The sequence below is a fragment of the Tamandua tetradactyla genome, chromosome 7 (assembly GCF_023851605.1).
Source record: "Tamandua tetradactyla isolate mTamTet1 chromosome 7, mTamTet1.pri, whole genome shotgun sequence".
Taxonomy (NCBI): Eukaryota; Metazoa; Chordata; class Mammalia; order Pilosa; family Myrmecophagidae; genus Tamandua; species Tamandua tetradactyla.
The window spans coordinates 58,189,340-58,477,697 of NC_135333.1; the positions used below are offsets into that span (position 1 = coordinate 58,189,340).

The window sequence follows — 288,358 nt, forward strand, 5'->3', positions numbered from 1 at the left end:
ATATTTGTAATTTTCTGGGTTGTTTTTTTTTGTGGTTGTTGTTGTTTTTAATAACAGCCATTCTAGTGTGTGTGAAATGGCATCTCATTGTGGTTTTGATTTGTATTTCTCCAATGGCTAATGATGTTGTTCTAGTTTGCTAGCTGCTGGAATGCAATATACCAGAAACAGATTGGCTTTTAATAAAAGGGGATTTATTTTGTTAGTTCTTCAGAGGAAGGGCAGCTAACTTTCAACTGAGGTTCTTTCTTACGTGGGAAGGCACAGGATGATCTCTGCTGGCATTCTCTCCAGGCCTCTGGGTTCCAACAGCTTTCCCCAGGGTGATTTCTTTCTGCATCTCCAAAGGCCTGGGCTGAGCTGCTAGTGCTGAGATGAGGTATGCTGAGCTGCTTGGGCTGTGCTACATTGTGCTCTCTCATTTAAGCACCAGCCAATTAAGTCAAACATCATTCATTGCAGCAGGCATGCCTCCTAGCCGACTGCAGATGTAATCAGCAACAGATGAGGTTCATGTACCAGTGGCTTGTGTCCACAGCAACAGAACTAGGCATGTTCACCTGGTCAAGTTGACAACTGAATCTAACTACCACAGATGTTGAGTATCTTTTTAAGTGCTTTTTGGCCATATGTATATCTTCTTTGGAAAAATGTCTGTGCAAGTCTTTTGCCCATTTTAAAATCATCTTTTTGGGTTGAGTTGAAGAATTTCTTTATATGTCATGGATATTAAACCCTTATCGTATATGTGGAATGGATCTTGAATGCCTCACTCCCTCCACACTACTATTGCCAAAATTCCTTCTAAAATCTACTTTTCGAAAGTGTTTGCTTTCCCTACCCCATCACCAAAGTAGGGTGTTATCATAGCTGTCATGTCTACTAGTCTGATAGAGTATCTCGTTATTTTAATGTTGCATTTCTTTGTGAATCAAATGCAAATTGAAGGTCTTTACATTTGTTTATTGGCCTTTTGCATTTCTTTTTCCTATTTTTATCTGTCTGATTAGCTACTGCTAAGTAACAAACCACCCCAAAATTCAGTGGCTTTATTGAAAAGACAACCATTTGTTTTTTCTCACAAGTCTAAAGGTCATCTAGGTAATTTTGCTGATCTGGGCTGATCTCAGCTAGGCTCCCTCCCGCATCTGCGCTCAACTTTTGGGTCAATTAGAGCTGGTGGTATAGGATGGCCTTTGCTGAGACAAGTTGGCTCTGCTTCATAGGGTCTTTTCCTCCTTCAGACTAGCCCAGGCTTATTTTCATGATGGTGGCAGGAATCCAAGAAAGAAGAAAGACTCAAGTGCTTTTTCAAGTTTCTGCTCTACTTGTGCAGTTGCTGCTATTCCATTGGGCAGCCCAGAGTCAGTACAAAGAGGCCAGTGATGGAAACCATTAATGAAATCAATTGCTTACATTATCTTTTTTTTTCATTATCTTTTGACCATTGCTTTGTAGAACTGTCTTTTTGATTTGAAATTTATACTGATTTAATTCAGTCTACCCAGAATTTCAAATAGTGACAATAAAATTTTTAAGTGAACAAAAGAGAATAGAACAGACTATAGCCTAGCAAAAATAATCTCCAATATGTTCCTTTAAAACCCACACACACACACAAATCCACACACAGACTCATGCAAACCCACACACACACACACCTCTTTTGAACTAATATGAACATAGCCAGAGGCTAATTAAAGTGCTTGGGGTAAGAAGGTACAGATTTGTTGCATGTGATGGGGTATTCCCAACTTCGTTGCAGTATGTGGTAGTTTTAAACCACTTCTCAGAGTTCTACTGCTTTCATCTGTGCCCCAGCCTACAGTAAGCATGATCTTTCTTCTTCCCGGTTTTGCAGAAAAATCCACAATAAATTAAGAACAAAATGAACAAAATCCAATTTATGGATTACCCCCACCTCAGGTACATACCTCTGGGTCTTCCCTGTCTTCCAGATGATGCGGGCTTAGCTAACACTAATTTATAGTTTAAAGTTAGACTGAAATGAAAATCATTCAGTAAGAGCTCTGCAGGTAAATATACACTCCCAAAGTAAAGAGAAAACAAAACATCAGCAGCATTTGTGCAGATACTATATTTTCTCAAAACCTCCTTTGACATTTATATACACACAAACACACACACATGGGGAAAAGACCCATAAAAAATATTTTCATAAATATTTTCTGTCATAAATATTCCTTCTCAGAGCTTCCATAGCACTTGGTTCACACCTCATTTGTGCCCCATGTTAGTTAGGATAGAAATTCTGCTCCTGTAACAAAGATCCACAATAATGGTGGCATAAACACAAGTGTATGTGTCGCTCACGTAGGAGTCTGTGTGTTACCAGTCCATGGGGCAGACCCGCTGGGCCCCCTATTTGGGCTCCTACTGTTTGCTGCTCTGCCCTCATCCTATGCTGCCCTCTTCTGTGTGGTTCAAGATTCCTCACCAGCCATCAGGAAAGGGAAAGTGTCAAGGGAGGCCAGGTTCCTCCTCTTTAAGACAGCACGTGTATTCTTTCCATTCACATCCCACTGTTGATAACTCAGTTACATGGTCGTGAGAGGAGAATCAAAACTGGGGAACAAGTAGGATCTTGGCCACATACCTGTATCAGAGTTGACTTGATTAAAATTATGTATAATAATGTGTCCCCCGCAACTCTCCCCCTACCCCACTCCTTACCCTTAAATTGTAAGATCTTGAGAGGTAAGAAACTATTCAATCCATTTATTTGTAGACATAAAGTTGTAAAGAGCATTGGAGACAAACTGTGAATACGGTATTAGGGAATGAGAAAGGCTCTGTTGTCATGTTGAACCAGGTTTGAATTCCCATGCTGGTACTTTCTAGCTCTGTACCTTGTGCAAGTTACTTAAACTCCCTACATCTCAGTTTCCTTGTAAAATAGGGACAGCAATAGCACTTTCTTCCCGTGTTTATTGTAAGGATAAAATGAATTAATGCATGTAATGCCTGGCACATGGTAAGCACTCAATGACTACTAGCCATTGCTATCATCAATAACAATAGTGCCAGTTGAGTTTCTTTACTTTAATGGGGTAAGTTGTCAAAGATGAATGAAAGTCATCAGCCCAAGAGCAAGAGGAAAGGCTAACACTAAAGAAAACAATTATGTAGGCACCTTTTATGTTTAATGTCTCTAGTTTTCACTTTTTCCTTCTCTCCTAGGGGATATCCTCTCTTTATCCATCAGGTGCCTCCATTATCATTATAAAAACAACAACTTGATCTCAATCTTTATCCATGCCAAAATGCCAATGAATGATAATAAGAAAAACTTCAAATTTTACTAGTCTCTTAGTTATCTGTATATTAACAACACTGAAATTATTAAACCAAAAGAATGAAGCTCTCAAGATGAAATGCATGTGTCATTAAAAATGTAAAGATTTCTAAAACTTCATTCCATCTGGACCTTCCCTTGCAACTTCATAACTGGGATTTCTGCCACTTTCATGACTTCATTTTGTTAATTCTGCTTTCACTCAGCATCTTGGATAGATCCACTTTTCTCTACATCCACAGCCGTTAACTATGGCTTTACTTAACAAACTACCCCAAGGTGTTATTAGTGTAAAACAACCATTTATCATGATCATGGTTCTAGGGCCAAGAATTCAGATAGAGCACAGTGGGGTGGCTGGTCTCTGCTTCTCAGTGACTGGGGTCTCAGCTGGTTGACTCAAAGGATGGAATCATTTGAAGGCTCGTTCATGAATTCCTGGCATGTGATGCTGTCGGCCTCAGTTCCTCTTCCTATGGGCTTTTCCCTGTGGTCTCTCCTTGTGAGCTGGTGTGAGTTCTGCACAGCACACAGGTAGAGAGAGAGTGAGAGAGAGAGCCAGGGGAAGCCACATTGCTTTCATTACTAGGCTTTGAAAGTCACGCAGCATCACTTTTCCATATTCTATTTGTCAAGGCAGCCATTAAATCTCACCCAGGTTTAAGGAGGGGGGAGATAGACTCCACCCCTTGACGGGAAGTTGCAACAACACATGGGATCAGAAATAGCACGTGACCAGTTTTGGAAAGTACAGCATTTCTTTTGTCCGGATTTCTGTAATGACCCCATCACTGGTCTTGCTTGCTTCCATTTTTGTACTTCCTTTCATGTAATTGTCATAGAGTAGCCTGAAAAGGCTTTTAACAGATTATCTTAAATAATCTGTTATTCTTGCCTTGCTCATAATCCTTCACTTGGAGTAAAATCCAATCTGACGACCACTTATGATCCCTGCCTGGCCCAGCCCTGCCTGCTTCGCCTTCCGCCACCCTTGATTTCTGCCTCTTTCACTATAGATCACACTTTCATGTTGCAGACCTTCTTTCACTTCCTCAAACAGACCTAATTCCACCTCAGAGGTTCCTGGAAATTCTTGCCGTATGTGGTTTACTCCTAGTCCCTTTTGGTCCCAGCCTCACTGTCTCTCTCTCCCCTGACCTCCCACTCTAAAAGCATGTCCTTCCTGATAAATTCTCATAGCACTTTGTGGTGCTATGCCTTCAAGGCACTCACTATACTTGTTCATGTGATCATTTTAATATTGTCCATCTTTCTTACAAAACTGTAAAATCTGCAAAAGCAGGGTCCGTATCCGATTTGCACTTGGCATAGAACCAGCCCTCCATAAATATTCACTGAATGCGTGAATGGTATAGGAGAGGAACATTGGACAAAGAATCTTTCTTTATCCTCAAAGATATAAAATCTAAAAGAAGAGTAAGGTCTGTTATAAAATGGTATGGTAGAGCACAGTGTGATAGGACCGTGAAAATCACCAAGAAAGGACTATAGGAGAAAGATTCAAAGAAGAAGCAGCCTTTAGGCTAGAACTTGAAGAATTTTGACTTTTGGAGATGGTGGGAAAGATAATGAGATTATGGATGCCTGCTAAAATACAGGATACCCCATTGTGGTGGGCTGAACTGTGTACCCCAGTTTAAACATGTTCTTGCTCTTGGCCTCTGATGGGTGTAGACCGATCATAAATATGATTTCTTGAAGATGTTTCTTCAGTTAAGATGTGACCCAACTGAATCAGGTTACTAGAGTCCTTTATAAATGAATAAAATTCAGATCTAGAGAGAGAATGCCACAGGAAGAAGACTGAAGTCAATGGATCCCAGAGGAGATCTGTTGCCATGTAAGGGAAAAGCCATGGACCAAGGATTACCAGCAGCCAGCCCCAGAACAACACTGTCTTTAGGAAGAAAGCATCACATTGCTGACACCTTGATTTTGGACTTCTAGTCTCAAAATTGCAAACCAATAAATTCCTGTTCCATCATATGGTATTTGTTTTAGCAAACAAGAAACTAGGATGCCAGTTACATTTTTTTCCTCCTTTATGAGTATTTTGCAACTACTATATATTCGTATATTACATGCCTGACCTTTTTACTTAAAAAAATTTTTTTTACAAATGTTTGACTTGCTGAGGTAGGACAGAGTTCCCATAAACCCAGGTGGCCAGTTACATTTTAATTTCCTAGAAAAAATGAATAATTGTTAGTATCAGTATGTCCAAGTATGTATGGCACAGCCTCATACTAAAAATATATATGGTGTTTCTCAGAAATTCAAATTTAACTAGGCATCCTGTATTTTTATTTTAAAACTATTTTAAAACTATGGCAAAAAAAAAATGAGAAGCTGGTTCACTTGGCAATTTCGCCTCTGTTTTAAAGGGCAAAAACAAACTTGCTATATTAGCTGAAGACAGAAAAAAAGGAACTGAACTGAATTTGTAGTTCAACATCTCAATAGCTGCTGAAATAATCAACCTCAGAATTCTCAGGAGCATAACAGAATAAAGGTATATGCTTCTCATTTGTGTAAAATCTGATGCAGGTGTTTCTGGCTTGTATCTCTCCTGGACAGTTCCCCACAGCTGAGAAGGACTCAGCTCCCTTCTACTGCACAGCATCACCATCTCAGGTCATTTGTCTCCGGTCACACAAACCGGGAAAAGAAACAGCATGAAAAACCACGTGGCCCTTTTATGGCATGCAGCAACTCTGGCCACATTCCATCAACGAAACTAGCTATGTGGCCATAACCAGCCACAAAGAAGCCTGGGAATGCCATCTTCCCCCATGCCCCAGATTTCTTGGCCCTGGAAAACAGATCCATAGAATGGAAAGAGAGCTCTCTATTTAAATCACATCCTGCCTTTCACTATCAGTTAGAGTTTGGACCAAGTGACTTAGCTTCCTGGGCCTCAGTTTTCTTACTTGTTAAACGTGATAATATCTACCTAGAAGTGTTGTTGTAAGAATTCAGTGTGTGGCACATAGTAGGCACTTAATGAAACACTCTAAGACCACTATTTTGTTTGTAGTTTGCCATTAAAAGTTTTTCCATGGGGAAAAACAAAGTATTTTATCCAAGAGCAACATAGAACTGTGGTATAAAAAATTTTAAATCTTTGATATACAGAAAACAAATAGTAAAACGGCAGAGTTAAATTTTACCTTCTCAGTAATTATAGTAAATACAAATGGATTAAACACTCCAGTAACAAGTGTTGGCAAGGATGTGGGGAAATCGGGAATTTTGTTTAAATCTTAGATTGTTAAAATCTTAGATTTTAAATCTAAGAAGCCACCCAATTCAATCTGAGACTCAGAGAAATTCAATAACTTGAGGGATAGTATAGCTAAGCATCTGAAAATACAGCTGGCTCCCTGCCCTCTTAGTAAGCAAAGTGTAACTTTCACCAAAATGTCTACAGGTCACCAGAACATATGTAGAGATTAGGCTGTATTTTGCTACTTCTTTCAAATAATTGGGAAAGTTTCTTTCTTTTTAAGTATCAGTGAGAATTATGCCTTGACTAATATTTTAGTTTCCCATTCCAGTTGCTGCATATAAACCACTGAAAGAAAACCTAAGAAATTCACAGGCCTTTTTTCATTGGCTTCAACATCATACTTCACTTATCGGTGGAGCTGAATGTCCCCCTCTAGAGGTCTTACTAATTTTTTCCAGCATGGATGTCTCACCCCCTATAATAATAGCAAGATACTTAACTGTTCAGATGTTAATCTATACCCAGAAAGTGGGTTGCTAATGACAACAGAAAATTAAATAGCTTTAACCACATTTTCCTGCTACTTTGGTTTTTGTTTTTCAACTTAGTTTCATGTTGCCATTTTAAAAGCACTTACTAGCATCTGAACTGCCAATGACCCAACACAGACCCTGAGATCACATAACTATAAATCTTCTTGGGCAGTAGATGCATTGCTTGGGTTATTTATCTTTACCTGATTTTTCCAACTGTCAAGGAAGAGTGGGGTCAGGAAAGAAGCAACTGATTGTAACATTAATTTATCAGACTTCCCTACTTTGTGACGGATTGCTACAGCCTTGGTCAGTTTTTGCTGGCCTTTCCCATCTGCCAGTGTCCAAATAGGAGACCACGGCTTCAATAAAATTTTCTCCCAGATTTTAGGGATAAACAAAAAGTAATTTCCCACTTTATCTTAACCCAAAGATGAGGTGGTATACTATGTAAGCAAATAATTTTGCAGGCTTTCAAAGATATCCTTCAAACCGATTAAACCACAAACATCTTGAACTAAATATTCTTCTTTACAAGTTATTTTCAACAAGTAACAAAGTAGCTTTTTCTAATATAGATATTTCCACAGGACAGATTTATATCTCCAATACAGATTGTTCTTTTGGGTAAATTGGCAAATAAATACTTTCAAGGCTATGTTCTAAATGAAATACCTAGTTTTATAGGCTCAAAGAACACTTTTGACAAAAATAAACTAAGATGAGTTTTATGATTTAGAGTATGCATTCAGAGCAAATATTTTGTAAATGTGTTCCATCAGAAAAAAAACTCATAATTGCATTATGTTTGCTCAGTCTCCAAAGAAGCAAGTATCTAGAAATAGATGGCTCCCTTTCGGTTGAGCTACATACAAAGTGAGGAAAAACCTTTAAGAGCCACTGAGTCCGTCTCCCAGGGCTCAAAATTGAGGGATTCCTAGAACAATCAAAGTTTCACATTTGACTATTCTGCTTTGTCTTGTTTTGAAAACATGAGTTTTTCTCTTGAAAAACCTTGACAAAGACTAGCAGCTGAATCGAATTCCCCTCATCCCATCTCCTCTGAAGTTAGTCACCATTTTTTTATGACTACAAAATACAGTTAGACAATTATGCATAGTTTTTTTACCCTCTAATAAATAAGCAGAAAGCAAAGGGGAGAGAGATGGCAGGTTAATGAGAGGAAACTATGCAGACAAAAATAGTCAGCTGGGGAGATTTCATATTTTCACTTCACAGGGAGAAAGGAGAAGCTATTTTGTTAGAACAGCTGCTATTTCCATCATGTGAACTAGATAACTTTTTAAAAGCTAAAGACAATTCTGGTTTGAAATTTGGTATGCGTAAGCCTACCTTTAACAAAAGTTCAAGAATTAAAGCTTTTCATAAAATTACAAAAAAAAAAGGTTAAAAGTTAAAATGAATGATTTACAATAATTTTATTCCCACACAAAATTAATACATAGTCAAATGCAGGAAAATATAAAGAGGTAAAAAAGCCAAAGGGAAAAAAAATAAAGATTTTTAAATGTTTTATTAGAGTAGAAATATATACATGTAAATAATTCAAACAATATAGAAATCTAAACACAGAAAGTGAAAGTTTCCTGTAATGAATGCTTCCTCCCAGAAACACCCAGAGTTAATGGCTTGATATAAGATTTCACACGTCTTCCTCTATACAAGTACAATAAATACATACCATAAGGAGAGGATACTACAAAAAATACAATCATACCTTAAAATTTTCTTTTTGGAATTTACCTTCTTTTTTCTTATAACTATATTTTGGACATCTTTCCATGCTGGTACATATAGATATACTTTATTCTTTTTAACAGCTACATAGGGTCCACTGAGTGGGTAAAATTACAGGTGATTTTTAACTCAAATTTTAATTTAACACTATTATAATAATGCCGAAAGTCCAGTTTAAAAGGATTCAATTGAATCACTTTCTCATTACACAAATACACTGTTCTCAGTTTCTTATGTTTTCTTTGTGTACCTGTTCATTTGTACACTTCAAAAAAAATTTTTTACTTTACTTTTTTTTAACTTAAAAAAAAAGGTCAAACTTACAGGACATTTGCAAAAATAATATAAATCCCATACAGAAAACTCCAACTTACACTTAATCTCTCTCCAGATACCTAGACCTACCAATTTTAGCACTTTGCCATATTTGCTGTTTCTTTTCTCCTTTCTGTTTAATTTTTTGTATATTTGAGAGCAGATTGCACACAGTGTACTCCTGGAACACATAATACTTCCATGTACATTTCCTGTGAACAAGGATATTCCTTTATTTGATCTCTTTCAGTACAGTTATCAAGTTAAAGAAATTTAACTTTTATAGCAAAGATTCATTCTGCATTCCAATTTTTTCATATGTCCCAATAATGTCCTTTTGAGCCTTTTCTCTTCCATTCTTATATTCCATCTAGTATCATGTATTGCATTTTAGTTGTCATTATCACCTTCTTGTCTCTTTCTCTTTTAATTGTGGAAACATACACAACATAAATCTTTCCATCCCAATCCCTCCCTCCCTCCCATGCAAAACCATTTAGTGGGATTAATCACATTCACAGTGTTGCAGTTCCTATCCATTACTAGAACTTTCCCTTCACCCCAAATAGGAACACTGCACTCATTTTGCATTAACACCCTACTGCCCCTGTCCTCCTCTGGTAACCTGTACTCTGCTCCCTGTCTCTATGAGTTTGCAGGTTCTCTGATTATCATGGATCATAAAATAACATCCTAAACATATAACCATCTCTTTTTGCTTTAACAGCATACATAAACTATGTTCCTGTACTCATCTGTCCCACCAACTTTATGTAGCTACTGTCACAAATTATGTATTTATACCTATGAGTCCAAAACCATTGACTTATCATTACATTTTATGCATTTGCTGCACAGATGTTTTTTACCAATTGTTCACTCAAACAAAAACCTTTGACTGAATCCCTCCTACTAAAGGTAGGTCCTACCAAGACCTGGAAAATGAACATTGCTAGTTTTGGGAGGAAATGACAAAACAAAAGCAAAGCCCTCATGCCAAAATTTCATTTTTCATTAATAATACTATTTAAATAATCTTTCATCAATTGTAATAAAATTATCTACTGCTAAAAAAAGTACAATTATTAAAAAATACTATCATCAGTTGTAACAAATGTTCCACATCAAATCAAGGTGTAGGTGGTACAAACAGACATTTGCACACCAATGTTTATAGCAGCATTATTTACAATTGCGAAGAGATGGAAACAGCCAAAATGTCCATCAACAGACGGGTGGCTAAATAAACTGTGGTATATACATATGATGGAGTATTATGTAGCCATAAGACAGAATAAAGTTATGAAGTATGTAACAACATGGATGGACCTTAATGACATTATGCTGAGTGAGATTAGCCAGAAACAAAAAGACAAATACTGTATGGTCTCACTGATATGAACTGACATTAGTGAATAAACTTGGAGAATTTTATTGGTAACTGAGACCATCAGGAGATAGAAATAGGATAAGATATTGGGTAATTGGAGCTGAAGGGATACAGATTGTGCAACATGACTGATTGTAAAAACTCAGAAATGGATAGCACAATACTACCTAACTGTAATACAATTATGTTAAAACACTGAATGAAGCTGAATGTGAGAATGAGAGGGAGGAGGACTGGGGGCACAAATGAAATCAGAAAGAAAGGATAAAGACTGAGATATATAATCTAGGAATGCCTAGAGTATATAATGATAGTGACTAAATGTAAAAATTTTAAAAATGTCTTTGCATGAGGAAGAACAAAGGAATGTCATTACTGCAGGGTGTTGAAAATTGATAGTAATTAATATTTTAAAATTTTAACTTATGTGTGAGACTAAAGCAAAAAATATTTATTTGGTACAAAATCTATATTTTGACTAATGCATTTCCTAATATAACTTATATAGACAGCTTAATTGAACACCATAAGTGCATGGAATCTTGAGTAGGGCAGTGAACAGTGCATAAAAAACAGTGTTTTATTCAGAACAGTGAATAAAAAAGAATTTGCAAAGTCTCCTTTGAGGAATGGTGAGAATGGGGAGAATGGGGGAAAATTCAATTTCTCCAAGTTGAATTCTCACAAGCAATGGGGACAACTAAAGCAATAGGCTGAGCCCCCAATCTTGGGGTTTGTTCCTATGAAACTTAACCCCACAAAGGATAGGTCAAGCCTACTTAAAATTAGGCCTAAGAGTCACTCCCAAGAGAACCTCTTTTGTTGCTCAGATGTGCCCTTTCTCTCCAGCCAACACAACAAGCAAACTTATTGCCCTCCCCCTGTTTACGTGGGACATGACTCCCAGGGGTGTGGACCTTCCTGGCAACGTGGGACAGAAATCCTAGAATGAGCTGAGACTCAGCATCAAGCGACTGAGACAATCTTCTTGACCAAAAGGGGGAAGAGTGAAATGAGACAAAATAAAGTGTCAATGGCTGAGAGATTCCTAACAGAGTCGACTGGTTATTCTTGAGGTTACTCTTATGCATTAAACAGATATCACCTTTTTAGTCAAGATGTAATGGAGAGGCTGGAGGGAGCTGCCTGAAAATGTAGAGCTGTGTTCCAGTAGCCATGTTTCTTGATGATGATTGTATAATGATATAGCTTTCACAATGTGATTGTGTGATTGTGAAAACCTTGTGATTGATGCTCCTTTTATCTACCTTATCAACAGACGAGTAAGACACATGAAATACAAATAAATAATTGGAGGAACAAATGTTAAAATAAATTTAGTTTGAAATGCTAGTGATCAATGAAATGGAGGGGTAAGGGATGTGGTATGTTTGAATTTTTTTCTGTTGTCTTTATATTTCTTTTTCTGAATTGACAAAATATTCTAAGAAATGATCATGATGATGAATATGCAACTATGTGATGATATTATGAATTACTGATTATATATGTAGAATGGAATACATAATAAAAATAAAATAAAAAATAAAAAAGGTATAGGTGGTAGGGTAGTGTATGCAAATCCTCTATTTTATATATGATTGTTCTGTAAACCTACAACTTCTCTAATTAAAAAACAAACAAACAAAAAAAACCCAGAGGAGATACCAGTTACTACTCCGGTCATGCAGCATTTCTCTAGCTGAAGTGATTATTTTTGTGTTTAGATATGACCAAGTCACTCTGATTGTCTAATTGATTCTAATATAGTTTAAAGCTGAGGGTTAGCTTTATTTTATTTTATTTTTTATTTAGATGCAAGATTGCTGTCTTGAACCTCTTGAGCAAACATCAAGATAGATACAACGAATTGGATTATTAAAAAATGAAGCAAGCTAGATAAATACATACATAGTTTCTAGATAAATAAGTAGGTAGATAGGGAGAGAGAGAGAGAAGTGAGAGAGAGCTGCAAGGATGAGTAGATAGAATGATATGGCAAATGTGGCAAAATGTTAAAAGTAGGTGAATCTGGGTATTTGCGAGGGGGATATGTTGGAGTTTTCTGATTCAGTTTTGTATTTTTTTTTTTAAATTCATGTTCAGAGTTGCCAGTTGTTTTAAAATTTAAATTTAAACTTAAATGTCTATTTCCACAAATTTAAATAAGGAAATAAAAAGTATCTCATTTTTAGTGTAACTAATAAAGTATCAGTGGCAGAGAGAGTTCAAACAGAGTCGAGAGGCTACTCTGGAGGTTGCTCTTAGGCACACTTCAGTTAGACCTTGTTACCTATCATAACCTGCCAACCCCCAACCAGGCCCATTTCAGCCAATCCTGAAGAACACCTAGGGCAATATATAAGATTCCATGTACTAGTGTAACGTTCCAGAAACCTACAACCTCCAGATGGGTCCCTGGACCAGATAAATCCTGAAACCTAGAGGGCCCAGCCTCTCCAACATCAGCTGTTTCCATCTTCTTACCCCATATTATTGACAGCCCCTTCCAACATGAAAAAGTTAGAATGGCCATAGCCCAAATACCCCTAAGGGAGGGATAGAAAGGTCAAAAGTGATGGTGAAGTTATACAGGAAGATAGGATTTAACAAATGAATATGATGCTGAATCATTAAATTGAAATCTCTTTTGGTCTCCAGTATCTTAGAGCAGCTAGAAGTAAAAACCTAAAATTATGGAATTGTAACCCATACCAAACTCTGAAATCTGTTTTACAACTAATTGTGGTGTCATGTTTTGAAATTCATTGCTTTTTTTTTTGAATATATATTATTTTTCACAAAAACAAAAGGAAAAAAGTCGATTATAGTGATAAAAAAATATTTAAGCCCTCCAGACTCCTATATTCTGGAGCAGCAAAAAGAAAAAATCTGAGAGGATTTTTTGTAGCCCATGACAAACTCTGGGATCTGTCTTATAACTACTTGTTGAAGAATGCTTTGAAAACTATTGCTTTTTTATTTCTTTGCTTTGTATATATTTTATACTATACAATTAAAAAATTAAAAAAAAAAGTATCTCATTTTTGAAAGATACTTTTCTTGAGTACAGAAGTCCTTTCTCTTCTCCTTGGTCTAGTGTTAGTCCAGACATTTTAATCAGCACCACCACGGGAATAACAAAGGGGGTTGTGGGTAGCAGTGCTAGATTTGGGGTGCATTGGTTTTTGAGGGCATTTGACCAAATGGTAACTTTTCCTCCCTGTTCTCTCAGTTCTTCTGGGACCAGGCAAGAGTGGACTCTTTTCCCTTAAAGACTTCTTGTCCACTTACTCTACAAGATGTATCACCTGGTGAGCATGCAGACACATCACACTCCTCTTCTGATGTAAAGATACACTCAAAGACTTGCATTATCATGAGAACAAAATCAAGCTGTGAAGTCCCTGGTAGGTAGTATGTATTTTATTCTTTTGTGAAAAAAAATGTGTTCTATGTTAAGACATTAAATGGGTTATAAGTTTGGAAAGTTCCAGAATATTCAACAATGGAATTAAATACTATTATAGTATTTCTGACAATACTTATAAGGCAATTTTAAAAATTTGTACATATGATTGCTAAAAATGAAATTGAAGTAATTAAGTTTAACATGAATAAAGAGGAATTGTGGAAAGGGCAGAGTGCTTTCTGGAAATTTATTTCTACATCCCTTCTGTGCTAGTTTGAAAGAAAGTATGCCCCCTAAGAAAAGCCATGTTTTAATATAAATCCCGTTTCATAAAGGTAGAATAATCTCTATTCAATACTGTATGTTTGAAATTGTAATGAGATCATCTCCCTGGATGTGATTCAGTCAAGAGTGGTTGTTAAACTGGATTAGGGGACGACATTTGGGTGGGTCTTTATTGGTTTATTGGAGTCCTATAAAAGAGGAAATATTTTGGAGAATGAGAGACTCAGAGAGAGCAGAGAATGCTGCAGCACCACAAAGCAGAGAACCACCAGCCAGTGACCTTTGGAGATGAAGAAGGAAAACGCTTCCCAGGGAGCTTCATGAAACAGGAAGCCAGGAGAGAAAGCTAGCAGATGACGCTGTATTTGCCATGTGCCCTCCAGCCGAGAGAGAAGCCCTGACTGTGTTTGCCATGTGCCTTCTCATTTGAGAGAGAAACCCTGAACTTCATCGGCCTTCTTGAACGAAGGTATCTTTCCCTGGATGCCTTAGATTGGACATTTCTATATACTTGTTTTAATTGGGACATTTTCTCGGCCTTAGAACTATAAACCAGCAACTCATTCAATTCCCCTTGTTAAAAGCCATTCCATTTCTGGTATATTGCATTCCAGCAGCTAGCAAATTAGAACACCTTCCTATCTTCCTTCCCTCCCTCCTTTCCTCCTTCCATCCATCCCTCCCTCCTTCCTTGCTTGCTTCCTTCTTTCCTTCCTTCCCTCCTTCCCTCCTTCCCTTCATTCTCACTTAAACAGCACCGAATACGATGATCCCTAAAATACAGTCCCTGAGTTCAAGGATCTCAGGGTCTAATGGAGTTCACAGACACAAAAGAAGGAGTATGTTAAGAATGGGAAAAATCTGGGAGGGCATCACTGAAGAGTGTATGACCTCAGGTGAGCCTTGCTCTCTCTTGCTTCAGCTCTCCAGTGTACAAGTTAAGAGAACAGTAAAGGAAATGCTTTCAGCCCACCTAAGCTCAAAGAGAGTCATCTGTGCATCAACTGAGGGGCTAAATACTATGATTAAACCATTTCTTAAATAGCAATTTCTGCTTTATGTAGACATTTGGTGATTTGGGGGTGATAGAAAGAGCCCTTTATCCCATAAGCAAATACATACAAATCCCTCTTATCTCTACAGACACAATTGCTACCACATAACTCTCTCTTGTTTTTACTCTGCTGAGGTGTTACATTGTCTGGGAGGGATAATATATCCAGCAGCTGGTGTGTTAGTATAGAAATTAGCTTGTTAAACATTGAACTTAGAGTTTAAAAACAGAAGAACAGCTCTTAGGTTTGAATCTATCCCAGCCCTCACCAGCTATTTACCTTGGCCAAATCCCATTCTCTCTGAGCCTGTTTCCTCACCTGTATAATGGATAAACCTACTTTATATGGTGATTACAAGGATTAAATGAACCAACCTATGCTAAGTACCTAGCTAGTGCTTAACCGAAAACAGAACCTCAAAATATTAGTTTGAATTTGTCTCAGAGGATCTCAAAAAATGGAACAATGGAACACAGAGTGGGGAAAATTTTATTAGTAAAGAAGTTAGGTGTTGTCTGGTGTTTGTTAAAAGAACGGTCTAGGTAGGGCATGAGAGTTGGGGTGGAGGTGGAGGGGTGGCTTACAATGACGAGAGAGAGAAGGAAAGAAAGAGATGGGGAAGGGTTTAAGGGCTGAAGATAAATCTAATGACATCCAAAGCCCAGACGGCTGCCAGTCAGTGGCAGACATGGGGCAAATCCCACCTGGTAAACAGAAGCTGCAGAAACTCCTCTGGGAGAGCAGGCAATGAACCTTCTATTAGGTTTTGTTGGATTCTCTCATCATCCAGTGGTTTCCAAGAAGGCTCTGACAAGGCATGTACACAGGAACACTTGTAAACCCGGTCTCCCTGTGTCCCGCAGCATGACGTCGCAGACCCCAGGGACCCCTCAGATCAGAATGAGGACGTTCTAAATCTTCCTCCTATCCTGCAGTGCCAGCAATTCACCCCTAAGAAAAATCTACTCTCTACAAAATAAAGCCTCAGTGACTGAGAGATTTCAGACAGATTCAGGAGGTTATCCTGAAGGTTATTTTTATGCACTATACGGATATCCCTTTTTTTTTTTTTTGCATGGGTAGTTACCAGAAATCAAACCCAGATCTCCGGCACGGCAGGCAAGAATTCTGCTACTGAGCCACCACGGCACCGCCCTTATAGATATCCCTTTTTAGTTTATGGTGTATTGGAGTGGCTGGAGGGAAGTACCTGAAACCGTTGAACGTGTTCCAGTAGACTTGATTCTTGAAGAAATAACTATATAAATTTTACAATGTGACTGTGTGATTGTGAAAACTTTGTGCTTGATGCTTCTTTTATCCAGAGTATGGACAGGTGAGTAAAAGAAAAAAAAAGGATAAAAAATAAATAATAGGGGGAGATAAAGGGTAAAAAATGGGTAGATTTAAATATGGGTTAATAAGAGGGAGGGGTATGGGTAGGTATGAGTTGATTTGTTTTTTTTTTCTGGAGTGACGCAAATGTTCTAAAAATGATCATGGTGATAAATACACACAGTTGATATTGTGAGCCACTGATTGCATAATATGGTTGGACTGTATGTGTGTGGATATTTATCAATAAAAATATTTTTAAAAAAAGGAAAAAGAGAAAAAAATACCCTCTAACCGCTTTATTTTCCCAACAATGGAAACGTTGTTCCTGTCCAGCAGACTCGTTGTGTCCTCTGGGGACGCAGTGCAGGGCCACAGAGATCAGAGAGGGAACATGCAGTCCTTTGATAATAGCCTTTTATCTGGGTCTCTAAATCAAAGTAGCAAACACACCAACAGTGACAGGCAGACACAGCCAATACTGTGAGGTCTGACTCTGAAGTGAAGATCCACCCCAAATGTGAAACACCAAGAACTTTCTTGTGAGGCTGTGTGTTAAAAAGGAACAGGAACTTTGGGTCCCTGCACAAAACCACACTTGCCAGTCACTCAGACAAAAAAAAAAAAAAAATCACCAGAGAAAAACTGATTTACCCTGAAAAGCTCTCCTGACTCCAGACGTGGAGATACTCACCCCTCTTCTGGCTGCCTTTCCACCTATCCCTACAACTTTGCACCATGGCCTGTGCTTCTGTTGTTGCTCTGATCACAGGCAGATTTCTTATATGCTTGTCTCCTCTGTTAGGTGTAGAGTGCCTGAAGAGCAGGGGCTGTGCCTTTAAAAAAAAAAAAAAACCCCAAACCTCTAGCCTTAGGGCCCAGAACTATACCTAACCCAGACTAGTTTACGTAAAGTATTTCAACAGTTTATGGGATGATTAAATCCTAGTCGTTAGGTGAGCCTGTGACACAGAACACAATACCTCCCCAGCAGCACAGGGAATAGATCGATCATGGAAGGGAGGTGATGCCACAGCAGGCATGTGGTTTTCCCTGCCAAGCATTGGCGTGGAAGGAGCAGAGACTGCTACAACTGCCCACCCAAGCATAGTCCCAGGTCAGGGCCGGGCAACTAGAGGACCTCACCTCCCTGCCCCTGGGGTTGGTTTAATGATGGGCTGAGTCCAAAACCAGGCCAAAGTCTTCTCCAGGACTTTCCTGCCAGTGTTACCATAGAAGCAGCTTTTTCTACTGGGGGTGCCGGGCTGATGATGAACTGTGGAGGCCAGGAAGTCTGCCCCTCAAGAGAGCCTGACCAACAGTTGGGAAGAAACAAGGGCAGAGTTTAGTCTTTCAACCCTTGTTTGAAGTCTACACTTTGATGAGTTTTCAATCATGAGGCCCCTCAAAATTATCTTCCTCATTTAAGATGGCTTGAGTTGGATTTCTATAATTTGCATCAAAATGACGAGAGCCCTGATTTGGATGCCAAACAGTCCCTTGTTTGAATCCCAGCTCTGTCATTTGTTGGTGGTGTTGACCTTGGGCCAAGCTTCAGTTTCTTCATCTATAAAATAGGGATGATTACAAAATCTCCCTCTTCAGATCCCTGTGGGAGTACATAGGCACGTAGAGAAGCCAAAGTGTTTACTCTGTGGAAAGCAATATGGGTACCCGCTGTCAATTAGGCTGACTTTTGTTGTTTGCTTCCATAACACCCCACTCTTCTCCTCCTTTGTAACATGTACTCTGTTTTCTATTGCTTGTTTGATGTCTGTCTTTCATGCTAGATGGTAAACTCCAGGAGGGCAGGGACTACACCAGCTGTTTTTACACTTTATCCTCAGTTCTGGCTATAGGGCCAGACATTCTGGTTACTCAGTGAGTATTTGTCCAAGGATTGGCTTCAGCAAATTGCTTACCCCCACTGAAGGCAAACTGTCCCGTGGTGCCAGCTTTCTGTAGGGATCATGCTAAACAACTGGTAGAGTTCCAGGGGATCTAAAATCCAGCTGATCTCTGTTTCCTCCCCTCATCCTGTCCCATGACAATTTACCAGTTACCGGTTCTAGAATATTTGTGTTTTTCCCAAATCCCTTCTGGGGTTGGGAGTAGGGGTGGGGAGGGGAAGATCATTGTCTTATTAGGTTTGCATAATTCCTGGCTTGTCTTCCCTTTCCTGGGAATCACCCGGTGTTGCCCTCACTGACCACCTGATGTTGTTCCCTATTTCCACAGCAAATCCTTGAGATCAAAGTCCAACCCTTATACTTGCAGATAACACAGCTCCGATTCTCTCACACTGTTTTGGTCTTCATTTAGAATAGGGAAGGTCAACTCTGGCTTTCAGATCACTTGGAAAGTGCTGATGTCTGAAACTTTCAAAATTAATCTCTTCGATTTAAGGCATTGATCCCTATCAAAATGTAAATGCTCAATGAGAGTTTTTCCCTCTTTAGGTGGATACCATTTACCTTCTAAAATCAAAGAAGGGTAGAGATGAAGGCCAGATTAGTGGTTGCCAGATGTTAGGGTGGGGAATGTCCTTTACAGGCTCCTTTGCCCTTTCATCTGAGGTCATCAGCACAAAAACATGGGAACAAAGCACGCGGAAAAATCTGCCCTGATTCCACATGTCCAGAGGTCTACTGTCTCCAGCTCTCCAGGTCACACCATCCCTGGGCTCTGCAGATTCTTCCCCTCTCTCTTCAGCCTGGCTTCTTCCTGACTCTGCACATTCATGCTTAAACCCAGCCACTACACACCTGCCTTCACACCACTTCCCAGCCAAGCCCCCAGTGGTTCCATAAGTACCTTTGGGTCATGATTTCACATTCGTAAGAGGGACACTCTGGCTGCCTACCTTGGGTCAAGGGCCCATTGTGGTCCAGTCAGTTCTGGTCAGGAGGACAGGCTTACAGACTGGCTTACATAGGACCATCACTGCTACAAAGGAGGGTGAAGATGGGGTGGGGGACTTGTGTGCATGAGGAGAGGAGATTAAGAAGATGGGTGGTGAACCAGGAGAGTCCTAGAGGCATCCACTCCATCAGCAGAGCTTGTGAATTTCTGACCTGACATTTGTGGGACATTGGGGTAACATGAGAGGAAGGGGCACCTCTATTTTATTAGGTTTGGGGTTTTCTGTTTAATTTGCTTTGATTCTTCTAATGTTACATTTTTCTTACTAACCCCAAGGCCAGTATATACTGACAGCTAACGTTAGGTTAGCCCTGTTTTGAACTGCTGGAGTAGATTGAAAAATACATCTAAGAATAAAACAATATATCTTCATCTCAAAAAAACAGAAAACAAAAAAACATATCTAAGGGAGGGATTAGCAAACCCCTTCCTGAGCAGTGCCACTACCATTTCTTTCATTTTAAACCAGGAACTAGTATTAGTCTGTTGACCAACATTTGTTCAGTTCCCATTAATATACCCAATTAGGCCCAGGGAGGAATGCAGTTTAGGAAGCATGATGCTGACCTCAAGGAGCTTTAAATTACTTGAAAAAAACAAATGACAGCATGACCACGCAACAACGTAGTTCATTGGGGTCGCTAAAGTAATTCCAGCTACTGTCAGGCTGATCAGGCTCACCCCAAGAAGCATGAGCTGGGCAGGAGAGAGGGGTTCCCTTAAGGAAAACTGAAACACTGATGGGAAAAGGGAAACAGCTGCTGTTGGGCAACCAACAGTGTCCAGAGACCATGGTTTCTTGCTCAGTAGTGCCATCCTGCCCTTCTTTTTTTCCCCTTTGGCTATGATCTTTCTACAACTCTAAATAAGTAGTTTGAATGGGCACTTAAAAAAAATACTGTTCCCTCAGTCATAGTGACTGGTCTAGAGCTGGCGGTCAGACCCACTTGGACCAATCACAGCCCTTTCCCAGGCAACCTGTGCTTGGGGGAAGAGAGAGCAGAATGAAGTCTTTATCTCTGATGGTGGGGACATGGGCCCCAGCTGAGTTCACCATATGGGAAGAGCTCTTCATAATAGCCTGGTCTGAAGGCAGGGGGTCCATTAGGGAGTGGCTTGGAAGGGAGGGGAGGGCCTTCTGCCAGCACCAACCCCCGGCATTTGGGGGTCATAAATCATTCATTCATGAAGGGGGATCTGAGTGACACATCATAATATCCACCACATTTCCCTTTTTCCTAAGCCACTTTGCGTTGTGCTTTGGTCACAAAGGAGTGCTGACCCTTTTGGAGAGAAAATTGTTCTTTCTGGTTGGAAATAGCCATATTGTTTCAAGGAAAAGAACCACCCTGAAAAGAAAGGATAAAAAAAGATGTGGAGAATTATTTTAGGAACTAGCTGTAGAAGAGGACAGATACTGGCAGGATAGATAGCCTAAGTGGAAGTATCTTCAACCCTACTCTAGTGGTGGTGGGGCGGTGTGTGTGTGCTGGTTTGAAAGGAAGTATGCCCCCTAAGAAAAGCCATATTTTAATATAAATCCCATTTCATAAAGGTAGAATAATCTCTATTCAATACTGTATGTTTAAAACTGTAATGAGATTATCTCCCTGGATGATGTGATTTAGTCAAGAATGGTTATTAAACTAGGGGACGACATGTCTCCACCCATTTGGGTGGGTCTTGATTGGTTTATTGGAGTCCTATAAAAGAGGAAGTATTTTGGAGAATAAGAGATTCAGAGAGAGCAGAACGACATAGACACGAGAAGCAGAGTCCACCAAGCAGCAACCTTTGGAGATGAAGAAGGAAAAAATGCCTCCCAGGGAGCTTCATGAAACAGGAAGCCAGGAGAAGATGCTAGCAGACGACACTGTGTTCGCCATGTGCCCTTCCGGCTGAGAGAGAAGCCCTGACTGTGTTCACCATGTGCCTTCTCACGAACTTCATCAGCCTTCTTGAACCAAGGTATTTTTCCCTGGATGCCTTTGATTGGACATTCCTATAGACTTGTTTTAATTGGGACATTTTCTTGGCCTTAAAACTGTAAACCAGCAACTCATTAAATTCCCCTTGTTAAAAGCCGTTCCGTTTCTGGTATATTGCATTCCAGCAGCTAGCAAACTAGAACGGGGGGGGGGGGGGGGTTGGGGAGCTTGATGGCAAGAGCTTTTCACTTTTGACCTAATGGGAAGTTAGAAAGGACTGGGTTATAAGTGGTACAGGCCAGCATTAGTGCTGTGCAAATTGTTTTTAGCATATCAATTTTAAATTATTGGTACAAAACAAAAGAAAGAATGACACCTTTAATCATGTGTGTCTCAAAAATGAGCTTTTGATTTTAATACACTTGCAAGCAGTATTACCAAACGCAAACTGCATAAAGAAACAAAATTAGTACTATGGAAATTTTCTTCTTTAAGTTTTGAGAAGGCATTTGAATTCTCTAATGAGTAAGCATGACATTGGACACAGAGATGAGCAAGAATTTTGGAAAAATTCAATTTGCCACTATTCAGATACACAAAATGGATCAGTAAATGAGGTTTTCTATTATGCATATACATATGAATTTAGCTCATATATATTATTATGTACATATATTTTGGAAGGATACACAGGAAACTGGTAGCAGTGAGAGTGTGACTTCCTTATCTGATGTATAAGGCAGAATATATTTTTACTGCCTACTCTTATGTATTATTTGACTTTTTTCCTACGTGTGCAAGACCAGTTGGACCAAACCGCTCAGCTTAGCCTCCCTGAAAACAGAGATAAAGCATATGAACAGTTTTTTGAGTGTGGAGAGTATCTCTGAGGTCATAGTGCTGAAAGTGGAAGAAATTCTCCAGGTCTAAATAAAAATCTTCAGACCATAAACCAAAGTTTGCACAAAACATACAATGTTGACAGGATTCCACCAGAAGAAATGTAATTTAATTAACCTGGAGATGGTTCATGATACAAGTTATTTAAACTTTCTTAGCTACAGTGTCCTTATCCATAAAATGGGGGTGGGGGTTAAAATGGGATCGCTGGAATTTTCTGTCATATCATTCTAGCATCCAGTAGTTCTAAATTGTTTGAAGATGGGTGTGGGGAGAGGATCGAATGGCAACAATCTACAAACCAATGCTGATATAGTGTCGGGGGCAGAGGCTGTGGGTAAGTGGGGTTGGGTGGGGATTATCAGTCTTAAGACAAAGTAAAAAGAAAATAAAAGGAAAAAGAAAAAGAAAAAAACCTCAAATGAGCTCATCTGAATTTGAAGAATGCCATGAATAAAACGGCTTCAGGTCCACAGATTCACGCAACAGGCCTTGACAGACTTATATGGAATGAATAGAGAGTCCCATCAGTCAAAGTTTGGAAGTTGTTTTCATTTCCACAGAAGAGGAAAAAGTCAAGCTGTTTTTAGATGTTCCCCTGAGCAACCAGGTCTACCGTTCTGGCCAGAGCGAAACAGAGAGGCGCCAGGGAAGCTGTCTGGGATCCACCTCGGCCAGGATTGCTGGATTTACTCAGGACTTCTCACGACCAGGCTAGCCAAGGCGAGTCAGTAGTGCGGTGCAGGGAAGAGACGCTGCACCCTGGCTGCTGCTCCCACTTACACTACCACCTTAAGGAAGAGATTTATTCTCTCCATCTCAGTTTTCTCATCTGTTAAGTGCTAGTCTAACTCTCCTTTCCCCCCCCCCCCCTTTTTAAATTTTATTATGGTCACATATATATATAACATAAAAGTTCCCATTTTAAGAGACGCAACCTTTTCAAGCGCCCGGTAGCTTCCGCTGGATCAGCACCGTGAGGATCCCGCCGCGGCGCTTCGTCTTAGCTACACGGTCAGTTGTGCGCCCGAGTGGCGAGCTCCCTTCCGTGTCTTCCTGTTGGTCCCGAAGGGTTCGGGCACCGCCTAGTCGGTGACCCCGCGGGATGCGCAGACTGGGTAGGACCCTGCGCCCCAAGCGGATGGCGTCATAAGGCACCCACCCTACTTCCGCAGCTGCCAGGTGGTGCGGGGCTTCAGCCGCAGCTCCAAGCAGCTGGGCATCCCTACTGCTAACTTTCCTGAACAAGCAGTCGATAATCTTCCAACTGATCTATCCACTGGCATTTATTATGGTTGGGCCAGTGCTGGAAGTGGAAATGTCCATACGATGGTGGTGAGCATAGGATGGAACTCACACTACCAGAATTCGAAAACGCCCATGGAAACTCACATCATACATACCTTCAAAGAGAACTTCTATGGCGAAATGCTCAATGTGGCCATTGTTGGCTACCTCAGACCAGAAAAGAATTTTGATTATTTAGAATCACTTATTTCAGCAATTCCAGGTGATACTGAAGAAGCTAAGAAACGACTAAAATTACTGAACACTTGAAAGTAAAAAAATCACAATTTCTTCCAGGTTCCTAATAGCAAAATAATGAATGGCCACTGCTGAGAAAACATCTTATTTATTCATTCACTGTTTTCTTCTATTTCACTGCTCATAGTTACATAGTTTCATGTTGGTAATATTTTAAAAATCATTTTCCTGTAGCTGTGAATTAGTTTAAAATGTATTTAATGTAATTATTATATTTGTGCTTCAGCTGTTAAACCCATCATGCCACATAATAAAAATATTTCATTTAAAAATCAAGATTGTTTTTATGTAATATGGTAATTAAAAACTCAAAACATTCTAAAATATACCAGTTAGAAAGGTCTTAAGTTTCTTATGATGGAAATAAAACATATATATAATGGACAAAAAGTTTAAGATTAGGCATGATTCTTAAAATACCCGTATGTATGTAGGTGCTTGTATGGCATGTGCTGCTAAACAGAGAGGCTTGTAGAAGTAAATGCATTAAACAGAGGTTTGGTAATCTATTATAAACCTAAGAAAAAAAAGTCCAGACATTGTATTTTTGATAATTGTGCACTGATTTTTTTACATTAATAGTTTGTTATAGACATGAATACTTGTGAAATTTCATTTCAGTCATTTCCTTCATGAGGTGAAATCATTATAGTCTCTGTTCCATTTTTACATAAACTTGCCTCAATTCTAAATGGTCTTGACTTCCTCCTATTTTTTTTAAACATATATTTTAAGTCAAAGAAAAATCTGTAGTTTTCAATCTGTAGTTCTCATTTTTGTGTTGAACAGCATTTTTCTCCTTAAGAGGAGATACTCTTGTTCTTCAGCATTATTGTTTTTTTTTTTTTTGATGGGTTCTTTTTTCCTTTAAATAGTTGTCAGTGTCGAGTTTTTCATTTTGTTTTTTCCACTTAGGTTAGTTTACAACTGTACGCTCACAGGAGCTTGAATCTACATTTATCATTCCATCCTTTCACTATATGAACAGTGATGGTCATGCATATCTGCATTGTACGTTTAGAAAAAAACTAACTTCTGTAGGTTTCTTCAAGATTTTAGTTGAACATATAGCAGTTCATTTATATATACCAGTTTCTTAAAGAACACAAAATTCTTGGGACTCCTCTCCCCTGAAAATATTTAAGAGCCAATTCAACTATGGAAGAGCTTGAAAATTAATTTATTTTTCATATAATTACATGCCTGAAAAAAATCTAAACTCTGTAGTTGTGTATATTCAATTCCAGACTAAAGAGTGTCTGTAGCTTGGGGGAAAAGCATAAAAAAGTTTTAGTTAAATGTTTATCTCATACGTTTTCCTTCCTGCTAACTATGTGATTTTTTGCTGTTTGAGTCTTTGTTTATGTAGGGAGAAATCTGAAATTGATATTTGGGAAACTAAGGTTACAGATTGCTTTGGGCCCCTGAAATATTATGTTGTATCATTTTTCACTTAAGCACTGGATATGCTGGAAAGGAGGAGTGGTATATAGAAGGTAATTTTAAAGATGAAAACAACTCATTATAAATATTTCCCTAATCTGCATAAATGAATTAGAATAAAGTATATAGTAAAACATCTAAAGTTACATTGGATTATCAGGAAATGTGGATAAATTCAGTTGGCTGTATATTACTTTATGGTATATGATTTTGTGGCAAACAGCAGTATGTGGCATTTTTCATTCATCTATAAAAAATTTAGAAAATGTAATTTAATGTTAGAAATAAAATACTTGAACAAAAGATGCCTCAATTATTGTATGAAGCAGAGTTAAACAAACATCCAAAGTGTAAAGACAGATTTGTGTTTATTTTGCTTGATGAGTTTGCTGCTAATTATATCCTCATTTAAGTATATGAAAGTTCTTTGATATTTTATTGTTGCCTTGTGATTTTTAAATAACCATTGCTTTTGAAAATCTGAGTGTCATTTTCAAGTTTTTTATGAAAAGTTTATATTTATGTATTTTAAGAAATTACACTAGTACCATTTTAATTAGTCTGAATATTTCATCATTGAAATAAATTTTGACTAAGAGATATATTTCTTTCTTTGTAAAAAAAAAGTTCCCATTTTAACCTTTTTAGAGTGTATAGTTTGGTGGTATTACTTACATTCACAACGTTGTGCTACTATCTAAACATCATTCACTATGTCAACTTTTTCATTGCCTCAACAGAAATTCTGCACCTATTAATTAACTCTCCGTTGGCCCCTCCCCTGGCCATCGGTAACATCTAATGTACTTTCTGACTCTACAAACTCGCTTATTCTAGGTTTTTGTAGAAATGTTAATACGATATTTGTCCTTCTGTGTCTGGCTTAATTCATTCAGCATAAGATTCTTCCATGATGTAACATATAATTTCATTCTGCTTTATGAACAATATTCCACTGTTTATATATATCACGTTTTGTTAATACATTTATTGGTTGATGGGTACCTGGGTTGCTTCCATCTTTTGGCTATTGTGAATCATGCTGCTGTAAACATTGGTGTGCTGATTTCGTTTATGTCCCTGCTTTCAATTCTTTTGAGCATATACCTAGAAGTAGGATTATAAGGTCATATGGCAATTCTATACCTAACTTTCTGAGGAACTGCCACATCGTTTCCCCAAGTGGCTGCAGCATTTTACATTCCAACCGACAATGAATGTGTTCCTATTTCTCTATATTCTCTCCAGCACTTGTTATTTCCCTTTTAAAAAAAAAAAAATTTGTAGTCATTCTATTTGGTTAGAAATGGTATCTCATTGTGGTTTTGATTTCCATTTCCCTATGGCTAATAATGTTAAGCATCTTTTCATATGTATTTTGACTAAATAATGTGTATCTTCTTTGGAGAAATATCTATGCAAGTCTTTTGCCCATTTTTAAACTGGATTATCTTTCTCTTTGTTGCTGAGTTGTAGGATTTCTTAAAAAATTCCAGATATTAAACCCTTATCAGATAAGTGGTTTCCAAATATTTTCTTCCGCTGTTTAGGTTGTCATTTTACTTTCATGATGATGTCCTTTGATGTGTGGAATTTTTAACTCAATAAGGTCCCATTTATCTATTTTTCCTTTCACTGCTTGTGCTTTGGGTGTAAAGTCTAGAAAACATTGCTTTCACATGGTCCTGAAGATACTTCCCTATATTTTCTTCTAGGAGTTTTACAGTCCTGGTTCTTATATTTAGGCCTTTGATCCATTTTGAGTTGATTTTTGTATATAGTGTGAGGTAGGAGTAAACCTTCATTCTTTCGCATATGGATATCCAGTTTTCCCAACACCATTTATTGAAGAGACTATTCTTTCCCCATTGAAAGAATGGACTTGATGCCTTTGTTGAAATCAATTGGTCAGAGATGTAACTGTTTCTGTCTACGCTTCTGCAGTTCTATTCTATTGGTATCCCTATTTGTTTATATGTTAACAGCTTTTTTAATCTGTTCCTGGAATGCCAGAATCCAAGGCCTTTCTGATTCATCCTCTCCATAGAGGAATCCACCTGCCTTTTGCTGAGTGGAGGAGGTGCAGCTGCAGAAAGGAACTCACCGGCTCCTTGTACCTACTTTCAGCCAGTTCTCCTATTTTCACCTCAGCTCACATCCTGGCCTTCAGAGGTACCTATTTCCACTAACCCCTTGTCTTTTCTAGGGTTTACAGCTTGAATTATTTTGTTTCTTATTGCCTTACCTCTCTGCAGGCTGTTAAGTTTCAGTTTTCCCTTGTCTAAGTCATTTATTTTTGACCACCTGCTTTCTATTTTTCAAAATGTTACCAGCTTCTTCCAACTGTAGGTTGTTTTCTTTGAACTTGTGTATTAATATCTTTTTTATTCCTTTAATGTCATTTTGGCAGACTTTGGGAAGGAAATCAAGAAAAAATGCATGTGTTTAATCTGTGAAACATAATCTCAAATTCAGTCTTTTATTTTATTATTGTCTCTGTTCATCCCACTCCCAATCCCTGTACCCACCCCTATATGCACTCCTCTCACTTATTTAATGAATGTCCTTACAATCCAATGTCCACTTATTTTTTTTTAAAACATAGTATGTTTTGAACAATGTATACCATTAATATGTTTTTTAAAATTTACAATAATGGTATTGTACTAAAAATCTCACTCCATTTCTCATTCTTCTCATTCAACTACTGTTTCTGAGCCTTCTGCACATTGCTACATTGTAGCTTAATCCTTCTGACTGCTGTGCAGAGTTCCATCCTATATCGTATTCTACTTCATTCTCTTAGGAGGGTCAACTGAGGTATAAGCAACTCTTTGCTACCATATATATTACAGTTTGATATAAATTTACCAATCTCTCCTTATGTATCAGAAAATTTGGATTTACACATTAAATTCATTAAGTACTACCCATTTTCTCTCAAAAATGGCTAAAACAGCTCATTTTCCCTTTGGCAAGGAAAACTCAGAACCCTTAACATGTTAATTTTCACTTTGTCCCAAAGGAGGATATAATATGCAGCAGTTCTCACATTAATTTGGCCATGGAACTGTTAACTTGAAAAGCATTTAACAGATGTGTCATACAGTGTTTTTACTGTATGTAGCAAGAGAAATCTATGTAGATTATTCAGGACTGCAACAGTAGCACATTGTTTTGGGAGATAGGGTGAAAGTAGAGACCCTAATTTACTTTAAATCTAACAGAGTCATTCTATATAATCTTCACTGCACAGCAAAATTTTATTTGATGGCTAACACAATAACATATTTTTCTGTTATCTGGGAAAAGACAAGATGTCCTTCCTAATACTTTATCATTTATTTCTGGCAGGCTTAGTGATTAATCCTGTTCCCCCCCCCCCCCCCACCAAGGTTGTGGGCAATGAAATCCAGTGTCAAAACTGCAACTATTCCAGCAAAATAGGGATATCTGTTCACTTATTGCTTATAAGAATAATAAGACTAATTTTCAGTTCTGACAAGTAGAAACACCATAGCTGTACAAAGAAGCAAATTTCTACTTAAAATTAAAAAAGTAGTAATTCAATATTGTAGGTGATGTGGCTTTGAAAATTTTAAATGCTAATCCGAAGTAGGATTATCCTATTTAATCATTCAATCAATCTGGAACTAAAATGTAAACTGTGTGAAGACAGAACTAGTCTACCTAGTTCACTAAGGTCTAGCCTAGTGCCTGGCACAGAGGAGACCCAATAAATAATTGTTGAAGAAATAAATGAAAAAAGCAGACACTTTTATTTATTTTTTTTAACTTTTTCCACAGGGAGATAGAATTGTTCTATTTGGTAGATAACTTAGACCACAGACAGACTACATCCTATTAAGATGTATGCCTTGTCAAGTTCTGTTTGTCTATAAACTTTCATTTTAAATTCCATACACTGCAAGATTTTGATTAAACATTCTTAAAAGCCAAAAGATAAAGTACTCTATTTCTGACAAAAAATTTCCCCTAAACCACCCAGGAATATAGTACACAGAGTCAGCCTAGAAAAACCTCACTTCGAGGGTTACTGAAATGTAATCAACACCTATTAGAATGTCTATCCATCCCTCTTTTCTAGGAACTGGTCATCCCTCCAACAGGTGTGGATTCCTGGCCACCATATTTCTGTGCCCTGATCTTATTTATTTGGATCAAGCTGGACACAAGCCCAAGCTGGGCCAATCAGATTCTCTCCTCTGGAAATTTGGTAGTGAATTATTAACAGCTAGAGGCTAGTCCAGTGGTTCTCAACCAAGGTGATTTTTGCCCCAGGGCACATATGGCAATGTCTGGAGACATTTTGGTTGTCACAGTTGGGGAGAAGGGGTACCTGTGGGCTATTGGCACCTGGTGGGTAGAGGCCAGATATGCTGCTAAACATCCTACAGTGCACAGGACAGCCCCTCACAACGAAGAATTAGCCAGCCGAAAATGTAATAGTGCCAAGGTTGAGAAAACTGGCTCTAGTTTGAGCACTTGGGGGAGATACTCGGTTGTGTTGTGATAGCCAGTTAACATCTGCCTTCCACATTGAAGGAAAGCAGAGGAAGTCAATCTCTATAGAGTGAAAATAAGTAAGAAGTTGTACAGAGAGGAGCTGAGCTTAGAGATAGAGTTTTCTAATTCTTGATTCCAGTTCTTTCCAGAATCACAACTATATTTCTACCTTTTCATCCTTTTAATAAATTCCCCTTTACAGTTAAATTTACCTGATATGGATTCTGTTGCTTGCAACCAAAATAACTTAATTAATATAAGAAACATTCAAATGAATGATTTTAAAGTGAACTAAGAAACATTAAGATATGCACATCCTGAAAATCATTCTAGTTTTTTAGGATGGTACAAATAAAAAATGAAATAGTAAATTTTTGTGACTTTTCTGTTGCAACCATGCTATTATCCAAAGCTTGTCTACAATTAGGTGCTAGGTTGAGTTGAAATCTTTCAAAGTGCAAAGAGATTTAGAACATGTAAAGGAATCTAGAAGCACAGTTCCTGCACTGTACTTATATTTCCAGAATCAGGAGACCTGACTCACCTGCTCTACCACTATACCTGAGCCCCACCCTATTCCACCCACTCTTAGTAATTATACACTAAGTATTCCACAGGGCAGCTACTAATCAATCACTGGCTAATGATCTCTATTGCACATGATTTTGTATTTTCACATAAATCATCACTATTACATCTTATTCCCTTATGTACATGAATTCAATAAAATGGTCTCTGACAATAATTTCTCCCTGGAAGTTATATTTTTCTTTATACAGTCTTGGGAATATTGTGAATTCATCACTTTATCCATATGTATAGTTTCTTAACCTTTCAGGATTTACTAATCCCTTCAGGAATCTGATGATGGATCTTCTTTCCAGAAAAACGCACACATGCACTCTTTTTTTTTCATACAAATATGAGACCACTCAGAGGTCATTTTAATCACCCCCCAGGTTAGGAATCACTGCGCTAAATATTTATTCAGTGCCTACTATGAACTAGTTGGTGAGGAAAAAAGATGACTCATGTAGAGTGCTGCTCTTGAGAGGTCCACAATTTGGTGAGGAAACGGGGCACTAAACATCCAGCTGCAGCCCAGGGTGATGTGTGCCAAGGGGAGGGCAACAGTGAGCACTGAGGGAACCCAGAATGGAGGAATTTAATCCGGACTTCGGCACTAAGGAAAGATCCCCAAAAGAAGTGGCATCTACACTGAGACTTCAAGCAAGTAGAAGCAAGCAAAGCCAAGTACGAGGATAAGGGATGAATTTTCCAGGCAGAAGGAAAAGTATGTACTAAGGTTTAGAAAAGAAAGAATATAACAAGTTCACAGAACTCAAGATGTTTAGTGAGGCCATCTGTATGACACATAGAGAGAGCATCTTCTTCCTGACCCAGGGCTAACTTTACCCCTGCCCCTCACCCCCTCTGGCATCCCTCCCTGTAACTCCCGGGAAGCACACTCAGCTTTAGCTGGTATAACTTTGAATACTGCCCACCCTGAGCCCATCTGTTTTTTTTTTTTTTATTATTATTATTTTTATTAATCAAAAAAAAGAAAAGAAATTAACACAACATGTAGAAATCATTCCATTCTACATATGCACTCAGTAATTCTTAGTATCATCACATAGATGTATGATCATCATTTTTTAGTACATTTGCATCGATTTAGGAAAAGAACTAGCAAAACAGCAGAAAAAGATATAGAATGTTAATATAGAGAAGAGAATTAAAATAATAATAATAATAAATATATATATATAAAGGAAAAAAAAACAAAAACAAAAGATACAAACAAACAAACAAAAAACTATAGTTCAGGTGCAGCTTCATTCAGTGTTTTAACATACTTACATTACAATTAGGTATTATTGTGCTGTCCATTTTTGAGTTTTTGTATCTAGTCCTGTTGCACAGTCTGTGCAGCTCCAATTACCCATTTTCTTACCCTGTTTCTAACTCCTGCTGGTCTCTGTTACCAATGATATATTCCAAGTTGATTCTCGAATGTCGGTTCACATCAGTGGGACCATACAGTATTTGTCCTTTAGTTTTTGGCTAGACTCACTCAGCATAATGTTCTCTAGGTCCATCCATGTTATTACATGCTTCATAAGTTTAGTCTGTCTTAAAGCTGCATAATATTCCATCGTAGGTATACACCACAGTTTGTTTAGCCACTCGTCTGTTGATGGACATTTTGGCTGTTTCCATCTCTTTGCAATTGTAAATAATGCTGCTATAAACACTGGTGTGCAAATGTCCGTCTGTGTCTCTGCCCTTAAATCCTTTGAGTAGATACCCAGCAGTGGTACCGCCGGGTCGTAATCCATTCTGCCAGTCTATGTCTTTTGATTGGGGAATTCAGTCCATTAACTTTTAGTGTTATTACTGTTTGGATAATATTTTCCTCTACCATTTTGGCTTTTGTATTATATATAGCATATCTGGTTTTCCTTCTTTCTACACTTTACTCCATACCTCTCTCTTCTGTCTTTTCGTATCTGACTCTAGTGCTCCCTTTAGTATTTCTTGTCGAGCTGGTCTCTTGGTCACAAATTCTCTCAGTGACTTTTTGTCTATAAATGTTTTAATTTCTCCTTCATTTTTGAAGGACAATTTTGCTGGATATAGAAGTCTTGGTTGATAGTTTTTCTCTTTTAGTAATTTAAATATATCATCCCACTGTCTTCTAGCTTCCATGGTTCCTGCTGAGAAATCTACACATAGTCTTATTGGGTTTCCCTTGTATGTGACAGATTGTTTTTCTCTTGCTGCTTTCAAGATCCTCTCTTTCTCTTTGACATCTGACATTCTAACTAGTAAGTGTCTTGGAGAACGCCTATTTGGGTCTATTCTCTTTGGGGTGCGCTGCACTTCTTGGATCTGTAATTTTAGGTCTTTCATAAGAGTTGGGAAATTTTCAGTGATAATTTCTTCCATTAGTTTTTCTCCTCCTTTTCCCTTCTCTTCTCCTTCTGGGACACCCACAACACGTATATTTGTGCGCTTCATATTGTCATTCAGTTTCCTGATCCCCTCCTCAAGTTTTTCCATTCTTTTCCCTATAGTTTCTGTTTCTTTTTGGAATTCAGATGTTCCATCCTCCAGTTCACTAATTGTAGCTTCTGTCTCTTTAGATCTACCATTGTAGGTATCCATTGTTTTTTCCATTTCTTCTTCTGTGTTCTTCACTCCCATAAGTTCTGTGATTTGTTTTTTCAGATTTTCTATTTCTTCTTTTTGTTCAGCCCATGTCTTCTTCATGTCCTCCCTCAATTTACTGATTTGGTTTTTGAAGAGGTTTTCCATTTCTGTTCGTATATTCAGCATTAGTTGTCTCAGCTCCTGTATCTCATTTGAACTATTGGTTTGTTCCTTTGACTGGGCCATATCTTCGATTTTCCGAGCGTGATCCGTTATTTTTTGCTGGTGTCTGGGCATTTGATCAGATTTCCCTGGGTGTGGGACCCGGCTGGTTGAAAGGTTTTTCTGTGAAATCTCTGGGGTCTGTTTTTCTTTTCCTGCCCAGTAGGTGGCGCTCGTGGCGCTCGTCTGTCTGCGGGTCCCACCAGTAAAAGATGCTGTGGCTCCTTTAACTTGCCAATCTGAATCTCGCAGTTGGCCCGGGAAACCGCGCGTGGAGGGGGGGTCGCCGGTCACCACGGCTTGGGGGAGTGCCGGTCCAAATTGCCCAGCTGGCCCGAGATGCCAAGTGTGGTGGGAGGGCCCCGCTATCCAACGTTCCCAGTCGGACCGGGAAGCCATGTGTGTGGAAGGGACCCCGGCCGCCAGCCGCCCTGGCCGGGAAAACGCGCGCCCCTCGGGTATCTCACCGCAGCGGATTCTCCCTGCCCGTTCAGCCGTTCCAGAATGGGGTACGCTGTCTTTTTGGTCCCTGTCGTGGCTCCGGGAGCTGTTTCATGTTGTTTCTGTTTCTTTAGTTGCTGTTCTGGAGGAGGAACTAAGACCCGCGCGTCTTACTAAGCCGCCATCTTCTCCGGAAGTCTCGGGTATTCTTTTTTACTTTTATTTTTAGTTTCTTTTAAAAAAATGTGAAGGATTCCACCTCAGCTGAGGGAGAACTGGAAAGGCCCAACACACCCATTTAACAGATGGGGAAGATGCATCCTGCCCAGATCAGGGACTACCCATGGGTGACCTGGAGCCAGGTCTCAGCCAAGCTCTGCATCCCAGTCGATGCCAGGAGCAGCACCCCACTCCTACCTGGTGCACGGGAGGTGTAACACCAGGAGGGTGGGCTGTAAGGACCAAGGGATAACAGGCCGGGGCCAGTCCCTCAGCAGACATTTGGGCGTCTGTACCTATGGTAGCTGCAGATTGTGCCCAGATGTGGCTTGAGGGCAGGAAGGTGCCAGGGCCTTGGGGACAGCTTTGTCCATGCCTTCATGGGCTACCAGTCCTGAGGCTGATGGCAACACGGGTGCCAAGTGGGGCCCTTTCTCCGGACTTGGAGCCCCACGGGGAGTGGGGAACACGAGGCTCTTGGAAAGCCCAGCACATGTGTGGGGACCCTCTGCAACCTCAGGAGACAGGCTTGGGTGAGAAGAAGGGTAGCTGGAGGTTCTGTTGTTCCTGGAGGTTCTGTTGGGGTGATGCATCAGGGCTGGGGGGCAGATTGGGAGAAAGCCCCCCCCAGAGGCTGGGGTGGTCCCCAGGCCAGCTGTGCAGTGACTTCAGGATTTGTGGGGGGTGCTGACCATGAATCACTGAGACAGGAGTTAGGGGCATGTTGGAGGGAGCTTTAGGGGATCCCAAATTTAATGAGAATGTAACAGTTTATACACATTCAAAACTTACATCATTGCTATTGCTACCTGGTTGAGGAGGTGAGGTTCGTGCACCCATTAGGCAGATGAGGAAACCGAGGCTCAGAGCCGTGAAGCCACACAGCAAGCGAAGGACAGAGCCAGGATTTGAACCCACACCCACCAGATCCCATTCTACCAATTTATGGATGGAAACAGTGTTCCCCTGCAGGGCTGGCTCCCTGGCTAGAGTGGGAAAGATGGTTTTATCCTCTTTTCCCAATTCAAAAGCTGGTTTCAAAAGGCTGTTTTTCCCCCTAAAAGGCAGAGCTTGTCCACACGAAATGGAGTCCAGAGAAGATGGTGGAGGCAGATGCCCAGGGTGAGCAGCTGGAGGCTTGGAGGCCCAGGGCAGGGCTGACCCAGCGGTCTGTGTGGGCTGGGGCCGGTTCTGGCCAGGGCGACTCTCCTGCAGGGGGAACAGATGAGGCCTCTCTGGGCCTCAGTTTCCCGGTCTGTCATCTGGAGACGATCTGTCTCCCCACCCCAACTCTAGTGCTCCCTTTAGTATTTTTTGCAGAGCTGGTCTCTTGGTCACAAATTCTCTCAGTGACTTTTTGTCAATAAATGTTTTAATTTCTCCTTCATTTTTGAAGGACAATTTTGCTGGCTATAGAGGTCTTGGTTGGCAGTTTTTCTCTTTTAGTAATTTAAATATATCATCCCACTGTCTTCTAGCTTCCATGGTTTCTGCTGAGAAATCTACACATAGTCTTATTGGGTTTCCCTTGTATGTGATGGATTGTTGTTCTCTTGCTGCTTTCAAGATCCTCTCTTTCTCTTTGACCTCTGACATTCTAACTAGTAAGTGTCTTGGAGAACGCCTATTTGGGTCTATTCTCTTTGGGGTGCGCTGCACTTCTTGGATCTGTAAATTTAGGTCTTTCATAAGAGTTGGGAAATTTTCAGTGATAATTTCTTCCATTAGTTCTTCTCCTCCTTTTCCCTTCTCTTCTCCTTCTGGGACACCCACAACACGTATATTTGTGTGCTTCATATTGTCATTCAGTTCCCTGATCCCCTGCTCAAGTTTTTCCATTCTTTTCCCAATAGTTTCTGTTTCTTTTTGAAATTCAGATGTTCTATCCTCCAGTTCACTAATTGTAGCTTCTGTCTCTTTAAATCTACCATTGTAGGTATCCATTGTTTTTTCCATCTTTTCTACTTTGTCCTTCACTCCTATAGGTTCTGTGATTTGTTTTTTCAGATTTTCTATTTCTTCTTTTTGTTCAGCCCATGTCTTCTTCATGTCCTCCCTCAATTTATTGATTTGGTTTTTGAAGAGTTTTTCCATTTCTGTTCGTATATTCAGCATTAGTTGTCTCAGCTCCTGTATCTCATTTGAACTATTGGTTTGTTTCTTTGACTGGGCCATATCTTCAATTTTCCGAGTGTGATCCGTTATTTTCTGCTGGTGTCTGGGCATTTGATCAGATTTCCCTGGGTGTGGGACCCGGCTGGTTGAAAGGTTTTTCTGTGAAATCCCTGGGCTGTTTTTCTTTTCCTGCCCAGTAGGTGGCGCTCGTGGCACTAATCTGTCTGCGGGTCCCACCAGTAAAAGATGCTGTGGCTCCTTTAACTTGCCAATCCGAATCTCGCAGCGGCGGGAAACCGCGCGTGGAGCGGGTGTCGCCGGCCACCGCGGCTTGGGGGAGTGCCAGTCCAAATTGCCCAGCTGGCCCGAGACACCAAGCGTGGTGGGAGGGCCTCGCTATCCAACGTTCCCAGTCAGACCAGGAAGCCACGTGTGTGGAAGGGACCCCAGTCGCCAGCCGCCCCGGCCCGGGAAAGGGCGCGCCCCTCGGGTATCTCACCGCAGCGGATTCTCCCTGCCCGTTCAGCCGTTCCAGAATGGGGTACGCTGTCTTTTTGGTCTCTGTCGTGGCTCCGGGAGCTGTTTCATATTGTTTCTGTTTCTTTAGTTGCTGTTCTGGAGGAGGAACTAAGACCCGCGCGTCTTACTAAGCTGCCATCTTCTCCGGAAGTCTCCAGATTGGCTTTTAATAAAAGGGGATTTATTTTGTTGGTTCTTCAGAGGAAAGGCAGCTAACTTTCTGCTGAGGTTCTTTCTTACGTGGAAGGCACAAGATGGTCTCTGCTGGTCTCTCCAGGCCCCTGGGTTCCGACAACTTTCCCTGGGATGACTTCTTTCTGCATCTCCAAAGGCCTGGGCTGAGCTCCCATCTGGTTTTCAGGGAAAAAACGCATACCCGGATATTTTCCCAAAACTTGGTTGCAAGCCTCAGGCATTCAGCCACCTTTGTGGCTATTAAAATCTAAAGAACAGTTTTCATAGGTGAGGGCATACTCAAGTGAACTTCCTGCAATCTCGCTGTCCATCACGAGATAGCTGCAGCTCTCTATAAATAAGCTCCCCTAATAAATGCTGAAGAGCCAGTCATCCTGGTGTTTAGTGCCTCTTTCTCTGAAATCTCAACAAACCCTACCATGAGTTGGTTTGGGTCAGTCTTGGCTGGGTTTCCCCCTATTTCATCTTTTGGGGAGAGTCCTGCTGCTGGTTCAGTGGGAGGCAATATCATGCCGGAGCTCCATTCCCACCTTCTTCTGTACTTGATGGGCCTGGAAGTCAGAAAATCACATTTCCCAGATCTTTTTGCCAACTGTCTCATCAGGTTCCACCAATGGAAAACATGAGTGGAAGAGCAGAAGGTAGCATCTCCACTGGCAGCAGCAGTGGCAGCTGTTAATGGGGACTCTGTGGCTTCTGGCCAGACAACAGGGTTCTCAGGGCATTTGTGGTGGGGTGGGGGTGAGGGTGCGCGTCAGCAGCCTGTGGCACAGTGGCTCTGGCAGGGCAACGGTATGGTGGATGACTAGACTGCAAGCTCCAGCAGTCATCAGCACTGGGAACTCCATTTTCCCTTTCGCTCCTGCCTAGAGCTCAGGTGGTTAATAACCTCTGGATAACTTTACTTTTTTGCCCCACCAACTCTTTCGAGGATTTTGAAACCAATTGTCTATCTTACATTTACTCTGTTTGCAATATCTAGAGTGGTTTCCATGTTTCTGATTGTAGAGTGACTAATATAACAACTGAATCTGAACATCTGGTGAGGAGTAGAGGCTGGTTGTGATGAAAGATTTGGCTGAATAGGCAGTTAAGGGCCATATTATTCAAGCTCATGTTAGGAATTGACTAGAAGTTTGGACTTTATCCTTTTTTTTTTTTTTTTTTTTTTTTAAAGAATCAAAAATTGGGGTATGACATGATATGATATGTCCAATTAGGAGGCTCTTTTCAGTTACCTAGGAGAGAGCATATGATAGTACTGGCAGTGAGACTGAAGAGAAGGGCCTGGAGGGATTTGTATGAGGTGGAATGGCTGGAATTTAAAAGGACATTTTGGCAGATTAAAGATGGCTACAAACTCACTGAAACTCTTCCCACTGAGAAGCAGGCTCTGTAGCTCCTTCTTCTGAATTTGGATGTGCTCTGTTAACTACTTCACCAATAGACCATGGCAAAAATGACATTGTGCCAGTTTCCAGACCCAGGCCTTATGAGACTCCCACTTCTTGTTTCTTGGAACATTTACTCTTAAAACCCAACCATAATACTTTGAGAAGTATAAGCCAAATGTCTGGTTGACAGCCAGCATTGACTGACAGTCATGTGAGTGTGCCACTTTGGATGGCCACTTCACTAGAGCCTTCAATGACTCCAGTCCAGCCACTAACTATAAGTGCATGATGGAACATAAGCAATTCCCACATAGCAACAGAAAACAAGAATAGATGTGGAAGGAGTAAAAGAGACAGAAACAAGGATGTTATTTAGAATACTGGTTTAGGTGGAGGATAGAGTCAGTCCCTGCTGAGACGGAGACAGAGATGTATAGTTAATAGGGATATGGGTATAGGTAAATGATCTACATTAAACTAGGTAAGATTTTTTTGAAATATATTTTGCTAAATGTTATTGTCTAGATATCCTATTATTTTTTTCTCTTTGACATTAGCTATCTAGTTTTTAAATAGAATTATCTTATAGAACCCCATTTCTAAGATCTTTTAAAATATTAATTTTAGTTATCTTTTACTATAAGAAAAGCTGTGCTTCTCAAAAGTATCAAGAGGAACTGATACCTTATCCATCACATTTTCACATTTAGTTCTTGAGGAGTTCTAGGGATTAACTTCCAGTTCTCTTATTCCTTCACCAAATATTTACTTATCACCTATCAGGTATTCAGCATGATTCTAGGATATTCTTGTTGGCAAGACAGATAACATCCCTGCACTCCTGAAGTTTGCATTCTCCTTGGCAGTCAGACATAATCCAAGTAAAAAAAAAAATACCAATTTGATAAAAGCAATAATAAATAAGCAGAATGCAGGTAGAGAATAGCTGGGTTCTACTTCAGATAAGGCAGTCAGGAAAGACTTTTAAGCTGATACCTAAGGAAGTGGAAAATGATAGATATGTGAAAGCTGCAGGAGAGGAAGTAGAGGTTGGTAGCTATGGGACCCAAAAGAGCACAGATGCCCTTGGGTGGTTAAGATCTTGGCCAGATTCCAGGAACTGAAAGACTTGCACGTTTGGGGTGTAGTGAGCAAGGAGCATATCACTAAAGATAATGCTGAGAGATATAGAGGCCAGATTAAACAATTCCTTGTTGACCATATTAAGGAACTGGCAAATTTATTCTAATGTGAAAGATATGTAGAAGCATCAACATGACCAGATTCACCTTGTAATAAGACAATAGAATAGATAGGAGGAGAGTCAAAAGTGGGAAGTAGACCTGGCCAGGAAACTGCTGCCAGTTCTCTCCAGTGGTCTAGGAGAGAGAAAAAGGTGGCTTGCTCTAATATTTTCTTTGCTTAGATTTAGTCTCTTCCTTTGTGAAGTGCAGATGGAGGCCCAGTAGAAACATCAGCCAACTATTTCCAACTACCCATATATAAATTCGATCCCCACTGAACTCCTGCTTTGTGTAGAGATCTGACATGTTTTCAATCAACTTACTTCCCCCAGACCTAAGTTTCACTCTAGCAAGAACTGCCTTCTGGACTCAGACTCGGATGAGAGGACCTCTGATGGTGTTGTGACCCAGAACAAAACTAATAATTCAACAGCAAGTGTCACGGTTTCTGCTGCCACTAGTATTGAACCCATTTCTGCTAGGAAAGTATTGCCAATGTCCATTGCTAGACATGAAATAGCAGGGATGATAAATTCAGATGCTGACATTAATGAAGATTCACCTCCTCCACTACCCGAAAGAACTCCTGAATCTTTTGTATTAGCAAGTGAACATAATACAACTGTCAGATCTGAATGGAGTGAACTTCAAAATAAGGAACAATCTGAACCAAAAAATCTGAAAGCCTGATAACCTCTAGAAATGAAAAATCTGATCATCCAGCAGAAGGGGTTCACAGAGACTAGTATAGAATGTTCACTTACTTTCAGTGAGAAGAAAGATCAAGTATCAGAAAGCCCAACAGAAATCAAAGATAGTGGTGGAAAACCTAAAGGACCAAGAGATTCACCTTCAGAACGGACATGATGCAGGAAGATAAAAAGACTTCAAATTATAATGGAAAAATTCAAGTGCCTCTGAAAGCCAGATTTATAGTATTCCATCTTAAAAATGTGGGACTAACAGCAGTGTAGATTGTTACCTTAATATCTTTTGCTGGGACCATCTACCTGCCTTATACTACACTTAAGAAAAAGTATTACATATGGTTTATTTTGTAACTTCAAGTATTATTGCCTTAATGTCTCTTAACCCTGTTACACACTGCTTGTAAACATGTCAATATAGTTATACTTTTATGATAAATATTGAGTTTAAGAACTACTCTTTTGCTAATGTTTTATCATGTATGTGTTATTTTGTATATGTACAGGGGAAGTAGGTATATATTTGATAAGGCTGAAGTCATAAAATATTATTAATAGACGATGTAAGAAATCTCTGCATGGTCTAAATCTTTGTGTACCTTACTTGCAAATTATTTGCCCTGAAGTTTTAGAAAATAGTTTCTGAATTTAAAAACTGCTGGATTCATGCAGCCAGCATTGCAGGTTATCAGAGATCAAAGACTGTAATAATATTTTGTAAATTGTAAGCAAAAAGTTATTTTTATATTATGTACTGTCTGATTGTCCATCCTAATTGTTCTTGTTTCACATCTAATCATGGAGATTCAGTAAGTGTCTTGCAACAATATTGAATTCCCTTAGCTTGTGAGTGTTACTTTAATATTTTAACTGAATTGGGATTAGAAGACTATCAAAATATATGTATGTTTCAGGATATTGGACTTGACATTAAAAAAAAAAAACACAGTTTTGCAGTGCCAAAAAAAAAAGAGAACTGCCATCTGTGGCCTGCTTTGCACTGAACCATTTAGTGGCTTTTAAGCCACTTCAACACAAAGAATATTTGTTAATTGTTGCCAAAGTTCCTTGTCAAGTTACCAAGTTCCTTAGATGGAGGTGGAAGACCCAAGAATTTGGAAAGACTTGATCTGTTGATCATGTGTAGTTTTTTTTATCCTTCTGCAGGGCCAAAAGACCTAGTATGACCAACAAGCAAATATTAAGACTAAGCCTTATTAGCCTTAAATTCAGATCCTTCAACCCAAGTCCTTAATCTTTCAGTAACTCCATCTGAATATCGATGAAATATCCTTCACTTAAAACATGATCACATAATTCAGCTGATAATGCTTAAAACCCTCTTCAACACCCAGATACCGATGGCTATACACGAAAAAGGCTCTTTATTACTATTGTTACTTTTAAAAAGCAGAATCCTGATTACTTTTAGAAAGATAAAACAACAAACAGCAGGAGCTTCTTAAGGTATCTGTTTAGGAAATAGAAAGTCAATTGCACCAATGGCTGTATAATTGGTTCAGTATTCTAGTAAACTTTGCACCTGATTTTGTAACCTTCTGAAAGTGCATTCGTTCACTAATGTTTACAAATTCAGTTAACGTTGTATTTAAGAGCTTGCTCCCTCCTCCCTTACTCCTCCCCAAAAAGTCCACTGTCCATTATAACATACTTTCCTAAACTGTCTCTATGGGGTGAAGAAACAATGTAAAAAATCGTTACCGTTTATATGTGTGAAGATTTCTCAATAAAAAAATACATTTTTAAAAATTTACCTTCTTTCCTCAATCTGAAAGATTTATACGGAAGGGAAGGGAAATCCTAGTGCCAAGATTCATTTTGAATAGGTCTTTTCTAGCTATAGTTCAGTAAATCTTGAGGAAAATAGCAAATCCATACTGTCTGCTGAGTGTGCAATTCATTCATGGCAGAAAGCCCAAGTTTACAACTATCAGTGCCTTTAGGAAAATCACTTGTCTTGAAGGTCTCTCTTCGGGTTAAGAGAACGCAAGCCACTATTTAACATCTGTCTTCAAGCCCAAAGGTGGAAATTCCTGTGAGAATCCTAAAACGTGAGGGGATGAGGCGCAAGGGGAAATAAAGGCTAAACCCCCTTTCATTTCCTGGTCAGCTATTTCTATAGCTGGTTTAAGTTATAGCTCTCAACAGGCAGGGGTAGGTCTGCTTCCAAATCACATCTCACTTTCCCTTTTATTTGTGCTAAGGGTTACTTTTCATTGATACGTATATATTATATACTCACATACCATGTAATCATTCAAAGTGTACACTCAGTGGTTTCACAATATCATCAATAAGGGTTATTTTTTAAAAAGAGGCGCTTTTTTTTTTACCCCAAATTTCTAAGGACGCACACGGGCAGGTACGTCACCACGCAAGAATGACGTAGTGGGAAATACTGTAAAACACATAGAAGGTCCGAACTCCCAAAAATGTTGGATCATTTTCCCTTTGCTTTTCAGAAAAGTGAAGCAGGAGGAAGAGAAAAGTGAAACAGAAACTAAGTTACAAGTAACAAACATGAGACCCTGCACCTAGCACTCCGGCACCCCGAGGCAGAGAAGCTGTTTGGGCGCCGAGAGCACCCGCCCAGTGGTAACGCCAAAGGCTAGTCTGCCCATCCCGCCTGCAGGTTGCAGCGGGTGTCTGGCCACGTTCTGTAACCTCCCCAGCCAGCAATCCCAGACCTGGCATGAAAAGGGGCTGCAAATCCTTGAGGAACGACAGCCGGGGATGAAGGGCCGTGACGCAGTCCGCGTTCCTGAACATGCGGCAACCTGAGCACCCCACAAGTCCCCCGACCCAGCGGTGCCCCGAGAGCTCCGTCTGTCCCACGTGGCCGCAGGCAACACCAGAAAGCGCACACCGGTTCAAAGTCCAAGGGCGGCAGTAGGGGACAGGGAGTTGGGCCGCGACTGCATTCCCAGAAAGGCTTAGGGCCACTCTCCTCCTTCATCCGGCCCAACCGACTCCCCAACCCCCGCCCCGCCCGGAGTGAGGTCGCCTCCGCTCCCCAACCACCGTGGCAGGGACGAAAAGGGGAACCGGAACTCGAGATGCCTACGCTCCATTTTCTTCTCGCGCGAGGTAGGAGAGGAAGAAGGTTGGGCAAATGATGGGGACGTAGCCAATGAACGAGCGGGAGGGGCCTGATTGACGGCTTCCCGCTAGGTCCCTCCCCCGGGCCGAGAAGGGCTGCCGTCTCCTGCCCCGCCTTCCCCCCTTCCTATCCCTTCCCCCGCCTTACGAGCTCTTCTCTTCCCTTCTGAGGTGGCGGCTGAGTTCGTCTCCTCTTCAGCTCCATTTTACCGCTGGTCCTATTTGCCCTTCTCTCTGTTCTCGAAACCGGTCTGAGCGTTTCCTCCGTCTCCTCCGCATTGGTAGAGAGATTCCCTTTCTCGAGAATCCCTGCGCCTTCACCTTCGCGTCTTCTATTCTCTCTCTCTTTCCCCGCCATGAATGAGGAGTACGACGTGATCGTGCTGGGCACTGGCCTGACGGTGAGTCTCAGGCGACGGCCGCGGCCGAGGCGCTCGGGAGGGAGGAGGCCGTCAGTTCCGAGATGATCCGGGCGGCCGGACTGGGCCAAGGAGGGGAGATAGGGGCGTCGTGCAAGGGCGGATGGGCAGTGCCAGGGAGATCCGGGTGGCCCGGCCACTACGTGCCCTTACCCAGGCGGCAGCCTTTCGACCTCCTTGGCCAGCTCGTCTTGTTGCTACCGGCACTGTTCTCTTGCTCCTCCGACCTGTGGCTGGAGGAGGCGTGGGCTCTCCCTCCGGCGCGAGGACTCACAACCTGCCGGCCTTTCTTTTCCCGAATCCCGGGTTTGCGGTGACTGCCTAGGGCCAACCGCCTTGCAATTTCGTGTGTCTACGTTGATACTTTCTTTATTGGCCTGCTCTTCTTTTTCTTTTCTTTCTTCCTTTTTTTTACGGGAAGGTATTGTCGAAGGGTGTTGGGAAAGGTTTTCGCTAGTTGGGTGCATGAGTTTGGAAGGAGTTGCAACCCGCGGCAGTATCCAGCACTCTCCTAACCTCATGGCAGCCTAGGTTGGTGGAGTGTGTTGTCTCTAATGTGGAAGGAAAGACCAGGAAATTGAAAACCCAGGACTTTAGTTTGAGGAGCCAGTTAAGTACATGATGAAACACTAAGTTTGAGATAAAAGTAGGTGGAAAACGAGAGTTTCACTAGAATTAATACAGAATTAAAAAGGAAAGAAAAAAGAAGCCTGGATAGGGGTATCAAACGCTTTTCCACCTGCCTTTGGGTTGTTAAGCTCTCCGGGTTGGAAACGGAAAAGCGCAAGGCAAAGTGGGGGAGGGTGGAAGCCACTCGCAGTTGCATTTCCTATTTAGCCTGCAACTGCTACTAGTCAGTCTTTGGCCGCCAAGGTTAGGTAAAAGGTTTTGTGACAAGTCGTCTGGACAATTACAGTTTTGTAATTGTTAGAGTTTAATTAACTTAAAAGTTTGGAGGAAATAAATTTTGTGGTTTTTTTTTTTAACCTTCCCCTCCAGCACAAAATAAGAAGCATTATCCATTCCTTTTAACCTCCCTCCCCTCCTACTTTTTGAGCGTTCATAGAATGGGAATGAGTTTGTTTTCTCAAAACTTGTCTGTCAGATGTTTTGCCGTCTTTTCCTTTTGTTTGGTTTGCCCCTGCCTCCATCGTCTCTTCCACATGTTTTATCCTAAAGAGATGGATTGATGATGGATTGCTAGAGGCCAAGTTCTCTCTCTGCTGCCATACTCTTCCGGGATTTAGAAGACAAATCAATAACAGCATTAAGAATCGATAGTAATAGGAATGCAAGGCTTTCTTAATAGTATGGTATATTCATTTTCCTGTGTATCTGTCTGTTTAGAGATCTGGAGATAGTCTGCAAATAATTCAGGCGGGTGTTTTATCTTTTTTTTTTTTAAGTATTTTTCTTGAGGTAGAGTCACATACATACAGTCCATCCAAAGTATATAATCACTGGCTCACAGTATCATCACATAATTGTGTATTCATCACGATGATCATTTTTAGAACATTTGCATCACTGCAGAAAAAGATATAAAAAGAAAAAAACACACATCCCATACCCCTTTACTCCTCTCTCATTGACCACTAGTATTGCAATCTGTCCACTTTTTTTTTACCCCTTACCCCCTTCCACCTCCATTATTTATTTATTTTTGTCCTTATTTTTTTACTCATCTGTTCATACCCTGGATAAAGGGAACAACAGCCACAAGCTTTTCACAATCATGCAGTCATATTGTAAAAGCTATATGGTTACACAATCATCTTCAAGAATCAAAGCTATTGGAATACAGTTCAACAGTTTCAGGTACTTTCTTCTAGCCACTCCAGTACACCATAAACTGAAAAGGGATATCTATATAATGCATAATAATAACCTCCAGGATAACCTCTTGACTCTGAAATCTCTCAGCCACAGAAACTTTATTTTGTCTCATTTCTCTCTTCCCCCTTTTGGTCAAGAAGGCTCTCTCAGTTCCATAATGCAGGGTCCTAGCTTATCCTGGGAGTTGTGTCCCACATGCAGGGGAGGGCAGTGAGTTTACCTGCTGAGCTGTCTTAGAGAGGTCACATCTGAGCAGCAAAAGAGGTTCTCTGAGGGTGAAGGTGTGTCTTGTATTTCTTTTTTTTCATGCTCTTTTAAGAAAAGGAAAACGGTTATTCTTGTAAAACAGTTCCATTTGAAGGCAGGACCAGTTTGAGTATCAGACTCCTTTGGACATTTGAAATTCTACCTTATGGCTACTTCTTGTCTTAAGCAGAGCACTGATGTATATCTTGTGTATCCTAATCAATCTAACCTCAAATTCCGTAGTCATTTGATGCAAAACACAAATTCAAATTGGTAGAAACACATTGTAATCCCTCAGGACAAATTAGTATTTTTTTGAAGTAACACCACAAAAGAACTACTTTAGGTTTTTCTAAGCAAGAGGAAACCTTCAAATTCTTATTTGGCCAATTTTATAAGAAAAGATTGTTAAGAATTAGCACTGCATCTTTCTCATCTTGTCATATTTCTCTTCATAGTAATTTAGGGTGATTGTTGAAAAGTACTCATTTCTAAAGGCTCCATTATGTTTGACCCGAAGAAATATTACCAGATAGATGAGATTACTTACCTACAGAGTTATTTACAGTTTTTGAATGACAGATTCAGTTGAATTTCATTTTTGGTAGTGAGTTGGAAGACTGTTAGGACCCTAGATCACTAGGCCTACCCCCTGCATGTTTTTTATTTGTTTGTTTGTTTGAGTGCCTAATTGAGATTCAGAGCTTTTCGTAGTTTGTGGTGGATTTTGCTTATTGAAATGAAGTCTGTTTCTGCCAGCATGTCTGTAAACCAGTTAACTGCTTTTCTAGGGTTCTTGCTGACCTTTCAGATTTGCTCCTCGTTAAGAAGGTCAGCTGAGCATGGACAAAGGCGTGCAAATCCGTGATCAGTCAGGTTACTACGCGACCTAATTCAGAAGCATCACTTTGTACAAAGACCACACAGTCTTGTTGTGAAACAACCAAGTTAAGATAACTCACCTGGTTTACATTTTCATTTGGATTTACTGTGAGCTGTCAGTTTATAGCTGTCATCATTTCAATCCTCTGTGAGCCTTCCTAGATTGTTTTGTGAGCTGTTCCTTAAGAATTTTATCAATTAAGGACATACGCATTGTTACCCTGAATAGTAATGATGGCAGGATGATTTCGATAATGATAAATCTTTAATTCTTTGGCTTTTGAAGATACAAGGAATTAGATCATTTAAATCAAGAGACCACCAAAGTTAAAACCCTTAAATTAGAATTAACTTTGAGTATCTGTAGTAAACATACCATGTAATTTCCTTAATTTTTACCTATAAATATTTAGTGTTTGGAATTTAAGAACCTCAAGAAAGGCATTTAAAATTTCCTCTCTTAGGTACAGGTACCAAATAATACATGATGGGTGTGTGTCAAGTACTTTTATGAGATTAATTTGTTATATTTTAAATAAGTGTTGGAATTTCCCTTTGTTGCTTTGTGTTGTCATTGTTAAAATTGATGTATGGATCCACAGATGTTGATAATGACTTTAATAAAGAGGCATAAAAGACTTGATATATAAACTAGAGTAAAATCTAAATTCTCTGTCTAGGAGAATTGGAGCATTCCATGTAATTGAATTTTCTAAGGAGTTGAAGGTTATCCCCTTTAAAGAACCACAATTTTGAATGTGTTTTCTAAATGATATTGTAAAGCCTTCTTTAACAGACTGAGAAATATAATTAATTTACTTGATAACTGTGACTTCACAACTTGAGGGTTAGTTATTGTGCTTTGCTGTGAGATAACAAAATCATTAAGACCTAGTAAGCTTTTAGGAACTTTTGTCCTCCTTACTAAAAACTGCTTTCTGAGTTCTTCAGTCTGCTTTTCTATTTCTCTCCCGTTTTACTCTGCTTTTGAACTGGCAGCTTTTACATTTCTTTGCTTTCAGCATGGATAGGTAGCCTCTTACCGCCTAATGTGTTGCTTTTTAATTGGCTATGAGCTTGGAAATGCATTCCTGAAGCTTGTTAGATATAGTATATAAGAGTAGCTAGTTCATGGTTATTTGTGTTACCTAGAGGTCTTTTTTTTTCCTGTTCTACATGATATCTCTAATAAGCAAATATGAATAGAAGTTCACATTTCATTGACAGTTAACCAGATTATTCTCAGTATTATGTTTAAAAAATTGTATATCCCAGACATACTTTTTTCCTTTTCTCTTTATTAAAAAATTGTGGCTTCAAAGAGAGGTTTTGAACTTTATTTAAAAATCATGAACTGTAATTTAAAATGCTTCTTAGATTTGCTTCTTGAAAACCCCTGTCACAGCTATGTTAAAATATAGCAGAAGTCGTCTCACCACCATAGTGATCATAATGCCAGTATTTACAAATGCCTTACTTTTGAAAAGTATAAATATTTTACAGTTAGCCTCTATTTTAAATTAGCATACTGTCCCAATAGAAAATAACCAGTAAAATCAGACATTTTAGCATGTAGATATTATAGTAGTGTGGAGTTTGGTTTGAAAGACTATTAGGTAATTGTTTTATCTCACATGCATGATTAACTGTTCTGTCTTCACTCACCTGATTGAAGACTCTTATTGGAGTAATATTTATCCAGTTTCAGTTATTTAAACTACCAGTGCTTGTTTTGATCATTTGTGGGCAAAAAAAAGGTTAACATAGACCCTTTTTATAAGTAGCTTATTCTTAGGTAGAAGAGTCACTATAACAAGAGTTAATATGAGAAAGTTCTAAGTGCTGACGGTGAGTCAGAAAACTGCAGAACAAAAGCGAATAAAGGAAAAATGAACAAACAATAAAAACAACAAAACAAAGATCAAAAAGAAAAATTTTTTAAAAATGAGAAAAAAAAGGAAAAGAAGAAAAAAACCCCAAAAACTGCACAAGCAAGGAGGTATTGAAATTGAATTTTAAAAATATTGGTTACAGAGTTTCTGTTGGGGTGACGAAGTAGTCTTTGTAATGGATGGTGGTAGCTGGTAGCACAACATTGTGAATTAAATTTAATGTCACTGATTATACTCTTAAAAATGGTTAAAAAGGCAAATTTTATGTTATACAATACATGTTACCACAATAAATTTTTAAAAGAATTTTGGTAATCCTTGAACATAGGAAGAAACGATTTTCTGGGCAGAGAGAGAGAGCAGTGTAACGCCATATGAAGGAGGGGTTAGATGTAGGGAATACGGAGTAGTTTATTTTGCCTGAAGCAGCAGGTATTAAGAGGGGTAGTGGGAAATAGGATTGGAAAGAAGGCATATCACCAAGAATGAGGAATATATGAAACTAAGAAATTTGAATTTTATCTTCTACATAGCAGAGGAGGGCTTTCAAGTAGGAAAATGTTAATTAGAGCCAAATTTCAAGAAAAGTTACCTTCGACAGCTTTTAATGAGATATAGTAGAGGGGCAGAGACATTTAAAGAAACATTATGCTGAAAACTAACAAAACGTAAAAATTATTTTTATTTTCTTTTGTAGGGCATATATCATTTAGATTGCTAACTGATTTACAGTTTCTCTAGTTAATATATTTTCTTCATAGTTGTAGAAAAGGTGCTTTGAAATCATACTTCCTTTCATATTACTTAGTGTTTTTGTTTTCTTAATGATTTTTGCATGTTTACTTTCTGTTTTTTGAACATAATCTTGAAAATACAATAGTATTTGGTAGGCTTTAAAGTTGTAGTAAATGTTTAGTTTGGTCATTTGGAATGTATATCAGATTATTAATATACTGACTCTTTCTCTTCCCAGTCTAAGTTGTTCTCTTAGCAGGAGGGAAGGAAAGGGCATCAGGAGACTACTTAGTACCACTGGTCTTGGGAGCATTATTTAGATACATTGCCATTCATTTATAGGAACACCTTTCAGGCCTCTAATGGATAAGATGTATTTTCTAGGTTTGTTTAGGTGCTGTACAAACGAGTTAACTCTGATTATTGTAATTATGTTCTATGGTGCGTGCTGAAGGGAGGTGAACTTCAGAATCATGGATATATGGTCTTCCTCCCATCTGTACATCCTATGTGTACACATACTAGAACTTTGCTGCAAGTAAGCTTTAAACAATTTTAGCTGGCTTACCTCTTATCATGTAGCAGAACATGAAGTGCCAGATAGTGGTAGCTAATGCACTTGGGTTCTGAAGATGTTTTCGTAATTTTAGTTTTGGTGGGGTCTGAATGTGTGTAGTTATATCCTGATCAGAGAGAGTTCAAAGCATGGAAATTAATGTGGACTACTCCCATCTACTAGATTTAAAACTAATATGTTGGTGCTTGCTTCGGTGGCATATATACTAAAATTGGAACAATACAGAGAAGATTAGCATGGCCCCTGTACAAGGATGACATGCAAATTCGTGAAGCATTTCATATTTTATTTAAAAAAAGGAAAAAACTAGTATGTTGGCTAATATTCATTCACATATAAATTTCCTGGTCAAAGTTTATCGACATTGACATGTATGATGGAGGGACCAGATTTTCTAGTGTAAAAAAAAGGAAACTGATTTAGAATATGTTCTTTGACTTTAATGTGCTTTGCTTGTTAATCTATATTCACCGTGCAAGTAGTAGATTTTAATTGCAATTTACTTATTTTGGAAGCTTAAATTTTTAGGACCATTAATGTACACTTTGTGCCCACTTATGATTGATGATTGAATTTTATCAGTGAATTAGTAACTTCATTCCATGTTTTAAAAGTTTACAGTATTATATTTATGTTACTCTGTATTTTTTTCTTTTAGCAGTGCAGGAGCAGTCTTTTATAGATGGGTTTAGAAGAATCAGTGGACCTACAGATTTTTGGTTACCTTTTGTTATATTTGCTCCAAGTGATGCCTTTAAAAGTAGTTATAATCAGCTCTTTGGACTCTTCCTAATCTTTCAATTATTGACCTATTTATTTTAGACCTTAGCCTTCAGTGTTTGCCTTGAGGCCATGGTTCAGTGGGTCTTGCTTATTTGCAGTGGAGCATTAGTTGCTGTGATTTTTTTTTTCCCTTCCAAAAATTAAACTGAGTTCTCCTTTTGTCAGCTGGGAATGGGACTGTTTGGTCTTTCTCTGTTTTTGGTGTGTTACAACTTAATTTTTTATATATATATATTTTTACTGAGATGTCATTAAGCATTATACTCTCTATTCGGAGTATACAATCAGTGGTTTACTACATTACATAGTTGTGTATTCATCACCATGATCATTTTTAGAACATTTACATCACTCCAGAAAAAGAAAAAGAAAAAGAAAAAACCCATACACCCCTTACCCACCTCATTGACCACTAGTATTGCAATCTACCCGATTTTTTTTTACCTCTTCTCCACCCCCCAATTATTTATTTATTTTTGTCCTTATTTTTTTTTACTCATCTGTCCATACTTTGAATAAAGGAGCATCATCCACAAGATTTTCATAATCACACAGTCACATTGTAAAAGCTATATAGTTATACAATTGTCTTCAAGATTAAGGCTACTGGAAAACAATATAACCTATTTTTGAGATAATAAATGTATTCTACTTTCATATATTGTGTTGAACTTGATATGTTAGTACATCTATAAAATCTTTTTTTAACAAATGAGTTCTAGATAATATTAGGATTGATTTTTTTCCCAGTAAAATATTTTTTATTTCTTTTATCTAAAATGATATTGCTATGACACATTTTGTTTTTGTTTTTCATTTTTCTCTTTGGGCTTTGGTAAAGCCATAGATATTTGCCTTTCTCCAAATAGAATGCCTCATAAAACATGTGTGATCTCTGGGGGAAAATGCTTTCAGAAGTGCAAGATACCAGTAAACTTAATTATTTAGGAATATAATAAATATGGAAATTACTTGATATTGAAGTTGAATATGTATTTCCCTTATGGAATTTATTTATTTTCAAGGAGTCAAGAATTTACTTTTTACCTATTGTGTTATGACTGATCTAAACTGTATATATAAAACAACCAAACAAAAACAATAAAAATTAAACAAAATTCTTACTCCCAAGTATGTAAGAAAGGTGATTACAAAGTACTTTGTACAAACACCAGGAATAAGGTATCCTTTTTTTTTTTTTTGGTCATTTCTGAGGTTTCTCCAAAGTACTTCCCCTCTTAAAGCCTCCAGTAACCCAGTCAAGACCCATGTGGAATGGCTGGAGCCACACTCCATCTAGTCAAAAGGTCACACCCCCCAATAGGGCATGTCGCAGCTCTTGGAGATAGTTTCCACCCTACTGTATTGAATCAGGATGAATAGAAAGGGCTTCTCCCCATAAGATTGGGTCAGGGTTAAAACATGGCTTTTCTGGGCTACTATGACTTTCAAACTGGCACAGTACCCTCCCCATCTACATTTAAACTAGCCTCCCTCCTTAAATTATCGTGTTCATTTGTTTGTCTTTTTTTAAAAAAAATTTATTGATATATATTATATATTCATGTACCATGTAATCATCCAAAATATACAATCAGTGGTTCACATCATATAGCTGTGCATGTATCATCACAATCAACTTTTTTTGTGTGAAAAATAATATGTATACAAAAAAAGAAGTAAATTTCAAAGTACATCGCAACAATTAGTTGTAGATCAGATTTCGGTATGGGTTACAATTGTACAATTTGAAAACTTCTAGCTGGAGTTTTTATTTCTAAGATACTGGAGACTAAAGGAAATACCAATATGATGATTCAGCAATAGGATTGATTTTTATAGTTGTAAAATACCATCAGTTCTTTCTGTTTATCAAGACGTCGTTAAGAAAGTGAAAAGACAAGCCAAAAATGGGAATAGATATATTTGCAATACATATAACCAACAAAGATTTATATCCAGAATGTATAAAGAACTTTTGCAAAAGGGCTAGAAGAAGCCCATTTAAAAAATGGGCAAATAATTTGAATAGGCAGTTCTCAAAAGAATATATTGTACTGGCCAATCAGCTATAAAAAAGGTTCTTAATCTTATTAGACATTAGGAGATGAAAATTCAGATCTCATCTTCTTTCCCTTTGCATCTGGAGGCAGCTGTCCATTAAGCCAGGATAGGTACTGGATAAGTACATCCAGGATCCACAGAAGAAGAGGCAGTCCAATGCACTTTTCTCCTAAGGGTCTGCTGCTGCCAACTTTCTGCTCTCCACAGGGTCCCTTGCCCTACACAGCTGCATAAAGCTTGCAGCCTGGGATATAAGGCCAAGCAGCATTATGCTATCTTCTAGATTTCTGTGTGCTATGTTGGCAACAAATGCCCAGTTCCTAAGGTTGCAACCTATGGCAAGCCTATTTCCATAATGGTGTCAAACAGCTGATGTTTGCCCTAAGCCTTCAGTCACTTGCCGAGAAGTGAGCTAGAGGCCACCATGGAGCCTTGAGAGTCCTAAATTCTTGCTGGATTAGTGAAGATTCCACATACAGATTATTTGAGGTGGTCCTTGGTAATGCATCCATAAAGCTATCAGAACACAAAACCAGGAGATGGCTGGGCTGACACCTGCAGGCTGCAAGAGCCTTGGTGTTGGAGACAGCCACAAGTTCCACTATTGGTGGTTCTTGCTGTGTAGCTTGGAGAAGGTGCAATGTTCTCTAGCCCTCTGTTGCTGCTAATTTAAATAATGTTTGTAAAATTCATACCTAATAAACAATTTAGGACAGTCATGTCTACTTAAAAAACAAAAACCATGTCCTCACCAAAACGACTGATGTTTAAAAGACAACAATACAAGTGTTTGGCAAGGATATGAAACTACAGAAATTTTCATACACTGCTGACAAAAGTGTAAATTCATACAACCATTTTGGAAAGTTATTTGGCAGGATCTGCTGAAGTTGAGTGTATTCTTACAATTTCATTCCTAAATATATATCCAACAGAAGTGCACACGTAAAAGACATGTATAAGAATGTTTATAGATTATTTGTAATAATCAAAAACTGGAAGCTACCCATTATCCATTGATAGTAGAATGGATAAAGAAATTGTGGTATATCCATGTAGTATATTCTTTCAGTGAAATCCTATGCAGCTTTGTTACCTAAAGCATGGTCCAGTGATTAGCAGCATCTACCACACCTGAGAACGTAATAGAACTATAGACTCTTAGAACCCCCCCTCCAGATACACTGATATACAATCTGCAGTTTTACAAGATTCCCAGGTGATTCTTAAGTGTTTGAGAAGCAGTTCTGTAGTACTGTTTCAAAAGTGGTTCCTGCCCAGCAGCATTAGCTGGAAAACTAGAAATGCATATTCCCTACCCCAGACTTCAAGAATCAGAAACTTTCAGAATGGGGCCCAGCACATAGCTCTCCAGGGGATATGGATGCATGTTGAAGGGGAATACACATTTTTTACAGGTCATGCCCAATTGGGAGCCACATTGCAGGACTAGGCAACTTTTAGAAGTTCAGATGGTAAATATTTTAGGCTTTGCCATATAGTGTTTGTTACAACTACTGAGCTTTGCTGTTGTTGTGTGAAAACACCCAAAGACAATACCTCAGTGAGTGGGCATGTAAATAAAACTTTATTTACAAAGCATACAGGCTGGATTTACAAAGCATACAGGCTGGATTTGTCTTGCAGTTTGGGTACCCCTGCTCTATGATTGCGAGAATGGTTAGATTTCAACTGTATACAAGACATGGGTGAATCTTTAAAATACAATGTTGAATAAAATATTTGAGATATGAAAAGTAAATACTAACATGATTCCACTTATGTGGAATTCAAAAACTGTCAAAACTACTTTTTGGTGTTTGAAATCAGGATAGTGGTGTTGCAGTGGTGGTAGTTAATGACTGGAATAGGACAGGAGGGGCCTTCTGGAGTGCTGATAATGTTTTTCTTTATCTGGGGTCTAGTTACCTGGATATATTTCATTTTGTAAAATTTCTTGAAGTTGTACATTTATGGTATGTTTTATTTCAATAAAAGCAGTTACTAAAAAAAGAGTTACAGTTTAGAAAATTTGTCTTATATATTTAAGGAAGATGAATTCGTTTGCTCCCTTTGAAGCCAAAATAACATTAGGTTTAGAATTGATCAAATAATGCTGTTAGAAACCATTCTAATGTATCTGAATAGAATGCAAGGAAACAAATGAATAAGAGGTTATTCAAATGAAAACGGTCTGAAATTAACTGGTTTATGACTAAAATATCTTTAGGTGAGATTGGAAATATAATGAAGATGATTTAGGATTTTGGAGTCACTGATATCGATATGCCTTTAGATTCATTTTCTCAGCAATAAGTTGAGCAATATTAGGTCTTTTAGTCTATAGGAATTAGATTTAGAGATTTTTTTTATTAATTAAAAATATTAACTAACAAAACATTTAGAAATCATTCCATTCTACATATACAATCAGTAATTCTTAATATCATCACATAGTTGCACATTCATCATTTCTTAGTACATTTGCATCGATTCAGAAAAAGAAATAAAAAGACAACAGAATAAAATAAAACGATAATAGGAAAAAAAAAAACAGAAACCTATACCTCACATGCAGCTTCATTCAATGTTTTAACATAATTACATTACAATTAGGTAGTATTGTGCTGTCCATTTCTGAGTTTTTGTATCCAGTCCTGTTGCACGGTCTGTATCCCTTCAGCTCCAATTACCCCTTATCTTACCCTATTTCTATCTCCTGATGGTTTCTGTTACCAATGACGTATTCCAAGTTTATTCACTAATGTCGGTTCATATCAGTGAGACCATGCAGTATTTGTCCTTTAGTTTTTGGCTAGTCTCACTCAGCATAATGTTCTCTAGGTCCATTCATGTTATTACATGCTTCATAAGTTTATTCTGTCTTAGAGCTGCATAATAATATCCCATCGTATGTATATACCACAGTTTGTTTAGCCACTCCTCTGTTGATGGACATTTTGGCTGTTTCCATCTCTTTGCAATTGTAAATAATGCTGCTATAAACATTGGTGTGCAAATGTCCGTTTGTATCTTTGCCCTTAAGTCCTCTGAGTAGATACCTAGGAATGGTATTGCTGGGTCATATGGCAATTCTATATTCAATTTTTTGAGGAACCGCCAAACTGCCTTCCACAATGGTTGCACCATTTGACATTCCCACCAACAGTGGATAAGTGTGCCTCTTTCTCTACAACCTCTCCGGCACTTGTTATTTTCTGTTTTGTTGATAATGGCCATTCTGGTGGGTGTGAGATGATATCTCATTGTGGTTTCGATTTGCATTTCTCTAATGGCCAGGGACATTGAGCATCTCTCCATGTGCCTTTTGGCCATTTGTATTTCCTCTTCTGAGAGGTGTCTGTTCAAGTCTTTTTCCCATTTTGTAATTGGATTGGCTGTCTTTTTGTTGTTGAGTCGAACAGTCTCTTTATAAATTCTGGATACTAGACCTTTATCTGATATGTCATTTCCAAATATTTTCTCCCATTGTGTAGGCTGTCTTTTTACTTTCTTGATGAAGCTCTTTGATGCACAAAAGTGTTTAATTTTGAGGAGCTCCCATTTCTTTCTTTCTTTCTTCAGTGCTCTTGCTTTAGGTGTAAGGTCCATAAAACCGCCTCCAATTATAAGATTCATAAGATATCTCCCTACATTTTCCTCTAACTGTTTTATGGTCTTAAACCTAATGTTTAGATCTTTGATCCATTTTGAGTTAACTTTTGTATAGGGTGTGAGATACGGGTCCTCTTTCATTCTTTTGCATATGGATATCCAGTTCTCTAGGCACCATTTATTGAAGAGACTGTTCTGTCCCAGGTGAGTTGGCTTGACTGCCTTATCAAAGATCAAATGTCCATAGATGAGAGGGTCTATATCTGAGCACTCTATTCAATTCCATTGGTCGATATATCTATATGTCAGTACCATGCTGTTTTGACCACTGTGGCTTCATAATATGCCTTAAAGTCAGGCAGCGTGAGACCTCCAACTTCGTTTTTTTTTCCTCAAGATACTTTTAGCAGTTCGGGGCACCCTGCCCTTCCAGATAAATTTGCTTATTGGTTTTTCTATTTCTGAAAAATAAGTTGTTGGGATTTTGATTGGTATTGCGTTGAATCTGTAAATCAATTTAGGTAGGATTGACATCTTAACTATATTTAGTCTTCCAGTCCATGAACATGGTATGCCCTTCCATCTATTTAGGTCTTCTGTGATTTCTTTTAACAGTTTTTTGTAGTTTTCTTTGTATAGGTCTTTTGTCTCTTTAGTTAAATTTATTCCTAAGTATTTTATTCTTTTAGTTGCAATTGTGAATGGAATTCGTTTCTTGATTTCCCCCTCAGCTTGTTTATTGCTAGTGTATAGGAACACTACAGATTTTTGAATGTTGATCTTGTAACCTGCTACTTTGCTGTACTCGTTTATTAGCTCTAGTAGTTTTGCTATGGATTTTTCAGGGTTTTCGACGTATAGTATCATATCATCTGCAAACAGTGATAGTTTTACTTCTTCCTTTGCAATTTTGATGCCTTGTATTTCTTTTTCTTGTCTAATTGCTCTGGCTAGAACTTCCAACACGATGTTGAATAACAGTGGTGATAGTGGACATCCTTGTCTTGTTCCTGATCTTAGGGGGAAAGTTTTCAGTTTTTCCCCATTGAGGATGATATTAGCTGTGGGTTTTTCATATATTCCCTCTATCATTTAAGGAGGTTCCCTTGTATTCCTATCCTTTGAAGTGTTTTCAACAGGAAAGGATGTTGAATCTTGTCAAATGCCTTCTCTGCATCAATTGAGATGATCATGTGATTTTTCTGCTTTGATTTGCTGATATGGTGTATTACATTAATTGATTTTCTTATGTTGAACCATCCTTGCATACCTGGGATTAATCCTACTTGGTCATGATGTATAATTCTTTTAATGTGTTGCTGGATTTGATTTGCTAGAATTTTGTTGAGGATTTTTGCATCTATATTCATTAGAGAGATTGATTTGTAGTTTTCTTTTTTTGTAATATGTTTACCTGGTTTTGGTAGGAGGGTGATGTTGGCTTCATAGAATGAATTAGGTAGCTTTCCCTCCACTTCAGTTTTTTTGAAGAGTTTGAGCAGGGTTGGTACTAATTCTTTCTGGAATGTTTGGTAGAATTCACCTGTGAAGCCGTCTGGTCCTGGACTTTACTTTTTGAGAAGCTTTTGAATGACTGATTCAATTTCTTTACTTGTGATTGGTTTGTTGAGGTCATCTATGTCTTCTTGAGTCAAAGTTGGTTGTTCATGTCTTTCCAGGAACCCGTCCATTTCCTCTAAATTGTTGTATTTATTAGCGTAAAGATGTTCATAGTATCCTGTTATTACCTCCTTTATTTCTGTGAGGTCAGTGGTTATGTCTCCTCTTCCATTTCTGATCTTATTTATTTGCATTCTCTCTCTTCTTTTTTTTGTCAATCTTGCTAAGGGCCCGTCAATCTTATTGATTTTCTCATAGAACCAACTTCTGGTCTTATTGATTTTCTCTATTGTTTTTGTGTTCTCAATTTCATTTATTTCTGCTCCAATCTTTGTTATTTCTTTCCTTTTGCTTGCTTTGGAGTTAGTTTGCCGTTCTTTCTCCAGTTCTTCCAAGTGGACAGTTAATTCCCAAATTTTTGCCCTTCTTTTTTGATATAGGCATTTAGGGCAATAAATTTCCCTCTTAGCACTACCTTTGCTGCGTCCCATAGGTTTTAATATGTTGTGTTTTCATTTTCATTTGCCTCGAGATATTTACTAATTTCTCTTGGAATTTCTTCCTTGACCCACTGGTTGTTTAAGAGTGTGTTGTTGAGTTTCCACGTATTTGTGAATTTTCTGGCACTCTGCCTATTATTGATTTCCAACTTCATTCCTTTATGATCTGAGAAAGTGTTGTGTATGATTTCAATCTTTTTAAATTTGTTGAGACTTGCTTTGTGACCCAGCATATGGTCTATCTTTGAGAATGATCCATGAGCACTTGAGAAAAAGGTGTATCCTGCTCTTGTGGGGTGTAATGTCCTATAAATGTCTGTTAAATCTAGCTTGTTTATTGTAATATTCAAATTCTCTGTTTCTTTATTGATCCTCTGCTAGTTGTTCTGTCCATTGATGAGAGTGGGGAATTGAAGTCTCCAACTATTATGGTAGATGTGTTTCTTTCCCTCTTCAGTATTTGCAGTGTATTCCTCACGTATTTTGGGGCATTCTGGTTCGGTGCATAGATATTTATGATTGTTATGTCTTCTTGTTGAATTGTTCCTTTTATTAGTAGATAGTATCCTTCTTTGTCTCTTTTAACTGTTTTACATTTGAAGTATAATTTGTTGCGTATTAGTATAGCTATTCCTGCTCTTTTCTGGTTGTTATTTGCATGAAATATCTTTTCCCAACCTTTCACTTTCACCCTATGTTTATCTTTGGGTCTAAGATGTGTTTCCTGTAGACAGCATATAGAAGGATCCTGTTTTTTAATCCATTCTGCCAGTCTATGTCTTTTGATTGGGGAATTCAGTCCATTAACATTTAGTGTTATTACTGTTTGGATAATACTTTCCTCTGCCATTTTCCCGTTTGTATTATATATATCATATCCAATTTTCCTTCTTTCTACACTCTTCTCCACACCTCTCTCTTCTGTGTTTTCGTATCTGACTCTAGTGCTCCCTTTAGTATTTCTTGCAGAGCTGGTCTCTTGGTCACAAATTCTCTCAGTGACTTTTTGTCAGAAAATGTTTTAATCTCTCCCTCGTCTTTGAAGGACAATTTTGCTGGATATAGAATTCTTGGTTGGCAGTTTTTCTCTTTTAGTAATTTAAATATATCATCCCACTGTCTTCTTGCCTCCATGGTTTCTGCTGAGAAATCTACACATAGTCTTACTGGGTTTCCCTTGTATGTGATGGATTGTTTTTCTCTTGCTGCTTTCAAGATCCTCTCTTTCTCTTTGACCCTCACATTCTAACTAGTAAGTGTCTTGGAGAATGCCTATTTGGATCTGTTCTCTATGGGGTGCGCTGCAGTTCTTGGATCTGTAGTTTTAGGTCTTTTGTAAGAGTTGGGAAATTTTCAGTGATAATTTCTTCCATTAGTTTTTCTCCTCCTTTTCCCTTCTCTTCTCCTTCTGGGACACCCACAACATGTATATTTGTGTGCTTCATATTATCATTCAGTTCCCTGAGCCCCTGCTCAAATTTTTCCATTCTTTTCCCGATAGTTTCTGTTTCTTTTTGGATTTCTGATGTTCCATCCTCCAGTTCACTAATTCTAACCTCTGTCTCTTTAAATCTACCATTGTAGGTTTCCATTGTTATTTTCATCTCTTCTACTGTATCTTTCATTCCCATAAGTTCTGTGATTTGTTTTTTCAGACTTTCCATTTCTTCTTTTTGTTCATTCCTTGCCTTCATGTCCTCCCTCGATTGATTTGGTTTTTGAAGAGGTTTTCCGTTTCTGTTCGTATATTCAGAATTAGTTGTCTCAGCTCCTGTATCTCATTTGAACTATTGGTTTGTTCCTTTGATTGGGCCATATCTTCAATTTTCCTGGTGTGATTTGTTATTTTTTACTGGTGTCTGGACATTTAATTACCTTAATTAGTTTATTCTGGAGATTGCTTTCTTATCCTGCCCAGTATGTGGCGCTTGTCTGTCTGCGGGTCCCACCAGTAAAATATGTTGTGGCTCCTGTAACTTTGGAAGGCTCTCCCTGCTGGGGGCGTGGTGGAGACAGAGGAAAGGTTGTAGGCTAGTTTTAATGGCTTCAAATTGCGAAGCCCTGGGATCTGAATTCCTTGAGAGAGGAATTCCGCCTGAGTTGCGTTTCACCCCTCTTGTGGGGAAGTTTCAGGTGGTAGACAGCCCTGAAAGCAGCCTGTTTCCGTGCCCGGGGCAGTTGCAGCCTGTGCAATCCTGGCGCCGAGTCCAGATGGAACCAAGCTCCGCAGATACAGCCACAGAAGGCTCCGCTTCGTCCCCTTTCCTCCCTTTCAGTCAGCCCAATAGGCGACTTCCGCCTTGATCAGTTTCGCCTGAGCTGGAGGCCCACTTCTAGCAGTCAGAATTTGTTTGTTAATGCCACTATTGGTGTTTGGTTGGACCCAGTCCCTGCCACTGTTGGAGACTCTTTCCTTTCCCTCCAGCAATCCGCCCGTGGGGGAGGGGAGCCGGTCGCCGGCCGCTGCGGCTTGGGGAACTCACCGTTCCGAGACTCGCAGTCGGGAAAGCTGTCTGTGGGGAAGGGGCGCCGGCCGCCGTGGTTTGGGGAACTTGCTTTTCCAAGACCTGCAACTGGTCCTGGAAGCCACCTGTGAGGGAGGGGCGCCGGCTGCCGGCTTCTGCGGCTTGGGAAAGTGCACGCGGCTCGGGAAACTCACTGTTGCGGAGTCTTGCCGCTGGTGCAGCTGGTCCAGACTGGGGTGCGCTGTGTGTCCGGTCTCTGTCGTGGCTCCGTGAGCTGTTCTGTACTGTTTCTGGTTATTTAGTAGTTGCTCTGGAGGATGAACTAAAACGCGCGCACCTTACTAAGCCACCATCTTGGCCCCCCTAGATTTAGAGATTTTTAAAAAATTAAAAAGTCATAGTTCCTAAATCACTTCATTAAGTTGGTATATTTTTTCAGTCACTTGTTTGGAGAAGAGTAGTATCCTAGAAGCAGAACAGTTACAGCATAAAATGGTGTTCCCTCCTATAGTAAAATTTGAACCCAAAGGTAAATAATTTAAACATTAAAAGATATAAAATGAGTAGATACATTTTGTAGGAAAATGGATATTTTTTTTTTAAATTTCAAAGTCCATTGTAGGAGAACAAGATTTTTTGTTTCTCTGCTGTATAGGGAGCTTTGGCTAAATTTTAGAAGCACTAAAGGTCTTTAAAGGTGCATGAATTTAGGGCGGTGTGACGATGGCTCAGTGGCAGAATTCTCACCTGCCATGCCAGAGACCCAGGTTCGATTCTGGTGCTTGTCCATGGGGTGGGGGTGGGGAGGAGCGTGAATTTTCCTTTGTCTTCTAGCAAAATACAACTCTTATAATTTTTTAAGCTTTTTTTATTGTATAGTATAACGTATATACAAAGCAAAGAAATAAAAAAAGCAGTAATTTTCAAAGCACTCTTCAAAAAGTGGTTACAGGATAGATTCTAGAGTTTGTCATGAGCTACCACATGTTCCTCTCATATTTTTCCTTCTAGCTGCTCAAAAATATAGGAGGCTAGAGGGCTTAAGTACTTTATCCTCACAATCAACTTTTTTTCCTTTTTATTTTGTGAACAGCAGCATGTACACAAAAAAGCTATGCATTTCCAAGTACAGTACCACAATTAGTTGTAGAACATATTTCAGAGTTTGACATGGGCTACAATTTCCCAATTTTAGGTTTTTATTAAAATACTTGAGAGTAAGAGATATCAGTTTAATGATTCAGCATTAATATTCATTTGTTAAGTCCTTTCTTCTATGTATCATTCCACCATCACCTTTGATCTTTCCATACCTCCCTTTAGGGTTGTTTTGGCTATGACAATTCTAAGTTTTTGATATTGGAAGGGTCTGTCACTAATGTGGGGTGGGGAATGGAACTGTCTGATGTTCTGGAGAGGCTGTGCTAGGTTTCAGGACTTATCTGGCCCAGGGACCCATCTGGAGGTTATAGGTTTCTGGCAAGTTACTCTAGTGCCCGGAACCCTTGTGGAACCTTATGTATTGCCCTAGGTATTCTTTAGGATTGGCTGGTTGGGGGTTGATAGGTTATTGTAGGTAGCAAGGTCTTCCTGAAGCTTGCGTAAGAGCCACCTCCAGAGTAGCCTCTTGACTCTATTTGAACTCTCTCTGCCACTGATACTTCATTAACTACATTCTTTTCCCCCATTTGGTCAGGATGGAATTGTTGATCCCACGGTGTCAGGTCTGGATTCATCCCTGGGAGTCCTCTCCCATGTCACCAGGGAGACTTTCACGCCTGGATGTCATGTCCCACGTAGGGGAAAGGGCAATGATTTCTCTTGCAGAGTGCGGCTTAGAGAGAGTGAGGTCACATCTGAGCAACCAAAGAGAGCCTCCAGAAGTAATTCTTAGGCATGCTTATAGGTAGTCTAAATTTCTCTGCTACCTACATAAGCTTCACAAGAGTAAGCCTCATGATCAAGGGCATGGCCTATTGATTTGGGGATCCCTCAAGTTTGACACAGTATCAGGGGGATTCCTTGATGGTAAGGTTTAATAATTTCTCTTGCTAATACTTTTTGGTTATCTGCTTACTATACTCTAGGATGTTTCCAGGCATTACAATAATGCATACAGGATTAAAGAATCTCTTTATAAATCTGGGCTCCCTCTGTTTCAGTTGATCAAATGAGCTATACAGATTGGTTGAATTAGATTATGCACTATAGAAAATTTCAGTTCCAAATCAAATAAACCTTTCTTCCATTTTTCTCAAAGAGTATGCGTGGTTCTAAAATATAGACACTGTCTTCCTTACCCCTGTGTTCTGAATTACTTTCATCCCAACCTGTTCAGCTTCGTTCTTATCTCTAAATATCAGGTTATATAAATAAATCAGGCTCTCAAAATCCAGAAATAATAATCACCACTCTGGACTTAATATTGTCTGCTGTAAAAGCTTACAATTTAGGCCCCTGGTTTCTTATAAGCATTTTCTAAAGGTGATCATACCATTCTTGGTTTTTTGTTTCTGTCTTATGTTGTCTCACCAAATGTCCCACATGTTTGGTATAATAGTTTTGAGTGAATGTATAATTCATCTGGTTTTTTTCTTATTAAAAATATTCTTGATTTTTTTTTTTTGGTCTTGCTTTGGTTTGTTTTATGTATCCATGCTGTATTTACTGTTTTCCAGAGAAAAGGCATTCATAATCCTCTATTGATTGTCTGTTTATTAATGGTTATCCTGAATAATTCCTTTAGAGCACTATTTCTCAAATTTTTGGTCTCAGGATCTGTTTACACTCTTACGGAGGACACTGAAGAGCTTTTGTTTATAAGTGTAATAGTTATCAGTATTTATCATATTAGAAATCAACACTGAGGAATTTAAAAACTTATTTACTAGTTCATGTAAAAATAATAATAATAAACCCATTAACATCTTTTTCTATTTTTTTATTTTTTATTTTTTAATACAAAAAACACCAAATAAACATAAACATTCCTATTTTGATCATTCCATGCTATGTATATAATCAGTAATTCACATAGTTGCATATTCATCATCATGATCATTTCTTAGAACATTTGCATTCAGAAAAAGAAATAAAAAGACAACAGAAAAAGAAATAAAATGAAAACAGAGTAAAGCAAAAATATACATATACATACCATACTCCTTACCCCTCCCTTTCATTGATCACTAACATTTCAAACTAAATTTATTTCATCATTTGTTCCCCCTATTATTTATTTATATTCCATATGTTCTACTTGTCTGTTGACAAGGTAGATAAAAGGAACATCAGACACAAGGTTTTCACAGTCACACAGTTGTACTGTGAAAGCTATATCCTTATACAATCATCATCAAGAAACATGGCTACTGGAACACAGCTCTACATTTTCAGGCGGTTCCCTCCAGCCTCTCTATGACATCTTGAATAACAAGGTGACAACTATTTAATGTGTGAGAACAACCTCCAGGATAATCTCTCGACTCTTGTTTGGAATCTCTCAGCCATTGACACTTTGTCTCATTTCACTCTTCCCCCTTTTGGTCTAGAAGGTTTTCTCAATCCCTTGATGCTGAGTCTCAGCTCATTCTTGGATTTCTGTCCCACACTGCCAGGAAGATCCACACCCCTGGTAGTCATATCCCACGTAGACAGGGGGAGGGTGGTGAGTTTGCTTACTGTGTTGGCTGGAGAGAGAGGCCACTTCTGAGCAACAAAAGAGATTCTCTTGGGAGTGACTCTTAGGCTTAATTTTAGGTAGGCTTGGCCTATCCCCTGTGGGGTTAAGCTTCATATGAACAAACCCAAAGACTGGGGGCTCAGCCTATAGCTTTGGTTGTCCACACTGCTTGTGAGAATATCAAGAATTCAACTTGGGGAGGTTGAATTTTCCCCCGTTCTCACCATTCCCCGAAGGGGACTTTGCAAATACTTTTCCACTCACTGATCAAATCACTCTGGGATTCATCAGGGCATCACCTGGACAAACCAACAAAATCTCATGTCCTATACAAAGTTCCATGTACTTAAGGTGTTCAATCAACTATCCACATAAGTTATATTAGGAGATGCACTAGTCAAACAAAGTATAGATTTGTACCAAAGAAACATTTTTTGCTTTAGTCTCACACATTAGTTGAAATTTTAAAATATTAAGTACCATCTGTTTTCAGCACACTGCAGTAATGACACTCTTTTGTTCTTCCTCATGCAAAAACATTTTTTAAATTTGTACATTTAGTCACTATCATTATACACTCAAGGCATTCCTAGATTACACCATCTCAATCTTTATCGTCTATCTTTCTTTGTGACTTCATTTATGCCCCAGCCCTCCTCCCTCTATCATTCTCATATGCAGCTTCATTCAGTGTTTTAACATAATTGCATTACAGTTAGGTAATATTGTGCTGTCCATTTCTGAGTTTTTATATTCAGTCCTGTTGCACAATCTGTATCTCTTCAGCTCCAATTACCCAATATCTTACCCTATTTCTATCTCCTGATGGTCTCTGTTACCAAGGAAATATTCCAAGTTTATTCACTAATGTCAGTTCATATCAGTGAGACCATACAGTATTTGTCCTTTTGTTTCTGGCTAATCACACTCAGCATAATGTCCTTAAGGTTCATTCATGTTGTTACATACTTCATAACTTTATTCTGCCTTAGAGCTGCATAATATTCCATCTTATGTAAATGTCACAGTTGGTTTAGCCAACTATCTGTTGATGGACATTTTGGCTGTTTCCATCTCTTGGTAATTGTAAATAATGCTGCTATAAACATTGGTGTGTAAATGTCCATTTGTGTCCTTGGCCTCATGTCCTTTGAGTAGAGACAGCATATAGATGGGTCCTGTTTTTTAATCCATTCTGCCAGACTATGTCTTTTGATTGGAGAGTTTAATCCATTAGCATTCAGTGTTATTACTGCATGGGTAGTACTTTCTTCTACCCTTTTGCCTTCTGGGTTTTATGTGTCATATCTAATTTTCTTCTTTTTACCTTTACTCATAGTCTTCCTTTCTACACTCTTCTCCACACCTCTCTCTTCTGTCTTGGTATCTGTCTCTAGTGTTCCCTTTAGTATTTCTGGCAGAGCTGGTCTCTTGGTCACAAATCCTCTCGGTGATTTTTTTGTCTGAAAATGTTTTAATTTCTCCCTCATTTTTGAAGGATAGTTTTGCTGGATATAGAATTCTTGGTTAGCAGTTTTTCTCTTTTAGTATCTTAAATGTAGCATCCCACTGTCTTCTCACCTCCATGGTTTCTGCTGAGAGATCTGCGCATAGTCTTATTGGGCTTCCCTTGTATGTGATGGATTGCTTTTCTCTTGCTGCTTTCAAGATCCTCTCTTCCTCTTTGACCTCTGACATTCTGATTATTAAATGTCTTGGAGTATGTCTATTTGGATCTATTCTCTTTGGGGTACGCTGCACTTCTTGGAACTGTAATTTTAAGTCTTTCATAAGAGTTGGGAAATTTTCAGTGATAATTTCCTCCATTAGTTTTTCTCCTCCTTTTCCATCCTCTTCTCCTTCTGGGACACCCACAGCACGTATATTCGTGCGCTTCATATTTTCTTTCAATTCTCTGAGTCCCTGCTCATATTTTTCCATTTTTTTCCTTATAGTTTCTGTTTCTTGTCGGATTTCAGATGTTCTGTCCTCCAGTTCAGAAATCCTACGTTCTCTCTCTCGAAATCTATCATTGTAGGTTTCCATTGTTTTTTTCATCCCTTCTACTATGTCTTTCATTCCTGTAAGTTCTGTGATTTGTTTTTTCAGACTTTCAGTTTTCTCTTTTTGTTCTTTCCTTGCCTTCTTTATATCCTCCCTCAATTCATTGATTTGGTTTTTGATGAGGTTTTCCATGTCTGTTCGTACATTCTGAATTAATTGTTTCAGCTCCTGTATGTCATTTGAATTGTTGGTTTGTTCCTTTGACTGAGCCATATCTTCAATTTTCCTAGTGTGATTTGTTATTTTTTGCTGGTGTCTAGGCATTTAATTACCTTAATTAGTTTATTCTGGAGATTGCTTTCACTTCTTTTACCTAGGGTTTTCTTGCTGGATGAATTTGTTGTCTATCTGTTCTTTGACATTCCGTTCAGCTTTATCTGGACCTTTAGGTTAAGTTTTGTTTAACAGAGGAGAATTTTTCAGTTCTTGTTTTCTTGTTTCTTGCCCTGCTTGTGTGGTGCCTTTCCCCCCCACACACTTAGAGGGTCTACTTAGCTATTATAGACCTCAGCCAGATTTTCCCAGACCAAACTGGCCTCCTATCAGGAGGAAAGAGTCACCTGCGTCAGTTTTCCCTGAGGGTGAGAGACTTTCCTGTGAAGTCTCTGGACTCTGTTTTTCTTATCCTGCCCAGTATGTGGCGCTTGTCTGACTGCAGGTCCCACCAGCATAAGATGATGCAGTACCTTTAACTTTGGCAGACTCTCCCTGCTGGGGGTGTGGTGGAGACACAGGAGAGGTTGGCTGTTTTTAATGGCTTCAAATGACCAAGCCCTGGTGTCTGAATTCCTTGATGGAGGTATTCTACCTGGGTGGAGCTTCACCCCTCCTCTAGGGAAGGCACAGGCTCCAGATAAACCCCCAAAAGAGCTCACTTCTGCCTATGCCTGGGGCAGTTGCAGCCTGAAAAGTCCTGCTGCTTTATCCAGAGGCAATCAAGCCTTTGTAGATACACAGCCACGAAAACCTCTGTTTCCTTCTTTTTTCTTTCCCCCTTTTTCTGTCAGTCCTTCCCTGTTGGAGCTGGGGCAAAAATGAGCAACCTCCACTTTGATCAGGTTCACCTAAGCTGGGGGCCTATTTTTAGTAGTCAGAATTTGTTAATTATTTCCACAATTGGTGTTTGATTGTGCCCAGTCCCTGCTGCGGGTGAAGTCCTTTCCTTTCCCCTCTGGGAAGTGGCCTGTGGGGGAGTGGTGCTGGCCGCCACAGCTTTCGGAACTCACAACCCTGGGTGGTGCTCGCAGCTGGTCCAGCTGGTCCAGACTGGGATATGATGTGTCTGGTCACTGATGTGGCCCCAGTAGCTGTTCTGTACTGTTTCTGGTTATTTAGTAGTTTTTCTGAAGGACGAACTAAAATGCACACGTTGTTAAGCTGCCATCTTGTCCCAAACAATGGGAATTTATTGGCTCTTGGATTTGGGGCTAGAAGTCCAAATCAGAATATCAGGATGATGATTTCTTCCCAAAGACTGGCTTTCTGGGGCTGGCTGGCTGCCTGTCTTTGTTTCTTTGCTCCTCTTTCACATGGAATGCATGTGGTGGCCTCTCCTGGCCTCCCTTTTCTTCCAGGATCCATTGGCTTTCAGCTTTTTGCTTTTTGTAGCTTTTTCTCTGTGTGAATTTCATTCTACTTATAAAGGACTCCAGTAATAGGACTAAGGCCTGTCCTGATTCAACTACACCTTAACTGGATGACTTGTAAGCTCATCCACAAGTCCTGTTTACAAAGGATTCCCAATCACAGGAATGAATTAGGTTTAGGGACATATTTTTCTGGGACATATAGCTCCAAACCACTCTATATTCCAAAACAGAAACGTTTGTGAAAAGGACATCATTGTTTTACATTTTTTGTAAATCTCTCCATTATCTGGCTAAATAAGATAGTTTGTTTCTCATATCTACATTCTACATTTAATCTATTGCAGTATATTGTTTGATGAAAGTATATGAACAAAATCAAGTCTCGTATTTGTAGTCAGAAATGAGAGGAGTATTATAATAGTCTTTTCAGATTATTTTGGATAATCTCTGATCCACAGCAAAGCATCACTGGTAGTTTTTTAAAAGAGTAATCGCAGTGTGAAATCTCAAACCATATCAGGGAACTTTTCGTATTCTGTTACTTTAAAATCCATAGATTTAGCTTGTTCTCTGATTCATCTTTTATTCCCTGTAAGATTTTAAAATATCATTCATTGGTCATTTGGAAAATAAAGTCTGAATAATGAAAGTTTGTCAGGTCTTTCAAGTAAAAAAAATGGTGTTCTATGAAAAAAAGAAGGCTAGTTCAGCTTACAAATCAGTTACACAGAAGCTTTTCCTTGAGATGGTAGTGCTTTATGTGTACTTCCCATGTCATTACTCAGAGTATTAAGAAAAGGGGTATTCAAGGGTATGTAGATTAAATAAAGTTAATTTTTAATGCTTCATCAAGGACATTCTTAAGAGAAAGTGGCTTTAAAATACAAACAAAAGCAAGCCATGAGTACCTGGTACTAAATGATATGACAACTAGTACAATTGAGAATTCGTTTTATCCACCCTGGATTGTTTTGCACCATTAGTGTAAATGACAGCATAGTTTAAAAAAAAACAAAAATAAGAAAACTAGTGTTATTGTGAACATAGGACCCACAGGTGTCCATAGACCAGTTTGAGAACTGTTGCTCTCGGGTTTCATCCATAAATTTCTAGAAAATATTATTACATGTGTATGTATTGCATGTCAATTACTAAAAGAATGTTTAATGACAGACTTAAAAAATACTTATTTTAAAAAAGCGGTGGCACTTTCTTGGCTTTGAATATACTTATGCTTTCCCTGTAGGAATGTATCCTATCAGGCATAATGTCAGTGAATGGAAAGAAAGTTCTTCACATGGATCGAAACCCATATTATGGAGGAGAAAGTGCCTCTATAACACCCCTGGAAGATGTAAGTATTAGTAAAGTATTAGAAATTTAGAAAAAATTAATATGCTCTTCATATTATGTTTTCTGCACTTGTAGAACTTGGGCTCATGATGCATTTCAAAAGTGTGTTTTACAGTGGCTCAGTGGTAGAATTCTCACCTGCCATGTGGGAAACCCAGGTTCAATTCCCAGCCCATGCACTTCCCAGAAAGTAAGCAAACAAGCAAAACAAACAAGCAAAAATTCAACAAATGTTGATGTAGTAACAGGATACTCACGTGGAAAAATAATGAAATGTGACCCTACCATATAGCATACAAAAAAAAATTTTTTTTATTTGATTCAAAATGAAATGCCCATGTCACCTCATATAGTGGTGTTTAATTATAATAAGAAAACCATTACTCATCAAAAAATAGCAGCATATCATGATGATAAATTTTGTTACATGCTGGTTGTTTTTTTGTTTTGGTTTTAGTTATACAAAAGATTTAAATTACCAGGAGCACCACCAGCGTCAATGGGGAGAGGAAGAGACTGGAATGTTGACTTAATTCCCAAGTTCCTTATGGCTTGTGGTGAGGAATTCTAACTTAAATTTATGACTGTACATTATATCCGATTTAAAAGTAGAAACTAACTCTTGACAAGATCCCAGGTAGGCTGAAATGCATTTTGTTGAATGGCAACAATATGGTGAGTTGTGTGGCCCATTAGAAGCATCAGAAGTCGGTAAGTTGAGGGGAGGGAAGAGGGTAGGACTTATTAGTAATTGGTTCTGGATGTATAAAATTGTGTATTTGGCACAATGCATACCAGAATTGTAAGCTTTTTTAACAGATTCTCTGTCAATACTTTGGCAACAATCTTAGACAACTGAGCCTTGAGAAATAGCCATATTAAAGTTTTTTTAGCTTATAGGTTTTTTAAAATTATTTTTTCTCATATTTTTAATGAGATGAGCTAAGTATCTTTTAAAACTGCTGTTCTATTAATACCTATTTCTGAAATGACTTTGAAAAATAAATCTTTGGTTATAAGTCTGTCTCTGTCACATGAAATAAAGTATAAGCCCTGTTTTTGTTTTTTGAGTTTATATTCCATAGTTGTTTTTTTTTTAGTGAAATATATTTTATTGATCTTTTCCTTTATACTTAGAGCCTTCTGTGTATTGTTAAGGGTATTCCATAGTTTTAATGGAAAGAAATCTTGTTTGAGTTTTCTTTGAAATTCAAAGAAATTTAAATTTAGTTCCTAATGGAACTTTTCTTGAGGTAAATATTAGATGCATAATTTTGATTATATAATATACTTATTTTATTAAAACTAGAAAACAGGTAAATAGAAAGGAAATAAAATTTAACAAAATCTCACCCTCTATAGATTTAATTACAATTTAACGTTTTGAGAAAAACCTGCTAGCATATGTATAATATATATTTGTACACATTTTTTTTTTTCCTCCCCAGTTAACAAGATGTGACCATTGTGGGTGTTTCTGTGGGTGAGTGGGGAGGTGATACTAGTGGTAGTGCTAAACTTTGTATACTGCTAATTGTGTATTGTGGGGATAAAAGCAGTGATTTTTTTTTTTTTTTTTGAAAATCAATGTTTTTTTTTCTTTTTTCTTCTTATTTTTGAAATACCAAAAAAGCATCAAACGCAAACATTCATAACTTTTGATCATTCCATTCTACATATATAATCAGTAATTCACAATATCATCACATAGTTGCATATTCATCATCATGATCATTTCTTGGAACATTTGCATCTACTCAGAAAAAGAAATAAAGAGAAAACAAAAAAATTCATACATACCATACACCCCACCTCTCCCCCTCACCAATCACCAGCATTTCACTCTAAATTTATTTTACCATTTGTTTCCCCTATTATTCATCTTTATTCCATATGTTTTACTTGTCTGTTGATAAGGTAGATAAAAGGAGCATCAGACACATTATGAAAGCTATATCATTATACCATCATCTTCAAGAAACATGGCTTCTGGAACACAGCTCCACATTTTCAGGCAGTTCCCTCCAGCCTCTCCACCACATCTTGACTAACAAGGTGATATCTATTTAATGCATAAGAATAACCTCCAGGATAACCTCTCGACTCTGTTTGCAATCTCTCAGCCATTGACACTATTTTGTCTCATTTCACTCATCCCCCTTTTGGTCGAGAAGGTTTTCTCAATCCCCTGATGCTGAGTCTCAGCTCATTCTGGGAGTTAATGTTTTTTTTTTTTTTTAATATTGAAATTTTTGCTAGTACTTCTCACATTTCACTAAACATCTTTTGTTGGCATTCTATAAATGCTGCTAATATTGTCCTAATACTTTCTTCTTGTGGGGAGAGTTTATATATCTTTTTGACTTTCGTAATATTTGTTATTTCAGGAAGATTTTTTAGAGAAATATGATGGTTGTCTACCTGAGATAATAGCTATTCTTGATTTATTTGTTTTTCTCCCTCTTCAACATAAACAATTAGAATTGAGGTGTCATTTGCTGATATACCAATTTTTTTTAAAGCCTCAGAAGTATTGTTGTTTGGGGAAAGGTTGAAAATAATTTCAGTAGATAGAGGTTCTTGTCTTCATTTTTCCAGGTTTTAGAGATGACCTGTTTTGTTTGCTGCCTCAAGTATCTGGAATGGATGACAATCACCGTAGGATTAATTAATGAGCCATCAGTGGTGCCTTTCATGGCCTTTTTCTTTAAGTCTCTAGCATTTTTTACATCTTTAAATAAGAGAAGGCTTACTCTACATTCGGGAAATAGGTCCAGCTGATGTGTTAACTGCATTTCATAGATAAGTAGGATCCATCAGGTCATTGGTGCATCTGGCAGCAATGATTTTCTTAAAGCTCTTGCTTATATTGCTGAATTTACTTTTGCTAGTAGACAGTGCCAACCTTGAAATTGTTTTAGTTTCTTTTTTTTTGATATATATTTTTATTGAGACATCTTCACATGCATACATTCTATACATGGTGTTAGAATCAGTGGCTCACATTATCATCGTGTAGCTATGTATTCATTACCATGATTATTTTTTAGAACATTTGCATCACTCCAGGAAAAGAAAAAACTCATAAGTACCATACACCTTATCCCTCCCTCTCATTGAAATACTCACTAGTATTTCTATCTACCCAATTTATTTTACCCTTTGTCCCGCCTATTACTTTTTTATTTCTTGTTCCATATTTTTTTACTCATCTGTCCATACCTTGGATGTAAGGAGCATCAGACATAAGGTTTTCACAATCACAGAGTCACATTGTAAATACTATATTTTTATACAATCATCTTCATGTTTTACACAGCTCAGCCATTTCAGGTACTTCCCTCCACCTAGGCTAACACACCATAAACTAAAAAGGGGTATCTATGTAATGCATAAGAATAACCTCCAGGATTACCTCTTGATTCTGTTTGAAATCTCTCAGTTGCTGAAACATTTTGTCTGATTTTTCTCTTCCACCTTTTGGTCAAGAAGGCTTTCTCAATCCCTTGATGCCAGGTCCCAGCTCATGCCGTGATTTTTGTCCCATGTTACCAGGGTGACTTGCATCGCTGGGAGTCATGTCCCATCTAGGAGGAAGGGCAATGAGTTCATTTTCTCAATTGACTTAGGGAGAACGGCCACATCTGAGCAACAAAAGAGATTCTCTGGGGGTGACTCTTGCACCAGATTTTAAGTAAGCTTAGCCTATCTGTTGGAGGATAAGTTTCATACGGGCAAACCTCAAGATTGAGGGCTCAGCCTATTGATTTGGTTGTCTCCACTGCTTGCAAGAGTATCAGAAATTCTCCAAATGGGAAGTTGATATTTCCTCCTTTCTCCCCAGTTGCCCAAGGGAACTTTGCAAATACCTCTTTATTCACTGCCCAAATTACTCTGATATTTTTAATGGGGCATCACACTAACCTGGACAAACCTACAAAATCTCATGCCCTGTTCAAGATTCCGTGTACTTATGATGTTCAACTAAACTGACCATACAAGTTAAATTAGGAAATGCACTATCCAAAATATAAATTTTGCACCCAAAAAACATTTCCTTTTACTCTCACTCAGAAGTTGAAATTTTAAAATATGGATAATAACATCTTTTACCCTGTATTCCCACACCTCACTATGCCACCATCTTATATAGTGAGAGTTTTATTTCTTCCTTTCCAATTTGGATGCCTTTTATTTCTTTTTCTTGTCTAAATGCTCTGGCTAGAACTTTCAACACAATGTTGAATAACAGTGGTGACCGTGTACATTCTTGTCTTGTCCCTGATCTTAGAGGGAAAGCTTTCAGTCCATCCCCACGAGGATGATATTAGCTTTGGTTTATTCATATATTCCCCTTATGTTTGAAAGTTCCCTTCTATTCCTATCCTTTGAAGTATTCTTATAAAGAAAGAATGTTGAATTTTGTCAAATGCCTTTTCTGTATCAATCGAGATGATCATGGGGTTTTTCTGATTTGATTTGATGTGGTGTAGTACATTAACTGATTTTCTTTCACTGAACCATCCTTGCATATTTAGAATAAATCCCACTTCATCATGGTGTATAATTCTTTTAATGTGCTGCTGGATTCAATTTGCTATAATTTTGTTGAGGATTTTTGCATCTATATTCATTAAAGAGATTGGTCTGTAATTTTCTTGTAGTATCTTTGTCTGGCTTTGGTATAGGGTGATGTTGGCTTCATAGAATGAGTAGTTAGCTTTCCCTCTTCTTCACTTTTTTTTTGAAGAGTTTGAGCAGGATTGGTACTATTTCTTTCATAAGTGTTTGGTAGAATTCACATGTGAAGCCATCTGGCCCTGGGCTTTTCTTTTTTGGGAATTTTCTTGAGGACTGATTCAATCTGTTTATTTGTGATTGGTTTGTTGAGGTCATCTGTTTCTTCTCAAGTCAGTGTTGGTTGTTCATGCCTTTCTAGGAGGTTGTCCTTTTCATCTGTGGTGTCTATTAGCATATAGTTGCTCATAGTATCCTCTTGTTACTTCCTTTATTTCTATGGGGTCAGTGATTATATCTCCTCTTTCATTTCTGATTTTATTTATTTTCATCCTCTCTCTTTTTCTTTTTGTCAGCCTAGCTAAGGGTTGTTTTCATGTTCTCAATTTCATTTATTTCTGCTGTAATCTTTATTATTTCTTTCCTTTGCTTTGGGGTTAGTTTGCTGTTCTTTCTCTCGTTCTTCCCAGTGTATAGTTAGTTCCTCGAGTTCTGTACTTGCTTTTTTAATATTGGTATTGAAGGCAATAATTTTTCCTTTGCTGCATCCCCTAAACTTTTTTTTAACTTTTTTTTATTGTATAGTATAACATATATACAAAGCAAAGAAATTAAAAAGCAACAGTTTTCAAAGCACTCTTCAACAGGTAGTTACAGGACAGATTGCAGTTTGTCCTGGGCTACCATACCATCCTCTCAGATTTTTCCTTCTAGCTCTCTAGAGTATAGGAGGCTAGAAGGAATAAATTTTTTTTTTTTTACCACAGTTGACTTTTTTTTTCCTTTCTTGTGAAAAATAATATATATACAAAAAAGCAATAAATTTCAAAGCACAACATAACAATTAGTTGTAGAACAGATTTCAGAGTTTGGTATGGGTTACAATTCCACAGTTTTAGGTTTTTACTTCTAACTGCTCTAAGATACTAGAGACTAAAAGAAATAACAGTTTAATGATTCAGCAATCATATTTGTTCTACCTTCTCTGTTTAATTCCACCATCACCTTTGATCTTTCTATCCCACTCTTTAGAGGTATTTGGGCTATACCCATTATTCTTTTTCATATTGGAAGAACTGTCAATAATAAGAAGTAGGGTGATGGAACTAGGTGATGTTCCGGAAAGTCTGGGCCCTCTAGGTTTCAGGACTTACCTGGTCCAGGGACCCATTTGGAGGTTGTAGTTTTCTGGAAAGTTTCCTAGTACATGGAATCTTTGTAAAATCTTATCCTCCTTTTCGTTTTTATTTTTATTTTATCAGAAGGTTAAATATGGATTTTTAAAATATCTTTCTTCATGAGAGGAATAAATGATTTCCTGATATTTATTGAGTTTTATGTTCTTTAGTGATTTGGCCATCCTGAGCTTTCCATGTTTTTCTGTTGAGGTTTTCTGCTTTTTCTTAATGATTTAAAAGAGCTCTTTTTATATTAAGGCAACTAACCCTTTTCACATATCAGAAATATCTTTTCCAATTTTTTATTTGCCTTACAGCTTTTGTATTTTTTTTTAATACAGAGGCATTTAATTTTCATGTAGTCATATTGGTTTATCTTTTTATTTTATTATTTTTTAAATTTCAGGTCATTATGCTTAGAAATTTTCTCCCCACCTCAGGGTTGCAGAAATGCTAAATTAGCTTCTAGTGGTTTTATAGTTTTAATTTTTTTCACCATATAAATAAATTCACCTGTTTTCTGATATAAATAAATTAATCTAATTTTCCTATTGATTGAGGAATAGAGGTTCAAAATAGTGCTTTCAGAATGGTTCAGTTGGGCAGTGTGATGGGTGCCTCGTGGCAAAATTCTCACCTGCTATGCTGGAGACCTGGGTTCGATTTCTCGTGTCTGCCCATGCAAAGAAAGGGCTCATTTTAACCCTCAAAAACCATTTATCTTTCCTGTTTTGATTTGAACTTTTATCATGTATTAAGTTCATATATATTGATCTCTGCATTTTTTCCCACTGTTTTTCTATTTCTGTACCAGCATCAGTTATTATAATGTACAATATATTCTAATGTCTGTCTGGATAAAACTTTCCTCATTACTTTGTTTGGTCATTAAAAAAAGACAAATTATTTTTGCCTGTCCTAGTATGTTCATCCTTTCAAACAAGCTTTAAATAATTTTGTTGGGTTCCTTAAACAAATTTTCTTCTTTTGGGAAACCAGAATTTATCTAGCTTATAGTTTGGTACTAAATATTTTGTAACCTTACCAATGCCCAGTTGATGTAGTTATTAGCCTTGATGTTTTAATATAAAAAAATACAAGAGCATAATATGCCTAAACAATAGGTATGCATTCTGGTTGTCCAATTGGGAGAAATTTTTTTGTTGTAGTATTGAAAATGTTAAAAAAAAATTAGGAAGCTATTAGTATTTTTAAATGTACTTTTATTTCTACTTATTTTTAAAGGTAGTAAGCTATAATTTGAATTATGTGGCTCTTGTAGGTCAGCTGGTTAAGATGCTGCTTTACACAGAGGTCACTCGCTACCTGGATTTCAAAGTGACTGAAGGGAGTTTTGTCTATAAAGGAGGAAAAATCTATAAGGTTCCTTCCACAGAAGCAGAAGCCCTGGCATCTAGTAAGTAATTTTACTTTGTTTCCTCATAATGATGGAAAGAAATCTTAGAGGTCAAATTAAATGCCCCTAGATCACCATTTATCCATCCATCTATCCATTCAGTCAGCAGATATTTATTGACTTTTATGTGCCAGCCACTAATGGGATACATTAGTGAACAAAAAGTTCAAAAGTCCTACCCTATTGACGCTTAAGAGTTTAAATTACTATCTATAGATCATGTAACTTGTTGCTAGTGGATCCATAAAATGTTAGAAGATGCAATCCAGAAAATACAGAATACTACTAAGATTTATGGCTATGTTAGGACTGACACTTGAGAAAGAAAGAAATGGTTCCTAATTAATTTGGAGGTAGATAGTGATATGATCATGGATTAGAAGCTCTTTAAAATCTTTTGAATGACTATGTAATTTCAATTGAAATAATGTATTTTAATAGAAATAGGAGTTCCAGAGTTTGAATAGCATCCTTTTAAATAAAGTCTGTGTTTTATCAATTTTTAAATGTTACTTTTATAGCTCTTATGTAAATAGCTTGAAATACCTCCTGCATTTAATAGTAGCTAACATCTGAGCCTCAGTTTTCCTATCCATAAAATGGAGATAATAAGAGCACCCCTCTTGGGTGAAGGACTGTATAAAATAAAGTATATAATACATGTATATGACCAACTTAGCACAAGCATGCTTACCATTATTGGCTCTAGAATGCTGCACTTTTAACCACTTTAATGTATTGAGTGTAGACAACTTTATAGATATTTCAACAACTGTAACACACCTAAACATTTCTAGTTTCCCAGCTGTTTTTCATATAATATGCTGTTTGGTTCTCTTGGCCACTGTTTGGAAAATCTCTCATTTTCCAAGACTCTATTCATAATGTGGTAGCCAGATTAGACATGATACCCTAAATGTTTTCTGCTTACTCTGTGTCAGTGGGACATAGAAATATATTTCTATGAATGTAGCTTAAATTTACGTGCTTTTTTAGGAACCCTGTACACTGTTCTCATGGCAGTTCATACCTACTAAAACATCAGGATTCTAGTAAATGTTTGTTTGTGGAACAAATATTATTTTTGTTAAATTAATGAGAAACACATTTGCCCTTTAGAGTAATGGTGACCACAGATTATGTTCAGAAGTATCTGGAGAATGTTTTGTGAATACCTTTGAACCATGCCCAACAAAATCTTCCATTTAGATGATGTACTTAGCTTATTTGCTCCAAACCATATTGCTCTTTGCTTGGATCATTAGCACCTTTGCCACTCACATATCACCTTTGCTGTCAGAGAACGGAATGAGTCTTAGGACTTTGTAAGCTGTGAAGTAGGTCTGACTGCTACAACACCTAGCCACTGACCATCTGGAACCTGATGTTAAACTGTTGATAGAAAAGAAACATTTGAGAGTTTTGTTTTTTAAAGCTATAGTTTTAAAAGTAGGTGCTTAGGTTAGGAAAGGGGAAAAAGGGAGGTAAAAATAGGATTTTCTTTTCCATTGACTAGCTATATGCTACTAATAAGAATACTGACCAGTGGGAAGACCTATAGGTTTAAAATGTGGTAATTTAAAGCTGTCTCCTCATCTGCATTTTAGTGTAAAATGGAGTAATCTGATTATCTAAGATTCATTAAAGTCAGTGATTATGATTAATAGCATAATCAACATTTAAATTTCCTTGATGTCAGTTTGTTCTTGATATTTAAGCTTCTTTTCCATTGAATGCCAGAGTGTATTTTAATATGCTGTAAAGGAAAAGGAAGATCATTCCAGAATTTTAGGCAATTGGCTAAGCATAGATCAGAGTTGTCAAGGGAAGAGTATACAGATGGGTACCTTCATGGATGATCTTCCTTCAGTGTTGTTATTTACCTTGAATTTCATGGAATTAGACATATTTAAGTAAGTACTGTTTATAGTTATTTGTATTTTTAAATTGAAGATTTTATCATTGATCTATTGTAATTATGTTAGTGTATTTTTAAAAATTGTGGTGAAACTGAAAGCTATGTTGTCAAGTCCCATATCTTATATTGCACATTACATTAGAAAAGCTTCCCTTAGTAACAAGACCTGTTTAAACTTTCCTCTCATATAGTCTGTTTTACTCAGTGTCCTGCTGTGAGTGTATGCTTTTTAAAAATTCCTTTTTCAGGTTTAATGGGGCTATTTGAAAAACGTCGCTTCAGAAAATTCCTAGTGTACATTGCCAACTTTGATGAGAAAGATCCTAGAACTTTTGAAGGTATTGACCCTAAGAAGACTGCTATGCGAGATGTGTATAAGAAGTTTGACTTGGGCCAAGATGTTATAGACTTTACTGGTCATGCCCTTGCACTTTACAGAACTGATGAGTAAGTTTTTTGTTTTGGATTTGTACTTTTTCTGGAACTGTCACTGAATTTCCCAATTCTTCAAAGAGAAAGTTATAATAAACAAACGCATGGTCATGTTATACTGTGAAAGAAGAGGTTCTGATTGCAAATAAGTGTTAGAACCTTTTAAATGAGATATGAGGGTAGTGAATTGAAATTAATTTAGAGAAAAAGAATTTTAAAATTGTGAAAACCAATAATTAAAACTAAAACCTTTTTCTAATATTCATTTTCCTCCAGCTATTTAGATCAACCATGTTGTGAAACCATTAATAGGATTAAACTTTATAGTGAGTCTTTGGCAAGATATGGCAAAAGCCCATACCTTTATCCACTGTATGGCCTTGGAGAACTTCCACAAGGATTTGCAAGGTAAAAGCCCATATTTAACTTATTAGGGAAAATCTCATGAACCTGAACCTCATTTTTGACTTTGGTATATGAGATTTGGTTGTGGATAATGAGATGAGATATGGCTTTGAGTAATGAGATGCCTTTTATTTATTTATTTGAGAAGTTATAGGTTTACAGGATGCTTTTTATTTAAAAAAATTTGTTGATGTAAACTTTAAATGTTGTGAAATGCACAGATCTTGAATAGAAAAAATATGGTAACTAAAATCCCAATCTAGAAAGTTTTGTCACTCCAGAAGATTATCTTGTACTACCTCATCATCAATACCCAACCTCTAAAAGCAACTGTATTTGTGGGTTCTAGCATTGTAGATGACTTTTGCTTGGTTTTTACATTCATGTGAAAGGGGTAGTTTTGGCTATTTCAGTTTTGGGCTATTATTGATAAAAATACTATAAAATTTTTTTATCCCTGTATGCAGCCAGAATAATTTTATTTTAAATTGAGATATAATTCCCACTGTGTAAAATTCACCATATGAAAGGGTATACTTCAGTAATTTTTTTAGTATTTTCACAAGGTTGCAAAAGTATCTCCGTTATCTAATTCCAGAACATTTTCATTGCCCTGAAAAGCAACGCTGTATCCTCTCTGGCAAACAATAATGTACTTTTTGTCTTTATGGGTTAGCCTTTCCTGAACGTTTCATATAAGTGGAATCATGTAATATGTGGCCTTTTGCTTCTGGCTTCTTTCACTTAACATGGTTTCACAGTTCATCTGTGTTGTAGTATGTATTAGAACGTCATTCCTTTTTATGGAATCTCCATTGTATGGGTACATCCATTTTGTTTATCCATTCATTAGTAATAGACTTTTGGGTTATTTCTTCTTTGGGGCTGTTAGGATTAATGCTGCCACAAATACTTATGTATCAGGTTTTATTTGAACATGTTTTCAGTTCTCTTGGGTCTATATCTATAATTGTTAAGTTGTAAGGCAATTCTGTGTGTAAGTTTATGAGGAACTGCCAAATTGTTTTCCGCAGTAGCTGTGCTATTTTACTTTCCCATTAACAGTGTATAAGTATTATAGTTTACTTACCAACCCCTGTTATTTTCCAAGTTTTTAAAATTATAGCCATCTAAGTGGATGTAAAATGATATCTCATTGTGGTTTGATTTGAATTTCCCTAGTTGACTAATGATGTTGAGCATCTTTTCCTATGCATATTTTTCAACTGCATATCTTCTTTGGAGTTACTGTAGAATTTTGTGTACCAGTCTTTCAGTGGATATAAATTGTCACTTCTTTTGGATAAATATCTGGGACTGAATCACTGGTTGATAGGGCATGTTTATATTTAATTTCATAAGAAGTTGCCTAACAGTTTTCTAGGTGATGGTGCAGTTTTACATATAATTCAGCGGGATAGAAGAGTGCCAGTTGCACAGCATCCTTTTCAATATTTAGTGCTGGTTTTTAAAAAAATTTTATCCACTTATGTGGTTTTGAAATGCTATCTTATGGTTTTAATTTGCATTTCTTAAGGACTAATGTTAGTCACCTTTTTGTGTGCTTATTGACCATTTGTTTATCAGTAAGTATGTAGTATGACTGTTCACATCTTTTCCATATTTAAAAAACTTTTATTTTTGTTTTTGATTTCTAGGATATCTTCTTTTAAAAAATGTTGCATTGGGAAATCTTCACACACCATATAATCCATCCAAAGTATACAATCAGTGGCTCACAATATCATCACATAGTTATGTATTCATCACCAGGATCATTTTTAGAACATTTGCATCACTCCAGAAAGAGAAACAAAAAGAAAAAAGAAAAAACCCCATAAATCCCACACCCCTTACCCCACCCTCTCATTGACCACTAGTATTGCAGTCTACTCACATTGTTTAACTCCTTATCCACCGCCCTTATTATTTATTTATTTATTTACTTATTTACCTGTCCATACACTGGATAAAAGCAATGTCAGCCACAGGTTTTCACAGTCACATGGTCACACTGTAAAAGCTGTATAGTTAATATAGTGATCTTCAAGAATCAAGGCTACTGGAATACAGTTCGGCAGTTTCAGTACTTCCCTCTAGCCACTCAAATACACCATAAACTAAAAATGGGATATCTATATAATACATAAGAATCATCTCCAGGATAACCTGTCAACTTAAATCTCTCAGCCACTGAACTTTATTTTGTCTCATTTCTCTCTCCCCCATTTTGGTCAAGAAGACTTTCTCAGTCCCTGGTCCTGGCTTATCCCCAGGAGTCCTGTCCCACTTTGCCGGGGTGGTTTATACCCCTTGGAGTCCTGCCTCTCAGTGGGGAAAGACTACCAGCTTTCCATCTAAGCTCAGGAACAAGACAAGGATGCCCACTATCACCATTGTTATTCAACATTGTGCTGGAAGTTCTAGACAAAGCAATTAGACAAGAAAAAGAAATAAAAGACGTCCAAAATAGAAAGGAAGAAGTAAAACTCTTCACTTTTTCCATATGACATGATACTACATGTTGAAAAGTCTACAGCAAAACTACTAGAGCTAATAAATGAGTACAGCAAAATGGCAGGGTACAAGACCGACACCCAAAAATCAGTAGTGTTTCTACACACTTGTAATGAGCAATCTGAGGAGGAAATCAAGAAAAAAATCTTAATAGCAGTAGCAACCAAAGAAATCAAGTATTTAGGAGTAAATATTCATGAGGACACAAAAGACCTATACACAGAAAACTCAAGAAATTGCTAAAATATTTCATGGAAGACCTAAATAAATGGAAGAGTGTACCATGCTCATGGATGGGAAGACTAAATATAGTTAAGATGTCAGTTCTACTAAAATTGATTTATAGATTCAATGCAATACCTATTAAAATCCCATTACCTTACTTAGCAGAAATAGAAAAACCAATAACCAAATTTATTTGGAAGATCAGGGTGCCCCGAATAGATAAAAATATATGAGAAAGAAGAATTAGTGGAAAGTCTTACATTACCTGACTTTAAAGCGTATTACAAAGCTATGGTGGTCAAAACAGCATGGTACTGGCCTAAAGATAGATATACTGAACAATGGAATTGAATTGAGTGTTCAGAATTAGACCCCCTCAGTTTTGGACAATTGATTTTTTTTTTGACAACTGATCTTGATAAGAGGGTTGAGTCAACCCAACCAGACCAGAGCAGTCCTTCAATAAATCGTCTTTGAAGAATTGGATATCTATATGCAAAAGAAGAAAGAGAACCCATATCTCACACCCTATACTGAGATTAACTCATAAGGGTATCAAAGTTCCAAATATTAAAGTATAACCTTAAAACATTTAGAAGAAAATGTAGGGAAATATCTTATAATAGGAGGTGGTTTCCTTACACCCAAAGCACAAGCAATGAACAGAGAAATAGAATGGGATCTCCTCCAGCTTAAACACTTTTGTGTATCAAAGAACTTTGTCAGGAAAATAAAAAGGCAGCCTACATAAGGGGACACAATATTTTCAAACCACAAATCAGAGAAGGGTTTAATATCCAGAATATATAAAGAGATTGTACAGCTCATCAATACAAAAGACAAATGACATAATTAAAAAATGGGCAAAAGTCGTGAACAGATACTTTTCAGAAGAGAAAATACAAATGTCTAAAAGGCATATGAAAAGTGCTCAACTTCACTGACTAGTAGGAAAATAAACATCTAAACCACAGTGAGATATCCTCACACTCACTAAAATGGCCATTATCAAAAAAAAAAACAGAAAATGTAAGTGTTGAAGAGGATGTGGAGAAAAGAGACACGTTTATTTACTGTTGGGAATGTAGAGTGGTATAATTGTTCTGGAAGGCAGCTTGGTGGTTCCTCAGGAAGCTAAGTATAAAATTGCCATATGATCCAGCAGTCCTATTACTAGGTATATATTCAGAGTAACTGAAGGCAAGGACACAAACAAACATTTGGACACCAATATTTATTTCCAAGAGATGTAAACAGCCCAAATATCTATCAACGGATGAATGGCTGAACAAGCTGTGGTATGTAGGAGATCTTGATATATTCTTGTGGCAAGTCTTTTGTCAGATATGTGTTTGCACATGTTTTCTTCCAGTCTGTGGCTTTTTTCTTTAAAAATTTTATTGTGGTAATATATACACAGCACAACTTTCCCATATTAATCATTTTAAGTATACAGTTCAGAGGTGTTAATTACATTTGCAATGTAATACAAGTTGTTTGCGCATTTATTCATTGGGTCATCTTTTTTTTTTTTTTTTTGCATCGGCAGGCACGGGAATTGAACCCGGGTCTCCGCCATGGCAGGTGAGAACCCTGCCGGCTGAGCCACCGTTGCCTACCCTGGGTCATCTTTTTGTTAAATTGTAGGAGTTCCTTATATGTTCTGCATTTATACCCTTATCAAATGTATTGCTTCTATATATTTTCTCCCATTCTGTACGTTGTCTTCGCTTTCTTGATAAATGTCCTTTGAGGTACAGAAGTTTCTAATTTTGATGAAGTTTAATTTGTTTTTCTTTGTTCCTCATGGTTTTGATGTAAAGTCTAAAGAATTCATTGTGAAATACAAGGTCCTGAAGAAGTTACCCTATGTTTTCTAATAGGAGTTTTATAGTTTTAGATCTTATATTTAGGGCTTTTATCCATTTTTGAGTTAATTTTTTATATAGAGTGTGAGTTACGGGGTCCCTTTTATTCGTTTATATGTGGATATCCAGTTTTCCCAGCACCATTTAAGAGACTATTTTTCCCCATTGAATAGACTTGGCTCCCTTGTCAAACATCAGTTGGTCTTAGCTGCAAAGTTTATTTCTGATGTGGATTGTCTTTCAAAAAGTAGAAATTTTAAATTCTGATGAAGTCCAATATATGAAAAAATTTTTTTTAGCATTTATTGCTTTCTAGGTTCTACCTAAGTAATATGTCTACTCCAAGGGCACACAGATACTCTTCTGTACTTTTTCCTACAAGTGTTATAGTTTTAATTTTGTGTTTCAAATCTGTGATTTATCTTGAAATAATTTTGGAGTGTCTGGGGAGGTAGATCCTGAGTTTCATTTTTTCAATACTGATATTCAATGTCGGTGCACCATATGTTGAGAAGACTTCAATGATTTGTCTTGATCCTTTTGTAGAAAAAACGTTGACCATAAATATGTGCCCATTTTGTGGCTGTGCTTTGTTATCTATTTATCTTTCCTACACTGTTACTACACTGTCCTGCTTATTCTAGTTTTATAGTAAGTCTTACAATCAGTCCTCTAGCTTGGTTCTTTTTCAGAATTCTCTTAGGCACTCTATGTGTTTTAAATTTCCACATACATTTTAGAAACAGATCATCAATATTTAGTTAAACAGCTTGCTGGAATTTTAATTGTTTTGAGTTAATTCTATGGATCACTTTAGGGAGAATTATCTTAATGAGTCTTCTAGTTCTTTTTCTTAGTATTGTTTTTTGGTTTTCATTACAGGGATTTTGTACGAATATTTTATTTTAAAATTGTTTACTGCTAGTATATAGAAATACAATAGATTTTTGTATTTTCTTGTATCCTAGAAACCTTGCACTTAGTATACTGTTCTACTATTTCTAAAGATTCCTGATAATTTTCCTATATACAGTCATCTGTGAATAAAGATATTAACTTTATCCCTTATAGTCTTTGTGTGTTTTATTATTTTTTTATTTTTTACCTTGCCTTTATTACACTGGCTAGGACTTGAATAATGGTGAATACAAGTAGTGAGAATAAACATCTTTTCCTTGTTTCTATTCTTAGGTGGAATGTATTTTTTTGTAGATGCTTTTCATCAGATTAAGTTCCCTTCTATTCATAAGTTTGCTCAGCGTTTTCATTCTGAATACGTTGTGACACTGAGTTAATCATGTGCTCTTCTTTATGCTGTTAATATGGTGAAATACACAGATTGTTTTTTTTAGCTTTTATTTTTTTATTAGGTAAAATTCTCAATCAGAAGTAGATATAACTTATATAATAGAGGTCTGTATACCTCCCACATAGATTCAGAATTAAATTTTTGCCATATTTGTGTAGTCTGTTCTTTTGTTGATATAAATGGTATGTATTTAGAGGTGAAATGTTCTCTAAAATGTATTCCTTCTTTTTTTTTAATTTAATTTATTTTGTATTATCAAAATAAAATAACATACGAACATGAACACTCTCAACAAACAAACATTCCATGTGTAGTGTACAATCAGTGGCTTACAGTGTCATCACGTAGTATATTCATCACCATGATCATGTTTAGAATATTTGCATCACTCCAGAAAAAGAAATATAAAGGAAAAAGAAAGAACTCACTTATACCATACTTACCCCTCCCTCTCATTGACCACTAATATTTCCATCTACTCAGTATATTTTAACCTTTGTTTCCCCTATTTTTTTGTTCTATATCCCTTACCATTCGCTTTCATTGTTCACTAGTATTTCAATCTACTCAATTTAACATTTGTTCCCCCTATTTATTTATTTTTAGTCCATATTTTTGATCACATAGTCCCATTACAAAAGCTATATCATTATATATTCATCTTCAAGAAACATGGCTACTGGAACACAGCTCTACAGTTTCAGGCACTTCCCTCTAGCCTTTCTAATACACTTTAAACTAAACAGGGATATCTATAAAATGCATAAGAATAACCTCCAGGATAACCTCTCGAATCTATTTGAAATCTGTCAGCCACTGACACTTTATTTTGTCTCGTTTCACTCTTCCCCCTTTTGGTTGAGAAGGTTTTCTCAATTCCTTGATACTGAGTCCCAGCTCGTTCTAGGATTTCTGTCCCACATTGCCAGAGAGGTTTACACCCCTGGGAGTCATGTCCCATGTAGAGAGGGGGAGGGCAGTGAGTTTGCTTGCCATGTTGGCTGAGAGAGAGGCTACATCTGAGCAACAAAGGGGTTCTCTGGGAGTGACTCTTAGGCCTAATTTTAAGTAGGCTTAACCTATCCTTTGCAGGGATAAGTTTCATATGAGCAAACCCAAAAGTTGAGGGTTCGGCCTGTTGGTTTAGTTGTCCCCTCTGCTTACGAGAATGTCAGGAGTTCTCTACATGGGAAAGTTGAATTTTCGCCCTTTCTCACCATTCCTCCAAGAGAACTTTGCAAAGACATTTTTTATTCACTGTTCAAATCACTCTGCAATTTATTGGGGCATCACTCTGGACAAACCTACAAAATCTCATGCCCAATTCAAGGAATGATGTTCAATTAATTTGTCCATTTAAATTTTATTAAGAAATGAACTAGTCAAAATACAAATTTCATGCCAAATATATTTTCTTTAGTCTCACATATAAAGTTTTAAAATATGAATTACTCTCTATTTTTAACACCCTTCAATATTGATATTCCTTTGTTCTTCCTCATGCAAAAACATTTTTTAATTTGTGCATTTAGTCACTCTCATTGTATACCCTAGGCATTCCTAGATTATACCTTCTCAGATTTTATCATCTATTTTTCCTTCTGGTTTCATTTGTACACCCAGCCCTCCTCCTCCTGTCATTCTCAGATTCAGCTTCATTCAGTGTACTAACATTATTGTAATACAATTAGGTAGGATTTTGCTATACATTTCTGAATTTTTACAATCAGTTCTGATTCACAATCTGTATCCCTTCAGCTCCAGTTACCAAAATCTACCCTATCTATCTCCTCATGGTCTCTGTTCTTAACTGAGATTCTCCAAGTTCATTCATTAATGTTAGTTCATTGTCAGTACTATACAGTATTTGTCCTTTTGTTTCTGGCTCTCACTCAGCATAATGTCCTCAGTGTCCTTGCATGTTTTTACATGCTTCATGTCTTCATTCTATCTTACAACTGTGTAATATTCCATCGTATGTATATACTACAGCTTGTTTAGCCACGTGTGTGTTGATGGACGTTTGGGTTGTTTCCATTTCTTGGCAATTGTAAATAATGCTGCTATAAACATTGGTGTACAAATGTCCATTTGTGTCCTTTGCCCTCATGTCCTCTGAGTAGATACCTAGCAATGGTATAGACGGATCATATGGCAATTCTATACCTACCTTCCTGAGGAACTCCCAAACTGCCTTCCACAGCGGTTGTACAATTTGACATTCCCACCAACAGTGGATAAGTGTGTATCTTTCTCCACATCCTTCCCAGCACCTGTCGTTTTCTGTTTTATTGATAATGGGCATTCTGGTGGGTGTGAGATGATGTTTCATTGTGGTTTTGATTTGCATTTCCCTAATAGCCAGGTATGTTGAGCTTTTTATGTGCCTTTTGGCCATTTGTATTTCCTCTTCTGAGAAGGTACCTGATCATGTCTTTTGCCCATTTTATAATTGGGTTGTTTGTCTTTTTGTCTTTATATTCTGGATACTAGACCTTTATCTGATATATCGTTTCCAAATATTGTCTCCCTATTGTGTAAGCTGTCTTTTTATTTTCTTGACACAGCTCTTTGATGCACAAAGTGTTTAATTTTGAGGAGTTCCTATTTATCTATTTCTTTCTTCAATGCTCGTGCCTTGCATGTACGACCTAGGAAACCACCTCCTAGTATAAGATTTATAAGATATTTCCCTACATTTTCTTCTAAAAGTTTAATGGTTTTAGATCTAATGTAGGTCTTTGATCCATTTTGAGTTAATTTTTGCATAGGGTGTGAGAATTGGATCCTCTTTGATTCTTTTGCATGTGGATATCCAGTTCTCCAAGCACCATTTATTGAAGAGGTGTTCTGCCCCAGGTGAGTTGGCTTGACTGCCTTATCAAAGATCAATTGTCCATAGATGAGAGGGTCTGTATCTGAACATTCTATTCGGTTCCATTGGTCAGTATATCTGTCTTTGTGCCAGTCACCATGCTGTTTTGATCACTATAGCTTCGTAATACACCTTCAAGTCAGGTAATGTGAGACCTCCAACTTCATTTTTCTTCTGAGGACATTTTTAGCTATTTTAGGGTATACCACCCTGCCCTTCCAGATAAATTTGGTTATTGGTTTTTCTATTTCTGAAAAGTAAGTGTTTGGGATTTTAATTGGTATTGCATTGAATCTGTAAATCAGTTTAGGTAGAATTGACATCTTAACTATATTTAGACTTCCAGTCCATGAACACGGTATGCCCTTCCGTTTATTTAGGTCTTCTGTGATTTCTTTAAGAATTGCTTGTAGTTTTTTTTTGTGTAAGTCTTTTGTATCCTTAGTTAAACTTATTCATAAATATTTTATTCTTTTGGTTGCAGTTGTAAATGGAATTTTTTTCTTGATTTCCCCCCTCAGATTGTTCATTACTAGTTCATTACTACTTCATGTGTAGTTCATTACACTACACATTTTTTGAGTGTTGATCTTGTAACCTGCCACTTTGCTATACTCACTTATTAGCTCTAGTAGTTTTGATGCGGATTTTTCGGGTTTTTCGACATACAGTATCATATCATCTGCAAATAGTGAGAGCTTTTCTTCTTCCTTTGAAATTTTGATGCCTTATATTTCTTTTTCTTGTCTACTTGCTCTGGGTAGAACTTCCTACACAATGTTGAATAACAGTTGTGACAGTGGACATCCTTATCTTGTTCCTCATCTTAGGGGAATAGTTTTCAGTTTTTCCCCATTGAGGATGATATTAGCTGGGTTTTTCATATATTCCCTTTATCATTTTGAGGAAGTTCCTTCTATTCCTATCCTTTGAAGTGTTTTCAACAGGAAAGGATGTTGAATTCTGTCAGATACTTTTTCTGTATCAATCAAGATGATCATGTGGTTTTTCTGCATTGATTTGTTGATATGATGTATTACATTAATTGATTTTCTTGTGTTGAACCATCCTTGCATACCTGGGATGAGTCCTACTTGGTTTTGGTGTATAATTCTTTTAATGTGCTGCTGGATTTGATTTGCAAGAATTTTGTTGAGAATTTTTGCATCTGTGTTTATTAGAGTGATGGGTCTGAAGTTTTCTTTTCTTGTAATATCTTTGTCTGGCTTTGGTATGGGGGTGATGTTGGCTTCATAGAATGAGTTAGGTAGCTTTCCCTCCTCTTCAATTTTTTTGAAGAGTTTGAGTAGGATTGGTACTAATTCTTTCTGGAATGTTTGGTGGAATTCACATGTGAAGCCATCTGGTTCTGGACTTTTTTTTTGGGAGCTTCTTAATGACTGATTCAATTTCTTTACTTGTGATTGGTTTGTTGAGTTCATTTGTTTCTTCTTCAGTCAACGTTGGTTGTTCATGCCCTTCTAGGAAGTTGTCCATTTCATCTACATTGTCGAATTTGTTAGCATAAAGTTGTTCATAGTATCCTCTCTTTACTTCCTTTATTTCTGCAGGGGTCAGTGGTTATATCTCCTCTTCCATTTCTGATTTTATTTATTTGCATCCTCTCTCTTCTTCTTTTTGTCAGCCTCGCTAAGGTCCATCAATCTTACTGATTTTCTCATAGAACCAACTTCTGTTTTGTTGATTTTCTCAATTGTTCTCATGTTCTCAATTTCATTTATTTTTGCTCTAATCTTCGTTGTTTCTTTTCTTTTGCTTACTTTGGGCTTAGTTTGCTGTTCTTTCTCTAGTTCTTCCAACTGGACAGTTAATTCCTCTGTTTTTGCCCTTTCTTCTAAACTTCCCTCTTAGCGCTGCCTTTGCTGCATCCCATAAATTTTGATATGTTGTGTTTTCATTTTAATTTGCCTCTCAACTCTTGTCCCTCCCCTCATTATTTACCCCTGCTGTTGCTGTGATACTGTGGATTTTTTCTTGTTAAATATAGCCCATAGCATGCAATAGCAGTTTTTTCCCTGTACATTGGTATACAGATGTCTATTTGTGTCACTGCTTTCAGTTTCTTCTGGGTATATACTGAGTAGTAGTATTGTTGGGTCATAGGGCAACTTGATGTTTAGTTTCTAAGGAACTGCCAAAATGCCTTCCATAGCAGCTGTACCATTATATATTCCCACCAGGAGTGCATAAGTGTCCCAATTTCTGCACATCCTCTTCAGCATTTATTTAATTCCAGCCATTCTTGCAGGTATGAAGTTGTATCTCATTGTACTCTTGAACTGTATTTCCCTTACACCTAATAAAAATGAACTTCTCTGTATGTGCTTTTGAGCCATCTGCATTTGCTCTTTAGAAAAATGCCTTTTCATATTTTTAGTCCATTTTGTTTTCTTTACTCCATTTTATAACTGGATTATTTGTTCTTTTGTTGTGGAGTTGTATGATTTCTTTATATATATAGGATATTAAACCTTTATCTGATGTGTGATTTCCAAATATTTTCTCCCATTGAATTGGCTGCCTGTTCACCTTTTTGACAAAGTCTTTTGTTTAGTTTCCTTTTTTTGTATTTTGACAGAGTTTTTTGAGGCACAAAAACATTTTATTTTGAGAAATTCCCATTTATCTATTTTTTCTTTTGTTGCCACTGCTTTTGGTGTAAAGTTTAGGAAGCTACCTCTTATTACTAGGTCTTGAAATGTTTCCCTACATTTTCTTCTAGGAGCTTTATGGTACTGGCTCTTATATTTAGTTGTTTGATCTACTTTGAGTTATGTTTTATATATCATCTTCAGTTTTGACAGATGTTTTTGTTAACCAAAGATATTTTTCATTGAGCACTTCAAAGTTACTATTCTTTGACTTTACAGACTCCTTTATTTCTCATGAGAGGTTTCCTGTTATTGCTAACTGCAGTCCTTTACTTGTAGATAAAGTGTTTCTCCTCTGGCTGCTTTCAAGCATTTGTGATTTTCTTTGGGTTTCAGCAGTTTCACTAGGATGTGCCTACAGTTGGTTTTGCTTGGGATTTGCTAAATTTTGAGGATCTGTAAGTTAATTGTTCTTATCAAATATGGGAACTTTTAAATCATTATTTCTTTAGATATTCCCATATTTTTGGTCCCATATTTTCAGTTGTCCTTCCATTTTCTTTTTTTTTTTTTTTTTTTCATGGGCAGGCACCGGGAATCGAAACCGGGTCCTCGGGCATGGCAGGCAAGCACTGTTACCTGCTGAGCCACCATGGCCCATCCCTTCCATTTTCTTATATTTTAGGTGGTTGGTATTATTCCATGTTATTGAAACTGATCTTTTTTTTTTTTTCCTCTCTATGCTTCATATTGAATAGCTTTTACTCATCTGACCTCAGGTTCATTGACCCTTTTCTTTTCTGCTATTTGTAATCCCAGTCAATGATTTTTAAAATTTTTATATTGTACTTTTTCTTTTTTTTTATTAATTAAAAAAAAATACAAGACACAAACATTCCCAACACATACATTCAGCAATTCACAATATCATCACATAGTTGCATGTTCATCATCATGATCATTTCCCAGAACATTAGTATCAATTCAGAAAAAGAAATAAAAAGACAACAGAAAAATATAACAAACAAAAAAAGAAAAAAAAAATTTTACAGGCCATACCCCTTACTGATCCCTTTCATTGATCACTAGCATTTCAAACTAAATCTATTTTAACATTTGTTCCCCCTATTATTTATTTTTATTACATATGTTCCTCTCTTTTGTTGACAAGGTAGATATAAGGAGCATTAGACACAAGGTTTTCACAATCACAAAGTCACATTGTGAAAGCTATATCATTATATAATCATCTTCAAGAAACATGACTACTGGAACACAGCTGTACATTTTCAGGCAGTTCCCTCCAGCCTTTCCCTTACATCTTGGATAACAAGGTGATATCTACTTAATGCATAAGAATAACCTCCAGGATCACCTCTCGACTCTGTTTGGATTCTCTTGGCCATTGACACTTTGTCTCATTTCACTCTTCCCCCATTTGGTCGAGAAGATTTTCTCAATCCCTTGATGTTGGGTCTCAGCTCATTCTAGAGTTTTTCTCAGTCCCTTGATGCTGGGTCTCAGCTCATTCTGGGATTTCTGTCCCACACTGCCAGGAAGATCCACACCCCCTGATAGTCATGTCCCACGTAGACAGGGGGAGGGTGGTGAGTCTGCTTGCTGTGTTGGCTGGAGACAGAGGCCACTTCTGAGCAACAAAAGAGGTTCTCTTGGGGGTGACTCTGAGGCTTAATTTTAAGTAGGCTTGACCTATCCCCTGTGGGGTTAAGCTTCATATGAACAAACCCCAAGACTGGGGGCTCAGCCTATAGTTTTGGTTGTCCACAACCAAAATTCTCTCATGCTTGTGAGAATATCAAGAATTCAACTTGGGGAGGTTGAGTTTTCCCCCCCGTTCTCACCATTCCCCGGAGGGGAATACTTTTCCACTCACTGATCAAATCACTCTGGGATTCATCAGGGCATCACCTGGACAAACCAACAAAATCTCATATCCTATGCAAAGTTCCATGTACTTAAGGTGTTCAATCAACTATCCACATAAGTTATATTAGGAGATGCACTAGTCAAAGTATAGATTTGTACCAAAGAAACATTTTTTGCTTTAGTCTCACACATTAGTTGAAATTTTAAAATATTAAGTACCATCTATTTTCAGCACACTGCAGTAATGACATTCTTTTTGTTCTTCCTCATGCAAAAACATTTTTTAAATTTGTACATTTAGTCACTATCATTATACACTCAAGGCATTCCTAGATTACACCATCTCAATCTTTATCGTCTATCTTTCTTTGTGACTTCATTTATGCCCCAGCCCTCCTTCCTCTATCATTCTCATATGCAGCTTCATTCAGTGTTTTAACATAATCGCATTACAGTTAGGTAATATTGTGCTGTCCATTTCTGAGTTTTTATATTCAGTCCTGTTGCACAATCTGTATCTCTTCAGCTCCAATTACCCAATATCTTACCCTATTTCTATCTCCTGATGGTCTCTGTTACCAAGGAAATATTCCAAGTTTATTCACTAATGTCAGTTCGTATCAGTGAGACCATACAGTATTTGTCCTTTTGTTTCTGGCTAATCACACTCAGCATAATGTCCTTAAGGTTCATTCATGTTGTTACGTACTTCATAACTTTATTCTGCCTTAGAGCTGCATAATATTCCATCTTATGTAAATGTCACAGTTGGTTTAGCCAACTATCTGTTGATGGACATTTTGGCTGTTTCCATCTCTTGGTAATTGTAAATAATGCTGCTATAAACATTGGTGTGTAAATGTCCATTTGTGTCCTTGGCCTCGTGTCCTTTGAGTAGAGACAGCATATAGATGGGTCCTGTTTTTTAATCCATTCTGCCAGACTATGTCTTTTGATTGGAGAGTTTAATCCATTAGCATTCAGTGTTATTATTGCATGGGTAGTACTTTCTTCTACTATTTTGCCTTCTGGGTTTTATATGTCATATCTAATTTTCCTTTTTACCTTTACTCATAGTCTTCCTTTCTACACTCTTCTCCACACCTTTCTCTTTTGTCTTCGTATGTGTCTCTAGTGTTCCCTTTAGTATTTCTTGCAGAGCTGGTCTCTTGGTCACAAATCCTCTCGGTGATTTTTTTGTCTGAAAATGTTTTAATTTCTCCCTCATTTTTGAAGGACAGTTTTGCTGGATATAGAATTCTTGGTTAGTGGTTTTTCTCTTTTAGTATCTTAAATGTAGCATCCCACTGTCTTCTCACCTCCATGGTTTCTGCTGAGAGATCTGCGCATAGTCTTATTGGGCTTCTCTTGTATGTGATGGATTGCTTTTCTCTTGCTGCTTTCAAGATCCTCTCTTCCTCTTTGACCTCTGACATTCTGATTATTAAATGTCTTGGAGTATGTCTATTTGGATCTATTCTCTTTGGGGTACGCTGCACTTCTTGGATCTGTAATTTTAAGTCTTTCATAAGAGTTGGGAAATTTTCAGTGATAATTTCCTCCATTAGTTTTTCTCCTCCTTTTCCATTCTCTTCTCCTTCTGGGACACCCACAACACGTATATTCGTGCACTTCATATTTTCTTTCAATTCCCTGAGTCCCTGCTCATATTTTTCCATTTTTTTCCCTATAGTTTGTTTCTTGTCGGATTTCAGATGTTCTGTCCTCCAGTTCAGGAATCCTATGTTCTGTTTCTCGTAATCTACCATTGTAGGTTTCCATTGTTTTTTTCATCTCTTCTACTGTGTCTTTCATTCCATAAGTTCTGGGATTTGTTTTTTCAGACTTTCAGTTTCCTCTTTTTGTTCTTTCCTTGCCTTCTTTATATCCTCCCTCAATTCATTGATTTGGTTTTTGATGAGGTTTTCCATGTCTGTTCGTACATTCTGAATTAATTGTTTCAGCTCCTGTATGTCATTTGAATTGTTGGTTTGTTCCTTTGACTGGGCCATATCTTCAATTTTCCTAGTGTGATTTGTTATTTTTTGCTGGCATCTAGGCATTTAATTACCTTAATTAGTTTATTCTGGAGATTGCTTTCACTTCTTTAACCTAGGGTTTTCTTGCTGGATGAATTTGTTGTCTATCTGTTCTTTGACATTCCGTTCAGCTTTATCTGGACCTTTAGTTTAAGTTTTGTTTAACAGAGTAGAATTTTTCAGTTCTTGTGTTCTTGTTTCTTGCCCTGCTTGTGTGGTGCCTTTCCCCCACACACACTTAGGAGGGTCTACTTAGATATTATAGACCTCAGCCAGATTTTCCCAGACCAAACTGGCCTCCTGTCAGGTGGAAAGAGTCACCTGTGTCAGTTTTCCCTGAGGTTGAGAGACTTTCTTGTGAAGTCTCTGGACTCTGTTTTTCTTATCCTGCCCAGTATGTGGCGCTTGTCTGACTGCAAGTCCCACCAGCATAAGATGATGTGGTACCTTTAACTTTGGCAGACTCTCCCTGCTGGGGGTGTGGTGGAGACAGAGGAGAGGTTGTAGGCTGTTTTTAATGGCTTCAAATGACCAAGCCCTGGTGTCTGAATTCCTTGATGGAGGGATTCCACCTGGGTGGGCCTTCACCCCTCCCCTGGGGAAGGCCCAGGCTCCAGATAAGCCCCCAAAAGAACTCACTTCTGCCTATGCCTGGGGCAGTTACAGCCTGAAAAGTCCTGCCGCTGTATCCAGAGGCAGTCAAGCCTTTGTAGATACACAGCCACAAAAACCTCTGTTTCCTTCTTTTTTCCCCCCCTTTTTCTGTCAGTCCTTCCCCCTTGGCACCAGGGCAAAAATGAGCAGCCTCTGCTTTGATCAGGTTCACCTAAGCTGGGGGCCTATTTTTAGTAGTCAGAATTTGTTAATTAATTCCACAATTGGCGTTTGATTGTGCCCAGTCCCTGCTGCTGGTAAAGTTCTTTCCTTTCCCCTCTGGGAAGTGGCCTGTTGGGGAGGGGTCCTGGCCGCCGCAGCTTTGGGAACTCACAGTTCTGGGGGGTGCTCGCAGCCTGTCCAGCTGGTCCAGACTGGGATTCGCTGTGTGTCTGGTCACTGTTGTGGCTCTGGGAGCTGTTCTGTACTGTTTCTGGTTATTTAGTAGTCATTCTGGAGGACGAATTAAAATGCGCACTTTGTTAAGCCGCCATCTTGACCCGGAACTATATTGTACTTTTTCAATAAAGAATTTCAGTATTTTAAAAATGTTTAATTTGTTGATGCTGTCGGGAGTTCAGTATACCAGAAATAGGTTCGCTTTTATAGTGAATTTATTAGTTACAAGTTTACAGTTCTAAGGCCATAAAAATGTCCCAAGTCGAGCATCCAGAGAAAGATACCTTGACTCAAGAAAGGCAGATCTGAGAAGGCACATACCTTGTGTCTGCTTTTCCTTTGGTTTTTGATTTCACACACCTTTCTTGAGGGCTTTTTTTTCTCCCTACATCTACAAACATCTCTCTCTGTATCTTCTTCTGAAGCTTTTTCCAAAATGGTTCTCTCGTAAAGGACTCCAGTAAACCCCACCTTCAATGTGTGGAGGCCCATGTCCATTAGAAACCACCTAATCAAAAGGTCCACCCGCATTTGAGTGGGTCACATCTCCATGGAAACTTTAATAAAGATCTCACTCACAATATTGATTCAGGATTAAAGAAAATGGCTTTGCTGGGGTACACAACAGTTTCAAATCAGCACATATAGTTTTCATTTTTCTTTGTGAATAAAAGAAATTTCCTGTTTATTCATTTTCACTGTTCTGAACATACTTAATAAATTTATCCATGAACATATTCCTAATAGGTACCTTTAAGCCCTTGCATATTTTAACATCTGGGGACTTTTAGTCTGGGCTCTTGTTTCTATCAACTGCTTTTTCTATTTTTTCTTGATTTATACGTTATTAGGATAGGTCTTGTGTTAGTTAGATTCAGTTGTCAACTTGGCCAGGTGAGCATACCTAGTCTTGTTGCTGAGGACATAAGCCAATGGTGCGTGAACCTCATCTGTTGCCAATTACATCTGCAGTCAGCTAGGAGGCATGTCTGCTGCAATGAGTGACGTCTGACTTAATTGGCTGGTGCTTAAATGGGAGATTGCAACGTAGCACTGTAAGCAGCTCAGCATTCCTCATCTCAGCACTTGCAGCTCAGCCCAGGTCTTTGGAGAAGTCACCCCGGGGAAAGTTGTTGGAACCCAGGGGCCTGGAGAGAAGACCAGCAGAGACCATCCTGTGCCTTCCACGTAAGAAAAGAGCCTCAGTGGAAAGTTAGCTGCCTTTCCTCTGAAGAACCAACAAAATAAATCCCCTTTTATTAAAAGCCAATCTCTGGTGTGTTGCATTCCGGCAGCTAGCAAACTAGAACAGATTTGGTACCGGAGAGTGGGGTGCTGCTGCGGTTTGCAAATGCCAGATATGTTTGAACGGTGTTTTGGATGGCTAAGGGGAAGACTTTGGAAGAACTGTGAAGAGATTGATGGAGAAGTCCTGGAGGACTTGAAGAGACTGTTGGTGTAAATGAAACCACCGCCAATCTTGACAAAGGAGGACACAAAAGGGAGAGATTGGAGTTTGCAGAGTGAGAACCGTGGAAGTTCGGGTCTGAAGCCAAGAAACCTCGGCCAGGAGAGTGGACCCACCTGTATGTGTGGAGAGGGTGAGTTTACCCTGAAGGGCAAGGATGAGTCTCCCCTCTCATTGCAGTGGAATAGTTGTGCAGCCTCGGGCCTTGGAAAAGGCGTAGCACGCTCCTTGGGGGACTGGGAGAGCCTGGCTGCCACCATGTGGAGGGGTTGAGCATGTGCCCCAGAAATGGCAGAGAGCCCAGGGGTGGCCCTGATGCCTGGAGAGAGTGGAGCCCAGAGGTGGTCTCCTTGATGTTCCCCGAGGTTGATTTGGAAAGAGGCCGGCCACTGCATAGGCCCTTGGAAGGGGTGGGACTGCCACTTCCTATAGCCGAAGGATGAATGACTTTTGGACTTTGAAATCCCATGGCACTTGCCCTGCAGATTTTACATCTGTGTTTCTTCCAATTTCTCCCTATGGAAATGAAAATCTGTATCCTGTGAATATCTTCCTTTGCTTATTGGCACCGGACTTGTTTTGAGATTCACAGGTTCACAGCAAGAGAATTTTTTACATCTGTTTAAGGTGATGCTTGAAGTTGCCAAGTTGACAAGGGGTGGACATGTGTTAGTTAGATTCAGTTGTCAACTTGGCCAGGTGAGCATACCTAGTCTTGTTGCTGAGGACATAAGCCAATGGTGCGTGAACCTCATCTGTTGCCAATTACATCTGCAGTCAGCTAGGAGGCATGTCTGCTGCAATGAGTGACGTCTGACTTAATTGGCTGGTGCTTAAATGGGAGATTGCAACGTAGCACTGTAAGCAGCTCGGCATTCCTCATCTCAGCACTTGCAGCTCAGCCCAGGTCTTTGGAGAAGTCACCCCGGGGAAAGTTGTTGGAACCCAGGGGCCTGGAGAGAAGACCAGCAGAGACCATCCTGTGCCTTCCACGTAAGAAAAGAGCCTCAGTGGAAAGTTAGCTGCCTTTCCTCTGAAGAACCAACAAAATAAATCCCCTTTTATTAAAAGCCAATCCGTCTCTGGTGTGTTGCATTCCGGCAGCTAGCAAACTAGACCAGGTCTTCTGTTCAGTTTTGTCTGATGGCTTTGATGAATCCTTCGTCCTAATATAGTCTTTGTTCTTAAAGCGTGTTCTTTTAAAAATTTCATTTCTTTTCTTACTTAAGGCATCTTCAATCAGTAAGACAGCATCATTCTGCTTGTGTTCTATCTGCCCCATGTTGCAGGGGTTGGGAGGTTGTTCCCTTAGGGAAAAACCATATAAGCTACATAAAAATCTCAACCTGTTGGTACCTTTAAGAATCTCTCCTCCTTCTGTTTCTGCCTTTTTAGGCACTCTTCAGTCCCTGCCAGCCAGAGTTTTATGTATCTACATGAGGAGTAGGCCATTATGAGCAAATGCATATTTCGTATATTCATTAAGTTCTAAGAAAGAATACATTAGTAGTGGAAACATTTCTGAATTACTAATTGGAATTTAAATTTTTTTTAAGGCTAAGTGCTATTTATGGAGGTACCTACATGCTGAATAAGCCAATTGATGAAATCATTGTGCAGAACGGAAGAGTGATTGGTGTAAAATCTGAAGGAGAGGCAAGTAGCTTTTACAATTTAAAAATACTATGTTTTCAAAAGGAAACTCATTGTATCTAATAATTTCTTACTTTCGTTGTATCATTAATGGTAGTTTCCGGACCATATATGATGTTTTTATAGTAATTTGGTATTCAGTGACTAGGTACTAATTATCAATGCTTGCTTTATTATTTTTTATTTTTCTATTTTTGGCATGTGCAGTCTCCGGGAATTGAACGCAGGTCTTCTGCATTTGCAGACAAGAATTCTACCACTGAGCAACCCTTGCACAGCCTGCTGTGCTTTGTTTTTCAAAAGCCCACATAGGCTTTATATTGTGTTAATTGCTCCCTCTTTTAGGACTGAAATATACATGCTAGATGAGCTTTATATGATGAGTATTTTATATTTATTTAGTGTGGTCGAGTATTGACTTCCCACATTTTCATTTAAATGTAGTACTATTTGCACTACTTAAAATTTATTGGCTGAAATTGGGGTTGGTCAATAGTGAACATTTCATTACTTGATTTGGTATTTATCTGTAGTGCTGGCCATCCATACAAGTGATATTTAGACCTATGTTTCTTAAATTTGAATTGCATGTAAACCAGTGGAAATCTTGTTAAAGGGCATATTATGATTGGGGCATTCTGAAATGGATCTGCATTTTCTTGCAAACTCCCAGGTGATGTCAGTGCTGCTGGTCTGCAAACCACACCTTATAATAGGGGGAAAAGATCCATTCTTTCCCTTTTATCCTCATAATGCTTAATTCTTTTGCCATTTTACTTAGTTTCTCTCTTCAACTGTTCTTTCAATAAAGGATTTGCTCCAAAATCTTGCTTTATTGTTTATGCCTGAAATTCTAAAAATCAAAGATTTATTTTTTTAACTTGAAGCGTTAAACTGTGTGGGAATACAGAAACTTCCTGCAAATGAAGATTGGATTTGGTAGCCAATTTAAGAGGATGAATGTGCATAAGGGAGAAAAATATAGCACTGTATTTTAGTGAAGTGATAATAGTGAAGCAACAAAAGCAAATGCATTATGTGCATTATCTCATTTATTCTTCAAATCATTTCTGTCTCCAATTTACAGATGAGGATTAGATTAAGAAGCTTACACAAAGATACACAATTGAATGAGGCTGACATGGAGTTTGAACCAAGTCATTCTATCCTCATGGTCCTTAGTTGTTATCACTTTGGGATGTAATCCCTGTGCCAGAGGAGCTTGACTTTATTTATTATTTGATAGGTATTTTTACCTTTTTAAGTGTTACTTAGTAGGGTCGTTATCTATAATGTAGGCCATATATTTTCCTGAATAACCCTTCAAGCAACTTCTTTATAACATCCTTCTATTTCATCTTGATTCTGTCATCATATGATTACCTCATCTACTTTAAGTGAAGTTACAAACTATGAAGAGAAATCAGACATCATTCTCTCTTAGTCGTTGTCTCTTTGCCCACTATGGGTAGGAAGTGAAAAAATGTGACTCTTAGTTGTGTTTATTAAAAACTAAAAGTGGACTATAGAAAATGGTGTTAATTCTTTTATATGCTTTTGTAAGAAGTTGTAGTGTTGTGGGCAATACCGTTAGAAAAATTGAAGCATGAAATTTTATTCTCTTTTGTCACATCTTTCTAATAAGTTCTGTCACTCTTCTGTTTTATTATTTAATTCCTAATAGGATGAAATAGCCAAATGTTTCAAGATATGAGAAATTATCAGTAAGATTCCATCATGTTTCTTAGATTTATAAATAGGTTCAGTAGCACCCTTAGCGTAAATTTTCCGTTTTTAGAAGACCTCTAAAAAAGAATAGAAGTCATTAAATATCAATCCTAGCAAGTAGAGCTGCTCAAAAAAGAAACTGAAACTAAATTTAAAAAAATAAGATATTTCTGATACTTTTCCATGGGTTGAAGACCAACCACATAATCTGTTTTCACTAGTTGCCTATCTGAATCTTTATTCTTGTGGTAGATCAATTGTTAACTACCTTGTACCTTGAGTATAATAGTTTAGGAGATATAAATAAATTATTTAAGCTGGTATCTCAATGTCCTTTTTTATTGCTAGTTTCTTTCATCATTCTTCATTCAGGGCTTTGGTATGAGAGAAGGAGGCTATAATACTATAAGTCTGGCAGGTTATGCACAGCTAAAGTTTTACTTGAAAAGCATAGCCTTAACATAATGATTTTGGTATGTTTGCAATATTAGTATTTTTTAAAGCATTTATTATATATCAGGTATACAGTATATATGCATGCTCACATCTTGACAGTCCTTATAGACACTGTTTAACCAGAACTTAGAAGTTACATAGAGCCGAGACTTGAAACTTGATCTGCCCAATTTTTATTTATTTATTTCTTGGAGGGAAGTACAGGGTCCAGGAACTGAACCCGGGTCTCCGATATGGCAGGTGAGAACTCTTCCACTGAGCTACCCTTGCACCAGCGTGATCTGCCCCATTTTAAAACTTTACTCCTGAACGCTGTGTAACAATTCTATTTTAAAAATAGGATTTTTAATTCATGTGTCTATTTAAGGAGAATTTGTAGGGATCACAGGCAAAGCCGGTTACCTACAGTTAAATAAATACAGTTAATTCTTATTTTTATTAGGTCATGAAGATAACAGACCATTTTCAGAGGAAAATTACATCAACCTACTTTTTAAAAATACCATGGACACTATCAAGTATTTTTAAATGTCTTGTTACAGATTGCTCGTTGTAAGCAGCTCATCTGTGATCCTAGTTATGTAAAAGATCGAGTACAAAAAGTGGGCCAGGTGATCAGAGTTATATGTATCCTAAGCCACCCAATCAAGAACACAAATGATGCAAATTCATGCCAGATCATTATTCCCCAGAACCAAGTCAATCGGAAGTCAGGTGGGTTTTTGAATACCAGCAACGTTTGTAGAATTTTGTTAGATTAATTTGCTTTGTGTTTTATTCCGAATTCCTAATTTTACATGTTATAGAATGCTGTATTTTAAATGTCATATTTATGTGCTGAGGAGACCTTGATTTGCATATGTTGAAACAGATACACTAGACTAGGGTCTGATCCCACTTCTGTGTCTGACTTTTAAACATCACTTTGGACCTGTAGAATAGAGAGGCTGAACTAGATGAACTAGACAAACTTCTCTGAGTACTGACATGTGCTATAGAGGTCTATGCTTATTAAACTGACTCCACTGCTTTTTTGTGCTGACACAGCTCCTTTTTTTGTCATTTGTAAACCTCAGTATGTATGTAATTTTTAGAAAACTTTTATTTCTTTGATAAAGATCAGGACTTGGCTTTAAAATCACAATTCTGATGTTACTTTAAGCAAGTTATTTTCAACCAGTGTTTCCATCTTTCAATTAGAAGCCCTAACTCTTATCTAAAATTCTCCTTAAGAGGTTATTGGCTTTTAAATAGACAAGAGTCGTATTGTATTTTTCTATATAAGAAAATCAAGTCAAAGAAGATTGCCACTAGAACAAAAGAATTTGGACTAAAATAATCCTTTAGTGGTTCCTAAGCAGGTTAGTGGATTTGTGAAAATCTGTAAAGAGTAGGGGAAGTTCAATAATTACTTTCTGTATTGGAAAATGTACAGTTACCTAGAATAGTGGAGTACAGACCAAGTAGAATATCTGGAGTTGTATAACTTTATTGTAATAGTCAAACATAATTTATGCTGATTTACTATTTTATATTACTTTAATAAATGGGGCAGTTAGCCCTTAATATATCCTTTCTTAGCTTTTCAAAATCTTTCCAAATGTGAAATCCAGAAAGGAAAAAGATCTCAGTGTAGTTTTTTGTTTGCCAGGTTTTTCACTGCTATGACAGAGCTGGGAGCAGAAATATTTTCAAGTCCAGTAATTCACTGCCAAATAAACCCATAATTTTTTTAACCCTTAATATTTAATTGGTTAAAAGAAATTCCAGTTGTTAAATATTTGTGTACTTTGTATTGTATGACCCTGTTTGTCTCCTATAGAAATTAAGCTTAGAAGGTAGTGACTATTCCAAGTTGTTTAGATGAAATATGGGTGAAACCTAAGTTACAAATGTCCAAGGTTTACAAAGTTGGCTAGGAAATGAGATTGTATTATTTGTTTTCAGATATCTATGTGTGCATGATTTCTTTTGCACACAATGTGGCAGCACAAGGGAAGTATATTGCCATAGTTAGCACAACTGTGGAAACCAAAGAACCTGAAAAAGAAATCAGACCAGCTTTGGAGCTGTTGGAACCAATTGAACAGAAGTAAGTGATTTTTTCATTTATGTAGACTGAATTATTTGATTTTAGTTCTATGCACAGGTGAATTTGAGAAAATGAAAGCAAACTTTGGCTGATGAATGGTAATCCTTACTGAAGAGTATCTTCTCTCTCCCAGTTTTATCCCCTTGGATTTTGGATTTAGGCAAAGCAGTGATTTGAGTGTGAGGTCAGTTAACCTGCCACAATTCTTTTTCTCCTCCAGATTTGTTAGCATCAGTGACCTCCTTGTACCAAAAGATTTGGGAACAGAGAGCCAGGTGAGTGTGGAGATTAGAAATGGGTATTATCAGGCTTTTACTGGAAGACATCCCCAAACACTCGTAAATCTTTATTATGATTTTTATTTTCAGATTTTTATTTCCCGCACTTATGATGCTACAACTCACTTTGAGACAACCTGTGATGACATTAAAAACATCTATAAGAGGATGACAGGATCAGAGTTTGACTTTGAAGAAATGAAGCGCAAGAAAAATGATATCCATGGGGAAGACTAACAGCAGTACATGTTATTATCTAATTAGACACATTTTAAAATTTGACAACTAATGCGTATTGTATGAAATCAATATTGTAAGGCCTGCTTTTGTAATCGAAACTGAGAGATTGAAGAGTACTGTGCCGGTAGTCTTTCCCTTTATCCTTTCAATATCATGTATTAACTTGTTTACCTGGAGTGGCCATTCAGAATTGGCAGGTTACCACATTCTTTTCAGTTAAACTAATACTGACTGTTTTTCCTAGTGAAAGATCAGTTTTAAAAAAACAAAACATTGAAATGTTGATACACAGAACCTGATACAGTATTTTTATCTTTTAATCAGTGTAGCCTTTGCAATTATGTGCTTCTGCTGCTCAAGCTGGATCAGTATGATTCGTGTGCCATCTGTTCTCTTGACATTAGGGATATTCTAAATGGAATATTTCATAATTTGGGAAGGTATCCTGAAGTTTTCCCTATAATTTTACATTTTGTGTTATATCAAGTATTATGACAGTACCCAAATACCAAAGCCACAGGTTTGGTTTATTTGGGCATAGAAATACAACCAAAATCCAGACTTTAGAGTCATTTGGACAGGCTAATGGTTTCTTGTGGTGTGTTAGTCTAATAAAAGTGATAAGAGAAAAGGGGAAAAAAATACAGCAGGCAAAATGAGAAGCATCTTCTATCCCAGGTGTGGCTTCTTCAGTGGACCAAGCTGCAATGCAGTATTGATTTGACAGAGCCTCTACTTCAATGATGTCTCTCAAAATGGCTCCAAATGATTTCTGTACTGCAAAATAAAACCAAACTCTGGAAACCAATACCCTGCTTACCGGTCTATTTGTATAATGTGTTAAGAGCTACGAACTAAGTATTGTAACATGGCACAGAAGGCCTGCCCCTGAAAATGCCAAGAGTGATGCCTAAGTCAATAGGTAGGCACAGCATCTGAGTATGTGCAGTCTCCTGTGTGGTGGACACAGTCTTTATCATCTGGCTTCACTGGGACTAGACCCCCAAATTATATTCTTAACACAACTTAATTATTGGATTCTAGGTATTCCTTAGTAGTGGTTTAGAACTATTCTTTTCCACATAAATAAAAGTATTTGTGAGATAATAGAAAATAAATTCTGTCAGGTGAAATAGGTGCTTTAGTATTATTTTCATGAAATTAAAACTGTAGTTAGAAATAGTTTTTATGGGTATGGATCTACTTTCCTTCTAGACAGTTTGAACCTCTGTGTTTATGTGTAGCATTATTAACCACAGATGAATAAGGTATATTTATTTTCTTAGATTGAATATTGAGTTAAGATAGATGATGTGTTAAAGGGATTTGTGTAATGTAGATTGCTTCTTAGGTTGTCTAAGTGATGACTTGAGCTCAAAATTTCTCAACCTCATAGTACTGACATTTTGAATTGGATATATTGTGGAGGACTGGCCTGTGCATTACAGAATATTTAGCCACATCTCTGGCCTCTCCCCACAAGATGCCAGTGGCACACTGCCCTAGTTGTGACAACCAAAAATGTCTCCGAACACTGGAAAGTGTCCCTTGGAGGGCAAGATTGCCACTGTTTGAAAATCATTGGTTTAACTACATAACATCATCTAGAATTCCAACAACTCTTCCCCCTTCCTTAATACTTTAAATTATTAACTATTAATGCAGCCAAAGGTGCAAGCTAGGTTAGTAATAAGTGGGGGGAGGGAGGAGGGGAAGAAAACCAGAACATTTTCATATTCTTCATTCAGCATATCGAACGAATACCTACTTATGTGCCAGGCCAATAGGGTACAAAGATGACTAAAGCAGTTTCTAGAAAACCGCTCAGTCCAGGGGAGATGTATTAGTATGTGGTTTTGCTAAATATTGAAATAGTTCTAGAAAGTGATAATGGAGACTGAGGCAAACAGCCTTGGGGCATCAAAGGCTTTTCAGTGAGGGGAGCTTACCATTTGAGGTACAATTTGAAAGATGAATTATGTTAGTGCCTTGCAGGTAGGAGACGCTCAATAAATGTTAGTTTCATGTTTCTTATTAATTTCAAATTAATCCAGTGTACTTACTGTTTTGGAGGAGACATCAAAATGATTGGGTTTGTAAGCAAACAGACAGCATCAATAACTAAAACTGTCTTCCTCCAGAGAAAATATGTACCATTTTTGTTTAGGGTAGGAATTAAAAGGAATTTCTATACAGGTCTAATATAACCCTATAAAAAGGCCAGGTGAAAATAAGTAATTTCCTCTTTCTATGCCTGCTGCTTGGTGTGAATTGACTTTGGGAAGGGAAAGTACACCAACAAGCATTAGGTCCTTATGGTGCACAGACTAACAGATGCAAGGCCAAAATGACATAAATGATAGGATTTCTCTGGACGCTAGTTAGTTGTGCTATAAATGGTGTAAAAATTGTCAAAACATTCCCTACAAGTTCAATTTTTCTATAAAATCACTGCAGAAACAGCTGAGTAATTTTTTAGTTGTCTTTATTAAAAAAGGAAACACATTTTTTACAAAAGCCTTTGCTCCAAATAGATACTGTGTACCTTACAAATTTTTTTGCTTGCTTTTGAGTTTTAAAGATTATTGTAGAAATTAATTCTAATATCATAAATATGTTTATTTCTTCCTCAGAGGGTAGATTCTGTAGTGCACCATTTACAAAAAAGTGAAAACTGACAATTTATAAATTTGTACCGTTTAGGAAAAAATGTTTACTTTTATGTAGTGTTGCTGAAGTAACAGCAAATGAACCCATGTAGGATTACAGTTTTTACAAGGGTGGGCAAATTTATAAATTGGACCATAAGTGCATTACATATGCCTAACTGGCATTAACATGCAAAAACAAAGCTATTTGTTAAAATAGTCTTATTTTTGCTCCAACCAAGTAAACATGTTAGTATAATTCTTAATAATATTAAGCTCAATTAATTAATAGCTTTGAAGGCAATCTGTTTAAAATGAAAATAATTTAAAACAACAGTATTTAACACTGCAACCAAAGTTAATGGATGACTATTGTGCTATGGTGAAGTCAGACATACATAAATGAAAGAAGGAAAACTTTTCTTCCAAGTTGTAGAACGGTGATTTTTCAAATATGAGAAGATTGTCCATGTGTGTATCTCAGAAATTTTTCAAAGAAAAGGGAAAATACTAATTTGTTGTTGGTATCATCCATGTCTAGGAAGGTTGCAGCTGCATCACCTGGATAAACACAAAATTGATAAGAATTCCATTTTTAAATGATCAAGAAATATTTTACAAATGAGATACTACTTAAAGGACAAGGCTCCTATGTATCTTATTATCTTTCATGGAAATCCAAGTCAAGTAATTTACTCATTTATTTAGATAGAATGGGTAATTCGAAGTAGGTTGGTTATTTCATGAACAATACTTCAGAAATTCTCATTTACTCCAAGCTAATGGCAGTTCTGTTTCTGAAAAAATAAACTTTTAATTTATAGCATGATTTAGAAGGTAAATAGAGAGTTTTCAAACAATTGGTTCAGTGCATAAGACAGATATCAACAATTCTGCCTATGAGAGAGAGCTATGTAAAAAACATTCTTACCAATAGCTACTCCTAAATGGAGCTGCTACTTTTTGTATATTTTCAATAAAGTTATTTACATCTGTAACAAGGATTCCACTATTTTCAAAGACCTCTCTGGAGACAGCAGGCTTATCTGTAAAAGGAAAAAATAATTTCTGTGAAAAAAAAATCACTGGTATACTTTTTTAAAGCAGCAGAATCCCTCATTTTAAAAAAGAAATCTTATATGGAACTCCCTAATACATGTGGTGGTAGGAAGGTGTCTGGTTTAAACTAATAAAAAGATCTGAAGCTTTGGAAGCAGCTGGCTCCACATGGGGGAGAGGTAGTTTTGGGAGGAATACTGAAAACCACTAATAAATGATGACAGTCATTCCTTTAAAACCTTAAAAAGCCTGGGTAAGAGTCCATAAAACATTAAAAATTAGAGATAAGCATAAAATAAGTATTTATAGGAACTGTTTAATTAAAAAAACTGTATTATAAGACTATTAGCTTTACTAGACAAAATATACAAATAATCCGTGCACTACTCCTGCCTTACTTAGGTGGACTGATTTAAAACACCAGGCTAAGTTTACTCATAATTGCCAGTTGTGTAATGGACTCATCTTATGGTATCCAATGAGAAGGGTATTTGTAGAGCTGACCTATTTTGGTGTTAACTGAACAATGAAAACCAAGAAGAGAATTCAGGCTGTGAATATACCTGTTAGGAAGACAGCAAACCTGGCATCAATATACTGAATTTGCAGGTTTATTAAACATTTAAAATTTTCTGCTTTTGTTGAAGATCGGGAATCACACTGGTGATAATGAAGCAATTCAATGATATTTGCACTCTGGCATGATTTCAACATTAAGTTCTTTTTATGTGCAATTGAGTCCGCTCTGGAAAATACATAGAAATGTTAACCAGATTTAGATTGAGTGTAAGCTGATGAGAGTTTATTTTGTACTAAACCTTAATTTTCAATTGCTTTATTCCTTGACTTTTCCTTCAATGAACTTACGTTCTTACTTAGTTTAACCACTTCTATTAATACAATCAAATTCACAGGAGACCCTTCTCTTATTTTCTGGATGTTCTTTTTCAATACGCTTTGGTTCCTAGAAGCCTAGAAATTACTCTCCTGTATATGAGATGCATGACAGAAAGGTAAGAATAAGTTCCAAAATAAACTGATAAAGATAAGTTAATCATTAATACCAATCAGGAAACAAATATCTGTTACACACTCTGACAAGCCCTACAGGAAAAAAAAAGATTGTGATATATACATATTTTTAAGGAGACCAAGACATCTTTGCGAGTCAAACTTGACCTCCCAAAACATTACAACCATACTTATTCCTTTTGTAAGTAGAATTTTTAAATAAATGTCTCATTCCAAGCAAGAGACATCTTAAATGTTTATCTACTACTTGCTACAATGTTGCTTGGCAGTTCTTTCATTAATTTCTAGTGGACCCCTCACAACATGCTATATTATATAGTTTCCTCAAAACCTCTACTCTATGCTTATAATTTTTGGTCAAATCACCACCAACTTCATTAAAATTATGGCAGCAGCCAAAATTTCTTTAATTTGTCACCTAACTTAAAACTGTTACTACTTACCTTTTTCTCCCTCTAAAAGAGGAAGATGAATCCTTAGCTCTTCTTTAACTTTTTAATAGCTTTACCTTTGCTCTTAATTCCATTGCTTATATTCCCTCTCCTGCTTGCTGGAGAAAACCAAACACACATATTCCCACAACCCTAGTGATAATCACTATTAACATCATGATGATGAATTTTCTTTTGTTATTTTTTCCTATCTATACATAAATTTTTTATATGATCAGTATTATACTGTACATAGTTTTAATATACCAGCTTTTATATATTATCTTCCTAACTGTAACAGACTTTTTATGTGATTCTACTTATTGCCTAAGTTTTTGTGGCATTATTTTGTATAAAACTTAAATCTGTAATATCTATACACTCATATGTCTGTGTCTTATATTTGCTTTGAGATGGATTTGAGGTTGATTTTGCAATAATCGATAGCACCCACAGCTATCTTCGTAAAAATCATGGTTTTTAAGATCTAGGCTTTTCTGTTTTAGTTTTGGATAAATTCCCCCAAAGGACATAATGTGTTTTTGATGGCTGTTACATAATGCCAGACTAGTACAGTCAAGGAGCACATTACAATGCTGACTGTACTCTATTTCTCTTTATCCAAAGTCCTACAAATGCTAAATTTAAAAAATTCATACTTATTAATTTTATAGGTATGCTGTGAGACCACAGAGCTTTAATTTTCTTCTCTATTTACTACTGAAACATAAATTTCCTCCTAAAGTGCTGGTTAAGTAATCCCTTTGTGAAATGCTAGTCATACCTTTGACCACTGTCTGCTCCCTTAAATATTCCTTTTTTTACCTTCCCTGACAATGTAATGTCTTAGTTCTATTGTGTTCTTTCTTTCCTCCTTTACTAGTTCCTCCCTTAAGTAAAAACCTTTTTTGAAGTTCCATTCCTAGCCATCTTTCCTTTAAAGATCTCATGTGCTTCTGTAATTTCAGGAACTATCCCTTCTAGGGTCATTTTACTTTGGAGAAAGCAGCATGGTAAAATAAAAAATATTTTATTATCATTTTAGACATAAACACATAGAGTTAAACATGTGAAACCCAGCTTCAAAACTTACCTATTTGACCTTGGTCAAGTTTCTTATCCTCTTTATACTTCAACTTCATTATCAGTAAAGTGGGGATTTACTGTCTACCTCACAGATAGGAAGTTTGAATGAGATGATCAATATAAATAGTCATCATATAACAAATGGATTGTCAAATCTATCTCCAGACTCATTTTTCCATTCTTTCTTTGGCCAATATCACTAAGGACTTGGAGGCACTTCTTTGATATTAAAAAAAAAAATTTTTTTAAAGCACAGTTGTAAATTTTTTTTTCTTTTTTTACATGGGCAAGTACTGGGCAATGAACCTGGGTCTCCAGTATGGCAGGTGAGAATTCTGCCACTGAGCCACCATTGCACTGCCCCACAGCTGTAGATTTTAAGGAGTTTTATATCCTCTTCTATTGTTTAAGGGCAAAAGTGAGTTAAGGATAGATTCTTGTCTCAATTTTCCAACCGTCATTAACTGACAACTTTATGAATGAATATCCCAAACATCCATGTGCCAAGCCCATATTTAAATTTATTTTTTCTACAGTTCACAGTAGTAGAGCCTGTGTATAACTTTGGAAATTTTATGACAGTCCTAAGTTACTACCAGGTTGGAGAAATGCCACTCAAGGTATGTGCCTCTGAGCTATTTACTACGGTTATAACATACACCTTCCTTAGCTGAAAGCCCTGCTAAAAAACAATGCCCCCAAAACAGTCAGCAGGCCTCGGCAGTGTGCCAAGTGATGTAGGTGCTTTATCTTCTGACACAAGCTAACCTTGGTGCAGACTAGCACCTGGAGTAACACTGGTCTAGAGCATAGTGAACATTTTGTAATGAATCATGTTATTTTCTCTGTCTTCTAATAAAAGGAAAGGGGAAGGGGAAAATACACACCATATAAAGGCCATACCATATGCAAAGGCCTTACCTTACATCTTCCTTTAGCTTTTTATTTTCCCTATGGTGAAGCAACCACTTCCATCTTCCATTTCCATTTAGTTTTTCGAGGATTTTGATGATTTCTTTCAGTTGAACTACAGAATAGAATAAGTTTGCAAGAAAAGATGTATTTGAGGGTTGTTTTTTTCATGCAAAGTCCAGTTATATTTTGTAAAAAAAAAAAAAAAAGCCCATCTCTGAGTGTATACCACCATTGCCACTTGTATGAGAGGACAGTAACTCATTCTCACAAGTACATAATGCATTTCAAAGATAACAGCAACCTATGACCCTTCCACTCAATTCCACCTACTCATAAATGTATTCTCATTTGGTTCTAAAGAGACGTCAGAGTTAGGGCAGGTTTTGATTATACATAAAGTGTCTGCCCTATGCTCTAAAATTGTTCTATGCCATTTCAGTGCCCCAAAATACATAAAATATACGTCTGTGTTCAAGCAGATCATCAAGAAAATTTTAGTAACCATTTTTTTTTATATTTCTGTGATATCAACAAGATGGTAGGGGTGATGGCAATAAGACTCTGACTCTTTATATTAAAGAGTTATATATCAAATATAACAATATAATCTCAAATTTATATGAATAGGAGTTTAGGTGCATTACTAAGAGGAAGGTAACTTAGAAAGAGACCAGAAGGTTTGGTAATGAAAATAATCAGTTAAAACAGAAGTGTTTTAGCCAAAGTATGGACTTTGGGAATGAGAATGTAACATAAAACTAAATAAAAAGTATTCAGCCTAGCAAATGGCACAAATTAAGCCCTAGACAGGTGGCAACTGTTATTTTTAGAGGTGATAATCTCTTTTTGATGATCTAATATTTGGGTCATTGGGTGAGAAGAAACTGACTAGATTTCAAAGAAAGATACAGGAAAGGAAAATAAAAGACCAACCTAATGTTAAAGTTTCTAATATTTTGTCATCTGATACCACAAAGCCTCCTGTACGAAAGAGCTCTTGATAGGTGCAATCAAGAACATCTTCGGGGCTGTCTACTCCAGCAAAGATGACACTGGGTAAATGCTTCAGCTTCAGCAAAGAAGGAATCTGTTAAACATAAAATGACCCCCCAGTGAAAACAAGTTCCTTGGGTTATGTTTTCTTAAGTATGTTCCTTTTGTCACTTTTCAACCTAAGGTTCAAGGTTCAGGAAGAACAGCTGAAAATACTTTTTACCTTTGGTTCTGACCATTTTGCCACGCAGAGGAAGAGTAACTCAGTTCATCATCCACTGTTACAAATTTATTAAAATTAGTTAATTAAAAGGAGCTCTCTAAAATTCTCAAAGGTAAGGAATAAAAATAATTTCAGTGAGGTAAGAGCATACGTGAGGTTTTAGGGACCTGTAATTAGCCATGTCACATAAATCCACCCCATCAATCCCTTGTTTCAAGCTTACACATCACAGTCAGTGCTGTCCTATTGAAAATAGCAGGATTATATACCTAGTTTATTTACCTTATAGGTCAATATCATACAAAGGTATAACCTAGAAAACAGGAGGTCCATTTGCAATATAGAATAGATAGGTCTAGGTTTCTAGTTCTAAAATCTATGAATATAATTAGGTGGCACATAAAAGATCAGGTAAGGTGAGGACTCAGTCTACTTTTCAGCTCTTGTTCATATCAGTTTTCAGAGTTAAGAAAAGTTTCACATTAACTGAGGGAGAACTATGAAAAGAGGTAAGATATTGGTAATTTTTCTCATCTGAAATATCAATCTGTACTCTTTGATATTTATCATTAAGAAAACTTGCTTTCAAAGGGAATATTACAAGGACTTGAAATATAATTTACCTTATAAATACCTTTGTAGTAGTATAACATTGTACACCATCTTGATCCTATTCTCTCCTCACTCAAAGATGTATTAGTAAAGTGTTTTACTTTCTTCTCTAAAAGGGCAGTGAAGAGCCTGATAATCACAGAATAATATAAAATGCCTGGAATTCATTTCTTTTTAAGAATGAAATTTCCAAACCTACTTGATGCAGATGTGATGATATATCGTCATTTCTGATGATGACTATCAGTGTATCATTCTCTCTGTGAAAAGCTTGACAGAAATGCTGAGGTTCAATTTCTGTATGGCCTCCTTTCCTCAGAATATTCTGAAAGATTTACAAATAGCCATCACTAAAAAAAAGATACTTGCATGGAACTACAAAAAACAATTCATTAAAAATACAACTTATCCCATTTATTAAATTATACACAAACAAGGTCACATTAATGATAATTTGTCTTATTACTAAAGCTCCCTTTATATGTAAAACCAATAACTCTATCATTAACAATTGGATTTAGAAGTTTATTTCACAGTCAAAGCACTTGATAATCTTTTACGTCCATAAAGTATCAAAGGCTGATTAAAAAAAAAATCAGACTAATATGCATAAATGAGTTACATCTTCTTCAAGATTACCTTAGGGATGCTGGATATTTATTCTAAATTGCCACCTCTAGTCAAAACATTTCTAGAACTATTATTGTACTACCCATAAGACCTATGCAGTCCTTTGACTGTGGAGTTCTGGGCTATTTTGTTCATACACTTGGAATTTCATTGGTATTTTAAAGAACCTTGTAGAGCCTCCTCATCTTACATGGAAAGAGGGACCCAGAGAGACTATCTTATTTACCTAACTAATGTTATTTACATAACTACAAATAACTAATGCTTCCTGACTCACCAGCACAGAAGAATTTTCATCAGGGGTATCTTTCTGATCTTTTAAAAACATTTTAGCTCTTGATAATACTTCATTCTCAAGTTTATTTTATAACGTGTCCATTTCCTCACATGAAGATTTGAGCTTTGCACAAAATTTGTAATTTTCTGTTGTAAATGGTCACTTAAAAAATTTTGTCATGAAACAATACATTTACCACAGAAACAAGCATCTTATGTAGAACTTCTACCATAAATGAAACACAACATTCGTGTGATCTCTTTCTATATGAAAATCACTATCCCCTGTGCTCTGTAAACGATATGAGAACTAAGAATTATTGCTCTTTGCTTTTGTGAAGATGGAAACAAACAAACAAACAAAAATCAAGTATCTTGCTCACCGTGGCAAAACAGGTACATATATAGCCAATGAATTAAGTCAATTCCTGGCTCATTTTAGGATATATCAGGGTATGGTAAATATAAGTAATGAAGATAATTAATTTGAATTCAAGGTGAAAAAGAAGATTGACTTCCAACTTGTTTTTGAAGGCCAATCAATGCTTCATCTTCTCAACTACAATGCTTAACAAAACGGCATGAAAATTGGAACAATGGCAATCAGGAGAATAAAAAATCAAATTTGTCAACCCTTTAAGAATTTTAGAGAACAAAGGATCCTTGGTGGGGAAAAATATCAGTATTACTAAAATTAGATCCCACAAATTTGGGGGAAATTTTTAATAATTTAAAATCATATTTAAGTGACATAAAATAGGAGCCATCTTAGGAGAATAAGTGTTTGTGACTAACAACAACTGACAACTTCAAGATAAGGCCAAAGGCCTGTTATTTGTCATTCTTCCAATCCACTGTACATACTCAAGCGGAAGAGATGGCTCTAAAATGCAAATAAAATGCTATTCTTTCTTTAAAATAGTTTCCAGTGGCTCCCTAATGACCTCAGGATGAAATCTAACTAATTTAGCATGACATATGGCCCCTATTTACATCTCCAGATTCATTTCTTCATATTAAGCTCATATACTACAAACACAATGAACATCCTTCTGTTCCCTCTGAAGCCTTCCCAGTGCCCAATTCACCAGCTTCCACTGTCCCTTGTGCTTTTCTCTACTGCAGCACTCAACACTTTGACCCAAAATTGGTCACTGTCCCTCTGACTAGACTCTCAGCTCTCAAAGGCAAGGTCTGCATTGTCTTGCATCCACAATACTGAGCAGTGTAGCCTGTGATTCCTCTTCCAGAACCTTGTGCATATACCAGCTTAGTATCAGAAAACAAAAATATTAGGGCCAACTAGAAAAACTCTTCTGTAGGTCTTTGATTTCCCCAGAGACCTCTGCAAGGTAAGTGTATCATCATCTGAAGTGGTCTCCTGAGCATCTGTATACAACTATCATCACATTCATCACAAACCTCTTCTGATGTTTAATGATGATTAAACAGAGCTACTTAATAAATCAGCATCTGTGTATTTATCATTTGACAGATTTATGGATTTAACACAGAATTAACAGAACTATTGGTGTTAAGTGGTGCCTGAAGCAAACTGAGTAGAGCATTCAGAACTAAAACATTTGTCTAGTTCTCTACCACTCAGAGTGGTAGAGAGAAATCTGCTCTATTTTATGCTGTGTATCACTTCCTTAGCAAACACTTCGTTGACCTCCCTGACAAGGTCAGTTACCATAAAATGTCAAACCACCCTGCATTCACTACCCTTACCATATTTTTAAGTTTACATTTATTGGTGATTCTTTTATCAGTGTTTTTCTTGTCCCACTAGACTATAATAATAACAAAAAGGCAATGTTTCCCCATCACCAGCACATGCTGGGGATCTTAAAATATGTATTAAAGAAGAAGTGGCACCCCAGTGGCAGTAAAATGACCTAATCCTCAGATCTTGATTTCTAAATGCTATTTCCCACTAAAAACAATCACAGCTCTTAGGAGAAATGGCTGACTCTAAGGCTGGGGAAGGAAATAATACAAGACAGGTCTGTAAGAACACTATGCTAGGTTCATTTCCCAGTGCCTGCCCATGCAAAAAAAGAACACTATGCTACATCAGAAGGTAAGAAAGTACCCAAGCAGTTATGGGGACTTGTCAACAAGACTCAGAACTCAGCTTAAAGGAGTCCCACCCCCATCCCCCAGCTGGATGTGGGACAATTTGAGTATAAAAATAAAATGAAGGAACAGATTATAACCGTTTCAGTAAAACTGCAATTCATGGGTCCATACTGATATAAATAAGCAAATTAATAAATAAATGGGAGAGAAGGGAAAGTCTTTCAACAGAATGCTAATTAATAATTAAAGGATTGATGGAATGAGAATATTGCTAATCGACAGAGTAGTAATTGATTCAGGTAAGAATCAACAATAGATGTTAAATTTTAGCTGTGGAATATGTTTGTGTTTACATCTGAATATACGTATGTCTACACTGGTAACTTTTTGTGAAAATCAGTCACTATATGGAAAAGTTTTATTTTCATTCCTAATTCTGGAACATTATCAAATCTTTAAATATACTACAAATGTCAGATACTATTGCATAACATTAGTATACAGATAAAGACTGAGCTGTGAAATTTAATGTGTGAAGTATAAATACCACCTTATGATTTCTTCTGAAGCCAAGAATGCTAAATTTATTATTACTAAACTAAAATTATAAGTCCAAAATAATATAAACTGTAAGAAAAATCTGGCACTTTACCTTTGTTTTTACAAAGAATGACTTATCTTCTGTTTCAACAAGGTAAAATAGGAAGGTACTTTTACAAGCCTCTTTCATAACACTTTTTAGTTTGACATGCAAATTGGTACACAAGTCTGTAATCATGTCTTCATAGGAGGCTGACCTTCTCGAGAAAGATGAATACATTTCTTGAGATGTAGACTCTCCAGAAGCAACATTTAACTCTTTATCTTGGAAAACCACTTGGTTGCTATTCAGCATCACTTTGTTAAATTCAGCATATTCATTGAGAATAAGAGAAATATCATTCCGAGATTCTTTTAAAGTACTGTTATATTTCAGTTTGTTGAGGTGGAATGACACAATCTGATTTCTTTCAGAATTTGGAAGGTGACTTCTCCCCTGACTGCATGTCTCCTTCCAAAAGGAGGAAGAATTGTTCAAATTGCCAGGTGTATGACTTATCATCTGCTGATTCGCTTGTCTAGGCTCTGAGTGCACAACTGTTACAAGAAGGGGACTTCGGCTCCTAACTGCAGGATGTAGTACTGGCGACTGAGACATCTTTGTCAGAGGGAAAGCTCCAGTAGCTGTTTGCACAGGTGACTCCTTTGGGAAGACATTGGTGGACGAGGCAAAATGCTGGGCTGCTCCAGTCTTTACAATTTGTTTCAGTTTGTGTGCAAAGCGGAGATATTCCAGATCTAAAGTGTTCTGGGTGATATCATCTGCTGCTTGCCAAGTACTTGTCCAAGAGCTAATCAAGCCACATTTTGCAGTGAAACTGGAGTGCTTCCTCAGGCTATGCAAAGTTCTCCTGGTATCTTTGAGCTCTTTAGTTATAGTAAAGTTAGGATAAGTCCTGGTGATACCATGGAGATCTCTGATTTGGATATAATATGGAACACACTTATCTTCTTTCTTTATTCCAGTGGACCAGTTTCTGGGAGGAATGTTTGTTTCCAATCCTGGAACTTTGGCAGAGTAGCCCCGATTTTCACTATTACAATTGTTTAAGCTCATGAAAGTATCATAATCATCTTTTCTAGCATTTTCTCTTATGATGTGACTGTATCTCAAAGTGCAAGAATCTTCCATGTCCAGTTTGGGATTTCTACAATCACCAAAAGAGCCCTGATCAGAGTCTCCGGAAAGAGGTTCATAACGTATGTCAGAATTCATGCTGATATTCATGTCTCTACACAGGGTTTCAGAGTCATCCTCATTTCCAAGCCCCTCATTAGTGCTCTTAATTTCCTCATGCTCCTTTAAGACTCCACAAACAAGAGGGTCAAAAGATTTTGGAACAAAGGAAGCAGAAAGTTTGTTGTCAATATTTTTACTGGTGTCTGCTGTATCTGGATAAGAACTAGCATACGTGGGAAAGAACCCCCCATTCAACAGATCGCTTGTTTCATATGCTGACTTATCTCGCAGTTTGTGTATTTTTTTTTGTTCACTACCTGGAGAAGATGTGATATTAGATTGAGGGCTAACACCTCCTAGAACTATGCTTTCTTCACGTAATTCAGCTTCAATTTCACTGTTCTTCAGCAAACTGGCCATTTTGACTACTGATATTTCCTGTGTTTGAAACCCTGTCTCTATGTTAACTGGTCTTGTATAATGGGTTAATATAGCACTATCTGAGGAAGAATCAAGTTTGGGGATCTCTGAGTACCTGTATACCTGTGTAATATCAGCTCCATCAATGCAGTCAGGGTTCAAAGACTTAACGTGCAAATAATTACCTTGGTTTGTTTTCAAATCACTGCTAAATAAATTTTTCCTGATGCTTTTAGGACTAGTCTGCTGTTTTAATGACATACTGACTATATCACTTGGAGCAGTTGTAGAAAGGAATATGTCACCTAAAGACTTATTTTCAGTCATCTTTCTAGGAGTCTCCAATACAAGATGTTTTAAGCCCAAATTTCTGTTCTCTATACTAGTTGGCTGTAATGGCCTTCCTGATTTTACTCGTTTTGCAAGAGAAGGCATGAAGTCATCACATCTGGCAGCTGAGGAAGGCTGGTTTACTTCTGCATCACAGCACTGCACCTTTTCTGAGAAAGGTAAAACCTCATCATGCTCATTTTGGACAATTTCTTCAGTTAATTTACCAGGAAGAGTTAAATTACTATCTTTTCTTCCTGGATGATTACTTAATATTAGAGGCATTTCAGCAGAGAGCTGTACCCAGGTTAAATTATCCTGTCTCACAGAATAGGCAGGAAGACCAACAAAAGAATTTTCTTTTTCTGTTATGGCTAAATCTATTGACTCAATCTGGGAAAACTTGTTACTTTTCTTGCACTCTGTATCGTGAACTTTTAAACTACCTGGAGACACAGCCTGAGATGGTTGTGTTTCTTCAGTTGGAAACTGAGGGTCAGGACTAGCAGCTGGTGACACTTCTTCAATTAAAGAATTAAAGGGAAAGGCTGAAGTAACATTAACTTCCCCTGCAATCTCAAGGGAGCAATTGTCTTTAGAAACTACTAAAGTAACTGGTTGTAAATCATCACTTTTACTCTCATTTTCTAATGGTTCCTCTGACACTGCAGGATGCACTGATGTATAAGCAGTGGAATTGACTTCCACTTCCCTGTTTTCTATGAAAGTCACTTCTTCTGGCTCAATTATTTCTTCAGCCATATCCTGAAGTTCTGAATTTGATAATAGGGCTTCCTCCAGTTGATCTACTTCATCAACTGGCATTTGTTCTCTGGGACTTGTAGGTGGTGAAATAGTTAGAGTTAGGTCAATGTCCGAATCTTCCTCTGATAACTCTAGGTTGACCTCCTCTCTATTCATGGATAGGTTGGTTTGTTTGGTAAATGCTGAGTTAAATGATTCAGAATTCATATTTTCACTGTTCAGAACAGTCTTGTCATTCTTCCTTAGTACCAAAGAGCTATCTGGAATGCAGTTCAGTGAAAAATTTTTTTCCAAGATGTTAGAGGCTGATGTTGAGATTACCTCTTCAACCTGTGATGGTTCTATAATCTCTTCTGAAGATATGCTAAACAGACCTTGTGTCTGTAGAAAAAAGTCTTGAGAGAGTCTCGTTTCTTCACTGGGTAATGGATAACTAGAATTTTTAACTATTGATACTGCCTCCATTACCATTGTTTTATCAGATGGTGATGATGAATCTAGAAGAGGAATATCTTTCTGTAATGAACATGTATCTTTTGCATGTGTCTCTCCACTTACTGAGGAGGCACAAAGGTACTTAGTGCCTTTCTGTCCTGACACTGTTAGAGACTGCATGTCCCTAAGACCTTGGGCTTGTGCCTTTTCAAATGTGGATATAGGGTGCCTAAGACTTATAGTAGGTGAAGCTTGTTTAATCACTTCCATATTAAAGGCTGTAGGTACATCACTTCTATTTACTACTTCTGTCTGTATTGGTACATAGGCATTCTTTTCAAAAGTGAGAGTAACTGGTTCCAGATTAATCATTACATATCCCATATTGTCACCCTTCCTTTCCAAAGAAGGCTGACAGTCTTTGTTTATGGGGTTGCTATGCTTGATAAGGTCTTGTAAAGCACTTGTTTTTGCTTGCATTCCTGCATGTAAAATATCAACTTTGCTTTCAAGGGTGCTGTACACAGACTTTTGACAAATCACAGACTGACTGCCGTTATCACCATAAGTATTAGTGAATGTAGTTTGTCGGTTAGCATCATTATGAGAAGTCACTCTTGTGTTATCAAGTTGCTGAAAGGTTCTATCTTCACCAGGAACAGAAGGTCCATTAGTTTGGGTAATTTCAACACTAGAAAGCACAACATGAGAAGTCTTTAGTTTATCTGATGATTCTTGTTCAGCTTTTTTACCATTTACCTGAAATGACAAAAATAAAAAACAAAGAAAAAAAACAGTGAAACAAATTATTATTCTTTTTAAACAATTACATATGAAGAACAGAAACGACAAAGATCAATTTTGGTTCTTCTACATATTCTGAATCTATGAAAATACCACAGATAAAGTAAATCCCTCTTTTTTTTTTTAATCCCTCTTTTTTGATAGGCTTAAAATATCCCCATATTAGGAACTTTTTTCCTTTAAAAATATATACAGACGACAGCTCCAAATTCTGACTGCAGAGCTTTTTTTTAAATAGACTTTCTAGAATAAAAGCAACCAGACCACTGATATTTTCAACAATTGAAAAGGTAGTCTGTTTGTTAAATAGCATGACTTATATCAGAAATTTAGCATTAGAAAAAATACTCAATTAAATTTTAATTATTTAAAAAATAAGACTAAAAGATACTTTTTAAAGCAAAGAATTACTTTAAAAAAAAACAAAACACTAGTTTTCAACTAGACTATTAATACACTATATTCTGAAAGGATCCCATGAGGAAAGAGTAAATTAATTACTATCCCCTGTATTCAGACTACATGATTAAGGCGTTTTCCCAAGAGATCAGGCTCCGCTGTAGTAAACAAAGATCCCTTAACCCTTAGCTATCTTCTTTACTTATAACTGGAGAGTGTATCTTTCCCTTTATAATACCACTTCTACTACAGAGCAACAGAGATTTTATAAATGCAGTTTGCATTAATAACTAAAGGAATGATTTAGACAGTAGCAAGAGTCAGACATCACTAATACCTCTGGACAATTTTGATAACATCATAAACAGGCTTTTTTTTTTTTTAAGTTTCATGCATGACCTTGTCCAGAATATGGTAAAATGGATTGATTTTTACATTTGCCCACACTTCTCCAACTTTTGGAATATTATAGCCACATATTTCCTGCCACATCTTGAGGCATACATGTTGGAAGTTTAGTACCTGTGTTTTAAACCTCTTGTTAAAAACATTTCCAGTCTTAACTAAAGAAAGGAACCAACCTTGGTGATAAATGAAGATGAGACTCAGAGTTTTAAGAGGACATGACTAACCAAACATAAAGCATAACAAAATTCTTGATGACAGGAGTCACTCTGGTAACTTTGCTGTGATCTTTCCAATCATACTGTGGCTGTTAACATTTGGCCACAGTTCTGAATCTCACCCTGGCTGGCTTAGCCTTTTCTTACATCTCCTAACTTGGCAGATGCTGTACCAGTTTCAGGTGTTAGTGGAATGAAGTCTGTGGCAATATTTATATTTGTACTCATGTATACGTTTTTCTAATGTAAAGTATAATGTATCTGAAATAAAGTCTGGTCATGTAAAACTGCTATATTAAGCACATAATTAGAAGCAACGTGCCATTGGTTTATAATATTTATGCTAAAATTATCTTCACAGCCTAGTTTGCCCACTTGTAGAATCCAAGAGAGCAGTAGAGCAAGTGTGCTGGACATGTAGGTTCAGCATCTAAAAAAGAGGATGGGAAAATTTTGCCTGGATATACTGGAAAAACTGTTAGGAATCATTAATTTTAGCACTTCATGTACACATGTCTTTATACTCTATTTCATGTTTGCCAAAAATCATTTATAAAAACAGTATTGATGAATGTTAATTACCTATTATCACAACAAAAAGTACTTTATAAGAAACTAGTATGTACACAGGTGGTAATCGAAATTTGCCTAAGGTATACATATTTTGTTTATCTAGTAATTCTTAACTGGATTTTATGTATCCCTATGAGAATAAGATGAAATTTATGTATACTAGCCTCAGGAAAAAAGCGTACAAAGAAACATATATATACATGTATAAATATAGATATATATATATATGTATATACACATGTATATTGATATACATACATATACACAGAATTTGGCAATGAGAAATATCCAAATTTCCTCATTTTGAACTTTGGCTCAATAATTTACTATGTGACTTCAGACAGTTTCCTTAATTCTCTATGTCCAAATATCTTCATCTATAAATGAGATAAATACTCCTTACCCCACAGAGATGTTGTGAAAAATTCATTAAATGAGTTCATGTGAGTAAAGAACTTAGAATACTATCTGGCACACCATGCTTAAAAAGTGTTAATTTTGATAATGCTGCTATTGATTCGAAGATATTCACGGGTCTCTTGAGAGTCACTCACCCGGTAACCACAGGTAAAGAAGCATTTTTCACTTACTGTTAAGACAAGCATTGCTAGGGGTTGCCCAAACCAGGTAAAAAAGCATTTTTCACTTACTGTTAAGACAAGCATTGCTAGGGGCTGCCCAAACAATGGGCATAAATAATAAAATAAGATTATTCTGGAACAAATCTTGGCTAAACGCTTAAAAAGGCAGCTGTTTTGTCAAACCACTTCCTCATGACTGTGATACAAGATTTTGTATCTAGTACCCAGTCAGAATTTGGATTATCTGGCACAACTGAACATTAGTTGAGAAAAGCAGAACAAAACATAATTTATCTTATGTAGGAACCAAGGGTTAGAACAAGACCTGCAGAATTTGTGGAAGCAGCTGGCCTCAGGATGGCGGCAGTAAGCCATGGAGATTGTTATGTAGAGCAGTCTGGGAAGAAGAGAATGTTTACCCCAGATGGTTATGTTAAGTATGAAGAACACTAAAAGATAAGAACTTTGCTCCCTCAGGAAATGCATGCATGCCTATTGACATCCTGTGGTATATAACCAGGATCTGGTTAAGAATAAAATTGTCTGAAGTCTGTCTGAAGTAAACTCAAGCTTCAAACCCCCTGAGCCCGTCTGTGTCTTTCTTTCTTTCTTTCTTTCTTTTTTTCTCATCATTCCTTAATATCCTTCGAACTCCATTTCAATAGGAAGCAACAATCTTACATATATACAAAGTTATCTGCAATGACTCTTCCCTCCTAGGGGCTGCATTTTATTTAATGTTTCAGTTTTTTACTTCAAAAGTAATTTTTTTTTTTTTTTTTAAATATGGGCACGCACCAGGAATCGAACCGGGTCCTCTGGCATGGCAGGCAAGCATTCTTGCCTGCTGAACCACACCGTGGCCCGCCCCTCAAAAGTAATTTTTAAATAAATTTTGGTTTACCTTAAGGTTTATAAAAGCGTTTCTAATATTTATTATTATCACATTTGATTCTTAAGTAATACTGTAAGTAGGATATGACAGATATCATTAATCTCCTTTAAAGAAAAGCAAATTAACTCAGAGAGAACAAGTAATCTGTGCTAAACTAAATAATAAGTGATGCAATTGTGGTTGGCACCACATCATTGGGCTCCTATGATTCTTTTTTTTTTTTGACTCCTGTTTCTTCAATCTAGATGCTAGATAAGTGCCATCTGTACTCCATCCAGAGTAACATTTTATAAAAACTAGGATTTTGGCATTATAATCCCTTAAGGAGCTAGAGAATCCACTTAGATAAGATAAAGCATACAATTTTTTTTCTTCAAAAATAACGCCAGCATTTATAGTATTCAGACTTACCTCATTATTGCAAGAACAGATGAAATTCTGGCTTTCTGGGTTATCTGGATGACCCTCTTTTACAAAAATTTCTTTCTGTTCATTCTGTACACAGAGTTCCAAGTCTCTTGCAGCTGGTGATTTATTGAAAGGAAGCAAGGAGTTAGTGTCAGGGAAAGACATTTCTGAAGCTTCATCTTTGGAAGTTTCATTAGTCTCCAATAGAGGGTCTGTAGAGCATCTTTCCAAACTGAGGGACTCCTCGATTTCACTGAATTCAAAAGATTCTAATGTGCTATTTATAGATACGTATTTTGCTGGGTTGCTGTGTTCTACCACTTTTCGTGATGATCGAATAACTTTGTTCTGATTGCTGTAAAACAGAGCTACCCACATATGAAGTAAAAGCTTCACTTCTTCCACATTATCAGGCAAATCAGTATTCCAGGGCCTTAGATTAGAAAAAAAAAAAAAAGAAATCACTGAAAATGGTTATTTTAATGCATGATCTTATAAGCAATGTGTTTTCATTATTAACCTTAGTTCCTTGTGCTCATTTTTATTTTAAAAATTATACCACCATGAAACAATGAATGAGATAAACATGAAGCTGATTTAGCAAACAAAATTAAAGTTCTAGAATTATCTACAATTTATTCTACTTATATTCTTTTAGCAATAAGCAGATAAGCTCCTAGAATGTCAGATAAGCTTTAGAAAGGAATAAAAACAAAAAATATTAAAAGATAGTAGAATCATGATCTGAACACAGGTATTCCAACTTCTCATTTAGTATTTTTCTTTTGCTCCACACAAGCTCTCTCTGGACGCATTATACCTATTAGGTGAATAATGGTTTTAGCAAGTACTCAAATACTCATCCCCTTGATTTTGTGAAGTCTGACTGACTCATCTCCATTTTTGTGTCTCTCTTCTAATAGTTAAGAAAGTCTAAAGATTAAAACATCTCTGTATAAAGTAACTAGCATAATTATAATAATGTTACATGAACTGCTACAAAGGTACACTAGAGCAAAATGTTATTAATAGGGTTAATTATTTCAACAGAAAAGATAAATCAATTGTCATCAAGTTTCATTCTTACTTACCCATGTAAAGCTCTTATTATAGTCTTCTCCAGTGGGTTGTTGGTATATTTGCTATCTAAGCTGAATACATATTCTGTTTCACATTTGAAAGTGACCTTAAAGGAGCCATCAGAGTAGAACACAGTGTGAGAGCAAAAGAAATCTTTGAGACTGGAAGTTGTCAATCTACTCTTATGCTTTATGAATGGATCCTCAAAGGGCTTTTGCAGAGGGGAGGTGTTTTGCTGATGCCGAAATGGAACAACTTTTCCCACTGGGGTTCCTGCTTCAGGGCCTTTTGTTCCATTCTTGGCAAAGACAGGGCCTAGTACCCCTCTATGCTGTAGATGTTTCTTTGAATGCTCTGCAAGAAGGGCATATGAATGTTCCACAGCAACAAATGAGCTCTGGCTTGAATCTGAAGTTTCCAGTGTTTCCTCCATAAGCGCCGACTGGGCTTTAACAGGAGGGACCTGATTACTAGGAACCAAACTCTCTTCATCTTGTCTAACAGTTAAATCTGACACTGAATTATTCTTCTTATCAGAGGACTGCTTAGGGAATACTCCACCTTTTTGACTTTTAACTCCTCTGTGATATTCATGGTCAGATGTCCCTCGCAATAAATTTTCTTTAGAAAGCAAAACTTCGTTCTGTGGCAATACAGAGGAACAGGGAAGGTTTCTAGGCTCAACTGTTGGTGTGGGAGAAGTAGCAGAGCTTAAAGCTAGATCAGCCAACATATTTAGGGCCTGGGAGTCATAGCTGACAATGGAATTTTCAGGTAGATCTTTTTGAGCCACTGTGGTATTTTCTGATTGAGCTGTAGTTAGGCTAAAAACATCTCCTTGACCATTTGATGAAACTTCTGATTGAAGCTGTGAAGTACTTTCTCCTTTGGCTTCATTATAAAGGAAAGAAAAGAGAGATATGACATTTGATTTTCATACAATTAATTCTTTGCCATATTACTATGCCTTAAATGAAAATTTAATCATTAAATGAACACATTCAAGAAAAACTTGTTTATTATGTAGCTTGCACAGTAAAATTTTACTAATGGAATGAAGCTTCTTTCAGTTTTCAGAACTATGTCTCTGAAATTTATTGACTGGAGGAACAAGTCTTAAGGTATGTGCATATTAATTTAAAAAGAAATCACCATTCTAAATGCATATATTTAACTATAAACAAGACATACTGCCCAGATAAAGAAATATAGTAAGAAAGAATTACAAAATGTGAGTCCTGCCCTCAGGGAGCTTACAATCTAGTGAGAGTCTAAAATTTTATAAGCTTGAAGAGTATATTATAGTATGTTAACATACTTTCTTGGAAATCATTTCCCTTAACAAGTTTGAACCATACTGATCTTTAATTATAAGATGTAATGAGAGGAATGAAAAATTAGGTCACTCAGAAGAGTATTCAGAATCACCTTTTAAAACATTTGCCTTAGGGGTACACATGTGGTTCAGTGGTAGAATGCTCGCTTGTCATGCGGGAGACCCAGGTTCTATTTCCAGACCATGCACCCCCCCAAAAAATATATAAAATATAAAAAAAAATTTGCCTTAATCAGAAAACTGTAACATTCTCAAATGGTTTACTCAGACATTCCCAAGACATTAATTAAACCTTCTTAAATGTTGTTAAGAAGGATAATAAAGTTCATAACTATACTAGGCAATAGTTCACTGTGGCAGGAAGATGGACGAAAAGAAAAGCCAACTATGCTTTTCTTTATAATTAATAATAGCAGGTCAAAAATCAATTAACAGAATGCCCGCCTTCCATGCAGGATACCCAGGTTCAATTCCCAGACCATGCAGGCCCCCCACCACCAAAAAAAGAATTAACAACCTGCCTGCAAAGCCTAGTGACTAATACACCCAGAGAAGAAGACTGCCCTATGAAGCTATCAAACAGAATGAGAAGGTTGTATGTGTGTGTGCACACATGTGTGTCTGTGTGTGTGTATGTATTAAAACAGCAAAACCCAAGGGGGCTGGGTGGAAGAATGTGACTCAAAGCAGAGAATTCTCATTAGCCACACTAGTAAACTATTGGAAAGATGAACTTCACTTTATAATCCGACCCGTTTATTGAAACTTAATTCACTTCACCATTAATATTATAGCTCCCATATTTTTACAATCTCTTACGCAGAACCTCACTTATAAATATCGTGAAATATAAAGAATACTGTTTAAAAGAAATCAAAATAAATGACTATTCTTGGTTCCTTTAATGAATATATGTAGTCTCAGGTAAATTACTTAATTACTAACCTATTACAGGTCCTCAATCAACTAAAGATACAATACCAATCTCTATTTTATCTCTATTTTAAAAATGCAAAAAAGGCAATGTCAAATTAATTATATAAAAATATAAAGAGTTCAATGACTAAATCACTTTACTGAAAACTTTAAAAAGGACAGAAAGTTATTAGTTTCAGTGACAAAATGATTGTTTGACTTCAAAATTCTCATTTCATTCGGATAGTCAGTGAAAACTCAAAATAATTTAAATCCATAATTATCACACTGAGGCCAACATGGCTATGTCCCATCTCCCATCTTAATCTCTGATATTTAAAATATAAGAAATGAAATGGATTAAAGTGTAACTGGTTAAGAAATGGAGGAAAAATTAAGAGATTATTTAAAAGACAGTAATCTTAAAACTGTAACTTGGAATGTTGGCTGCACAATATATACAGACATTTATAATGCAAATCAGCCTATTTTTAAACACATATTTTGAAAAGTTTTTATTTTCTGGTCCCACTTTTCAGTTGACTACCCAACAGTATACCTCCTCCCATTAATTAATCAAAAAATATCTAAGGGCCAACTCAGGGCAAAGAATTCCAAGAGACATTATATATATATATTAGTGTGTGTGTGTGTGTATATACACACACACTTTTTCTCTTATTATGCTTACAAACTAACTGGAAAGGTAAGACAACCAAGACACATCAAATGCATGGAAAATAGTTTGAAGTCTACAATGTTCTTAAAAACCCAAAAGGAACTGAAAGAAAAGAAAGATTAGTAAGAGTCAGAGTACTAAGAAATATTTCATTATGGAGGCTGAACTTGGCTGAGAGGAATCTGGACTGATAGAGGGGAACTGCCTTAAGAGTAAAAATGCGTATTATCTGTGTAGGAAGGCAGGGAATAGAACTGAAATCATTGATACTGATGGGTAGAAAGAAAAAGTATATGTTAGGAAACAGCAGGAGATAATATGGACCTTTGGGGTAAGACTACATTATATGGACTGCCTTGAGAGATAAGCAGAAGAGTTTAAATTCGGTATGAAATCCAAAATTGCATCACTACGGGTTTTAGAAGGACATGATGAACTTTTAAAAAGTCTTCAGTCATGAAACAATATTCAATGGTTTATTATCTCTGAATTCCCAATAAAAGTGAGATTTTTAAAAATCTAAAAATAGATGAAGGGAAAAGAAGAATCAAAAATGAAAGAAATATAAAGATATGAAATGAAGTCTCTTTGTTAAAGAAACAAAAACCCACCCACACACAACATAATAGGACTCAATATGAAAGATAAAGTATAATTTCCAGATTTTGCAGATTAAAAGAATCCCATTATACACAGAAAGAGTTAAAGAGAGGGAAGCAGACTAGGGAAAGTAGCTGCTGTATGTTCAGTTTCACACAGGTGAAGTCTGAGGTGAAGACAGGACTTTTGAGTAAAGCGGATAGTTATTTCTAGCAATCAGAAATAGGGAACTAATTTTTTGTTCATTCACTTTAAGCATAGTTAGAAAAGTAAAACTGATTTTAAATTATGTTAATGCCTTTTAAAACCAAATTCAGGATTCTGGATTATTAACTATTTTAAACAATCTGTGTTTACAATTCCCGTTAGGCAAAAAAAAACCTTCCACATTCTATAACTGATTATAGTCCAGAACATTCTGTCAAATACTACTTGCTTATGCATTTAGCCATAAATGACTAAAACCACCTATATTTCAACTCTTGCAGACAATTTAGCTCATGTTCAGGCTTTAGGCAAACTAAAAAGTAGGGTCTGTTTTGTGAAGGCTTGAATCTTTCCACTTTCCTGACTTCCTCATGATAGGAAACCAAGTTATTTATTCCTATAAATGTCTAAATTAAAGAATATAGAAATAATTATTGATAGATTTTAACTGTAACTAATATGATTTCAATATATTATCTTGCAATGTCTATTAGATCTCTATTGTGGTGTTTAAATTTACAGGAAGAGTATTTCTTACCAGGTTGTGGCTGCTTTCTGATTCTGGGATTCTGATTGCCTTTTACTATATTTACCCTCTGTTTCTGTGGAGATTTCTTCACAGATGGCTTAGCCTTTGGAACAGTTTTGACTGGAGATTTCTCTTGTTTCCTTGCCCTTTTAGTATTCGTTGCCACTGGAACATCTTTAGAAATAGGAGCTTCTTGATTTTTCCTATCCAATTTGGTTGTCTGTACAAACTGTGCAGTCAGCACTTCAGCACCTTATGTAGAAAAGACACCATTTTTTAAGGGGTAGGGGGCTCAGATATGTAGCAGCAAAGCTTTTCCTTTTATTTCCTTTTTTTTGAAAGGAGGCTTTTAATAGTGGGGAATAAAATTTGATAAGTATCTGCCTATATGCATATCAAGTGGTGAAATATAACTTTTAATTTTATAGAACCAAGGCACAACTCAATTAAAAAAAAATGTCCATAATCTTTACTGACTGATATTGGCAGCTAAGACTGAATATGCTGGGAGATGAATAATTCAGTTTAAACAAAAGCAACACAGCTTTCAAAGGTGATATAGTTAGAAACTATAATTGTACCACAGAGAATGTATATTCATAAAGAGCCATATTATATATTTTACTTTATTCTCCTAAACATCTAAATCTTAATACCATATGAAAAATAATGTTTTAAGAGAAGACAGGGGTAGCTACACTGAGGAAAGTCTTCACCTGGTCTTGTTTCTTGCAAATCTGTAATTGTTTATCTCTCCCACAAAATGTTCTTCTTTGCTTCTCACATGGAAATAAGGAAATAGCTAAAGGTAGAGGTAGGTGGAAAAAAAAGGAATACTACCTACCTGCTCATATTATACAAAATAAAGTGTTTCGGTTGTTTAAGAGTTTTAAAAATAAGTTCATAACTTTTTCCCCTTTGACTTTTTTCAATTTCAGTGGTTCCCATGAAAAAGTAGTCATATAAAGGATAAAATATAAAAGAATCACACATGAATACTGACAAGTATTTTTAAATTACACATTACACAGAAAACACTATTTTTTAATTAAGGACACTAAACATGGTATTAAACAGTGTAAGACATGACTGTTATATTTCTTACATTGTTGGTAAAATGTAGAAAAAGAGACCCATGTAAATGGAAAAATATTTTGGTCTTTTGGTGGTTAAAGAAAGGAGTGCTTCTAAGAAAAGCATTCAGAATCTGTGTTGTACAATTTCCCTTGGTCTAATTATTTTCTTCCCTATAAAACTTACAGGTAATAAAGCTGTAAAAAACACAAACCAAAAAAAAAAAAAACCATATTTCATTCTCCTTAAGAAGCATTTCTTTTTAAAGAATAAGACTTCTGATTCCGTTCCAGTTACATTTTTAAAAAACCTTCAGCAGGGAAACAGTTAAGACTAAATTTAAAAGAAAGAAAATAAATTTAGGCAACCAAGACCGAGGGGGAAAAACTGTAACACTTACACAAGCAGGAAAGGAGGACCCCTCACAAACGTATGTAGTGGGAGAGAGTGGAAAAAAAAGGGAAGGAAGAAACAACAAGGTGATAATGCAGGGGTCATTCTGTTTATGTGAATCAAATTCAATGCCATGTTTCTCAAACTGCATGCAATGATCCATTATAAATAAATGTAATGGGTCACAACCAGATTTTTTTTTTTAATGAAACAGAATAAACAGAAAATACCAGATTGTATCACATCTAATTAGGGTAAATGTTTTGTGAAACTTTTGCTTCAGTCATGTATGGATTGTATGTACTAGATTACAATTAAAAAAAAAAAACACATTTCTTATAGTGGAGTGCAGTACAAAAAAGTTTGAGTAACTGACAATCTGCATGCTTAATTATAGGTAATTTATTTATTATCTAAAGAAAACTGGTTCATTGGAACAAAAACTCAATGTTGTTGGCCTGGATTGTATTTACAAATAGTTACATTGTCTGATTCACTGCATTATAATGCCATACTTTCTACCACCCTCCTAAATACATACACACACACAGACACACACTCACACACCAGTTCTCAAACTGTATCAGCCCAGAAACCATAGGGTAAAACCATAATTATCTACAACCTGGGGATCTCCATTTCCTAGATGCCTCTTCTTTTAGGCACCAGGATTTTAAAATACAAAGTATTATAGATGGGATTTCTTTAAAACAGCAGTTTGCAAAACTTTTCTATGAAGGACTAGATAGTAAATAATTCCAGTTTTGAGCCATATGGTCTCTGATCCAACTACTCAACTCTGCCAGTTTAGTGTGAAAGTAGCCATAGACAACATGTAAACAAATGAGTGGCTCTCTGATAACAGTTTGCCTACTACCCCTTTTCTAAAATATAGTAAATAATTCCCTACTTTTTAAGCCATCTACTAAACATAATTTAATCTGAGATGATTCTAGGCTAAAATCATGTTTTTTTTTTGTTTGTTGTATTGGGTTCACCAAGGTGCACTTATATAAACGGTTCTAGACTCTGATTCTCACTCAATTTTCAGAGGGGAATCAAATCCAGTTGTGGAACTTGTTTCAACAGACATGTTTCCAGGCCACTGGATATTCTGTTTCAAGTGTTGCGATAGGATTCAAGTGACTATTTAAAACTTTGATATACACAAAGAATTAGAGACTCAGCCCCAGATTATTTTAGTTTTGAGGTCCATGGCATATTATTTTTTTTTGCCACTTTAAGCATGTTCAGGCTATCAGTTATCACACATTTTGCTGCTGGTGATGAGCCTGATTTTAGAAGACCTTCTTCTCCCATCTCTTATTTGTCAGAGACAGCTTACTAGATAACCATTTCTCTTAGAATGATAATGTAAATAATAATTGAGTGAAGATTCAAGCAGTTTTACAATTAAAATATAAGCTTCTGTGAGACACGCTTTTGAGGTATCTTACAGTTTTGCCTATTTCTTGGTTCTCATCCATTATCTTGATCAGTGCTTCTCAAACTTAGCATGCGTACAACTTACCCGGAAAGAAATATTGGCATTCCTAAAGCTGTCAAGTCACCGTACACACACTTCTGAGTAGCACTGATCCAGACAGGTATAGAGTTATACTAAAACAGTTAAGATTACCTGCTAATTTAATAATCCACATATAACATGCTTACCTCTTTTTCTTTTCTGAGGAAACTGTCCTTTAGCTAACTTGAGAGTTGTTGCAGAGTCTGTTTGGACAATGGTTTCATTGTTTGTTCCAGAAGCAGTTCTTTTGGGAAAGGGGTGACACAAATTCACCCTCTTACTCTGCATCCCGAGTGGCATGCTTGCCTTTCTCTTTGGCTGAACTCTAAGATTTGACACTGAACTCACTGGAACCATAGCTTCCTTCTTTGCTTTAAAAATGTCCTCAGAATTCTTTTCTGTTTCTGCTTCTTTTCTCACTTCTGCCTCTGAGTCAAGAAATTCAGGATCTGGAGTCATAACTAAAGAAAATCCAGCATCACAAATTCCATCTGAAATACATGGAGACTGAGGACGCTCTGCTAATAAATCTAAAGCAGTAGATACTTCCAAAACATAACTGCTAGGATCTGAAAAATAAGACTTTAACTGAATTAAAGACTGCAATGGGCATTTTTCAGCTGGAGGAAGTAAGTCGAAACCATTGGACAGTTTGCCAAACAATGTAGTCTCTTTAATTCCATCTTCAGAAGAAGCAGTCAATGAAGGACTTTTGTCCACTCTGTAAAATTCTTGGAAATTATGCTTTACTAATGTATTTGGACGGATTCCGTCTTCAGTAAATGACTTCTTTGCTTCTAGCAGGGCACAATTAAGGGCAGGTAGAATAGGTATCACCTTCAATGAGATGCCATCTTCAACTCTGAAATCTTTCATCCCTAAAATATACATATATTAAAAACTTTTTTTTAAACAAAAAACATGCAAAAATGCTTTAGATTTCAAAATAATGGTATGGTTAAATATGCTACAATGTCTTCAAATCATCTAAATATCGGTTAATAGATGACTTATGGGCACACTTAAAGAAATGGATGTGTTTTTATATCCATATATTTAAAATTATACTCATTCATTTAAAAAATATATAAATATATATATATTCAGAGAACTGTAAAAAATAATCCAAAATAAAAAACTAGGTTAGAATGAATAAATAAAACACCATTTCTAGCTCAACCTTACCTGAAAAGTTTAGAGTGAGCTCAATGGTCCATTTTAACAATAGCACTGAACTTGAAAAAGCTGGCTTATTTGCTTTTCTACTTTTTAATTCTAATTTTTTGCTTTTAAAATATATCCTATTAAAAAAATACATATACCCTATTTTATCTGAACCTTATATAGCTCACTTCAGATTCTTAAATTATCTAAATTGAAAAAATTAAAAGCTTTAAATAATCCCCAAATCTCATTGTAATTACTGATATTAATTTTTCATCCTTTTCTTTAAAATATTAAGTGGCTAAACTGACTAGCCTGTGTTTCACGTCCTCTGCCTAGCTCATTTTTTTTTTTTGACTGAAGTGCTAATTTTCAGTGAGTCAATAACTTAAATGAAGACACTAAGAGGGAAGAAAATAGAAACCGGTCCCTGTGAAGTGGGTAATAAAACCTAGAAAGCCAAAAGAATACCAGAAATATAAATTATAACAAAGACCTTCAATCCCTCCTAAACTGAAATACAAATTATATATTTTCTTTAAAAGAAGGGCGGCAACAGTGGTTCAGTGGTTCAGTGGCAGAGTTCTTGCCTGCTATGCGGGACACCCAGGTTTGATTCCCAGTGCCTGCCCATGTAAAAAAAAAAGAAAAAAGAAAAAAGAAAACTAACTGTAGAATTAGGAAACACCAAATTATTACTAGTTAAATGCATTAATAGTATAGAAGCTATTGGGAAAAGAAGGATGAATAGAAAGAAATAGGAAAATGTGGGCAGATACTGAAATAAAAATTCCTCTCCTTGTAGTTCATCATTTGAAAAAAAAAAAGTTAGAAGGGGAGGAAAACATTTTTTAAAAAGTCCTTCTGTACTACCAGCAGCTTACAATACAGTACTTTTTCCTAGGCAATTACATTATTTCAGGAAAGAATTTGGAAAGGCAAAACCAAGTATGATTTGTAATAGATTATTATAAAATCTATAAAAAAGTGTTTCTGTCTGCTAAGCAATGTAGCACTCAATTTAAAACAAATAACTAGAGCGCTGAACCTCTGAATGATGATTAGTAGTAGATGTCTTGATGATCGTGAGTGGGATGTGAAAACCAGTACAACATGCTGTTGTTTATTTATTTATTTGCAATTTCCAACCAAACTACCTTTATTACACTTTATATACATTTCCCCTAAAGGAAATCATCCTCATCCCCCACCCAGGAGATGATTTCCACTTAGAAAGCTTTGAATCCCCTCCTTGCTCTCCCCACAAATTCTGGAACTGGCATCAGAAAGCAGTATTGAGGGCCATTTTGGTGAAGAATGTGGAAAATCTACTCTGAGACCTCAACACGGAAGGGCTGGAATGTGAAGATTTGGTCCCATTACACCCTACTCTCTACAACGGTGCTTCTTCTTTCTATGACCTAGAAGAGGATAACACTTTTTTCACAGCTGACAAGTTCAAACCCAACCCAGCACTGAGGGTAGCCTTCAAGAAATCCCCATTTGAGCCCCTAGATGGATCATGTTTTAGCAAAAGATGAGCTGTGAAAAACAGCTCTCTTTGGAGAAGTAGCAGCAGGATATGGAGTATGACTGAGATGTTTTTTCTCAGAAGATAGAGTCTGGGATGCTGCCTTCATCCTTGAACTCTAGTGGTGAGAAGGCCTGAGGCAGAGGAAGGATGCTTGATAACCCCCCATGGCAATATGCAATTTTGAAGTGCCAAGAGGAAGGCAAGGCTTGGAAGCTCCTCACCCTCTTCTCAACTGGATCCATCTACTGGCCTGTATGTTGCTGTTGCACACAATTTTTCTTGGGGTAATTTCTCATTGCTGCCTCACAATCTAGTAAAGATGTGCTGTGTAGTTATGATAAAAGGTTTCTCTTGGCTCCTTGGAAAGACAGCAAGGTCTTTTGGGATGGCCAGGCTGTTTACTTCTCTGACATCCCAGTGTGGGGCATTTCTATGAATTTTATCCACTAGTTGGAAGCCATGGTCATCTCTACTCTGTTTCATGGTTCTTGTCACCCAAGGAAGTCACTGAGTCCAATTTGGGTACATAACAACTTGGGGGAGGTTCCACACCCTCTCCATTTTTCAAGGCCAGAGATGTTTCTCAACCAGCTGTGTGGCAAATAAATTCTTCTTGCAGGAGCTCCTCTATTAGGGCCAAGAAATACAAATGTGGTCCTGGGTAAAACAATTGTGCTAGGAATTGAGGGTGAATGGCAACCTCCATCCCAAGAAAGGCTGATGAAGTTCAGGGTTTCTTGCTCAGCTGGAAGGGCACATGGCAAAGTCTCTCAGCTTTCTCTTCTGGCTTCTCATTTCATGGAGCTCCCTAGGAGGCATTTTCCTTCTTCATCTCCAAAAGTCGCTGGCTGGTGGACTCTCTGCCCTGTGGCTCTGCAGTGTTCTACTGTGGCTTTCTCATGGCTCAAAAAAAGGCTGCTGTTTATTGAAATAGAAATCCTCCAATAAAAAATGGATAGCCTTATTCTTATTCAAGTGGTAGTTTACATTTTAGAAATAAGAATGAAATCAGAAATCTCCTAAAAGAAGGAGGCAGTATGATAGAGTAGCTGGAAGTGAACTCTGGATTTGGTTGTTTGAACTTGGACATAAATTTAAGTTTTCTCACCTGTGAAATGGTCATAATAAGATTACCTAATTTAAGGGCTGTGGGCTAAGTTATGCCTGGCACAATTGCTGGACATCATAAATGCTTGAAAAATGAGAACTGCTATTGCCATTCTGTTATTGCAATGGGTAACATTTTGCTTGTTCCAAAGAAGTAATGCCCAAGAAGAGTACAATTCTCTGCTTTGAGTAACTGAATATAATTAAAAAATCATCTTTCGGGCAGGCTACAGTGGCTCAGTGGCAGATTTCTCACCTGTCATGCCGGAGACCCGGGTTTGTTTCCCAGTGCCTGCCCATGTAAAAAAAAATATCATCTTTAAAAACACTTTTATGTCGTCATAGCTTTATAAATACTATATACAATTTCATGTTTAAAGACACAGTATTATTATAAAATAATGAGGATTTCTTCATGCGATAAACAGAAATGACTCACTTTCATTTATTTGTTTAATAAATACTTCTTATTTTCTAGGTGCCTGGCATTGCTAGGTACTAGGGATATAATAGAATACAAAAAAAAAAAGCAGGCATTAAATAATTATACAAATAAATATTTAAATTATAATGCTGATAAGCCTAGGGGTCCCAGTGAGGATAGTGGTGATGGAAGTCAAGAAAGTGATATTAAAAAAAAAAAAGGAAAAAAATGATATTTAAATTGAAATTTGACAGATATGAATAAGATGAGACTGTATCATTGTTTCCTAATCTTTTCCATTATATTCCACCATATTTTTAGACTTTTTCCTAATCACCCTCTGAAATTTTAAATACAGTTTGCTGAATACAGTTTACGTGCTATATGAGTAATATTTTTTTACCCCTGAATTTGTGGTCCTTTGGGGCCAACATCATCCCCATCAAGAATATGTGAGCTGGATAATGGGGAAAGGGATGAATAGTCCAGGTAGAGTGAATAACATCTATAAAAATCTTAAGTCATGTTTATTTGGTAAATACTTCCTAGTTATTGTTGCTCAAATAACAAAGGTTACCAAAAAAAATATGCTGACATGTTCCACTCATTAAATGAGTACAGCTAAGCTACATAAAACTGGTAAAAGAGTTCATCAGAAACATTACAGATGTATCCACGCTAACAAAAATAAATGTTAATAATGAGCTACCAGCCAGAGGTGTGAAACTGTGTAATTATATCACGCTACCTATTATAATGGGGTACTTTAGTGAGGTCTCCCTGGTATCTATAAAAACATTTTGGGACACATATTTTCTATATGTAGAGATTTATAAACCTGAGGCAGAGATATGGCATTATTCTATAATAAAAATTATATGAAAAAAACCCTCTAAAGCACAAATTTAAAAAACGAGCTAAATTCTGAGCAATAAGAAAATTATATTCATTAATCTGCTTATTCATTCAATAAACAATGAGAACTTTCAATGAGCCAAGCACTGTGGATAAAATCGTACATGAAATAACACAGTCCTTTCCCATAAAGAGTCTCTGTGGGAAAGAAATATAATTATGAACATCATTAAGAAAAAATACAAGGAAATATGTGATCACATAAAAAGGGGAAATTGATGTGGTATGAAAGAAGGGTGCATGTTTAAGGAAGACTTTCTTGATAGTGACAGGAGGAGAAAGAGATGTATGGAGCTGTTTTAGGCAAAGCAAAAATGTTAAAGCTGGGACAAGCTGGAACAGGTCTGGTACCTTTAGGAAACTAAACGATGGCCAATAATGATATGGGCTATTAGGCTGGAGAAACAGGCAGAGACCAGATCATGCAGGGCCTTGAAGGCCTTGTTAAGAAGAATGAACTTTAACCTAAGAAAGATGATAAGCCACTGCTGGGTTTTTAATAGGGTAACCAAGTAGAGAAAAGAGTGGAAAAAGGAAGGAAAGAGTAACGTTGGGAGACCATACAGAAAGCTTTTGCAGTGGTCCTGAGAAACTGGCTTGGACTAGGACAGTAACAAGAAATAAGGGGAGAAGTAGAAAGATTCAAGAGATATTTACAAAGCTAAATTGACAGGACTTAGTAATGGACTGGATGTAGGGAGTAAGTAAGAAGATATTAAGGGTAAGTCCTCGGTTTCTGCCTTGGATAGTGAGGCACTAAATAACAGAGAATAATGAAGAAACACAAGTTTCAGGGGGAAGAGCAGATTCAATTTTGGATATGTGGATTTAAGGCATCTTTGGGAAATCTAAGTGAAAATGTCAGCAGACAATTGGATTATATGTGTTTGAAGCTCAGAGGAAAGGATAATCCTGCAAAGATGATAAAGCAGGAACCAGGGAGGTTAAAAGAAGGAATAGTTAACAATGCCAGGTGCTACTGAGAAATCAAGATGAGCACTGAAGAATATTCAGGAGATTTAGTGACCTGGAAGTCATTGTATTTTTACCTGTTGATAGGGAGGAATGGAACAAATGCAACCCATGCAGACCTATCCGCTCATCTTCAAAATCTATGCAGAATGAAAATCAGAGGAAAAAATGTTAAGGTTGTTGATGTGACAAAACAAAAGAAAACATACTGGTTTTTTTCCTTTTGCAAAAAAGTTGTGCTTACCTGTGTCTGACGTTAAGGCTGATGATGTAAGTAAAATGAAGAACCCCCGATCTTCTAAGCATTTGATGATTGCCTGAAATTAACATAAAAATATATATGAAACTAGACTCTTCATTTTCTCTCTCCTCACTCTACCACACTTTTCAGTGGGATATTGAACTCATGAAAAGAAAATCTTGAAATATTAATATTTATGGGAACCAAGGGAATTTTGTCCCTAATACCAGAAATAGCAAGTTCCTTAGCTATCAAATAATCTTGGCCTGTTTAAGGGCTACATATAATAACCAGAACACTAAGGGTTACTTTTACAATACTGTTCAACTACATAACAAATCAATCAGAAAAACCTTATTTCACTGAGATGGATGACATTTCCTGCTGCTGCCTAAATAGCCAATCTGGTATTATTTGGCCACTGCAAATTCAATGAATCAGACCTATGATAAGCGTTTTGTTGTTGTTTGTTACTTTTCTTTCTTATGATTAGCATCTTAACCTCATGTTTACACAAAACATATAATAGAAAACTGGAATTAGAAAGACTGGAAGATATTACCTAATAAAAGAATCCTTTCTATACCAATCTAAGAAATCGAAAATCACAGAAGATAAAATAATCATGTCCCATGCCAATAACAAATACCTATGAAAAGAAAAGAAATACTTCCCTTCTCTATTCCCTCTACTATAGTCCTCTGTAGTGTCTTTTTTTTTTTTTTTTTTTTTTTTTGGTAGAATCTCAAAGTCAAAACAAAATTTTTTTTAGAGGAATTTTTCCCCTAGGGATGAGGGGAAGCAAGTCTCCCTATCTTGAACAATGTCAGCTGTCAGGGAACTCTTTCTTCTGTTAAGCCAACATCAGAAAGATATTAAGAGAAATAATAAACAGGATTGAGATATCTAAAAGATTTCTTTCTAAATCATAATATAAAGTTAACAGTTCTTTTCTGTTGTTCACCATTTCAATAAACTACATACACATAACAAACATAAAATCCAATATTCAAACACTTTTTCAGTTAAAAAAAACAACTAAACACAATATACTATTTTACAGAATAAAGTGAAAGAACATTTTACTTCAAAAGCTGATATGATATGGTAAATCAACAAATTATTCAATAGCAATGAAAATATGAAATAAAATACTTTTCCAATTATTTTATTAGTACTAAGTTATGAAACTGATATCTCACTCATAGGAAGGATCACTATTTTGAGTCTCCACACATTTTTATTATAATCCCTATGGCATTTGATGGTTTACAGTTTTGTCTCCTCCATACTCTCATACCCTCCTTGATGGAAGCAACTACTTTGTATTCCTGCTTCTAACACATGGTAAGCATCCAATACAGAATTATGAAATAAACATACACATACACACATTTACACCAACAGTTTTGGTATCTATTAAACTGCAAAGAGGTACAATTTTTGTTTCATTTTTTATTGATGTAAAAAGTGAAAGTGATAATAATTAGCCTCTACATTTACTACACTTTAATTTTATAATGTAAAGGGAAAGTCAATCTTTATATCTATTAAAACCATTCATTTTTATAAAACAGATATATGTAGTATATATCTTGTTAGTATCTCAAATTATGTATAAATGGTATATATGTTCTTATTGTAACCTTTGAGGAGACAAAGCATACAATCTTTTAAGTATCTTCTTCTAATCTCTTTGATATATATATACACGCAGAAAAATACATCCATACATGTTTCTAACACTCTTTTAAAACCAGACTTTGCTCTGTACTGCTCTTGAACTGCAATGTACTAGGTACAGGTATACCTTGTAGATATTTTTGGTTCGGTTCCAGATCACCATAATAATGTGATACTATAACAAAGTGAGGCACACAAATTTTTTTCAAGTTCCCAGTGCATATGAAAGTTATGTTTACATTAGACTGGAGTCTATTAAATGTGCAACAGAATTATGTCAGAGCTTTTGGGTGACCAGGTGCATTGTCATTAAGCAGTAATATTTTGAAAGGAATTTTTTTCTGAGCAGTAGGTCTCAACAGTGGGCTTAAAATACCCAGTAAACCAGGTTGTAAACAGATGTTATGTCTTCCAGGCTTTGTGGTTCCATTTAGCGAGCACAGGCAGAGTAGACTTAGCATAATTCCTAAGAAATTTAGGATTTTCAGAATGGTAAATAGGCATCAAACTGGAAGTCACTAGCTGCATTTGCTCCTAACAAGAGAGTCAGCCTGTCCTTTCAAGCTTTGCAACCAGGCACTGATTTCTCTCTAAGTATGAAAGTCTTAGATGGCATCTTCTACTAATAGAAGGCTGTTTCATCTACACTGATAATCTGTTGTTTAGCGCAGCTACATTTATCAGTTATCTAGCTAGATCTTCTGGATAACTCACTGCAGCTTTTCCATCAGCACATGCTGTTTCACCTTGCACTTTTATGTGATAGAGATGGCTTGATTCCTTCAACCTCCTGAACCAGCCTCTGCTAGCTTCAAACTTTTCTTCTGTAGCTTCCTTACCTCTCTCAGTCTTCAAAAAACTGAGTAGGACCTTGCTCTGGATTAGATTTTGCCTTTAAGTAATGCTGTGGCTGGTTTGATCTCCTATCTAGACCACTAAAACATTCTCCATATCAGCAATAAGGCTGTTTGGCTTTCTAACCATTCATGCATTCACTGGAGTAGGACTTTATTTCTTTCAAGAATTTTTTCTTTGCATTCACAACTTATTTGTTTGGCCCAAGAGGCTTAGCTTTCAGCCTATTTGACTTCCGATGTACCTTCCTCAGTAAACTTAATCATTTCTAGCTTTTGATTTCAAGTGAGAGATGTAAAACTTTCTTTTTACTAGAATACTTGAGAGACCACTGTAGGTTATTAATTGGCCTAACTTCAATATAGTTGTATATCAGGGAATAGGAGGAAGGGGAGAGAGATGGAGCAAGAGCTGGTTGGTGGAACAGTCAGAACAAATATTTACTGATTATGTTCACAGTCTTATAAGGGTCCAGTTTGTGGTGCCCCCCACAAAAACTGTAATAGACATAATAACAATGAAAAAATCTGAAATATTACAAGAATTACCAAATGTGACAAAGAGATACAAAGTGAGAAAATGCTGTTGGAAAAATATCACCAACAGACTTGCTCATGGTGGGGTTGCCCAAACCCTCTACTGTAAAAATTGCAATATCTGCATAGTGCAATAAAATGAGGTATGAGGGAGTACAAGGGTAATTCAGTGGTAGAATTCTTGCCTGCCATACAGGAGACGAGGGTTCGATTTCCTGGTCCATGTACTTCCCAAAAAAACAAACAAACAATTCAACAAATGGTGCTGCAATAATGGGATACGCACATGGAAAAATAATGAAATGTGACTCTACATTACAACATACAAAAAAACAACAAAACAATGGACAAAGTATGCTTGTATAATCTCACATGCACTTTATTTCAAGGGACATTTATTGCTTGCTCATTATACCCTGGGCAGTAAGGAGTCAAACATGCTTAAAGGCATAATACTTGCCCTCAAGGAACTCAATGTCTAGTTGGGTAAATAGATATGTAAACAAATGCTCAGGAAAAGAAGCATGGAGAAGAAAGACAAACCATATGATACACAAATTCTATTAATAATCATTAATAAACAGGCTTAAAAACAAAACTCTGCATTAAATCTTTACTCCTTTCCATTCACAAGCAGTCACTTGACTAATAAATTTTCTGAAAATATCTTGGTATTTTCTTTATTTCCCAAATTAAAACAAACTACGCTTTATGAAAACAAAACTAGAGTATAATCCTAAAGCAGACATTCAAGACTTATCTATTCAGCATCCAATTTCCCCCATTCCACCTCACCAGCGATTAAGACTGTTCTTTGAAGAGACAGTTCTCCTCTACTGTGGCACTCTACTGGACATAGGGTGGGAGCTAATGTATACCCAACTGCAGAGAATGGGTCCTCAGTGACCTAAACTTATCAGTGTAACCCATCCTTTTTCAGCTTCTAGTAGAGGAAAGTGCAGATAATATAAACTGGTCTAATGAGACTGAAGTGACAGCTTGAAGGAAGGGTTCTTTCTCTTTCTTCTGGATGTGAAAAGGAAGCATGTAGCCCTGCCTGCTGATGGCAGTCTCTTTGACTAGTCTAAGGAAAAAAACACCACCCAGAGGGGGGCAGAGCTCAAAGAGCCATAGAGAAAGAAAGAGCTAGAGACCTGAATAAACAGTACTTGAACCTGCCTTACCACCTAGAATTTAAATCCCTTCATTGTTTAAGTCAGTTTGGGTTTCTGTTATATGCAAACCATCTATCACTAAGACAGGTTAACTGCACAGCTTATATATACCTTCTTTCTATTTTAATCTATTGATTTTTAGGAAATATTCACTGTAATTCAGGCTGAGACTCTGGTTCAAGCATCTATTCCTATTGTCACACAGAGGAACCCTGGTTAATGGAATGGAGCAAATCCTTTGAGTCCTATATTTCTCAGAGAATCTTACTTGAGACTATGGAAAAAGTAGAAGCGGCAACTTTTTTTCTTCCTTATAACCTGTGGATTATGATACAGATCACCTTTAAGGAAGTTTCTCTCCCTTGGGACTCTATTAAGCAGAAGCTCTAGGAATCAAGCCAATTCTTTTGTCAAATAAAGCAAAACAACCACAACAAAAAAAGGATTTGAGAAAAAATATTCCGTTTTGTTTCTTATAGTCGGTAATATAAATTGAGATAAAAAAGTAAATGAGATACAGTGGGGATATACTGATGGTCAATAAATATTAAACGATGAAAATCCTTCTTATCAAGCTAAAGTAATTGAATCCAAGCACAACCAACTGGTAAGTTGATATAAATTTCTCAACTTAAGAAAAAAAATCTTATATTTTAAATTGCAGATTCTTACCAATCCCTTCAGTTTCATGTATTCTGTTAGTTTATCTATTTTTTCCCCTTGTCTGTTTGACAGTTCCACCTCATATAAATTGAAGCACATATCTTGATGATAGACTGTAGAAAACATAAGAAAAACAAAACATTTCTCATTTTAAACTGCTATATTTCTCATTTTAAACTGCTATTTTTTATAACCAATTTGTTCATTTTATAAAAAGGTGAAAAGAACTAGGGATATTACTCAAAAAAACATTTATCTTTCAATGGTCATGGTTATAAAACTCCTTAAAAAAAAACTACTGAATTATTTTAAAACAATGCCCTCATTTATATTTATACCACTGTAGAATTAACAGTACAAGCAAATATTATACAAATAGCAAACACCAATGATCCATGAATTGACTAATGACCATAAAATTTCCTTCTCTCTGTTTTCCTTCATTTGCATACTTTAAACACAATTAAGACAATAAAAAAAGCTCTGTTCTCCCTCAACTAGCTTGTCATTTCAAATTATTTTAAAGCATACAGTTGGCTTAGTTCCCTCAGCATGATATTAATGATATTCTTTGTCATCTTAGATGTAACCACCTTTTGCAGTTTCTAGTTGGCCTCCAAGGAAATGAATAACACAGCAACTATAGAACTTCCTTTCACAAAATACCCTGGTTAAGAACTACCTAAGACAAAACAGAGGTGTGTGTATGTATGTATGCATGCATTTGGAAGCGATAGTAAGAAATAGTTGGGAAAAGTCCAAGACATGCAGTGTATCACTTTATTTTAACAGACCTTTTTGCTCTAAGTAGTTCTGTTTTCTAAAGGCAGCTTCTGGTAGTATTTTTTTCAAAGAAGACACTTTCATTACATACTGAAACTCTAGTTCCTGTGGTCTAAAAAATAAAACAATACCAGTGTAATAAATATTAATGCTATCTATAGCGCCATAATTTTTTGTTTTGTAATATAAAATGTGACAATACTATCATAGTCACAAAAAAATTCTTAAATTGATAAACTCCCAGGTCAAATAATATGCATAATTGTAAATATTATAGATTTTCAAATAGACCATAGATCAAGGCTGCATATATGTTTACATTTTATGACTGCATATATTTTTGAAATAAGCAAAACATACAGACGTGTAAAAGAATTATGAATATTGGAATCGAAAATTAATTAAAAATTAGGCTATGTAAAAATCTGATTAATACTGGATTGCCTATAGTGCAGTGCCAGAGAATGATTCATATCTTTTGCATCACATCCCTGATTCCTTCCAACCCCTCCTTTTTAAAACTTATTTTGGAATACTTTTAAACTCAAATAGTACAAAGAATTCTCTTATGTCACACTTCATCTGATTCCCCCAATGTTACCATTTATCATGTTTGCTTTATCATACATTCTATATACACACATATTTTTTCTGAACCTTTTGCAAGTAAGTTGCAAATACAATGTCCCCTTAGTCTTAAATACTTCTGTGTGCATTTCTTTAAAAAAAAGGACATTTTCTTAGACAACCATAAAACAATAACCAAAATCAAGAAATTAACAATGATAAAGTTCTATTATTTAACCTACAGTCCTTATTCAGATTTCACCAACTATCTCACTAACGTTCTTTATAAGAAAAGAAAATAATTGTTTCCCCTCATCCAGAATCCAATCCAGGACTGCACATTGCAGTTAATTATCATATCTCTGTAGTATCCTTTAATCTGTAACTATTTCTTAGGCTTTCATTATCTTTAATGACCTTGATATTTTTGAAGAATACAGACCATTTATTTTGCAGAATGTCCTTCAATCTGGGTATATCTGATGCTTCCTCCTGATCAGAATCATTTTTGGCAGGAATATCAGAGAAGTGATATGTCATTCTCTGTGTATCATATGAGAAGGCACATGATGGCTATTGCATTATTGGTGATGCTAGTTTAACCAGGTGATTAAAGATGGTATCTGCTAGTTTCCTGTATTATAAAGATTTTATTTTTCCCTTTGGTATTAATGAGCAATTACAAGGAAATACTTTGAGACAAGGAAAATATCATAACACTTTCACCTATTATTTTTAGCATTCACTGATTATTATAATGATGCCAAATGGTGACTTTTATAAATTCCATCATTCTTTCTACTTTTGCTAGAATGTACATTATACTCTACAGTTAGGAAGGAAGAACTTTCTCTTTTCTCCCACTTACTCATTCACAGAATTCTTACTTCATTCTGTGGGTTATAATACCCCTGACCTCTTCTTTAAAAGTCATTAAAAAGAAAATGAATTCTGATAGCATCCCTTAACATTTCAATTAAATTACATCTATCTTTCAATGGTTTGGGTTGCAAACTAATAACAGACTGCATAAAAAGATTTCCCACGATGCCTCTTAAAATTCCCCAGAAGAAAATATTCATTATAATAATTCATTATAATATAAATACATATAATAGTCACTCCATTTAATACCATTTCAGGAAAATCATGTGGAAATTAGACAGCCAGATATTGCAAATCCTAACAAAGACTTATGGATTGAAGTAGCTATAATTTGCCAAATCCACTGTCTAGGCAAATTCAATTTGTCTCCTGGGGAAAATCAAACTTTTAGTATCAGATAATTTAATTTATCTTGAGAAGCTATTATCCCATTAATGAAATAGAATATTAGGATTTAAAAAGTGATTTGTCAAAGGCTATAAAATTAATTTATTTCCAAAAGTCAATGCTGGAATTCTATGTTCGCGCTCTATACATCAATCTACCCATCTAAAATTACCCTAATCTAAAACCAAGTACAATTGCTATATTCTATGCCAGTGCACCCATCAAGTCCTTGAAATTGGTATAAAATAGTTTTTTTTTACACATAAGCACTGGAAAAGGACACAAAATTCAGTACTTACAGCTGTGTTGGAAGAACAGCAGCATAAGTAGACCAAAGAGTTATATCGCACAGTAGACAGCTTTGAATAATTAACTTCCCTTTCCATGGAGAGATGAGGACTTTAAGAAATGAGGGTAAAACAGAAACTAATTATTTATTAATGATACCTTTACTTAAAAAAAAAAAACTAAAGAACAAGCAATGAAATAATTTCTTACCATCTTCACTGAGTTCAAGCCTAGAAAAAAAAAAAAGGAAGCATTTTTGTAAGAGCAAAGGAAACAAATCCAGCAAAACAAACTATACATATCAATACTTACATGCTTTTATGAGCTGCTGCTGCCATCGTTTTAGGTTCTCTGTACTGAAAAGCTACAATTACATAAGGACAGATCTGTCTGGGTCGTTCAATAAAAGTGCTGTCTGAAAGCTCATAGATGTAATACTGAAAGTAGAAAAATAAATATTACCAGAGTAGCACCATGGAATAACATACAATCTAAGTTTATCTCAACCCTACCCAGTCCTGAAATTTAATACAGAAGATTCAGGAACATATCTTGGGTCTTATTTATTCACAGTCCACGATACCTGACTCAGTTCAAAGGCGCGAAAACGACTCGTCTTGTGAGAAACCTCATTAGAATTTGTAGCCTCATGGCAATCATAGCCAGAAGATGGCTTAGTATAATTAGTTGTATAATTCTCAGGCACAAACTTGACTTTTCCCTAGAATAAAAATATTAAGACAAATCAGATGTCTTCCAATAGCAATAACCTTTATTCGAGGATTCACTTAGAAGTAGCCTAAAGAAGATATGTTTCAACTAACAGTTAACTATGTTAATAACATGTTTTTTTAGAAAAACAATAATCTGAAGCCCAACAATAGTTTTAATGAATAGTTTATCCATGAACCTCTTAAAATTGTATCAAAATACGTGGTATGTTTGGGCACCTTTCTGAGGCAAAAGATCATAGCTTTTATCATTATACCAAAGGAGTACATGAATCACCCTGAATTTAAAAGACAACTGCTTTGAAAGAAAACCAAAAATAGATGCCAAACAAAATTAGCTATTCAATGACTAAAACATAAAAGATGAAAAATGATATCTAAAATTTCAAAAAATAAGTTTCAAACTGAAGTATTAAGCTATCAATGATAAATTAACAGAAAAAGGTACTTCTATTAAGCCAGGGCCCCCCGTAACTCAGCAAAGAGCAAATGCATGCTTAAGTGATTAGTGGGCCATTGCCCCTGAGTACTGAGCAGCTGGCAGCATTTCCCATTATAGATTTCTCTTCTTCAAGGGTTACATGTCTTCCCCCCCCCCCAAAAAAAGCAGTCAAGTTTATCATATGATGAAATACTATTGAATTCTAATATTCTATTTTTGAATAATATTAATGATATAAGAAAATGTTCACAACATAATGCTAAGTTAAATCAATAAATATATATACAAGGAAAAATAAAAATATACCAAATATATCAATGTAAGGTATGGAATTATAGGCAATTTTTTTGTCTTTACAAGAGTGTAGTTGTTTTTCTTGAAAAAGGATTTTTTGTTGTTATTAAAGTTTCACTTCTTCATATATAGGTCCACCACAAAAATATAAATAACCAAAGAATATAAACAGTATCTCTCAGTAAGCAATCACAATCTCTACGTTCTCCCTATCAAATATCTTATGATGTTCACTGTGGCTGGCTTTTAAGTAATAAATAAATAGCAATATTCAGCCATACAGGGAGAGTTATAGTGGCAAGAAGTCAAAGCTGGTACAATCTAACAAAAATGAAAAATCAATCCATGTTTATTATCTCAGTTGACAGGCATACTTTCTGTAGCAGAACACGCAGCAGTAGAGGGAAGATTAAAGAAAGAAAAGCTGCAATGAGTGTACTTCAATGCAATGCTATTTTCTTTCCAATTCTTGAATAAAAATACTAGAATATGAAAAGTTTCCGCATCATGAGTCAGTAGAGTTGGATTCATAACCAAAGAACCTAAGATAGTAAGAAAACTAGAACAAAAGTGATAAAACAAAACAAGGCCATAAAAGCAGGTCTTCAATAGCCCAACAACCTTTAAATCAGTTTTCCTACTGTTTGGGTGACATTCTAATTTCATGATTCATTTATACTGGACTATTTGAGGAAATTTAAGAATTTCTGAGATTGTCAACTACAGGTGCCACATGAAGCTGTAAAAACGTAATAACATATTAAGGAAGCCAGTTATGCTAAGGTCTGGATGTTATAAGGATAAAGAAAGCAATGATTTCTTATTTTGAATATTTAAATCAGACAATGAACACTACTTCCTGAAATCCATCTTCCATAGCTGAAGTATAATCATATTTCATAAGCAGCTACTGGTTTTTTTTTTTTTTTGCCACTTATGCTTAAAAATGGCACTGCAAAAAAAAAAAAATGGCACTGCAGGATGGGGGTGAGAGGAAGATTTATCACTGAATACCCTTTATGCTATTTTGAGTTTTTTAAAAACATGTTCATAGATTAACTATTAAATGAACAAAAAAGTTTTGTTTGTAAAGGAAAGAAAAAATAGCATGTATCCCTCTGATACGTGCTAATGTCTTTGGTGAGAACTATATTTAGCTATGATCCGTAAAAAACATTATCATAGATTGATAATCTTCACTTTTTAAAAGAAAAATTACATAAATACACATCTGGGCTTTACCTTAATGAGATTAAAAATTACAACATAACCAGATTTTCCATGATACCATGGTCTTGGATGAAGATAGTCTGAGTATTTGGAAATGTACACACCTATAAAAGTTTAAGATATAGATTAATTTACACTTTAAAAAGATGGTTTACACATATACATATAAAATTCACATGCATGTCTATTTTTAACTGGTTACCTGTAGCTAAATATAAGAATAGGCAATGCAAAGCACTTAAAACAAAGGTGTCCTTAAAGACTCTCACTGACCGACCTTCACAGCAGTAAACTCTGAGAGTGAACACTGGTCAGAGGGGTAATTTTGGTTTAGGAAACTGCCCAGATATAGCCAGGCTTGGTTTAGAGACCACCACAATCCTACCTCTAAAAATTACAAGAAAATGTAATCTTGGTTAACCCACGTTATCATTTTTTAACAAATGCACTAATTTGTCTTTCTTCAAGATTCTTTATTTAGAAAATATATATACCAAATGTCATAATAGTCAGTAAGTCCCATTAACTTCATATGAAACTATGAAGTGTTCGTTATTTAGCAAATTTTGGAAAATGTGTGAATCTCTTTCTACAAATTTTAATTAATCAGAATATACAATTTACATTAAACCATATTATGACAGTCTTCAATGTTAATATGATAAATCTAAATTATCTCACATGTTTACTGGGAAAGGAAAGAGGAAATTAACATTAATTGGGTATGAGCTATGTGCTTCACATGCCATTTTACTAAATTCAAAATGAGCAATGAATTTGTGGTCAGAGAATATGTGGGTTCCAGTTCCAGGTTTTCTACTTCGTAACCAGGAAAGGGTGGCCCAGCAAGGTTTGGGTAACATATACATAAACTACAAGGTTCTCATAAAGATTTAAAAAGATCAATAAACTATAAAACATTATATTATATTATTAATACAAAGTATTATGATTATACACAGAACTATCCATTTCCATATGAGTCTAAGATACAAAATGTACACAAGATGCAATGCTATTTTATTATCAACCTTAGTATATGTGTTTATGAAGAATAGGCATTTCTTAGAAACAATCCAGCTTTTATTTATACCTCTCTGCTGAAGTCAGTCTCTCAAACACTGGCAATAAAATAAGACTGTAGTTGTGTAGGAAAATGTTATTATTTTTAGAAATGCATGCTGAGGTATTTACTTGTAATCAATTCCAAATTCTTCAGCAAAAAATAATAAATAAAATTAAATGAAGCAAACAGTCAAAATTAGGTGATGGGTATATTATACTATTTTCTCTAATCTTTTTATATGTTTGAATCTTTCATAATGAAGAGAGTCGGGTACAAAGAACTAGAAAAGAAAAATGTTACTGGGATTATGAATTTATCCCCTTTAATGTCCTTAAGAAGACGAGCTGAATGTAAATTTTAAAAATTTTATTTTACATAGTTACTATATGACCCAGCAATTTCACTCCTAGGTACATGCACAGGAAAAATGAAAATATATGTCTACACAAAACTTGCACATGAATGTTCATAGCAGTATTATTCATAATAGCCCAAAGTGGAATAACCCAAAGGTCTATCAATTGATGAATGAATAAACAAAATGTGGTATATTCATACAATGGAATATAATTTGGCCAAAAAAGGAATGAGGTACTGATATATGCATGCTACAACATGGATGAAACTTGAAAACATTATATTAAGTGAAAGCAGTCTCAAAGGATCACCTAATATGTGATTCCATTTATAACGAAATGTCTAGAATAGGCAAATTTAGAGACAGAAAGTAAATTAGTGGTTATTCAGTGCTAGAGGTGGGGTGGATAGAAGAGTGACTACTAACAGGTACTGGATATCTTTTTGGTGTAGAGAAAATATTCCAAAATTGATTATGGTAATGGTTGCACAACTTTGTGAATAAACTAAAAAACACTGAATTGTACATTTCAGATGGGCAAATTTTCTGGCATGTGAACTATATCTCAATAAAGCTTTCAAATAAAAAAAAAAATAGTCAAGTCCGATGATCTTTCTCAGTCCTGATATCCATATTCTGTAGCATCTGACACGCCAAATACCAAATCTCAAATACTTCATTGAGATCCTTCCGAATTCTGTGAAACTCCATTTCCTGATTCTACATTCTCTGGCTGCCTTTAACCCTTTTCTCATTCTATCCTATCCACCTCCATCCCCTGTTCCCAATTCAATCCCAAAATTCTGTTGTCATCTACTCCTTTCAAAATTCCTATGTAACAATGCCTTGACTCCAAATGGCACCTCGCCTCTACCCCTTCCCCACTCCCACCCAGACTCCCATTTCAAGTCCTGATTCCTTTACCTACTATTTTACCACCTGCTAGATATCTTCCAGAAATATTTATGGAAATCTCATTATTTTCTCAAAATTAACTCAAAAAGGAATAGTGTGCATTTACTGAGAGCTTACTATGTACCAATTCTTGGGCTGAGCACTTTACATAATCCCATTTAATTCTTACAACACATTAAGGTAGTTTTACCTATTTTATAGACAAGGAAACTGACAGACATTTAGTGCCAACCCATGTTCTTAACCATTAGATTACCTTTCTCTTTTAACTGAATCAGTTCATTTACCAATCTGCTTCTTTCCTTCTGTGTTTCTTTTCCATTAATAATATCAATGTAGTATAAATTGAAACCTTCTATTTGATTATTTCCTCTCTTATTCCTCATTCCATAGTTGCCAACTTTGATCAATTCTATCTATTTTGTATTTCTATTAAGAAATGCTCATTACCACTTGTCAATTTTATTAATCTCTTGGTACTAAAAATACCTTCTTGTGTCTTTTCTAGTGCAACCATCCCTTTAAAGAGTTCTCATCACGTAACCCCTGTTGAAAAACCTTAAGTTGTAGACTCTAAGCTCATTTGTATATTTAAAGTTCTGATTCTAAAGATTATTATCTGTTTGTCATTAACTGAATTTGACTTTTATATAAGTATCTCATGAAGTAAACTAAACCTCATTTCGTCTTATAAAAGAAGAGATTCTTTTTTTTTTTTTTTTTTTGGCTTGGGCAGGCTCTGGGAATTGTACCTGGGTCTCCGGCATGGCAGGAAAGAACTGTGCCACTGAGCCACTGTTGCCTGCCCAAGATCCTTTTTTTATGGACTTACCTTTGGCTGGATCACCCAGAGTGGTAATAGCACTGCTGCCAACACACAGTCCACGCTGACATACCAATCTGGCCTTCAAACAAAAGATAATACTTTGCTTATCATGGCCAGTCTTTGGAGGCAATGAAATGCTATACTCTATAAACTTTAAAATAAATATAGAATCTACATACTCCATGCATTCATAGCACAAAGCAAGTTTATATAAATCAATCATGTTTTAGTTACTGGTTCAAAGTATTTAAAAAATTTTACCATTTCTGTTAACAAAACTGTTACCAGCAAAATTAAGACTAGTCCTCTCTTGAAGATTTCCTTTCTAATTACAGCTTTGGTAGTCATTAAGTTTGAAAATATCTTACCTCCAAATATCTTTTTTAGTATGAACCAATAGAATATCTTATTTGGATTTAGATGATTAAGTAAGTTAAATACATAAATGCTTCCAGTCTTATTTGGATTTAGATGATTAAGTAAGTTAAATACATAAATGCTTCCAGTATTATAAAACAACTCCCATATGTTAGTTAATTATTCTTTAAGCAAATCTACCTGTGTTCCTTACAGATCACTAACCCAACCAAAGTTTTACTTTTTAGTTGCTTTAAGTTTCAATTATAGATATCTAGTATTACTAAGATTATCTCTAGGAAGTTATACACATCTTTGGAGACATTCTGCACGCAGCAATTTTCTTCTCCCACAACTAAGTACAAGCGACAAAATGGATACTCAATCTTCAAAGACAGGTATGAAAAAATTCCAAGAAACAAGAATGCTGAAACTGACCACCTTATTTCACCAAACCATATGATTCAAACTTAAAAAATCTCCATGGGAAACAAATCTATGTAAAGAATGACCCAGAATGGAGAAATTGCTATTCAATCCATTAAAAGGCATTGCTAACTGGAGAGACCTGTATTAAACCATAAGCTTACAAATATATGTATGATAAAAGTACAGAGGAAGTATGAAAAATGTAGAAATCAAATCTCATGTTGAATTTCTGTCATCAAACTAAGTACTAGAAAAGACAGTACTTACAAATCTTAGAGATTACAAATCTTACAAATCTTAGAGAACTGAAATACAAATATTTTAGAATAGTGACATCATTAATTTTGTACATTAATACCACAAAATTAATTTCCTACATCCTAGTTCCCTTACCTGATTTTCAGTTTCAAACAGAAGAAACCCGTAAGTTTCTTGAAGTTCTTCCTGAGTATAATCACTTGCTTTTTTTTGCTGGTAAAAAGTTTTGTACTGTATAAAGAGAAAATGACCAAAAGCTATAAACAAGCTATTTTGCCTGTAAATTAATTTTAAATTTGTATCATTTGAATTCCTCCTGTTAAAAAAAAACTAATGAAATTTATCATTTTTCTATTCCCTAGTATTTATTATTACCCTCCAAGAGACTATTTATTTCCAAGGATCTTTGATCTCATCTGAAATGTGATAACTAAAAAGAACTAGGCTTATATACTCAAAATGATGGGACTATTTTTTTAAACTAAAATAAAACTAACTCACACACAGTGTGTACCAAGCACCTCACCTCATTTAAGAAAATGTCATTTTTCACCAAAGTCACTTGACTGTATTGAAAACCATGCTCAGATGCAGAGTCCAAGTAAGAAGTATGGAGAATTGAAACTGCCCTCTGGAAGACAGAGTCTGAACTCAAGGACACTGTCTCAAAAACTGTAAAACACAAACAAAAATAATGCAACTGTTTAAGATAGTCAAAAGATGGGGTTAAATAAAAGTGGCACACTAAATATCACTGAACACTTTTCCTATTTCACTCCCGTACACCAAGAAATTCATAGTATTATGACTATCATATATGTACAGCCTTAACTATCTTAAAAGACTTCTCATGTGAAGAAAATAATCTAAAAAAACTACAGTTGAAGGTGAATAACTTTTAATACAAGAGCTAAAACACACCCTGATAGATCCTTATGCCTTTTGGTTTAAAGCTGTGCCTCTATATTTGGTAAGCAGACCCAACTGTAGTGTCAAGCTGCAGTTAACCATCTCTTAGACCACTGTTTCTCAGCCTTTAGTTTTTTAACCTACGTCACATTCTGATGAACTTACACACTTCTCATCTTCTCATCAAATCCCCAAACAAGTCAATAGATTATTTTTTAAGGGATTTACCATTGCCCACTCATCAGACACATAAGAAATCATTGTATCTTTCGGGATTCCTCATCAGCCAAGAAAAACACTTTATTACTTTTTTAGAAAAGTGCTTTTTTTCAAACCATATCCATGTGCTATCCCAGAGATTCTGACATATGCTTCTCATAAGAGGCATGTTTCCTAACTGAAAACTACTGATCCAGTTTAACAGTGTTCTTGGTTGACCCTTTGTGCCTTTTGATTTCACAGCCTTCACTTTGGCAAGAACTGAGCTTAACGAATGATTTTAACATTTAATCATTTAGATTATATACTCTATTTGTATTTTCTCTTTACCAAGGTTGGGAAGGGGGTACATAGGCATTATTCATAAATGATTTACATATTATTGGAAGTTTAACATACAGTATAAGTAAGAGTACAAGAACATGACCTCCTACTTCTACCAGAACTTGGTCAACTACGGTAAAGTTTAAAAGTTAATGGAAAAAATCTCTTTTGTAGCTCAGATGTAGCCTTTCTTTCTCTAAGCCCAATTCTGCACGTGAAACCACTGCCTTCCCCCCTACATGGGACATGACATCCAGGGATGAAAATCTCCCTGGTGGCATGGGAGATGACCGCCAAGGATGAGCCTGGCCCTCATAATGGGGTCAACAATGCCATCCTGATAAAAAAGGGGAAAAGAAGTGCAACAAATAAGGCTCAGAGAGTTCAAATAGAGTCCAGAGGCTACACTGGAGGTCACTCTTACGCATGCTTCAGTTAGACATCGCTACCTATCATAACTTGCCAAACCCCAACCAAAACCATTCCAACCAATCCTAAAGAATATCTAGGGCATTATATATAAGATTCTACAAAGGTTCCATGCACTACGGTAACTTTTCAAAACCTACAACCTCCAGATGGATCCTTGGACCAGGTAAGTCCTTAAATGCAGAAGGGCTAGCCCTTCCAAAACATCAACTAGTTTCATTCCCCAATCCCACATTATCGACAGCCCCTTCCAACATGAAAAATTTAGAATGGGCATAGTCCAAATACCCCTAAACAGTGGGAGAAAGATCAAAGGTGTTAGTGGAGTTATACAGAAAAGGGTGGGTTTAACAAATACTATGACTGCTGAATCATTATACTGATATTATGCTGTCATTTATTTTAGCCTCTAGCACCTTAGAGCAACTAGAAATGAAAACCTAAAATTATGGAAGTATAACCCACACCAAACTCTGAAATCTGTTCTACAACTAATTGTTGTGATGTATTTTGAAATTTACTGCTTTTATGTATATATGTTATTTAAAAAGAAGGAGGAGTATAACAGAAGATGAGATTTAACAAATAAGTATGACTGCCGACTTTTTATATTGATACTTCTGTTGGTCTCCAGTGTCTTGGAGCAGCTAAAAGAAAAAATTGTGGAACTATAATCCATACCAAACTTTAAAATCTGTTCTATAACTACCTGTTAAAATGTACTTGGAAATTTACTGCTTTTTTGTATATGTTATATTTCATAATAAAAAAATTTTTTAAGTTAATGAAAAAAAGCATTTTAATTAAAATTAATTTACCAACAATAGATTTAAAAAAACTAGTTTACTACAAAAATGAAAACAAAAACGTCAATAAAACTAATTTGGACTACAATTGTCCTTTTAAATTTACTTTTACTTTTGTCCAGTTTCACTTTCAAGTTCAGTATCAGTATACAGTACTGTAAAAATATGATACTCTGAATAGACTCAAATAGCATAATAGTCGTAACAGTTAAAATTACAGCTTCTTTTGAGGGGCTATATTATTCAAAACACACAGGGAAGGTTGAACATCTATAAATTCATTTTAAGATGCCACTGACATAATAACCAATAATCAACGTAATTTTCAAAAATCTAACCAAGTATTTTCTGAGACCCAATATTTGAGAAATATGTTGCTGACAGTGAAAAAAACAAAAGTTGTCATAACTTTGGAAATGCACATCCTGTGATTATCAACTTCTCTAAATTCTGCAAGATATTAATAGGTAGGCATAGCTTTTAAGTTTAGAAAGCACCAAATACCACAAATATCCCCATTTCTGAGCATCACAATGCACAGTAATAAACTGAAAACTCTGGAAACAGTGCAATTAAAAAAAAAACTAACTTTTTTAACACAGTGTTTCTTAAATACATATAGTAAGAGAACCCTTTATTTATACCACCATGGGGACATACTGTTCCAGAGGTTATAAAAAGCTAATGATTTAACACATCAAGGAGGAACAAGTAGCAAATGAATTATTCTGTGCTTATAAATTTTTAGTCTCAAAGCTATTTATTTTTTTAAAAAATGCTCTTCCCTTATGTAATCATTCTCCAAATAGCAGCATATTTTATAAAAGCAATAATATTATGGTTATAAGGAAAAGCATGAAAAAAGCAAAGTTAATTGAAAACCAGAGCAAATTTTATGGTTAGAAGGAAAAGCACAAAAAACACAAAAGCTGTCTGAAAGCAAGAGCAAATCTGGAATCTTTCATGACTTCATAATAAATGACTTCAATGACACTCTCAAGAAGGCACATCAGTTTCCTGCTTTATAAATGAGGAAATGGATGAAACCTTTATCTAGAAAACCATTTGATACTCTCGTCTCTACAAGACATAGCTTCATTAAAGAGCCTAATTAATATTCGAACACGAACAATATGAGCACTCAATAAATGACTGGTTCCATTTTTGCTGAACAATACACATGCTTTCTTCAAACATGTAAGGTTATCAGAGCATTAAGAAAATGAAGAGGAAGCTATTTCACAAAGAAACCTAAAATAAAAAACAACCAACCAACAAATAAACAAAAAAGAAAGGTAAAACAACATCCAAGAATATAACTTGAAAACTACCTGTCTGTAAAGTGTAAAGAGTATATCTTAGGGCTTGATTGATCAATGAAGAGCATTTGGAGAAAGTTTAAGTTCAGTCTTAACTAGCTCCAGAAACTGAGTTAATATTTTCTCCTGTAGCACCCGGCTCTAGGCACATTTCTCTGCTATTTTTGGATTCAGCCTTGTAAATTAAGTTTGATACAGATCAGATTCTGCTTTAAGTGAAGTGCCTCTGTCAATCTCTCCTTCTCCTCAAAATCCATCACAGAGTTGCTAAGTGTGTCTGGGGCACTTTAGTCTCTTTCTAATGTCTAATAAGAGGGATAAGAAAATTATAAACCAATTTCCAATGCTGTGCCACAGGCATCTGTTTTCCATTACTTAAAGCATCTGGTCTGAAAGTAGATGATGTTATGATCTTATTTCCACAACCTTAGGTATCACAATAATTTCAACAAAAGCTAACCACTTCTACATCTCCCCCAGAACATTTAGGATAGTATGTCTTGTTTGTGCATTAAGCAATGGCATTAATCAAAGGCAGAAACACTCAGAACCCAATAATATGACTGCCATTAAAGGCCCTTATTAGTGCTCCCTATACAAGCATTGCAACCTAACTTACATTAATATCATCAATGATATTATACAGCTAGTCTAAGTATACCATTTATTAGTTATTGGAGGAAGAGACCTTTCCTTAATCACCTCATCCTAAATATTTTTATTTTAAGATATTAAAGCATTGCCAGTTTGACAGATAATTTTTTAGGAGTACAATATGGTAAGACCTAAAAAAACTTAAATGTGTATTCCTTATAACCATTCCATTTCTAGGAATGTACTCCTTAGAAATACTTGCACAAGTACACAGGATATATATCTACAAGGACATTCCATGCATCAGCATCAATTATAGCAACACTGTAAACAACTTAAATTGCCACCAACAGAAAACACTTTGCAAATATTAAATAAAAGCAAGGCAAATCTGTCATACTCTGCAGGAAAAGATCTAGAAGAATGGGAAACCAAACTGCAACAGTGGTTACACCAATGGTTATTGAGATCTGGAAGTAGATAAAAGTGATTACTACATTACATTTTACTACAATTTAGGTTTTTCTCACACAAACATGTATTACTTTTATTATTTAGAATATGTCAACGTAAAAGAAATACAAAGAGAGGAATCTGACAATTTTCCTTGAACAGATACCTTTTATGATACAATTTGAAAACGTAATCACCTATAGTGTTTAGACTAATGATCATAAAAACATTTGTAGCTATTGGGAATTATAATATAAAAAGTCCTTTCATTTTATATGATCTAAATTAAAATTCAAAAAACTTAAATATTTTATCGTTCTACTTTGGATTCATTAGAATAACTTATAGCACTTAGTTGAATACCCACTCTTTTCTGATATGAACCCTGTCTCGATCTTCTCTATGAGAGAATGTAGCTGGGAGGGTGGTCTTAATTCATTTTCACCAAGTATACCCCCAGAATTCTTGTCATAGTCCTGTTCTCTGTTAATGTCATAAATGCTAAAATAAAAAAAGAAAAAAATTACATCATAAAATGAATAGTTCTATTAGTGGCATATGTACTATATAAACAAGTGTTTACTGATGATCTATTTTACATTACCTATAACTCTATGTCTATTACCTCCTTTTGACAAATCTCCACAGTTAAGCGCTAAATTTGCTCCACAAGTAGAGCAAATTCTACAAGCAGAAAACACACACTACCTGAAATGCTTTTCCTCCAATATTCTTTAACTTCTAAAAAAAGAATTTGTCCACAGAGATAAATTATGCTGACAGGAATCATTTGCCCCATGGAAAAAACATCTTTGAAAATCTTAAGTAGAAATTACAGATGCACACCCACTCTGTGGCTGGAAATAATAACCAAGTAGAGCACAATTAAATAAAATCTTTCCCTACTTCCCCAAATTAGCACTATACAATTCTTCTATTTATTAAAACTATTAGAGATGACTACAAGGTATCCAGTACTACTACATCCTAGACTCACTGAGACAGATGATAAACAGTTTACAATGAAAGAGCTCTTACAATACAAAACAAATAATGTAAAGAAATAATAAGTACTACAAATGTGTAGAAGTATCTAGCACATAATTTAGTTAGGCATAATGGTACAAATAACCAATTTCATGGGATAGGGATGTCAGAGAATAGGTTTCATAGTAGCAATGATACCTGAAATCTGAGTAGGTATTCAAATGATAAGGAAGCTGAAAAGGGGCACTAGTGTGTATGTTTTCTGGGCAGTACAAATAGTAGGAGGAAAGGCAGAGTTATAATAATATACTTTAGAAAATGCAAATAGTATAATATGAATGATAAAGGAAGAGGGGAGAAGAATAAAATAACAACACAGAAAGATAATTAAAAATTTCAGTTTTTGTCACGAGCCTCAGAATGCTAAACAATTATTATCTGAAGAATGAAGAATTCGATGATGTGCTTAACAAAAAAATAGCATACATAGTTTGATAGTATCTTTTTTTTCAAAAAGGATTTGAAGCAGAATTATGTAGATATATTCAAGATTCTTTAGAGAAAGTAGCTATATTGATGATATTCTTTCATTAAGCAAATAGATTATCTCTGTCAAAAGGGGAGAATCAAATTGAGATCAAGAGACTAGGATCCTAGTGCTGATTCTGCCACTAACTTGTTCTGAGATCTCAGTGGGATGATTTTGTTGAATGCACTGAAACAATAAATAAACAAAGCTAAAAAATAAATAGCACAAAAACAGTCATGATTGCAAGGAGCAACTGATCAATCCACACATACAGTAAAAGATTTTAACCCAAACTTACAGAAAATGAGAGAGCAAACCAACAAAAAAATTAATTATGAAATGTCAAGTTTAAGTCGTAATTTTTTTTTAAAGCTTGCTTTACATGTAGAATTCTGTGCTCAACAATTATTTAAGAGATTTGGTCAGCTATGGGGAGTAACTGGTAGCAAATTAGCCCTCCTCATGTGAACAACCATAAAACAAGAGAAAATATATGAGGCTATTATTTTGCAGGCACTGGAAAACAGAAAGTGGAAGACTGTGCTCCCTGAGTGAAGGGAAATTCATGAGATAGGCCCCAATAACATTCTAGCTCTTTCTTGGGGACAATTTCCAGCACAGTAAACTAAAGATTACTGAACTAGAGCAGAGAAGGGGTCAAAGTTTGGGGTAGCGCAAGCAGGACATGCTAGTGGAGGGAGCTGGGCAGAGTGGGGTGCTCAATAAGTCTGTGGAGGTATTCTGGAAGCCCCTGGCTGAAAACTGGGCTGGGTATATTAAATCAATATAATACTGATAAGAAGATCTCACAAAATTATCACAGTAAGGCTGCTATGGGGTTAAGGATGGAACAGATTAGAGGACAAGCAGTGCCGGGGGATGTGCAGAAACTGATGATTTGATTCTAAAACCTACACAGAAATTTAAAAGGCTTAAAATAACCAATTTTGAAAAAGAACTGTTAATGGACACACACTACCTGATTTCAAGAATTACTACAAAGGTAAAGTAGTCAAGACAGTGTAGCATTGATATAAAGGTAATACACATAGATCAACAGAATCAAAGAGAGTCCAGGTATTGATTTTCAGCAACACTGCCCATATAATTCAATAAGGAAAGAATATCGTTACAACAAATGGTGCTGGAACAACTAAAATGGGAGAAAATGAACCCTGACCCCATTCCTAAACGACAACAAAAATTAACTTGAAATGAATTACAGACCTAAACATAAAAACTAACACTATAAATCTTCTAGAAAAAAAATCATAGGGAAAAATCATCTCAACCAGGAAGTTGGTAAAGATTTCTTAGGACACAAAACCCAGTTACCAAAAGAGAAAAACTGGTAATACACTGGACTTCACAAAATATTAAAATCTTCTGATCTTCAAAAGACATCATTAAGAAACTGAAAAGGCAAGTCATAGTATGGGAGAAAATAACACACAAAAGACTTTTAGCCTGAATATACAAAGAACTCTGAGACACTTCACACAAAAAAGACAATTAATGACAAGTAATAGGAAAATAGTCAATATCATGAGTAATCAGAAATGCTAATTAAAACCACAATATTAGTATTAATTTACACCCACTGGAACAGCTAACATTAAAAAGATTAAAATAGCAAGTGTTGGCAAGAATGAGGAGCAACTGGAACTCTTAAATTCCTGGAAGGAATATAAAATTCTATAGCCACTTGGGAAAATGGCTTATCAGTTTCCTATGAAGTTAAATATTCCTTTACCACATGACCTAATGATTCTGTTTCTAGACATCTATCCAAGAGAAATGAAACATCTGTCCACAAAAAGATTCTACATGAATGTTCATAGCATTTTTATAATAGCCAAAAACTAGAAATAGCCCAAACGTTCATCAAGAAAATGGATAAACTGTGTTCTGTAGTTTATTCAAACTACTACTCAGCAATAAAAAGAAAACTTTTGATACATTCATAAATCTCAAAAACATTAAACTGAAAGAAGTCAGACATAAAAGAATGCACATTGCAGATTTCAATTATATGAAGCTCCAGAACTGGCAAATCTATAGTGATAAAAACCATACCAGTGGTTGCCTAGGGGAGGGGGAAGGGACGCAAAAATTGACTATAAGTGGGGTAAGCACAATACCTTGGGTTTCTTGGATGACGGAAATGCCTCTATTTTTATTGGTGTGGTGAACACATAGTGCATTAGTTGACCAAAATTCACTAAACTGTATGCTTAAAATGTGTTACTTTATTGTATGGAAATTAAATCTCAATAACGCTGATGGGGAAAAAAACAGATATCGTACAGAACACAAACTCTGATCAAAAAGCCAGTAAAATTGTAATGCAACCATAAAAAGCTAATCTTAAGAGCACCATGTTTGGAGAAAAAAAAATCTAAGTCTAGTCAAATAATTCGTAAGCTAAAGAATATATTATAAATTTAAACATCTAGAGCAATAGGTAAGATTCTACAAAAGTTCCATGCACTAGGGTAACTTCCAGAAACCTACAACCTCCCAGATGGGTCTCTGGACCAGAAAAGTCCTGAAACCTAGAGGGCCCAGCCTCTCCAGAACATCACATAGTTCCATCCCCACAGCCCATATTATTGATAGCCCCTCCCAACCTGAAAAAGTTAGAATAGCCATAGCCCAAATACCCCTAAAGAGTGGGATAGAAAGATTAAAGGTGATGGTAGAGTTATACAGAGAAGGTAGGGTTTATTAACAAACAAATATGATTGCTGAATCGTTAAACTGATATTTCTTTTAGCTTCCAGTATCACAGAGCAGCAAGAAGTAAAACCTAAAATTGTGGAATTGTAACCCTTATGAAACTCTGAAATCTGTTTTACAACTAATTGTTGTGCTGTGCTTTGAAAGTAATTGCTTTTTTGCATATGTTATTTTTTAGAAAAAAGGGGAAAAAAGTCTATTGTGATGATAGAAAAAAATTATTCCTCCTGGCCTCCTATATTCTGGAGCAACTAGAAGGAAAAATCTGAGAGGATCATATGGTAGCCCATGACACACTCTGGGATCTGTCCTGTAACTACTTATTGAAGAGTGCTTTGAAAACTACTGCTTTTTTCTTTCTTTGCTTTGTATTTTTTATAATATACAATAAAAAAGTTTAAAAAATTATAACATAAAAAAAGAATATATTATAAATTTACAAGAGTTTGAACTGAATGATAATGAAAACACCATTTACCTAAACTTGTACACATCTAAAATATTACTAGGAAACTGTTTTAAATGTAAACATTACAAAAATATATATATAATAAATTAATTAAAAAATTAAAATTAATGAAAACAAAATAAATGTACACATCATAGAAGAAAAATGTTAGAAAATCAGTGAGATAAAGAGCCAATTCAAGAAGTTAGAAAAAGGAGCAACAGAGTAAATCCAAAAAAAGAGAATAGAAAAGCAGAGCTCAGGGGGAAAATGAACTCTTTGAATAACAATACCGATATATCTCTAGCCAACTTAATCAATGAAAAGGGGATGTGATTTTAGACACTATGAATCATGAAAGTATAATAAAAACAATTTTATCACAAAATTAAAAGCACAAAGTGGCAAAATTTTATAGAAATAAAATAACTTATCAAAGCCTTCTAAAAACAGAAAAACAGAATATACCTACAACTATTAAGTAAGTGACACCGTTGTGTGTTATATACAGTTATGTTTGTCACAGGTATATAAATGTCACATCTAAAAGTTTTCTACATAAAATTTTAACAGAGAATAGGAAAATCTCAACTTTTTAATAAGGCTAGCACAACCTTGATAGCGAAACAAGAAAATGATGGTCTTAAAAGGAAATTTTTAGGCAGCGTCACCAATGAAAATAGATGGAAAGATCTTAAAATATTAGAAAATTGAAACTGGCAATATATAAATAACACAAAACATGATGAAGTAAGGTCTATATCAGAAAATCAAAGAAGGATCAACATTAGAAAATCTATTCACTAAATTCACCATATTAAGAGATTAAAGAAGAAAACACTATGACCATATTTTGGCAGGTATAGAAAAAGCACTTCATAAAATTCAACAGTTAACAGATTATCAAAATTCATAGTTAACAGAACAAAATTCATAGCTAATAGATTATCTTACTTGATAAAAGGACACCTAGACAACAGCCTACATATATATTGGTGGAACATTAAAAGTATTCTCTTTAAAGTTTGAAAGAAAACAATGGTCCCCAATAATACCCATTTTAGTTAATTCTAGAATTTCAGTGTTCAATTCCTTTGCTGAAGTTTCCCTTCTCAAATTATTAGATGGCTGGAGTTTCTTTTATTTGTTTATTTGAAAAACGTTTATGTAGAAAAGACCTGAAACCCTGGACATTCAAAAAGTGTTTGTCAGTAATCTTTATAACCAAGGACAGCATGGCAAATAATCTTTGGCACACTCTTTTTTTCTTTGAATAGCTTGTCTATGTTCCTCTACTGCTTTTTGGTATGTTTATTGACCCACATCTCATATAATCCATACATGGTGTAAAATCAGTGGCTTTAAGGATAAATCACAGAGTTGTGAATTAAACACCACAATCAATTTTAGAACATTTTCATGACTCCAAAAAGGAAAACCCCATATCCCTTAGCAGTTACCTCTCAAACACTCTATCCTTCACCAGATCTATGTAACCTCTGATCTAATTCTGACTCTATTATGGTATGGACTTTTTTTGCCAGTCCAATAATTTTCTCAGAATGTCTTAGTGCTGGGCCAGTTTTCCCTGGAAGATGTGTCTTTTCAATTAGTAGATTCACATCTTCTTTTATTTAAGGAAACAATCTGAATGATTCTTTTACATAGCATAAAATTCACCCATTTAAAGGGTACAGTTCAATGGCTTTTTGCATATTCATACAATTTTAGAACACTTTTGTCATCACCAAAAGAAAATTTGTACCCTTAGCGATCACTCCCTAATACCTGCATCAACCCCAGTCCGAGGCAACCACAAATCTACTTCCTGTCTCTATAGCTTTGTCTTTCCTGAGTATTTCGTACAAATGAAATCATATAATATGTGGTCCTTTGTGATTGGTTTCTTTCACTTCGCATAATGTTTTTTGAGACCCAGCCATGCTGTAGCATGTATGAACACTTCATTCTCTTTTTAGTAAAATATTCCATTGTATGGATGTATCACATTTTTCTGTTAATGGGCATCTGAGTTGCTTCTACATTTTGGCCATTATGAATAACGCTGCTACAAACACTGTATACAAATTTTTGCATAACCATGTTTTCAGCTCTCTAACCATCTGAGGAACTGCCAGATTGCTTTCCAAAGCCACTGCACCATTTTACATTCCTACCCACAGTGTATGAGTCAATTTCTCCACATCTTTGTCAACACTTTGTTATTATCTGTTGCTGTTTTCTTTTCTTATAGCCATCCTACTTGGTGTGAAGCAGTATCTCATTGTGGTTTTGATTTGGAACTCCATGATTACTAATGATGTCCAATATTTTTTCATGTGTTTATTGACCATTTGTACATCATCGCTGGAGAAATGTCTGTTCAGATCCTTTGCCCATTTTTAAACTGGAATATTCTTTTTATTATGAATTTCAGAGTTCTTTAGGTATTCTGGATACAAATCTCTTATCAAATACATGATTTTCAAACAATTCCTCCTATTTTGTGGGTTGTCTTTTCAGTTTCTTAACAGTGTTCTTTGAAGCACAAAAGTTGTCAGTTTTGATGAGGTCTACTTTATGTATATTTTTATTTTATTGCTTGAATTTTGGCATCACAGCCAAGATTTCTTTGACAAATTCAAAGTCATGAAGATTTACCCCTATTTTTTCTTCCAGATTATTAGTTTCCTGAACACAGGAACTTTGTCTCTGTTAATGCTATATTTATTCCCAGTATCCAGGACAATGCCTGGTACAGAATCAGGTTTCAAGAAATATTTGATGAGTGTTGTCGCAGAGGTGGGTGGCAGGCTGCTTCCTAGCCCGTGGAGCCCCAGCGCTTGGACTTGAGTGCAGCTCCGCAGTCCTGACCGACCGCCCCTCTGATCACCGCAGGTCCTTTTGGAATAAATCATGGGATTGAGCTTCAATCAGATGTGGTGGAATATGCCAAGGAAAAATTGGAGAGCTTCATCTAAAATAGTGATAGCTTTGATAATCAGCTCCTATACCTAGACTATCCATCTAAGAGGGAAGCCACAGGGAAAGGCTAGGTCACCTTGATCCCCTAGCAGCTCATCAAAAGAATTATATGGCCAAGTTGGCAAAGGTCCCTGCTGTGAACAAAATCATCTGTCTATCTCAAAATGACAATATTCCAGCATGCACCTATAAAGAAAATCACTGCTAAGATTTCAATTCTGTGAACCAGCCTTTGTGGTTGGTAATTGCCTCCAGAATTTATTGTGGAGCTAGAGTACAGAAAGACTGTGAAAATATTACTAAAAGTCGAAGGCATTCTAGTCATGCCTATAGAGGATCAGTTAACACAAATTATGCAAACTGGACAAAACATTTGGGAAAGTAAAAATATCCTTCTGTTTCAATTGCTCCATTTGTTCAACTAAGTAAGAATGATAATGGCAGATGAGATTCAGTGGTACTCCCCCTGTGTGCTGTACACTTAAGCGTTTGTGGGTAATAAGCTTATTCCTCAGCCTCTAGACAGTGAAGAGGATGAAAAAATGGAAGAAGATAACAAAGAAGAGGAAGAGAAAGATCACAGCGAAGCTATGAAGCCAGAGCAGCCTCCTCAAAACTTACTGAGGAAAAAAATCATAAAGCTGCCCCTTCCTGAATCTTTAAAAGCTTACTTAACATATTTTAGAGAAAAATAACTGAGGTCAAGAAGAAAGAATGCCTACTGATAATTCCTTTGGTCTTGAATATGTAGCATTTGTTAGGAGTTAAAAGAGAAATTATTCTTTCAGAGCAAACTGTAGTGGAAAAAGTGTTAACATGTTTTTGTCTTAGTAAGAAAAACAATGTATTCCATAATTAAAAAGAATCTCTTTTGGACTTCCGGAGAAGATGGCGGCTTAGTAAGACGCACGGGTCTTAGTTCCTCCTCCAGAAAAGCAACTAAAGAAACAGAAACAATACGAAACAGCTCCCGGAGTCACGACAGAGACCAAAAAGACAGCGTACCCCATTCTGGAACAGCTGAACGGGCAGGGAGAATCTGCTGCGGTGAGAGACCCGAGGGGCGCGCGTTTTCCCGGCCGGGGTGGCTGGCGACTGGGGTCCCCTCCACGCACGTGGCTCCCCGGTCTGACTGGGAACGTTGGATAGCGGGGCCCTCCTGTCACGCTTGGCGTTTCGGGCCAGCTGGGCAATTAGGACCGGCACTCTCCCAAGCCGCAGCAGCCAGCGACCCCCGCCTCCACGCGCGGTTTCCCGGGCAGACTGCCGTGCAGACAGACGAGCGCCACGAGCGCCACCTACTGGGCAGGAAAAGAAAAACAGAGCCCAGAGATTTCACAGAAAAAGCTTTCAACCAGCTGGGTCCCACACCCAGGGAAATCTGATCAAATGCCCAGACACCAGCAGAAAATAATGGATGACGCTCGGAAAATTGAAGATATGGCCCAGTCAAAGGAACAAACCAATAGTTCAAATGAGATACAGGAGCTGAGACAACTAATGCTGAATATACGAACAGAAATGGAAAACCTCTTCAAAAACCAAATCAATAAATTGAGGGAGGACATGAAGAAGACATGGGCTGAACAAAAAGAAGAAATAGAAAATCTGAAAAAACAAATCACAGAACTTATGGGAGTGAAGGACAAAGAAGAAAAAATGGAAAAAACAATGGATACCTACAATGGTAGATCTAAAGAGACAGAAGCTACAATTAGTGAACTGGAGGATGGAACTTCTGAATTCCAAAAAGAAACAGAAACTATAGGGAAAAGAATGGAAAAACTTGAGCAGGGGATCAGGGAACTCAAGGACAATATGAACCGCACAAATATACGTGTTGTGGGTGTCCCAGAAGGAGAAGAGAAGGGAAAAGGAGGAGAAAAACTAATGGAAGAAATTATCACTGAAAATTTCCCAACTCTTATGAAAGACCTAAATTTGCAGATCCAAGAAGTGCAGCGCACCCCAAAGAGAATAGACCCAAATAGGCATTCTCCAAGACACTTACTAGTTAGAATGTCAGAGGTCAAACAGAAAGAGAGGATCTTGAAAGCAGCAAGAGAAAAACAATCTGTCACATACAAGGGAAACCCAATAAGACTATGTGTAGATTTCTCAGCAGAAACCATGCAAGCTAGAAGACAGTGGGATGATATATTTAAATTACTAAAAGAGAAAAACTGCCAACCAAGACTCCTATATCCAGCAAAATTGTCCTTCAAAAATGAAGGAGAAATTAAAACATTTATAGACAAAAAGTCACTGAGAGAATTTGTGACCAAGAGACCAGCTCTGCAAGAAATACTAAAGGGAGCACTAGAGTCAGATACGAAAAGACAGAAGAGAGAGGTATGGAGTAAAGTGTAGAAAGAAGGAAAATAAGATATGATATATATAATACAAAAGCCAAAATGGTAGAGGAAAATATTATCCAAACAGTAATAATACTAAAAGTTAATGGACTGAATTTCCCAATCAAAAGACATAGAATGGCAGAATGGATTACGACCCAGCAATACCACTGCTAGGTATCTACTCAAAGGACTTAAGGGCAAAGACACAGACGGACATTTGCACACCAGTGTTTTTAGCAGCATTATCTACAATTGCAAAGAGATGGAAACAGCCAAAATGTCCATCAACAGATGAGTGGCTAAACAAACTGTGGCGTATACCTACGATGGAATATTATGCAGCTTTAAGACAGACTAAACTTATGAAGCATGTAATAACATGGATGGACTTAGAGAACATTATACTGAGTGAGTCTAGCCAAAAACTAAAGGACAAATACTGTAAGGTCCCACTGATGTGAACCGACATTCGAGAATCAGCTTGGAATATATCAATGGTAACAGAGACCAGCAGGAGTTAGAAACAGGGTAAGATAATGGGTAATTGGAGCTGAAGGGATACAGACTGTGCAACAGGACTGGATACAAAGACTCAAAAATGGACAGCACAATAATACCTAAGTGTAATGTAACTAGGTTGGAACACTGAATGAAGCTGCACCTGAAATATGGTTTTTTGTTTGTTTGTTTGTGTGTTTGTATCTTTTGTTTTTGTTTTTTTCTTTTTCCTTTATATATATATATATATATATATATATATATATATATTAGTAGTATTATTATTTTAATTCTCTTCTCTATATTAACATTCTATATCTTTTTCTGCTGTTTTGCTAGTTCTTTTCCTAAATCGATGCAAATGTACTAAGAAATGATGATCATACATCTATGTGATGATACTAAGAATTACTGAGTGCATTTGTAGAATGGAATGATTTCTAAATGTTGTGTTAATTTCTTTTCTTTTTTTGATTAATAAAAAAATTTTAAAAAAAAAAAATAAAAATAAAATGAAAGCAAAAAAAAAAAAAAAAGAATCTCTTTTATAAAATCAATTTTCTTTAAAGCTTGGAAAAATGATGTTTTAACTCTTGAGTAATTTAAAAGTGGAACGTAGCAATGGTCAAGACTTTATGTACTGTAAATCCTTTTCTGATTACTAATAGATGTGTAGTGGTGAGGGTTAAATTTAATTTTATATAAGGTAAATGGTTAAGCATATATAATCTGAATTACAGTTGTTTTAATTTCTGCTAGGAAAACTTTCTTATCTAATAAGGAAATCAAATGCTTTGTAAACCTATTTTACTTTACTTTTGCTGCAATCACTTTTGCCGAGTTGTTGTAGATATATTCCGGGCAATACATGAGTGCAATAACAATAAAGATATTGAATAATTTAGCTTTAAAGAAAAAAATTTCATGGAATTCAACAGCTCTGCTACTTGTACTTCTGAATTCATTGTCAAAACACATGAGGAAAATATCTGCTTCTCTCACAGAAATCTTAAGAGCACACTGAGTGAATGTTAGTCTATGCTTAATACAACACAATTTCTATGGCTCCTTTACATTTTCAATATTTATAAATAATGTAGTTACCTTACTCTCTGAAGTTTTAAAAGATGACATATTTAGGATTGTTTTCTTCTATAGTCCAATGTATGCTTAGTTTTAAAAAGTTCATTGTTCCATGTTACTCTTTTTATAACCCATATCATGAACGAATAAGCATGAGTTACTGCCACCTGTTGGATAGCTCTTAGTAGCAGGGCCAGAGCAGATTTGCTCAGCAGATGCACTTTAGCAAGTGGAACTTCTTTTCATCTGAATATTCAACTTTGTCAAGGTAGGGCTGAGCTAGCCAACATTTGCTTTGGAATTCATCTTTTTAATATAAGAAATATTCATGGAAATTGTATGTAGATGCCGTTTGCATTGAAAATCCTGTTGAGAACCACAGTATAATCTTTGGGACCCATGTTGTGCTCATTTAACTTTTTCCCATTTTTTCCTTAGTTTCTTCAGGTAAACTTACAATGGTTTTGATTTGTTGCTTAATATTACATGCATAGACCAACCATCATTTGAAGTTTACTAGCAGCTTATCAGTAATAAAACAGGTCATAAATGCTGTAATCAGTTTATTTGATTTATTTTCCCAGTAGGCTCTGTAAACAGTCATTCCTTGTTAAGAAAGTATACACTGTAATGTTACATGGATGGCATATTTTTTAAATGAAAACTTTGAGAGTATCACTTATTACACCAGCATCACTATTATAATAGATCAGATTTGCTTTTGGAAACCTAATCAATAGGTTGAAAGGATTATTATCTTTTCGCAAATATTGATACATTGGTAATACATAGATGGTTTTAAAAATTTCAGCTCCGGGCATTTTAGTTCGTCCTCCAGAACAGCTACTAAATAACCAGAAACACTACAGAACAGCTCCTGGAGCCACGATAGCGACCAAACACACAGCGTACCCCAGTCTGGACCAGCTGAACGGGCTGCGAGCACCCCCCAGAACCATGAGTTCCCAAAGCTGTGGCGGCCAGGCCCCCTCCCCCACAGGCCGCTTCCCAGAGGGGAAAGGAAAGGACTTTACCAGCAGCAGGGACTGGGCACAATCAAATGCCAATTGTGGAACTAATTAACAAATTCTGACGACTAAAAATAGGCCCCCAGCTTAGGTGAACCTGATCAAAGTGGAGGATGCTCATTTTTGCCCCGGCGACAAGAAGGCAGGACTGACAGAAAAAGAGGGAAAGAAAAAAGAAGGAAACAGAGGTTTTTGGGGCTGTGTGTCTACAAGGGCTTGACTGCCTCTGGATACAGCGGCAGGACTTTTCAGGCGGCAACTGCCCCAGGCATAGGCAGAAGTGAGTTCTTTGGGGGGCTTATCTGGAGCTTGTGCCTTCCCCAGGGGAGGGGTGAAGCCACACCCAGGTGGAATCCCTCCATCAAGGAATTCAGACACCAGGGCTTGGTTATTTGAAGCCACTGAAACCAGCCTACAACCTCTCCTCTGTCTTCACCACGCCCCCAGCAGGGAGAGTCTGCCAAAGTTAAAGGAACCGCATCATCTTATGCTGGTGGGACCTGCAGTCAGACAAGCGCCACATACTGGGCAGGATAAGAAAAACAAGAGTCCAGAGACTTCACAGGAAAGTCTGTCAACCTGCTGGGTCTCACCCTCAGGGAAAACTGATGCAGGTGACTCTTTCCTCCTGACAGGAGGCCAGTTTGGTCTGGGAAAATCTGTCTGGGGTCTATAATATCTAAGTGGACCCTCCTAAGTGTGTGGGGGGAAAGGCACCACACAAGCAGGACAAGAAACAAGAAAACAAGAACTGAAAAATTCTCCTCTGTTAAACAAAACTTAAGCTAAAAGTCCAGATAAAGCTGAATGGAATGTCAAAGAACAGATAGATAACAAATTCATCCAGCAAGAAAACCCTAGATAAAAGAAGTGAAAGTAATCTCCAGAATAAACTAATTAAGGTAATTAAATGCCTAGACACCAGCAAAAAATAACAAATCACACTACAGAAATTGAAGATATGGCCCAGTCAAAGGAACAAACCAACAATTCAAATAACATACAGGAGATGAAACAATTAATTCAGAATGTACGAACTGACATGGAAAACCTCATCAAAAACCAAATCAATGAAATGACGGAGGATATAAAGAAGGCAAGGAAAGTACAAAAAGAGGAAACTGAAAGTCTGAAAAAACAAATCACAGAACTTACAGGAATGAAAGACACAGTAGAAGAGATGAAAAAAACAATGGAAACCTACAATGGTAGATTTCGAGAGACAGAACATAGGATTTCTGAACTGGAGGACAGAACATCTGAAATCCGACAAGAAACGGAAACTATAGGGGAAAAAATGGAAAAATATGATCAGGGACTCAGAGAATTGAAAGAAAATATGAAGCGCACGAATATATGTGTTGTGGGTGTCCCAGAAGGAGAAGAGAAGGGAAAAGGAGGAGAAAAACTAATGGAGGAAGTTATCACTGAAAATTTCCCAACTCTTATGAAAGACTTAAAATTACAAATCCAAGAAGTGCAGTGTACCCCAAAGAGAATAGATCCAAATAGACATACTCCAAGACATTTAATAATCAGAATGTCAGAGGTCAAAGAGAAAGAGAGGATCTTGAAAGCAGCAAGAGAAAAGCAATCCATCACATACAAGGGAAGCCCAATAAGACTATGTGCAGATCTCTCAGCAGAAACCATGGAGGCGAGAAGACAGTGGGATGATACATTGAAGATACTAAAAGAGAAAAACCGCTAACCAAGAATTCTATATCCAGCAAAACTGTCCTTCAAAAATGAGGGAGAAATTAAAACATTTTCAGACAAAAAAATCACTGAAAGAATTTGTGACCAAGAGACCAGCTCTGCCAGAAATACTAAAGAGAACACTAGAGACAGATACCAAGACAGAAGAGAGAGGTGTGGAGAAGAGTGTAGAAAGGAAGACTATGAGTAAAGGTAAAAAGAAGGAAAATCAGATATGACACATAAAACCCAGAAGGCAAAAGGGTAGAAGAAAGTACTACCCATGCAGTAATAACACTGAATGCTAATGGATTAAACTCTCCAATCAAAAGACATAGTCTGGCAGAATGGATTAAAAAACAGGACCCATCTATATGCTGTCTCTACTCAAAGGACACGAGGCCAAGGACACAAATGGGCACTAACACACCAATGTTTATAGCAGCATTATTTACAATTACCAAGAGATGGAAACAGCCAAAATGTCCATCAACAGACAGTTGGCTAAACAAACTGTGACATTTACATAAGATGGAACATTATGCAGCTCTAAGACAGAATAAAGTTATAAAGTATGTAACAACATGAATGAACCTTAAGGACATTATGCTGAGTGTGATTAGCCAGAAACAAAAGGACAAATACTGTATGGTCTCACTGATATGAACTGACATTAGTGAATAAACTTGGAATATTTCCTTGGTAACAGAGACCATCAGGAGATAGAAATAGGGTAAGATATTGGGTAATTAATTCGAGCTGAAGGGATATAGATTGTGCAACAGGACTGAATATCAAAACTCAGAAATGGACAGCACAATATTACCTAACTGTAATACAATTATGTTAAAACACTGAATGAAGCTGCATATGAGAAAGGTAGAGGGAGAAGGGCTGGGGCATAAATGAAGTCACAAAGAAAGATAGACGATAAAGATTGAGATGGTGTAATCTAGGAATGCCTTGAGTGTATAATTATAGTGACTAAATGTACAAATTTAAAAAATGTTTTTGCATGAGGAAGAACAAAAGAGTGTCATTACTGCAGTGTGCTGAAAACAGATGGTACTTAATATTTTAAAATTTCAACTAATGTGTGAGACTAAAGCAAAAAATGTTTCTTTGGTACAAATCTATACTTTGACTAGTGCATCTCCTAATATAACTTATGTAGGTAGTTGATTGAACACCTTAAGTACATGGAACTTTGTATAAGACATGAGATTTTGTTGGTTTGTCCAAGTGATGCCCTGATGAATCCCAGAGTGATTTGATCAGTGAGTGGAAACGTATTTGCAAAGTCCCCTTCGGGGAATGGTGAGATTGGGGGAAAACTCAACTTCCCCAAGTTGCATTCTTGATATTCTCACAAGCAGTGTGGACATCCAAAGCTATAGGCTAAGCCCCCAGTCTTGGGGTTTGTTCATATGAAACTTAACCCCACAGGGGATAGGTCAAGCCTACTTAAAATTAAGCCTAAGAGTCACCCCCAAGAGAACCTCTTTTGTTGCTCAGATGTGGCCTCTCTCTCCAGCCAACACAGCAAGCAGACTCACCACCCTCCCTCTGTCTATGTGGGACACGACTCCCAGGGATGTGGATCTTCCTGGCAGCATGGGACAGAAATCCCAGAATGAGCTGAGATTCAGCATCAAGGGATTGAGAAAAACTCTAGAATGAGCTGAGACCCAGCATCAAGGGATTGAGAAAACTTTCTCGACCAAAAGGGGGAAGAGTGAAATGAGACAAAGTAAAGTGTCAATGGCTGAGAGATTCCAAACAGAGTCGAGAGGTTATCCTGGAGGTTATTCTTATGCATTAAGTAGATATCACCTTGTTATCCAAGATGTAAGGGAGAGGCTGGAGGGAACTGCCTGAAAATGTACAGCTGTGTTCCAGTAGCCATGTTTCTTGATGATGACTGTATAATGATATAGCTTTCACAATGTGACTGTGATAGTGAAAACAAAAACAAAAACAAAAACAAAAAACAAACGAAAAACTTGTAACAGGAAATAAAGCAAATACTTTAAAAACAAGAAAATAAATAAAAATAAAAAGATCAAAACAAAACAAAAAAAAATTTCAGCTCTGGTAATTCCACACATCTGAAAACAAGTATTATAAGTATTCCAAGCGTTACTTGTCCCAAGTACATAAGTATATTTTAGTAATGTGATAAATAATTCATGGAAGATACCTGTTTTGTACCAATAACTAGGGTAGGAGGTAGGGGGATTCTCCACAATGTTTTCTAGGTGATTACTAAGGTGTTATTGTTATAAAATACTCCATCTCATTTCCATCGAGAAAAGAAAATGTGACTTGGTTTGTCTCATCCAGTTGTCAAACATTAGAAATGTTCATTTTATTTTGATTTAAATGTATGTTTAAAAGTTTAATCCCAAATTTCTGGTGCCTACACGTTTTTATATAGAAAATCTGGAGACAGCATCATCTTGTTGCCCCCCACTCCCATCATTTTCTTGCAGCTAGTGTTCAGACATATTCTTAAATGATGATTTTACTATTTAGTAAAGCGTTTTTGTTAAAGATATATTTGAAGATTTACTTTTTTTGTATTGTCTTTCATTCTTTTGAGCTTGGCAAAATGTACTGTAGATATTCATGATCACTGCATATTTTTGTCATTAAAATGTACCTTTTGTGTTTTTAAATGCATTCATTTTACAACTGTAACTTTATGAACTTTAAATAAAGAGGTAGAAGTGAAAAAAATTTGATGAATCAATTACTTTTTCAGATCACTTCACTTCTCTACTTCAGTGTTGGCTGAGAGATTTTAGAGTTGAGAGTTCATTTTGAAGGTTACTCTTATGCAATATATAGATATCCCTTTTCAATTGTTGGTGTATTGGAGTAGCTAGAGGGAATTACCTGAATTGTTGAACTGTAATCTAATAAATAGCCCTGACTCTTGAAGATGAGCTTTTAAGATGTGTCTGTGTGGTTCTGAAAACCTTGTGACTGATACTCCCTTTATCCAGTGTACGGACATAAGAATAAGAAAAAAAAAAAGATAAAAAACAAATAAACAATAGGGGGGGCATGGGGGTGTGGATGCGCTGGGTGTTCTTTTACTTTTATTTTTATTTTTTTTGAGTAATAAAACATTCAAAAATCTATTGTGATGATGAATGCATAGCTATATGATACTGTGAACCACTGATTGTACACTCTGGATGATTATTTGGTATGTGAATATGTAATATAGATAAAATAATTAAAAAAAAATTCAGTAGCTTGTTGTTGCACTTTACAATATAATCCACACTCCTTCGAGACATGTATAAGCTGGTCCCCTGCTTATCTCCTACACTTCATCTTGCTCCACCTTTCCCAGACTTACTGCCAAAGTTCCAGATACACTGATCTTTCAATTTCAAGGTCTTTCCTGTGCTAAGGGCTTAGTACACACCATTATTTCTGACTGGAATGCTCTTTCTCCAATACCAAATGTTTGGTAGTAGAAAATATACTTCTTTTCTACAGGAAGTTCAAAAATACCAACATAAAAAATTAAAAGTATAAATGCAGGGTGCTTGTATCCCAAGAAAATAGGAGTTTACTGTGGCTAGAAGTCAGGATGACCACACAAAATAATTAGACTTGACAACGCTTTCTCCAAAGATTTAATCTTTGCTAAGTTTTCATATATTATCACTAGCTTGCGTTTCCTTCCTTTCCCTGACTTTCATTACCAGAGTCATAAGAAGGAAACTTTAAAATGTTTTTTAAATAGCTCTTTCCACTAGCTTCAAACATTAAAGGGGAATCCAACTCAGACAAGAATGATACTTGCTGCCGGAGGCCAGCTCATGCATCCTTCCTTTTATTGTGAGGGCACCCAGCCCAAACAAAAATTACAAGGTTAACTCTATTCTGAGTTCCTGGTAAGGCTAATTCCTGCTTTGTTTAAAAAAAATAATAATACAGGTCTGTTATTCCTTTTTGAACATGCCTTCAAAGTGGAAGTCTTTGGCCATGAGCTCCTCTTCGACATCATCCAGTACCCACGGATTATCTGTCAGCTCCAAAGCTTCCACTGTGTCTTGAAAACTTTGTTACGGTCAGCAAGCATGACTGTTTCATGCATCATCTGTGACTGGTCAGTGGCATTACCTTGGCCCATTATCACAGAGTAAATGCTCAGAAGGACAAATACATTGAAAAGTACCAGGATGCAGAACTCACCCAGGGTATATCTAATATGAGTAGTTTGATTCCTTGCTGTAGCATAGGCTCAAAATGGAGGATTAGTGGAAATGGTACCTTGGTTGAGACAAAACCTGAGAATGTCATATTGATCTACCCAGCAATAAGAATCATAGGGATAACATTGGTTACATTCCCTTTCACTGTGTCTGTGAGCATAGTAGAATCAGTCATAGGAGAAGGTGGCACTATCTTCCTTTTAATTTTTTTGAAAAATACATCCTCTGGATTGTTGAAGTAACATTTTTGTGTAAGGACTGTTTGTAAATGTATTTTCCATTTTCCCTGAGGACTCATCTTCGAATTAGGACTTGACTATCAGACACTTGCTTCTTGGTAAGTTTCTTGTCACTCTGCAGAAGAATGGATTCGTACTGGTGGATCAAACCCTAGAAGAAGACGATGATAACAATGGGCAGGACCACCCAGAGCTGGAGTCAAGCAACAGCTCCAGTCTCACCATATTCACTGAGAGAAGGCCCTGGCTAGGGATTGTCATGCTTCTTCTTTCCAGGGTGCAGGGTCTTTGCTTTAAGTCCAACACTGTACTTTCTCATGCCTGCTGACCTGGCTGGCTGTGGAACTAGAAGCTGGTGACCTCACGCAATGCTCCCAGGTGTTTCTTCTAAAGCAGTCTTTAAAATTGACAATTATTTTTGTCAATTTACTTTTTTAGAAGGTGTGTGTCTGTTGGTGTGCGTGTCTGTATTCCCCACCAGAAAGCAGGGGCCAGAGAACCGATGTTGTGTTTGTCTTGTTCACCATTCCCCAAGTCCAGAAGAGCTTCTAGTACCACAGTAGATATTCAACAAAGTTATCTTGGGGTGGGGGAACTGTAGATAATTTCTGCTTTTTTTTTTTTTTTTTACAACTTTACGTATGATGTGAAATTTTAAGTAGGCATAAATATAATCTGGGGGAATAAAGCTATTTTCATTTTGAAGAAAAAGTAGAGGAAGAAATAGGAATAGTATTTCCCATGAATGAAAATAATAATACAGAGACCTATAAAGCCAAGCATCCCTAGTAAAAAAACAAACAAAAAAATCTACAGAATGTTTTCTCAGAAATTTAAAACTCCATGTGTTTTGCCATGTATACAAGTTTAAATGTGTTTCAAAGTCATGATAATCATACACAAATGATATAAAAATGAAGGTACTATTATTTGAAGTAAAAAACCTATTTGCAGTCACTGTTTTTCATTTCAAAACATGACCTAAAATATTCTGTCAACACACAAAAAACAAAGTGGTAATAAGTAACACTCTTTCTCCAGCAGTTCTGCAAGTTTCACTACTACCATAGTTTCACTTAACTTATCTGATGACTCAATGAGTAATGAAAGGAAAGGAGCTTTGTAAACGCTGAAATACCATTAAAAAACCTGCGGTCATTACCTGGCCTCAGCAGCACGGACAGACTTTGCCCTACCAAAGCTTTCACTCTATACACCCTGACCTTAAGGTAGGAAACTCTATGGCTTCTTTCTATTTCTTCCAATTTCCTTCCTACTCAGTGTTGTTGAGACAAGCCACCTCCATAGAAGTGTCAGCTTGTAGTCAGGTCAAACAGCCCCAAGTAGCAGGTGTCTAAGAGTGTCCCACAAATAACAGTCACAGAGGCAGGAGCTGGGTCTGGATTCTATTCTTATCAAAGACCACATTGCCCACCCCCCAAAGTGGGCGGCCCCCTCCCGGGTCAGCCCCTCCTTTCTTTACCTCATGATGCGTGGGGGGCGGGCTCTGCCTGTGCAGAGCGGCCAGCCCGCCCCCTTCCGCCTCCGCGAAGGCCAGCGGCTGCAGCGAGGGGCGGCGCGTGTGACGCCCAGGCAGCGGGCGGTGCCTTTTGAAAGTAAACATGCCAGGAGGCGGCCCCGCTCCACGAGAGGTAGTACGCAACGCTCCCTGCAGACTCCGCGGCGGCAGAAAACCAAGGCTGGACTTTCAGTTACGCTCCTCTCATATAGGATTTGAGAAGGAAGCAAAGTGTCTTTGGCCCTTTGTTTCTTTTAAGTCTCACGATAACCTGACTAGGTGGGTAATTTGATTTTTATTTGACAATTAGCATTCCTAAGCTTCAATTTCCTTAAGCATCTTGCCTGCAAGCTCCCGGTATGATACCAGATTCCAAATACCTGGCCTAACCCCAAACCCATGTTCTTTTCACTATGGTGACCCCCAATTTATTCTAACTCGTTCCTAGAAAACTGTTTCATTATCGTTGATGTAGCCTCGCCCGACATGGCTTCATATGACTCTATTTCAGTTTTTTTTATTTTCAAAAATAAAAGGCTTATTGAATATGTCTTTTAATATTTCCCTTAACTCCAGGAGATGCTGGTACCAGCACATGGGATAGGGTTTGGGTTCCCATCCTTCCACTGTCATGCAGCCCCAACAACTACGAAATTTATCCCTCCCCCCCCCCCCCAAATCGAATCCTCATTCCCCAAGATGAAGCATCTTGGTCCAATTTAAGGACACCTTTACTTTGGACTCATTAACATTATGTTTTAATCACGTAACCTAAGTTAACCAAGATACATTTTCTGCATCGTATCTGCATTGTTAGAGGAAAACCACCTAGATTTCAGAGGTTACTGCTATTGTGCTGTATATATAGAAAACAGGAAAATCTTAACACACAAAGCAAAGTTCTTAAAGAATTAAGTAGGTTATTGTCTATTTAAAGTAGCAAACGGAGTTTTTAGTATATCCAATGACAGAGAAATTTGGGATGCTATTTTTTAAAAATGAGTTATACCCAGGGATACAAGTGTAGTTCAGTGGCAGAATTCTCACCTGCCATGAGGGAACCCGAGGTCGATTTCTGGTCCATGCACTTCCCAAAAAACAAGCAAGCAAGCAACACAAACAAAAAAATTCAACAAATGGTCCTACAATAAGGGGATACTCAGAAGGAAAAAATAATGAAACATGACCCCACCACCCAGCATACAAAAAAAAAGTTATACCCAGACAGCGCCCTGGTTAAACCAGTGCTGCTACCCAGATGCTCCCGCCTCCCCTAACTTGCCCAGCCTTTATTGCCATGGCCATGTCCTCTCCCTCCCTTCCTGCCTCCATCCTTCTCCCTCTCCCATTACTACCTGCTCCAGAGACTCCAGCCTGAGAGGCCAGGTAGTCCAGGCCCTGGAGTAATGTGCTAACCTGAGGACAGAGGTCAGACACCATGCCTGGATCCCTGTACAGGGTGTGACTTCTCAGGGTGAAGCTGGGTCATGGCTGATGAACAGAGAGAAAAGCTCCCTAATCAAGTAGTGGGAAGGGAGCTCCCTAACCAATTGTGGGGACTCAGGAGGAGAGCATGATGCTTCCTCTGCTGAGGAATCTAGAAGTCCAAATCAAGGTGTTAGTGGGACCATGCTCCCTCTGATATCTGCAGGGTTCTGATGGTGACTTGCCAGAAATCCATAACATAACTGCTCCTCCATTACGTGGCTCTTTTCTGTTTCCTACCAATGGTGTCCAAACTTCCTTTCCTTATAAAGACCTAGTCATCCAGTCACATTGGAATAGAACCCATTCTAATCCAGTTTGGCCTCATTTTAACTAGTATCATCTTTCAAAGATCCTATTTCCAGACAGGATCACATTCACAAGACTGGGGATTAGGACTTGAACCTATCTTTTTTTGGGGGACACAATTCAATCCCTAATACCAGGCATGTAGTTTCTCTGGCAATATAATTAATTCAATTTAGTGAGCTTCCAGACCATTCCACTGAGAGTAAACAGCTGAAAATTGTGCCTTGTTATAGTATTGATGCAAAACAACTCTAGTCTTTCATTTACTGGTTTGAGCTACACTAGCCCCTTCTATTTCAAGAAAATGGCAGCCACTGTGAAACTGGAGAAAGTACTGGACTTGGGCGAAAGGATAACATTCTCCATCCTTGCTGACTCTGAATGACCAGGCATGACTCCTGCTAAGACTGGAACCAGTCTGAGGTACAGAAGCAGTTGGTCTTTATAACCTGACATAGTATACTGAAGAAAGCATCTTCCTTTGCAAAGCTGTATTCCCACTCCCGTCTATCTCTGCTTACTGACTACCTAGACTTACACAGAGTTGATTTTTCCCATGTATGACTTCGCTGAGAGAAGAAAGCGGCAGCCAGAAACTAACAATATTTTATGGTGGTACCTCTGAAAGTTCAGTATAGAATTACCATATGACCTGGCAATCCCATGTCTAGGTATATATCCAAAAGAACTTAAAGCAAGGACTCAAATATTTGCATACCAATGTTTATAGCAGCATTATTACAACTGCCAAAAGTTGGAAGCAACCTAAATGTCCATCAATAGATGAATGAATCAACAAAATGTGGTATATATACACAATGGAATATAATTCAGCCATAAAAAAGGAATGAAGTTCTGATACATGTGAATACATCATGTTGAGTAAAACAAGTCAAACACAAAAGGATAAATTACATATAATTTCACTCACATGAAATATCTAGAACATGCAAATTTATACAGACAGTTGTTACAGGTTACCAATAGTGAGGGAGGATAGGAAGTTACTGCTTAGTGGGTAGAGTTTCGGTTGGAGGTGATGAAAAGGTCTTGGTAATGGATGGTGCTGATGGTAACACAACATTGTGAATAAAATTAATGCCACTGAGTTGTACATCTGAAGTGGTTAAAATGGGAATTTTAACATTATATATAACCAAAAATAAAAATATTTTTAAAATACAAAAATAAAATAAGTTCTACCTATTTATTAAAACTTTTTCATTTAACTGTGGCTTGCTTTCTTTTGGATCTAATAATCATTTTTTTGAAGATTGTTTAATATTTGCAATATCTAATCTGACTGTAAAAAGTATTTGTGTGTATCAAACATGTTTATAATCTTACACCTATCTAATTTTGTTTTCTCTCTTGCTATACTGTGTAAAAGGTCAACAGAGTCCTTGGAGAACATATTTTCTTATACTTAAAATTATGCACTTTTGACTTTTTATATTAGAACTACTGTGTGTAAAGTAATTGACTATTATGGTTACTTTTCATCAAACTGGGTTTAATAATTTGTGCTTAAAGCATTAAACTAGCATCCTGCACTGAAATGGTTACATCATACTCATTACTGTACTTATAATTAGGATAGTGTTACATAGTTTTGTCCATCTTATAAGAAAATCCAAGAAATTAATTTCTCTTAGGTGCAATTATGTTTTAAGTCCCTCCTTTGGGTTCTCTTGATTATTACATATGACAAAAGAGAGTATGACATCTGATCCATGCCAGAAGAAAGGTGTTTTCTTAAATTGCCATCATGGCTAGATATATCCTACTCCAAATGTTCATGAGAATGGACTCAGAGAGAAATGGGAGATAACCACAGAGTGAAGCAGGTACCTCCACTGGCCAGACTAGGCCTCAGAGTGCATGTACATCAAATGTTTAAAAAAGGTCTACATTACCATGCCAAGGAGAGTAATAAGTCTTTATACAGAATATTAGCCAGGGATTTAGTTCCCCAATTAACTGTTAATCAAAATCTTATTAGGGGAGGGTGGGCGATGGTGGCACAGTGGCAGAGTTCTCGCCTGCCATGTCAGAGACCCGGGTTCAATTCCCAGTGCCTGCCCATGCTGGGGGGGAAAAAATCTTATTCAGTGAAAACTGAAAATATGTCCCAGACATAGGTAAATAGAATGTAAAAATGGAAATTCACAGTTCAGAAATTATAAATGATCAATTAACACATTTAAAACACCTCCTATCTACAGATTTAAGAATTCTAACAATCCTAAGCAAGATAAATAGATGTCACAGTGAAACAGCAGGAAGTTGAAGACAAATATTAAAAGCAGCCAGAGAAAAAGGAATTGACAGTCTGATAGCTGACTTCATATAGGAATAATGCAAGCCAGATGACAAAGGAGTGATTCTCGTCAATGTGTTAAAAGAAAATAACTGCTAACCTAACCTTTCATACTCAGCAAAAACATTTTCCAGAAACGAAAGTGATATAACGACATTTTCAGGTCAATAGAAACCGAGTTTAACATCATCAGATCTTCAATAAAAGCCATTCCAAAGGATGTACTTTAAGCAGAAGGAAAATATGCCTAAGATTAAAGAAGCAATGAAGAATGGAGAAAGTAGTAAAAATGTGGGAAATGTAAACAAGGACTGATAACAATAACATGTAAATCATGACAGGATTAAATGAAGTTAACGGTCTAAGGTTCTTGTATTGTGCGAGAGGAAGGTTAAAATATTGCTTAACTTTAGGTTTTGAAAAGTCAAACATGTATTCTTTCTAGTACAATCACGAAAAGAAAGTATATAACTTCTAAACTAGTAGATAGGAAAAACAATGCCGAAAGATCATATCAATATGAAAAGTAGCAAGAAAGAAGAGAAAAGAAATAAAGGACAGCCAGAACAGCACAAAATCAGAGCAGTTGCATTAACTGTCTGTCAATAGTGTTACTTACAGATAAAAGAAAATATTTTTAAATTGCTTTTTTAAAAATTCCAACAGATGCTATTTAAAAGATACATCTACCTATACAACTGCAGGTAAATATTTATCTCAAAATAAAAAGTTTAATAAATGAAAAAAAAAAACAACAACCCACAAACAAAGAAATAGACGATAATCACAAAGCCAAAACAGGACTGATAATATAACTGGCAAACCACTTGGGAAGATGGATTAAAAAGGGGGGGGGGGGGACACACAAATAGTCATTATCACAAATAAAACAGAAAACACAATTACACATGCCTCAGACACTAAATGGGCACAGCTCTGCGCCAATAGATATTAAATTTTAGACTATAAAATAAAGTCCTAGAAAAATCTAACTTGCCAAGACTAACACAAAATTTTTAAAAAATGTAAATAATCATATAAACACTAAAGAAATTAAATCATTAGTTAAAAAAATCTTCCGCAACAAACCTTTAGACCCAAGTATATTCACTTGACTATCCACATGAAAATTAAGTTAAATTACATCTAAATTCTACAATACACATGAATACCAATTTCAAGTATAGAAACATCAAATGAATCAAAGGCTTTCTAAGAAAATAGAAGAATTTCTTCTCTCTTCTTTTCTTTTTTTTTTGGGCATGGGCTAGGAATTCAACCTAGGTCTCCTGCATGGCAGGCCAGCATTCTACTACTGAACCACCCATGCACCCCTACAGAAGAATTTCTTTACAGCCTTGGGGTAGAGAAGGATTTCTTAAATCACAAAAAAGCACAAAGCATCCTGGAAAAGAATGGTAAATTCAACTATATTAAAATTAAGAATCTCTCACTAAAAAACACCACAAAGAGAGAAAGAATATTTGCAACACATTTAACCATGAAAAGGTAACTATCCAGAGTATGTAAAGATGTCTTATAGTCCAACAACCCAATAAACAATAGAAAAATGGAAAAAGGACATGAATCATTAGTTAAAGGAAAAAAGGCCCTGATACATATGAAAAGATGCTCAATCTCAGTCATAATAAAATACAAATTTAAGTAACTGAAATATCACATTTTGCTTATCAGATTACCAAAAATCCATAAATCTAGAAATGCATTCAGTTGGGCAAGTTATGGGAAAATAATCACTCCAGAACACTGCAGTTAAGAATGCAAAATCCCCATGGTAAAGTATCTGGCAATATTTATCAACATTTCAAAAGTATTTATCTTTTGACCCAGCAATCCCAGTTCTCAAAATTTATCCTATACCTGCTCACAAACAAAATGAAAACTATGCAAAATTATTCAAGGCAACATTGTTTTTAACAGCAAAAGACAAAATAATCCAGCTATTATAGATTAGTTAAGCAACTATACAGCTGCACAATGGAAAACCACATGCAATTTTTTAAAAATGAGAATGCTTCCTATATACTGATTTGGGAAGATTTCCCAAAATTTAGTCTAGCAATACTACCTTTAGTGGAAGCAGGGCAAATATAAAAATATATATTCAAACACTAAAAAATATATATTCATACACTCAAAAGAAGAACAAGATACTAATAGGAGATAGGTAGGTAAGAAATAAATTGTACAGGTATAGGGAAGAAAAAGGGACTTTTTCAGTGTACACTTCCATATATATATATATACACACACATATATTTTTTTGACATTGGCAGGTTCTGGGAATCAAACCCAGGTCTCCGGTATGGTAGGCAAAAATTCTGCCACTGAGTCACCGTTGCACAGCCCCATATATTTTTTTTTTTTTTTTTTTTAGAGAGGGAGGAAGGGAAGGAAAGACAGAGAGAAGGAAGGAAGGATGGAAGGAAGGAAGGGAGGAAGAAAGGGAAACATCTTTAAACATTTTCTTGTTTTATTATATTTTGTTTGTTTGTTTGTTTTTTACATGGGCTGGGGCCGGGAATCGAACCGGGGTCCTCCGGCATGGCAGGCAAGCACTCTTGCCCGCTGAGCCACCGCGGCCCGCCTATTTTTTAATTTTTTAAACAAATAATCAAATATGTTACTCATATTTTTTTAAGAACAGGAAGAGTTCATCAACTTGTATATGTTACATATTTTTTAAAACTCCTATACATTAATAAGGAAAATACTCACTGTAGAGAAAACAATGGGAAAAACATCCTTACAGAATCCTTCATTGTAATTTGAAAAGCTCCTCACCTTCTTTAGATAATCAGAGAAACGTAGTTTAAAACAACAGTATAGGCCGGACACAGTAGCTCAGCAGGCAGAGCTCTTGCCTGCCATGCTGGAGACTTGGGTTTGTTTCCCAGTACCTGCCCATGCAAAAAAAAAGAAAAAAGAAAAAAAAACCTGACAGTATATTATTTCACTACCACCAGACTGGCAAAAATTAAAAAGTAGAACAATGCCATAGGTGGAAAAACAGGAGCAAAGGAACGTTTCCTTCACTGTAAGTGGACTATAAATCAGAACGCTTTTGCAAAAGCTAGACATTATCTCATAAAGTTGAACACGCATGAATTCCCAGCAGACCCAGCAACTCCACTACTAATACGTCCTAGTAAAAGTATTATATATATGCACTTGGAGAGATGAACAAGAATGTTTATGGCAGCATTAATTTTAATAGCCCAGAGTTAGAAATAACCTGTATGTTCATGGATAAATATATAACAGTATGTTCTTACAGTAGACTATTATATTTCAATGAAAATGAATGAACTACAGCAGTGGCTCCCAAAATGGGGGGGGATTTTAAGGCATGTGATCTTTTGGATATTATATTATAAAATGTGTCACATCAGTTCAATTTAGTGAACCCAAATTTTCCAAATGACCAATCCATGAGTGAAAAAGCCCTTCAAGGTGCAAGCTAGGCCAATGAATTTTAATGCCACAGAGTATGAGAAGTTCACTGACATAATCACAAACACTACATTGCAGCTAACCTTTCAGAAACTGTTAGGTTTTCATGAGTATCAAACACATTCTGAAAATATTCCTCCATTTCCCAATTTCACAGTGAATGAAGCCAAATTTTCTCCATATACCTTAACCAAAACAATATACTGCAACAGACTGAATGTAGACACAGATGTGAAACACTAGTCCTCAATTCTTCATTAAAGATACTTGCAAAACTGTAAAACAATGCCATTCTTCTAATTTTTTTTTTAATACTTCTCACTGAACTGTAATTTATGTTAAGGTCTAAAGGGTTTACTTTGAAATACATCAATAAATATGTATTTTTAAAGGTATCAGTTGAATCTCTAACATGGTAATTATCAATAGATATAATCTACATAAACAAAGATCTGTGGGGTTCTCAATAATTCTTAAAAAGTGTAACTAAGACCAAAATGTTTCTGATTTGCTTTAACACAGATACGTCATGAAACATAATTTTGAACAGAAACAATTCACAGAATATACAGTATGATTTTATTTAAATGACTTTCAAAAACAGGCGAAAGTAGACGTTAAGTTAGTAAGCATATATGACAAAACAGTAAAGAAAAACAAGGGGATAATTAATATAAAAGTCAAGATGACAAAGGTTATGTGGCAGAACTGTTTCTGGGGTGAGGCACACAGATGTGCTTTTTTTCTTTAACTGTAGATATTAATGGAATATTTTATAAAAAATTTTAAAAGAAAGAAACAGAGGGATATACCTATTTCCCTAGAAGGAAAAACCCAAAACCATGTCTCTTTTCTAAATTAATTGCAGTTGTAAACAAAATCCCAACAAAATTTTCTGTAGAACTTGAAAAGATGATTCTAAATTTCATCTGCAAGAGAAATGCAAGAGCCACTCTTTCCAAAGGGTGCCAAAATATATTATAAAGCTACAATAAATTAAAAAGTGTGGTAAAAGCTAAATGGATTAAAGAACAAAAGCACAGAACCCAGTTAAAAAAAATTGGGCTAAGGACGTGAACTGGCCTAAAATGTTTAACTTACTTATTCAACAAGAAAGATAAAAATTAAAGTGAGGTACTATTTTCCTATTTTTTTTTAGAAAAAGTACTGGCTAACAAGGAGGTAAAAACACACCTTCTGAAACAGTGGACAAAATGGGAATGATCAGTTGAGAACAATCTAGCAGCATTATCTTCAGCAGTCTCCTAAGGAATCCACTCTACAGAAATTCTATCAGGAGTACCTGAAGAGTTGTTTGTAACAGCAAAACAGATAAACACCTCAGCACTGTTCCAGGGAAAAACCTGAAAATAAATGCCCCTCAATAAAGAAATGAAATACTCATCTGACAAATTAATAGGTGCTATACTTAGATATCACACCATACTTACTAACAAACACTTTCAGGCAGCTTTTAATTGCTTTAAACAATTATGTTCGGACTACAGTTGAAGCTCATGATAGATCGCTTTTAAAAGAGAACTGGTTAAATTTGGACAACTATCCTGAAAATACAAAACGTTAACCATTATCTTTGTCTTAAACTAATTATGTACAAACACTTTGTCACCTTTTATTTTTCTCTGGCCTCGGGTTAGATACGTAGTAATTGAAGATATTGTATGGAGCGATCCGATTCTACGACGCAAAACGTTTTTCAACAGAAAAGTATTTCTGCACTCTTAAGGAACATTGCTTTGTCACAAACCACCTGGGTATGGTTACTACCAGTCTCACCTCCTGTAATGTTAAATACTACTCCCGCCCCCTTCTGCCTTAAAATGATTTTTCTGGAACCGCGTGGCTCCTTAGATCACTGTATTTTCCAAAACAATACTATGTACTTGTACAATACATAAGTTTAGAACACATTTCTATAATTTTTATCCTCCCGATTTTATCTTGCAGGGGAAATAAAGAAAGAAGGGTAAGGGGGAATTCTAATTTGTGGATTACAAATCGGTGATTAAGAGAAACTTGGGGTTTTCTGATTCCTCACATTTTTGAGGTTCATCTGCCACATTCTCCCAAAAAATGCAGCTTGGTATCACTCTGAGAACAAGTGCTGAGAGGCACGGACCAACATATGCCATTTCTTATGCCTAATTTGTTTTCTGCTAAATGACCCTCTGTACGGAGAGACCTCTTTTCCTTTTATATTTACTTTAAAAATAAAAGGTCACACGGTACCCTGAAGTTTCTATAGAAAGAAACTTATATAGCGGGATTTCATTAAGAATCCCCGAAAATTACCTCCCAACTAATCCAATTCAAACGTGCGGAACTTCAGCCAGGTATCCATTATGATATCCAGGAAGATGACGCTCTCCTCTGCTAGGCAACCCAAACGAAGTGTAGAAATCATTCTAGACTTTTTGCCTTAAGAATGTGAAAGATGAATTCTGAAGCCCTACATGAACTAGGCAAATGGTGTCTTCTAGAAACTAGGCTCTATATATTAGCAGCACAGAGAAAGACAACAGGTTGCAAAAGGTCGAAGAATTTGAGAGGCAGCAAAACCTTCCGAAAAACACCCTATCACCCCACTCGCCCCAGCGTAGCGCAAATATGCAAGAACGCATAGAATTAACTTACTCATTATCCAAGAAAAACATTCAAGGCCAATCATAATCTTTTTTAAAAAATTACAATAACAACGCCCCCAACAACCACCACAAAAGCCCCCACGCAGTTACATCGGGCATTTCAAGCCTTGGAGGACTGGACCTTCTCCTTCCTTCCAGGCGTCTATAGAGGTACACAGAGTAGTGCGCTCCAAAACCGATGAAGTTTTACCTGTACTTTGCGCTGCCGCCGCCCCGGAAGACTTTAAATTACTGTTCAATTTCTTTCCCATGCTTTAAATTTTGCCGGCTCCTTCCACACATGCACCTCCTTTCTCTCGGTCCCTTGAGGCCAAATGCAACATATACAAATCTTTTTTCCCCTCTTCCTCCTTCCTAAGCAGTGGGAACCTCAGGTAGCTTCTTTTACTTCCCCTCCACCTGAATTTCCAACAGGTGAATCTCTATCCCAAGCTTTTAAAGGCTCTTCAAAACTCCACCTCAAAAGGAGCCGAGCTGTCCACGCCGCAGTTCTCCGACAATACCGCCAATCTTCCTTTCCGTCAGTACTTCTGCCAAGAGCACGCGAGGGCGCAAACTGCGAGGGGTGGTGGCAATGCTAGGACGTGAGGGCGAGAGGGAAGCCCCGAGTCCGGGCTGAGGCGATGGCGCCTGGGCCAGCCTAGGTCTCTCTCGCGCCGACGCCGCTCTCAGTGCTGAAAGAAAGGAGGAAAAGAGGGCGGAATCGTGGGCCAAGCAGTCGTAACTCGAAGCCCTTAGGCGTCGCCGCGCCTGGCAGCAAAACTTCAAGCTCTTCCCAAAAACGTCATCGAAAATAAGGATCCCTCACTGCCTGAGGTATAACACGTTCACTCGGCTTGAGACGGTCCCGAGCAACCGGAAGTAAAACCTTGCGGGTAAAGGAAAAGGAGAAAAAAAAAAAGAGAAAGTGAAAACTGAACTGTGGCATCACCCTAGGACGAAGGAACGAATCACTGAGAAGCTGAAGTGCAGGCGCACCACGCTCTTGGCCTCCACGCGGCACTCCTCTGTCGCCTCTGCGCATGCGCGAGGGCCAAACTTGCCTGGGATTGGAGAGCGGCGTCTGGCTCCAGCTGCGACGCAGCTGGCGGGGTCTGTGTCTCCTACTGGCGTTCTGCCGGATGCGGAAGGCGGGCGAGGAAAGACCCGGAAGCGCCGGATATAGTGCCTATACCTACTGTAGGGGAGCAGCTGGTGTCACAGTCGTGTGTCTGCTTCTCCCAGGTTTTCTGTCGTAGATGTGTAAGACTTGTTTGGTCTTGCAGAAATGCAGTAATTCCTAAATATTGTTCTTGTTTCGGTTTAATGATGTTAAGTAACGCTTGTCATTGTGCTAGTTCCCTAGGAAGACACCTCTGGAAATTGATAATTTCCGTAGAGAAAGCTAGGATGACCCTACATAGCGTAATTCGGTCTGTCCTTATCCGAGATAAATGCCAATGAGAAATATAAGGGGTTAGGGATCCGAACCGCGAGCGAGGCACCATTTCACGTGATGAGAATACAGAGAACTTCATTCGTTCAACAGAATGTTTAACTGATTACTGTGTACCAGTGCTGTATTAGGCACTGGGATTACGGTGGTAAACAAGATAGGAAAGGCCCCTACACTTAACTTAGTCTAGAGGTGGGAAGAAGCAGTAAAGACGTAAACAATAATAATAAATAGAATTCCAGAAAATGATGGGTGCTGTGAAAATAAACTGGAAATGCTAGAGGCAGAAAGAAGCTGGAGGCCATGGGCAGAAGATGATCCCAATCAAAAGCTGCATGTTACCGTTGATATGCTCAGATGACCAATTCCTGAGACACTGGGGTTTCAAAAAAAGAGTTTATTGCTAGATATGAAGAACGAGATCATATGTCCTATCAGCCTAAAAATCTGACTTCCTGAACTGTAGTAATTCTGATGGTTTTATAATACCAAAAATAAGGGCAGGTTTTAGGATGTTGAGTACGATGGCTTGAGATGAAGAGGTTAGAGAAAATCTAGTTATTAAGCAAGCACAGAATGATTACATGCTTAGGCACAGAACATATGAAAGAAAAATGGCAGCCTTAATATGATGATGGGAATTTTGTAATTAGGAATATATTACTTATAAATTAAAGTTTAAGCTGCTATATGTGTCAGATGGGCCACTTTTGGTTAGATCTCACTCTAACAAGATAGTTTTGGAATTGGGATGGGTTGGTTCTGGGCTGACTCGAGGCCTTTCATTAATAAACATTAGGGGATGTCTTTAGTATTCCTGAGACTCTAGGTTGAAAAACAGGATAAATAGGTACAAGTTAGGGTCAGTCACAAGGTTTTTACGATCGCAAGATGAAGGCTATACAATTACAAGAGCATTATCAAAGATCAAGGCAGCCATATAATAGTTCCATCAATTTAAGGTATTTACCTCTGTCTATTCTAATATACTAGAAAATAAAAATAAAAATCTGTATAATGATTCAGTAATTATCTTTTTTCAATTTTATTAATTAAAAAAATACAAGACACAAACATTCCCAACACATACACTCAGCAATCACAATATCATCACATAGTTGCATATTCATCATCATGATCATTTCCCAGAACATTAGCATCAATTCAGAAAACGAAAAAAAAAAGACAGCAGAAAAATATAACAAACAGAAAAAAAAAAATTTTACAGGCCATACCCCTTACTGATCCCTTTCATTGATCACTAGCATTTCAAACTAAATCTATTTTAACATTTGTACCACCTAATATTTATTTTTATTTCATATTTTCCTCTCTTCTGTTGACAAGATAGATAAAAGGAGCATCAGACACAAGGTTTTCACAATCACATAGTCACATTATGAAAGCTATATCATTATACAATCATCATCAAGAAACATGGCTACTGGAACACAGCTGTACATTTTCAGGCAGTTCCCTCCAGCCTCTCCCTTACATCTTGGATAACAAGGTGATATCTACTTAATGCATAAGAATAACCTCCAGGATAACCTCTCGACTCTGTTTGGAATCTCTCAGCCATTGACACTTTACTTTGTCTCATTTCACTCTTCCCCCTTTTGGTTGAGAAGGTTTTCTCAATCCCTTGATGCTGGGTCTCAGCTCATTCTAGAGTTTTTCTCAATCCCTTGATGCTGAATCTCAGCTCATTCTGGGATTTCTGTCCCATGCTGCCAGGAAGATCCACACCCCTGGGAGTCGTGTCCCACATAGACAGAGGGAGGGTGGTGAGTCTGCTTGCTGTGTTGGCTGGAGAGAGAGGCCACATCTGAGCAACAAAAGAGGTTCTCTTGGGGGTGACTCTTAGGCTTAATTTTAAGTAGGCTTGGCCTATCCCCTGTGGGGTTAAGTTTCATATGAACAAACCCCAAGACTGGGGGCTTAGCCTATAGCTTTGGATGTCCACACTGCTTGTAAGAATATCAAGAATGCAACTTGGGGAAGTTGAGTTTTCCCCCGATTTCACCATTCCCTGAAGGGGACTTTGCAAATACGTTTCCACTCACTGATCAAATCACTCTGGGATTCATCACGGCATCACTTGGACAAACCAACAAAATCTCATGTCCTATACAAAGTTCCATGTACTTAAGGTGTTCAATCAACTACCTACATAAGTTATATTAGGAGATGCACTAGTCAAAGTATAGATTTGTACCAAAGAAACATTTTTTGCTTTAGTCTCACACATTAGTTGAAATTTTAAAATATTAAGTACCATCTGTTTTCAGCACACTGCAGTAATGACACTGTTTTGTTCTTCCTCATGCAAAAACATTTTTTAAATTTGTACATTTAGTCACTATCATTATACACTCAAGGCATTCCTAGATTACACCATCTCAATCTTTATCGTCTATCTTTCTTTGTGACTTCATTTATGCCCCAGCCCTCCTCCCTCTATCATTCTCATATGCAGCTTCATTCAGTGTTTTAACATAATTGCATTACAGTTAGGTAATATTGTGCTGTCCATTTCTGAGTTTTTATATTCAGTCCTGTTGCACAATCTGTATCTCTTCAGCTCCAATTACCCAATATCTTACCCTATTTCTATCTCCTGATGGTCTCTGTTACCAAGGAAATATTCCAAGTTTATTCACTAATGTCAGTTCATATCAGTGAGACCATACAGTATTTGTCCTTTTGTTTCTGGCTAATCACACTCAGCATAATGTCCTTAAGGTTCATTCATGTTGTTACATACTTCATAACTTTATTCTGTCTTAGAGCTGCATAATATTCCATCTTATGTAAATGTCACAGTTTGTTTAGCCAACTGTTCTGTTGATGGACATTTTGGCTGTTTCCATCTCTTGGTAATTGTAAATAATGCTGCTATAAACATTGGTGTGTTAGTGCCCATTTGTGTCCTTGGCCTCGTGTCCTTTGAGTAGAGACAGCATATAGATGGGTCCTGTTTTTTAATCCATTCTGCCAGACTATGTCTTTTGATTGGAGAGTTTAATCCATTAGCATTCAGTGTTATTACTGCATGGGTAGTACTTTCTTCTACCCTTTTGCCTTCTGGGTTTTATGTGTCATATCTAATTTTCCTTCTTTTTACCTTTACTCATAGTCTTCCTTTCTACACTCTTCTCCACACCTCTCTCTTCTGTCTTGGTATCTGTCTCTAGTGTTCCCTTTAGTATTTCTGGCAGAGCTGGTCTCTTGGTCACAAATTCTTTCAGTGATTTTTTTGTCTGAAAATGTTTTAATTTCTCCCTCATTTTTGAAGGACAGTTTTGCTGGATATAGAATTCTTGGTTAGCGGTTTTTCTCTTTTAGTATCTTCAATGTATCATCCCACTGTCTTCTCGCCTCCATGGTTTCTGCTGAGAGATCTGCGCATAGTCTTATTGGGCTTCCCTTGTATGTGATGGATTGCTTTTCTCTTGCTGCTTTCAAGATCCTCTCTTCCTCTTTGACCTCTGACATTCTGATTATTAAATGTCTTGGAGTATGTCTATTTGGATCTGTTCTCTTTGGGGTACACTGCACTTCTTGGATCTGTAATTTTAAGTCTTTCATAAGAGTTGGGAAATTTTCAGTGATAATTTCCTCCATTAGTTTTTCTCCTCCTTTTCCCTTCTCTTCTCTTTCTGGGACACCCACAACACGTATATTCATGCGCTTCATATTGTCTTTCAATTCTCTGAGTCCCTGCTCATAGTTTTCCATTTTTTTCCCTATAGTTTCTGTTTCTTGTCGGATTTTGGATGTTCCATCCTCCAGTTCAGAAATCCTATGTTCTGTCTCTCGAAATCTACCATTGTAGGTTTCCATTGTTTTTTTCATCTCTTCTACTGTGTCTTTCATTCCTGTAAGTTCTGTGATTTGTTTTTTCAGACTTTCAGTTTCCTCTTTTTGTTCTTTCCTTGCCTTCTTTATATCCTCCGTCATTTCATTGATTTGGTTTTTGATGAGGTTTTCCATGTCAGTTCGTACATTCTGAATTAATTGTTTCAGCTCCTGTATGTCATTTGAATTGTTGGTTTGTTCCTTTGAGTGGGCCATATCTTCAATTTTCCTAGTGTGATTTGTTATTTTTTGCTGGTGTCTAGGCATTTAATTACCTTAATTAGTTTATTCTGGAGATTGCTTTCACTTCTTTTACCTAGGGTTTTCTTGCTGGATGAATTTGTTATCTATCTGTTCTTTGACATTCCATTCAACTTTATCTGGACCTTTAGCTTAAGTTTTGTTTAACAGAGAAGATTTTTTCCGTTCTTGTTTTCTTGTTTCTTGCCCTGCTTGTGTGGTTCCTTTCCCCCCACACACTTAGGGGGGTCCACTTAGATATTATAGACCCCAGACAGATTTTCCCAGACCAAACTGGCCTCCTATAAGGAGGAAAGAGTCACCTGCATCAGTTTTCCCTGAGGGTGAGACCCAGCAGGTTGGCAGACTTTCCTGTGAAGCCTCTGGGTTCTGTTTTCCTTATCCTGCCCTGTGTGTGGCGCTTGTCTGACTGCAGGTCCCACCAGCATAAGATGATGTGGTTTCTTTAACTTTGGCAGACTCTCCCTGCTGGGCACATGGTGGAGACAGATGAGAGGTTGCAGGCTGGTTTCAATGGCTTCAAACAACCAAGCCCCGGTGTCTGAATTCCTTGATGGAGGGATTCCTCCTGGGTGTGGCTTCACCCCTCCCCTGGGGAAGGCACAAGCTCCTGATAAGCCCCCAAAAGAGCTCACTTTTGCCTGTGCCTTGGGCAGTTGCAGCCTGAAAAGTCCTGCCGCTGTATCCAGAGGCAGTCAAGCCTTTGTAGATACACAGCCACAAAAACCTGTTTCCTTCTTTTTTTTTTTTCCCCCCCCTTTTTCTGTCAGTCCTGCCTTCTTGGCGCCGGGGCAAAAGATGAACAACCTCCACTTTGATCAGGTTCACCTAAGCTGGGGGCCTATTTTTAGTCGTCAGAATTTGTTAATTAGTTCCAGAATTGGCGTTTGATTGTGCCCAGTCCCTGCTGCTGGTAAAGTCCTTTCCTTTCCCCTCTGGGAAGCAGCCTGTGGGGGAGGGGTGCTGGCCGCCGCAGCTTTGGGAACTCATGGTTCTGGGGGGTTCTCACAGCCTGTCCAGCTGGTCCAGACTGGGGTACGCTGTGTGTCTGGTCACTTGTGGCTCTGGGTGTTGTTCCGTACTGTTTCTGGTTATTTAGTAGTTGTTCTGGAGGACGAACAAAAATGCGCACATTGTTAAGCTGCCATCTTGACCTGGAAGCTCTTTTTTATTGTTTTTAATCCTAGCTTCTTGGTTACAGCTCCTCCCTCTCATTTGATCGTTCTCTCTTGAGGGACATCTGGGCAAAAACTATTATAACTTCTTCATGCTAAAAGGGGGTGTTGACATAATGGAGTAAAGGAATGAAACTGGTTGTTCTTCCAGAGGCCTGTAACTTTGGGTTTCAGGGCTTATCTGACAAAGGAACAATCCAGAAGCTTTAATTCTCTGAAAATAAAGTTAACAAGCAGAACTTTCAAAGGGTGTTAGATAGAGTCTGGGGTATTCTTTAGGTTTTCAGGATCACTTGGTTGGGGCTTGGCATATTGTGGCAGTTTGCAATATCTTACTGAAGCTTGTGTAAGTGTAACCTCCAGAATTACCTCTCCACTCTATCTGAAATCTCTTAGCCACTGAAACTTAATTTTGTTTTATTTCTGTCCCCCCTTTTGGTCAATAAAGTATTGGATACCAGGGCTCATCTGGAGTCATGATCCATGTTGCTAGGGAGACATACACCCCTAGAAGTCATGCCACATGTAGGGGGAGACAATGAAGTAGTGAATTTATTTGCAGAGTTTGGCTTATAAAGAGAGACTACATCAGAGCAACAAAAGAAGTTCTCTGGGGTGACTCTTTATCATTAATCATAAGTGGGCTCAGCTTTGCCATTACAGAAATAGGTTTCATAAGGTAAAACCACAAGATTGAAGGCTTGGCTTATTAAATTGAGGGCCTTTATTGCTTAAGAGAATAGCCGGAATTCCCCAGGTAGGGAAGTTTATAATGCCACTTTATTTCTCCTTTCCCTTAGGAAATTGTGCAAATACTTTTTTTCATTTTCTTCCCAAACTACTCTGAAATGCATCATGGATTGCAGTAACCTGTACAGAATATATTCTTTATTCTAGTTCCCATGTCAAAATTGATTTAGGTAGTTTAAATAAACTGACCAAATGGGTTAAATTAGAAAGTGTATACTACAGAAAATTCAAATTTTGAACACAATAAACATCTTTTACTTTGTTCTTACAGAGAAGTTAAAATCTTAAAATACAGACAATATAATCCTTTAGCCTGTATTCTCGTGTACCTTAGTCCTAACCAGATCAGCCTCATTCATATCTGTACTAAGCCTAATCTCTTTTTCAACTTCTTTAGCAGTTGCCATATGGTGTAATGCTGACTTTCAGAGCTGGAGAATGCTAACTCTGAGTCTCAGGTTGCACATGGGTACCCAGTATACCAGAACTACCAGGAAATACATAAAGAGCAAAGCATCTGAGGATTTTAAAATAACAGTTCAAGCTTAGGAGTAAATGTGACTGCTCTAAGTGCTTACAATCTAGGTCCTAATTTTCTTATAAGCATTTTCTAAATGGAACTATTTCCAGAAATAAAAACATTTGACAATTGGCTTGTATTGGGGCCATCAACCACAAGCCATAGTAGAAGTTTTGTCCTTTGGCACCTTTGCACATTTACCAGGGTTATATTAACAGGTAGAATATAATTTATACACTTCTCCTGCTTCTCTTTTAAAATACTTTTTTGTTGAAGATGAACTTCTGACTTATAGCTGACCATATGTACTTTTAGGGAAGCAATAGCGTAAATAGTATAACTGACAAGTAAATTTGGTTGTTTCCATGATCTTTAACCTTCTAAGAACAGGTAAAACCATGACTAACAACATCATACTGCTATCTAACATCATGCAGCTCATTATCAGGATATAATGTGGACAGTGAGAAAATTGTCAAGTCTTAAGGAATTTTATACAATTTTAAAATATGTGAATATCATTTCACCCATAAAAATTAAGCTAACAGAAGGATAGAAAATCCCTTTTAATTATTGTGATACTTCCCAAACACTTCCTATGTAACAACTTTTACAAGGTGAAAGAACAAATCCTTTGCAGCAATTTTCCTTTAAAAATGAGAAAATTTGTCTTCTGAAATAAAGGATAATAATGTCAACATAAATATCAACGAGGATATTACTCTGATATAAAATCTTTGTTTTCTAGACAGCGTACTCAAATGATTAAAGAAAACCTTTATAACCTTTCATTAGCAGCAGACTAACAATCTGCATTATTTTAGAAGAGAGAAAACTAAACTCTAGTGTTGTATGAACAAACAGTTTGACACAAAAGCTCTTTAAAAAATACTAATATGCTTATCAAATTTTTCGTCAGCATTGACTACAACAGGCAGAATTTGTGTCACAAACATTCTACAACTTTCCATATCCATTCATGTCTTGTAGTCAGCAAATGACTAAAGCAAACAAAATTCACTTTCACAAACCCATAACTTTCTATATTCACTCAGACTTTGTCCTACACATTCTCGAGGATAAAACTACACAATTTTCTTTAACAAAGCACATCTTGTATATTTTACAAACCTGTGTACTTTAAGTTATCAAAAAGATCTTGATACTATCTTTAAACATCTTATGAAACATAATTATTATTTTTTTGGTATGGTTATGGCAGTGATCACATTTCATTCTTTTTCCATGTGAATATCCCATTGTTACAGCACCATTTGTTGAGTTTTTGCAAAATATAATTATTTTTAAAATAAAGTTTGTCAAAATAAAAACTTAATTTCATTAAATACAAATTTATATATATATATTTTTTACCATAATAAAGATCTAATAGATATAATGTTATCTTATTCTATAGGTAAACTCTTATAAATTTAAGAAGAATATATGGCAGTTGAATAAAATTATATTTGTTTGAGTCAGAAAGTTATCATAAAAACAGGATTAGGACTAGACTTTGTCACTGCTTTTTTTGTGGATGTATTTGATTTTTAATTCCTTCTATTGGAGGTTAAAAAAAGCTTTTTGTTTTCATAACACTCTAAATTATGAATAATCTCAAATGTATTGACTATAAAGCTCAGAAAAATAGACTTCAATTGTTTAATTTGTCCCAAGCATAAATTTAGGAAAACTCTTCCATAGCTCTTCACTCAAGAAAGGCTCATGCTGTCTGGAACACCACTGTCAGCTGCGAAGGCACCTAGCTGGCATCTACTGGCTCCTTGGTCCTGGCCCCTGTTGCTTTCAGCCTCTGTTTCCTGTGGAGGTTTCTCACTTGGCTTCTCCAGGGTTGGGTTTCATCTCTTGGCTTCCCTTGGCTCTCTCCAGGTTCTGGCTTGCTTAGCTTCTTGGGAAGTCACAACAGTGTCTTCTGGGCCCTGCATCTCCACACTTCTGGGTCTTGTTGGCTCTTTCAGCTCTGTTGCTTCTTTTCTCCAAGCATCTGAATCTGAGGTTTCCCCAAAATGTTTGCCTTTTAAAAGACTCTGGTAAACTAATCAAGACCCACCTTGGATGGGTAGAGTCACATCTCCATCTAATCAAAAGGCCAGGCCCACAACTGGGTGTGTCACATCTCCATGGAAACAATCCAAACTTTCTCACCCTCAACATAGGTCTGGCCCCACAAGATTGATCAGGATTAAAACATGGCTTTTCTGGGGTATATAATAGTTTCAAACCAGCACATTCCACCCTCTGGACCCCCCAAAAGACATCTGTTCTTTCCATATTCAAAACACATTCACCCCATCACAATATCACAAAAGCCTTAAACCATTTCAGAAACAATACAAATACCATTTAAAGTAAAAAACAGTAAAAAATCTCATCACAGTCAGTTACAGGCATGGTCTGTCCTAAGGCAAAAAGTTTTCTGCCTGTTGACCTGTGAACAAGTTATCTGCTGTCAATAAAGACAGGAGGGACAGTCACAGGATACATGTTTCTATTGCCATAGGGAGAAATCAAAAGGTAAACGAGTCACTGGACCCAAACAATTCTGAAAGCCTGCAAGGAAAACTCCATTGGATTTCAGTTTGAGAGTTGTTTATCTTCAGAGCAAACCCATGTAGAAAGTAGCAATCCCACCCTTTCCAAGGGCCTATGCAAGAGCGTTGCTCTCCCCAAATGCTGGGGTGAGGGTTGCATTATTGGGGCTCATTGGGGGACCACCTTTTCTTGGCTCCACCCTCTCCAGACATCATGGCAGCACTTGGGGTCTCTGCAATCTCTGGGTTATATGCTTAGCCCCCTCAGAACAATGGAGCAATTGCCACGCTCTCCCCAACCCCAGGTTTATGTGCTCCACCTTCTCTGAGGCCTGAGGCACTGAAACTATTTCTGAGCAATTAAGTGGGAGGCTAGCCCTCTGCTTCTGGGGCAAGTTCACCCTCTCCACATTATGGGTGAGTCTGCTCTCCTGACCCTAAATTTCCTGGCTCCAAACCTTAACTTCTATGGTTCTGCTCCTGAAGTAATTTTTCCTTCAATTTGTCCCTTTTCTGTCCCTTTTAGTCCAGAATGACAGTAGTTCTGTTTATACAGCTCTTGCAACATTCTTGTTGGTTTTCTATTCTGTATGCAGGGATCATAATCATCAGACAATAGGGCTTTCTACAGATCCTTTCTGGATAATTCCATCTCTAATCTTCACTTGTCCTGTAATGGCTGACTGGTTCCATGTATGGTTAAATCCTCATGTAAGGCCCTATTCGCTGATGTCTCCCTTTCTGGAAGCCAAGAATTTTCCAGACTATCAATTTCTGGTTTCTTTGTACCCAAGAGTTGAGTTCTCAGCTTATCTCTTTCCTGTCACATTTTACTATAAGCTGCAAGGACAAGCCAGGCCACACTTTCCACATTTAATTTGGAAATTTCTTCAGGTAAGTATCCAAGCTTGTGGCTTTTAAGAAGTGCCTTCCATCCAAAACCAGCAGTCAATTTTGCCAGATTCTTTGTCATTTTAAAACAAGAATCAAATTTCTTACAGTTTACAGTAATACATGCATCATTTTTCCCCCTAAACCCTTATCAGAGGTGTCTTTAGAGTCCACATTTCTCCAGTCTCTTCAAAGCGTTCTAGGTCTTTTTCTGTCAAGCTCCTCACAACTCTTCCCAAATCTCCCACTTATCCTTTTAAAAAGCCATTCCAACGTGTTTAATTTGCAAACTGCAGCGGCACCCCACTTCTCCAGTACTAAAATCTGTTTTGGTTTGTTACTGTTGCCATATGCAATATACCACAAATGGAAAGACTTTTAAAAAGAGAATTTATTTAGTTGCAGGTTTATAGTTCTAAGGCCATAGAAATGTCCAAACTAAGGCATCCAGAAAAAGATACCTTAATTCCAAAGGAAGGCTGATGTTTGTTACATGGGAAGGCAGGTGCCTGGTGTCTGCTGGTCTTTGTTCCTGGTTCTGTCACTTCCAGCTTCTGATGCCAGTGGTTTCCTTCCTGAGTATCTGTGGGCCTTCACTTAGCTCCTCTGGGACACAGCAATGGGTTCTGGCTTGCTTAGCATTTCATGAGAAGGCACATGGCTACATCTGCTAGGCTCCAAATGTCCCTGGATAGGCATCTGCTCTCTCTGTTAGCACTCCAAGCAGCCCCAAGTGTCTCTGTCAGCTCTGTCACTTCTGTTTTCCAAGCATCTGCATCTGAGGATTCTCCAAAATGTTTCCCCTTGTAAAGGACTGTGGCAAACTAATCGAGACCCATCTTGAATGGGTGGAGTTATATCTCCATCTAATCAAAAGGCCACACCCACAATTGGGTTTGTCATATCTACATTGAAGTAATCTAACCAAAAGGTCACACCCACAAGTGGATGTGTCATATCTGGGTGTTCTAGTTTGCTAGCTGCTGGAATGCAATATACCAGAAACAGAATGGCTTTTAACTAGGGGAATTTAATAAGTTGCTAGTATACAGTTCGAAGGCTGAGAAAATGTACCAATTAAACAAGTCTATAGACATGTCCAATCACAGGCATCCAGGGAAAGATACCTTGATTCAAGAAGGCGGATGAAGTTCAGGGTTTCTTTCAAGTGAAAAGGCAGACAGCGAACATGGTCAGGGTTTCTCGGCTGGAAGGGCACATGACGAACACGGCGTCATTTGCTAGCTTGCTCTCCTGGCTTCCTGTTTCATGAAGCTCCCCAGGAGGCATTTTCCTTCTTCATCTTCAAAGGTCACTGGCTGGTGGACTCTGCCTCCTGGTGCTACAGCATTCTCTGCTCTCTCCGAATCTCTCATTCTCCAAAATGTTTCCTCTTTTATATGACTTCAGAAAACCAATCAAGACCCACCCAAATGGGTGGAGACACATCTCCCCTAATCCAGTTTAACAACCACTCTTGATTGGGTTACATCTCCAGGGAGATGATCTAATTACATACAATATTGAATAGGGATTCTTCTGCCCTTATGAAATGGGGTTTAGATTAAAACATGGCTTTTCTAGGGGACATACATCCTTTCAAACCAGCACACTGGGGTACATAATAGTTTCAAACTGGCACAGAGGGTCAGTCACAAGGCTTTTTACCATCACAAGATAAAGGCTTATATTATACAATTGTTATCAAAGATCAAGGCAGCTGCATTACAGTTCAGCAGTTTCAGGTATTTCCCTCTGGCTATTCTAATACACTAAAAAGTAAAAATGTCTATATAATGATTCAGCAATCAATTATTTCTTAAATCCTAGCTTCTTGGTAACAAAGAGGCAGAACTATAAGCTCTCACTGAGTAAGGGGCATTTGAGAGCAAACCTGAAAGACAAAAACTGACCAAATCGATCTGGAAGGAAAGCTTTCCATTCAGAAAGCAGGCAAGTGCAAAGGCCCTGAGAAGAAGTGAGATTAAGCGTGTTCAAGAAAGCTTGCTGAAAAAGCAGAATATGAAATACAGCAGATATTTTTTAAGTGCACAAAACCAGAGTGCACAACCCTATGATGGATCACAAAGCAAATATTCATGAATTACTTCAAGGTCAAGAAATACAACTTGACTAGCACCCCCAGAAGCTCCCTCTTGTGCCTTTCGCCAATCACTATCCCTCACTTTACCAGCAAAGTCAAACACTATTCTGATTTCAGTGGTAATGTCTTCCTCACTTTTCTTTATAGGTTTCCACCTAAAACTATATAAATGTAAAATTTAGTTTTGCTTCTGTTTTTAAAAAATATTTTTATTGATAAAATTTAGCATACAAACATACATTCTTAACATGCAAACATTCCATACATGATGTACAATCACTGGCTCAAAATTATCATCACATAGTTGTGTATTCATCACCATGATCATTTTTTTGAACATCTGCATCACTCCAGAAAAAGAAATAAAAAAGAAGCTCATACATACCATACCTCTTTCCTCTCCCTCTCGTTGACCACTAGTATTTCAAACTACTCAATTTATTTTAACCCTGTTCCCCCATTATTTGTTTATTTCTTACCCATATTTTTTACTCATCTGTCAATTCTCTAGATAAAAGGAGCATCAGGCTCACAGTTTTCACAAACACACAGTCACATTGTAAAAGCTATATCATTATACAATCATCTTCAAGAAACAAGGCTACTGGAATACAGCTCCACAGTTTTAGGCACTTCCCTCTATTTGCTTATGTTTTGAACTTTATATAAATTGAATCATTTAATCTGTTTTCTTTGGAGTAACATGTTTGTGACATTATGTTTTTTGTGTACTTTTTTCATTCTTGTTGTTTTATTTGTAGGTGTAGATGTAGCACATTTTCTTTATCCATTGTACTATTCATGGACATTGGCATTATTTCCAGTTCTTGGGTATTGAGAATAATGCTACTATGAAATTCCTATTCATATCTCTTTTTGCACATCTGCAAATCATTTCTGTTGGGTGTATATCTAGGAATGCAATTCTCGGCATGCTGGACATGATAGTTTGGATTTTCTTTTCAGGAAATATGTATCCCTTCCCTCTCCCACGGTTGGCCAAGTGTACTTCCTTGCCCCATTGATGAGGGGGTTGGTCATGTGAGTTCCTTTGGTGCATGAAAATATTAGCAGGACATGAACGGTAGTCTTAAGTGTGCTTGTGCAATTTGAGTTGGCTCTTGCACACAGTGATTTACGTGAGGAGAATTGGCCTCATATAGTTGTTGCCCCTACAGCCATGTAGAACAGATGTGAATCCAACCTAACTTAAATTAGCAGAGCCTTAGTCATCCTAAAGATTGATGGGTATCAGAATTAATTTTGTTCAGTCACTGAGTTTGGGATGATTTATTATGCAGCAGTATTGTAGCAATAAGGAATGTGAGGTTCAACTTTAGCAGATAATGCCAAACTTTTTGCAAATTGTTTATACAAAGTGACACTCCCACAAGCAATGTGTGAGAATTCTAGTTGCTCTTTATCCTTGCCAAGACTTTTTAATTTTAGAGACTCTAAAGGGTGTGTTATGATTTTAACTTGCATTGCCTCCAACTTTGTTCTTTTTAAAATGTTTCTGTCAGTCTAGGTCTTTTGGATTTCTGCATAAATTTTAGAATCACTTTATCATTTTCTACCCTGAAAAAACTTGCTGAGATTTTGACTGGGATTGGATTGAATAAGTAGGTCAATTTGGGGAGAGTTAACATTTTAACAATACTGAGTCTTCAAATTCATGACTGTTGTACATTTCTCTATTTATTAAGTCTTTTTAAATTTCAGCAATTTTTCTAGTTTTCTGGTCTTACATTTTGTTATATTTATCTCTAACTGTTTTATATTTTGGGTGCTATTCTTAAATGGTATTTTAAAACTTGATGGTATTTTAAATGTTTAATTTACAATGGTTTGTTGCTAACTCCATAAAAATATAACTGAGTTTTTCCATATTGACCTCGTATTCTGCAACTTGCTAAACTCATTTATTAGATTTATAATTGTGTGTGTATTTAAACTTGTTGTCTACAAAATGGTTTTACTTCTTTGATTACAATGTGTATGATTTGTGTGTGTGTGTGTGGGGGGGGAGGGGGTGGCTAACTTATTACACTGGTTAAGGCCTCCGGTACAATGTTGAGTAGAAAAGGTAAGTACAAAAACATTCAGTCTTTTACTGTCAAGTATGATATTAGGTTTGGTGTTTTGTGGTTGCCCTTTTTAAGTCGAGGAAGTTATTTTCTACTCTTAGTTTTTGAGAGCTTTTATCATAAACACATTGAATTTTGTCATACTTTTTACATTTATTGAGATGATTGTATAGTTCTTTTTTTTGTCTTAATATGTGAATTATATCAAATGATTTTCAAATGTTAAATCAACTTTGAGTTACTGGGATAAATCCAATCTAGTAGGATGCATTATTGTTTTTATAAAGGCACACAACTTGCTAATATTTTGTTAAGGATTTTGGCATCTATGTTCATGATGGATAATGGTAATTTACTTTTCTTATAATGGCTTTACTGATTTTGGTGTCATGGTAACTCTGGCCTTGGACAATGAATTGGAAAATATTCCCTCTTCCTTTAATATTTGGGATCTTTTATTAAACTTTGTACTATTTCTTATGTAAGTGTTTGGTAGAATTAGCCAGCGAAAGCATCCAGGCATGGATTTTTCTTTGTAGGAGGTTTTAAATGAAAAATTCTACTTCTTTGATAGATAAAACTATTAAGGATATATATTTTTTTCTTGATGAGTTTTGGTTGTTTATGTTATTTAGAGAATATATCCATATCATCTTAAGTTTTCAAATCTGTTAGTATAAAGTTAGTTATAATATTTTTAAAATCATTCTTTCAAAAAAATTATTCTTTCAGTGTCTGTGTAGCCTATAATGCTATCCTTTCTCTCATTCCTGATAATGGTAATTTGTGTCTTTTCTCTTTTTATTCCTACTCTGGTGAGCAGTTTATCAATATTATTATCTTTTCAAAGAACTAGCTTCTGATTTCATTGACTTTATTTTTGTTCTCTCTCTCATTTCTATTTGTGTGTTTAGTATTGCATTCCCTCTATTTATGTTAGATTTAATTTACTCTTCCCAGTTTATTAAGGCAGAAATTTAGAACATTATGAACTTTTTCTTTTTCTAATAAAAGCATTATATAAATTACCCTTGAAGTACTGCTTTACTTGCATTCTGCTAATTTTAATGTGTAGTGTTTTAACCTCATAGTATGCTCTAATGTCCTTTGTGATTTCTTCTTTCACCCATGGATTATTTCAATTATGTTTTCTATTTTTGAAATATAGGAGAATTTTCCATATATCACTCTGTTGTTGATTTTTAATTTAATTACATTTTGATCAGAAAACATACTTTCTATGATTTCAACATAAAAATTTTTGAGAGTTGTTTTATGGCCCAGAATACAGTCTGTGTTACTGTTTTGTGTGCACTTGAAAATAATGTGTATTTTGTTGTTACTTAGTTGAGTATTCTATAAATGTTAATAAGGTCAAATAGGATGATATAGTTGTTCAGCTCTTCATATCATTACTGGTTTGCTGTCTATGAGTTCTATCAACTACTAAGGGGAGTGCAGAAATCTCCCAACTATGATTGTGGATTTGACTATTACTCCTTTCTGTTTTATTAATTTTTTGCTTCATGTACTTTGAATCTCTGTTATTAGGTGCATACAAATTTAGAATTGTTTTTCTGTCTTGGTGAACTGGCACCTTTATTCTTATAACATATCACTATCTCTGGTAATGTTTCTTGTTCTGAAGTCTACTTTATTTAATATAATATAGCCACACTAGCTTTGTTTTTATTTATTTATTTATTCACATGGGCAGGCATCAGGACTTGAACCCAGGTCTCTGGCATGGTCGGCAAGAATTCTGACATGGAGCCACCATTGTACTGCCCTAGACCATTTATATTTAATGGAATTATCAATGTTGGGGTTTTGACTTATCACATCGCTAGTTGTTTTATCTTTATTCCATCTATTCTTTGGTTCCTTGTTCATTTTTTCTGCCATCTTCTGATGAAATGTGATTAAATTTTGATTATTTTAACATCTATTTTATTTCTCCACTACTGATTTATTAGCTTTGTTTTATTTATTTAGTGGATGATCTATGATTCACAGAATATATCTTTAACATATCACAGTCAAATTTGAAATAATCTTATACCACTGTATAATCTCATACACTGTGTAAAATGTAAGACCCTTACAATAGTATACTTCCATTTCCTCTTTCCTGACTTTTGTGCCAATATTGTTTTACATTTTTCTTCCCATATGTTATGAACCCCCCCAATACACTGTTTTTTTTTTATAAAAAGTAAGTTATCTTTCAAAGAGATTAAAATTTAAAAAATTTTTACACACATATTTGCTATTTACCATTTCCTTTACTCTTCATTCCTTTGTATAGATCCAAATTTTAGTCTGAGATCATGTTCCTTCCAAGTAAAGAAATTCCTTTAACAATTCTTGCAGTATTCCTGTGGATACATGATTTTGTTTCCCTTGGGAAGATATCTGGGAGAAGAATTGCTGAGTCATAGGTTGATTCTATATTTAAAATTTTGAGGACATGCCAAACTATTTTCCAAAGTAGCTGTATCATTTTACATTCCTACCAGCAATACAGGAAGACTCCAGTTTCTCCACATCTTTGTAACATATATTATTGCCTATCTTTTTTATCTTAGCCATCGTATTGAACGGTCTTAGATGCATTTCCCTAATGACTAGTGATGTTGAGTACCCCTTCATATGCTTATTCTCTATTTATAAGTCTTTGGAGAAATGTCTGTCCAAATTCATTTCCCATTTTATAATTACATTTTTTTTATTGAATTGTAAGGGCTCTTTATACACTCTGAAGGCAAATCACTTATCAGATATATGATTTTCAAATGTTTTCTCCTATTCCAAGGGTTGCCTTTTCGATTTCTTTATAATGTACTTTGAAGTATGTTAAGTTTTTGATGAAAACCAATTTATCAATATTTTTCTTTTGCCACTTGTGCTTTTCCTATCATATCCAAGAAACTATTGCCTAACCCAGGGTCATAAAAGTTTTCCCCTATGTTTTCTTCTCTTATATTTAGATCTATGATCTCTTTTGAGTTAAGTTTTGGATATAGTATGACACAAGGGTCCGATTTAATTATTTTGCATCTGTTTATCCCGTTGTTTCAACACCATTTATTAAAAATGCTGTTCTATCCCCATTGAATTTTCTTGGCTCCCTTGTCAAAAATCAGATGATGGTAAATAGAAGGGTTTATTACTGGGTTATTAATGGGCAACTCTACCCCATTGCTCTATATGACTGTTCTTATGCCAGTACCATTGTCTTGATTACAGTAGCTTTATAGTATGTTCTGAAACCAGAAAGTGTGAGTCTTCCAACTTTGTTCTCTACTTTCAAAATTGTTTTGGCTATTCTGGGTACATTGTATTTCCACATGAATTTTAAGATCAGCTTGTCAGTTTTTGCAAAACAAAAACAAAACAGCTGGGATTTTGATTGGGATTATTTTGAATCTATAGGTCAACTTGGGGAGTATTGCCATCTTAACCATATTGTTTTCCCATCTATGAAAATGGCATATCCTTTCATTTATTTAGATCTTAATTTCTTTATATGGTATTTTTAGTTTTCACTGTACAAGTGCTATACTTCTTTTGTTAAATTTAGTTCTAAGTACTTTATTATTTTTATGGGTTTTTAATGGAATTTTCTTAATTTTATTTTTAAACTTTTCATTTTTAGCGTGTAGAAATATAATAAATTTTTGTATGTTGATCTTGTATTCTGAAACCTTGTTGTACTCTTATTTGTTTTAGTGGCCTCCTTAAGATATTCTAGATATAAGACCATGTTATTGGTGAACAAAGATATTCCAATATCTCTATTCCAATCTGGATGCCTTTTATTTCATTTTCTTGCCTAATTTCTCTGGCTAGAATCTCAGTACAGTATTGAAGAGAAATGATGAAAGCAGAAATCCTTGTCTTGTTCTTTCTTTTTAATTTTAAGCAACAAACAAACATACAAACCTCCTTGACATACAAGCATTCTTAACATGGTTACAGTCGATGGCTCACAATATCATCACATAGTTGTGTATTCATCTCCATGATATTTTTTTGAACATTTGTATCTCTCCAGCAAAATAAATCTAAAAGAAAAAACTCATGCATGCCATACCCCTTACCCCTCCCTCTCATTGACCACTAGTACTTCAGTCAACTCAATTTATTTTAGCCTTTGTTCCCCCTACTATTTATTTCTTATCCATATTTCTTACTCATCTGTCCATAGCATAGATAAAAGGAGCATCAGACTCAAGGTTTTCACAGTCACACTGCAAAAGCTATAACATTATACAATCATCTTCAAGAAACATGGCTACTGGAACACAGCTCTACAGTTTCAGGTATTTCCCTCTAGCCACTCTAATACACCATAAACTAAAAAGGGGATATGTATATAATACGTAAGAATAACCTCCAGGATAACCTCTCGACTCTGTTTGAAATCTCTCCACCACTGACACTTTAGATAGTCTCATTTCTCTCTTTACCCTTTTGGTTGAGAAGGTTTTCTCAATCCCTTGATGCCATGTCCCAGCTAATCCTAGGATTTCTGTCCTACTTTGCCCGTGAGGTTTACACCCCTAGGAGTCATATCCCATGTAGGGGGGGCGAGGGCAGTGAGTTTGCTTCCCATGTTGGCTGAGAGGAAGAGAGGCCACATCTGAGCAACAAAAGAGGTTCTCTGGGGTGACTCTTGGGCCTAAATTTAAGTAGGCTTAGCCTATCCTTTGCAGGGATAAATTACATAGGGGCAAACCCCAAGACTGAGGGCTCAGCCTATTGATTTGGTTATCCCCACTACTTGCGAGAATATCAGGAATTCTCCAAATGGGGAAGTTGAATATTTCTCCCTTTCTCCCCACTCCCCCAAGGGAACTTTGCAAATACTTCTTTATTCTCTGTTCAATTCACTCTGGGATTAATTGGCATCATACTAACCTGGACAAACCAACAAAATCTCATGGCCTATCTTCATCTTGTTCTTGTTCTTAGGGGAAAACATTCAATCTTTTATGATTAAGTATGATATTAGTTGTAGGTTTTACATAGCTATCATTTGCCATGTTGAGGAAGTTCTCCTCTTTCCTAGTTTATTGCTTTTATCATTAAAGGGTGTTGGGTTTTGTCACAAACTTTTTCAGTATATATTAATATGGTCCTTTATTTCATTAATATATTAGTGTATTATATTAGTTGATTTTTGTTTATTAAAATAACCTTGCATATTGTGATAAGTCACACTTGAATCATGGTGCTTAATAATTTTTTATATACTGCTGAATTTGGTTTGCTAATACTTGAGAATTTTTGCCTCTATATTCATAAGGAATATTTGTCTTTTAGTTATGTGATGTCTTCATCTTTACTTGTGATGTCTTTGTCAGGTATTGGTATCTATTTAATACTGGCAATTCAGGATGAGTTGGGGAGTATACTCCTCTCCTCTATTTTCTGGAAAAGTTTGTGAAAATTAGTATTGATTCTTAAACATTTGGTAGAATTTGCCAGTGAAGTCATCTGGCCCTGGGCCATTTTTCTCAGGAAGTTTTTGTTTGTTCATTTGTTTTAAATTATTGATTCATTGTTTTTTTTTCTATCTTATTTTAAGCATTTTTAGATTTTCTGGTTTTTAGTAGGTTTTGTTAATTTATATCTCTATAGGAATTTGTCCATTTCATCCTCATTATCTACTTTGTTGGCATGTGGTTTTTCGAAGTGTTCCTTCACAATTCTTTCAATTTTTGTATGATCCTAATGTCTTTTTGGGGAGATGACATTTCACTACTCTTCCAATTTCTTCTGTAAATCATTGTGTTCAGTTTTTAAACAGTTAGACTATGGAGATTTTCAAACATACATATAAGTAGGAAAAATAGGATAATGTGCCCATTACCCAGTTTTAATAATTATTAATCTTTTTTCAATCTTGCTTCATCCATCTCTCATACTGTATTTACTTATTTTCCTGTTTATTTTAAACTACATCCCAGATATTGCATCATTTTACTGATAAACATTTCAGAATGCATCTTTAACTGATAAAGATACTTGTATGTGCGCATTTTTATATATACACACTCCACAAAACCCTTTCCACATCTAATAAAAATTAGTAATACTTTTTGAAAGACATCTAAGATCTGGTACATATTCAGAATTTACAATTTACCACAATTGTATCAATTATCTCTTTTTATAGTTGGTTTGTTTGAAAAATAATTCAGGGTCCACAGATCATTTTGGTCTTTTAGGTTTCATTCATTACTCTTAAATGTCATTTGTATATTAGGAAACCGAGCTGTTTGTCCCATTAACGTCCCACAGTCTGGATTTGGTAGATTTTTAAAATAGTGTTATTTTGTTCTTCCTGTAAACTGGCAATCAAATCCAAAGACTTGATGAAATATAATGAGTTTTTACTTTCTCTTGAGTAAATTTTTGTAATTTATTTTTCAGAAATATTAATTTCATCTAGGGGTGAAAGGGTTGTTCAGTGGTAGAATTTTCACCTGCTATGCAAGGGACCCAGGTTCAATTCCCAGTCAGTGCACTTCCCCCAAAAAACCAAACAAGCAAAACAAAAAAGCAAACACAAATTCAACAAATGGTGCTGCAATAATGGGATAGTCACATGGAAAAATAATGAAATGTGTCCCCGCCATACAGCATACAAAAAAAAATTAATTTCTTCTAGTGTATTAGTTTCCTATGTCTGCTTTAATGATTACTATAAATTTAGTGGATTAAAAACAATACAGCTTCAGAATTCTTGCCTACTGTGCTGGTGACGCATGTTTGATTCCCAGAGCCTGCGCATTTCAAACAAACAAACAAACAGTACAGCTTTTGCACTTCCCCCAAAACAAAACAAACAAGCAATACAAACAAACAAAAACCAACCAAACAAAAATTCAACAAATGGTACTGCAATAACTGAATATTCACATGGAAAAATAATGAAATGTGATCCCGCCATACAGCATACCACAAAATAAAAAAAAATCCGCACTAAAACAATACAGCTTATCACCTCACAGTTTTGGAGAATAAAAGTCTGAAAAGGGTCTTTCTGGGCTAAAGTCAAGGTGTTGGTTTGACTGTGTTCCTTCTGGAGTCTCTAGGAGAGAACGTTTCCTTGCCTTCCTAGTTTCTAGAAGCCACTTGCATTCCTTGGTTTTGGAGCTCTTCCTCCATCTTCAAAGCCAGCATTATAGCATGCTAAATCTCTGACTCTGACTTTTCTGCCTCCCTCTTTCAATCATAAGGACCTCTGTGATTACATTGCACCCACCTGAATAATCCAGGGTTATCTCTCCATCTCAAGATCCTTAATGATATCTGCAAGGTGCCTTTTTCATATAAGGTAATATATTCACAGATTCCAGAGATTAAGATGTGGACATCTTTAGGGAACCACTATTCTTCCTACCATAACTAGATTTCCAAATTATTTATATGTAGTTGTCCCTAGTATTCGCATAACTAAAGGCATCTTTCTGCCCATCTATAGTTATACTCCCTTTCTTGTTGTGAATATTCCTTTGTCTTATCTCCCAGTCTCTTTTAGACTTATCAAAATTATGCCTACTTTAATGTCTTGCAAATTCTCTTACTTAGGTTTTATTTATCAAATCTACTTTTAGTTACATTTTTATTTTGGGGGGCTTCCTCCCCCCTTTCTTTAGTTTTACCTTTCTTGAGTTATTTTTTGTGTTGTAACATACACTAAAAACATAAATTCTTCTCTGATTAATATTTGACTACATCCTGAGCTACACTTTTGTTTTAATAATTTTGACATATTACAAATAAAATATGTCTCTATTTCCAGGAGTTTTTCTTCCCAGAAGCAATCGCTATTACCAGTCTGGTGTATATTACTCCAGACATTTCCTCATAATTATGTACATGCAAATCTACTTGTAAAATATTACTTATCATCACTATAACCTTTATCACTTATTAGTGTCTTACTATTTGCCCATCATATGACTGATGAAATACTCACACACCTAAGATCAGGAACAGGACAAGGACTCTGCTATCATCACTTCTTTTCAACATTGTACTGGACATTCTAGCCAGGGGACTTAGACAAGAAAATGAAATAAGAGGACATCCAGGATTGGAAGGGAAGTGAAACTATCTCCAGTGGGGGAAAGAATTGTCTTTTTGCAAATGGTGGAACTGGATAGTTATATGTAAAAGGATGAAGTTAGACTTCTACCTCATATGAGATTTAAAAAATTAACTCAAAAATGGATCAAATGCCTATTTTAAGAGGTAGAACTATAAAATTCTGAGAAGAAAACATGGGGCTAAGTCTTCATGACGGAAATTTGGCGTAGAAGGAGAATTGGTACAGGTAGAAGAACCACAGCTAGCGCCTCTTGCTGGTGCTGGTGTGGCAGTAGATGGCATCACACTGATTGGCCAGCCACACAAGGAGGATGACGTAGAAGGCTGTGGTGGTGGTGGTGAAGAACTCGGATGTGATGGCCTTCGTACCGGAGAGGGCCAGGATGACGGGTCAGCATGACAGCAGGGTGCAGCAGCCAAGGCAATGGCCACGTCCATCTCTAGCATCTGAAGCAGGTCCACAATGAAGACAAAGATCTGGTGGTGGGAATAGCAGAGAAGCATGGAGATGCTCAGGGTGAAGATGACCATGACAACAAAGGTGGCCAGGTAGGAGGTGCGTGTCATCCACATAATGAGGAAGTGGTAGTGCTCACTGGACAAAATGTTCTGCAGGAAGCCCTTATTCTCCTTCATGCTAGACATGAAGATGTTGTCATAACCCAGGAACTTGTCTAACAGCAGGCGGCTGAAGAGGCCCCGAAGCATGGTCATGTGTGGGGTCCAGCATGACGACCATGACGGGGATGCTGAGGCGTGGTCGGGTGGCCTGGAGCAGGCGCAGGAGGCCATTCACCAGGGAGTACTCCAGGACACACTTGTCCTGCAGCAACACTTTGGTGGGCATCTGGGGACAGGGCAACTTCTGGCTGTTCAGTCCTTCAGGCTTCAGCACCTTGGGCTCAGTGTCTAGCTCGAACTTGATGGGGCTGTTTGCACACATCTCCATGGTCATCTCCTCCTCCTTCTTGAGCTCGAAGCCGCCGGTGACTCCACAGCCATGCCAGGGAAGTATCCGCGGCCACCGCCGTCACAGAACTGCGTGAAGAAAGTTGCGCGGCTGGAGCTGTGTTGGGCCACCGCGCACAGCACCCCCTCGCGCGGCCACTGCTCCCGCATCTTCTCCAGACAGTTGATGGGCGAGTGCGAGAAGTCGATGTGGATGTAGGCGAGGACGAGGACCACAAACAGCGCCTTGAGTAGCACGAAGAACTCGAAGAGACGGCGGAAGGAGGGGTGGGAAGAGCCGTGAGTTCGTGACCGCAGTCTTGGAGAAGAACATGTGGAAGAGCCGGGCGCACAGTTGATGAGCGGATTGGGGTTGAAGTTGGGGATGCAAGGTAGATTCATTCATAGTTACTTTCTGAAGTAGATGATTCCTAATCACCATCTCCATTGCCCAACTCTGCAGCTAACACAGAGAATGAGCTCAAAAATATATCTTTCATTGACTTGTACTTTCTCAGAGCCAGTGTTCTTATTTAATACTTTTTTTTATAATCCCTTAAAAGGGAAACAAAAATCGAAGCATAGCCTTTATATTTTTCTGTCCTAACTCCTCTTCTTCATCTTTAAGCATTCTTCCTTTGCCCCTGTTTCCCCAAAGTAAAATTGTCACCCAGTGATAGGTCTGAAAGGAAAAGCATGCACAGCCTCCAGAAATTCAACTAGGTTGTATATCCTGAATTCCAACAAAGTCTGGTCCAATTCGTATGATAATATGATCATAGACCCATATGTTAATATACCAAGTATTGATGGTTTTACTTTACAGTATTCCAATTAGTGAAGGAATAGCCTTCAGCTGTGTAACTGAAGCCCCACGTCAAGGATGCTTGTATTGCTAGCATGCTATGAGGTCCATTATAGATAGCAGGATGTTGGAGGTAAAACCAATGGAGGGGCCGAGAGTAGTCTGCCTCAGAAGAAAACCCACCATATGTAACTTGATGGGAGAAGGGTGAAGAAGTTCTCTTTGTTCTCCCTGATTCTTTAGCTAAAAAAGGGGTTAACTGCCTCAAAATTGCCTTCATTTTGTTTAAGGCGGTATCTGTGCTTTCAGATGACAAGGGCTCAGCTTGGTTTATGCCCTGTGTTGAGTTTAGATCTTTGGCACTCACTCGATTACAACTTGAACCACAACTACATGAAGAAAACCCAAAGTATGCCCAAAGCATTTTTGTTATGCAAATTGAGACCTGGGAACTCTGGCCTAGCACAGTATTGCAGGTCAGGAAATGTTAAGTAATGACATGACAGAACACATGTAACTTAAAAAGGGAAGGAAGATGGTTAGTTCTTATTCAAACATGATAGCATTCTATTTAAAAGTCTGTTAAATGCCTCAATCTTAAACATTTCCCTATCCCTCCATCCCCCAGTCAAAGCAAGATTTTACTTTCTTCTCTCTTTGCCCCCCCTTCTCTTTAATTGTTGTAACAGATTTTTAAAAACATGCAGCAGTTTCCTGCCCCATTCCTCTCCTGATTGCTTCTCCTCAGAGACAAGCATTTCCAATTTTTTTTAGCTGTTTCTTCTACTATATGTCTACTCATTTCTAAAAACATGCACTCCTACCAGTCTTTCTCAGTTTTAGATAGTGTGCTGGTTTGAAATATATATATATATTATATATATGTATATATATGTATATATACATTTGGGGAAAATATATTCCCAAATTATCCAACAAAATTCACACAAACATACACAATTATATAAGGAGAATGAGGGTCAGAAAATATATGTGTATAGAGATGGGAGTGAAAAAAAACCCCACCATCTTTAATAATAGAATATATCAATAATACCTTTAAGTGTAATAAGAATACACCATTGCCCAGCTTATGAGACTTAGTGATCCATCCATGCTTCCCCTCTAAAAAAAAATGCCTTAAGAGAAGTGCAAAGTGTTATGTGTTTTTAAAAAAGTAAAGGAAATAGTGATATCAAAGTATAGAAGAGTATGAGACATTTAAGTTGGTTCCCTAAGGGTGAGTAGGATTTTGACAGGTTGAAGAAGAAAGAAGGGCATTCTAGATAGATAGAGCGCCATAAAGGGAGCACAGAAGTATAAAATGCTCATAGATATGGACAATGGCAAATCATTTGTGAGTCAGGCTTTGAGTATTTGAGGAGGTGTGGGATGTGATCAGGTCTGTGTTTTAGAAAGATAATTCTGATGGCCAAATGTAGGCTGGACTAGGTTGATACTAGGATGGACTAAGAATGAGGTAGAAGCAGAAACTGGGCACCTTTAGGGCTTGGGACCACATTTTCCATTTCTTATCTGTGCTCCATTTCTTTCCTAGTATGGGACTTTGCACAAAGGGGAGGCTCAATGGATAAGTATTATTAACCGACAAACTAGAGGGTGTGTTTTACTATACTGAAATCAAAAGAGAAAGAACAAGTGAGGAGAAAAAGAGGAAACATAAAAAGGGAAAGCCCTGAAAGGAAATTGTATAAGAGGTAGGGAACAGGGTGGGACAAATTCTTCTAGCTTCCACTCCATTCATTCTGTGAGACAAGCCCATGTGTCTAGTTCAAAACGTTGTTTTTGCCTAGAAATTTGCCCTATTGCTTTCTGTTCCAATCTATTGAATTAGCTGTTAGTTTTACTTCTTCACTTGAAAGTTAGAAGTATTAGAGTTAGCTAAGAGAGCTTCCTCTTAGTATACCACTTGTAGAGAAAAAATCTGCATGAAAATAAATAGGTAAAACACAATAAGCAAATTATAAGCAAAAACTACCCTAATAACAAAAATCCAGCCTAATTATCAATTGTAAAACTAATGGGAGCAAGCAAATGGATAGCTAGGTAACCTTAAAGTAGTGGTTCTTAAACTCTAGTGGATATAAGAATCACTTGTGATCATTTTGAGGATAAGCCTGTTCTAGTTTGCTAGCTGCTAGAATGCTATATACCGAAAATGGAATGGCTTTTAAAAAGGGGAATTTAATAAGTTGCTTGTTTACAGTTCTAAGGCCAAGAAAATGTCCCTGTTAAAGCAAGTCTATAGAAATGTCCCATCAAAGGCATCCAGGGAAAGATACCTTGGTTCAAGAAGACCGAAGAAGTTCAGGGTCTCTCTCTCTCACTCAAGTGAGAAGTCATATGGCGAACACGGTCAGGGTTCCTCTCTCATCTGGAAGGGCACATGGCAAACCTGGCATCATCTGCTATCTTCTTCTCCCGGCTTCCTGTTTCATGAAGATCCCCGGGAGGCATCTTCCATCTTCATTTCCAAAGGTCACTGGCTGGTGGAGTCTGCCTTTCATGGCTATGTCATTCTGCTTTGCTGTCTCTGAATCTCCTTTCTCCAAAATGTTTCCTTTTTATAGGACTCCAGAAACTTATCAAGACCCAACCGAAATGGGTAGAGACATGTCGTCACCTAATCCAATTTAACAACCACTCTTGATTAAATCACATCTCCAGGGAGATGATCTGATTACAGTTTCAAACATACAGTATTGAATAGGGATTATTCTGCCTTTATGAAATGGGATTTAGATTAAAACATGGCTTTTCTAGGGAACATACATCCTTTCAAACCAGCACAGCCACTCAATTCTCCCTTCAAGAAAGGACTTGTCAAGCTGCAAAAAGCATGATTAGTTGACAGCTGTTCACTCCTTCAGGGTTTGTCTCAGTTTTCAAGCTAAAGTCACTTTGAATTCAGGGTAGCCCTGGCCAGTGATTGAATAGTGGTACAAGGGTCTGGCCATTTCTTGCCCAATGTGGAGCTCTTCTGGTGGGAAATCTTTGTTCCAGAGCTTTCCATTGGGCTGGCAGAGACTGTCAGATCTGCATTGTGGTCCGGTAGCTCCTCCTGCCAATTCATTTCCCTCCTCTTCATTCTCAAGGTATTAATCCCTGTGGTAGCCATGAAGAAGCATGGCTCAGATTTCCACTAGGAGAATCTGCTATGGGGAGCAGAGGTGACCAACAGCCTTCAACTGCCACCACCTTAAGTCCACAACAGCATTCAGGGAGCACATGTGTTTCCCCCAAGTTGTTCCCAGCCAATGCCTAAGCATGCTGGGGTTATTGATATTGGGCCATTCCTGCCCAGCACAGGACTCTCTCAGTGGACAATGCTTCTCAGAACTTTACTGTGGTCTGGGAGTCTTCCCACCCAATTCTTACTTTCATTTTTCCTTTTACATATGTCAGACCTTGCACCACCATCTGAAGAACTTCCCAATCTACTTCTCTTTATCCTTCACAGGCATTTCACTCAATAAACCTCTTGTATATCTGCTTCTCAGAAAACCAGAACTAATACAAGTAATACTAGGTGTGGTTCAAGAAAAAAGGAGTTAAGATAGGATGTAAGTATTGGCTCACTCACTATTCAGAGGGCAAGAAGGCACATATTCCAAGTGAAATGTTAGATACACATAGTACTTGGCACAAAGTAGTGACCCAGTCACTGAATATTTGGCCAGTTGTGACCTGGGGGAAATGTCCTGGCAGAAGGCAACGCTTTACAAGTGCAGGTATTAAGGCACTTGAAAGAAATGAGGGACAATATCTGTAAGACAGTGGGATTGGCTGGTTAATTCTAAGTTGTATTGATGTCCAGCAGAGAGAAAATGAAAAACTGAGGGTAGTTAATAAGCAATTAAAGACTAAATGAAAGCAAGAGCATGTCCTTGGTAATTTACAAAGAGGACAGTTAAGGACCACAGAGTTCCATTTAAATCCTCAACCAAGACTACAGCCCTGGCTTGGAAAACTACAACCCAGAAATATGGGGGGAGAAGTCATCTGGTTGTCCCCAAGGGCTTTGACTCTGGAGATACTCCTGAACACTCAGACCTTGCAGAGGTGGCCACCACTCCGTAATAAGAGATGCATTTCCACTGAATGGAAAGACATGGCAGAGATCTCTATCCTCCAAGGTAACAGGTGCCTATTTTAGAAACTCCCCACTTCCTTTCTTGATCACAAGAATGATATCTAGGGTAAAATCCCAACATCACTTGGCCAGGGACATACTGGGACTGATAAGAGAAGAAAGATTACACTCTGAAGGAGCTACAATTAGCTAGCTCAGATTGGATTCTGAGATTATTTAATCAAGGGTGCCAGAATATAAGACCAAGATTTTGTTGACATGAGACACTTTCTTGAGAAATGGGATTTAACATTCTGGAAAAGACCCAAAGGTATTAGTAAAATTCTCTCCTGTGCTGACTCTTCCAAGCTTGGAGAAAGTGGAAATAATGAGTTGCTCTGGCAGATGGTAGAGAAGGCTCAGTAGGTGGGCACCTTGGATTAGGTTATATTCCACAAGAGGGACCAGAGGGCACACCATTCACCTAGGCCTTCAGGAATGTGCTAATGAAAGAAGCACCAGCATCACTGACAAGTTCCATCATAGCTCTTCTTTGCAGGTCAGAGCTGATTACAGGAGAGGTAGTCACAGATCTGGCTCATGAATGTCCTTGGAACTGATAGGGCCAGATGGCAGCAAGAGAAAAATGATTTATCATTTACAAGTTATAAATACATCATTTACAACTTTACACTCAATAAAGTTAACAGCTAACTTCTCTAATCAGAAACCATAGAGGACAGAGGTAGTACAATGACCTATTCAAAGTGCTGAAAGAAGAGTATTGTCAACCAAGAATTCTATACCCAGCAAAAATATCCTCCAAATGTGAAGAAGAAATTTTCAGATAAATAGAAACTGAAAGAATATGTCTCTAGCAGACATATTTCAGACTGAAATTAAAGGACACTAGGCAGTAATCTGAAATCCACATAAATAAGAAGTATCAGTAAAGGTACTTATATAGGTAAATATAAAAGACAGTGCACATGAAACAATAATTACAAAACCATTTTAATGGGCTTATAATGTATAAAGATGTCATTTGTATGACAATAGCACAAAGGAAGGGTAAGGGAATGAAACTATTGGAGCAAATTTTATATAAAATTGCGTGCAATTAAGTTGGTATTAATCTGAACAAAACTTTCAAATTAAGATGTTAATTATAATCCCCCAGGGAAACACACACACACACACACACACATAACTCAAAAAATATAGAAAATGAAACAAAAGTATTTTAGTAGTACACTAAAAAATATCTAACACAAAAGGCAGTAATGGGAAAATAGAGGGAAAAAAGACATCATATATGACAAAAAATAGCAAAATGGAAGATATAAATCCTATCTTATCAGCAATTTCATTCACCATAAATGTATTAAATACTGTAATCAAAAAACAGAGATTGGCAGAATGCATAGTAAATAAATGATCCAACTATATTGTTGTCTGATAATATTTCAGATTAAAAGACATAAATAGTTGAGAGCAAAAATATGGAAAAAAACCACACTAATACAAACAGTAACAAAAGAGTTGCTGTACTAACATCAAATAAAAGAGACTTTAAAACAAAATTTTTTACTAGAGACAAAGATGAGCATTTTATAATGATAAAAAGGTCATGTTATCAAGATATAACAATCATAAACATAGGCATCTAATGAGAAAAACTCATGAAGGAAAACTTACATAGTGGAAAGGAGAACTAGACCATTCAACAATAAAACTTGGTGATTTCAATATGTCACTTTCAGTCATAGATAGAATAACTAGACAGAAAATCAGAAAATGAAGTATAAGACTTGAACAACACTATAAACCAACTAGACTTTACAACATCTTTAGAACATACCAACCAAAAACAGCAGAATATATATCATCTCAAATACACAAGGAACATTGTCCAGAATAGACCATATGCTAGGCCATAAAACAGGCTTCAATAAATTTAAAAGGATTAAAATCATACAAAAGTATTTTCTCTATCTGTAATGGAATCAAGATAGAAACCAATAACAGAAGAAAATTTGGGAAATTTATAAGTATGTGGAAATTAAACACATTTTAATTTTGTGCCTAAATAACCTACGGGTCCAAGAAGAAATTACAAAGGAAATTATAAAATACTTTGAATGAATGAAAACAAAACACAAATTACTAAAACTTATGGAATGCAGGTAACAGTGCTTAGAGGGAAATTTACCACTCTAATCACGTACATTAAAAAAGAAGAATGATCTTAAATCAATAACCTAAACATTCTACCTTAACAAAGTGTAAAATAAAAACAAACTAAATACAAAAAAGCAGAAGGAAGGGAATAATAAGATTAGAGTAAATATAAATAAAGTAGAAATAGAAAAACAATAGAGAAAATCAACAAAACCACTGGTTGGTTGTTTAAAAAGGCTAACAAAATTGGTATCCCTTTTGCTGGACTGACGAAGGTAAAAAATAAAAGACAAGACTCAAATTACTAAAATTAGAAATTATAAAGGGGGCGTTATTACCAACCTACAGAAATAAGGATTAGAAGGGAATACTATGAGGAACTGCATGTAACAAATTAGATAACAAATAGAATAGAAAAATTCCTTAAAAGATACAAATTACTAAGAATAGAAAAAGAAAATCTGAATAAACCTTTTGCAATGAAAGAAATTAAAGTATTAATAAAACACTTCCCACATAAAAAAGCACAATTGCAGATGGCTTCAGTGGTGAATTCTATCACACGTTTAAAGGAGAATTATACCAATCCATGAACTATTAAAAAGAAGTAGAAGAAGAGGAATTAACACTCCCAAAATCATTTTGAATCCATTATTACCCTTTTGCCAACACCAGAAACACATAACAAGAAAACCACAGACCAATATCTTTTGTGAAATAAGCGCACATATCTTCAAGAAAATCCTAGCAAATTGAGTCCAACAATACACCAAGAAGGATTTAACAGCACGACCAAGTGGGATTTATCCCAAGAATGCATCTGAAAATCAAGCCATGTAATACGCCATATTAATAGAGGAAAGGGCAAAAATGACATTACAGTAGATGGCTCAAAAGCATTTGACAAAATCCAACACACTTTTGTGAAAAAAATGCTCAACAAAATAGGAAAAGAAAGGAAATTTCTCAGCCCAATAAAAGGCATCTATAAAAAATCCACAGTAACATTATACTTAATGTTAAGGACTAATTGTTTTTCCCAAAGATCAAGAAGAAGACAACTGTGTGTGATCTCACCAGTTCTCTTTGATACTATACTGGAGGTTCTTGCAAGGACAACTAGGCAAATACATGAAATAAAACACATCCAGATTGGAAAACAAGAAATCATCTCTACTTGCAGATGACCAGATTCTGTATATAGAAAATCCTTAGGTATCCACTAAAAAACTTTAGAGGTAATGAACAAGTTCAATAAAGTTGCAGGATATAAGATCAATATACAAATATCAATTGTAATTCTAAACATTAGTAATGAATAATCAAAAACTGAAATTAAGAAAGTGTTTTAGTTTGCTAGCTACCAGAATGCAATATACCAGAAATGGAATGGCTTTTAAAAAAGGGAATTTAATAAGTTGCTAGTTTACAGTTCTAAGGCTGAGGAAATGTCCCAATTAAAGCAAGTCTATAAAAATGTCCAAATCAAGGCATCCAGGAAAAGATACCTTGGTTCAAGAAGGCCGATGACATTCAGGGATTCTCTCTCAGCTGGTAGGACACATGGCAAAGTCTGATAGCTTTCTTTTCCAGCTTCTTGTTTCATGAAGCTCCCCGGGAGGCATTCTCCTTCATCTCCAAAGGTCGCTGGCTGGTGCACTCTGTGGTTCTCTTGGCCTCATGGCTCTGCTGTGGCTTCTCGTCATTCTCAAAAGGCATTCTCTCCGAAAGAGGTTCCTCCTTTATAGGATCCTGGTAAACTAATCAAGACTCACGCAGAATGGGTAGAGACCTCTCCATCTAATCAAGTTTAATACCCACAATTGATCAAGTCACATCCCTGTGGAGATAACCTAATCAAGTTTCCAGCCTGTAGCACTGTATGAGTTTTAGAAGAAACGGTTGCTCCCACAAGATTGGTTAGGATTAAAACATGGCTTTTCTAGGCACTTAAATCTTTTCAAACCAGCAATTTCATTTACAATAGCTGCAAAAATAAGAAAATACTTAGGAATTTAATGAAAAAAAGTGCAAGACTTGTACACTGAACACTATAAGACATTTATTGAAAGAAATTAAAGATGTAAATAAATGGAAAGATATCTATGTTCATAGATTGGAAGACTTGATACTGTTAAGATGACAATTGTCCTAAAACTTATCTCCAGATTCAATGTATTATTTGTCAAAATCCCAGCTACCTTTTTTTTTCACCCCGAAATTGACAGGCTAATCTTTAAATGCATATGGACATGCAGGGGGCTAGAGTAGCCAAAACAACATGAAAAAGAAGGCCAAAGTTGGAAGATTCACATTTCTCAATTTTAAACTTCCTACAGAGTTATATTAATCAACAAAGGGTGGTACCGGCATAAGGATAGACATGTAAATCAATAGAATAGAATTGAGAGTCCAGTAATAAACCTTTATGTTTATGGCCAATTGATTTTTTAACAAGGGTGCCAAGATAATTATTTGGGGTAGCAAAAGAGTCCTTTCAAGCCATGATGTTGGGACAACCATATAATCATATGTAAACAAATGAATTCGGACCTGTATCTCACACCATATAAACAATTCAAGTGAATCATAAACCTAAATGTGAAGAGCTAGAGCTATACATTCTTATAGTATATAACCTTGGGTTAGGCAGTGGTTTCTTAGATATGACAGGAAAAGGAAAAAAAAATGATAAACTGGACTTCTTCAAAATTAAAAACTTTTACACTTCAGACAGTATCAAGAAAGTGAAAAGACAAATTAGAATGGTTGACAATATTTGAGAATCACATATCTGATAAGGAGCTTCTGTCCAGAATATATAAAGGACTCTACAACTCAAAAATAAAAAAAAACCCAATTTAAAAATGGACAAATAATGTGAATAGACATTTCTCCAAAGATGTATTCAAATGGTCAGTAAGCACATGAAAAGATGTTCATCATTAGTCATTAGGAAAATGCAAATCCAAACCACAATGAGATACCACTTCACATACTATAGGATGGCTAAAATTAAAAAGACAGACAATAACAAAATTTGGTGAGGATGTGGAGAAGTTGGAACCTTCATGCACTCCTGGTGGGATTGTAAAATGGTGCAGACACTTTGGAAACAATTTCACAGATTCTCGAAATGGTTATATAAATTTATTTATCATGTGACTCAGCAATTCCACTCATAGGCATATACCCAAGAGAAATGAAACCTACCTTCCACACAAAAACTTGTGCTTAATATTCATAGCAGCATTATTTATAATAGTGAAAATGTGGAAACTATTCAAATGCCCATCAACAGATGAATGGGTAAGCAAAATATAGTATATCAAACAATGGAATATTATTTACAATAAAGAGAAATGAAGTAGATACATACTACAACTTTAGTGGCCCTTAAAATATTTGCTTTATGAAAGAAGCCAGTCACAAAAGGCCATATATTGTATAATTCTATTTATCTGAAATAAGCAGAATAGGCAAACCTATAGATACAGAAAAGGAGCTAGTTGTTGCCAGGAACTAAGGAGAAAAGTGAAATATAGAGTAACTGCTAGTTGGTATGGTGTTTCTTTTGGGGAGAAATGAAAATGTTCTAAAATTAAATAATAGTGATGCTTTAATGAGTGTGCATATACTAAAAACCACTGAATTGTATACATTAAAAGAGTGAATTTTATGGGGTATAAATTATATCTCAATATAGCTGTTATAATAAAAGATTTTAAGGCAAAAATAATAACAAGCTATTATGGGGCTTATAACAAATGTAGAAGTAAAATCTTTGATAATAGTGCAAAGAATAGGGATGGAAAAATTTTACTGTTCTAAAATTCTAAAATTCTATTTGAAGTGGCAAAATATTCTCTGAAAGTAGACTAAATTCAATAGGCATTAGGTAAAATCCTTGAACTGCTTTTGAAAAACAAAACAAAGAGGTATAGATAATAAACGAAAAAGGAAGTAAAATAGACACTTAAAAAAGAATTCTTTGGGGCGGTGTGATGGTGGTTCAGTAGAGAGAATTCTTGCCTGCCATCCCGGAGACCCAGGTTCAAAACCTGGTGCCTGCCCATGCAAAAAAAAAAAAACTACTGGGGAAAAAAGAATTCTTTGATCAAAAAGAACAAAACAAATGGAACAATAGAAAACAGTAAACCCAACCACATCATTAATTACATTGAATATAATGTACTAAGACTAAGCATATTAATTAATTGTCAGATTTATGAAAAATCAAGACCAAAGTGTATGTGTTCTAGTTTGCTAGCTGCCAGAATGCAACACACCAGAGACAGATTGGCTTTTAATAAAAGGGGATTTATTTCATTAGTTCTTCAGAGGAAAGGCAGCTAACTTTCAACTGAGGTTCTTTCTTAACGTGGGAAGGCTCAGGGTGATCTCTGCTGGCCTTCTCTAAAGGCCTCTGTGTTCCATCAACTTTCCCCGGGGTGATTCCTTTCTGCATCTCCAAAGGCCTAGGCTGAGCTGCGAGTGCTGAGATGAGGTATGCTGAGCTGCTTGGGCTGTGCGACATTGACCTCTCTCATTTAAGCACCAGCCAATTAAATCAAACATCACTGAAGCAGGCAGGCCTCCCAGCTGACTGCAGATCTAATGAGCAACATATGAGGTTTGCATATCATTGGCTCATGTCCACAGCAACATAACTACGCACCTTCACCTGGCCAAGTTGACAACTGACTCTACCTACCATAGTATGCTAAGCAGAAGGAACATATTTTGAATATAAAGACATACATAAGTTGAAAGAATGGGAAATTATACTTAAAAACACTAATCATAAGAAAGCTGGAGGGCTAGATTTATATCAGGTAATATAGACTACAGGACAAAAAAATATTACCACAGATAAAAAGGAACATTTAATAATTATCAAAGGATCAGTTAATCTAGAAAACATAACAATCTTAACTGTATGTGAATCTAATAATAGCGTTTCAATTAACATGAGGCAAAATCTGACAGAATTGAAAGAGAAATAGGTAAATCCATTCATTGTTGGAAATTGACCCTACTTTCTCAGGAATTAGATAATTCTTGAAAAATTAGATAGAAAACCAATAAGGATATGGACGACTTGAACAACATTGTCAACCAGGTTGACCTTATCGACATTTATGCAAACTATACAAAATGACTGCTGAATACATATTCTATTATCGTGTATATGAAACATTCACTAAGATAGACTATATGCTGCACCCTAAAACAGAGCTTACTAAATAAAAAATGAGTGACACATTAAAGGATATATATATATATATATATATATATTTTATTAAATTAGAAAGCAATGGCAAAAAGATATCTGGAGCTTTCCCAAATATTGGAAATTAAATCACACATTTCTGAATAACCCATGGGTAAAGGAAGAAATCATAAGAATCATTGGAAAGTATTTTGTATTGAATGAAGGTAAAAATGGAAATATATCAAATTTTAGAAACAATTTTTGGTTTCTTTGATTTTCTCTCTTTGCCTTTTTTTTTCCCCTGAAGGAATGCACCAAACACATTAACATTTATTCAGCTTACTGAATTGCCAGCATTCCTGCATGACTAGAAAACATACTTAATTTATATTAAACCAGAAATGTATCACCATTAATATATTAATATCTTTTGCTACTAAATACTGAAAAAGGAAATTATTTTTGTAGAAGATTCATCCTGGTAATGTTAACTTCACAGCAGACTGAAACACTTGGTTCACATTTCAAACATAATGGAAAGAGCAAGATCCATGCTGGTGTTAGTGGTAGTGGTAGTGTCCTAGCACTACTAAAGAATCATGGTTCCCCTTGGGTTAAGCTTACTAAAAAAGCAAAGTACATACAGAAATTTACAATAATTTCAAAGACAAAAAGGAAAAAATGGTCCTATTAATGTGATCCCAACAAAGAAACTCAAAAGTCTATGCTGAGTAGATGGTTTGATGAGCTGTTTATAAATACCTTAGATTAGGTACAGTTATACTGAAAGTAGAGTTCCTTTGAAATCTTCAAAAAAAAGTTCCTGTTAATCCTCACCTGGTGCTTGTTAAAGTTTAACATTTCTGTTAAATGCATGTGTTGAATTACTTGTTATCCAAGGTAGTGGCTGCTCCTTACCATTTGTTATTAAGGATTTTAACTGCTCATTTTCTTCAACTTCTGCTCTTTCTTGGCTATTCTGAGTAACCCTCTTTGTAGTGATTTTTCTGCCATTAACTATTGTAATAGAAGTTGGTAAAGACTTGAAGTTGACCATCCTAGTACCACCAAAGGATGCTGAAGAAAATAAAGCCCCCATGTCCCAGTGAACCAAATGAAGTAGTCAACATATCAAAAGAAGAAGATCCACCTTCAAAAGATGGAGACCCGCTGAAAGTAGAGAAAAAGATCCTGTGCCCCTGTTTCTGGTTCCACAGAAGCCTCTTTGATTTCCAAAACACTCCTCAAATGGGTCTTTGAAGAAGTCAAATGAGAATGGGTCCTTTTCACCAGAAAATTACCTGAAGACATCATCTCAATTACGGAATGTAAAGCCAAACTCAAATGGACTGTCAAAATGACTTCCACCTCGACCATCACCATTTAATCCTTCTTTGCCATATTTGTCATAGACGTCCTGTTTTTTTAGCATCTGATAATACTTCATATGCCTCAGCTACTTGTTTGAATTTTCTCTCTACTTCTTTATTCTCAGGATTTTTATCACGATGCCACTTGAATGCCAATTTATGATTTGCTTTTTTAATATCTTCGGGTGAGGCATGTCTCCTCATTCCTAGAACTTCATAGTAATCCACCATGTATTAACATTATTGGAACGAGTTCCAAGGAGGTTGGCAGCTGGTGGCAGGAAGGAGGAGAGGCTGAGCAGTGGAGTTTGTGGTCTCCTCTCACCTTCACCACGGCTGATGCTGGTGTTGGAGATGGTGGCAGTGATCTCTTTGCCTTTTTATTTCATTGCTTTGTTATTTATTTCCATCTACTTACTTTGGGGGTATTTTTCTCTTTTCCTAGTTTCTTAAGAGAAAAGCTTAAATCATCAATTTTCAATGGAAAGCCATTTTTATATTCTGAGTCACTGTAAAGTACCAGACACTGAGGCAGCTTACATGTATTGTAGATCTGCTGGCTCACCTTGTATCCATAGGGTAACACCTGTTCCCATAGCTCCTTCATTTACTGAGTACTAGTGTGACCGAGAAGAAGAGAACACTGACCTGTAATGAGCAGGTCCAACTCCAAATGAGAAACAACTGAGGCTGACAGGAAAAAACAAAAACAAAAACAAAACTGAACTTGAAGTGGAGAGAAAAAAGGTCCAACTGGAATCTTTGAGATCAAACTGGAACCTGTGAGGCCAAAGTGGAACCTGTGTTTGTCTCTCACTTCCTCCACCCTCATTGACGTGGTGACTAGTAGGAAAAGCTGGTGCTTCTATAGACTATAGAGCTACACACACAACTGTCCCAGGGCTTTGAGAAGTTTAAGGAAGAGAGCCAGTGTAAGCCAGTTTCTCCTTACATTAGGAAAGAAAAAATGTTTTAAGTGACATATATGTTGCATCAAAAATCCAAAGATGCCTATTAGGCATAGTATTTCTTTCTTACTGGTTGGAAAGATCAGTGGCAGCAACTTTCTGTTCCCTTGGAAAGTGTCCCTCCCAGATGACTGGACCCCTAGAAATTACCCAAATTAACAGGCCCCTGAATTTTTGTGGGATTTATTTCCTATACTCTGGTATGCATAGTCTTACTAAGATATCCAGAGAAGATGCTGCTTCCAACTGCTCAGGACCAATCAGCACAATATCATCAACATATTGGATTAGTGTGATTCAACTATTGAGTGGAGAAGCGATCAAGATCCCTGCAGACTAGATTATGACACTGGGTTGGAATGTAGTAGAGTTCTGTTGAGAAGAGTTAAGGTGAGTTGCTACCCCTACCAGCTGAAAGCAAATGGCTTCAAGTGGTCTTTACTAATAGGTACAGATAAAGAAAGCACCCACCAGATGAATAGCAGCAAACCAGCTGTGCTGGTTTGAAATCGTGTATCCTAGAAAAGCCATGTTCTTTAATCCTTATTCAATATTGTTAGGTGAATCTTTTTTATTATGTTCTTTCCATGGAGATGTGATCTCACTCAGTTTGGGGCCTTTGATTAGGTTGTTTCCATGGAAATGTATGTCTGCCCATTCAAGGTGTATCTTCATTTGCTTACTGGGGTTCTTAAGGAAGGAACCATTTTGGAAAAAGCTTCAGAGCTGATACAGTCAAGAGAAGTTGGGAGGTGCAGAAAGAAATGCCCCTGGGGAAACCTTTTTTTTTAACTTTTAAAAAAAATTGTGAAATATATATACAAAAAAAAGTAATAAATTTCTAAGTACATTTTAGCAAGTAATTGTACAACAGATTTTAAGGTTGATTATGGGTTACAGTTCTATGAGTTTTCATTTTTTCTTCTAGCTGCTCCAAGACACTGGAGACCAAAAGAAATGTCGATATATTGATTCAGCAGTCATGCTCATTTTGTTAAATCCTATCTTCTCTATTATACACTTTGTTCTCTTTTTTTTATTTTTTGTGAAAAATATATATACAAAAAAGCAATAAATTTCAAAGTACATTGCAACAGTTAGTTATAGAACATATTTCAGAGTTTGGTATGGGTTACAATTCCATAATTTTAGGTTTTTATTGCTAGCTGCTTTAAGGTACTGGAAATTAAGAGAAATATCAGTATAATGATTCAGCATTCATACTCATTTGTTAAACCCAACTTTCTCTATATAACTCCATCATCACCATTGATCTTTCTCTCACTCTTCAGGTATATTTGGGCTATGGCCATTCTAGCTTTTTCATGTTGGAAGGGGCTGTCAATAATAGGGAATGGGAGACAGAACTAGTTGATGTTCTGGAAAGGCTGGCCTGGAGAAGACTTTTGAAATGAGAAGCTGGGAGAGAAAGCTAGCAGATGTCACCATGTGCCTTCCCAACTGACAGAGAAACCCTGAACGTCATTGGCCCTGTCTTGAGTCAAGGAATTTTATCTGGACACCTTGGTTCAGGCATTTCTATGGCCTTAGGACTATAAACTTGTAACTTAGTAAAATTTCCTTTTAAAAGCCATTCCATTTCTGATATATTCCATTTCTGAGAGCATTAATAAACCAAAATGCCAGCAATGAAAACATTTCTATGACAGTTGCTAAAATTCGGTGTCATTCCCTGATCAGGTTTATGATAGTCCACTGTTATTCTTCAAGATGTGTATATCTTCTTCACAGGTCAAATCGGCAAGTTGAATTGGGAAATGGTGGAATCACCACCCCTGCTTCTTTCATGTCCTTGTTGATGACACTAATCTCCTCAGTCCCTCCAGAAGTGAGAGTTTGCTTTTTACTGTTGTAGTGGAGAGAGGGAGTTTTAGTGCTTCCACTTGACTTTTCCTAACTAATGGTCTTCACTCATAGAATCAATGTGGGAACTCTGTCAGGTATTGGGTACATGTTTTCAAATTATAACATTCCGGAACTGGGGAAATAACTACGAGATGGGTTCAGGGACCCACTGGGCCCTTTGTGAGATAGAGCTGAGCCAAAATTCCATGGATCACTTTCTCCATAACCCCCTGTTCCCACCTATAGACATAGTGACATTCAGCATTCCAGGAATTAGTGCCAGTTCAGAACCAGGGCCCAGTAATTCTTGAATAGTCTGATTATTTCCCCTTCCTCAGTAGATAGTCACTCTTATAAATATTCACAAGACTCTTTGGGGAATGTCAGGAAGAATATTTATATTATAAACTCTGTAGCAGAGTCCTTCCTTAAGTGAACCTGGCCTCCCCTTTATTCAAGGGGCTCTGTTTGGGTTTACAAACAGGCTGAAACTGGGGAATTGGTTGAGAGGTTGAACCCCTGATTGAGTGATTCAAGTTCACAAGACTTTGAGCTTTTCATCTTATACAAATCAAGTAAGACTTTAGTAGGCTGCTCATATAGTTTAGTTCTAAGGACATCATGATCAGCTAGTTAATGCCAAAGAGCTCTGAGAACAAGCTGTTCTTATTATTGCTATCTTTGTTGCCCACAATGGTAACTCAGTCATATCTTTGGCAATGTAGTCCCAACTGTAGCAATGTAGTGGGATTCTGTCATTCCCAAAGAATTCAGGGAACCCCATCTGATGGCAGCATTTCCCAGTGTCATTACAGGCCAACAGATAATAGTCACCATAGAGTTCTTCAAGAATTCTAGGGCTCCCTCATGAATATATTCCCTTGTTGATGGAGTGTCCTCTGGACCCTTTTGGGAGCCATAGTTAGGGGATCGGTAAACTCATCTTAACATGATAAACCTATTCTAGCATTCCTATCTCTCTAAGCCTCTAGATAATTTTCTCCAAACTATACCAAGGAAATTCTGGCATTTCAACTGCAGAGCCACTCCTAACTATTCAAACTAACATTGAATCCAGAATCACTATGTTGTAAACTAGGCCATATAAAAGTTTTGGCCTGACCTATTATTATTTTCCTTCCACCCTATTTCAATGCCATTTTGATCCATTCCGATATATGTTATCCAAATTTCTGTCAATGTAAATTAACAAAAACCTTGCAGGTCTTTTGGTGTTTGTCGTAGCTCCTTATACTTTAAATGTCTTTACAGGAGTCTCCCAGGCTGAGTCTGGTTATAGGTCTAAAGCAATGCAAAGTGGTGGGAGTAGGTCCTGAGGAGAATCATCAGTCCCTTGCAAAGCAGCTACATTAAGTGAGGCCTGTATAGGAAAGATTGCTTCACCTGGCAAAAAAGGTACAGCAGAATTTAGGGATCCAAGGTCTCCAACTTCATTAGAATCTTCCTGTCAGTTTCCATCCATTTTTTCAGGGTTCTACTCTGTGCTGGTTTGAAGTGATGTATGTACCCTAGAAAAGCCATGTTTTAATCCTAATCCTGTTTTGTAAAGGCAGCCATTTCTTCTAATCCCTGTTCAGCATTGTATGTTTGAAACTGTAATTAGATCATCTCCCTGGAGATGTGATTTAATCAAGAGTAGTTGTTAAATTGGATTAGGTAGAGGCATGTCTCCACCCATTTGGGTGGGTCTTGATTAGTTTCTGAAGTCCTACAAAAGAGGAAACATTTTGAAGAAGAGAGATTCAGAGAAAGCAGAGCAGAATGACATAGCCACGAGAAGCAGAGTCCACCAGCCAGTGACCTTTGGAGATGAAGAAGGAAAATGCCTGCGGGGGAGCTTCATGAAAAAGGAAGCCAGGAGAAAAAGCTAGCAGATGACACCATGTTCACCATAGGCCTTTCTATATGAGAGAGTAACCTGACCGTGTTCACCATGTGCCCTCCCACTTGAGAGAGAAACCCTGAACTTCATCGGCCTTCTGACCAAGGTATCCTACCCTGGATGCCTTAGATTGGACATTTCTATGGACTTGTTTTAATTGGGACATTTTCTTGGCCTTAGAATTATAAACTGGCAACTTATTAAATTCCCCTTTTTAAAAACCATTCTGTTTCTGGTATATTGCATTCTAGCAGCTAGCAAACTAGAACACACTCCTTCCCAATTAGTGTCCTAACTTTAACCTAAAAGACTCTGCAAGATTGAGAACACAATTTGCATTGTTTAAATCAATTGCAAGATTATACTTTGGGTTTGGATTTCAGAAATCTTGGCTTTATGACTACAAGAAATAAGGATTTCTTCTAGCATAGTCATATAAGATTTCTGGCCCTTGCCTGAGCTTTCGGCTAGGCCATGCTCTAAGCTTATCATTTTCTTTCTCTGTAATTCTCCCATGCATTTGGAAGTAACTAACTCACTCTATTGCAACCTTTTTTTTTTCATTAAAATGTTCTAAGGCAGCAACTACTTGGTCTCCCAAAGAGTTGCCATCTTAAAGCTGTCTACTGTTGATAAGTTTTGCAACTGCTTTGCCACTGCATGTCATAGACTTCCAGTGTTCCTTTGCTACTGGCAACAGGGCTGTTAAGGCCTTAAATCTAATTACATCAGGACTTCTAATGCCAACCACGATTAAGTAAGCCCATTATAGTTTATGTCTTTCACTGATGACAACTAAAAATTCTGGACAAAATACCATAGCAGCTTCCAGAGGACTCTGAAAAGTTAACATTATCAGGAATGTTGAAGAGGGGAGCCAAAATGTGAGGAACCCCTGAGCATATCCCTGTGTACTCTTCAATACTCATATGTTTAGAAAAAGAATAAATCAATATAAGTATTTTTAACAGTGTGATTCTTCACTGTCTTTAGAGCACAGTGTATACTAGTGTTTGCCAAACTTGTTTATGGTAAGAACCACCTTCAGCAGTAGTTCAAGAAAAGTTACAGGAGTCCTACTAGATCTCTCTTGTAGTATACAATCTATAAGAGAAACATGGGAATATAAAATTTTAATGAAAAATTCAGGTGTTTCTCTCAGTTAAGCAAGTTTAGGAAAATTGGTTTATTCAAGCAAATAGAATCAGACTCCCTACAAGTTCAGTACTTTCCCAGACTGAATATATTACCTTTGGAAGGTAAAAGGAAAGAATTTGATCACATAGAGGACTCTGAAAATATACATGAATACTGTCTTTGTTAGGAAAGCCAGGAGTACTTGTAATCATTTGGAAGGCGCATTTTAAGAATTTCCCCATGCAATCCTTATGCTCTGGGATTTGTTGGAAAGGCAGGAAACCAAAATCTAATAAATAAAGTCACATAAATGATAGATAAAAATGGGCAAGAATTTTGACATAATTAAGAACTACAAAATAAAACATGGAATTTTAGAACAAGTTCCAATTAAAACATGAGAAAAGAAATTATGGCTTATGGATGGGGAAGAAGGATGGCCCAAGATGCAAGACTTCATTTGAATGTTCATAGCGGCATTATTCACAATTGCTAAAAGATGGAAGCAACCCAAGTGTCCATCTATGGATGAATGGATAAACAAACAAAACATATATATGCATACACACACACACAATTTGTACACATAATATTTATACAAAGTTTTAAAAAGGAATGAAGTTCTGATGCATATGACAACATACATGAACTTTGAAGGCATCATGTTGAGTGAAATAAGCCAGACATAAAAGGGCAAATATTGTATGACTTCACTTATATGAAGTAATTAGAATATGCAAATTAATACTGACAGAAAGTAGATTACAGATTATCAAGAGCAAGGGTAGGGGTTAATGCTTAATTGGTACCTGTTTGGGTTGATGGATAAATTTTTTTTTTTTAAATAAGAAACTGTCTCCAAGATTTATTTGAATTTGCATATAGAGTATAAGAATATATGAAAAAAATTATTAAATTTTAATTTATATAAAACAAATAGTAGTAAAATGTATTACTTGGGATAAAAAGCTTTCACTAAAATAATGGACTAAATAAATAAAATAGTTTCTTTGTAAACTTCCATAAAGTAAAGACATAATGGCACAGAGTTAGAAAATTAGTATCTAAGGCAGACTAAATAAGAAGCAACCTCAATTAAAATAAGTGGCATTCAATTCCATAAACAACAACAGAATAATTCCTCTAAAAAATGTCCCTATTACAAGGCGCTGCAAGGATAGCTCGGTGGTAAAATTCTTCCCTGACATGCGGGAGCCCCAGTTTTGATTCCCGGAGCCGGCACATGCAAAAAAAAAAGTCCCTATTATAGTTTGGAGAATACCAGTGGAAGCAGGAACAAAGATTGTTGTCAACATTTATTCTTCTAAGTACTGAATAATATTATATAAAATAACATGAATACTTCTGATTTAATATACACTTGAATCATTTGCCACTTAGTTGTCACATAGCAATGAATAAACAAAATGTTCATAGTAGAAATCTGTAAAATGCCAAAATAATTTTTTTAAGTAGGAATTTTCAGATTATATGTTTACACGAAGACAAAAAAGAACATGATCAATTCAGATATTTTTCCCCATGATGTTAAAACAATGCATAGAAATGTGCATCTCCCTGTGAGTAGTTCTGTTAAACTGTTGAGCTTCAAAGGCTGATGGAGAAGAGATTAATTATGAATCATAACACTAATTTTTAAAGAATGTTCAGTAAACATGTTTTTAAAAAGATATTTTAATTTTTATTTAATGCACTTTTATTAGGATATATTCACACACCATACAATCCTCACAAAATGTACAATCAATGGCTCATAGAATTATCACATAGTTGTGCATTTATCACCACAATCAATTAAATACGTTGTCTTCAAAAGCCAAAAAATCAAGTCTCTATCATTAAATGCACACGAACTGCCATCTCATGAATGTGATATACCCAATTGTGCTATAAATATATTTATATATATATTATTTTGAGAACTATAGAATGTGAAATTATATTATCATAAAAGAATTTGTTTCTCTTCATCTACTGGAAGGACACCATGCCTTTTTAGAAAAAGGAAAACGTAAATCCAGGAAAATTACAAAACTTCAGGATTTATTGAAGCTATTCAATGTAAAGAAGCTATGATCTCTTCTTTCAGGACAAGCTAAAAAGAGAGGAAAAGACTCAGTATTCTAGATAAGTCTTCTCTCTCATAATCTTAAGTGGTAGATGCTGTTTATACATGCCTGCTACTACTTTAGCTGCATTGTGCATTGTAGATCATCTCTCAAGGAGATAGGCCAGTAAAGGCCATGAGCCAATCAGTCCAGCTGACATTTAATAAACTTTTTCCAGGACTTCACCCACTGTTACCAAAAGGCCTGACCACCTTAGAAGGTAGTCCCAAGGAGTTAGACTTTGAGCCTGTTGTACAAATTCCAGCGGCACTGGTTTGGCTTGTATTGATGTTTCTAGATGAATGCCATGGACAGGGTTTTCAGCTATCAAATGACTGATGTCAAACCATTTGTCAGGTAGCAATTCAGCAATAATGTTTTCTACTGACACAGCAGTCTGTTTTCCATTACTCCGGTTTGACACAAGGCTATTTATCAGTTCCTGGGTTCCTTTTAATCCAGCGGTACAGCCCACAGGTTGTGGGGGCAATATTGGACTGTACAGCTTCCCCTATATCCACAACTAAGCCAAAGACCTCCTGGAAGGCCTCTTGGACAGCAGCAACCATTGCTTCCTTATTTGACATTACTACGATATCCAGTTCACATCCAGATTAGATATATGGAGGCATTCCAGGGTCCAGCATTGTAATCATGCCTTTTACACAATGTGTTTTGTTTTATCAAGCACAATTTCACATTATTAAGGATTCCCAGCCACATCCTTAATAAAACCCCAGATCCCCCCAGCAGATACTTCATTCTGACCAATACCAATCCTAGGATCTTCTTGTTTCTCTGGGAAACTAATGACTGATGTGGTTCCACTTCTCTGTGCCAGAGATGTCAAACTGGCTTGCTGAGTAATAGGAGTTGGCAAAACACCTATTACTGCAGGTGCAGGAAATGATGGCATCAGAGGTGTCTGGGGAGCTCTTCCTGCATGACCCCTTGTTATGTCTTAAATTGAACCAACAGAAAATCCTGATCTGGGACAACACAAAGTGAGAGAGCTGATAAGAGTGCTTGGGGCAGAAGTTGAACATAGAAAGTGGGATAAAGGAGGACTGCTGAAGGCAGCAGCAGTTAATGGAAAAGCAGCAAGTGGTGGAACTGAAGGAACTGATGGAGACATAAAAGGTAATGGTGCTGAAGGCCTTATAAGAGGAAGGGAAGGCTGAAGGGTGGAGTATGCATGTGGAGGTAAGGATTGCATAGAGGATACATTTGGAGAAGAGAACTAGCTGCAGTTAATGGAACTGGAGTAGAGGACATAGCAATAGCAGCCAGTCCTGCAGAATTTGGTGGAGGAGTCCCAGGTGGTATCATCTCTATTCCACTCTCTTCCATCATTTTTCTTCAGTTCGTTTAATTTGAATACTGAGGTCCCATGGCAAGTGAAAGTGTGACCTGAGACATCAGGGTGTAAAACAATTCCCAGAAGAAAGATGCAGTCAAGGGCTCTCCTCTACACACCCCCACCTCCAAGAGCTGATGAATGAGATTTGGTAATGGATGGTGGTGATGGAAGCACAACCTTGTGAATATAATTTACTTTGCTGAATTGTATACTTTGAAGCAGTTAAAATGGAAGATTTTATAATTGTATAAGTATTACCACAATGGAAATAATAATTTAAAAAAAGGTAGACGATTCCACATTAGTCCAAATAGAGGTTTCAGTGTTACAAAACTTCTCTTAGCCTTGATTTTCTCATGTGTAAAAAGAACACCTGGACTAAGAAAAGCGATTTGAACATTCTATAAATTGCAAAGATTTACAGTCTTGTGTTTGATACCTGTGGGGTAGAAAATGTAAGTTATTTCCTTTTTTTTTTTTTTTTCCAATCCTGTATGTAGCATTTACTACATGCCAGGCTGTCCTAAGCACTTTACATGCATTTGCTCATTTAACACTCAAATAACCCTATGAGGTAGGAGTCATCATGACCCTCATCTTTTTTTTTTTTTTTATTAACGGAAAAAAAAAAAAGAAATTAACACAACATTTAGAAATCATACCATTCTACATATGCAATCAGTAATTCTTAACATCATCACATAGATGCATGATCATCGTTTCTTAGTACATTTGCATCGGTTTAGAGGAACTAGCAACACAACAGAAAATGATATAGAATGTTAATATAGAGAAAAGAAATAAAAGTAGTAATAATAGAAAAAAAAAACCCTCTAGCTCAGATGCAGCTTCATTCAGTGTTTTAACATGATTGCTTTACAATTAGGTATTATTGTGCTGTCCATTTTTGAGTTTTTGTATATAGTCCTATTGCACAGTCTGTATCCCTTCAGCTTCAATTACCCATTATCTTACCCTGTTTCTAACTCCTGCTGGACTCTGTTACCAATGACATATTTCAAGTTTATTCTCGAATGTCCGTTCACATCAGTGGGACCATACAGTATTTGTCCTTTAGTTTTTGGCTGGACTCACTCAGCATAATATTCTCTAGGTCCATCCATGTTATTACATGCTTCATAAGTTTATCTTGTCTTAAAGCTGCATAATATTCCATCGTATGTATATACCACAGTTTGTTTAGTCATTCTTCTGTTGATGGACATTTTGGCTGTTTCCATCTCTTTGCAATTGTAAATAAAGCTGCTATAAACATTGGTGTGCAAATGTCCATTTGTGTCTTTGCCCTTAAGTCCTTTGAGTAGATACCTAGCAATGGTATTGCTGGGTCGTATGGCAATTCTATATTCAGCTTTTTGAGGAACCGCCAAACTGCCTTCCACAGTGGTTGCACCATTTGACATTCCCACCAACAGTGGATAAGTGTGCCTCTTTCTCTGCATCCTCTCCAGCACTTGTCATTTTTTGTTTTGTTGATAATGGCCATTCTGGTGGGTGTGAGATAATATCTCATTGTGGTTTTGATTTAAGTTATTTCCTTTTGACAAAGGGAAAACCCAATCAAAAGATAATTATTTCTGTTCTTTTAAAAATACAAATTAGACACTTTTGCTTAAAACTGTCTAATGTCCTTTCATTGTACTTAGAAAGAAATCCAATGCTTTATCTTGTTTCTCGGCTTTGCCTTTGGGATATATTTGTCCTTTGTCTTCTATGACCAGGGACATGTTTGTTTTTTTTCACCCCCATGTTACCTTAGCCTTGAGAATGGTGTCTGGCTTAGAGTTAGCCCTCCAAAAGAACTTGCTGAAGAAATGAGTAAGTAGATGGTGACTTTCATGAGCATTTTATCCCTTTCTGAGGGCAGGAAGGCAATTGTGATGCTGGTTTGCCACTTAAAAGGTAAGACAACACTTCAAGCACATGAGACAACACTTCAAGCAAAGTGGTGGAGGAGAGAAGAGCCTAGTCCTGGAAGCTCTCCTACAGCAGGACTCGCAACATCCTGGACTGCCCGTTTCTGTCTGTTTCCCTGGGTGAAGAAGAAATAAACTCTGTCTTGTTGGAGCAACCGTGTTGGGGGCTTCCTAATGTATTTGGTAATTGACTTCAACCCCAGAAGTTTGTTGCTGACTATTATGTACTTCAGTAGTTATCCAGACACCCTGGCACAGAGTAGGGACTCAAAAAGTATTTGTAGAAATAAGTAGATGAAGAGGAAAGGGAAATGTAATTCATTGTTATGAATATAACCGTGGTTCAGATGAGATTTATTCAAATAAAATGATAGAATTATACTGGGAGAAATAAAAGAAGACATGAATAAGTGAACAGATACACTGCATTCTTGATTATCAGGTTAAATTTAGAAGGATGGCATCATTCCTGTACTGGGCAGCCTGAAAGAAGAGTCTTTTACATATTACACAGCTGCCATATAGACATCCATTCCTCAGTATAAACTGTCCTCAGCATTTTATTCTACTGTTGTTGCTATTGCCACAAAAAGGGAGGTATAAATCACTTCTTAGATCTTTGTCATAGGGAATGGGATCAGGAATCAGCTGGGAGCTCTGCTGTCTCAAGATGATTAGTGTGGTAGTCAGATTCAGGTGTTAACTTGGTCAGGTGACAGTGCCTAGTTCTATTGCTGTGGACATGAGCCAATGGCATGTGAACCTCATCTGTTGTTGATACATCTGCAGTCAGCTAGGAGGCGGGCCTGCTGCAATGAATGATGTTTGATTTAATTGGCTGGTGCTTAAATGAGAGAGCTTAACGTAGCACAGCCAAAGCAGCTCAGCATACCTCATCTTGGCCCTCTTAGCTCAGCCCAGACCTTTGGAGATGCAGAAAGGAATCACCCATGGAAAGTTGTTGGAACCCAGAGGCTTGGAGAGAAGGCCAGCAGAGATCGCCCTGTGCCTTCCCACGTAAGAAAAATCCTCAGTTGAAAGTTAGCTGCCTTTCCTCTGGAGAACTATACATTAACTAAATAAATCCCCTTTTATTGAAAGCCAGTCCATCTCTGGTGTGTTGCATTCCAGCAGCTAGCAAACTAGAACAATTAGGTATCAACTTTGCTCATTTGGGTATTCCACTGTGAGATGGCACCCCAATCCTAATCTTAATCCCAACCCTAACTCTGAACCCAATTGGAAGGATAAGTGAATAAGAGGACTAACCATTTTTAAAAGAAAAGATAGATATACTACTTATACAATTTAAAATTTTGTTATAATGTTTTAAAAAATAATGCTTTTATAGTTAGCATGAAAGCAGAGAAAAGTAGAAGGAATACTTAAATCATCTTTCAAGAAATAATCCCACCCAAATTACTGTTAGCAGGCTAGTTTACTTTGAGTTTTTTCTTTGATATTTTAGTTTCCTAAGATGCTTAAAGCAAATGCCATGAATAAAACAATGGGAATTTATTCATGTACAGTTTTAAGTCTTGGCAAATGTCCAAATCAAGGCATCATGAGGGTGATGCTTTCTTCCCGAAGACTGGCTGCCAGCGATCTTTGGCTCTTCTTCCACATGACAAGGCCCATGGCGGCATCTGCTAGTCTCTCCCTTCTCGCCTGGGTTTTATTGATTTCAGCTTCTTACTTACTGGCTTTTTTCTTTCTTTGTCTAAATTTCAGTCCCTGTAAAGGATGTCAGTAATAGAATTAAGACCCATCCTGGATAAGATGGGACACACCTTGACTGAGGTAACCTCATCAAAAGGTCCTACTTCCAGTGGGTTCAGACACATAGGGATGAATTAGATATTTTTCTGGCATATGCTCAGCTCCAAACCATCACATTTGATTAGGTCTTATTTTCAAATATTGGTATAATCATATTACCTTTACATTTTTGACTCCTGATTTTTAACTTAAACCTGTACATTTTCAAGTCTTTTTTTTGTAAGGAATTTTTTAATCTTTTTATTTTTATACAGCACAATTTATATTCCCTCTATTGTGGAATGAATTGTGTCCCCCCAAAAAATATGTTAAAGTCCTAACCCCTGTACCTTAGAATGTGACCTTGTTTGGAAAGCAGGTCATTGCAGTGGAATTGGTTAAGATGAGGTCAAAATGGAGTGGTGTGGGCCCTTAATCTAATATGAGTGGTATCCTTATAAGAAAAGAAGAGATACAGAGACATGAAGAAAGATGGTCATATGACCATGGTGGCAGCAAATGAAGTGCTGCAGGTATAAGCCATGGAGCACCAAGGATTTCCAGCAAGTCACCAGAAGTTAGGAAAGACAAGGAAGGATCCTTTGCTAGAGGATTCAGAGGGAGCAGGGCCCTGTCATCACCTTGATTTCAGACTTCTAGCCTCCCAGAACTGAGACAATAGATTTCCGTTGTGATGAGTGACCCAATTTGTGGCCCAAAGAAACTAAAACAGTGACTATATGATTTACTGTCTTTTGAGATAAAAGGAGGCATTGCTAATAATTATGTGGAATGAGAGGCTTAAATCAGGATTCTCCCAGGTAAACTTATCCAGGAGATGAACCTTTTGTTGGTGGCATGAGTTGCAACTATCTTTCCCCTGTCTGTGGCTTAATTCTCACTTGGTTTATGAGATCTTTCATCCTACAAAAGCTTTTTACTTTAAAGTAATCAAGTTGATTTCATTAGTTTGCCTAACTGCTGGAATGCAATATACCAGAAATCAAAAGGCTTTTAAAAAGGGAATTTAATAAGTTATAAGTTTACAGTTCTAAGGCCATAAATGTGTCCTAACTAAGATATCCAGAGAAAGATACTTGGCTCAAGGAAGGACAATCTGGGAAGGCATTTGTTCCTAGTTCCATTGCTTCCAGCTTATGATGCCAATTGCTTCCTCTCTAAGCACCTGTGGGCCTTCACTTAGCTCCTTCGTGACACAAACTTTAGGTTCTGGTTTGTTTAATATCTTGTGGGAAGGCAGATGGCAACATCTGCTGGCCTCTGACCATGTCTAGGCATCTGTTCTCTCTATTAGCACTCTAAGCATCTCCAAACTTCCGTGTCCCTGTCAGCTCTGAAGTAACTGTTCTCTAAACATCTGCATCTGTTCTGAAGTTTCTCCAAAATGTTTTCCCTTTTAAAGGACTCTAGTAAACTAGTCAAGCCCCAACTTGAATGCGTGGAGTCACAATTGGGCATGCCACATCTCCGTGGATATAATCTAATCAAAGTTTCCACCCTACAATGTTGAATCAGGATTAAAATAAATGGCTGTCCCCACAAGATTGGATCAGGATTAAAACATGGCTGTTCTCGGGGTACATACTAGTTTCAAACAGGCATACTAATCAATCTCTTCCTTTAATGGTTTGTGGTTTTTTTGTGTGTCTTGTTTAAGAAATCCTTTCCTCTCGCTGTACTTTTTCCTTCCACACTTACCTCTTTCATCCATCTGGAATTTTTAAGTGTGATGTGAGGTAGGAAGCACATTTAGCCTTTATATAGGTGTTGACTCAGTACTATTATAGAATGATTCTCCTTCCCCCTTCAATTTTTATTTCCTTTCTATTGAACACCAGGCCCCCTCATGGATGTGAATCTCTTTCTGGGGGGTTCTCAAAGTCCATATTATGACACTGTCTTGATTACTGTAGCTTCATAGGAAGTCCTGTTATTTTGTAGACAATCCATCCTTCTGATATATCTAACTCTATAAGACACCTCAGTTCATGACATGGCATGTCCCTAAATATACCCTTTTCCAAACTGCTGTCTTATCATTTTAAAACCCCAACAAAAAAGTTATGCTCTTATAAAATGACAGTTTTTAAAAAGTCACATGTGATTAGTTTAAATATTACCTCCTTTAGATGGTTAATCAATAAACATTTGCTAAATTAATAAAAGAACTTTTATCAATAACTTAGAGATTCTTACAACACAGTGAATATATAATTGGAACTTTATATACAATCAAAGGATATTAACACAAAGACAGATATATGGATTATTATTTAATTAGTATTTGGGGGAATAATTTCCATTTAGAGAAGAATTTATTTACATCTGAATTTCATCTGATATGTTGCAAGAAATTCCAGATGGTGAAAGACTTAATAACAGAACAGAATAGGAAATAAATTCTGGCTCTTGGTAAGAAAGTAACATTTTGAAAACTGAAGAAAGAGAAAATACTTTCACAGAATTTATTTCTGAATATACAAAAATATAAAAGGACAAAAGAAACAATTCTTATCACTGAAGAAACACTGAAGAAAATACAAGCACAGCAAATATGTCAATACAAAAATCTATCGCATTTAGTAAAAAATGCAAGAGAATGTGCAAGAAATATGTAAGATCTTAATGTCGGTAGAAAAATGTCAGAAAAAGAGGCACAAACACACATTGCTAATATGCATGCAATTCCATTCCCAGGCGTGGGGTTCTGAATTCACAGGAGCTTTGTATTTCAAACAGATATGGTCCAAATACCTCCTAAATACAGCACCTGTCATCTGGTCTGGAGACAAAGATTCCAACCATTTGAGAAGCCACACACAAGGTGTCTGCTCTCTGCTTAGTCCTTATTACCAGACTGGAATGCTCCTGATATCTTTAATTTCAAGCCCAAACTAACTTTAAGCTAAGGCACAGGTAAGAGTGACAGAGAATTCCCATGATGAGGCTGCATGAACTTTGGCTGAATTTTGTCAGCCACTTCGCAAAAATTTGCTCTTTCAGTTGTTTCCCTGGTACCTTTTGAGTAGAGGGTTTCCATTTTGGCCACACTGTGCCCTAGCTTTAATCTGCTGAGACTCTTGATGGGTAGGGAGCATTGGATTTCTTTTTTATCATCACATAGTTGTGCATTCATCACCATGATCATTTTTAGAAAATTTGCCTCACCCAGAAGAAGAAATAAAAAGAAAAAAGAAGAAACCCATACATCCCATACCCCTTACCCCTCCTTTTCATTGACCACTAGTATTGCAATTTACCCAATTTTTTTCACCCGTTACCCTCCTCCATTATTTATTTACTTTTTTGTCCTTATTTTTTAAAACTCATCTGTTCATAGCCTGAGTAAAAGGTGCACCAGACACAAGGTTTTCACAATCACACAGTCACATTTTAAATGTTATATCTTTATACAGTTGTCTTCAAGAATCAAGGCTATTGGAACACAGTACAACAGTTTCAGGTAATTCTCACTAGCCACTCCAATATACCATAAACTGAAAAGGGATATCTATATGCTGCATAAGAATAACCTCCGGGATAACCTTTCAACTCTGTTTGAAATCTCTCAGCCACTGAAACTTTATTTTGTCTCATTTTTCTCACCCTCCCCGCCCCCCTTTTGGTCAAGAAGGCTTTCTTATTCCCATGATGCCAGGTCTGGCTTATCCCAGGTGTCCTGTTCCATGTTGCCAGGGAGATTTACACCCTGGGAGTCATGTCCCACTAAGGGAGGGGGGAGGGTAGTGAGTTCACCTGCCAATTTGGCTGAGAGAGGCTACATCTGACCAAGAAAAGAGGTTCTCTGGGGGTGACTTAGGCATAATTATAAGTAGGCTTAGCTTCTCCTTTGCAGGAGTAAGTTTTATAGGATAAGCCCCAAGATCAAAGGTCCAGTCCAGCTGGGCCTATTGCATTGGTTGTCCTCCGTGCTTGTGAGAATATCAGGAATTTCCTAGGCGAGAAAGTTTAATATTTTCTTCTCTCTCCCTAATCCCTGTACAGGGCTTGGGAGCATTGGATTTTAAAAACCGCCCCAAGTCACTTCTTGGAAATGAGTTGTTATACAGATTTAAAGTATTTGGGATGCACGATGCTCGCAAGGAAAGGGGATTGGTTAACACCAACTCGGGTAAGAGGTGCGTCTTGAAAGTTTAAAGCCTGAAGGCACTCGGAATTTTCCCAGAATTGGATAAATGCAGACAAGACGACCTTTAGCACTGGACACAGTTGTGGACATGCTCACATACCGACTGCCTCAACGTGTGTGCCCCTCCAAGGGCTGCGGGTTGCCACAAAGAAGTGCGCCGCGGGTGACAGTAACGCGACGCCAAACCAAGCCACGGGAACTACATCTCCCAGGACGCGCGGGCCCCGCCAGTCTCACGCCCGGCCCGAGCGCCCATTGGCCGCCGGAGGCAGCCCCGCCCCGCCCGGAGTTGCCAGGACCCGAGGTGGGGACGCCCGGCGAGCAAGACCATGGAGTCGCGGGCCGCGGAAGGCTACTTCCTGGGCGATGTGGGTAGGTTGATAGTAGCTCAGCGGAGGGTGAGGGCTCGGAGAATCGGAATTGGGGTGGTGGTGCTCGTTGGCGGCCGTGGCGGTTAAGGTAGTTGCGAGTTGCAACTCTTGGGAAAGGAATCGGTGCATCTGATGACATTCGTCCTGGAGTCCGGTGACGCATCCTGCTGCGAGTGTGGCGTCCGGCGCGTTTGGTGGGCACACGTCGGAGGGGCATGTGGGTAAAGGCGGAGGGTCGCGGAGATAACGCGTATCTCCGAGGAGGTTCTTGAGCCGGGTACCTCGTCCAGGTCAGCTCACTGTAGGGCTGGTGAGCCGTGTGAAGCCGGATCGTGGGATTTCAGAACTGCAAAGCCCACACAGTGCCGCGCACTTAGGGGACGATGCGGGACTTTGATTCTGCCAGTGTAATCTTGTGTTTGATTGGTTCGAGTGAATAAGCAGTAGACAGCTAGCTCCCGAAGCCTAAACAGATACCTTGTTTTAATGTTTTGTTAATGTAGAGGGTTCAATGGCACACCACCACTATGGTCACGTTTTCTGCATAGTTTGTTCAAGAATGTGTGCCAAGTTTGGGGTGGGGTGATGACCTAGAGAATGCCTCTGGGGTACCATTCACAGAGCCGTCCCGGCGTGAGCCCACTGTGGAAGCTGAAACGTCTTCTCCGCACCTCATGAGAAGGTCGTAGTTTGGTGTCGTTTGCAGCCTGCACGTTCACCCAGAGTAAAGAAAGGAATCCATCCAGAATCCATTCCAGAATCTGTGAAATATGTGGTCTCAATTCTTCACTGAATCGTCATTAGCAGTTGGGCAACCCAAGAATAAAAATGGATTTGAAGGCGAAGGGACGTTTGTGGGAAACACACATTTTCCTGCTTATGAAGTAATATGGCAAATGAAATGAACTTTGAAAACCTTGGAAAGAAAAATAAAATCTTAACTATTTTTGCACCGGTAGAAACAGTAGTGTAAATAAAAATTAAAAGTCTCATGGATAAATTTAGCTTTAAAAAGAGGAAAGTGCAGTCATGGCAAGGTAAGGATACTTTGATTTTGCAAACAAGCATCTTCGACATGATCAAAGGCATTTAATGGCATCTGATTTTACTTGATATTCCACCCAGGCAAGCAGAAGACTTTGATCCTGCCTGTGTAATCTGTATTTGATTGGCTCATTTGAGTAAGCAGTGAATAGCTAACCATGAAAGCCTAAATAAAAACTTATTTTAATATTTTGTTCATGAAAGAACATAACTTCTAATCATGTGTTTTGTAGAGTTTTTAAAGGACTGTCTCTTTAGTAGAACAGCACATCCTAAACTAATGGATGTACAACTTCTGGGATTAGAGGGTATTTTTGTCTTTGTCTTATTTAAGGTATTTCTCCAAAACATATTCTGCTGCCATTTTTAATCCTGACTCTGATGAATAAGTTGAATGTGTTGCAGCCAAAACAATATTCTTTCTCAGAAGAAACTGAGGCCAGTTACAGGAGCTTAACTCACTTTAACTCATTTTAATATTCTGACCTCAAATTCTCTATGTTGTGTGCTGTACTCCAACCAAAACATACAGGTTTTCCATTTTTTTTTTCAACACAATATGTTGAAAAAAAGATAAAGATAACAGAGACTTAATATGGCCTAATGAATAAGTACAAAGAATTTAGAGAAAGTCCCACTGTAAAATGAATCCAGTGTACATAAGTTAACAAATGTAGTACAAATAATTACTGATGCAAGGTAGGTGTCAGTTTGCAAAATAGAAAAGGTAGTTCCCATACTCAAGATCTATACTCAGGAACTTTTGACTGGGAAATAAAGGGCTGGCAGAAGATGGAAAGGATGATTTAGGGAATTTGAGCTTTAAGAAGGAGAACTGCTGATGTTCTTCTGTTATCCTTAGTCAAGAGTTCTTCTTCGTTGTTCTCTGGTCTGCTCAGAAGGCAGGGTGGAGAGAGAAAAAGGAGAGGCAGCTCTTGGAACTGCTTAGAGCTGCTGAGCTCCCAGCTTCTGTGCTGGGCAGTAGCCACAAGTCCTGTAACAGATTCACGATGGACATCACAATCGATAATTACAAGGTGAAACCAAGACACACAGCTAGTAAGTGGCAAGGCAAGGCTTACCTATGGTTTTTGTTTGGTTGGTTGGTTATTGCTTGTTTTATACTACAGGGCTGCATTGAGCAGTTTCATTTCCACTCAATTTGTAGGAGTAGGTGGAAAGCTGGAATGATGAAGCTATGACTGCTGGGGGGTTCTGAGGAAAAGTGGTAGCACTTGGATCACATGTTTGCCAAATCCACATTTTACCTCAGGTCGTATTAACCTCGGGTCCATAATCAGGATCAGAGTTTGGTTGGGATCCCTGCGCTGTGATTTGCAGTCGCAGGAACATATATACCAGTTCATTCTTCTGTTTAGTTAGTGGAATTTAATTTTAAAAAATACAATTTTATTGAAGGTCTTGTTAGATAATCAGTGCCGTTGCTAGGAGGTAAGCTCCATTAAAAGCTTCTCACATTGTGTTTCTGTGTTTGCCTCAGAGAATGCTGCATTCTAGAACTCTCTAGAGAAACCTCTGAGCATGGTGTTATACTGCTAAAAAAATGTCTGAAGGAAATAAAAAGCAGATCTATTTAAGATGGCTTTAACTGCCAGTAGGAGTTGTCATCTGTTGCAGTAAAAATGAGCTTTACTTTTTTTTTTGGTCATAACTTTGCTGACTTGGAGAATGTGGAGAGTTTGGGAGTTGATTCCTTTGTGGGTTGAGGAACAGTGGATAAGAGCAAAGTGTCTTGGGGAGGAAAGAAAGATTCTTAAGGAGGAAAGAGAAAGGGGGAGCTGCCCTGGGAAACTGATTCCAGGACAGTTTAGGAGTAAATGTAGAGGGCAGTGCCCTTTGATGATGGACAAACAATTGAACACTGATTTGCAAACTTTGACCCTGCATTGAGGACCTTTAGAAAGTACTGATGCTGGGGCTCTTTCCTCAGAGATTTTGATTTAGTTGTTCTGGGGTAGAGACTGTACATCATGCATTTTTCAAAGCTCCTCAGGTGATTCTAACATACAGCCAAAGTTGAGAATCACTGAACTATGGTGTCTTGTAAAAAATGTGAACATAGCTGGAACAAGTCTGTGGATGTAGGGGGAAGGATAGGGTGGAGATGGAGCAAACCCAAGCACTTAGGCACCTTATTGGACTGACTGTTACAGCATCGTGAGAGCCCAAGCTTCTCACTGCCATGTCTACTGAGAAACTCTCTGTGCTGGGGACTTAGATAAAGGGTCTGTCCTATAGTTCTCTGCTCTGTAGGAGCTTGCCATGGAACAGCTACAGGAGGAGATACCCCAGTCACCTTAATTTTTCTTGGTTTTTCTCCTTAAATCTTTTTATCCAAGTGTTTTTGGTCCATTTCTCAGGGTGGATTGCCTCTACAAGTGGCTTATTCCCATTCTCCTTATAAGCCTTTATTTCAGAGGGGAATCTTCTTCCAAGTGCTAGAAGAGGACTCTCCTGGAGCCCCCTCTGTGCTAATTTTTAAAAACGATTTGGGGCACAAAAAGACAAAGAGATGGATTTGAGTATAAAAGGGTGGTATCAGCCTAAATTAACAGACAAGGTAAATAGAATTTATGTTTTTTCCTTTATGTAACTTGTATGTTCAATAAAGTCACAACTCTGGAAAACTTGAAGTTCTTTGTGAACTTGGTTGTATTTTGGTTTTAAAAGATTTTGGGTGGTGCAACAGTGGCTCAGTGTCAGAATTCTTGCCTGCCATGCCAGAAACCCAGGTTTAATTCCTGGTGCCCATGTTAAAAAAAAAAAATTACTTTCTAACCTGTATCAGTGAAGTAGGAGCAGACATAGGTGCTAATGTCAACCAAGAATTTAATTACAGTTTAATTTAATAATTCTTTTTTTTTTTCATGGGTAGGCATTAGGAATCGAACCCAGGTCTCCAGCATAGAGTTTGATTTAATGTAATTAGAATCAGATGGAAAAGAGGGGAGAAAATGTTTTCCATCCCCTCTTTCTACTTCCCCAAAGATTTAAATATCACCAAAATGCAGTCTGAAGAAGTCTGTTAGAACAAATTAATTATTAAGACCAGATCAAAAAGGAAGTCTTCTTGAGATGCACCAGTCACCCATAGCTATTTTAAATCACAGAATTTGTCAAAGTGATAAGAGAATGTAAATTCTCTGGCTCTCCTTTCCCTGGACAATCTAGGTCCAGATACAAGTTGGGTTATTAATAGACCCAAGCTGAGAAAACACTTAAGTCTGCGCTCTAAGATCTGCCCATTTGCTCCAACATTTTACTAAAGCTGAATCTAACAGATTTTCAAAAGGTAGGATAGAGTCATTCACCCCTTCCATCCCTGGTGTAGGTTGAAGCTGTGCATTTTTTTTTTTTGCATGGGAATGGAACGTGAGTCTCGGCTGTGGCAGGCCAGAACTCTGCCTGCTGAGCCACCGTGGCCCGCCTGAAACTGTGTATTTTTAAGCACATGCACAACCACATGCTCACTGCTACAAGATAACATGGAATTCTGCATGGGTGAGTTCCTTTTGGGCCTCATTCCTAGTTAATGTGAATCAGATACCAAAAGGGCCTTTTTATTAGGCATTTCACTTTGTGAGGTGGATTTCATTGCACAGTTTCAGAGGACAGAAACCGCAGGGAGGCTCTCATGCTTGCATTACACTCCATTTGCAAAAACCTGTGCATTTCCAGCAACCATGGTCTTCCTGAGGTGTGGGGTGGGGGTGAACTCCATCCACATGTGGAGTGATAAATACTGGGATCACTCAGAATCCACAGGGAAAGAGAACAGGAAGAAATCCTTTAGGGATGCAAACCTGGAGTCACCTGTGCTTCTTGTATGTACCTTAAAAATCAAACAGTGAAATCCACTGGAGGATATGTGTGTGTTGTCAAGCTTTGGGAATTGACTTGGATGAGTTGGAAAGGCAAAACCAGAAATAATTAGCTCCTTTTGGGCCAGAGTATGCTCAACATGTTTAGTAGGAACCAGAGCCAAGAATCCCAGAGATGTTGAATGGCTTTAAATGGTTTTTGGTTTGCACTGGAACAAGAAATCAGTCCCATTTCCAGGTGTGCCAGTTCCTAAATAAGGAAATTTCCCTACTCCCAACCACATGTATGCAGGAGAGCCTGGAGAGAGGACTGGTTTGTGAATCAGGATTCCTAGGCTATGTGATTGTAAGCAAGTCTTTTTCTGTATTTCAGTTTTCTAAAATGGGTTAAATGAGAGATTATACAGGATTTCTTGTTAGTTTTTAAAACATAATATTTGTGTGGATTTAATACTGTATTTAGTTTAAAAAAATCTAATAGAACCACATGACATAAAAAATTTCTATCATCTTCCAACCCCTATTCACCCTGCTCTGATTGCCATGACCCAGAAGCAAGTACTTTCAACTCTTTTAGCTATTCATCCGGTTCACCTCTGCCTAGCTAAATAATGTGCTGTTAGTACAATTTCTTGACTTTTAAAGTTGACATTTTCTATAGACATCCTACTGTGAGAGATGAAGCTGTAGTCACTTGATGTACCCCTACTCCCACATATATTTCCTTCCAGAATCTTCCAGTATAATTATATTTCAATTTTTCATTTGTCAATATTCAGCATTTACATTATTATGACTATGTGAATATTATTTTTAGCTGAACCATTTGCTGTACTAGGATTACATTTCCTTCCCACATATCTTTTTGCTTTTCTTTTTTCCCAGCAGGAGGTAACAGCTATTCTTTTTTTTGCTTGTTTAATTTTCTATGTACACAATCACTAATTCATGCCCAAATACTCTACCAGAGTTCTAACAATCCACTCAGTAGCTCTGGAACCTCAGGTGTACTGGCAGTTTTGGTTTTTTTTCATGTCCTACTTATTTTGGGGGGCAGTTCTTCCTGCAGCCTTGTGTCTTCATACTCTAATCTGAACAGGCTGCTCTTTAAGCGTCTCCCCAGCTGCCATCTTGGAGTCTCTCCTGACACACATCCTGGAAACTCATCAACCTCTCTTCTAGGCTGAATTCTGGATCCCACACTTGCTCCGGGTGGGTTTAACGCCCTTATTTTGTTGTGACACATCTTCCCGTAATTTCCTGAGAAAGAGCGATAGGAGGCAAATTATTTGAGAACTGATTTATCTGAAGATGTCTTGATTCCGTCTGTACACTTAGTTGGCATTTTGGCTGAGTTTACGGTTCTGGTTTGGGAATCATTGTCCCTCAGAATTTTGAAGGCATTGTTTCCATTGTCTAGTTTCCAGAATTGCTTTAAGGGGTCTGATGCCTTCTGAGTCCTCATTTTTTTCTTCTTTCTCTCTCCAGAAATTTTTGTGGATTTTTTTCTCATCCTCAGTGTTCTGAAATTATGATACCGTGGCTCAGCATGGGTCCTTTCTTTTTTCATTTTATTTTCTTTTTCTGCAGTCTTCTGTATCTTGCTTTATTCACTGAAGAGTAGATCTTTGAGATGATTTGTATCAACACAGAAGGGATTTTCTCATTCCTTTGTAAAGTTGTAGAGTATCCCCTTGATTGGTTACACTATAATTTAGGTAACCAATTTACTATCGAGGGGGCATTTAAGTTGTTTCCAATCTAGAAGTGGAATTGCTGGATCTAAGGGTATGTACATTTTTAATTTCAAAATTTATTTCCAAATTTTCTTCTATAGAAGCTGTACCAGTGAGCACTTTATCTGTGATATATAGGAAAGTATGCTTCCTAACATGTTGCCAGTGCACATGTTATCACTCTTTTAATTTCCCCATGTTGCTAAGTAAAACACTGCAGATGCAGTACATTTTTCTGTGAGTGGGGTTAAGTCCTTTTTCTAGGTGTGGTTCTTTTTGGCATCCTGGCTATCCTTTGGAACCTTTCAATCTAGAAACTTACTCCCTTCAATTCAGGGACTTTTGGCTGTAATATCTTTGATGGTTTTCTTTCCTCTGCTTTCTCTTTTTGCCACTCCAGTTTGTATTTTAGACCTCTTGGATGGATCCTTTATTGTTCTTACAATTTTTCTTTTATTTCCCATCTCTTTGTCTTTTTGTTCTACTCTTAGGAAATTTTCTGATCTTCATTTTCTTGCCCTTCTATTGAATGTGTTTTGTGTGTGTGTGTGTGTGATCACGTTTTCTATTGCCAAAAGTTCTTTCTGAGCATCCTGCTCTTGTTTCAGTATTCCCTCTTTTCTTAGGTCTTAATAATAGTTTTTAAGAAGCTTTTCACCTGCATTGACCCAATAGCTTAAGAATTTTTGATTTTCTGTTTGTCTGTTTTGATTTCTTTCTTCTTTGCTGCCCATTTGTATTTGAGAGACACTAAAGAGACTGTTTGAAAGCTCAGGGTCCCCATTGGGCAGCGCTCATCAACCAGCAGGTTTCACGCAGGGTAATTGGGTGGAGACTTGCTTTTTCATCGGGGTACCTGCAGATTGTTTCTGTTTTTCTCAGAGGAATTTTTTAATCTCCTTCCTGGGAGGTTTTCATGCAACCACCAGTCCTCTGGGAGGCAGAATGTAGGGTTTCCTTCAGTTCCCTCTGCTTTTGGCACGGTGACTCATCCTCCCCTGCCCACTCCTGGTTCAACATCGTTAGAGGATACACTTTCCAGTCTCGTGCTGGGGTCTGGGAGCTGTACTTGCCTGGTTTCGTGAGATGGGAAGCTGGAGTGGGGCGGTATGAGGGGAGGGGTGTCTCACTGTGCTTTATGAACGATCCATCTGTTTTCAGCCCCACCCGATTCCTAGCTGAATCCTTTCTGATTCTGCAGCTTAGATCGACCTGCTCTTTGTTGGCTTCCACTGCCCCACTCCTAGGCCCTAGGCTTAGCTTCTTCTTCTGCTAAGTTGGTTACTGCATGCTAGTCTGCTTTCCAGCTTCCAGAATGTTCTTGATGTGACCCTCAGCTGTTGTCTCTCTGCTTGTTCTCTTTGCGTGGATTTAGGCCTTTCCCTCTGCTGAGTTAGTCAGTTTAGTGGGATCTCTGGGAGGGGGCAGAGAAGTGTGTGTTGTGTGTTCAGTCCTCCAGGTATCACTCAAAACGCCATCAATGCTCTCGTTCTTTGCTTCTGGAAAAAAAGTTTAAAGAAAAAAAAAAGGAGGCCAATCCAATAGGATAGTGATCTTGGGTATTTTTCTAAAGGGTAGAGAGAGATTTGGAGTAGAAAGCTTGCCCTAAAACGTTCAAAGAGAGGCTTTTTACAGATAACCTATAAAAGCCTATTACAGGCAAATGATGGTATTAAAGGAAACTAAGCTACAGCACTTTTATGTGTAGAACATTGTGCATCATCTTATTTCATCCATCAGACACCCCTGTGCAGTGTTAGCTCCAGTTATAGGAAAACAGATTTAGATGATTTAAAATTTAAAACTTCCCTCAAGTTCCTCAACTAAGAAGAGGAAATCTAGAATTACAGCTCAGATCCTTATGGTTCAAAGCCCGGGCTCCTACTCATTGGGCTCTGTGGTTATGGGATTAGGAAATCCAGGTATCAGTCAAAATGCCATCAGTGCTCTCATTCTTTGCTTCTGGAAAAAAAGTTTAAAGGAAAAAAAGAAAGGGAAGCCTGGATACCCTTGGTGATAGGGGAAGAATTGAGGTGGGGGATTGGAGGAGGAGACTTGGTTGTCACTGAGTTGCAGGAGGAAAGGGTGAAGGTTAGAGTACCCAAGTAAGTGTGTTTTTTGGAAGAGCTGTCTGTGGAAGGAAACTCATCCCTAATTAGGAAGTTCCCTCTTCCTAATGCCTTCTTCCCTCCTTCTTGGTTGTCTTCCACTTCTTAAGTCATTTATTTCCACTTCCCTCTGCCCCCGCCTTTGCCTTTTGCTTTCATTTATTCTCTTTCACTTTCTTTTTTCCCTCTCATATTCAGTTTTGACTGTTTTCTTCCTGTAAGCATTTTGTCTTTAATTTCTACTTAATTAAATACATGTTAAAACCGTACTGTGTGCCATGTGAACTCAGGTATGCTGACAAACAATATTTTGGGCATTCATAATTAAAATGTTTAAAAGGGCATTCTTAAAAAATATCTTTAAAAGCAAGAAAACACACATCCCAAATTCTTAAGTCAGGGTTGTTACAAATAAAAATTAGTCTAATTTCAGAACTTTAATTTGGAATGCACTATTGAAAACTGGTGATGCCCTATACAAAAATTAACTCAAAGTAGATCAGAGATCTAAATATAAGAGCCAGTACCATAAAACTCCTAGAAGAAAATATAGGGAAACATCTTCAAGATTTAGTAATAGGAGGTAGTGTCCTAAACTTTATACGCAAAACACAAGCAGTGAAAGTAAAAAAAAAATAAATGGGAACTCCTCAAAATCAGATGCTTTTGTGCCTCAAAAGACTGTCAAGAGGTGAAGGGGTAGTCAACCCAATGGGAGAAAATATTTGGAAATCATGTATGGATAAAGATTTAATATCCTGTATACATAAAGAAATCATATAATGCAATAACTAAAGAAGAACAACCCAAATATAGAATGGGCTAAAGATAAATAGGCATTTTTCCAGAGAGCAAACACAGATGGTTAAAAAGCACATGAAGAGATGTTCATTTTCGTTAGCTGTAAGGGAAATGTAGATCAAGACTACAAGGAAGTATCACCTCACACCTATAAGAATGGCTGCTGTTAAACAAACAAGAAAGTATGAATGTTGGAGAGGATGTGAAGAAATTGGAACACTTATGCATTGCTCTTGGAAATGTATAATGGTATAGCCACTATGGAAAACAGTTTGGCGGCCCCTTAGAAAACTAAATATCGAGTTGCCCTATAACCCAGCAATACCACTACTTGCTGTATACCCAGAAGAGCTGAAGGCATTTGCACACCGGTGTTCATAACAGCATTATTCACAATTGTCAAAAGATGGAAACAATCCAAGTGCCCATCAACAGATGAGTGGATACACAAAATGTAGTATATACATATGATAGAATATTATGCAGCAGTAAGACAAAATTACATCCTGAAGCATATGACAACATGGGTGAACCTTGAGTACATAATGCTAAGTGAGATAAGCCAGACACAAAAGCATAGTTATTGTATGATTTTGCTAATATGGCCTTAAAGGTAAACTCAGAGCCTTATAATAAATAATAATGGGGGACCTAGTGATATACAAAGGGGCTAGAGATGGGTGAATGGTTAGTTAATAAGTTTGAACTTAAATGTAAGGGAATGGATAGAAGTGAAGGCAGTGCTTTAGTGGATTTATAAGTAATATTGCCATATCGAAGGTGAACATGATTGAAAGGGATTGTATAGAGCCATGTAACCCACTGATTAATACCACAAATATAAATAAGTTCTTACATGAATTACTCCAAAGGTATGAATCTTATACAAAGAGTCAATAATCAAGGGGTATAGGGGAAAAACTACTATTGCATGTTACGGTCTATATTTAACAAGAAGATGTCAACAGTAACACAGCAATACCAGGGGTAAATAATTGTGTAGGGGTAGGGGGACAAGAGTTAAGGGGAGGTTTGGATTTTCTTTTTGGTGAGGGTGTGTTTATCTATTTTTCTCTTTGAAGCAATGAAAATTGCTAAAATTGAGAGTGTTCATGATTCTACAATGAAGTGAGGATAATGTGAGACATAGATTATTGACTTTGGACACTATACATAATGCCCAGTGGATGGAGGTGGTTGAGAAGCATGATGGTGAACTGTTGTATATACATATGATGGAACATTGTGTGGCTACAGAAAGAATGGAGTCATGAGGCATGCAACAAGGTGAATGAATCTGTGGGACATTATGTGGTACAAAATAAGCCAGAAATAAATGAACAAAATATTGTATGGTCTCTTTTAGGAAATGCTTATAAGAAAATTGGGGCCTAGATTGTAAACTCTCATAGCAGTCACATTTAGTCTGGAGTTATAAATGTTATTTCTAGATTTTGAGATGTTGTGCTATATATGCATAACCTAGTATCTCCCTGGAACTTTGGCTACCTGTGTGACACCTAAGACTCAGAGTAGGAGTTCTGCAGCTCTGAAAGTCAGCATTGCCATATACAACAACTGTTAAAGAAACTGAAAGAGAGATCAGGCTTCAATTAGAGATATGAATGAAGCCAATTGGGTTAGGACTAAGGTAAATTGGAATACAGGGGTAAGTAGGACATTATCTGTATTTTAGAACTTCACGTACTTTATGAGGACAAAAGAAGAGAAGTTTACTTTGTCAACAATCTAAATTTTCTGTAATCTATAATCTAACTCAGCCAATCTGGATGACTCATTTAAACAGCTCAAACACATGGAACCCAGAATGAGAATGAGGACTTGTAATTCTGTATAGCTTAATGTAATATCTGGATACATCTCAGAATATGTTGGGCAGATAATTTAACAGTATTGTCAAAGTCCCCTGAGAGACAGAAGAAAAAATATGGAACTATGAACTTGACCATGGGGAAACCCCTGATACTGTCTCAAGTATTAGGGACTCCCAAGTCAATAGGCCAAGCCCTTGTACTTGAGGCTTGCTCTTGTGAAGCTCATTTCTGTAGCAGAGAAGCTAAGCCTATCTAAAGTTATACCTAAGAGTTACTTCCAGAAAACCTCTTTTCCTGCTCAGATGTGGCCTCTCTCCTTCTCTAAGCCCTACTCTGCAAGTAAAATCATTGCCCTTCTCCCTACTTAGGACATGACATCCAGGGGTGTGTGTCTCTCTGGTGGTGTGGAAGATGACACTCAGGGATGAGCCTGGCCCTGACACTGTGGGATCGACAGCACCTTCCTGTCCAAAACGGGGAGAAGAAATGTAACAAAATAAGGTATCAGTGGCTAAGAAAGTTCAAATAGAGTTGAGAGGCTATTCTGGAGGCTACTCTTAAGCTAACTTCAGCTAGACATTGCTGTTTACCGTGGTTTGCCAAACCACAACCAAAAGCTATTATTCCTGCCAACCTTAAAGTACACCTAGGGTCCATCTGAGATTCTACAGAAGTTTCACACACCAAGATTAATTTCCAGAAACCTATAATCTCCAGATGGGTTCCTAAGTCAGATAATTCCTGAAACTCGAAGGGGCTAGCCTCTCAAGAACATCATCTACTTCCATTCCCCTATCCCGTATTATTCACACCCCTTTCCAATATGAAAAAATTAGAATGGGCATAGCCCAAATACCCCTAAAGATCAGGAGAGGGATCAAAGGAGAACGAGGAGTTTTAACACAGAAGATAGGATTTAACAAATGAGTATGACTGCTGAATCATTATTTTGTTATTTCTATTAGTCTCCAGTGTTTTGGAGCACCTGGAAGGAAAAAGCTAAAATTGTGGAACTGTAGCCCATACCCAAGTCTGAAATTTGTTCTATAACTACCTGTTACAATGAACTTTGAAATTTATTGATTTTTTGTATATATGTTTTATTTCACAATAAAAAATGTTAAAAAACAAAAACAAAAACTGGTGATGATGATAACGCCATGAATTAAGTTCCCACCTTGTGCTAAGCTCTTCATGTATGTTGTCTTTAATTATTACAACAACGCCGCAGAGTAGGTGTTATAGTGAGAAAACTGTGGCTCAGAAAGTGAGTGACTTAAAGTCACACAGCCTAGCAGGGAAGCTGGGTCTGATACCCAAGTCTGTTTGCTGCCAAGGCCTGTGGTGTTTTCCCAGCAGCACTACCTCCTGAGGTTACTGGTGCTCCCAGGTGTTAAGATTTTCTGGGGAACTGCAGCACAAATTACAGTTCTCCTTGGCATCTCCCTGCAGGTTTAGGATTCAGCTTTCATGGATCTGCTCTTGGTTACTTATGTCCTTCCCCTTTTCCTTTTCCAGTTTGTTATATTCTTAGCTTCTGTCATTACTTGCTGGTCTCTTTGGCCGTTTTCATTCCTTTACTGTCATTTTTGTGTGGTTTGGGGAGGAGCCAGACCTGAATGGGTGATTTCACCTTGCATTGCTTTTTTGGAAGTGTCCATTTTAAAGGATTTCCAAGGTGGTTTCCAGTTCAAAAATTAATTTTTTGCTGGGGCGGACCACGATGGCTCAGCAGTCAGAGTTCTTGCCTGCCATGCTGGAGACCTGGGTTTGATTCCCAGTGCCTGCCCATGCAAAAAAAAAAAAATTAGTTTTTCACTATACAGACATAGATATGTGCCAATCCTTAGCTTTGGGAGTGTCATTAAGGCCACCTGACTTTTCCCTGAGAGCTAAAGGTGAGCCTATTGAAGGAAGCCTTGGACAGCTGTCCCTGCTGAGGCTTCTAGAGCCTGTTGTGGTTCTTAGCTCCCCAACACCAAGATAGTCCCAGTGCCTGTCATCTGTCCACAGCCTTCTCTTGTCAGTTTGCCACCTCCCTTCTATCTCACTTGTACTACATTTATTAATGGAGTATGGCAGAGGACTTTGCCTCATCATTTCAGGAACGTTTACTGGGATATTTGGGGGAAAGGGCTTATTCCAGGGCCAGCAGATTATTTCCAATCAACAGCTGCAACAGAAAATGGCATTTCTGCAGAGAGGACCCTTGGTACTCTGTCTTTCCTCTCTCTGTCTTTTACATTTATGTATTTTTAAAAAACATTTTTTATTGTGAAATATATATACAAAAACTCAATAAATTTCAAGGTATATTGTAACAAGTAGTTATAGATTGGATTTGAAAGTTTGATATGGGTTATAGTCCCACAATTTCATATTTTTCCTTCTGACTGCTCTAAGACACTGAGACTCAAAGAAATATCAATATAATGATTCAGCAGTCATACTCATTTGTTAAATCCTGTCTTCTCTATTATAACTCCTCCTGCTCCTTTGATCCTTATCCCAATATTTAGAGGTATTTGGACTATGCCCATCTAACTTTTTCATGTTGGAAATGGGTATTGATAAAATGGGATAGTGGGATGGAACTGGTTGCTCTTCTTAGAGAGGCTAGCCCCTCTGGGTTTCAGGATTTATCTGGCCTAGGAACCCATCTGAAGATTGTAGGTTTCTGAAAAGTAATCTAAAATGCATGAAATTTCTGTAGAATCTTAGATAGAGCCCTAGGTGTTCTTTAGGGTTCACAGGAATGGTGTTGGTTGGGGTTTGGCAAACTGTGGCAATTAGCAATATCTAGCTGAAGCTTGCATAAGAGTAGCCCCCAGAATAGTCTCTTGACTCTATTTGAACTCTCTTAGCCACTGATATCTTATTTTGTTACATTTCTTTTCCCCATTTTAGTCCAGAAGGCATTGTCAATCCCATGGTGCCAGGGTAGGCTCATCCTTGGGAGTCATGACCCACATTGCCAGGGAGACTTTCACCCCTGGATGTCATGTCCTATGTAGGGGGGAGGGTAATGATTTTACTTGCAGAATTAGACTTAGAAAGAGAAAGGCCACATCTGCCTGGCTGTCTTTTGAATAAATTTTCTGGTCCAAACTGCATTTAAGAGTGCATTTTTTATATTTTACCCTAACCTAAAGCCAGTGTGAGGGATCAGCTGTGCCTTGAAGGTCTCTTTGGCAGTTAGAAAACACCAGGCCACATTGGGAGGAGCAGCCTGGAGAATGGCCATGGGATTTGGTCTTCAGATGCCTAAGTGGGATGCTGGTAAGCCCATTCTCTGGAAAAAAAAAGTAATATTAAAAGACAAACAAAAGTAGACTCTGATTTGCTGATTTCCCTGGAGTAAATACTCACACCATGCTTATCTTCAAGCCACCAATGGTTTTTGGCTGGCAGAAGTCCTGAATGTTTACTCCCAGTCTACCACTGGGCAACTTAGAGGGAATGCTCTGGTCTCGGAAGACCCCAGTGCTGGTTAGGTAATCTATCAGTTACAGGGGACCAAGACAAGGACTGAGTTACAGGAATGGGATACAAAATGGGGCTTATTATGAAACAAAGACACTCAGAAAAATTGGAGCACAAGAGCAAAACAGGGCTAGTAGAAATAGTAATAGCAATAATAATGGCCCTGTAATAGTAATTATAGCTAGTACTTATTGAGCACTCACAATTGGCTAGACACTGTAAAACAGTGTACAGGCATGATTTCATTTAGTCTGTATAGCCACCCCGTGGAAGAGGCATGGATATCTCCATTTTATAATTGAAAAACTTTGTGGTGGGAAGTGTCTTAGTTTGCTAGGCTGCTATGGCAAATACAACATAGTGGGTTGTCTTAACCAGTGGGAATTTTTTGCCTCATGGTTTCAGAAACTAGAAGGCTTGCTTCTTCCTCAGGTCCTTGGAGTTAAGGTGCTAACTTGTCATAATCTTGGGGTTCCTTGGCTTGGCTCTCTGCCTTCCTTCACATGGTGGTCTCATCTCCTTTTCTCTCTGGGTTCCCACTGACTTTCTGCTTTTCCCTGGAGCCTTCTCCTTAGAAGGCTTCCAGGAGTATGAATTAAGACCTACCCTCCTTCAGTTGGGCCACACCTTACCTAAAAATAACATCTTCAAAGGGTCCTATGATACCTAGGCTATTTTATAAGATTCTACAAAGTTTCCATCTGCTAGTGTAACTTTCCAGAAACTTACAAACTCCAGATGGGTCCCTGGGCCAGATAAGTCCTGAAATGCAGAGGGGCCAGCCTCTCCAGAACATCAGCTAGTTCCATCCACCATCCCATATTATCGACAGCCCCTTCCAACATGAAAAAGTTAGAACAGGCATAGCCCAAGTACCCCTGAAGAGTAGAAGAAAGATCCAAGGTGATGTTGGAGTTATACCAAGAAGGTAGGGTTTAACAAATAAGTATGAGTGCTGTATCATTATATTGATATTTCTTTTAGTCTACAGTGCCTTAGAGCAGCTAGAAGTAAAAACCTAAAATTGTGGAGTTGTAACCCATACTAAGCGCTGAAGTCTGTTCTACAACTAATTGTTGCAATGTACTTTGAAATTTATTGCTTTTTTTGTATATAGGTTATTTATCACAAAAAAGAAAAAAGAGGAGGGGAAATATAACATAGAAGGTAGGATTTAACAAATGAGTATGACTGCTGAATCATTATATTGTTATTTCTTTTGGTCTCCACTGTCTTGGAGCAGCTAGAAGAAAAAATTAAAAAATCATGAAACTGTAACCCATACCAAACTTTAAAATCTGTTCTATAACTACTTGTTAAAATGTACTTGGAAATTTATTGCTTTTTTGTATATATATTTCAAAATTAAAAAAAATTAAAAATAAAGAGCAGGAAAAAAAGGTTCTATGTACAGTGGGTTCGCTACCCACAGGGATGTATAATTCAACCCAGCCCAGGTGGCAGAGCTAGTGATAAGTGATGAGACAGGACTTGAACGCACAGGCAATGATTCCAAGGAACCAGCTTGATGCTGAGCCCCTTGAAATGCTCAGCCAGGGCTTCTTTTTTTATTATTATTATTTTTTATTTTTCAAAAGGTTTATTGTTAAAATTTATATAGATGATGTTTATCAATTTTGTTTCTAATTAATTTTTTTAAATGAAAGCTATATATTTGTGAATGGTGGTGGGATTTTCTTCATAACTGCATTCTTACTTAATCCCCTTCAATAAATTTTCCATTCTCAGAAGCTTGCCTTTGTCAACTAGCAAGAAGAGAGGTAAAACTGTAATGGAGCAGATTGAAGGCCATGCTTAGAATTGAGAACGCCTGGGAGCTCACAAGTCAGAATCAGCATCTCCCTCTGTAGCCACCAAACTGTCTTCCATCGCTGCCTGAATTCTCAGACACACTGTTATTCCTAACTTTCCTTCGGTGTCAGCCAGGGCTTCTTCATTCCCCAAGGACAGGCTTGGACCTGCGCAGAGCCTCACCCTCAGATGTGAGGGGGCCCCAGCAATGGGTAAACAGGGGTACAAGGGTGGGGCCCCCAAAACGCTTTCGTCCTGGCACACAGGCTGAGTCAGTAAGGGAAGCGTGTGCGGCAGAAGAGTGGTGAAAATATTCTCAAGCACTAGTCATACTGCCTTGAGGTGGCCTCTAAAGAAGTCTGGCACTAGATCAGTAGATGAGGCCAAGAAAGGCTCTAGTTTTCAAGATGGAGGTTCTTCCTAATCATTCATTAGCTTGGGCTTGGATGCCATAGGCAAATAATAGGAAGCTATAGATACTATCTGAACTGAAGAACAGGGAGGAGAGGGGAATGAGGCAGAATCCACCTATCTCACCTGTCGCACAAATCACCAAATTCTCTATTTCTTTGGGGCTGCAACCTTACCTCTTGTTAGGACACAGCTTCTTGTTTTGAATGATGGCACCTGGCAGGGGCAGAGCTGAAATGCGTCACCATATTAGGCCTGGGGCATGGTTCAGGCAACTGTCATGGGTCTGGGTGGACTTGTAAGGGGCTGGAAGGAGATTAGCCTTTATGTGCCAGACTCAGCTTTGGGAGTAACAAGTCTAATATGGCAAGGAGAATATGCTTCTGGAGAATATTTATTCATCGAAATTTCTGAGTGTCAGACACTGCTGGAAGCCAAGGTTAATCAATGAAGTTTCTATCCCTAAGGTACTCATGGAGAAGGACGAGTAAAGGGAGCAGGTAGATCGGGGTGCAGGATGCTAGAGTGAAGGGCTGTATAGCCGTTCAGAGATGTCAAAAAGAAGGGAGTGAGTGGGCAGGCTGGCACACAGGGAAAGTTTCATGAAGGAGCAGGCATTTGGCTGCTGCTGACTCATTGAGAAGGGTAGTGGAATGGGGAATATGGGGACTGAGGAAGGGCCTTCCAAGCAGGGGGAATTGTACACACAAAGGCACCAAGGCTCAAACCTTGAAACTATATGGGCCAGGCCATCTGCAGTTCATTATAACCAGAGACAGATGTGTGTGTGTGTGTGTGTGTGTGTGTATGTGTGTGTGTGCATACGTGTAGGGGGGATGGGGGTGGGCTGCAGGGGGCAAGATTGAACAGAGAACCCTGGGCTGTCCTTTGGAGGCCTGGGAGGCCCAGAGGGAGCTTGCCAGAACAGGACTTTCAAGTTTCCAAGATGGCATGTCTCCTGTTGGAGATGGTACCAGGGCTCTTGCTACAACTTGGGTCCAGGCACAGCACTGTGGTCAGGCCTGGCAAGTCAGGTAACTAATTTGTCAACATTTTTCTGTGCTTATTCTTTTCACATTGCAAGCAGATTTCCCCTTTTTGATATAAGGACAATAACCACATGGTGACTCTTCCCACTAGAGGAAGGTTGGAATTCTTTTTACAGGGCTGAGCCCCCAAATCGTGTAGCTTTGGGTTGCATGCCTGGGATGGGTACCCAGTGGCTCCCCTGCCTTTCTTTATGCAGAGTCTCTCTCCCTTCCCCCTCGAGTTTCAGCTCTAGAAGGCCTTGTGGGTGTTTTCGGGGTGTCATGAAATGTTGTTGAGGTACAACACACCTGCCTCCTCTTCCTCCAGCCCCTTCTCCTCCCCTGCAGTAAAGCTGTCTCCTATTGACTACAGCGTGTGGTTGGTGTAGCTCCAGGCGACCTCCCACCCCACCCCCACCCCCAAGTCCTTCTCTATCTTTCTATTACTCATCTGCAGTTCTAGTCTCTGACCTCATTGATGCTGCTAAGTGTTTTAAGTGGTAAAAACACTGTTACCAACAGATGCATTTCCTTCACAGACTGGTCATAAAGAAAGAAAATTGATTAAAAAAAATTTTCCATGTCTAAAACTTTAAACAATGAATTGTGGTAATTCCTCCATTTATTCATTTCTGTATTCATACCGCAAGTGAATAGAGCACTGTCAATGAACCGTGTGTTATGCCAGGAGCTGGGAACACAGAGGTACTAAGCAGTGCTTCTCCCAGACCTGGCTGCTGCTTACTCTCTTTGCAGAGCTCTCCTGACCGTCCCAGACACTTGAGTGTGCTGCTTATAAGTGTTCCCCTAGCATCGCAGTTATCCTGCCTTTCTGGAGAATTTGCACTACTGTGAACTGCTTATTTTCACATCCTACTCATCTTTGTATGCAGCAGGGGAGATGCTAAAAATATCTAGAGATGCTGTTGAAGGAACATGTGTGGGAAACTACACAAAGCTTTCTGCGGTTCAGCTTCTGGGCCCTTCTGGCTCAGGTTGTCTTTCTAGCTGCACTCTTCTTTGTTGCAACAGGATGAAGGACCTCACCCTGTTCTCCATTTTTGTTTTTTAGTAATCTCTGGTTCTATTCTTTGGGGTTTTGCTCCCCTAGATTGGCTTTAAAGTGATACCTAGGCACTGCTTTTCACCACCCCTTAAGTTGGGTATTGAGATTACTTAATTACTCCCAGGGAAAATTTTGGGGGTACCCTTTTTTACACCAGAAAGCATAAAGTTCCACAAGCTTGATTTTGTATTTGTGGAATTCAGATCTTCCTCTGTTATTTTCTCCATGCTTCCTCTGCTGCTGCCAAAAGTGAAGCTCTCTTCAGGTTCCCATTTCATAGGATCACTCAGGCTCTGTAGCTATTGTGGGGAATGGTATAACTGGAGGGGTAATAATACTATAGACAGCATTTATTGAGCACTTGCTTTGTGTCAGGCCCCACACTAAGTGCTTTTACCTATTTTAATTCATTCAATGTTCATAATCTACCTATGAATAGAACTATTACTATTTCAACTTACAGGTGAAGAAACTGACACTCAGCCAAGTAATATCTTGTCCACACTGGTAACTGGCTGAGCTGCTACAGATGCAAGCATTTCTGGTTCTAGCCATTGCATCCCACTGCCTCAATTGCACTGTTACCCACTGTACCCCACTGCAGTAACTGCACTTCTGCCCACTGCACCCCACTGCCCTGACTGTATTCTTGCCCACTGCACTGCCTTGCCTGCACTCCTGTCCACTGCACTCTTCATTCCTCAGCCACACTCCTGCCTACTGCACTGCCTCAGTGACATTCCTGACCACTGCATTCATTGCCTCAGCCACAAAATAGAGGTGGGGGTCACCTATAGTATGGTAGAAGTGCAGTGATTCTCTAAGAGTAGACAAATAATCACTGGCACATTAAAGATGAAATTATCCTTCTGCAGAGGAAATTCACTCCAGATATGGTTCGTAGAAGTGCTTCTAATAAGCACTGCATTGCCTCGACCATATTTCTGCCCACTGCACTGCTATTTTGGACATAGCTGTTAACCACTAGAAAAGGAGATCTGTTCATTGTGAAGGAGTGTGTAATGTGATCTTCTCTGCTTGAAGAAGGGACTCAACAGTTAAGGACATGTCAGTATTTATACCACATTGTTGTCATTTATCATATAGTTTTTCAAGTGTCCAGAGCCTCTACTTTATCCCAGTTGCTATGATAGCTGCTAAGAAAACACAGGTATAGCTTCTGTGTTTGGGGAGTTTCCAGTCTCTACTAGTTAGCATGCTTCTGTTTGCATCTGGCTTAGACGATAAATATCTGTCTTACATCATAGGAAGCCTAACTATAATGACTCATTTGTCATTACAAGGATATCATGTCCTTGTTCACTCTGATGCCTTTATTCACTCTGTCTTCAGACTGGGAACCATATGGCTTTAGAATTTCCTAGTTCACATGTGGCATTATCCAGAAGAAGAAGGCAGACAGTCCTCTCCTGTAGCTCATTCTTAGGAATGAGAAGAGCTGTGAAGCTTAGAATCCTCTCAGCTGTTTCTCCCTCACTTCTCATCAACTAGATTAGATGTTTAGATGCTTATGATGTTCCAAGGAACTAGGATTATTATGATCAACTCAGACTTGTTACCAGGGAATGGAATTGATGGGTTCTGGAGTCAACCATAGTGACTGTTATAATCTGTTTCCACTGTTTGATAGATAGCAAGCAAACAGGTGGTGGCCATACAGAATGATAACACCTGATGGACACATACAAGGGGCTTTTGTAGCACAGAGGAGGACCTCTCAACCCAGTGTGGATAGGGGCTGAGATGGGGCAAAGTGTGCAAAAAATATCCATTAGATTTGAATCTTGAGAAATACAAGTAGAAGTTATATGGGATGAAGGAGGGGGATATGAGATAAGGAGGCCAGATGTGGGCATTAAGGAAGGGTATATGCAGTGATAAAGCAGTGATTCTCAAAGTGTGGTCCCCAGACCAGCAAGATTCTCGGGCTCCACCTGATCTGTAATGACTCAGAAACTCTGGAGTGGGGCCCAACAATCTGTGCTTCAACAAGCCCTCCAGGTGAGTCAGATGTACACTCAAATACAAGAACCACAGGTCTAAAGTTTGTGGAGGTCTTAGTGCTGCATTTTGCGTAGTTCTCTCTCTAGCTGAAGGGGATTGATGGGAAGGAGCTGGTGAGGTAAGCTGGAGAGGTAAGAAAGAGGGAGAACTTCAGAGAAGTTTATTTGATTTTGGAATAAGAGTAGTGCCTTTGTGAGCGGGCCGTGGTGGCTTAGCAGGAAGAGGTCTTGCCTGCCGTGCCAGAGACCCAGGTTCAGTTCCTGGTACCTGCCCATGTAAAAAAAAAAAATTAGTGCCTTTGTTTATTCATTAATCAACAAACATTTGTTGAATATTTACTCTGCTAGTAGGAATAGAAAAATGAATAATTATGCTTTAAGATGAATGAAAATGAAGTCATAGCATACCCAAACTAATGGGATGCAACTAAATCAGTACTTGGAGAGAAAAAAAAGAAAGATCTCAAATCAATCACCTAACCTTCACTGTTAAGACACTAGGAAAGGAAGAGCAAATATTATACACAAAATGTTCGTAGAAGCACTATTCACAGTAGCCAAAAGGTGGAAACAATCCAAATGTCCATCAACAGATTAATGGATAAACAAAATGTGATGTATCCATATAATGAATATTTGGCCATAAAAAGGAAGTACTGATGTATGCTACAATATGGACAAACCTTGAAAACATTATAACTGAAAGAACCCAGTTGCAAAAGGCCACATATTATATGATGCCATTTATATGAAAAGTCCAAAATAGGAACGTCCGTAGAGACAGAAAGTAGACTAGTGGTTGCTTATGACTGGGGGAGGGAAGGGGAATATGGGAAGAGATAGCTAAAGGTGATGAAAATGTTCTAAAATTGACTGTGGTGATAGTTGCACATCTCTGTGCCATTGAATTGTACACTTTAAATTGGCAAATTTTATGATATGTGAATTATATCTTAATAAAGCTGTTAAAAAGAAGAGCATACTTAACCTAAAGCAAACAGAAGGAAGGAAATAATAAAGATTAGAGTAGAAATTAATGAAATAAAGAAAAGCAATGTAGAAAATCAACAAAACTAAAAGTTGATTCTTTGAAAAGATCAACAAAATTAACAAACCTTTTAGCTGTGCTGACCAAGAAAAAAAGAGAGAATATTCAAATTGCAAAATCAGGAATGAAAGAAGAGACATTACTACTATTTCTTACCGAAATAAAGTGATCATATAGAAATATTATGAATAACTATATGAGGGTGAGGTAGATAACTTGAATGAAATGGACAAGTTCCTAGAAAGACACTGCATTAGCTAGGCTTCTCTAAAGAAATGGAATCAGCAGAAGATATCTGTAAATATAAAATTTATAAAAGTGTCTCAAGTAACCATGGGAATGTAGAGTCTGAGGTTTGTAGGGCAGGCTGAAAGCTTACAGCTCCAGTGAAGGTCCTCAACGAAATATCAGGAGAGGCTGGCTGGCTGAAGCAGGAAGAGTGATTGTCTCTTCTGAATCCTCCTTAAAAGCCTTCTGATGATTAGATTAAGTATCACTCATTGCAGAAGACACTCCCCTTAGCTGATTGTAAATGCAATCAGCTGTGGATGCAGCCAACATGATCATGATTTAAGTCTATGAAATGTCCTCATAGCAACAGACAAGCCAGTGCTTGCCTGACCAGACAACTGGGCAACATCACTAGGCCAAGTTGACACATGAATCTAAACATGACAGATACAATCTACCAAAACTGACTCAAGAAGAAATAGAAAATCTGAATAGAACAAATAAAGATTGAATTAGAAATTTAAAAATCTTCCAACAAAGAAAGCCCTGATCCAGATGGCCTCACTGGTGAATTCTACCAAACATTTAAAGATTCAATACCAATTCTTCAAAAAGAGAAGAGCGAGAAATACTTTTCAGTTCATTCTATGAGGTCAGTATTACCCTTATATCAAAACCAGACAAGGATACCACAAGAAAAGTACAAATTCTTATGAATATAAATGCAAAAATTGTGATTAAGAGCCTTGCAAACCTAATCCAACAACATATACAAAGGCTTATACACCATGACCAAGTAGTATTTATCCCAGGGAGACAAGAGCTGAAAATCAATTAATGTAATAAACTACATTAATAGAATTAAAGGGAAAAAACACCCATGGGAATATTGCAACAGATGCAAAAAAAAAAAAGCATTTGAGAAAATCTAACACCCTTTTGTGATAAAAACACTCAAGAGACTAGAAATGGAAATGAATTTGCTCAACCTGATATAGGGTATCTATGAAAACCCACAACTAATATCATACTTAATGGTGAAAGAGTGAATTCTTCCCCCCTAAGATCAGGAACAAGACAAGGATGTCTGCTCTCACCGCTTCTATTCCATATTGTTTTGGAGATTCTAGCCAGGGCAATAAGATGAGAAAAAGAAGTAAAACACAGACTGGAAAGGAAGAAGTAAAACTCTCTCTATTTGCAGACAACATGATCTATACAGAAAATCTAAGGAATCCACTAAAAGTGAATAATCAAAACATAGTCCCTATGAGGAGAGGAGGTGGTATAAATGTTGTAATATGGGTGTGTATATGTGAATATTGGGGGGGAAGCATCTTCGAGAAAAAGAGATACTTCAACTGGGCCTTCATAGAGCATGCAGATATTTAAATAGGAGATGGCAGAGCAGCTTATTGAGGGGCAGAAGCAGGCATTTTGGGCCAAGAGAAGAATATATGCAAAGGGACACAGGTGTGAAACAGAAGGGGCAGCGATAAACCACAAGTGTGGCTGGAGAGTGGGGCTAAGGAGGAGACAGTCGTGGGAGATGGAGTCAGATAGATGAGCAAAGTCCAGATCACAAAGACCCTTAATGTGCTGTTACGGACTGAATCATGTTCCCGACAAAGATGTGTTCAAATGCCAATCCTTGGTCATTTATAAACAGGGTCTTTGAAAATGTTGTTAAGGTGAGGCCAACTGAATCAGAGTAGGCCTTAACCCAATGTGACCAGAGTCCTTATAAGCAGAGGAAATTTGGACACAGTAGGGAGAGAGAGTGTGCGTGTGTGTACGAGAGAGAGAGAGCACGATGGCTATGTAACAGAGACAGATTCTGAGTTACAGATTGCCGGCTAGCCACCACCAAAATGCTATAGATTTCAGAGAGCATGAGCCTGCTGATACCATGATTTTGGACATCTAGCCTCCAAGACCATGAGATAATAAATACCTGTTGTTTGAGTCAACCAGTCTGTGGTATTTGTTATAGCAGCCCTGCCAAAATAAGACCTATGCTATACTGAGGAGCTTGGACCCTACTCAACTACAGGCACTAGGAATCATGGGAGGATTTTAAATTTTAATTAATAATGTGTGAACCAAGTAATGATCATATTGTGTCTCGGTTACAGTAAAGGGACCCTGGAGCCTCACCTCTGTTCATTTGTGCTGGATGTAAGTGGCATGGTCTCAACCCTAGGTCTGCTTTCCTTTCCAGGTTTCTGGGTGGAACGGACCCCCGTGCATGAGGCGGCTCAGCGGGGTGAGGCGCTACAGCTGCAGCAGCTGATAGAGAGCGGGGCCTGCGTCAATCAGGTCACGGTGGACTCCATCACACCCCTGCATGCGGCCAGTCTCCAGGGCCAGGTGCAGTGTGTGCAGCTGCTGCTGGCTGCCGGGGCCCAGGTAAGGGGGCCTCAGGCGGACCCCAAGGTCTGGAAATGGGTGGGACCAACTTGCAAGAATTAGAGTGTGAAAGATAGAAAGGGTTTGGGATTAGTGCTCTGGGACATGCAAACATGGAAAGAAAAGAAGCCACTGAAGGAGAACAAGAGTTAAAGGCCAGTGTGGTAGAAACCAGGAGCTGGGGCGTCACTGCACAGTGAGGATCCGTGAGAAAGGACTGAGGAGTGTGGGTGGATTGGGCTAAGAGGGTGTCTGGAGGCTGAAAGGAAAGCAGTTTTAGCCAAATGGGATCCACAGAACTTAAATTTCCAGGGATGGAACTGAAGACTGAGCTGCTTGGTCTTTCTAAACCTTTGGATCTGAAGGCGGTCAAAGAGGAACTGGGGCATATTTCAGCGTACACCAAATAGGAGCTGGATTTGCACACCTTCTGAGTAGAATATGCCTATTTGGGGAGCTGCCTTTTGCCTACCCTAGGTTTTTCAAACTCGAGGGGGTGTGTTAAGCAGTTTCAGGCACTCCTTTTATCCGAGGCTGAGTTAAAACCCCCTTTTATCCCCTGCCTTCCCCACCTTGCAATCTGGTCTTCTCCTTTCCTCTCTGTGCTTGTTGGGTGTTGAGGGTGATGGAAGGAGTGAGGCTGGTTTTATCCTGGTCCTGAGGGAAAAGAACCTCAAACAAACAAAAAAACCTGAGCCTGTACTGAGGGGGTTCACAGGGACCCTCCCAATCAGTATTTCTCTCTGCCTTTGAACTCCTGTTCCTAGCCTGCAGCCTTAGCACACAACAGAAACTCAGTAGAGATGAATCAGGGTCAGGATGAGAAAACGAGGGGCCTGGCTCCCCCTGCCCCTCCCACCCTGCCCTCTGACACTCATCTCTTCCCCCCACTGAGGTGGATGCCCGCAACATTGATGGCAGCACCCCTCTCTGCGACGCCTGTGCCTCAGGGAGCCTCGAATGCGTGAAGCTTTTGCTCTCCCACGGGGCGAAGGTCAACCCACCCCTGTACACGGCCTCTCCCCTGCACGAGGCCTGCATGAGTGGTGAGTCCTGGTGGGAACCCCCAGCTGTGCTCTCTTGACTCTGCTTCCCTGTGGCAAAAACCCCAGGGCCAACCCAGGCACCCGCTTTCCCTTTCATCTCCCACAGTCAGCTTGGCACCTTATCCCCCTTTTCTTTTTGCTCCTGAGAAGTCTCTTGTCTTTCTGGGATTTGAGACTTTTGGGAGGAAAGCAATGCAGACAGACAGGAAGGAGCGTCCATCTACTGGAGTGGGAGAGTTACGAGTCTCTGGCCCTAGGTCCTTCAGCTGTAGCGATTTTAAGTATTTCCTTCACCCGAAGCTGGGGCCTGTGGTTTCTATGATATGATTCTATTTCTCTACCATGTCCCCTTTTTCCCTTCAGATGTAAATAATAGCAACCAGTCAGCTCTGCAGGCATTCACTGGTCCCTGCTGAGGGTTTGCACTTGTAAGTTCTCGATCTAGTGGAGAGACAAGACCCAAACACGTCAGTGGTGACCCAGCACCTGAAGGCTGGGCCAGGGGTGGCTCTGACAGCTCTTGGGGGTGGGCTTGGGGCAAGTGGTCTTACATGCTTCAGGGAGCACGTGGTTTTGAACTGGGCCTCACAGAACCTATCTAGGTTTTGGTTATATGGGTGTTACAGGTTGAATTGTGTCCCCCAAAAGACATAACAAATCCTAACCTCCAGTGCTTTAGAATATGACCTTATTTGGAAATAGGGTTGTTGCAGATGGAATTACTTAAATTAAGGTGAGGTCATACCGGAGTAGGGTAGATCCTTAATCCAGTGTGACCAGTGTCCTTATAAGAAGACAAGAAGAGATAGATGAGAGAAGGCATATGATGACAGAGGCAGATATTGTAGTGATGCAGCTATGAGCTAAGGAGTATCAGGGATTGCCAGCAAACCACCAGAAGCTAGAAGAGGAAGGAAAGGGTTCTTTCCTAGAGGTTTTAGAGAGAGCATGGTCCTGCCAACAACTTGATTTTGGACCTCTAGCCTCCCGAACAGTAAGCAATATGTTTCTGTTGTCTCAAGCCACCCAGTTTTTATTGTTACGGCAGTCCCAGGAAACAGACAGTGGGAATACAAGAAGGCCAGTCCAAGCAGGGCATAATTACTTGCCTGGTCTTACTTGATCAGCAGTTCTGAGCAGAGAGGCGGCAACAGATAAGACTGGAAATTTAGGATGAGACCCAGTTTTTGGAAAGTTTTTAAATGACAAGACTGAGGAGTTTGAGTTCTACCCTTTTGAGCAAAGGTTGCAAAATTGTGGCCTTTATTTTGACCAGCCAGCTTGGTGTTTGTCTTTGAATGCATTTATTTAGTTGAATGTGTCTCATGTACCTCACAGGGTTCCCTCTAGTCTACACCCTGACTCACACAGATCAGTTACTTTTCCTACCCTCACAGGCACCAGGGATTGCTTCAGTCAGCAATTGAAGGTTTTTGAACAGATGTTGAGTTGACAAGAAAACAAATTAGAAAGGTTTACTTAGTGGCCATTGTGTATTGACAGACTGAAATAGTGGCAGGAATACTGGAGAGGGGGTGGATAGTGGATATCCTGGATGCAGAGAGATGAATTAAAGGTCACAGCAATAATCTACATGCAGAGCACTTACAGCCCAAGATGGTAGCATGGGATTGGACAGAATGGGATGGACTTAAAAAAAAATTAGGGTTACGAATCAATAGAATTTATGAGGGAGAGAGGTGAAGAGTCTAAATTGACTCAGGTTTGAGCTGGGAGGGATGTCATTTGTTGAAATGAATTGGCAAGGAGTAGGGACCCCCAAGGAAGGGAAAGGAGAAGAGTTTGTAGTGGTCAAGACATCCAAATGAGAAGACTGCCGATGGTCATAAATGTGGGACAGCAGCTCAGGGTTAGAGGTGAAAATTTGCCTGGATTTCAGCAATAAAGAGGTAATTAAGGATGAGAGAGGATGGAGTCTAAGACAGAATCTGCCAGAAAAGAAGTGCAGAGGGCCAAGGCCTGGACTTTTATCCAAATCCACATTAAAGATACCACAAGAGGAGACAAGAAAAGAGGCAGAGAAGGAGTCATCAGAGATACCTGAGAGAAACAGTACAGGAAGAAAATGTAAAGGAAATTAATTGAGAAGACTCAGAGTCAAGACACCAGTAGTTATATGTCATTACCACCTGGCTTGGCCCTACCCCCGCACACCTTGTGGATTGGGAGGTAGAAACGTTTTCTCTTCCGTTGAGGACCCCATGGGAACAGTAAGGAGAATCTTCTCTGATTATTCATAAGTGATGTTCCCAAAGTTCTTATTCTCACAGCAGAGGGCTGGTATGCCTTCCTTTTCTCCCACTGCCAGGTGGGCATGGGAATCCATACCCCTCCTCTAGGAAAAAGGAGAATCGTTTCCTTGTATCTGAAGAGCCAGGAGGAGTTGTGACAGGCTCCTTAGGTGGGATATAGTTCTGGTTTCCCCCTCCTCTACCCTTGCAACCAAGCATGGGGTGCAGCTTTTCTAGCCCCTGTTTCTGTCATGTTTCTTATGTATTTTAATATGATCATTGATTCTTTTGTTACCTTTCCATTTATTTTAAGGGAGTTCTGAATGCGTGAGGCTTCTTATTGACGTTGGAGCCAATCTTGAAGCACACGATTGCCATTTCGGGACTCCTCTGCACGTTGCCTGTGCAAGGGAGCATCTGGACTGTGTCAAGGTGCTGCTCAATGCAGGTGTGTTGGGGTTTACCTGCACGGTGAACTGGAGAAAGCTGGGTGGTAGAGTCAGACAGAATGGGGCTTGAAGCTGGCTCTTCACTTGCCAGCTGAGACTTCTTTGGGACTCAAGTTTTTTTCTCCATAGGATTATAAAAATAAATCCTACATTGTAGGATTGTTAGGAGGGTTTGTGATGACATTTCCACAGTACCTGGTGCATGGCAGGTGCTCAACAGATGCTAATAATTTTTATTAAATGGTTTAAAGACACATCCACATTCCCTGTCTAATAAATTTGTGATCTAAATCAAGAAGAGATGGGGATCTAACACGAAATGGAGTGAGCCGCGTGTAGGGGACAAGAGCTTTTGGAATCTAGGTCATTGTTGGGTTGGAGTGGTTAACTTCATCCTGAACCTAGCTACTCTAATGCTGACAAAGTGACTGGAGGAGATTCAAGCTTAAAATATAGATACTTATTTTCTAGGAAGGAGAAGCTCTTTATCAGAAGCTTAAAACATCTCCTTTCTCAATACCTCCTGCATGCCTCCCTTTATATCTCACTGGCCCAAATTGGGTCACGTGGTCAAACCTAACCCAGTCCCACTGGCTGGGACATTGCCACACTCTGACTGGTGTGGGCCTGAGCTATTTGAACCATTACTGTGATGGGGCAGAGAGAGCAAACCATTCAGGCCCTGCATGTGGAGCAGGCAGTTGGGTCAGTCCCACTCACGCCTACCCCAGATTGCAAGGTGGCTGTGCAGATGGTGTGGGTTGGAAAGGGAGGTAATGTTCCACTATGGTCTTCAGCAGGATATCCGGTGGATTTCAGGGGGAGTTTCTGTACACATGGGAAATTAAATGATGGGTGGCTAAAATTCCCCTCGGGAAGTCTGATGGGCATGCTTGTTAGTGTTATTACTTGATGTTCCTTGCCTACCATCACGTTGTCTGCTCTTGTTCAGAATAAAAAATAATCCTTGATTGCTAGTTTAATCTGATCAGGTGGTCTCATTAATATCCCTTGTTAGATCAGATAGATTTCTTTTTTCCTTAAAGAAAACTTTTTTAATGATGGAAAGTTTCATACACACAGAAGAGAGAAGACAATATATCCCTATGAATTCACAAATGGATTCTTCTTAATGTAATCATTCTTAATTTTTAGGGGGTGTGTCACAGATCCCTTGGAAAAACTAGTGAAAGTTGTAGACTGTGTCCCTAGAAAAACATGCAGGCAGGCAACTTTTTTTTTTTTTTTGTATCTTAAAAATACTTTTTTTTTAAAATTTTGTGTTAAAATAATAAACTTAAATTATTATTTTTATTGAGAAATCGTTACACACATACGGTCCATCCATATACAATCAGTGGCTCACAATATCCTCACATAGTTGTGTATTCGTCACCATAAACATTTTAGAACATAGGCAGGCAATTTTGCATGTGATTTCAGGGTGGGTATAGGCCCTGCTTGTGCAGCTCAGCTGAAGTGGAGGAGCCACCAGGTGGCACGTCACGGTGGTAGATACAGAGACTGTTCTTTTTCATAGGCAGTGAGTCCAAGTTGCTGACCTGTAGATTATTTCTGCAAAGGAGGAGGAATGGGGAGGTGACTTAATTTTTAATCTGATTACCAACAGTAGATATTTAACTCTGCTAGAGGCACTCAGACATAGCTAATTGCAGCTTGTTACACTTCTTTCTGTCACGGTTCTTGTCACCTTTATTAGTTATTGTTTCAACAAGCATGTATTGAGCTATTTGTGCTTGCTTATGTTTCAGGGAAAATGCCAGGTTCTGGGAGTGCTGAGGTGCATAAAACAGTTTCTTCTCACTGCTAATGAAGGTTTTACCAAGTCCACTTTAATCTTGCTTTGCTTTGAAGTCAGCTTTTTGGTAATGAGAGGACTTTAAACCCTTTCCTCTGAAGCATAAAATGGAGAATTTTTAAAGGTCAGATGACATTAGCTGTTTTGCTGGCTTCCCTCTCTCCTTCGGTCCCTGTCTCCCTACTTCCTTCCTTTCTCTCTCTCATCATAGCTTCAGTTCAAGACGTTTTCATCATTGATCCACACAAAGCCACTTTCAGCCCTCCCTCTCTCCTTTTATCCCTGTCCCTGTTTCCCTTCCCTTTCCCCCACAACTATTCTAATGTGTTTATTTAGATCCTTTTATCACTATGTGTTTTTGTAAGATACATACTATCACTGAGGCATGTTTTTTTTTTTAACAGGGATCATTTATTATAAAGAACTATTAAGTATAACATAGGAATATTATTAAGGTAGAAAGAAAATTCTGAGGAACACCCTAAGGGTAAGGGAGAGTACCCACCAAAGGACCAGTTTGGAAGGGGGGTCCCTGTCCCCAAGGCCGGGATTCAGGCCTTGTTGAAGATGTGGTTGTAGCCCCATTGGATGGTGACGAGCTTGAGAATGCCCCGATTAGAACTTGTCCATCAGTCACTGGGCAAGCAGGAAACTTGCCTCCAGAGTATAGACGGGCAGAGGCTGTGGGGACGCTGAGGGTCAGCTTATTGGCAGATCACCTCTGGCAGGAATGTAGCAGGAACAAGAAGGAAACCAAATGTAAATCCCAGAACAAGGAGGGGTAGATCCTTTCTTCTGCAATATCTCTCTAGTGTGAGGCATGTATTTCTAATTGACATGCTTGGTATTGTGGTATATATTTTACTCTGTTTCTTATTTTTCACCCAGTGACATGTTTTCAAAGTCCATCACGTTCCTATGTGTACACCTGGTCTGTTGTTTCATGGAGATTCCAGCTTCCCTTCTTGTTCACCATTCCTTCCTTTCCACCCAGTCAAATGATGCCAGGCACCCATCTCAAAGAGTTCTCACTTGGTACTTTGGGAAGGTCACCTCTATGAAGGAGTCACCATGCCTAGGGGCCCATATATCAAGTCATAATAGCAAACAGGGCTGAAAGGAGGCATGATCTTTAGGCCTGTTTCCCCTGGTAGTTTTTTTTTGTGGACTTGAGAAAGTAGTTTTATTTCCTTTGTGCCCCCTTCTTTGTTGTTAAAATAAAGAAAATCTCTATCCTTCCCAATTGGCAAGAAGGTTGCCAAAATTAATGACATGAGAGAAAGCCACCTGGACTTCAGATTCTGCGGATTTTAGAACTGATTCTTTTCTACAAGTTTGTGTTTAGCATTAAAATTTATAATGGCATTAGAATTACAACCGGATAACAGTTATTTATTTATTTATTTTTGTATAGGCAAGTATTGGAAGAAAACCCCTTTTGTAATAGAGTGGTTGATATTGGGGAAAACATTTTTTTAATTTACTACATTTAAGTATTTTTTTTTTGTAATGCATTTTGGCCAAATTAAATACTTAGGTAATTTAGCCTTCTTCCTAATCAAGAAATTCTTTTTTCCTAACCTGATACCTGAATTTTGGTTGTGGAAAGTGGAGAAAATTTTCTCCATTTGTAGTATGATATCAGAGCACTTGATGAATTCTTAGGATCATACAGTGGACTTTGTTATTAACCTAGTTCCTATGTTCTATTAGGGATTTATATATATATATATATATATATATATATATATATTTTTTTTTTTTTTTTTTTTTTTTTTTTCAGCATGGGCAGGCTCTGGGAATCGAACCTGGGTCTCTGGCATGGCAGGTGAGAATTCTGCCACTGAGCCACCATTGTACTGACCAGGAATTAATGTTTTAATTCCAAAATTGGGAAGAAGGATTTTTCAGTATTTTTGAGCAGTGTGACTAGAAAATATAATAGCCTTATTCCACCTCATTTCCTTCTCTACTGACTCTCAAAATTTCATATTAATTGGGGGCAAGCTGGTGATCTGATTTTTAAAACCTGATTTTGATAATATTTTGTGATTGTGGTTTCATTCTTTTAGTTCCAGGGATTACTTTACTGATGCTGGCATATTTTCTTGGCTTCTTTTAAATAGTTTTCTCTTATCCCCTTTATCTTATAACCTCCTTATCTACTCAGGAGTGAACGTTGAAGAAGTTAGTATTTTCTCCAAAAGAAATTCTGAAGTACCAGATCATTATATAGAATAGGTGATAACTGTTCTCTAATAATGATATTTTCTCATAGTTTTATCAGAATCTTTATTTTTATGCATTTTTAAACATGCTATATTCAGCTGCTAATTGTTTCTGAATGTCTACTATTATCCCAAGCCCAATTTGGAAGGCAGAGCTGAATTTGCAACTGAGATACTCAATCTCTTATCTGAATTCCATGTTATCCCCTTTTCTAAAGGAATATTTATATTTGAAGAATATTCATTCTTTCATTCAAATATTTTTAGAGTCCCTGCTTTGTGCCCACATGAGGGAAGAAGTGGTATGTGTATGTACATAAAGGACAGGCAGGAAAGCTTGGATAGTTCAGCCTGAACTTTCAGAGGTCTGGGGAATTTGGGTATGGAATTGACTGTTAACTCATGAGAGAGGTTTTTGTTTCGTTTATTTTTCTGTTATGGTTTTTCTTCCAATTTCATTATTACTGTTATCCATCCTTAGCCCCCATCTCTTAAAAAAAAAAAAAAAAGGTAATTTGTGCTTCCAGGTTTTGAAAATGCAATAGTAGAGTTCAGCTTAATTTTGTTTTCAGGATGGGGGCTGCTTGTGTATACCAAACTGGGGTAAGCCAGTGTTTCTCCTGGCTTCAGATTCTCTCCTTGGTCATATCTGTTCTCCCTTCCGGACCTCCAGGGGCCAATGTGAATGCAGCAAAGCTTCACGAGACAGCCCTTCACCACGCAGCCAAGGTGAAGAACGTGGACCTCATCGAGATGCTCATTGAATTTGGAGGCAACATCTATGCCAGAGACAACCGTGGGAAGAAGCCCTCAGACTACACGTGGAGCAGCAGTGCCCCTGCCAAGTGTTTCGAGTACTACGAAAGTGAGGCCCTGCCTGCCTTTGAGAAAGCTGTCCTCCTCTGCTAGGCTCCCGCGCCTCTTGGGCGCATCCTTCATGGTTGCTTTGCTGATTCTCCTTGAGCCCCAGCTGAGGGTTTCCCTTTTAGTCCCCAGGTCCTGACTCTTTGCCACTGGGACATGTGTTTTGAGCACTTTGTAGGTGCTGGTTTCCACAGCTGGATCTGCTCTCCTTGGATGTCCCTGCTCCCTGCTACAGCGTTCACTAGCAAGAGAGCATTGAGCAGCAGGAAGCATGCAACCCTCCAACCTCACCCCCACCCTCCCTTACCAGTGCTAAACCCTCCAGGGGGCCTCATTTGTTCAGAAGTTTGAGGGGGCATGCCTACTAGCTGCAGATTGGCTCTTCTTCTTTATTTTTAATGCAATTTTATTGAGATATATTATATATTCACATACAATATAATAAACGAAAGTGCATAATCAGTGGTCACAGTATCATCACATGGTTGTGCATTCATCCCAATTGATTTTTGAACATCATTACTGCAAAAAAAAAAAAAGAATGAGAATAAAAGTAAAGGTAAAAAAGAGCAGCTAGAACATACCATTCCCCCATGCTCCCTATTATTTATTTATTTTTTTGTCTTTATTTTTTTCCTTACTCATCTGTCCATATATGATAAAGCGAGTGTCAGACGCAAGGTTTTCACAATCACACAGTCATACCTTACAAGCTCTATAGTTATTCAGTCATCTTCAGGAGTCAAGGCATTTCCCTCTAGCGACTCCAATATGCCAAAAACTCAAAAGGGATATCTATATCTGCATAGGAATAATCTCCAAAATGATCTCTTGACTCTATTCGAAATTTCTCAGCCACTGAAGCTTTATTTTCTCTCATTTCCCTTCCTGTTTTGGTTGAGAATTTTTTCTCAATCCCACGATGCCAGGGCCAGGCTCATCCCCAGGAATCATGCCCCACATTGCTAGGGAGATTTACACACCTGGGAATCATATCCCAGATATGGGGGAGGGCAGTGAGTTCACCTGCAGAGCTGGTTTAGAGAGAAAGATCACATGCAGATTGTTTCTTCACAGACAAAATCTGTGTATTGAATTATAACAGTATGGCAATGAATGAATGAGTGAATGAACCAAACTCACCCACCTCCAAACCAACCAACCAACCAAATGATCCACAAAATGAAACCCAGTGGACAGCCACCAAATTGCAAATGATCTTTCTCAGGTCCCCAACTGTCCTTTCTGCTAACTTTCCAGATAAGGCAGGTAGGACACATCCCATTTCCCAGGAAAAGGTGGCTTTTCTGCTTCTCCCTTCATAAGTATTCAGTCAAAGAACATTATGCTATTTTCTTAAACTGCCCTTGCAAACTTCCTCATTCTCTTTTTTTTTTTTTCAGAGACACCCCTGACCCTGTCGCAGCTTTGCAGAGTGAGCTTGAGGAAGGCCGCTGGCGTCAGAGGGCTGGAGAAAATTGCCAAGTTGAACATCCCACCTCGGCTTATCAATTACCTTTCCTATAACTAAGCCATGTGAGACCAGCAGAGGCTGGGGTTGACAGGGGACTTAGCATTGGACCAAAGAGGTGTAATTGCTCTAGGAAGAGTGACGTTCCTCAAGTTTCCGTCGGTCCTCTTTGCCCTCTTGTTTCATCTTTTCTCCAGAATTCCTGGAGCCTGTTTTCAAGCAGTGAGAAGACCCTGCCTCAGCCTCTGTTCTGTGCAGATCCCTGTGCCAGTACTGCCCAGAACTTGCACTTGAACTCCAGTATGGTCACGGAGGTCCAGCTTTGTTCTTTCACCGACCTTCCTCAGAGGGACAGATTGCTGTAAGAGGAAAGCGGAAGGCTGGGTGGGACCAGAGATTCAGGGCGCTGTGGTTGAGTGTCACAGTGCAGAAACACTAGGTCCCAGATGCTGGCCTGTCACTTCAATTCAGCTCTGCTCCTCTGTGATCAAAGGCAGGGGCCTGTGCTCCAGATGCGGAGCAGAGTGCAAGGTCAGGGGCCTGACCACGGGGTCTGCGGCGGTTGCTTTGTTGACATCCTACCATCTGGATGCTTTTTTTTTTTTTTCCCCTGGAACAATAGTCGGCACTTTCCAAGGCCCACCTTCACTGAGGTGTATGCATCACTCAGGGAGCTCTCTATGGGCCTTGGTGGAGGAAAGCTCAGGTTCTTTATTCCCCACACCTAGCACAGTGTTTCTTAGGAAGTTTTTCTTCGTTTTAGATCCTAACTCTTTTAAAAAGTTTATGTAGAAGATACATAGGCTATAACACTAAGGTTTTGTTAGTGAGTCTTTAAAATAAAAGATAATGTGAAGAAATGTTAGTGTATATTCTCATGGGTAGTTATTAAGTCCTTTCCAATGTAAAGGACTGTTATGAAATTCCTTAGGGATTATTTTTCATCAGTTTTTACAGTTGCCAAGTGAATTCTTCTCCCATTCTAAGTTTTGCCAACTCCTTGAAGCTCTAAAATTATAAGTCACCAGTATCCAGTGGGTACCACTAAACATTTACTTGTTCATTTAGCAGATATTTATGGAACATCCATTATGCTTAAGGCACTGTGTACAAACTGGGAAGGAAACAGGCTTATTATCAGAGGCAAGAGAAGAAAATATTTGTACCACAGTCTGTTCCCTTAGTACTAAAAATAACACTAAATCTTTGTTGTAAAACACAAGTTGAAACATTAAGTAGTATATTCAGACTGCATTTACCTGCCTAAGATTCTGTATCTTAGTTTTCATTTTTAACCAGAGGGTTAAACTAAAGAAGTTTTGCATAATTAATTAGGTATATTTATTTTCTGGGGAAACCGAAGACACCATTTGTGAATAGTAAGTGGTTCCTGCCTGAAGCCAGCTTGCCCAGAAACAGGAACATTTTGGTCACCAGATATTCCCAGGGCCCGCCCGGGCCTCCCACCTTTTGGGAGTGTGTGGAACAGAATAAAATAGAATTGCCAAGAAATGCCAGTTGCACCCCATGACCAGAGGCATCTCTCTGCACAGTTACTTGGGACCACAGATCTGGGGAAAAACTTGATGCCGGATGCCTTGGGAATTGTTGATTGCCAACGTTTTACCCATTTTTATGGTGATGCTTCATTTATGCCACTCCTGTTTGGTTACATTCTTGAATACAAGCTCTGGGTCAATGGATGTGTTGGCTGAAACAACAAAAATTAAAAAAACTTTGAGTTTTGCTCCTTTTCTCTTTGTAACACAAACTTGCATCTAGGAATTAAACTTGATAACATCTCCACACAATTTAATGCTCAGTACAAAATCAGGGCTCCTCTACTCACCCCGTTATTGCTCAGTAAAAGTTGTGTTCATCCTTGTATTTACATGAGCCTTTCTTGTTGGGAGCAGGAATGCTGGAATGGTCTTTGTTCTGTATGTGGAGGCAGGTAGCTCTCATCTTACTGGTTTTGGAGAAGGTCAGATGTCTAAAGAAGAATCCCATCTTCCTGCCTCCTCAACTGTAAAGATTTCAGTGTGGCCCCCATGTGGGCTCTTTGTGTGCAAAGGATCAGATGAGTAGGATTTAGAGGAGTGGGCCTCTATTTTTCCCACTGCAAAAGAGTTATTAAGTCAGACTTTGATCAGTAAAAGGATTTGATGATCAACCACTGAACCAATCCTGACATTTTACAAACGAGGATGTGAGGCCTCGCTAACCTCCTAAGTTTTTTGTGAGGCTGAAATTAAGTCATTAAAGGATGCCTTAAAGAGAGTAAAATGCTCCCCAAATATAAAAGTTTTGTTGATGCTTGTAGATCTGATAGTGTGTAAATTAATCTTTTCTGACTTGGATAGGACCGCCTATTTCAGGAGTAATACATTCAGAGGGCTTCTCAGTTTACATTAAATATTTTTTTCATTATTAGATAAGTTGTGGGTTTGTATTAACATTCATGCATAAAATACAGGATTCTCACACACCATCTCACCACCAACACCTTGCACTGGTGTGGAATATTTGTTACAATTGATGATAGCACATTTTTATAATTGTACTATTAATTAAAGTCTATGATTTAACATAAGTTTCCTCCATTTACATTTTAAAACTTTATGTGCAGTGGATAAGTTTAGAGAGGACATTTGCAACAGATAACTGCTTGGTAATCAAAATACATAAAGATCTCTTATAAATTAATAAGAAAAAAATTAATGACTCAGTGGGGAAAACCAGGCAGAGAATATGAATGGGAAATTCACAAAAGTGGAAAGCTCATAAATCCAGTAACAACAGGAAAAGATGCTCGGTAGTAATCAGGGAAATGGAAATGAATGAATATTTAATTCAGCAAAATGATTCCATTATATACCATCATGTTGATAAATATTAATAGAAGGTCTGACAGTTTCATAATGTTGATGGACCACATGGGCAAATGAAAGTCACATACTGCTAATGGAAGTATGAATTGATACTTCTACTTTGGAGAGCTACTGATGTTATCTAATACAATAGAAACTGTGCATACTCCATAGCCCCAGTAACTCTACTTCTATAAATGTACCCTAGAGAAACTCTTAGACATATACAAGGAAACATGGCTAAGGATGCTTAGTGCAGCAATATTTGCAATAGCAAAAGACCACCAGTCATAGGAAATAAATTGTGGAATATGTGCATTCCTTCTGTACTACATAAAAGTTAAGATTAATTAGTTATGTTTTATGTAAGTAGATCTAAAGGATATAAGGGTAGGTGAAAAAGTTGCTAAAACTTATGTACATTATGAATCATTTGTTGTAAATTTAAAAAAATTATTTACTATTAAAAATTATGGCAAAATGTACGTAACAAGAATAATTTAGCCATTTTTAAGCGAACAATTCTGTGACATTAAATACATTGACAATAAGTGACAATATTGTTTCCAGAATATATTCATCTCAAAGAGAAATTCATACCCATTAAGCAATAATTCCTCACTTCCCCCTCCCCACACCCCTGGTAACCACTAATCTGCTTTTTGTTTTTATGAATTTACTTATTCCAAATATTTCACAGAAAACAAATCGTATGGTATTTGTTGTCCTTCTGTGCTGACTTGTTACACTCAATATGATATCTTCAAGGTTCATCCTGTTATAGCATGTATTAGTACTTCATTTCTTTTTTTTTTTCTTGAGGGTGTGTGAATCAAACCAAAGATTCTCGTGTGGCAGGCGAGAATTCTACCACTGAACTAACTGTGCCACCCTTTGCATTTTTTTGCAGCTGAATAATATTCCAATGTATGGATTACCATATTTTATTTATTTATTTGTTGATGGACACGGGTTGCCTCCATCTTTTGACTGTTGTGAAAAATGAGTGCTGTGACAAACAGTGATTTACAAATATTTGTCTGAGTCCCTGCTTTAAATGTCCAAACTAAGGCATCCAGGAAAAGATAACCTTCAAGGGAGGCCAATACGTCTGCAATGCCTCTGTCAGCTGGGAAGTTACATGGGTCTGTTGCTATGGGCTCTGTTGCTTTCAACCTCTGTTCCTGTGGAGGTTCCTCACTTTACTTCTCCAGGGCTGCCTTTTATCTCTTTGCTTCCCTTGGCTCTCTCCAGGTTCTGGCTTGCTTAACATCTCATGGCAGCATCTGCTGGGCTCCAAGCATCTCCAAACATCCATGTCTATTCTCCACATATCTGAGGCTGTGCCATTTCTGCTGTGAAGTATCTGTTGGCGCTGAGGCTTCTGTTGTTACTCTCCAAAATGTTTCCTCTTTTAAAGGATTCCAGTAAACTAATCAAGACCCACCTGGAATAGGTGGAGTCACATCTCCATATAATCAAAAGTTAATACCCATAATTATCTTCATGGAGATAATCTAATCAAATATTCCAACCCACATCCTTGAATCAGGATTAAAAGAAAGGGCTGTTCCACAATGTCCATCAACAGATGAGTGGCTAAACAAGCTGTGGTGTATGCATAGGATGGAATATTATGCAGCTGTAAGACAGAATAAAGTTATGAAGTATGTAACAACATGGATGGACCTTAAGGACATTATGCTGAGTGAGATTAGCCAGAAACAAAAGGACAAATACTGCATGGTCTCACTGATATAAACTGACATTAGTGAATGAACTTGGAGAATTTCAGTAAGTAACAGAGACCATCAGGAGATAGAAATAGGGTAGACATTGGGTAATTGGGGCGGAAGGAATACAGATTGTACAACAGGACTGATTGTAAAAAATTCAGAAACAGATAGCACAATACTGCCTAACTGTAATACAATAATATTAGAACACTGAATGAAGCTGAATGTGAGAATGATAAGGGAGGAGGCCTGGGGGCACAAATGAAATCAGAAGGAAAGATGGACGATAAAGACTAAGATGGTATAATCAAGGAGTGCTTCGAGTGTATAATGACAGTGAGTAAATGTACAAATTAAAAAATGTTTTTGCATGAGGAAGAACAAAGAAATGTCAATACTGCAGGGTGTGGAAAATAGATGGTAATTAATGTTTTAAAACTTTAACTTTTGTGTGAGACTGCAGCAAAAAATGTTTATTTGGTACAAAATTTCTATTTTGACTAGTGCATTTCCTAATATAACTTACATGGACAGCTTAATTGAACACCATGATACTTGGAACCTTGAGTAGGGCATGAGATTTTGTAGCTTTGTCCAGAGTACTGCCTCGATAAATCCCAGAGTGATTTGAGCAATGAATAAAAAAAGTATTTGCAAAATCCCCTTGGGGGAATGGTAAGAAAGGGGGAAAATTCAACTTCCCCAAGTGGAGAATTCTTGATACTCTCACCAGCAGTGGGGACAACCAAAGCAATAGGCTGAGCCCCCAATCTTGGGGTTTGTTCATAAGAAACTTAACCCCGCAAAGGATAGGCTAAGCCTACTTAAAATTAGGCCTTAGAGTCACCCCAAGAGAACCTTTTCTGTTGCTCAGATATGGCCTCTCTCTCTCAGCCAACATGACAGCAAACTCACTGCCCTCCCCCTCTCTATGTGGGACATGACTCTCAGGGGTGTGGACCTTCCTGGCAACGTCGGACAGAAATCCTAGAATGAGCTGGGACTCAGCATCAAGGGATTGAGAAAACCTTCTCGACCAAAAGGGGCAAGAGCAAAATGAGACCAAGTGTGAGTGGCTGAGAGATTCCAAACAGAGTTGAGAGGTTATCCTGGAAGTTATTCTTACACATTAAATAGATATCACTTGTTTAGTTAAGGTGTAAAGGAGAGGCTGGAGGGAACTGCCTAAAAATGTTGAGCTGCGCTCCAGTAGCCATGTTTCCGAAAGATGATTGTATAATGACATAGCTTTCGCAGTGTGACTGTGTGATTGTGAAAACCTTGTGTCTGACGCTCATTTTATCTACCTTATTGACAGACAAGTAAAACATATGGATTAAAAATAAATAATAGGGGAAACAAATGTTAAAAGAAATTTAGTAGATTGAAATACTAGTAATCAATGAAAGGGAGGGGTAAGGGGCAGGATATGTATGAATTTTTTTTCTTTTTATTTCTTTTTCTGAATTGATGCAAATATTCTAAGAAATGATCATGACGATGAATATACAATGATGTGATAATATTGTGAGTTATTGATTACATAACAAGAATGGAATAAAAAAAAAAGGGCTATTACCACAAAATTGGACCAGCATTAAAACATGGCTTTTCTAGGGTGCATGGTAATATTTTCAAACCAGCCCAGTATCTATGTTTAATTTTCTGAGGAGCTGCCAAACTGTTTTCCACAGTAATGGAACCATTTTTTTTTATCATCACAATCGACTTTGTTTTTTCTTTTTGGTGAAAAATAACATATATACAAAAATGCAATAAATTTCAGAGCACAGCACAACAATTAGTTGTAGAACAAATTTCAGATTCTGGTATGGGTTACAGTTCCAAAGTAGAAACATTTTACATTCCCATCAAGGTATGAGAGTTCTATTTTCAACTCATCCTTTTTTTTTTTTTTTTTAAACAGTATCTATGTTTAATTTTCTGAGGAGCTGCCAAACTGTTTTCCACAGTAATGGAACCATTTTTTTTTTATCATCACAATCGACTTTGTTTTTTCTTTTTGGTGAAAAATAACATATATACAAAAATGCAATAAATTTCAGAGCACAGCACAACAATTAGTTGTAGAACAAATTTCAGATTCGGGTATGGGTTACAATTCCAAAGTAGAAACATTTTACATTCCCATCAAGGTATGAGAGTTCTATTTTCAACTCATCCTTTTTTTTTTTTTTTTTTTTTAACAGCCATCCTAATGGGTGTGAAGTGGTGTCTCATAGTTTTGATTTGCATTTCTTTCATGGCTAAAAATGTTGGGCATCTTTTCATATGTTTACTGGCCATTTGTAGATCTTCTTTGGAGAAATGTCTATTCAAATCCTTTGCCCATTTGTTAATTGGGTTTTTTGTCTTTCTGTTGTTGAGCTAGAATTTCTTTATATATTCTGGAATATTGAACCCTACTTGGATATGTGGTTTCCAAATATTTTCTTCCATTCTATAGGTTATCTTTTCACTTTCTATATAAAGTCCTTTGATGCACAAAGTTTTTAATTTTAATGAGGTCATTTTATCTTTTGTTGTTGTTTCTGCTTTTGGTGTAAGATCTAAGAACTCATTGCTTAATACAATCCTGAAGATATCTCCCTATGCTTTCTTGTAGGAGTTTTATAGTTTTAGCTCAAATTCAAATTCTTTCACATATGGATTTCCAGTTGTTCCAGCACCATTTGTTGGACTGTTCTTTCCCCATTGAATGGACCTGGCACCCTTCTCAAAAATCAACTGGCTATAGATGAGTGGGTTTGTTTCTGAATTTTCAATTCTGTTCATTGGTCTATATATCTATCCTTGTGCCACTGGTTTAAGTACTGTAGCTTCGTAGTAAGTTTTGAAATGAGAAAGCGTGAGTCCTCCAACTTTGTTCTTTTTCAAGATTGTTCTGGTTATTCGGGGTCTCTTGTAATTTCACATAAATTGGAGGGTCACCTTTCCCATGTTTGGGTGGCTGCTAGAATTTGTATAGGGATTGCATTGGCCATTTGTGTAACTTTAAATACAAAACAATATAAATATTTTAGGAGACCTTTGTATGTAGTTGTTTTAGTTTGTAAAAGCTGCAGGAATGCAATATACCAGAAATGGAATGGCTTTTAGAAAGGGAATTTATTAAGTTGCAAGTTTACAGTTCTAAGGCTGTGAAAATTAAGGCAAGGATATAAAAATGTCCAATCTAAGGCATCCAGGGAAAGATACCTTGGTTCAAGGCGAATGACTTCTGGGTTTCTCTCAGCTGGAAAGGCACATGGCGACATGTGCTAGCTTTCTCTCCAGGCTTCTTCAAGGGCTTCCTTGGGGGCATTTTCTTTATGCATCTCCACAGGTCTCTGGCTTTTTTCAAAATGGTTCTTTCTTAAAGGGATCCAGTTAAGCACCCCCACCTCGAATGGCTGAAACAGAGCTCCAGGGAAACCAACTAATCAAAAGTTACCACACCATGGAAACAATAAAAAGGATCCCACTCAGCAATATTGAATGAGGATTAAAGGACATGGCTATTCTGGGGTACACAACAGATTCATACTGGCACAGTAGTTGATGCATGAAATCATGGAAATCACACACCAGCTTCACCACTGTGTTTACTCATAGGGAACGGGGAAGGGAGATATGACTCCAGGATGGGGAGCAAAGGGTACTTCAACTCTCGGTACTTTTTCATATTAAAGTGTGATGTGGAGCAAATAAAATAGAATGCTACTATTCATTTTGGGTGG

The 288,358-nt window shown here is 37.4% G+C and overlaps 3 protein-coding genes, 1 non-coding gene and 7 pseudogenes across 13 annotated transcripts; 5 read left to right on the forward strand and 6 right to left on the reverse strand.

The window, feature by feature from the left end:
* Positions 1 to 22,660: 22,660 nt before the first annotated feature.
* LOC143690452 (riboflavin kinase pseudogene) lies at positions 22,661 to 24,183 on the forward strand (annotated as a pseudogene).
* Positions 24,184 to 43,357: 19,174 nt separating this feature from the next.
* On the forward strand, positions 43,358 to 104,763 carry GDI2 (GDP dissociation inhibitor 2). The gene is made up of 11 exons (XM_077169520.1): positions 43,358 to 43,647; positions 69,462 to 69,569; positions 70,026 to 70,125; positions 76,766 to 76,900; positions 79,067 to 79,265; positions 79,527 to 79,658; positions 99,065 to 99,164; positions 101,888 to 102,059; positions 103,293 to 103,437; positions 103,658 to 103,712; positions 103,806 to 104,763. Exons 1-11 carry the CDS (start codon positions 43,603 to 43,605, stop codon positions 103,950 to 103,952), a joined length of 1,338 nt encoding a protein of 445 aa, XP_077025635.1. The 5' UTR covers positions 43,358 to 43,602; the 3' UTR covers positions 103,953 to 104,763.
* LOC143642929 (U6 spliceosomal RNA) lies at positions 50,015 to 50,121 on the forward strand. The gene has a single exon (XR_013155988.1). It is a non-coding gene; the product is annotated as a U6 spliceosomal RNA (small nuclear RNA).
* Positions 71,834 to 72,375, reverse strand: LOC143689683 (EKC/KEOPS complex subunit TPRKB pseudogene; annotated as a pseudogene).
* A 1,660-nt stretch (positions 104,764 to 106,423) lies between the features above and the next one.
* On the reverse strand, positions 106,424 to 190,120 carry TASOR2 (transcription activation suppressor family member 2). 10 transcript variants are annotated; one of them, XM_077169512.1, is made up of 26 exons: positions 190,012 to 190,120; positions 189,224 to 189,901; positions 153,908 to 154,053; positions 153,517 to 153,612; positions 152,344 to 152,416; positions 149,185 to 149,276; positions 147,059 to 147,196; positions 146,788 to 146,912; positions 146,686 to 146,705; positions 146,487 to 146,586; positions 144,360 to 144,460; positions 143,575 to 143,678; positions 138,657 to 138,729; positions 138,490 to 138,552; positions 136,358 to 136,393; positions 132,443 to 133,174; positions 129,311 to 129,553; positions 125,047 to 125,926; positions 123,959 to 124,388; positions 116,595 to 120,431; positions 113,154 to 113,279; positions 112,060 to 112,213; positions 111,133 to 111,238; positions 108,226 to 108,407; positions 107,535 to 107,649; positions 106,424 to 107,164 (listed from the first exon to the last, which is right to left on the reverse strand). In XM_077169512.1, exons 2-26 carry the CDS (start codon positions 189,282 to 189,284, stop codon positions 107,161 to 107,163), a joined length of 8,037 nt encoding a protein of 2,678 aa, XP_077025627.1. In that variant the 5' UTR covers positions 189,285 to 189,901; positions 190,012 to 190,120; the 3' UTR covers positions 106,424 to 107,160. The 10 variants fall into 10 exon arrangements, with proteins under 10 accessions (XP_077025627.1, XP_077025630.1, XP_077025624.1 ...); XM_077169515.1 differs by lacking the exon at positions 190,012 to 190,120 and adding an exon at positions 158,802 to 158,935 and having other exon boundaries at positions 189,492 to 189,608; XM_077169509.1 differs by lacking the exons at positions 189,224 to 189,901; positions 190,012 to 190,120 and adding exons at positions 158,802 to 158,935; positions 178,744 to 178,863.
* Positions 159,391 to 166,817, forward strand: LOC143689689 (protein-L-isoaspartate O-methyltransferase domain-containing protein 1-like; annotated as a pseudogene).
* On the reverse strand, positions 176,707 to 177,485 carry LOC143689694 (ER membrane protein complex subunit 3 pseudogene; annotated as a pseudogene).
* A 22,860-nt stretch (positions 190,121 to 212,980) lies between the features above and the next one.
* Positions 212,981 to 214,143, reverse strand: LOC143690453 (membralin pseudogene; annotated as a pseudogene).
* A 12,739-nt stretch (positions 214,144 to 226,882) lies between these two features.
* On the reverse strand, positions 226,883 to 227,636 carry LOC143690454 (dnaJ homolog subfamily B member 6 pseudogene; annotated as a pseudogene).
* A 7,852-nt stretch (positions 227,637 to 235,488) lies between these two features.
* Positions 235,489 to 236,761, reverse strand: LOC143690455 (protein PRRC1 pseudogene; annotated as a pseudogene).
* An 8,159-nt stretch (positions 236,762 to 244,920) lies between these two features.
* On the forward strand, positions 244,921 to 281,758 carry ASB13 (ankyrin repeat and SOCS box containing 13). The gene is made up of 6 exons (XM_077169521.1): positions 244,921 to 245,006; positions 269,696 to 269,883; positions 270,779 to 270,929; positions 273,495 to 273,629; positions 278,351 to 278,542; positions 279,945 to 281,758. Exons 1-6 carry the CDS (start codon positions 244,964 to 244,966, stop codon positions 280,070 to 280,072), a joined length of 837 nt encoding a protein of 278 aa, XP_077025636.1. The 5' UTR covers positions 244,921 to 244,963; the 3' UTR covers positions 280,073 to 281,758.
* Positions 281,759 to 288,358: the final 6,600 nt, after the last annotated feature.

What these genes read in the sequence shown, in the direction of transcription:
- GDI2 (XM_077169520.1), top strand. Translation starts at nt 43,603, where the DNA reads ATGAATGAGGAGTACGACGTGATCGTGCTGGGCACTGGCCTGACG. An exon ending in CTATAACACCCCTGGAAGAT is followed by an intron (nt 69,570 to 70,025) that starts GTAAGTATTAGT and finishes TTTTGGTTTTAG; the next exon opens with TTATACAAAAGATTTAAATT. An exon ending in CTTCCACAAGGATTTGCAAG is followed by an intron (nt 79,659 to 99,064) that starts GTAAAAGCCCAT and finishes ATTTTTTTTAAG; the next exon opens with GCTAAGTGCTATTTATGGAG.
- TASOR2 (XM_077169509.1), bottom strand. An exon ending in GAACTACTTAGAGCAAAAAG is followed by an intron (nt 143,679 to 144,359) that starts GTCTGTTAAAAT and finishes TGTTTTCTACAG; the next exon opens with TCTATCATCAAGATATGTGC. An exon ending in AAGCTAAAGGAAGATGTAAG is followed by an intron (nt 108,408 to 111,132) that starts GTAAGGCCTTTG and finishes TGTATTTTCCAG; the next exon opens with AGCGGACTCAATTGCACATA.
- ASB13 (XM_077169521.1), top strand. Translation starts at nt 244,964, where the DNA reads ATGGAGTCGCGGGCCGCGGAAGGCTACTTCCTGGGCGATGTGG. An exon ending in GCACGAGGCCTGCATGAGTG is followed by an intron (nt 270,930 to 273,494) that starts GTGAGTCCTGGT and finishes ATTTATTTTAAG; the next exon opens with GGAGTTCTGAATGCGTGAGG. An exon ending in GTGTTTCGAGTACTACGAAA is followed by an intron (nt 278,543 to 279,944) that starts GTGAGGCCCTGC and finishes TTTTTTTTTCAG; the next exon opens with AGACACCCCTGACCCTGTCG.